This window comes from Artibeus jamaicensis, unplaced genomic scaffold (genome assembly GCF_021234435.1).
Source record: "Artibeus jamaicensis isolate MK-2021 breed Jamaican fruit bat unplaced genomic scaffold, CSHL_Jam_final contig_685, whole genome shotgun sequence".
Taxonomy (NCBI): Eukaryota; Metazoa; Chordata; class Mammalia; order Chiroptera; family Phyllostomidae; genus Artibeus; species Artibeus jamaicensis.
In genome coordinates this window covers 13,320,675-13,586,198 of record NW_026521924.1, presented here as the reverse complement: position 1 = coordinate 13,586,198, position 265,524 = coordinate 13,320,675, and the positions used below count along the sequence as shown (strand labels likewise).

Here is a 265,524-nt window from a genome sequence, read left to right as displayed (position 1 = left end):
CAGGGCAGCAGCTCTCCCTCTCAGGGAGCACACCCATGTCTTTCCCTACCCTCTCTCCTCCCCCCCCCCAGGGCTACCTTCGCCTTCTCTCTCCCGAGCTGCAAGGGCCCTTCTTCTGCTGCTGGAACTTGCTTCCTGAGCCTACACAGCCCAGCTGGCTCGCTTCTGCTACCTCGGTGACTTTCCGAATAAGCTTTCTCTTGTAATTTGAAAAAAGAAAAGAAAAGAAAAACACAGGAACAATGAGACTGTCCTGTAAAAGTACTTCTATGTGAAATCCAGCCAATAAAGAGATAAATCAAAATAAAGAATTCAAAAACAAAAGGACTGGTGGAGAGCTCTGAATTATTTCAATACATAATTAAGATTCAGCAGCTCCAGTAATAATTATGGTTGCCAAAAAAGATGTCAGTGTTCTAAATCTTGACGATATGAAAATAATTAACAAAAATTGGCAAGTTGGGAAAGAGAAGATGAAGAGAATTTTATGAGTGCTAATGCCATCATGTTTCAAAACAGGGAGTGTTTCCATGCTATCTGGAATAAAAACATAATTAAAAACTAATCTCTTGTATTTTGTAATTTTTTCTTGACCTTAAAGTGATTTTTAAAAACATTTTGGATTATTTTGAGAAATACAAAAAAGTTTTTTAAAAATAACAGAATTTGGAATGCTATTCATCAGTGTCTTTTAATGTTAACATTTTACGTGATCATAATACAATTGCCCAACAAGGAAATCAACATTGGTATCACACCATTGACAACACTGCAAACCTTGTTAAAATGTTGTCAGTTTTCCCAGGGCTGTCCTTCTTCGTGCCCAGAATCCCATCAGGATCTCACACTGCATTTGGTTGGCGTATCCCCTTAATAATTCTCTCGGAGTGACCTGTTAAGAAACAATATCTCATGAGTGAAGAAAAAAATTATTTGAAAATCAGCAATTGCTTTAATTTCGCTTCAGTTTTTTCTTCTTTAAATTTAGGTAATGGTAAACTTAATACTTTTATTTAAAATAATATTGCAGTAACACCAGTGTCACATGAGTTGAATAAGGGATTAATATTTCAATATTCATCAGGAAAAGAAACTGATCACGTGGCTGAGATGCTTTCTGAGAACCCTTGTTTAGCCTGAGAGAAACGCTGTGCCCGGGGACTATCGTAAGTGAAGGGAAGTTTTCAGCCTTCGAGAAGTTTTCAGCCCAGGAGTGATCAGATCCGTACACTTCAAAATATGTTTTTGTCATGGATGAGTTAGAAGGCTCAACACTGAGGAGACAAGTTGGAAGGCTGTTGTAACAATAGAACAGACATGCCACTTAGGAACCCATTTATGTCTAAGTAACAGAAAACCTGAAATAGGGTGATATATACGGGTGCTGTCAGCTCTTTCATGAAGGATTCAGACTTTTTTTTGGTCTTTCTATTCCATTATATTAGCTTTCACCTTCATGATTCCAAAATGGCTGCCACAGCTCCAGACAGTGCATCTACACTCAAAGAAAGAAAACTGTAAAACAGGTCTCTCCATCTATTCCTTTTACTTCCAGGAGACTTGTGCTTCCATGTCCTTGGTCAAACCTGTCACTCCTAAGTGCAAAGGATGCTGAGAAAGTTAGTATATACCTGAGATTATGCACATTACAGGCACAAACATGATGCATTTAGCTTTTAAAAAGGAGGGAATGTATATTTTGGGTAAACAATGAACAATGTCTGTCAGACAGGTATGGGGTCGAGAGCCCTAAACTAGGTGAGTGAAGGGAGACTGGAAATGAGCAGACACACTTGAGATATTCAGAAGATGGGAAGGGCGGACCTGGGTAGCTGACTGGCTGTAAAGGCAGGAGGAAGAGAGGGATGAAGGACGCCTGTCAGAGTTCTGCATTGGGAGATCAGGTGAATGGGGACGTGCAGCTGAAGGGCACGGTGCTGCCTGCTACTTCTTTGGAGCTCCTAGTATATGGAGTAACATTAGGAAAGTGTTCCTTGATTAACGTTTAAAATAATCATCAAAACTGCCACCATCTAATAAGTGTATGCAATGGGCCAACCATGGGACCAAATGTTTTATGTGTGTTATTTCACATAATCCTTATAACAGTTCGGTGAGTTTAGTCTGTTTTGAATCATTGGAATATCACTAGGGTCCAGAAAAACACCTGATACAAAGTAGGTGCTCTCTCATTATTAAACAAAGTAAGAAAGAAAAGCAGGATTATCATTATTTTGTATGTGAAAAATCTGATTCAGAGAAGTTAAATGGCTTGCCCACCTGTTACCAAACAGAGGTCCAAGGTGGGGGGCAATATTTGGCCCACCTAGGGATGCCTAAAAAAAACTGCTACAGAACAACAGGGGCCCCTCCCAAGGACGGTATACTAATATCTACTGGGCTGGTCTGTCCACCGCCAATTGGAAAGACATCTCTCAATGCTAGAGATTTGTGAAAAGGAAACGAAATGTTTATTTAATGCTATTCAGGCCTAATGCCTCCATTAAAATATCAAAGTCCTTTAGGGTATACACCTACACACACAGTGCTCCCTTCTCCCACTGTCCCAACTCCAGGTACTGTAAATCAGGAAAAGAGCACACGTCCGTTTTTCCAGGCCACTGGTATCGTCAGCTGTGTTGACGGTCCAGGCAGGATCTCTGGTTACTCCAAAGTCATGTGGCACCCTCTCATGGTCCACTGGCAAGAGTTCTTTGTACCAAGTTCCAGTCAAAGTCTATCCTGCTTTCCAGGCCATGCGGCCAAAGGGGGCACCCCAAAGCCACGTGGGCCTCTTCTACCAAAGCTGCAGGGGTCCGCACTCCACCAAAAGCATGTGTCTTTCTTCTTCACCTGGCTGCAGGGCTCCCCATTCTGGCAAAGCTGCATGGTTTTCCTTTTCACCTGGGAAAGAGGGGGTCTACACTCTGCCAAGACCGCATGGCTCTCCCCCCAATGGCTGCTGTGTCTAGGTTTAAATCCCTGCGCTAATCTTCCTCTGTACCCCTATTTCTGACTCCTCCCACGATCAGTTACACCTGCCAGTATTTCTGTATTATTACAAGTTTACTGGGCTGCCATCGTTAGTCTGGGCAGTTATCATCCCATGTCCTAGAGCCAATCTTCTCCAAGCTCCCACGCAGGCACTGTAACTTGGGGGACCTGCCCCCAGTTACATCTTGGGGGAAGTGACTTCATCCCCCTAGCTCCAAGCCTGGCCATAGCCATTTAACATATCCAAGTGACCCACCAAAGGCTATAGATATGTTAAATGACCATGCCATGGATTAGCTGCAAGGCTGTGGCTGTACAAAACAGCCCTGCATGTTCCTGCTCCATGTGTCCCTTCCCCCAACTCATACCTGTGGGGGAAGAGGTGAGGACATCTTATATGTCTCTCCAATATTCCTATACACTTTGAGTTCTGGACACCATTCCAAATCTTTTTTGCCCCCCGCCCTGGCTGCACCCTGTATCACACCTATCTATAGTACAGTAGAGCCAGGAGTTCGGTTTAGCTCTGTGTTTGCCATCATGGTTTGACATCTTTCTGCTAACAAAGCTATGAAACTTCCAATTCTTCAAATGAAATGTCTTCAAATGGAAAATGGAACCACAGCAAAGTCAGACACCAAATCCCTTCATAGCCTCTAAAGCCCTGGGTGACCTGGCTTCCCAATGCCTCTCCTAGCCTATCTGTCACTCTCCTCTTCACTGTGCTCCAGCCACCTTGCTCCTGGCTCTGCAAGAAGACACAACAGGCATCTCAACCTCAGAGCTGTCCCCCTGCTCATAAAGACACACTCAGCTCCCAAACTGGGTGGATGGCTCTTTCTCATCCATCAACTCTCAGAAGTTTCCCTGACTCCAAGACTAGCTCAAGTCCTTCAGGTACAGAATCTCTTAATATGGCCTATTTCTTTTCTATAACACTCCTTGGAGCCTATTACTGAAAAGTTATTGGCACGATTATCTGTCTATCATCTGAAATCATGCTAGAATGTAAGCTCCATGAAGGCAAAATATGTGACTTGTTCACTATTGCCCCAGTGTTCATTACAGGGTCTGACACCAAGGAGATGCTCAGTACACATTTTGTGCCTGAGGGGTTGGGTGAATGAATGTGATGGATGGGTGTACGTAATAGAGGGACCGATGTATTCAATGGCTGAATGGATGGATGGATGGATGGATGGATGGATGGATGGATGGATGGATGGATGGAAGGCTTTCTCTAGACCACATTTCCCAGGGGAGTCTCTGTCTCATATCCTTAGGTTTCCTGGCAGGGCACCTCCTGCTGCTACTTGATTACTGCTCTTTCTTTGCCAACAATGACTGCCTGGTTGGATCTCACCTGGGCCTACACTACTGGGAAAGTAGCCAGGAGACTCCAGATCTGACTTGTGCTATACAGCAGCAAGAGATCGTGGGGCGGGATGACGTGGAAATATCCTCTCCCCGGAAAGAAGGCGGGCCCATGGCAATTATGCAGCAGAAAGGGCCCTTGAAGTAAATTTCTCTTGTACAAATAGGTTAGAGTTAAATTTGACCTGAGCCATGAATCACGCTGTCAGTTTCCCATTCAGCCACGTCTCTGAGCCAGCCACCTTTGTGAGTGCTGCTATTTATGTAGATACAAATATATGTACTTATACCGACAGAGGTGTGTGCGCAAGCATTCTGATTAACTGTATCCTTGGGGAGAAAGAACTTTTTTCATCACTCCTCCTTTTGTGTTCAATAAAAGCTGGTACAAGGAAGTAGAGAAGGAGGCCATTGAGGGGCCGGAAGTGCCAGGAGTGGGCAGAGATCAACGATTCATTCAGCAGAGATTTCCTGGTGCCGGCTCTGGAAGAGGCGCTGGGGAGTGGGAGTGGGGTGGGGGGTGCTATGGAAATGAGTAAGACATCCTTTTTGCCCCCATGTTATTCGAAGTCTGGTAGGGCTGCTGACTGACAGGAAGAAGGATGGGGGTGTTTAAGGATTTCAACTTTGAAATAGAATAAATCAAGATGCAAATTCCAGTTTCACCACCTACTTGCTGCATGACCTTAGCAAGGAGCCCCATTTCTCCCCTGTGTGAGTCTGGAATAAGAATGAATGTAAAGCTTGATGCAGAGTAAACACTCAAACAGCACCATCGTAATCATCAGCACTCATACTTTTTCAGGGTTTAGTTCAAAAAGCACTAATAGGTATTAACACACGTAATGCTCACAATGACCCTCCTAAAAAGGCACTGGTATCCCCTCCCCCAATTTTAAGATGAAAACAAATGTGGCACAAACAGGTTAAGTGACGTGCCCAAGGTCACACCTCTACTGGTAGAGCCAGTCCTTGAATTCAGAATATAAACCCAGGTCTAGAGGGTCACAGGTGTACCCCAGGGGCTTTGGCACACCCGTTCCTTTCTAAGTCTGATGGTCCCCTTGGCCAGCCTTAATGACCAGGGGAAATCGCTACTTTGATCACTGATTATTGTTAAATGCCAGGTATTTTGTATATAAGAAGTATTGTGAAGTATTCATGGTTCAGAGTCCATCCTCTTCACTCAAGTTAAAGAAAAGATTCCTAATGAGTGAATCAGGTGGATGATCTAACTTGAAAGCCATTGGCAGAGAAAGGCTTGAACTCAAATCGGGTCCTGCTGCCACTCGCTGTCTATACAATTTTGAGCAAGTTGGTTCCCCTCCCACTCGCTTTCAGCTGTGATCGGGTCACTGAGGCTACTCCACATTCATTGGGAGAGGACACTGACCCCATCTGCTGCTGGCAGAAGGATCGGAGAACTCGTGGACATGTTTTAAAACTACCACAGTGGCCCTGGCCAGTGTGGCTCAGTTGGGTGGAATGCTGTCCCATAACTGAAAGCATGCGGGTTCAATTCCCAGTTTGGGCACGTACCTAGGTTGTGGGTTAGATTCCCCACTGGCCTTCATCCAAGAGCATATGATCCCTAGCTCAGAAGTGTATGGGGGACAATCAATCAATGTTTCTCTCTCCCCCTTCCCCTTCCTCTAAAAGCAATGAAAAAGTATCCTCTGGTGAGGATTAAAACCAAAAAACCCACCACAGTGTTCTAACAAAAAGAAGATAATAAGCAACACCACAGCCTGTTCACCAAGAGAAAAACCACAGCCAACCTCTTGGTGTCAACATTTAGGGATATTCCTGTTATTGATATTTATAAAAATGGATTCGTTTTAGTCAAGACTCTAATGTAAGCGTAAAAGAAATGTACTGGTGCACGGAGTTGAAGATCTCCAGAGTTCGACTTCAGGAGCAGGTGCACCCAGCAGCTCGATGGGCGTCATCGGGATCTGTCTTGCTCCACCTGTTGGTTGCGCTTTCCCTTGTTCATCTCACCGCAAGCAAGCCCTCCCATGTGACAGCAAAGAGGGACACTACAGCTCTTGGTGGGCACCGTTCCCAGGCTTTAGACCTGGAGAAAGAGAGTTGCTTCTCTCCTGAGAGGGCTCTCATCGTGCTGGGGATGGACCTCATCAGTCCGGCTGGAGCCATAGCCCAGGGGGCTGTTTAACCTCACGGTTTGCCCAAGGGCAGCCCAGGGAGATGAAAAGCTCACGTTCACTACTGAGATCGTACCACCTGTGGAGTTTCGTTCCCTGCTTTTTCCTGATTAACTTTATATCCATGTCAATGAACACGCTTCCCACATCAGTCAGAATGACTGCTTTGTAGCCCTATGAATGGATGTGCCATTATTTATTTAAGTCCCGGTTGCTGAATGTTCAGCTATCTCCAATTTCTCACTGTAATAATCAGCACAGTATGCCTCATAACTGAATCTTTGCAAGCATCTACTATGTATTATTTCTAGTTGTGGAATTGCTAAGTCACAGGACATTCGTGTTTTTAATCCTCCTTGATGCTTTCTTGTCAAATTGTCTTCAGGAAAAATTGTAACAGTTTATGCTCCCACCTACATGATCTAAGATTGCTGACTCTCCCCCACACATACGCATCCCAGTTCTTAACACTTTAAAACAAAATCTTTTTTGAATAGAAAAAAAATGCTATTTTGTGGATTTAACAGTGTAGTTTTGCATATTTTTATTGCTAATGAGGCTCAATAATTTTATTTAAATGTATTGATTTGAGAGAGAAATATCAATTTGTTGTCCCAGTTATTTGTACATTCACTGGTTTATTCTTGTATGTGCCCTGACTGGAGATCAACTCTGCAACCCTGACATATCGGGATGACACTTTAACCAACCGGATACTCATCCCAGTCAATACACTGCCGTACAAACTGCATTTCCTGGTAGAGAAGCAAGATGCCTGTGATAGTGGACTGACTCCGGCCTACAGGCCCCCAACCCCTGAGAGGCAGGAGAAAGTAACAAGAGAACTAATTGTAACCATAACTCAAATAGTAGTAGCTACTGTTAAAGGGCCTTTCCTATGATCAGGTGCTGGGCCCGAGGCTGTCCAGCACTGTCCTGCTGAACCTCCCAGGCCTCACAGGTAATGGCCCCTTCGCTGGGCCCCAGTCTCACAGATCAAGAGCTTTGCTCAGACCCTAGTTTCACAGCTAGAAAGTCCTCCCTTCTGATTTCTGCAAAGGGGCTTCTTAACTGCGCCCCCTGCAAGCTTGTCTGTGTTTCAGCTCCTACCTACTCAGCCACTTCGCTCATGCCTCCACTCACAGAGCATTTTGTGTTGTCAATTTGACCAAAGACTTGGAAGCCACAGGAGGTGGGCGAGAGGCTTACTGCACAGTGCTTAAGCCAACGTCTTCATTTCTTGTGTTCTCGCTCCCTCTCGGGAGCAAAACACATTGCTCTTCCTGTCCGTGCAGCTGCACAGAAATTGCCTTTGGTGGTTCCAACGTTCCATGGGCTTATTGAAGTATTTATTTTTATACAAATAAGAGGAAAAATGGAAAATAAAATGTTCTCTCAGGCTTTTAACATCTATAAAATAGGGACTTACTGGGCTGCTCCATTTTATACACGAGAAAACCTCAGATGAAAGAAATAATATAATTTGTCTGAGGTCCTACACCTGCACAGCCTAAGAAACTCTCAGGGACCCTGTCCTGGCAGCAGGAACTAGCCACTTGACCCGGAGCTTGCAGCACATCTTGTTGCCCCCATGACTTCCCTCCTACTGTTTCCTGTTCCTTCCATTAGCTCAATATCTGCTGGACAAATAGACCAAACCCTCATCCTTCAGCCTGCAAAACACAGCACTCAGCCTGTAACAGCTGGAGAGATGCATCATCGACACATGCCCACGTCGGCATGATAGTTAAGATGGCAATGACCTTGAGACCTCTCCCTCCAGCATCCTCAGCCCTCAGCCTCGAGAACAAGGAGACCTGGAGCAACTCTTGAGTGGGGCGCAGCTCCCCAGACCTGGGTAGAGATCAGCCTGCGCCGAGGCTGACGACTGACTCATCCACCCTGACACCTTCCTGTATTCTCGACTCAGGCAGTTCCTGGCGCAAAGCTGAAAATTCTCCCCTGCCTCCTCATGAGCCCGCTCTTGTGGGTGGGGGCTTTGGGTAGATTTCTGAAAAGCAATTATGCTTATTACTGGTTAGGATTTCAGAAACCTTCTCTGTTTGCTGAGTGCATTCATTTTCAGCCCTTTCCATCATTCTTCCTGACAGCCCCATTTTGCAGGTGGGAAAAATGTGCAGATGGAGAGCAATGGAGAAAGGCTGTAACTGAAAAAAGCGAAGATGGAAAGAGAGGTTCCTTATGTACTATTGGTGTCCCTGGAGTTGCCAAGACTTGACCCTGGATGTCTCAGTTATGTGAGCCAATAAATTCCCTCCTTTATTTAAGTCACTACGAGGCGATTTTTCTCACTTGCAGTCAGAAGACTTCTGACTATTATGTTCTTGTTTGTGGTGACTTTAAAAACACATTTTTAATGTCTACACACTGACATGACAGTTGTAGCTATATGTATTATATATATACACTAAACCAAACTGAATGTTAATATGTAATATGTGTTATATTTATATTATATAGGTAATGATATGTATTTTTGAAGATTTTTATTTATTTATTTTTAGACAGAGGGGAAGGGAGGGAGAAAGAGAGAGAGAGAGAAACATCAGTGGTGGTCGCCTCTCACGCGCCCCCCACTGGGGACCTGGCTCGCAACCCAGGCATGCGCCCTGACTGGGAAACAAACCGGTAACCCTTTGGTTTGCAGGCCTGCCCTCAGTCCACTGAGCCAGACCAGCCAGGGCTGTAATGATACATTAACATTTAGTTTGTTTTTACAAAATAAGGGCTCTTTTAAAAAGCTGAGGCAATAAACAACTACACAAGGCATGCACTGGGAGTTAACCATAACCAGTGCAGTACTTGGCTTACCTCTGCACCCTCCCAAATCCCCACATGGTTTAAGGAAAGAGGTGAAAGCGGGGACTCGAGGTGCGGAGAGAATGAGAGAGAAGACTGCCGCTCTCATGCATTGACGCTGTGCTGCCCATGGGCACGGCTGCCTCGAGGTCAGTAGACGGAGGAAGCTGGAACCTCACAAGGCAGTGGAGCAGCGACAAAGCCATCATATCTGCGCTGCGAATTCCCCCAAAGGCTCAGGAGTTGGAGGTGTCCTGTGCCTCTTAGAAGAGGGTACACATGGAGCAGGAAATGGCAGGGTTGTTGAAGCCTATAAAAGAAGCCATTGTAATAGCATCCGGGAGAAGGCCCGCGCCCAGGCATAACACAAGTCGGGGTCTTCCTGGGTTGGAACAGGAGGCGCAGACCGGAGGGTTTCCGCCTAGAAAACAGCAGGAGCTAAATCAGAGGTATCATGTGATCCTTGAGGCCTCATTCTCTCCACTCCGAGTCAGGCTTTTACTCCACCAGGCAAGCAACTGGCAGGTTCCACTCTGGAAAAATGAACTGCCCACAGGTGCCCAGAGCTGGGGCTTCCCGCCAACACACAGCCAGCCAGTCTGTTCCCAACCGGCACCTTTCTCCAGTGCATCTGTTTACATGTATAATCACTTACAAAGGAGGGGACGTTATAATTATCCACACTGTTCTCCCACTTGCTTTTTTAAAAGATTTTATTTATTTATTTTCAGAGAGGGAGGAAGGGAAGGAGAAAGAGAGTTAGAGAAACATCAATGTGTGGTTGCCTCTTACATGGCCCCCTACTGGGGACCTGGCCTGCAACCCAGGCATGTTGCCCTGACAGGAATCGAACTGGCGACTCTTTGGTTCGCAGCCCACACTCAATCCACTGAGCTACACCAGCCAGGGCTTCCCACTTGCTTTTTGAATTTAATAATATGTTCATGCTGTGGACACATCCCATGTCTGTACATAGAAGTCTACACATGCAGTAGATTTACATGTATGAAGAAAAGGATATTCATGCAGTCTCCACGTATCACCCCCTGGTTACTCGTTTACAGAGTGGGGAGAGGTCCTGTCCGATGAGAAATCTGACGAATGCTGCTTTAAGCGAAAGATCCAATTTGGCATCACCAGTGAGGGACACGCCGGTGTCACATGTCTTCTTACGTGATGCACTAAGATTACTTCTAAGGCCTTCCCACCAAAAATGCACTCCCTGAATCTAACTGGGAGCAGACAGACAAATCTGGAATGTGACTCCCAAAACGTCAATGTGAGGGGAGAAAAAAATAATAATAAAGCTGGGTCCTATTCCAGATGGGAGGAACTAAAGAGATAGGACAACTAAATGTCGCGGAATTGTAGAATGGAAGGAAAGAAACTCGCTGAAAAGGACACTTTGAGGACAATCGGGGAAATTTGAATAGAGAATGTACATTTGAATGTAGAATGTATAGAATACATGAATGTTGAACTCTCTAAGTGCAGTGCAAATGTAGCAAAGTGTTAGTGATCGGTGAGCTACGTAAAGAACATATGGGTGTTCACTGTATTATTCTTGCAAGTCTTCAGTGGGCTTGAAATTTTTCGAAATAAGAAGCTGGGGGATAAGGGCTTTGGCCCCTCAAGTCTGAGCAGCACAATCTGCCTGGGGAGACGACTCCACCTCTCCAAGTGTGAGCTCTGTCAAAGGATGATGATGATGGAATGTAGCCCTTGAACCCGTGCAACTAAAGGAAACCATGCCTGCAAGGTGTGTAGTATCAGAGTCTCGGCACAGTAAATGTTAACTGTCATTATCCTCTGCCGCGTTCCCTTTAATGGTGCATAATTCCATTGTGTTGAGTTTCTCTTGATTTGGCAGGAAGTCATCACCCTGCTAATGAGCTCCGCGATTTTCTTGTCAGCGCAAGATAAGGCGGTCGCAGTTCGGATGTGCAGAAAGGTGTTGCTCTGATTGTGGAATCTGGATGCCTGACGGCTGGACACCTGTGGTTGAGAGCCCCTTTCCCTACCTCCCTCAGGTCAGGGAGCTCCCTTTTCAGAGAGGAAGCCCTTCAGTGTGGGTCGAGCGGGGTTAACCCTGCTTCCTCTACTGCCCCTGGGGGAGCCGCCCACCCTGGCCTGGCCTGGAGAAGGCTCTTTCCTGGGGAGGGGAGGAAAGAGCTGGGGAGGTTCCTTTAAGGATCAGCATGATCTCAGGTGGGGCGTCCCCTACGTTATCTTTTCCGCCGTGATGAGGAATAAATACCTCGAATGAACCAGGAGTGCAGAAGTGGGTAAAGCCCAGGCCTAGCGCCAGTCAATCCTTGGGTCTAGAAAGGAAGACAGACAAAATGCAGATCCAGCTCCTAGTATCCCAACTCCAAAATGGATAAATAGTTCTCATTTTTCTGCCATTTCTTCAAATGAGGCACCAAAATCGAACTTCTCAAAAAGCTGCTTTATCTGAAAAGCAGAGATTTAAAGTTGCTTCTAAAAGCCCTGCGAGGAGCAATTTCCTCCCAATTACCACTAGTTGCTCATCAGCATCAATCCCTTGGCAAGTATTAACAGAGGGGAGACGGTGCTGGAGGATAACGTCAGGGAACATGCTATCTAATAACGTCTGAAAATCCCCAAGGCTTAATGACAATGCTTTTCCTTTGAACTCCTGACTCTTTCTGAAAGCCCTCTGCCGCTCTTTCATTTCATTGTATTCAGACCATCCTTTGACGCAAGAGGGACAAATATAGTCACATCCACCCCTCTGATAGTAGCAGAGGGGTGGTGGCGTGTCACAGAGAAGTGCCCGAGCTCAGGCGGCAGACTGCCTGCATTCACTCTGTCTCTGCCAATTAGCTACTTTGTAATCTTGGGCCAGTGACTCTGCTCTTGGGAGCCTTGGTTCCCTCCTTTGTAAAATGGGGGTTTCAAAGGATCTGCTCCATGGCATTGCAGTAAAACTCAAACAAAATAATAAATTCAAAGGCAAAACCTGGCACATAGTAAGTATTCAGTATATATTAGCCATGATTATTGTTGTTATTGCAGAAAGTCCAGAGGTGACAAAGACAGACAAGCAATCATCAAGCAATCAAGCTGCCAGGCAGAAGCATGGTATTTGAAAGCATGGAAGCAGATACAAAGGGCCAAAAAAATTGTCCTTGATCTTAAGGCTCTCACAGCTAGGTTGGGGAAAGAAGATAAAATGCAGCGGGGAGCAAAATAACAATGCAAACAATTAAAAGGGGTGTCCTATGAAAGGCGTTTCTCGGCGGTGCCGGTGCTAGGAGGCGTGGTAGGAGGACATTTGTCGCACACAGATGTGGTGCGAGAAGTGGCTCGCCAGATTCTCACAGCGAGGCAGTAGTAGGGGCCATGAAACTGGCCTGGTCTAGAACTCAGGTTTTTCCGGTGCCACAGCTCCCGATCGTTCTGACAGCCCACTGCCTTCACTGGCTTCTCTCTACATCTCCACAGATTCTGAAGCACAGTAGAAGCTTATATCATATCAGCACAGGGGGTGGAACGGTGGATAGTTGTGCACAGTGGCGGGAGTGTGGTGAGATAGATGGATGGTGCCTAAATGGAAGTGAGGGATAGATGGACAGATGGCACAGACAAATGGGTGGACAGTGGCTAGATTCAGGTACAGTGGATGGATGCGTGCGCCGTGGCTGGAAAAGTTATAGGTGGATGGGTAGCTGGATAGTTGAACAATGGATGGATGGTGGGTAGATGAACAGAGGCGTGGAATTGCTTTGTACCTGAGAGCTCGTGGGATATAACCTTTAGATCAGGCACTAGCCCAGAGTGAAGTGGGGATGAAGGAGCAACTGCGTGTAGTCGGGTACTCAAGTGCCCAGTTGCTCCTCGTTGAAATAACAGCTACCTGACGATAGTTAATGAGTGCCACAGGTCAGTACTCACTGCGGGCCTGAGCCTGCGCCGCCCCTTCACAGAGCCCATCTCAGTGCAGTGCGTGGGTCCTCACTCTGGAGCCCATACAGAAGCTGGAGCGCAGACAGGCATCCTCCAAGCTGCAGGGCAAGTGATTGGCAGAGCCAGGACTCAGAGGCAGGCTGCTGAAAACTCCACGACCCCGTTCTTAACCCCTGTGGCTGAGTTCTGTGATTGACCTTTATCTTCACAGAAAAAGCTCAGAACACCAATGAGCAGTCAGAAAATATTTTGCAAGGAAGGAGCTACCTAAGCTGCAGGCCAGGAGAAGAGAGGGCTGTGCGGGCTGAAAGAACACATGGCCCAGCACCAGGGAGGCAGAACAAGTCTTCCCGGTGTGGGAGGGCAGAGCAGGGAAAAAGACAAGCCTGGCCAGGTAGCTGGGACGAGACCATGGGAAGTGGGGGGTCAGGAGGGAGTGTCTTGAAAGAATAATTAATAGTAATATTAATAGCAATAAATATTATGAGTCAAGCAAACTGTTAAGCACTTTAACTTGCATTATCTCCTCGAATCTTCTCAAATATGTAAGATTGTTACTTTTAGCCCACTTTGCAGCTGAGTGTGGGAAAGATCGAGTAACTTACTAAACATCATAAGTGGCAAAGCCAAGACTTGGACCCACGTCTCTCTGACTCCACTGTCCCTGCTTTTACACCAACACCACCATGCTGTACTGTCCTGTGAGACCTTGAACTTGACCCACTCCACAAGGCTTTAGACTTCATGCTGTCCCATGGAAAACCAGTGAAAGCTTTTAAACGGGAATAACCTGATAAAATGTATACACTAGAAACATCCCCTATGATGACAGAGGAAGACAGAACTTTTCTGTAAGCCCACCTTTGCTCGGCCCCTCCCGCACGCCTGCCTTTGCCTGGACAACCTGCGTATCACCCCCAGGTTCCCGAGCTCATTCACTGGACAGGGAAGGGGGCTGGGGGAGAAAACGGATCGGCTGTGGGACCTGAATGGGAGCCTGACCTCCCTGGGCCTTAGATTCCTTACAGGACACAAAGGGACCAGCTCACAGATCCTTGAATCTCCAGCTCTGACTTCATATGTCCCTCTGATGGTCTTTGGGACTGCGTGGCTAAATGTGCCACTTTTAACCACTTATAACAGCCTCAGGAAAGTTGACATCTGCATTTCCCCCCCGACTACCATGAAGTTCCATGTGGCTCTCCCTCCCAATATGAGTTATTTGGGGCCACTGTTTGATAGAAAGCTTTGTTCTCCCAGCCAGGTCCTCACCTAGCCCTCAGGTGTCATTGCCAGCTTGTGCCTGCAGAATCCGCTTCAAGCCACCTTTGCCTTCCAGAGTCACTAACACTGAGGAGGAGCTATTTATAAGCCTCTGACAGAGTGTAATTGCTGATTGCATCTAGAAGTAGTTGTCAACGAGTAGCCTTATGCTGGAGATTGGCTCACAAAATGCCAGCAAACCTGCCAGCTGTTCCTTGCTTGAGAACTAGAGAAGGGTTGCCCGGGATCTAAACTGGGGCAGGGAGGTAGTTGCAAATCCAATGTGAACATGGCCTCAGGTCCCTGCCCTGCAGAGTGTACAGATGGGACTTCTCCTCAGCACCAAGGAGAGGCGGGCCCTGTAAGCGGTGCTCATGGGTGTGGGTTTAGAGCCAGACTGGCTGGCTTCAAAGCCCAAGTCCAGTTCTTAGGGGTGATACCATCTTGAGCAAGTTACCTAACCTCTCTGTGACTCAGTTTCCCCACGGTAAAATGGGAATGTTGTGGGGTTAGGTGAGTCATTGCATGTGAAGTCATAAGAACAGTATCAAGCACTCAGTAACTGCTCGATGAAATGTTGGATGTTATTATTATTGGGATTCTGGGGGCAGTGAGAGGTCCCACTGTCCTGAAGCAATAAGCATGCCATAAGGTGGTGGTCCTCAAAGTGGGGTCCCCAACTTTGCCGGGGAACAAGTTAGAAATGCAGATTTTCAGACTCCACTGAATCAGGAGGTGGAGCCATAGATGTGCTGGTTTTAACAAGCCTTCTGAGTGAGGGTACATGGTGACGTCTGGGACCCACTGCCATCGGTGCCCCTCGCTCCTCCTAAACATTCCCACTGGGGTCCTTCCCTTGGGTGGGTAAAAATGGCGGTGGCAGCTGTGTGACATAAGTCAGGCCTTTTTCTTTACCGGAGCCTCGCTCTTCTCCACTCAGAAATGAGTGAAATGGGCAAAATGGGTTGCTGTGAGCAGCCAAGGGAAGGAGAGACGTGACAAGCCCGAGACGCCCATCCGACCTTTGTTTTGTCTTCCCGGGAAACCTTAGGGAGATGCCCTGGGACCAAAGGCAGGCCCTGGTCAGTTTCACTGTCTGGTTCTCTGGCGTTGGGAGCATACAGACCTTTGCAGTGAGGAGAGATGAGTCCCTGGGTGACTGTCAGCAGGTGGCTCCCCCTCTCTGGGCTCCAGGTCCTCCCAGCCACTTGCAATCCTGGGAGCAGAGGACCTGTAGCCCAGATGACTGGGAGCAGGACAGCTTCGGGGTGACCAGGGCTCAAGTCTTGGCTCCAGCTGAGTGACCTGGGCAACTAACTGCAGCTCTCAGCCTTTCTGTAAAATGAAAATAATCATCCTTCCATTCAGGGTTGTTGAGACAAGTAAATGCGCCCTTAAGTGATCTTTATTAAGCACCTACTACGTGCAGACTCTGTTCTCACCCTACAGATACAGCCGTCAACGAGAGAGATGGGGTTCTGGAGCAAACCTGCCCTGAACGAGGGCAGAACCTCGGCTGCCCTCATGGAGCCGAGGTTCTGAGGGAGCAGGTAATCAGCATCTGATTACAAAGTGAGTTGTCTCATTACTATTAAGATAGACACATGGTGACTTAGGAGGGACCCACCGTGACGTGTGGGGTTAGGACAGGTGAAGAAGTAATGTTTGGTGGGAGAGCAGGGGGTCGGTGGGCAAAACCGCACTCTCTAAGGCTACCTTGAAAACTTTGAGCAATAAGGATCAATAGAGGATTTTTCAGCAGGAAAGTGAAAGAATCAAATTTGAATTTTTAAAAGAACCCTTTGAGGGTTTAAAAAAGACCATGGTGAGAATGTGAAGCAACTGGAACTTTCATATGTTGTCAGTAGGAATTCAAAATGATACAACTACTTTGAAAAAACAGTTGAGCAGTTTGCATGAAGCCAAAAATACTCTTACTGCCCACCCCAGCAATCCCTCTTGTAGGTGTTTGCCCAGGTGAAGCTGAACACATGCTCACGAGCTCCGTAAACATTCCCCGGAGATGAGTGTTTACAGCACCTTTACGCATGAGCACCCCAAAATGGAAACATCCCACATGCCTGTTGGCTGGTCCAGGGGTAAACAAACCGGGTACCCCACCCCCAATGGCATACCACTCAGAAGCAAAAAGAAGCAAATTTCTGATTCATGTAATAACAGAGTGAATCTCATAAAAATTATGCTGCATGAAAGCAGACGGGCCCCAAAGAGTCCCTACTACATTCTTCTATTTGTGTGATGTTTCAGAAAAGCCCAAACTTCGTGGATAGGAGACAGATCGGTGGCTTCCAGGGGCAGGGGAGACAGGGGGGTGACTGCAAAGGGGCACAAAGGAACTTCTGGGGGTGACAGACCTGTTCTGTGTCTTGATTCTGGTGGCAGTTACTGACTCTGTGTGTGTCAAATTCACAGAGCTGCACACTACAAAGAGTGAATTTTACTGTATGTGAATTATGCCTTTGGGAGAACAGGTTTGCTCCAGACAGGGTTGGAGGATGGTTAGAAGGCCTTTACCCGTAAGAGATAAGAGATGACGGTGTCCGCTAGGGGTGAGGCTGGAGGAGTGAGCAGGTTCAGGAGCTAATCAGGATGTGAGTGCGTGCACAGGATGCCACACAGCATAAGGCTGGCTGCTTGTGGGCTCACTCTCAGTTCCTCTGTCTGTGTCATTTCCATGAGTCCTATGTACATGTAGACAGGCTTCAAATATCTACCTGTAATTCCTGCCATTTAGAGCATGCTACGGCCTCGAAGTTCCTTTTTTTTAAAATTGTTGCTCAAGTACAGTTGTCTCCATTTCCCCCCACCACCACTCTTCCTCATCCCACCCACTCCCACCTCCCACCCTCAGTCCTACCCGCATTTGGCTTTGTGCATGGGTCCTTTATACATGTTCCTTGACGATCCTTCCCCTTCTTTCCCCCACTCCTCTGGTTACTGTCAGTTTTTTCTTTTTTCAGTGTCTCTGGTTATATTTTTGCTTGCTTGTTTGTTTTGTTGATTAAGTTCGCTTATAGGTGAGATCATATGGTATTTGTCTTTCACCACCTGGCTTATTTCACTTAGCATAATGCTCTCCAGTTCCATCTATGCTGTCACAAAGGGTAGGAGCTCCTCCTTTCTTTCTGCTACATAGAATTCCATTGTGTAAATGTACCATCGTTTTTTGATCCATTCATTTACTGATGGGCACCTAGGTTGCTTCCAGCACATGGCTATTACAAATTGTGCTGCTATAAACATTGGGATGCATAGGTTCTTTTGAATAGATATTTCAGGGTTCTTAGGGTATAATCCCAGCAGTGGAATTGTTGGGTTGAAAGGCAGTTCCATTTTTAGTTTTTTGAGGAAATTCCATACTGTTTTCCACAGTGGCTGCACCAGTCTGTATTCCCACCAACAGTGCACTAGGGTTCCCTTTTCTCCACAACCTCTCCAACACTTGTTGTTTGTTGCTTTGTTTATGATGGCCATTCTGACTGGTGTGAAGTGGTATCTCATTGTGGTTTTAATATGCATCTCTCTGATGGCTAGTGATGCTGAGCATCCTTTCATACATCCTCCTTGCAGAAGTATCTATCTGTTCAGGTCCTTTGCCCATTTTCTAATTGGATTGTTTGTCTTCCTGGAGTGAAGTCATGTGAGTTCTTTTGGCCTCAGAGTTTCATAAGGGGAAAGAGACAAGGACAGTTGTCAGCTGAGTGGGCAGAGGTCACTGGGAACCTGGTAGAAGAGAAATTCACAGGAGGGCAGCAGGGCAGCCTGGAATCAAGACACACCTAAGGTCTGATCAGGGTTGTGAGTGGTGGCTGCAGGGGAACAACTAGGCCCCACCCAAGAAGGAAAACAATGTAAGAGTGACAAGTAACCCTGCAGGTCACCGTGAGCTGCCACCACGCCTCCCGGTACCTGCTACTATTTTCCTTCTCACCTGTGTCTTTGAGCTTCAGAGAACCGTGAATCATGGCTTAAATCACAAATCTAACGATTTCTTTGGAGGACATTACCCTGTCTCTCAGATCTTAGACACAAAGCAAATCCTGTGCAGTGAGACCCGGACTGGCAGTTGGGAGACCCGGGCCATCTTCTGGCTCTAACTCTGTGAATGCGGGTGACTCACTTTCACTTTCTGGGCCTCGGCTTCTACATATATTTGAAAAATGAGCTGTTGATTTCATCCAGCTTCAGAAATAATTTAATTTTGCTGAAAAGGTTTTTATTTTACCCATCCTAATTTCCAAATGCATGTTTAAAAGGGTCACCAAAAGGAACAGAGCAGGATAAAGCAAATTGATTAGGAAATTCAGATGAAGAGAGCCATGGGTGAGAATACAGGCCCGTACTTTGCTACAGAGTGACTTTATCCTTGACCTTGGAGATTGAATTTATCTCCAAGATTTCTAGCAGCCGAAGCAAAGAGGCAATCAAGATTCATTAGATCAGAACTGTTCAATAGACGTTTCTGTGATGATGGAAATGTTCTATATCTCTACCATTCACACATGGTTATTGAGCACTTGAAATGTGGCTAGTGTGACAGGGGGCTAGGATTTAAAATTTTTACCTAATTTTAGTTAGAGGGGTACCTTGGTACTCATTGTTAATTCATCCTGGAACTCGTGACGGGTGCCAAAACTAATGAGTGCCCAACGATGAAGCATTTTCTCTTGTGGAGCAGCGTTGTGACTCACACAAGTTCTAGCAAGTGTGGTGAGTCCCCAGCAGGTGCCAAGTGCTGCTGAAACATTTTTTTTCTCATCAAAATGCAACGAGTACAGGGTTTGATGAGTTCTGAAGCTGACGAATACCGAGGTACGACTGTAAATTGGAATAACCAAATGTGACAAGCGGCTGTTGTATTACTGTGGCATTAGATAACCCAGAGCGTCTTCCCAGTTTGCCAACCACAGATTCACTGCCTCTTATTCCCAAATTCACCCCTCAGTGCTTGATATGCAATAAAGAAATTGGGCCTTGTGATTATTTCTCCTTCGCCAGCTGGCACATGGTTAAGTTTTGCCAGTAGAGGCAGAGGAGAGATACTGAAGGAGGAAGGGGTTTCACTTCCTGTTTCTATGCCTCTGTGTTGGCTTCTACAGATTTGCGATCGCCAGGCCCTGGCAGGGCACGCCGCTCCTGCAGGCCCCAGCTCCAGCGGCACACATGGCTTCTCCAGCGCCCGGCTCCAGTGAGTGAGCAACTTCTCCGACACTCAGCTCCGGAAGGGCAGGCACCAGCTCCCGCCAGGTGCTGCAGTCAGCAATGCCCAGAGGCCAGCAGCTTCCCCAGAACCTGCTCAGGTGACTTCAGAGTGAAATGCTACAGCTGATGCACCTCCCTGTGAACGGCCTTTCTTAGCAACCCCTTGGGTAGTTTTATAGCAAATTCTAAGGCATGGCATCTCTATATGAACAGGTCTGCCATTGAAACCCTAGAGGCAGATTCCCAGAAAACCTTGCTGGTGCAGGACCTTGGAGACTCATCCACTGTTCAGTGAGCCAAAACCTGTCCTCTCCAGCAAGGTCTGGATCACATTCTGGTACCTGGACCCTTCCTTGGGCACTCCATGTCCTTATATCCACTATTCCTGTGTTCTTTACAGTTTTACTTGTTATTAACCAATTTCTTATTACCCCAATCCTTCATTATAGTTAATAATTTTTATGTTGAACTTTCTCTGTTCACATTAAAAACTGTTTTTTAAATCTTCTGACTACTTAGAAGTAGTTTCAGGAGATAGACTTATAAATATGGGATTTGATCATTGGTTTGGCCATTCCCTTGGGCTTGAGTGCAGTGATGAGCTCCTTACCAATGGGAAATGGGATGCTAGTAATCCATTGCATGCAATGCCCATTAAATAAGCTATCATCTGTAGTTGATTGTGATGAAGAGCCAAGTACAACAAGTGCCTAGGGAGCCCAATTAGATGTTCCACTTGACTTACGGCAGTAATAATGACTATAGAGATCGTAGTTTGGGATGTATTTTTTTGAGTGGACTTGAATGCTTACAGAGAGAAAATGCCAAGCTCAGTTCAAATCATGGTCTGAGAAGTGACAAGAATATAAATTAAAACATTTTATTTCTTCAAGACACAAAGTCAATATTGCTGAAATGTAACATAAAATTTAATTGTTGAAGTTGTTGAATTACAGTAGCAGTTGAATTCACAGCCGCATCAGGTTGTTCACGTGAAATTTGACTGGGAAAGAATGGGATCATACAACTTGAAATGGGGATATCTCATGGGGCCCAGATGAAACTGACAATCTCGAACTTCCAAGTCATTTTGCCTTATCAGTGGCAAGTCCGTGGATTTATGAACAAAGTTGCCTTGGTGGTAGTAATGGAAGCTATGCATAGGATCAACACCACAGTCAGCAACTTAATGTTCACCTGCCTAAGGCTATTGTTGAGTGTCTTATCAGTCAAGAGAAGAAATCGACCCTGATTTCCCTGGGGGACTAGCTAACCCGCCTGGTAGCAGATTGACTACATTGGATCTCTTTCATCCTGAGTGGGACAGAGACCTATCTTCACTGGAAAAGACACATATTCTGGACGTGGATTTGTCTTCCCTGCCCATAATTTATCTACTAGAACTGTCACCCGTGGACTCAAAGAATGCCTTGTCTATCATCATGGTATTCCCTGTAGCATTAATTCTCATCAAGGAACTCATTTCACAGCAAAACAAAATATAGAAATAGAATCATTCCCATGGAATTAATTGTTCTTGCCACACAGCCCTTCATCTGGAAGTGGCTGGGCTGGTCGGAAGGTGGTCTAGCTTGCTGAAGACTCAAGCCATGAGACAATGCCCTGAAAGAGCAGGGCTCCATCTTGCAGAACACAGTGAGTGCTGCAAATCAGAGACCACTGGTTCTGGTTACAAGGAACCATAGCCAGACGGAGTGCATGGGTCCAGCAATAAAGGGGTAAAAATGGAAGTGTCTCATCTCCCAGTTATACCCAATACCCTACTCACAGAACTGTTACTTTCCACCTGGAACTCTGCTGGTTTGGAGGCCTTACTCTTCAAGATGGGAATATTTCAACCAGAGGACACAAGAATGACTCCATTTAATTGGGAGATGATACTGTCACCCATTTGGGGCTCCTTATGCCACAGAACCAATAAGCAGAAAAGAATGTTTTAATAGGATGACATATTTAACCTTGATTACCAAGAGGAAATTAATTGGATTGCTGCCTGAAAATGGGGACAAGAAGAACTATGTCTGAAACACAGTGGACTTTTTGGGTCACCTATTAGTGTGTCCATGCCTTGCCGTAAATGTTAAGGTAAAACCATAACAAATAAACACACGGAAAAGTAGAATAATTGAGGATTCAGACCCTTTGAGAAGGATGGTTCGGGTCACTGAATCAAATAAAGAATCCTAATTAGCCAAGGTTCCATCTGAGAGCAAGGGAAACACAGAATGGGTAGTGGGAGAAGGAAGCTGCAGACATGAACTTGGACCTCATGGCCAAGAGAATCAGGGACTGTAGCAGCTCTGCATATTTTCTGTTTGTTATGTGTATGTGCTTATTTAAAATACTGTCTCCTTATTTTTGTCTTATGTACACATTTTTGAAGCTTGATTTTTATAATTTGGCTTTGAAATAACAGAATATTCTGTGGGACTATGACAGAACTAAGGAACAGTTAATATAGCTAGAAATGGGGACAGTGGCCCCTGGGGTGGTGCGTCTCCCCATTTGAGGGAGAGGGTGAGAGCTTCTTCACTTGTCATAAGGATAGCTTCATCTTATCGAGTAGATCGTTGAATCCCATTGGAGATTTCTGGGAGACAAGGTAGAACCCTATGCATGTCTCAGGGTTATCACCAAGGGTAAGGGAAATAGGGTATTTCTGTACAAACTCCCATAAGTCAGTGGTTGAAGGCTGCCAGGGAGAGGGTGGTCAGTGCTCCAGCACTTCCAGGATTCCAGGCCAACAGCGACAAGAAAAACTTGGGCAAAAAAATGCAGGTGCCAGCCCTGACTTGTGTGGCTCAGTGGATCAGGCATCATTTTGCAAACCAAAAGGTCACCAGTTTGATTCCCGGTCAGGGCACAGGCCTGGGTTGCACATTCAGTCTCCAGTCAGGACATATGTGGAAGGCAACCAACCAATGTTTCTCTTGTACATTGATGTTTCTGTCTGTCTGTCTGTCTCTCCCTTCTTTCCCTTCTCTCCAAAAATAAGTAAATAAAATCTTAAAAAAAGAAAGGCAGCCCTCACGTGTGCAGCTCAGTGGATTGAGTGCTGGGCCAGGTCCCCAGGAGGGGGAGCTCAAGAGGCAACCCCACACTGATGTTTCTTTCCCTCCCTCTCCCCATTACCCTTTCTCTAAAAATAAATAAGTAAAATCTTAAATCAATAAATCAATCAATCAATAATCAATGCAGGTGCCTGCTGTTGCAAAGCACTGAGGTGGAAAGGGCAGGAGGATATGAATGAGGCCCCCAAAGTGTCCGCTCCATGGCAGTATCCTCTCTGAAGTGGGGAAGGCGATTCCTGCCTCACAGGGCTGCTACTGTGCTGCTAGGCTGCAAACTTCATGGGCTGTTATTCATAACGTAGAGGCGTGAACTGCTGGGAAAACTAAAGGAGATGGTTTAGAGAGCGCACACCTCAATGCGAGTCCATTTTCTTTACTTTAATAATTGCTTCAGCAAATCAAGGGCTTACTCTGTGCCAAGCACTGTATTCAGTGTTACCCACACCTGTGATACAGATATTAACCATCTTATAGAGAAGAGGAAATAGAGGCTCAGAAGGTGAAAGTCACTTTCTCCAGGTCACTGTACACATAAGAACAATGACTTTTTGGTTCCAGAGCCCTTGCATTTAACCTTGACATTGCACTGAGCTGCCAAGGGCTTGTCTCTGACATATTGACCAATTGTGCTTATTTCAGACCTCAGGTTTTAATTCTCAGGTTTCAGCTATCTCAATCATTATCTGCCCTTGTCAGGCATGACGCAGATTAGCTTTGGGAGAAGCTGCTGCCAGGAACTGGAATGTCTTCTACTGTGTCTCTTCCTTCTTAATTGATAGCTCAGGTGGGTGGGAGAAAGTTTCTCTCTACCTGCCTCGGGCTTTGGCCTCTTCTGCCCACACATGCCCCAGAGGCATGATGTAGCTTCACCTTTTGAGGGCCTCCTTGGGGAAATTAATTTTGGGTGCAGGCCTCTAAGCTTGCAAAGACAGGTGACATGGCAAGGCTCTTGGTCCTGTCAAACTTGCTCATCTGAGCATAGGTGACATGGACATTCTGCCTCTTTCTGTCTTTCTGCCTTGGAAGGTCCAAGCTGTGGCTGCTAACCTCTCCTCATTGGGTTCTTAGTCTAATGGGAGCAGACTGAGCATGTGCATAGGGTACCAGCAAAGCAGGGCACTAGAAAGTGACAGTGATTAAGTGCAAAGCAATGTACTAAACAGGAAACTCGGGTCCCATATTTAGGGTGTCTTCCTGACATTGTGGAACGACTGTACTCCCCCGCTTTGTGAATGTTTTCCTGCATGCTGGGAGCTGGCAAACCCAAGTCCACAGGTTAGGTCCTAGAGTCACCTATCTTTCCCAAATGGAAGAACTGTTTGGAAGCTAGAAGGGAGGTGGAGAATGTATTTCCACTCTGTATTGGCAAGAATGTTCTAGAAGAACTTATTCTTGCAGCTGTGATAGCAGAGGTCCAGTGACTGCTGCCTAGCTTTGTCTTGTTGAGAGGAAGGTCACAGGACATCTGTTTTGTTGTCATCCATCCAGGCAGATGCAGTGTGGCCCTGGAACCAACAGTGGCAGCAGTGTCCTGACCTGTTTGTCTCAGCTGAGGCAACCTGGTCCTGGAGCCTGCAGTTGGGACAGTGAGTTCCTCCATCTTCCTCTTGCTGATCATAGCAGATTTAGAAGCTTTCTTGGTGGACCAATCTTGCTGCTACATCTGGGAGACATTCCTGGAACTTTCTACCCAGAACCTGCCCCTTCAGCACACCAGACAACCTTGCAGACATTTAATGCCCTGTATTAAATCTCCTTCCGTTTAACCTGGTTGGAGAGGTGTCTGTTAATCTGCAGCAGAGCCTAGCTGATACAGGGTGCTTACAATCACCAGGACCAGCGCTACGTTTTTTTACATTTACTCTTCACAACGGTCTTCCAAGTTCAGTACTGTCAAGAACTTGGTGGCATGCAACAGAACTGGCCTTGACTAATTTAAGCAGAAAATGAACTTACTGGACAGATGTTGGCTAACCCAGTGAATTGCTGGGAGGGGGAAGCCTGGAGAACTAGGCTTGGAAACTCTGCCACCAAAATCACAGCCTAACCTGTGCCAGAGAACTATCCTAACGAGAACACTGCTCCTATGGTAGACTAGAGCCTGTCTGTGGCTTACAGGACTGCCCAAAAGAACTGGTCACAGGACCCTACTGTAGGTTTGGCACACAGCACTCTTCCCCAGAAACAGAGACTTACTGCAGTCCTTGCGGCCTCTGCTCCCACAATAGGCTCCCCACCCCTCCATCACCCTTGTGTTGCCAGCCCTTGATCTGAAGTACTGGCTGAGCCAAGCCCATGTTCTGACCTAGCTGCCAAAATGCCTGAGACCCAGACACCACCCTTTCACCTTTCATCAAGAGGGGCAGACTCTGCATCCTGCAAGCTGAGCCTGCTCCTCTCTACTCTATTCCACTCAACAATACCTCTGCCACCTCATCCAGTGAAGCCTATTGGTCCCCATCTGGATTAAGCATTGCCCTTGCCCATCGATTCTTTAGAAGTGAAAATATGTTTGCTTTCCTGTTGGAAACTCAGCACCATTCTCACCCTTCTACATTTCCAGAAGCCTGGAGGACACATCCATCCCCTAGAATCCCTTGCCAACAGGCTTCTAGGTTGGATCTGAGTGAGATCTGGGAGGCGGAAGGCACAATTTTCTCCTCTGCACTGGTGGACAGACACATGGGCTTCGACAGATGGCCACAAAGGGTTCTGCAGCAGCCTCTAAACATTTCCCCACAAATCACCTACCTTGGACCTACAGGCAATTGTGAAGCCATAGGCAACAGGTTCCGCACTGAAAGGGACTCTGGGAAATACAAACATTGCCTCATTTAATCCTCATAATAACCCTATGAGGAAGAGGCTATTCATAATCCTACTTTACAGATAAGTAAGTAGGGGTTCACAAAGGTTAAACAATTGACTAGGTCACAAAGTCTGTGTGACTTCAGAGCTCATGTCCAATTTCTCTTATCCCCAATGCCCTGCCCTGTTCATCTCCATTCTTCGTTTGCAAAGCAGACAAGGCAGAAGGTGCAGGCGAGTGGAAAGCCTGCAGGAAGGATAGAGAGGTCGTCTGGAGTCAGGCGGTGCTCAAGGCACAAACCATTCTCAGAATGTTGGAATGTACTTTTTGGAAAATTCTTCCAAGCCTGCAGCACATTCTTCTAAAAAACTTTCTTGATTGGAAAAATCTTGTGCTTGGAGGATGGAATTGAATGTGTGGGAACAGCCAGAGGTCAGTGGGCGCCACAGCTGCAGAAAGGAAGATCGAGCTAAGCAACACCATCAGAGATGGAGAGCCAGACCTGGCTCTCACTGAGACTGATCCGAAAAGGCAGTCAAGGTCACCGCAGCTTTACTGGGAGAACCCAGAGGTTAAGTGGTCCAAAGTCACTGGTTAGCTGTTCAACATTGGCAAGTCACTTCACCTCTCTGAGACACAGTCTTCTCATCAACCCTCTGCCTGAGAGGCAGGAAATTAGAGAGGTTAGGACTGCTGGCTTTCAAATCAGGCAACTGAGTTCTTTAGTCTTCCATGTGCTGCCTTGTTTGGGGCAATTGCTCCAATAGCTCTGTGCCTGTTTTCACACCTGCAAAACGAAGGTAAAAGTACCTACGAAACTGGGTTCTTGGGACCATTAAATAAATTGGCATAGGAAAAGGATTTTGAACTCCACTAAGCATATAACAAGCAGTCAATGAATGTTAGTGACTGACTTTCTTACCTTAGAGGGAAGTATGAGAATAAAAGGTGATGGTATGTGTGAAAGACATCATATACAATTTGGCCTAGAGGATCATCAGCTCAGAAGATGGTGGTGTTCTGGTTATCTAACACAGAATAACGAACCATTCCAAAACGCAGTGGCTTTATTTTATTTTATTTTCATAACTTTTTGGTTTTAAATTGATTTTTATAGAGAAGAAGGGAGAGAGAGAAAGATAGATTTGCTGTCATTTGTGAGTTCATTGGGTTTTTTTGTATGTGTCCCAAATTGAGATTGAACCCACAACCTTGGTGTATCAGGACAAAGCCCTAACCAACTGAGCTACCCTGCCAAAGCCAGAACACAGTGTCTTTAAATAACAGCAATCAGTTACTTTGCTCACGAATCTGCAATTTGGGCAGGACCTAGCAGTATTGGCTCATCTCTGTTCCATGCAGCACTAGCTAGGGGATTAGAATAGGGATGGAGGATTCACGTCCAAGACGGCTCATGTGTAGTAAGTTGGGAGCTGGCTAATGGCTCAGACTTCAGCTGGGGCCCTAGACCAGTGGCCTCTGTTGTCTCTACATGGGCTTTTCCACGGGGCTGCTTGGGCTTTCTCACAGCATGGCAGGTGGGTGCTAAGGGCAAGTATTTCAAGAGGCAGCATATGGAGTTTCCAGTCTGCTAAGGTCTCAGCCTGAAAATGCTAACAACTTTGCTTCCACTGTCTTCTATTAGTCAGGCAGTCACTGAGCCCACCCAAACTCAGAGGAAGAGCACAGATCCCACCTCTTGAATGGAAAGAATGTCAGAGAATTTGCAGCCATCTTTAATCTTCTGTAGGCACTTTGTGTTGGCACTCCAGTGCCCACCCCAGGTACACCTACAGACATAGGTGGGTGATCTCCTCTCCCCCAAACCATGCCCCAACCAGGAAGTAGATCTTCAAGGGGGGAAAGAGGTGCCCCTCCAAACTGGATGATACAGCCTCCTTGTTGTTTAAGATTCAGTAAAAGAAAGTCTGTGAGTCTCCCATCTCCCAAGACCCCTGGGTCAAGTGCCTACTCCATGTCCCCAGCTCCCACATCCAGAGCTGGGCGGGGGAGTTGTACACTCAGGGGCTGTAAGTCAGAATGGTGATGGGTACAGGCTGTGGGACCGTGGGCAGCCTTCTGAAGCTCCCTTGGCCTCAGGCATCTCATCTAGGAAATGGGCACAATAGGCCCTATGTCATGAAGCCATTCTGAGGATTAACTGAGGTCCCAAGTAAGTGGGGTGGAAGCAAATTAACAAGCAATCAAACAGGTTCCCTTTTTTTTTAAGTGGCACATTTTTCATTTCAGAAACAGACCTCTTGTTCCCCAGCTCCCTGCCCTACAAAGTTGTGGGAACTGGAGGGGGTCAGAACACTTTAAACAACCACCTCAAAGTATGGCTTTCTAAAATGGGTATCTATATTATATAATATATGGATATATTAAAACATAGAGACCAGAAGAAAATATGCCAAAATGTTGATAGTGGTTGACAGTGACTCTAGAGGATGGAATTATAGGTGATTTTTTTCCCTACTGCTTCTTTATAATTTTTTTAACATCCCCATATCTTACCGGTTTGCGTGTGTAACTTTTCTAATAAAGACATGCATCTAAAATGAATGAGTACGTGAGGGCACCCTCCCCATCCACTCACACACGTTTGTCTTCTGTGGAGCAGGCTTTGTACAAGACGGCACATCCGAGCGTCGGAGCCGTTCTTCCTGAGCTGACGCAAAGCGCCCATCACAGGGTGTGGCGTCCCTGCCCCTCGCCCACGCAGGCGCCGGCAGTGCTGCCCTGTGCCGACCAGGAACGCCTCCAGCGCAGGAGGGAAAAAGCGTTCTTGTTTTTCAGAGACGCATTCAGGGTGAAAGGTCAGGATTTGTAATTTACTTCAAACTACTTCAGAAAAAAATAGATTCGATAATTATGCTAGAAGGAAAAAACATGACAACTGAGAGATCTGGGTGGTAGGTATGTGCGTGCAATTATCCTTTTTACTTTTCTGTTGAAACATTTTCCTAACAAAAAGTGGGGGAAATGCCCCATTATTTCCAAATGCTCCCAATGAGAGCGTTACTACCTCTCCTTGAAAAACTCTGTCTTCCCTTTGTATCAGCTTTGTCCTCCTAAATATTGTGTCCGTCTGTCAATTTAAACCCCTACAGGGCCTGCCTTTTTTGTTGTTGCCATTTTCTCCTCCTCATCCTTCTCCCAAAGGTGACATCTGGATGTAGGGGATATGTTCTTGCAGCAACGTGAAGAGGTGGACTTCCTACTGTCCTTTGGGCCCTTGCAGGTGGTCCAAGGTGTCCCTTGACCAGCCTGGTCAGTGGCGTCCTGACTGCGTAGGTTGCCCACATCTACAGCCACTGAAACTCGGGATCTGTTCTCGCTGGCACTGACTCAGTGTGGCCACCTCTGTCCCAGGCACCTGAGCACCTCTGAGTCTCAGCGGCATCCTCCATCCCGCCCGCCTCAGCCGGCCACCCTGCTGCTCCTCGGGCTCACTGTTCTGGGTGCCTCTCAGCAGTCTCTGCTGTGCCTTGTTGGGTGACTTCTGGATCTTCCCCATCCTGAGATGATTTCTAATGCAGGTGACAAAACTGGGATGGGATAAGACACAGTGGTGGGGGCAGCCCACCCACCCACCGCTACTTTACATGGACATGACATTTTACAGATTTCAGGTGTACTCTCCTCTCAATAACAAGCCCGTTCTGGGGGCCTCCTCCATGCCTGGCATGGTGCTCAGGGGCTGGGCCCCCTTCCCGCTACACACACCAGTGACTGCTGATATATGGAAGGGCAAACAAATCATGGCCAAGGGAATATCAAGCAGATGTTAAAAAGAACAAAATGAAGTGATATGTTCTGATAAGAAAAGATATCCAAGGTATGTTATGAAATGGAAGAGCAAGTTTCAATATAATAGGTGGGATAGGGTGTGATTCGTTTTCTATGAAAAAAGAAAAGGATAATAATGAGAATTGAAAGCAACATACTCTTCTGTCTGCATTAAATAATACTGGTGGCCAGGTAATAATTTAGCTGCTTGCTCTGGGAAATGCTTGCTCTTAAAATAAAATGGAACCAAAGAAACATTTTATTTATCAAATCAGATGAAAACTCGCTTGCCTAGACTCACTTCACGGTCCTTGCCCTTCTAGACCCACCAATCAAAGCTCCCGTGTCATAAATTCTGGCCAATCCCGATCAGTTACCTGCCACACATGACCCATCTAAAACCAGCCGGTGGGTTGGTTTTATCCTTTCTTTTTTTTTTTAAGCATCACCTGGGGACTTTTTTTTTCATTGCTTTTAGAGAGAGAGAAACACTAATGCAAGAGAGAAGCATCAGTTGGTTGCCCCCCATATGCTGGGGTCTGCATCTGGACTGGGGATAGTCTGGACCAGGGGTCACACACATCTGACTGGGGATTGAACGTGCAACCTAGGTATGTGCCCTGACTGGGATTGGTTATGTGATGACGCTCCAACCAACTGAGCCACACTGGCCAGGGCTAAAACCCTATCTCCTTTCTTAATGTAGAGTCTTCACTTGGAGATACAGTATGACTAAGACTTTTCCAAGGGGCTGTTCTTCATTTCTTCACCAGTAAGTGTAGCTTCGTTCAATCAGTAAGCTCTCCTGGTTGCCTGTTAGGGAATCAATGATCAATAATAATAATAATTTAATATGTGCTGGAAACTGAGATGATGGTTTTATACCCTAATCTTGCTCTGTGAGATTGTTAATATCACTATTCCCATTTCACACATGAAGAAACTGAGAATTAAAATTTGAACAACTTGCCAAATACTACACAGGGAATAAGAGGCAGAGACCACATTCAAACCCGAGAAATCTGACTCCAGAGCCTGAGAGTTTAACTCCCTAATATTTTTATTTTCTATGGTGTCACTGAAATGCCAGAACCTGGAATCACCTGGAAGCTCATTCTTTCGCTTCTGTGGCCGTGGATGCTGAGTGTCGGCTGGGACCTCAGCGGGGCAGCGAGCCCGAACGCTCCCACGTGGCCTCTTCGTGCAGCCTGGCTTCCTTGCAATGTGGTCGCTCTGTTCCCAGGGTGCACATCCCAAGAAATAGAGATTTCTGGGCAAAGCCATATTGCCTTTTATGACCTAGTTATGAAGCCATGCAACATCCCTTCTGCCACATTCCTCCTGTCAAGGCGATCTCACAAAGCCCTCCCTCCCCAGGTTCGAGGGGAGAGAAAATAGGCTCACCTCACGACGGGGCGTGGCAGCGTCAGGAAGACCCTGGGAGACCAGCGATAGTACTGGGGTCATTTTTGGCAATAGTCTTCCACACACCTGAGTATTCCGTGTGTATGCACATAAAATCTGAAATATTTTAGAACGAGTAGTGGGCTATGGTTATTTCTGGGGCTAATAGGGGCCTTTTATTTTCTATGACGTTTGGGTTTTTGTAACAAATGTTTAAACACTGTGGCAGCATTATTTTTAAAGACCTAGCATCCATCCTGAAGAAGTTTATGGTGAAGGTGAGTAGGCCGACCAGTACCTATCTCCTGTCCTATATTCATTTACTGCCTCTTGCTGCTCTGTTTTGTCCCCCAGGAGTCTGACCTCTATAAACTGTCCCCTGGACTTCTTTGCCCTCTGAGTTCTGCTTGGGTTGATTCGATGAGAGCTGAGGGAAATCAGAGAGTGAAAGAAGAGAGAGGGTGGGTTGTTTACTCGCCCCCGCCCCGGCCCAGGGTTCTCAGGACGGCCATGTTCCCCGAAGCTCACAGCTCTTGTCGGCGGCCCCTCTACAGCGAGAGCCTCCCTGGGCTCGTGGCACTGCCTTCATCTCCATCCTTCAGACTCGAGAGTGGTAATCATCGCCTCTGGTTATTCCCTGGGGTGCCTCCTCATCCCTTAGAGGTTCCCTTAATTCTGTCTACTCCTCTGTAATTGTCTCTTCATTAAACTTTCTTTAATTAAGCCCTCTAAGTGTGCCGTCTGTTCCCTCCAAGTCCCTGACTGATCCAGCAAAGCGCCGATGGAGACAAACAGGCGAACGATGAGATTGCAGTGCACAGATCGCGTTGAGAGGCATGTATAGGAGAAGAAGAGCTAGGTTTTTCTGGAAGAGTCGGGGAAGCCCCCCCAAACAAAGTGATGCTTCAGTTGAGACAAGAAAGGTGAGGCAGCATTCACCAGTTGGTGAAAAAGAGAACAACTTGCCAAACCTGTGAGGTGGCTATGGATAAGGAGATTGGCCCAGAGAGGTTAGGTGACTTACCCATGGCCACACAGAGAGTAGCATAGATTCAAGCCTTCTGCTTAATCCAGCACATTTCAAGAACAGTTTGTCAGTTCAGATGATTTTGGCTGCAAATAATCAGAAAAAAATGGTTTGAGCAATAAGGAAACCTTATAATAAATGCATGTAATGTTGTAATATAATATCAACAAAACCAAGGTCGGACAACTCCAGGGTTGATTAAATTAAGCCAGATATTCAAAAATGTCACCAAGAATAAGATCTTAATAGCCCCGGCTCGTGTGGCTCAGTGAAGTGAGTGCCAGCCTGACAGTGCACAGGCCTGTGTTGCAGGCCAGATCCCCAGTAGGGGGCATGCTAGAGACGACTACACACTGATGTTTCTCTCTCTCTCTTTTCCCTCTCCTTTCCCCTCTCTCTAAAAATGGATAAATAAAATCTTTTAAAAAAAAGGTCTAAATAAATGGGGAAATATACCACCAGTTGGAAGACCCAATATTGTTGTCAATCCTCCTCAAACTGATTTACAGATTTAATACAATTGCAATCAAATTCTCACAAGGTTTATGTATGGAAATCATCTAGCTAATTCTAAAATTTATATGGAAATACAAAAAAAAAGAGAAAGAAACCTAGAGCAGCCTGGACAATCTTGAAGAAGAACACACACTACCAGATGTCAATGTTTAGTATAAAGCTATAATAACCAAGCCAGAGTGGTGTTGGTACAAGGCTAGACAAAGACCAATGGAACAGAACTGAGAGTCCAGAAATGGATCCAAGCACGTATGTTCATCTGATTTACAATGAGGGGGAAGCTCAGTCATGCTTCAGAAGTGGAATATCCACACAGAGCTAATCTGTATGGGGGAAGAGGAATTTTTACCTCACACCATACACAAAAATTAATGCAGTGTGGATTCTACACCTAATGCAAAAGTTAAAAAGAATCAGTCTTCTATTAAAAAACATAAGAAAATATCTTCATGATTATGGGGGTAAGCAAATATTTCAAATTGAGTGCAAAAAACACTATAATGAAAGGATTGGTCATTTGGATATCCTTAAATAGAAAAGCTTATGCTCTTCAAAAGACATTACTCAGCAAGTGAAGAAGCAGTCTGCAGACTGGGAGAAGAAATTTGCATTGCATACATCTGACAAAGGACCTAATATCCAGAACATAAAGTAACTGCTACAAATCAATAAGTAAAAGACAAAACAATTCATTTTTAAGAAGGGAAAATGACTTGAGTAGGCTCCTGTTAGAAAAGGAAATGACCAACGAGCACTTGAAAAGGTCGTCAGAGAAAAACAAACTAAAACTACAATGAGATACCACTGTTCACTCACCAGAATGGACAAAATTAAAAAGACGGACAATACTAAGTGTCAGCAAGAACGTAGAGTAATTAACAATCTCACACAATGCTGGTGGGAGTGTAAATTGATTCAACTACTTTGAAAACTATTGGACAGTATCTACTAAAGCTAAAACGGCTATTTATTCTCTGACCCAGAAATTTCACTCCCAGATATTTATGTGCACAAGAGAAATAATGACATGCTATCCACCCAGAAGCAGGAACGTAGAATTTCCATGGTACCTTTTGTTATCATACTAGTCAATAACTGAAAATAACACAAATGTCCATCAACAGGAAATGGAAAAGTAAGTTGTGGTACCAATTTAACACTGCACAGTGACTTGTTAGAAGATAAACTACTGATAAACATAAGACTATGAATGAATCTCACAGAACACATGTTGAGCAAAAGAAGCCAAACACAAAAGAGTATGTACTACCTGCATCCATGTATATGAAGTTCAAGACCAGATAAAACAATCATGGAGGTAGGAATTAGAACAGTGAGCATTGGCTGTTGACTAGAAGGGGGTAGAGAAAGCCCTCTGCAGTGCTAGAAAGATTCTACAACTTGATCAGGTAGTGGTTGCATGAGTGTGTACATACATAAGAATTCGCAAATGTGGACACTTAATATTGTGTACTTTATGGTATGCAAATTACATGTAACATTCAAAAACATGCTACCAAGGATTTCCACTCTGCTATCCTCCATTTGTCCCCAAATAATCATAAGATGACAGCTGGGATGTTCAGGTGTCACATATAGTCAAGAGCATTTCTGGGAGAAGGAGACCCTCTTTTCTGGGGTCCCTTTGCAGAGTAAAGAAACATTTCCCAGAAACACACACCACACCCCCAGCTGATGCCTCCTCTAATCTTACTGACCACAGTTGCATCACATGTCCTGGCTTTACCCAATCACTGGCCAGGAAAGTGGACTGTAGAGATCAGGGTTTACCTTTCCCTTAGTCACGTGGAAAACAGGCAACTGCTGGGTCAGTAATAAAATCCAAGCTCACAGCCAAGAGCTCCTGAACCACGAACTGGGCTGGCCTCCAGAGGTCCTCTCCCAGGAATAAAGCAGGGTTTCACCCCTTGCAAACTTTTCTTTTTAAAGATATCTTGTTTTCTAAAATGCATGTATCTTCATTGCTTTTGTGTTATGTGATTAATGTTCATTGTACAAGTTCAAGTAAGCACAAATCAGCTGCACTTAATCCTCCCTGACCCCACACCATAATAATCACTATTAAAATTTCGATCTCTGGTCTTCCAGAACTTTTTCTTGGCATATATGTCATTTTACATATTTATAGAATTTTTTAACCTAAAAGAATAGGAGCACACCATATACATCAAACATTATCATTTGCCACCACCTCAAACCCTTTCCATAATTTTTTTTGCTAGCCCCCCTAACGTTATGATTAGTGTAAGAGAATGATTTGGGCCCCTCCAGAATGAAAACATACACAAAGCCCCAGGTCCCACCACAGCCTTTCGTGGTGGGCTTTGTCGTGGGCTTTGTTGTGGTTTGTTCTGGGCTCAGTCATCCAGACTTTGCAGGTATTGCTAATCCACAGCGGGGCTGAGAGCTGTGCTCCCAGTCCCCTTGCAGCCCATTAGTTTCAGGAGAGGTCACATGACCCAGCTCTGGCCAAGAACAACAAGCAGAAATCTAATAGAAATTCTGAGAGAGTTTCCCTCAGTCTCAAAGAGGGACATGGTTAAGGGCTTTTCTGCCTCCGTACATGACAGGAGGGTGCATGTTTATAACGTGCTTTGTAACTTAGTTGTGTTTTTGGCTTGTTCAATTTTTTTTTTAACTTCTATCACAGTTGTACATTTATTGGTAGTTTGCTCCTAGACCTCCATGTGGTTGGTGAGGGAGATCTTCTATGGGCGAGGGGTGGTGGAGGTAGAAAACTCAGAACTGATGAGGCATTAAGGGGCCCCTGCTGGGAACCTAAAAAGTAGCTCCTCTCCACAGACTGGGGTGTGGGGGGGGGCAGAAGAAGGGGATAATAGAGGAGAGAAGGCCCAGCTCAGCTGCAGGAAGGGAGGGGCCCAGGGGCTACGCCAGATGTGGTCAGGGTCGGGGAGGGGGGCCCTGCAAGGGGCAGCCCATGGGCAGATTCTGGGCTCTGGGGAGGAAAAGCGAGAAATTGGACCTGGAGACGAGTGGAGATAGGGATTGGCCCTGGGGCAGCAGGATCCCCTCCAAGACGGCGTAGTCTACTAATTGGGTCCTAAAATTTTCACTAAGATGTTCTTAATAAAAATGCCAAAAGAAAACCTATTCTCATTATACTACATAGAAAAAAATTAAATAAACGTAAGTGCAAAACCCTAAACCAATTTCCTGAAATTTTACTAAACTCAGGAAAATATGTGTATGTGTGCATATTTGTTTTTAAAAAACTATCATGTTATGATGTAAGATGCTTAGTATTACTTCCAGACCATCAACAATGAAATTGGCTGTTACATTTTTGCTCAGTGTAGAGTAACGTGGCTTCTCGCTGCTAGCAGCAAGCAGCCAAGGTACACAAGCCTTTTTCACTCGGTTGATTTTTTTATTGTATCTTTTGATTTGATTCATCCAGTTATATTTATTAGTACACAGTATATTTTTATCATTTGCTTTTAGGAAGGAGAAGTGGAAATGAGAGCTGTAGCAGGATTGTGTCTAGAAACATATGGCAGAAGATAGGAGAAAAGAGACAATAAACAGTAAAAGGCTTATAGGTCTCCTGTAACGAGAAGTCCTGGGCGTACCTCCCCTTCCCTTCTCTCCTCTCCGCCAGAGTGCAGACTTTCATCTTGGGATCCTGGAGTCTCATAGCTGCATGGACGTTTGCTGCCCCTCTAGGCAAGACATCAATATCACGGGCAGGAAAGGGGGAGGGGGAAAGGCCAAAGAAGGCAAGAAAATAGAGTCTATTTCTTCTGTAAAAGCTTTCCTGGAAGTGTTACCCAGGGACTTCCACTGCGTTCGTCAGCCAGACCAACTGGTACTACAGGATCTGGGTCACTCGGCTGGTTTTTCCACATGTAACTCTGATCTACCAATTTTATTTGGGATATAGTGTGAATCATTTTTCCCCAAGTCATTTTGTTTAAAATGTTCTATTGAGTTTTAGGGCTATAAATATAATTTAATATAAACATTTGCCCAAAAAGCATTGTTGCTGAGAGACACATATGCCCTTCCGAGTTTGGGTATTACAAACTAATGGCCATTCTGCTGGGGAAATGTTAGCCAGGGAACCATTCTGCAAGTTGTGCGTGGATACTGTAGAGGTTTTTCCTTACACACAGCTCTCCCCCGTTCTTGGCAAGTTACACAGTGAATATGCCCTTTCGTGTGTCGTCATTGATGTAAACTGTCTCCCTGTTGTTAGGCAGTTAGAATGTTTCCAGTTTTTCACAATTGTAAACAAAGCTGCATTGAACATCTCTGTATGAATGTGTTCTCCCACCTGTCCAATTACCTCTTCGAGATGAATTAAACCCACAAAGTGAAATCGCTGGGCTGACGGTTCTGCACATTTAGAATGTGATACCGACTGCCAAGTTGTCCTCCAGAAAGGTTGTACCAGCTCCACTACTTTGCCGCTGCTGAAGCAGTGAACATGCATCACAGAGGCTCGCTGGCCCACCCAGATGGAGGGGAGGATGGATGGCTCTGTTAAGGCCGCATTTGGAAGCAGAGAGCTTCGTAATTCAGGTGCCAATTACATCTGGAAATGAGATTAGCACATGGAATCTTCCCATTCATCTCTCTGAGAGTTCCAAGGTTCCTGGGCAGATGAAACAATAAAACAAAACCAGTGAAATGAAGTCAATGTGGACTCAGGACATTTACCCTGATAAATGTGCCCATTTAGAACAGACTTTCTGGGCAGCTTGCTTAGCTCTGACTCAAATGAGCATCAACACCACACTCAGCCCCCAGTTTTTCCCGAGTGACTCCACCAGTCCCTTTCTTCAAAGTATGTCATGGTGCCCCTGTTCAAAACATGTCCTTGAGCACGATGCCCAATGTCCTAACAGAACAACTGCTGTTGTTTGCTACGTAATAATAATGACAGCATCGATAATAATATGAAAGTCAGTATTTACACAATGGGGACTTATTGTTTAACGACGACAGAGTTTCAGTTTGGGGTGGTGAGAAAGTTCTGGAGGTGGAGGGCGGTGACGGTCGCACAACAGTGTGAATGTACTTAGTGCGTCTGAGTTGGACACTTAGGGTGGTTAAAACGGTGAACTTTATGTTACGTATATTTTACCACAACAAAAATATGCAAAAAAACCCCCACCAACTTTCGGTTTCCAGTTCAGCTTGGAAGTCATCACTTTGCTCTCACAAGTAAGAAGCTACGTAAACCGAAAAATCAACGACGCTTCTTAGATCTGTACGTGTGAGGTCATGGGGCAAACTGCTGCCCCAGATAAGAGAGACTGATGGGTGGGTACGTAGAACCACGACCTACCCGAGCAGAGCAACAACCTCCATGGGAGCCAGTGCCAGGGCAGGAGGGCCTGGATGGAAACTGATGAATTCCTGGAGGCTCCGGGCAAATCAGAGGAAGAGACAAGAACCCCAGGGGGGCTGGTACACCCAGAGACGCCACACTTTTGTGAGTTCTGCCTCCAGGAGCTTGAGGGGGCTCCCATAGTAAATACTGGTATTTCGGTGAATATGGGAGAAAAATCTTTTCATGCTTGTGGCAGGGGGAGAGGAAACACACCATGTACTGAAACACCCAAGCCCTCGGTTCTTAACAAGGCTGGCCCTCAGGAGAAACTATTTTACCCACTGGGGTTTAATCAGAGCCAAACTGACCTGGGGAAAAGGAAGTATGTCACTAGCCACCTAAGAAAGGGAAAAACTGAGAGGTGCTTCTGAAGTTCCCAACCCAGAGACACGGGATCCATTAAAAAACTGAGACTTAATCGAAGGACCGTAGAATGCTTTCCCTCCCTACACCTTCCCACTGCCTCACTAAAGGCCTACTTAACAGAGTCCCTTTTATATAGTATGGCTTTCAGTGAGAAATGACAAGGCATACTACAGGGCAAAAACACAGTTTGAAGAGACAGAGAAAACATCAGAATCGACTCAGATATAACAGGGATGTTCAAATGATCAGACTGGAAGTTTAAAGTAAGTATGGTTAATATATATACTAAGGGCTTTGATGAGAAAAGTAGACTATGTGTAAGAACAGACAGATAATGTAAGCAGAGGGATGGAAATCCTAAGAATTAAAGTTATATATATATATATTTTTTAAATAAATTCTATCTATCTATATATTAGAGCTTAAAACCCATTAACAGAAATGAAGTGTTCTTTGTCTCCCATGAAGCCTCATAAGATAAAGAATTCTCCAAAGACAGCAAAGCATTTGAAGTGCAGGGTGGCCCCCAAATAATAATGTCTATCACACATAGCATGTAGATTGGGTCTGGACTGACTTACACACCTTACACCCTTCTCCTGACAGATGCTAGCATCTAGTGCGGAGCGAGACAAGGGTGTTGCCTCAAATTCCCTTGACCAAGTTCAGGTTTAAGTTCACAGTATTCAGAAGAGCCTCAGTAAGCTCAGCCCAGCTGGGTAACCTTAAAACAGAAGCAAAACGAGTTTTAATAACTGCCCTGTCTTCCCCTTTTTCTGTTTCAGTGAGCTCACTCTGCCTTCTGCTGAGCTTTGAAGTATAATTCAAAAGCCTGAGCTGATTTACTCCCAACTACCTACCAGTCCAGCTCTGAGTCCCATTAACAAGCACTTCATCCTGAGACTGGGCAAGCAGGAGCTACCAGGAAATTATCACTCAGCTCTCCAGCTCGGCTGTTGGGAGCAAAAGGACTTTTGCATACAGCAGCAGCTGATGTAAAAAAGAGCTGAGGAAGGTTTGCACAGGTCTGGGGAAGTGCCAAGCATTTATCCAACCCAGATGGAGGTTGGGGGTCAGGGTTTTTCTGGAAAACCCAATATTTCAGATGAGTCTGGAAGGAAGATTAAGAATAAAAAGGTGCTCCAGTCAAAGTACCTCCATGTGCAGAATCCCAGAGGTGTGAGCAGGCAAAATACACCCAGGAAACAGACCCAGGGACAGAGCTGAGAAATAGCCCCAGCCAGGCAGCTCAGCTGGTTAGAGTGTCGTCCCCATACGCCAAGGTTGCAGGCTCGGTCCTTGGTCAGGGCACGTATAAGAAACAACCAATAAACACATAAATAAGTGGAACAACAAATCAATGTTTCTCTCTCTCTCAAAGAAATTTAAAATTTTTTTAAATTTTATATAGCCAAAAAAGCTTTAAACCACCACCACAACAAAGAAACCACCACCACCACACAGCGGCTGTGACAGCACAGGCATGTCAACTCCCCCAGAGAACCGGAGACCCCCACCCTGGAGCCCGCTGCACACACAGAGACACCGGCACCCACTGCCAGGGCTGCAGGCAGCCAGGCTAAGGATCCTTTACAACAACAGTCAAGCTGTCATTCGCAGATGCCGCAACAGGCGCAGAGAAGGCCAAAGTGGCAGTCCCAGCAAAGCGTTGCCTCTGCAATGTTATTTCCTTTGGTGTCGCTCATTCAGATTGGAAGCTTACCTCGGGTGACTGGTGATCTTTATTTCAAAGTCCAAGCCGCCTGGAAGCTCTATGAGCAGGGAGAGGGCTCGATGATTGATGTGTGTCACTGCAGAGCCACTGACTTCATGAGAAGCCCCAGGTGTCGTGACTGGGGGTCTTTTCTTGGGGAAGCTGGGTTTCTTCATTGAAAGGAAGCTCCAATCCACTGCTAGGGTTGCTTTGGGAGCAGAGATGTAAATATTCTGGAGTTTGGCTAAGAATGGGCTGGGGTGTCGTCATTTGGGATGCAGCTTTTCAGGCAACCCCTGTGTCTATAGTTCAGCCCCCATCCCCACCTCCAATTTTCCCCTACCCCAGGGACAGTGATCACTAAAGCTGGACCCTCTCCAGGGTCAAAGCCTCCAGAGATTAACCCCCGGGTGTCCTCTGGGGCAAGAAGGGCCTGACTACACGTGGCTGAAATTCCCCACTACAAAGACCTCAGCCACTTCTCCTGTGTGGGCACCTGTTCTACCTCCACCTCCTGAAATACTTGGTTCTGCCCATTGCTGAGCCTTCCAGGATCCTGGGGTGAATTGGCTGCTCCTCAATATATGCCTCCCCTTAGGCAGGAGAGTTGCCCCCGTCCACTCTGCCAAATGGTTTGTCATTCCCCGACCTGGTTCCTGTCGTCATTTATTGTTTTAGGGTTAGAGATGTCTCCGGGCTCCATCAGAGATGGAGAGGGTGTTTGCATGTTCTTCTTACTGTCTGGGGTGGATTTAGTGGGAAAAGAACAGGAAAGAAACAAAACTCGGCCATTCTTGAGTATACTTACTGTCACTGAACCGTACGCTTCAATGTGGTGAAGATGGTAAATTTCACGGTATGTATTTTTTTTTTACTGCAGTTAAAAACAGAACAAAACTCAGCCATCTTAAAACCAGAGTTTTCTGTGAATTTTGAAAAACAAGCACGACAAGCTGCTTCCTTGAAACTCTCTTACATGTGAAATGTGAATATTTTTACTTCTTCTACACAATCTATTGATGTAGCTATTGGAAATACCCAGAGTAGGGGTTCTCAAAGTGTGGTCTGCAGACCAGTGGCATCGGCTTCACCTGGAAATTGGTTCGAAATGCAAACTCTTGAGTCCTACCCCAGATCCCCTAAATCAAAAGGTCTGCAATCTGGCTTTTAAGAAGACCTCTACAACTAAGTATTGAGCGTCCACTTTGTGATGGTTGAGACATAAAGCTCGAGAACCACTCATTTAGAGCCCTATGGGGAAAGAATGCAATGAAATGTGGGCTGCACATCAAAGGAGGGGTCTAACTTCACAATATGGAGAAAAGATGAAGAGGAGGTGATTCACCGAATGCCTGCCCTGTGTCTGTTGCTTGTCAGTTTACACACTTATCCCATTTAACCCTTACCATTTCCTTGAAAAAAAAAAAAAGAATTATTTCTCCCATCTTACAGATAAGAAAACTGAGGCTTAGTAAATGTAACTTAGCTATTTAAGAAAAATTTCAGCTAAGGTGTGCCCAACTGCCCAGGTCCTCTTTACTTCCCACACTTTTCTCTTTTAGTATTAACCTCATCACTGAGAATATCACTAGCTATGGAACACTGAGAAAAGAAAACAAGATTTCTCCTCTGCTTGGTAAAATCCTGTTCATCCTCCAAAACAGAATGCAAACGTCACTTCCTCTGGGAAGCCTTCCAGAACTGCCTTGCTCGGAGTTAACCTCCCTGTGGCACTTTGCAGCTACCTGTCTCGGAGTACCTTATTCACCTCATTGTAAACATTTCCAAATCTTCAGTCCCAGGATCCCTTAGAAATTATTGACATTCAGAGGCAAATGAACCTTGACCTGAACTTTACAAATTATACAAAAAAAGTCATCAAAACGGATTAAGGATTAAGTGTTAAAATGTAATGCTATAAAACTTGTAGGGAAAAAATCTTCAAGTTCTGGGGCTAGGCGAAGGATACTTAGACTTGACACCAAAAGCACAATCCATAAAAGAAAAAAAATGATAAGTTGAACCATTCAAAATGGAAAACTTTTGCTCTGAAAAAGACCCCATTGCAGAAGACAAAAAACATTGGGAGGAAATATTTGCAAACCACCTAGCTAACAAAAAAATGGCATCTAGAATACTTTAAAGAACTCTCACAGCTCAACAGTGAAAACAAACAGTCCAATTAGAAAATGGGCAAAAGACGCAAACAGACATTGCACTGAAAAGGATACACCGTTGGCAAATAAGCACATAACATTTTCAACGTCATTAGCCACTGGAAAATGCAAATTAAAATCACAATGAGATATCACTCCACTGATTAGAATGTCTAAAAATAAAACGTGGTGATAATGACAAGTACTGAAGAGGACGTGAGACACTAGACCACTCATCAATTGCTGGTAGGAAAGTAAGATGGTACAGCCAGCCACTCAGGGAAAAGGTATGGCGACTTCTTACAAAATTAAAAATGTGCTATACTACCCAGCAACTGTACTTTGCGGGCATTTGACCCAGAGAAGTAAACACTAGGTTCATACAGAAACCTGTACATAAATGTTCATGGCAACTTTATTCATAATTGCCAGAAAACAGAAACAATGCAGATGTCATTCCACAGCAGAACGAGGAAGCAACACGCGGTGCGCCCACACCAGGAAACACGGCTCAGTCACAGCAAGGAACGCGTTAGCGGCACACGTACCAGCCTGGGTGGGTCTCAGGGGAATGACGCTTCGGGCAAACAGCCAACCTCAAAAGGTTACATCATGTACTATTCCATTTATACAACATTCCTGAAATGACAAAATTATAGAGAAGGAGGACAGGGTGAGGCAGGGGAGAGGGAGAAGGTGGCTGTGGCCACAGAGGGGTAGCTCAAGGTCCTGTGATGGAAACTGCTCTGTTTCTTAACCTTGGTGGTGGCCTCTACTCAAGTGATGAAGTTTCACAGAATCACACACACACACACACACACACACACACACACACGTAAAACGTGAAATCCGGGTAGAATGGGTGAACTGGGTCCTTGCCAGCTTGCTGGTTGTGTTATTGTACTGAAGTTATGCAAGATGTTAGCACTGGGGAAATCTGGGTGAAGGGCGCACTGGATTTCTCTGTAGTATTTCTTATAACTGCACACGACCCTACAGTGATCTCCAAGTGAAAAGTTTGAAAGAAAGTACTGAGTACTGAAAAGTGACTTTGTGTTCACTATCAGTCAGTATTTACTATACTAGAAATAAAAATGGAGACTTTTAAAAGTATTTATTAACTTATCTTTAAAATGATAACCAACCCATTAAATGTCAATACGAACAAGACATTTTATGAAAAATAAGTACATTTTCAGAAGTAGTAAGAAGAGTGACAATGGTTCACAGATTTGCAAGTCCTTTCAGGTCTGGCTTCGGAGACGGCTGGATTCTCAGATCTGCTTCTATGTTACAGTAAGTTGTGCCGTCACATGCCACGCTGGAAAATTCTACCATACACGCACGAAAAATTGGGAGTAGAAGAGGCAAGGAATGTCTTAGTTTTATTGTGAAAATACACAGATGCCTTCAAAGGGTCTCAGAGCCCCCACCCTGGGTGTCCTGGGGCCATGCTCTGGAAACTCCTGAGTTAATGAGATCCTTCACCCACACTTCTGCTCCTGCGCTTAGCGAGTGAAGATGGGAATCCCACCTCTTTCCCCTTTGTGTTCCAAGCAGACTGTGCAGTGCCTGGCATAAAGCTGATCCCCAGGAAATGTTTGATGAATCCATGGAATATTAATGACTTGTTAGCGGGGAGAGAGAGAGAGAGCTGGCCAATCCAGTTGACAGCATAGTGCTTTAGACTTTCAGTTCTGAGTCAGAATAAAGGTCAGAGTGCTCTGCTACAGCTTGGTCCATGGAACAAACATTGTTCTGAGAAACCAGGAGGCTCCTGGGGCATAAAACATGAATCTGCAATGACTGAGTGGCCTTTTAAGAAAGGTCTTGCTGTGTCATAATTTCTCATGAGCTTCGACCTTGAGGCCTCTCCACACCACCCAGACCAAGCATGGGAAGAAGGGGGCTTAGAGGGCAGTGGCATCATAAATTCTTCCGTCCTGATTTAGTATCCTTGCACTCCTAACTCCCTAGGTCATCCCCAAAGCACCGGTTCATGGCCAGTCTTAGCCCGCTGGGTCCATAACTACTCTGGGAAGTTAGCACATGGTTTCTTGCCATTATTCCAAATTACAAATTGGTTCTCAGTGCTCATTTGAGATATTCATCAAAGCACAGTTTAGCAGGGAGCATACTGCAATGCACAGGCTCACTTAAAATTGCCAGTGAAGAATGTCCGGACCCTCGGAAAATTCTGAGATGACGCTGCTCGGCCCCTCCCTCAAGAAGCTCCCGTGTAGGTGGAGAAATGGTTCCATGAGTCCACGACCAGGGCTCTGAAGTGAAATGAGCACCTGGTGAGAGAAATCACCTCTCCTTGGACCAAGGGGAAGCGAGCCATTTGATTTTGTGCTTGGAAGGAAGAAGGCCATTGTCAGGAAGGCGGAGAAGCGGCGCGCCCGGAGAAGTTACTGCATTTGGAAAGACAGAGTCAATTGTGTTCACACAGCAACAAGCGCCAGTGAGCTAAAGAAAATGGAAGTTTCTTTCTTTCTATTATTGCCATCTAGGCTTAAGTGGTCTAAGGCTCCTGTGGCAACTCCGCAGTGTAAGGGAGCCAGGCCCCTTCCCTCCTCTGTCTCCAGCACATCTGAGGCCCTGCTCCCATCGGCTTCTGTGGCCCAGAACCATCGGGTCTACACCCCAGCCAGTGGACGTGGGCAAGCAGAAGAGCAGGCATGTTCCTTCCTTCAAAGAGCCCGATCCAGAAGTTGCACATCTTACTTCTGCTCACATCCCAGATCGTAGTTGCAAAGGAGGCTCAGAAATGCATCTTAAATATTTGAGTTTCTATTGCTCTGTAAGAAATTGGCAGACAACTCTTAAGTTTCTGCCCCAAGCACAGCGGTGAGAAAGTAGAGGGAGGTGTGCGTAGAAGTTTTGTGGGGGCAGGGTGGGAAGAAAAGAAACTAGCAAAGGTGGGCTGGGGCCCCAGGGTGAAAGGCCACTTCATTCCAGAAGTGAGCGGTTCTCAGATTTGGGCACACACTGGCATCATCTGAGGCTGTGTCGAATCCCCATTACTGAGCCCTGCCTCCAGAGTATCTGATTCAGTAGGTCTGCAGAAGGGGCCCAAATGTGCATTTCCAACCAGTTCCCAGGTGATCCTGGTGCCACCAGTCCAGGATCTTTTAGACATATAGCACCACAGAAAGCATGAGATGGCAAGGTCCACGTTTCAGAAAGCTGATTCTGCTCCGAGATGGGGAACAAGTGGTCCAGAAGCTTCCCAGCGCACTGGAGCTTCTCCACCCTTAATGTTCCCAAGAAACGTCAGTCAGGAAAAACAGGGGTGATAAAGAGCCTGCAAGGTGGAGTTCACAGAACCTCAGTGCCCGAGGATCACTCCCCACTTCCTGGCAGGACTGATGACATGAGTCTCATCCTGGACCCACCAGCCCTTTGCTTTGTGTGCAGAAGGCTGCATGGGGGTGGTGGGTGTCCAGGAGGGTGCTGGGCAAGTCCCTTTCCTCCCCGAGCCTGAGTTTCTCCATCAGAAATAATAACAGGGACCATTTGTCTCTCTGGGAACCAAGGACTCTCAGGTGGCACAGATTGGAGAGTTGGACAATGTCCCAAAGCCATGGGATTCCTGACTCACCTACACCAGGAGTCAGAGAGAAAATTGGTGCAATCCCTGGAAGGCAATTTGACAATCAAACCAGAAATGAAAAGTCTATACTCTTGGACCCAGTGATTCCATATCCAGGAGTTGAGCCTCTAGATACCTTCACGTCTATGTGCGATAGATAGGTTATTCAATGCCCATGGTTTATGATGGCAAGCGATGGGAAACAACCTAAATATCACCCATAGAGGGCTGACTGAATCCCAGAAATGGAATAATGGGCTGCCCTTCAAAATAGCAGATAAGATCTATATAGGCCAGTTTAGAATAATGATAAATAGATAGATATCAGTATATGCATGTGTCTCTCTCGCGTATGTGTGGGGGGTAGAAACTGTTGAGATATGTCTATGCTATGAACACACAGACATGTGTATACAGGTACCTATGCTTGTCTCTGCAGGGTGCGTCTCTGGGCAGATTCAGAGGAACTGGCTGCCTTTCAGGAAGGGAATTGGAATGGAGGTCCCGGCGGAGAATGAAACTTACGTTTCACTGTAACCTGTTCTGTTTGATTTTTTTCAACCTGCATATGTATTACTTATTTAAACAACGAAACGTGGAAGTAGCACCTTGGGCTCTTTGTGCTTTATCTCACTACATCTTCACAAAACCTCAAAGGGAAGTATTCTGACTATTCACAAGGCATGTGGAGGTTGAATCATTTGGGAAAAGGGTGGGGTGGGCGGAAATGGAAGGAACCTTGATTTGTAAGGTTTGCCAATTTCTAGTGTTCCAATACTCCCACTGTGGGGCTGGTTCCAAGCTGTTGAAAGTGATGTCACTGAGCAGTGCCGGGAAGGGATGCACACCTGAGCTCTCAGGAGACCCGAGCTGTCAGGTGCGCCCCTTGGGAAGGGACCTTGCACTCCCAAGGAAGGCCCCTGACTCTCTCCACTTGAAAGGGTTGCTTGTCAAGAGTAAACCAGGTGTAAATGGATACACCACTTAAGGACCTAAGAGTAGCTTCCAGGGATCTGTATAAATACATACCAGGCATCTATTTATGGTGTAAACAACCTGCCTTTTTCGCAATGGATTTGAAACAAAAACCCAGAAATTAAAATTAAGCATCAGGGTTTTACATTTGCAAATTGCTTTGCCATTCTCTTTATGAAATATTGCACATGGCTATACATGCGTAAGGCAATAAAAGAATAATAAATTAGTGTTAGTGTTCTGTCAACCCAGCCCTGTGTTCTTGCCGGGGCCAGCAATCTAAATTAGGAAGGTGGTTTAGAAAATGCCCCGGCCCTTTAATGGGAGAGCAGAGTGCGAGAGGATCAGACAGACTTTCAGCATGTATTCCAGATCTGCCCCTTGCTAGGTGCCCCTTGCAAGTCACCTCTCCTTCTGAGTCTCCACTTACTCCTGTGTTAAGTGAGGATCGTGCCCACCACACAGATTTGTACAGGCAACTCTGCCACATTTCATAGATGAGGTCAACACGTGGCCTATACCTGGATAGAAGGCAAGGCGTTTTTCCCCAAAAAAAGTATCTGTCAGAAGGAAGGTTGCCTTATCTTTAAGTTCTTAGGAAAGCTCACAGAGTCTTCCACATTCCCTAGACTCTCTCAACTATTTTATTTTAAGCGGCAAAGCATTTTTTGTGGAAGATCAATTAATCGAAGCGACCTGAAGGAAATGGTTTTTTAAAAAAGCAAACAATATTTAACCCAGATGGAGTCGTAGTGCCGGGGTGGACATCACAACCCCTATACAGATGCAAGCCTTATAAAGAGGACTTTTAGAAGCAATGCATTAAAATGTTAAGATGTCGTGATGACAAATATAAGTCAATAGGACAAAAAGAAAAACGATACTGTCCTAAGGTTGAGTGAACTGGGCCTTTGAGGAATAAATGTTTCAATGACAGCACTGACCAAAGGCTCGAAAAGTGATGGATTGCAAGCAAGTTAAATAGAAGTGAAATTTATATGATCTGGAAGGTGGATGGGGTGGTTCAGAAACCTCCCCCAGGGATAATAAAAATACTGAGATCAAAGGTACACAAGAGATAATATTGTTTTGTAAAATGCAAGCATGGAAAAAAAACCCCTGAGTACTTCTAAAGTAATATATTATTTATAGCATATTTTTAAATATATTATGTAAATAGTGTGTTAATACCCTTGAAAGTGTGTGCAGACCTAAAATAATAAATTAAACATTCTTTATAGATGTTTGATTATTTCATCTACAGCCTTAAGAACGTATACAGGGTCTGGCAGGGCAGGAATATGGGTGTAATAATTTATAGTTTTAATTTGAACACTTCACCTAAAATGTTATAGGGTATGCTTGGGTATGATACTGTTACGTTGCAGAATTACCTGCTTATGATTTTGTAATACAGGAGGGGTGTTATTTGTGCCAGCTCCTGTATATTCAAGTTGTACAAACATTTTCTTTTTGACATTCTTCTCCTGTGAAAATCAGGAGGGTCACTTTGTATTTGGGACCACCCAATATTGGGACAAATCTGTGCAGCCACCTAAAACTCACAAAGCTCCATGTGATCGGGACAGGTACTATTAGAGTCGGTGGTACTATTTTTATTATGATTGTTCTACCACAGGCTGGCATCTTCAGTTGCACTCCTCTAAGCACTTCACTGGGTAGAAATTCCCTGATCTTATATTTCCTAGCTGTGTGATCTTGGGCCAGTTGCCTAACCTCTCTGTGCCTCAGTTTCCTCATTGGTAAAGGAGAGAAAATAATAATATACCACAGGGTTAAGAATTGAATAAATTCATATATGTAAGAAGTGTATCAACCAGTATCTGGTAAGTGCTTTTAAAAGTTAGTTACAATATTATCATTGTTTTCACCAACGAGGAACTCTAACTGTACGTAAACATGGCAGTCTTATTTACAATACCAGATTTTGCTAGCAGGGAAGTTGTCTTACTCATCCTAGAATCCCCAGCTCACACCTAGGGCCGAATGCCCAATAAATGTTGGTTGAAGCCATAAGTTTTATAGAGAAAGAAAGGCAGTGTATAATTTATGTTCAGGCCCAGGACCCGGTTCCCATCAGTTGTAAGAGGCAACACTTGGAGTGCTGATGTCTATGGTGCAGCCTCATTTTTCACTGGCCAATCCAACTCTAAAGTAAAATCACAGTGCAATCGAGCCAGAAAAGACTGTGGACTGGGTATTTCTTTCTTTTCTTTGGGAACTCCCATGAGTTCCTCTGTGGTACGGACTGGGTTTTACTCAGCTCTGTCCCCGAGCTGGCACACAGTAGGTTTTACTCAGCTCTGTCCCTGAGCTGGCACACAGTAGGAGCAGAATTAGCACTCGTTGAGCAAATGAGTGAGAGATGCAGTCTGCATTATTGCACATTATTTTCTTAACTGAATTTTCTTAATTTTTTTCTATCCACAAAAACGCACTTAAAACTAATACCAAAAGGACATACATAAAAAGTTCAAATCACACAAAAATGTTGAAAGTGAAAGAATCACCTAAAGGGAATTTTTCTTGTCATCTACAGTTCATTTACCCAAATGTTTCCTTTATGAGTACACAGACAGACATAAGTAGCCACGTACAGTGGCTGTATCAAGTGATGGTTTAAGATCATAGGCTTTGGAATCCAATATGCCTGGCTGGAAACCAAACTCCACCTTCTCGGTGGCATGGCCTTGAAAAATTCATGTGACGTGTCTGTGCCTCAGTTTCTACAGTAAATGGAGAAAATAATAAATCCGACCCTATGGGCTTATTGGACCAATAAACTTAGTCTATACAGAGCACTCAGGAGAGCTCAAAATAGAGACACATCCAAGTAAGGTCAGCAATTCTGTATACATACTGAAACAAAGCCAGAGGTCACACCATAGGTCCTAGTTTACACTTGCTTTTTATTCACTTATTTATTGTTGTTCAAGTACAGTTGTCTCCATTTTCCTGCATTTGCTTTTTTGATGTAGGAATATACAGTGACTGTTCGTTCTGGGGTAGTGCATACAGAACTAATTCCCTCTTTCCTACATAACATTCAAATGTGTGGTGGTACGTAACTAATCCTCCGCCTCTGGCACTGGAGTATTTCTAATATTTTACTGTTACAAATGACCACCAAAATCCTTGTTGCACATATATTTCTCGCACTTGGGTGAGCATTCTATAGGATAAATCTTAGAAATGGAATTGCCGGACCGAAGTGAATTAATTTTAAAATATATTAATAAGCAATGAGCGATCAAATTGCCTTTCTAAAAGGCTGTTATTGCTGTATGCTTTGATCAACGAGTGCACTCTGTCACCTCACCGATGCATACATCTCAACCAGATTCCCCAGTCATTTATTTTGAGTGTTGCGGTAGTTACAGAATTAAAAACTTCGCCTGCTAGTTCTGTCCTGTATCCCTTTATCTTCCCCCAAATCACAAACAACTGCTAAGGATTCAGCAACCAATTCTCTAATGCACGTATAGCCTGCCAAAGGATGTTCATGCAATTTCCAGATGGCAGAGGAAGAAATGCTGGACTTTCTGAGCCTTGTCACTGGCTGATAGGAAGAACGTTTGAAATTTGAAACAGGGCGGCTGCCTTTGCTACCATCTTTGTTTTCTGTGACTCAGACACTTGTTTAGTACACGAGAGATCCTCTGCATGGGCCTTCCTGGGTGTGACATCTCTAGTGCAGTGTCCCCAGTGTGTGATTCGGCCACCGGTTACTTGTAACCCTCGAGATGCCTTTAGGGAGCACGGGACCACAGGTGAATGTCTTGGCCAGAAGCTGAACAGCGCCACCAAGCTGACAGGCTGCTTCAGCGGTGGCTGAAGCCCACGCCCACTTTTACTTTTCATTTTAATCTTAACCCTAGTAATAAATATACATAATGTTTAAGATTAGTTACTACTTCAAGTTAAATACGACTCCAAGGCTTGTAACAAAAATCCTGTCCCACCCCCAAGTCCCATCCTGTGAAGCAGTAACTAATTCTGTGGTGACCTCTTCAATGCTGATTTATAGCGTCACCTCAAGAGAGTCAAAGTTTGGACCTTTCCTAGCAGCTTACAGCTATGGAAGAATTTACTTTTCCTCTCTTTATTGCCTACACTCACAGATACACACACCCTCTTCATCTTCCCCACATAATTATATCATAATTTTTGCTTAAATCAATGAATTGTTTATACATTATAATGACAGTGTAATATTATTTCCAGCTCAGCATTGTAGTTTATGATGATTACAACACTTTTCTTATAAATTATTTTTGCTGTCTTGCCCTTAATGATCACCTCACATCTTATTTTTCTCAGTTTTCTGTGTAATAGCTCCACTCCCCCCCCCCCCCTCCAATTCTCTGCCAGAGCTCCAGTCCTCTGCAACTGATGGCCTCAGCTTTGTGCTCACTCCAGCGGCGGTGGAGTATAATGTCATATTGTCAAAGTGTGGTCCCTGGGCCAGCAACATCAACACAAGCTCTCACCGGGGACCTTGTTAGAAATGTGAATTATTAAGCCCACACCAAGACTTATGATTAGCCACCCTGGGGGGAGGGGCATCGATCTGGGCTCTAACCAGCCCTCCAGCATGATGCCGATGTGGACTGAAGCTTGAGAACATCTGTACAATGGTTAAGAGCTTGGATACAAAAACCTCAAATCCCAGCTGTTCCACCTGTTCACGATGTCATTTCCGAAGCTCAATCTTCCCATTCATAAAATGGGGACAAACCATCTCTCCCGTGTAGTTGTTACGAGCTGCATGGTGCCAGGCAGCACCACACGCTCATTGTTTCTGGAGATGGCCCCTCGAGGCCTCTATCTCAAGCTTCTGTCCTTCAGAACCTCCAGGGCCCTCTGAAGTCCTCCTCCTAGACCCCATGTCCGCTTCTCCTCCCTTTACCCCCGCCCACTCCCCCCCCCCCCCCGCTCCTGAGACCCCTGCCATTTCACAAGGCACAGCCACGTGACTACCAGCCCCGCCTCCTCATTTCCTGCTAACCTTTCACTCTGCCCAGGAGCTGTCCCAGACCCCTCTCCCAGTGTCTCTCCTTCCAAGGTCCTCCCTGCCTCCCAGGCCAGAGCCCCCTGCTTTCCTGTGGAACCACCCCCACGGCTGCCCTCACCCGCTGAATGACCAGGATGGGAAGGAGCGTTACCATTCTGCCTTCTCCCTCTGTGACAATCCTTAGGATAATGTCCTACTTGAGTGTCACCTCTCGCCAAATACACCACTGACCATGGTGCTTGAAATACTGCAAATGGTGAGCAAATCCAAAGTCCTCACCGTGGCACACAAGTCCCTGCCTCTTGACAGTCGGTCCCCCATGCTCCTGTCTTTTTCCTCGTTTCCCACTGCTCCTCCCCATCCCTCTGCTCCAGCCACACAGGCCTCCTCACAGACTCCCATCTGAGGGCCTTTGCACTTGCTCTTTCCTCTGACGCCAAAAGCTCTTCTTGTAAATCTGCATTTGGCTGATTCTTTTACATCCGTCAGGTCTTCTGCTCAAAGATAATCTTCTTAGCGAGGTTTTCCAAACCATCCATCCAAAAATAGCCCTGTCCCTTGCTATCCCTTTATTTGCTTTGTCTCTTAAGGAACTAATGTGACTTGGAACCCTATAATCCCATTATGTCTTATCGTCTCTGTCGGTACCTCCGGGGCAGGGGCCTTCTGAAAGGGCCTCGAACCTCACTGCTGCCCTTCCCTTTTTCTTCCTTCTTCTGTCGCTAAATATTGAGTCCCAGCCAAGTGCCCAGCGTGTTTGAGACGTCAGGGATACGGAGGGAGGAGCTACGCAGGTTTGTTGAAAACACTTCTCTTAGGAAGGGCTGAGCAGGGTGAGGAGGTGTGAAACGCCTGGGGGTGGGGAGGGGTCTCAGTTCAAACCCCAGCTGTGTAAGCTCCTTGTACCACGCAACTAACACAGTAACTACGTCACAAGGTTGGCATGGGAATTCTTTGTTCCTTTCCGTGTCTGACAGATAAAACACCTGAGTAAAAGTTGGTGATTAGCCATAAGAAGAAAAACAAGTTACTGCTAGAACTTAAGAAAAAACAAAAACAAAGTCCGTCAAGCCATCAACAGATTTTGCGTAGTCTGGTCCTCACAGCATACAATAACATTACCATGCCTTGGGTTCTCCTAGGCCTTCAGACCCATCTCTCTTAAAACCCCAAGACAGGAAACTAACAGGAACAGAGACCCTACTGGCCTTGCTCTACCTGCAGGGCTGGTGACACAGATTGTGGCCAGCTCTCCCTGAGCGCCATGAAGCCTTTGGTCCTTCAAAGCTATAAGTGAAGAGACGGGTGTCCCTGGCAGCAGGGTTTTGCTTTTTCACCTTTTCAATTGAGTTTATTGCAGTATAATTTGCATGCAATAAAATCCCATCACCCAGAAAATTCCCTTGTGACCCTTGGTGGCCAATTCTCGCCCCAAAGATTACCACTCGTGTGATTTCTGCCACCATGGATCAGTGCTGCTTCACTTCGTAGTAGCAGACTTGTATGTGCTCTTTTTCTCCCTTTTTTTTTTTTTTTTTTTTTTTTTACTTTTCTTGTGGTGAAGCCATAAAATGGAAGTACATAAACGGCACCTGTCTAATGTATACAATTTGAAGTGTTTTAGCATATTCCCCCCTTGAAATTATTAGCACAAGATGATTTCTAAATGATGAGCATATCTATCACCCTGAAAAATTTCCTCCTATACCTCTACACCCCCCCTCAACCCCCCCCAACTACTGCTGTGCTCCATGTCACTACAAACTCTAGTTTGCATTTTTAAGAATTGTTTGCAAGAATGAACACTTCTATGTTTGGCTTATTTCATTCAGCGTAATTATTTGGATTCATCCATGTTGCATGGATGCTTTATTCCTCCACAGCCCCTACCCCGCCCCAAGGAGCGTTTCAAGTATAAGGAATACCACAACCTGGTTATCCACTTATTGTTGATTAAACATGGGCGTGGTTCCAGTTTGAGACTCTTATGGGAAAAGCCACTATAAGCTTGTTATGCAAGTGTACTTGTGAATGTAAGTTTTCATTTCTCTTGGGTAAATACCAAGGCACGGAATTGCTGGGCTATAGTAGTTGCATAAAAAAAACTGCCAAACTCTTTTCCCCAAAGTGCTTGTACAATTCTACACTCTCATCAATCGGCTGAAGTTTCACATCCATCTTGTTCCTGTCTCTCCGTTTCTGTGTTCATTCTCTCTTTCTGAAATGCCTTCCTACCAGTTTTAGTATGGTTGGCTTCAGGTCTTAGCCTGGACGTCATATTCCAAAGAGACTGTCCCCACCAACCTCGCCCCTACCCAAAATTGCATGTTGAATTCACAAGCCTCCAGTGCCTTAGAATGTAACATACTTGGAGACAAGATCTTTAAAGGGGAGATTAAGTTCCAATGAGCCCATTAGGGTGGGCTCCTAACCCAATATGACTTGTCCTTCAAGAGGAAAAGATATCCCAGGAAAGGTCTTGTGAGGACAGTCAGCAGGCAGGACATCTGAAAGTCAAGAAGAGCGGTCTCAGGAGACATCAAACCTACCAACGCTTTGATCTGGGGCATCTAGTCCCCAGAACTGTGAGACTAGATGTCTCACCATCTGCAGTACTTCGTTATGGCAGCCCTAGCAGACTAACACAGAGGCCTTTCAGTCACCATTTTTCAACCATGATAATAATAATAATAATAATAATTGATTCAGGCAAGAATTATCAATAAATGCTAAAACCAATGGGTAAGACTCTGGCGAAGAACATGATAGTCTCAAAAATATTTTCCTACAAGATGCTAAGTTATGAGGAAAAAATAATTAACTTTTCAGTGGAGTACCAAGGCAGACATCACCTTAATCCAATGATCCAAGTTAACCTCACCGACCTTGGGGCAAACCAATGCCACGGGGACTCCCACTGAGATGCACTTAAGACACAACGTTCTGTGGTATCCGTGACAAAATGCATAACCTAATATAATCTAATATAACCTTTTCTCATAATCTAATTATGAGAAAAGATCAGATATCCAAATTTAAGGACATCTGCAAAACAACTCTCCAGTACTATTAAAAAATGTCAAGGTCATGAAAGACAGATAATGGCTAAGGAACTAAATGCTTTTCCATATTAATGGAAGCTAAAGAGGCAGGTGATCCTCATTTGGGCCTAAATGCAGCAAGTGATCCTGAATTGGGTCTTTGGGAACACCTTAAAGGATATTATTGGAATGATGAGTAAACTTTAAATATGGAAGCTATATTAAATAAAAGAATCATATCATTATTAAAGGCCTTGATTTTGATAGTTGTACTGAGGTTAGCCACGAGAATGTCCTTGTTCCCAGGAAATACACACAGAATATATGGTGAGAAAGATTTATGTCTGAAACTTACTCTAAAATGATTGAGGAAAAATTCCTGTCTGATATACACACACACAGGACACGATAACAAAATTGCAGCAAAACAGAACAATGTTATTCTGGTTGAAAAGTATATGAGAATTCTTCACTACTCTCGCAATTTACACATATTCAAGAATAAGTAAAATTCTTGCAATTTTACATATAAAAAGAGTAACAGTCTTTAAGAGACCACACTATCGGAAGTGGCCTGTCCCCAACCCCCAGGCACTCTTTAGTTCTCTTCTCCATCGCACTTATTGTCAAAAGTTATCCTGTATTTTTAATCATACCTAACTTGTGTGCAAAGCCCTGCCCTATTTTAAGTGGTTTAACTGTGGAGCCTCAGTGACTCAAACTCGTTTATTACCATGTTCAAGGTGACCTACAGGATTTATCTCCCATGGCACCGAACCTCAGCTAAGGTAAAAAACTTGTTCGCTGCTGCTTTTTCCCCAGCGACGTATAATGGGCGCCCAACATACAGGAATGTAATAAGTACCTGTAGATTCAGTTGACAAATACGGGGCATTTACTAGGCACTGGGGTACAAAGCAATGAACTAAATTTTTTTTTTTAATCCATGCAACCCTGGAAGGTAAGGCTCAGTCTACCTATTTCGCAGAAGAGGAAAATGAGGCTTGGATCTGAGAAATATTTACCCAAGGTCAAGGGGCTAATTGGAGGCAGGGTGTTAACTCCAATCTAATCTGGGCGGTTCCCAGGAACGAGCTTTGAATCAATCAAACCGATAATCCAGTCAACCAATCAGTATTTATTGGGCACCTACAGCCTGCAGTACACCTCACGCAGCAGAGAGGAGGAGCAGAGACTGCGGTGCGTAGGCAGCACTGGAGACCCGCGGTCGCAGCCGGATCGAGGGAATTTGGCGCCTACTTTTTGTACGTTGGGTGTTCTGGCCTGTGATTGGGTGCGGTCTGCGGCTGCTCCGTTGACCTTGGCAGAACCCGGGAGATTCGGTCCTCGACCGGCCTCCGGGGAATGGGCCACCCGGAGTCCCCGCTGGCCCGGGTGCCCGCGGGAAATGCGGTTTATATAAAGAGGTTATGTAAAGAGATCAGCTGGCGCGAACACGTTGAGAGCCACGGGTGCCGGAACGCCGGATTCTGCCCCGCGCGCGGCGCTGCTACGTCCAGTGAAGCGGCAAGTTCCGGCACACGCCGGGCGCGGGCCACGGCCGCGCGCGCTGCACGGCTCCGAAGGCTGCCCAGCCCGGGCGCCCGGAAGTGGAGGGGCTCAGGCCAGGTAGGTACGAGTGTGGTGTGAGGAGTGAAAGCGCCGAAGCCAGAGCTACCCCCACCCCTTCGGGCCCTTGGGAAGGGCGGCTGGGCAGAGGATTTGGCGCGCCCTGGAACGCCGTGGCTTTAAGCCAACCCTTTCGCACACGCCGCCCTCGGGGACTTGGGTCGGTCCGCTGGGCTCCGCTCGGACTTAATTCAACGGACGGTTTACACGCTGGAAAACTGTAGGCGGGACGCAGAGAGGGGGAATCCCTGTAGGACCCAGGCCGGAAAAAAAGATTTCCACAGTGCAGATTGCTTCTTAGGGAGATTTTCATAAATGGTGAAGAATGGTAGTCCTTGTTTTTATAAGTCCTGTACGATAATTTAACTGGGAAGGTGTGGGTGGGGGTGTTACTTTTCTTTCCGGTTCCCCTCAGAGCCACCGTCTGTGGTTTCGTCTTTCCCGCTTTCCCCTCCCCTCCCTGGATGTTTCGGCAGCGGTAGCTTCGGTCTTAAAGGGGCCGCAGAGGCCGGAGGAGGTGGGGCCCTCTGGCCTGCGCTCCTTGCCTGCCCGCCTCGGCCTGGTCGTTTAACCGATTCTTTCACTCGCAGATCACAATCCAGGCTCCCGCTCCTCCGCGTCCCGGGGCTGGACGGAGGGATGAGGCAGGGGGGGCCCGGGCAGCGCCGTTGCTGCTCCCCCCACCGCCCGCAGCCATGGAAACGGGGAAGGAGGACGGCGCCCGCAGAGGTACACAAAGCCACGAGCGGAAAAGGCGAAGCCCAGTGCCGCGGGCGCCCAGCGCGAAGCTGAGGCCGGCGGCTGCGGCCCAGGCCATGGATCCCGTGGCGGCCGAGGCCCCGGGCGAGGCCTGCCTGGCGCGGGGGCGGCCAGAAGGCGGCGGCGGGTCCGCGCCGCCGCGCTACAGCTTGTTGGCGGAGATCGGGCGCGGCAGCTACGGCGTGGTTTACGAGGCAGTGGCCGGGCGCAGCGGGGCCCGGGTGGCGGTCAAGAAGATTCGCTGCGACGCCCCAGAAAACGTGGAGCTGGCCCTGGCGGAATTCTGGGCCCTGACTAGCCTCAAACGGCGCCACCAGAACGTGGTGCAGTTTGAGGAGTGTGTCCTGCAGCGAAACGGGCTAGCCCAGCGCATGAGCCACGGCAACAAGAGCTCACAGCTTTACCTGCGCCTGGTAGAGACTTCGCTCAAAGGTAGGACCACCGCGGGCCATTCTCACCGCCCGTAGGGCCTGAACCCACTGCTGTGGACCGCTCGGCCCAAAGTGGTCTCGGGACCGCTAGGCCTTGGTGCTGTCACCTTGGGCCCAGACACACCCTCCTTTCCGAAGCCCAGGCATTGGGGCCCTGGTCAGCTTTCGACCTAGGATGAGTCCTTAGCCCAAACGTTACCTGGTATTTTCATAACAAGCGCTCGCTAAATTCTGACTGTTGTCTTATTAATTGCTCAATATGTGCAGCCCATTATTAATGAACTAAAATTGGTTGAGGAGAGGAGGATGTTTTGTACGGGGTTGGTGGAAGCCCCCTCACTCTCTAGGGCCTCTTCCCTTTCCCTCCCAAAGCAAACAAAAAGAAAAAAAAAAACTTTACTGGACCTACCCGGTCTCCCTCCCTGTCTGATTCCAAATATCCTCACAGCCCCCTCCCCCAACTCTACCCGCTAAACTCTTGCTTCCTAGTCTTTTCTCCTGGGACCACCAGCGCTTCATCCCAGGGCACTCGAGCAAACTGTCGGTTTTCTGGCTGCGTCCTCTGGGGCCTTCAGAATAATAACCCCACAGGTGGGCCCAGAGCTGTCACATAACAATACCTAACATCTTTTCCCTCCACTTTACATTCTTTATCTCTTAATCCTCTGGGGCTGGTATGGAAGTGCTTTTATTTATGGGAAAGACAGGACTCAGAGAGCCAGGGGGGCCTTGAGCGGTCCTTGGTACTGCTTAACCCTAGTTTCCCAGTTTTCACTGCAGTTTTGGAGTGTGTTCATCCTGAGTCCTCAGGTCTCACATATCTTGTACATGCTGAACGAAGCCAAGGATTTGTTCAGAGAGGAGAGGGCCAGTGGCCTAGGAGTGTCCGAGTGGACTTTTTCAAGGGAGGGGCTATTAATGAGTCCCAACTATGTCATAGATGTCTTCCAGAAGTGACTTCAGGTAATAATTCTAAAAGTCAGTCCTCCCCTCTGTAAATGGAGAAATTAAGGATTCAAGGTGAACAAATACAAGTTGATGAAGGTTAATCACCTTATAAAGGAAGTTGCATTGTACTCCTGGTTTCCTTACACTTTTTATAGACCAAGTGATATGAACCCAGATTTGTCTTAATTCAAGGCCTAGGTCCTTTCGAATGGGTAATGGTGCCTTTCCTACCCCCGGATGAACTAGAGCTGACCTTTAAGAATGGGTAGGATTTGGGGTGGAGTTGGAAAAGGCATTTTGTTTGGAGCTTTTGCCTGACTTTAAGAGCCAGCAAACACAGCCTCAGAGAACTCCCTGTCCCATTTCAAGTCAGTGTTCCACAGTGATTTGGGGAGCACGATGAATATTACCTGGGGTCCTTTTTCAAAATAGGCTTTTGCTTCTTATGCCCATCCCTACCCCGTCTATCCTGAAAAGCTCACCCTCCCCCCAGTGTTTTGAAAAGACTTTCTGGTGGTTTTTTGTTTTGTTTTGTTTTGTTTTTTTTCTTAGCTCTCCTCTATTTTACAAGCTCTTCTTTCCCAGACTGTCCTGCACTGACCTCCACTGTGGTTAATGAGTGGTCTGGACCTCAGTGTACCTGACTGCCTCGGGATGTGGGAATTTGCTTTGCTCAGCAATCCCCTTCTGCTTTCAGTTCATTGATGCCAGTCTTGAAACTACAAGCTGGGTTTGAAGTTTTTTCTCTTATACATATAAATACAATTGACCCTTAAACAACACAGAGGTTAGGGGCGCTGACCTCACCCCCGCAACAGCCAGAAATCTGTGTATAGCTTTTGACCCTCCCCATACTTAACTACTAATAGCCTGCTGCTGACCAGAAGCCCTGCTGATAATATAAACAGTCACTTAATGTGTATTTTGCATGTTATGTGTATTATATACTGTATGATTATAATAAGGTCAGCTAGAGAAAAGAAAATGTTAAGAAAATCATAAGGAAGAAAAATATATTTACAGTATGTTGAAAAAAAATCAGTGTATTAGTGGGCCTGTGCAGTTCTAGCCCTTGTTCAATAGTCAACAATATTGTTAAAACTTTCCCCACCTGTGGGATTTGTTCCAACTGCACAGGAAACAGTAGGCTTTGGGGTTAGACTCAATTTTAGTCCTGGCTTGTCTAAACTGACTGCGTGAGCCTGGGACAAGCAGTTTCAAATCTGCGGGGAGCATTGCTTTATCCCCAAGACAAGGGCACCAGTGTCATGGTGGCTGCACAGCCTGCGAGTGCCAGTGAGGGCTCCAGGTGAGGAGGAACTCACTGCCTCAGTACGTTCAGGCTCTATTCCGAATCTTCTACCATCATCTTTGAGATTCACAGTGCTCTTGTTCGAGTTTCCCATACAGGTACGACCATGGAACACATCCTATTTCCTGTGTTGTCAGGACACCAAGTTGACAGAAACACTGGTATTTTCTTCCTTCCTTTGTGCACTAAAACAGGCCAAGAGAAATGAAAGATTTTGCTTTAGGTCACATACTTGAATATGTCCCTTTCGGTAGTTTAGAGTCTTAAGTATTTCACCCTCTGTTACGGTTCAGGCAGTGTTCTGGGCTGGGGAGGTGGAGGTGATGGGCTTTACTCTTTAATGCTCTGCTTATGAAACTAACATTGAAATGTACATGTCAAGTGTTACTTTAGAAAGCAGTAAATAGGCATGGGTGGGTTGCCATTAATGTTAAAGTGGAGAACAGTTTTTTTTTGCTATGAATATTAAATTAGAGAACAAAGACCCAAATTACTCCTTTTTCTGGGCTTCAGCTTCCAGAGTTTAGCCCTCTTAATCTGCCCCGTGGGGTGCTGACTTTACAGCAGACTGATATTATTTGGAAATGTTAGAGCTGGGAGGAATCTTAGAGATAATCTGATTCAGCTCTGTCATTAAATCCTCTGCAGCCACCTTTTCCGGATCTTGGGCAAATCAGGATAATTTTGAAACGGACCAAAAATGTTAATCTGCCTTAAAGTCACAGTTGAACCAAATCCACCTGTAGGCATACCTTGGGGATACTGCAGGTTTGGTTCCAGGCCACCACCACAGTAAAGTCAGTCATAATCTTTTTTGCTACTGGAGGGTCTTCAGTTGGTTTAAAAAAAAAGGAAAGTCTGTGAAGCGTAATAAAGTGAGGTAGGTCTATACTTTCACTGAAGCCCAATAGGGTTCTTTAATTCTTTAGCTCTCCTGTATTTTGTGAGCGCTTCACTTTATTCTCAAGACTATCTTCTCACTGTGGGTAATGAATGGTGTGGACTTGCCCCGAAGGAACTTAATTGGAAAAGTTTGAGGACCTGTGGAAGACTGAAATGCTAATCAGGGTCACAGGAGGAAAAAGCAAATTGGCTCATTAACAAGGGTTTTGTACTGAATTAACAGGAATGAGAATCAGAAGTTGGCAGAGGAGATGGGCTTGAAAGAAGGCAGTCTAGGACCTAGTGGATGTGTAGGGAAGACAGAAAAAGGTGGAATAATTTATTTCACAGTTGGGTCAAATAGGAAATAGTGTTTTTCCCTCCAGCGTCAAATGTCTAGTGAATTCTCAGAAGGCATTTTCATAGGCTTCACAGATTATTTTACGTAGAAATAATCCAGTATCCGAGAGAAGAGGGAAACTTCTTAGTGCAGTTCTTGGTCTTCTGCGACTGCATTTAATAGATGCCTGTCTCTGTCCTTTCTTTCTCTCTGAACACACACCAGACAGGTCCTACCCGGAGCATCATGCAAACAACAGGAGCTTCAGAGTCAGTAGCTCCAGAGTTAGGTCTTCGCTGTCTGATCTGGCCCTGTTTCCCAGGGAAGGAAGCGAAAGCTCATACAAGGCACGGGACTTGCCCAAAAGGAGTTAGTGGTAGCATTCAAACTAGCCTTCCAGGCTCTTTAAAACCAGATTAGCAATCCTGTAAATTATTTGGTTGATGAGTTGGTGTATATTGAACTTTAAGTACTTTTTGCAAAAAGGAGTTAAGGTATCAGCGTTCATTTTTACCTCCTTGTTTCCATTGCTAATGACCCTGTCCTGACAGCACCTAAAACTTAAGTTCAAGATTACTGCCTCTTAGGAGACAGCAGGCAAGCCTGAGCTTATTGTCAAACTCAGAAATTCTGGTGCCCTCTTTAAAGCGCACACTGATCCTAAGGAGCAAACAAACCAACCAACCAAACCAGGGCAAACTCTCAAGGCTCATGAAACTAGCTGGGAAAGCTGGGAGCCTGGCTTACTGAACTTGGTAAACACTAGATCTGCATTACCAGTTATTTGATGTTTGTTGTTCTCGGGCTACCTTGAGGTGGCCTGACATGGGTAGGAATCTGGGTGACAGTCTTGTCTGCACCAATGCCCAGTGATGACTGTGAGCTAGGCACTGTATTATAAGAGGCTATGCAAAGGTTCACCATTTGGGCAGAAGAGGTGTGCCCACATGACCACAGCCCAGGGCCACAAGTGATGGGTATTCTCGAAAACAGTAGAAGTTCCTTCTGGGAGTATAGAGGCAAGGGGAGACAGGGAAGGAGGTAGAATTGGTCAGCTGAGCGTGGAGTGATGAGGGACTGGGCAGTAGATTGCTAGTCAGCCTGCAGACTGCCCCCAGCCCCTTGAATGCCTCCGGAAACCTTAGTCTCAGCACCAGGCCACCCCTGCCCAGGCTTCTGGACAGCAGCTTGAATGCTCTGCTATTGCCTGGGGCCTCAAGAGTTTAGCAGTCTCCCAGGGAAAAGCGGAGGACTAGATGTTGATTGTTGGCTTTGGTGACAGTGACATAGATAAAAGGCGGCATTAGGGGCCTTGGAAATTAATGGGAGACAGTGTAACACTGGTACCGACTTGAAGTCAGGAGGTCTTAGTCCCAGTGTCACCCTGCTAATAAGAGCTAAAACTTACTGATTGTGATATGCCAGGGCTGTCCTAAAGGTTCTATGCCTGTTAACTGACTCAGTCCTCAAAAGCTTTGGAAGTCAGGACTGTGATTAGCCCGGTTTCACAGGTGAAGCACTGAGGCTGGCGAAGTGGCCCAGGGTGAAAGTGCTAGCCCAGCCAGGACCCAAGCCCTGGCGTTCTAGATTGAGTCCGAGTTCCTTAACAGCTGTGCCAGACTCTTGGGACAGGGGGCTTAGGTTCAGAGTGGTTCTGTTTTTCTGGGTTGTTAAATGAGCATAATTATATTTTACACAGAAACTGACGGCTACTATTTCTTTTTAATCATACATTAATCAGCATTTGTGGCACTGCTGATTTCTCTTGGTGCCTTCACTAAATGTCTCAGCTGCCAGGGACCCTTTACCTCCTTTCTGATCTGCTCTTGAATGTCTTGGGACAACCAGCAGACTTCTCTCCTGCTAACAACTGTCTTCTTTCTGTGCATTGGGGATTTTAGATACCAACAGCCCTTATTTAATTGAGAGCTTTGGCTAATTGGTGTTACCGTTGGTTAGGGCTTTTTATAGCATAAACTTGCAAGAAGAGCTTAGCTTCCTCATAGACATCAGTTTATTTTCAGCTCATTTGGCCTTTGGTGTCCTTAGGGACACCAAAAGACTTTCAAATTTGGGTGCCTTTAATTTACTACATTCCCTATTCTGGAACTGTCTCTCCTCTTTTTTAAGCCCCCAGCTCACAACTGTCACCTTGATTCATTCCACCCAGTTGAGTGCTGCATCTCAGGTACACTGTGGGAGGCCCAGAGACGTCCTTTCCATTCTGGGCACCCCGTGTGCTGGAGGAGATGGACACATCGCACCGATGGTACTTCACTGCCACCTGTGAGAGGTGCTCTGGGGGGAACAGCTGCAAGGAATGTGGACTAAGTTTAGGTCGTCGGGGAAGGATGAGCTGTAAGAAGGTGAATCAGGAGCAATCCTGGCTAGAAAGTCAAGGCCTAGGTACGTGGGAAGGCCTGTTGCGTATGGAGAGAGAAATGAGCCGGGACTGCCATGGGCTACTCCCCACTGTGCTTGGCTGGTGGAAGCTGCATTTTTGACAAGGTCCCTGGAATGTTCAAGTATTAATTGCTAACCTTTCATAGTATTTTCATATTCATTCTCTCCTTTAACCCATTCCACTTTAAGTTGGTGTTTGTGTAACCTGCTGTTACGCATGAGAAAATAAAGATCCATCCAAATCAAACAACTTGTCTTATACCACACTGGTGGAGGGTCAGGCTCAGGATTTACGTCCAGATGTACCGTGTAGTTTCCTTGTTCTTGACATGCTGTCTTCTGACCCTATTGGACAGCTGCCCGTGGTGTCAGACACATCGCCATAATTAGCACTCAGCAGGGGCCTGCTGTGGTGCTCAGGTACTACGTGAGATGCTTCCTGTGCCATGGTCAGGCCTGACGACAGCCCAGTGAGGTGGGAGTCTCTTCCCAGTTTATGGAAAATGAAGCAGATCCATAGGGTCTGTGGACATTTGCCCAGGGCCAAGTAGCCATGGGGGTGGAGGCATGGGGATGGTGTTGACCCCAGGCCTCCCTGTCCTTTCTGCTAGGCCTGCAGATTTAGAACTGGCCACTTGGCTTCTGCAGAACACTGTATATTGCCCTGGCAGTGACCCTGAGGGGTCCATTTCTAGTGCACAATGACATTCGACTAATCTTAGGAAGTACTTTGAACACACCCTGCTGTGTTGACACTGGACCCAGCCACTTGTGGTGACAGCCCAAGGTCATTGAGACCCGGCCCAGTGCCTGGTCTGTGTGCTCATCTTCTCCCCCCGCTCCCACGCCCTCCCCCCCCAAGACAAGCTGAGATGGGTCCTCCTCTTCAGCAGCTTCTGGGGACTGACCCTCAGCTGAGCCACTTCTTTACAGTGCATCAGTGTGTGCTCTTAGAACTGATCCAAACCAGGGTGGTGGCTGCAGTCCACCCATTCAGACTTCATTTTTCTAGTTTCCTTTCCAGTTCTTTTTCCTCAGCAGTGTAATTTTATATTCTTTTTTTTAACTTCACATTAAACTTGCTTATGAAATTTTTTTTAACCTAAATAGATTTTGTTAAAGTAAAATATGGCCTTTTAAAGCATTCACCCAAGTAGTAATCATAAAATGGATTTTAGCTCCTCCTGGACAGTTTTTCCCAGATTTTTGCTTTTACCTGGTGTCCTGTGGAATACCTTCCCACTCTGGTTGTTGGCATTTGGTGTGCCTTTTCTGTTGCTGTTGGTGGTGGGATTTTTTGTTTTTGTTTTTAGTCTTTCTGGTTCTCTTCGCTTAGAATAAGTTGCTTGAGGGTTTTTTTTTCTTCCATCAAATGGAGCGAGCGTTTCTGAGATTTGTGATCCATATCCCCTGAACTAGCATCTCCACGTGTTTAAATCAAAATTGTAATTAATGTTCTCCTGAAAAATGAATCTGATGGCTGTGTGACTGGACCATCAGCACTGGGGGCTTGGGTGAGCATTAAACTCCTTGGGGGCATCCTGTACATAAGAGTGGACTTAAGGAGCTTTAGGACAAAGTAGAAGTAAAACATCTTGGGGTTCAGTTCTGCCGCTGGCACTCAGAGGCAATATCGGAGCATCCCAGTTAGGAATCCAGGCTGCAGAGACTCTGGGTTGTGCTCCTAACAGGCTGGGAGGCCTTAAGCAAGTTATTTAATCGTCTGAGGCTCAATTTCCTCACCTGTGAAAGGGGATAGAATTATCACCTAATTGGATGGGGGGTTGAAGTAAGAAGAGAGTGCTGGCTGGAGTACCCTCTGGATTCTTCCTATCTATCACACAGAACATGTGATAAGTTACTAAGTTCTGTTGCTTCTAACCCTCTAAGACCTCTTCCTCCCATCTCCTTCTCACTCTTTCCCTTGCCAGTCCGACTTCTTTGGCTTTCTAAACCTCCTAATGAGTCTCTTGGCTACCAGTCCATCTTCCATCTCCAACTCCACGTGCCTCCAGAGGGCTGTTGTTTCATCAGTTCTCAGACATGCTCTTTCACATAACGTCTCTGGACTCAGAACTCAACTTACCTTAGTCGGTGGCGTACCGTGGTGTCATCAGCAGCCTGTAGATCTTACTTAAATGGTTATGTCTTAAAATCGATGACTTAGGTTCAATAAGCAGTATATCTTTCTAAAATAGATCAAGAACTTCAGTTACTTCAAGTTTCTTAGAGGTGAACTTCCAGTCCTTTTGTCTGCCACACACCATTTCTCATGACCTGACTCCAGTGTCCTTGTCCCCAGCCCGTGTGCGTCTCCCTGACTGCCTGTGCCCTGTGATTACCCAGATGGTCTGGGTCCTTTGCTGGAAGCTCACATCCCTCTGTACTCTGCGCTCACCCTCTGTATCCTGGGAGACGCAGCTCTAGGAGCACGCTTGCCGTGACACCCCGCCTGCCTTTCTCTGTTCCTCAGGCATGACAGCACGCCGCCACTTGTTCTCAAAGCTGTGGTCAGTCTGCTTTAATGACCATAGACCTTTACAAGGCAGGGACCACCTCTTAAGTTATCGAATATCTGGTATCTGACAAGCACTGTGTTCTCAGGAAGTGTTTTGGTGGAATGTACTGGAGCATGGAAATCCAACTTCTGGAGGAAATAGGAATAGGCTTATAAAATCCTGGATATTTTGTGTCCCTTTCCCAGAGGTGCCTGCCTCTCTATAGCTCATACTGACTTACTCTTATGCTGAGTGTGCTGGCCTCGAGTTTCTACATAGAGGAGGCCACATTTTGGGGAGACTTCAACATTTATTATTCACATGAGTAATGAGATCTCATCATTGTGAGTGAGACACCTGTTTGATTCCCTGCCACCAATTTCCTCCCCATGAAGTTTGGCGTAGGGTATGTTTTGTTTTGTTTGCTTTTTATTTTCCTTTGGCATAGGATATGTTTTGAAGTACAGAGTTCATTTCATGGCCTCCTGGCTGTTGGACTTGGGTGAAAGGTAATAAAACCATCCCAAAGGTGGATCTGCCTCCCTTTAAGTGAAGTGCATTTCGTAGTCCCCGTGACCCAGGAAGAGAGCGCGGTCTGGTGGAAGAGATTCGGCTGTGGAGGCTCGTGTCCTACGGTACCATTCACTCATGGCAGTGATCTTGGGGAAGTTGCTTCATCTTTCTGTTGGTTTCCCCACCTCTAAAACAGTGTCCAGTGAGAGGAGACTGCACACATACTGGGCCTTTAAAATACTGTCTGGAACTCAGGGGCTCTCAAAGGTTAATCTGCCTCAACTCCTCACCACCTCCAAGTAACACCCTCACTGTTTTCTTCCCCTCTGAGAAGCCAGGTTTTTAACTCGTTAATCTTATAGAACTGTCAGAGTATACTGAACAAGGGAATTTTAAACCTTAAGTAAAGTTTATTTTTTTCTATTAGTTCAAAAAACTGTATATTTCTTTGGGGGATTCTGCATGAGTCTGTTCCAGTTATAGATCCTGAAACTGGGGAAATCACCTCAAGCCAGCTCAGGGACCCACCAGGCCCACTGAGAAGGACCTGAGCCAAGGGTTCACAGGTCCCCTGGCCACCAGGAGCCCCTACTCGGACGGGTGAGCCCAAGTGACATTTAGGGTCTCTAGGAATTAGTGTCATTTCAGAACCAGTGTTTGGTAATCCCTGAAAGTCTGACCATTTTCCCTTCTCCAATGCAGTTACCTTGGTACATTGTAAGACTAGAGCCTCGGCTGCTCAGAAGAAGGGAGGTCGGTCCCTGGGAGGCCCGGCAAGGTTAGTAGGCGGGCGTTCCAGCTGAGCACTAACGTACACATTCAGATTTGGGGAGGGGCGGTTTTTAGATAGGGATCACCCAGACAAACAAAATAAAAAAGATCGGCCCAGCCTGGCGGCGACACAGGTTTTGGCTATAACAGTCTGAGAAATGGGACGTGTAATCATCCACCTTCACTTTCTGATCTGTTTCACCTTTTGCTTAATACGTGGCCTGCAGCACTGGGGTTCTTAACTCAGTGACATCCTAGGACTCGGCTGCGGTCCAGTAGGAACAGTGATGTGTTGAACAGTAACAGTCAGGATGTGATGCTCTCAAAGTATTTTGTACTTGGTAAAACGTATTTCATGCCTGTGACTTAACTCAGAAATATGTGGGGCAGGTGTCATTCTCCTCTGGTAGATTACAAGACTGAGGCTCAGAGAGGGTCAGGGACTTGCCCAGAGTTCCGGCCACCATGCCTCAGTCTCCCCGTGTTCCCTGTGAACTAAGAAACCATTCAGGAAGCCCAAGGGACTCCTTGCCTTCTTGTCTGTGCTCTTCCTGTTCTTCAGTTTGGCCTGCTTCTCGAGAGAAGTCAGTAGAGTCCCGCATCCCCTCCCTCCATCTCCCTGTGAGTAAGTCAGAGGCCCAGGTAGGCAATCTGCCTGAAGGAAAGGACTGGAATTCTGACATGCCACTCAGGTTCCTTAGAGGGCAGCTGAGGGTTCCCATGTGAACACCTGCTGTAGCTTCTCATGAAATACACCTGTGCAAAGAAGTCCTTTTGGTCTCCCAGACAAGTAGCCGCGCCCCCAGTTTTCCATTCCGTCTTGCTCACTGATGCTGTGTCTGATTCTGTGAATGCGGCTTCCTCTCCAGTGCTGTCCTCTCAATAAACAGCCCCCTCCTGTAGTGTCTCCCCAGCTTAGCTCACTTCCCCAGAGCCAGCTCTTCAGTCTCCGGGGCCATCTGCCCCACCCACCCCGGGGCGCTTTTCTAACCAGTTTCTTTCCCCCATTCTCATAACCTGGACTTACATTGTCGTCTATTTTGCAGACTTGTTTTCTTTTTACTTCAGTTGCCATAGTTCCCAACTTTGTATATAAAGTAGTCATCATTCCCCACCCTCTCTTTCCCCGCTGAAGTGAAAAAGTTGCACTGTTTGCTGATGTGCCCTTTGCAGAAGGGATGATGGCTTTTTAATCGTTTCCTTTCTGGCTCTCCCACCAGCAGACATTTCTTGGTCTCCTGTTTATGAGTCTTTGTTCTGGAGTCTAGATTGATTCCGGATTCACATCACCACTTCATTTTGTAGTGTTTTTAGACAAAGAACCTCAGCCCGCCGGAGCTGATGACCTAGAAAGAAGAGCATTATGAGATGGGGAATGACTGATTTAAAAAAAATCTGCCCTAAACTGGTTCTACCTGTATTGCTTTGATTGTGAGTAATACAGATGAACAAATTATATAATGACAGGGGAGATGAAGCCTGTCAGGTCATGGTCAGAAACCTAAGGGTTTTGCCTCGTCCGTGTTACCTTCCTCAGACCACCACTGGCTTTGGTAGACTCTGTGCCTTGGTAATTTCAGGGCCATGCGGGTTGGAAGTCGGGGGGCATCTGGATCACCAGTTTTCTTTATAATAGAGTAGATGACAGGTGAAAAAAGAACCCTCCAGGAGTGGGTGGAAAGGATGCACAGCTCTCACTTTTGGTAGGATGGAGACACCATAATGGTGACCAAAGGACTTGTCTCTGGACCCTGGCTTAGTCACGAATGATCCATGTGACCACCTAGGGTGGGCCCAGCCATCAACTAAGCGAGCCATCTGTGTGCCTGGGCGGAGCCTTTAGGGGCAGTGGTAGTCACCAAATAACTTCACATAGGCGTGCAGCGTGCCATGAATTGCTCTCTGAAGAATGTAGATGCCAGTCCCCTGCTTTCCTGGTGCTTCTGTGATTCAAAGGGAAAGACTTAGAAAGATAGAGCTAGAGTTTCAAGCCAACACAATTTGATTCCACCTATACATCTATCTCCCTTGGACCCCACTGTTCCCACCAGACTTCCTATTTACACGTCCCATCGTTTGTTCCTTCGTTCCATTAACCCATCCCATCTCTCAGCCTAGAGTTCCCTTCTTTCTTCTCCCTGCCTGTCTACTGCCTGTCCTTTATTGGTAACCTAAGTCCTTTCCCTTCTGATTTCTTTAGATCTGGCAACTCCTACCCACCTTTCACTGTTCATAAAATGACCTTGATGTAGATGCACAGCTTCGATAGTTGCTATTGTAGATACCAGTTATTTCCTTTAAATTAAGCTTCATAGAGGCGGGTGTGTTGTGCCCTCATATGCTAGGCATACAGTGGGCTAACAGAAAACACCGATGAATTGGAGTATGCCTCTGGGATAAACAGATTTGTAGTGTTGTTCTAGATGCATTGACAAGAATTATCATGCAGGTTAGGAAAGAAAGAAAGGAGGGAAGGTCATTTGTTCGGCATGAAGCAAGAGACATTCGACAGCCTTCTCAGGTGCTTTGCCTTGTCTCAGCCGCAGCCCTGGGAGGTATGGGAGGTGTGGTTCTGCCTATTCGGAGACAGTGTGACAGAGTGCAGTGGTTCCACAGTCAAACGGATTTGAGGCTTTTAACTCTAAGTTTCCGAGAGCCTCAGGTTCTTCATTGTGTAAGATGGGGATGTTTCCTCCTGTCTCCTTACGTGGTGAATATTAAGTTGAATGTCACATGTCAGTGCAGGCACCCTATAAGTGGTTATACATGGCCATTTACAGGTAAAGAAGCAGAAGTTGAAAGTTGGAAAGGCAAACTAAGTTGCCTCCTGGCTGTTCACTTAGTCGGCAGTAAACCAGAGTTGCAATCCATTCACCCTAAGCTGTCATACTGTGTCTTGTTATTTTCTGACTTCCCTGTGCGAATAGAGATGGGCTGGCCTGTGTAGAGTTGGCTTGTGCTAACGGTGCCGGTCCTCTTGGATTGGACCAGCTGTCACCACTGTCACTCTTAACTTGAATGTACTGCATTCCTGTAGCCTGAAGGTGGTGTGAATGTGCCCCGCTCACTCAAGCTCTTTCCGGTCTTCCTTTGATTTAGGAGAAAGGATCCTGGGTTATGCCGAGGAGCCCTGTTATCTCTGGTTTGTCATGGAGTTCTGTGAAGGTGGAGACCTGAATCAGTACGTCCTGTCCCGGAGGCCGGACCCAGCCACCAACAAAAGCTTCATGCTACAGCTCACGAGCGCCATTGCCTTCCTGCACAAAAACCACATCGTGCACAGGGACCTAAAGCCAGACAACATCCTTATCACGGAAAGGTCTGGCACCCCCATCCTCAAGGTGGCAGACTTTGGACTAAGCAAGGTCTGTGCTGGGCTGGCCCCCCGAGGCAAAGAGGGCAATCAAGACAACAAAAATGTGAATGTGAATAAGTACTGGCTGTCTTCAGCCTGCGGCTCAGACTTCTACATGGCCCCTGAAGTCTGGGAGGGACACTACACAGCCAAGGCTGACATCTTTGCCCTGGGCATTATCATCTGGGCAATGATAGAAAGAATCACTTTCATTGACTCTGAGACCAAGAAGGAGCTCCTGGGGACCTATATCAAACAGGGCACTGAGATCGTCCCTGTTGGCGAGGCGCTGCTAGAAAACCCAAAGATGGAGTTGCACATCCCCCAGAAACGCAGGACTTCCATGTCTGAGGGGATCAAGCAGCTCTTGAAAGATATGTTAGCTGCTAACCCACAGGACCGGCCTGATGCCTTTGAACTTGAAACCAGAATGGACCAGGTCACATGTGCTGCTTAAAATTCAGGGCAAAGCATCTTGGGTGTTTTTGAACTAGGTGAGTGTACTCTTTTTGTTGTGCATGCAGTCTTTCTGGACTGGATTTCTCACCCTGGGCCTTGGGGTGGGCCCCATGGAGTTGGGAAATGCAGGATTAAAGAGAACCAACCCATCAAAGAGTCCCCACATCCTGAGCAGGAGATGCGTGGGATTATTTGAGGAAGGGTTGGGATGTCTAGAGAAGTTTTCTGAGTGTAGTTGCATTTGGGCCGAGTAGTCTGGAAACGCATTTTCTCATCAATTCATTAATGCTTGCTGTAGCAGATGTGCAAAAAAGGCACAAGCAGTTGTTTCCGAGGATAAACACCGTCCCTGACTGTATCCCCCCGCGCTCGCACACCCACCCAGTCCTACGTAGTCAGATCATGCTGTAGTTAGGCGCAGTTTGGTTTCCTGCTCTTTCGTCAGCTGCAACCTGAGCGTCTCCTCGTGTCATACTTTGAAAGTATGGCTTTTGGTCATTGGCATTGAAGTATATGAACCACAACATAGCCATTTTCCTACTTTAGATATTGGATGGTTTCCCCATTTTTAGACACTATAAACAGTGTGTGAGTGAATATTTCTTATTTGGAAGTCTTTGCTTGTTTAAATTAGTGCCCAGATTTGTTGCAGGCTTTCACTTGTCAGGTATTGTGCTTGGCTCTGGGGTAACAATGGTAAGCAATATCAGAAACTTGCCCCATCCTCACGAATTCTGCAGCTTAGGTGGGGAGAGAAACATTACTCAATATTTATCATAGTTGCTTTGCAGCAAAGGAGAAGGGGTATTAAGGAAGAATGGACCTTTCAGGGGATGGTGCCCAGAGATGTGAGTAGGGAAGTGGGGACAAGGAGGAGCATTCCAGGTAAAGGTCTAGCCTCTGGCCTGAAGCCAGATGGACCTTAGCACAGTTGAGAGACTTCACCAATTTGGGCTAGTGAAGAATGTAGTCAGGCAGAACAGGGACCGGCCAGGACAGTGAGGGCAGAGCTGAGGCAGGAAATCCAAAGTGCATACCAGGAACTGCGAGTCCAGTTGCACAGAGCCTCAGGTATGAGCCAGGGAAGTGAGATCAGAATTTAGGTGAAACCTGGGACCCTGGAATTTGACCTCGACTTAGCAGCTTTGGGAGCCATCTGTGGACCAGAGCAGAACATTGCAGCATTAAGAACTTTAGCGTGTACAGGTTGAATTGAACAAAAGACTGGAGACTTGGAGACCAGTTGGATCAATTTTATTCACACTAGTAAGGGATGTTGTTGGACCTGAAATTGAGCAGCACTGAGGATAGAGGAGTGCCTTGATCATCAGGGCAGAGAATTGGCAAGACAACTGACCGGATGTGGACATAGAAGAAAGTAATAGATACGGAGACTAGTGGTAGTAAATACAAAGGCTGGCCAGTGTGCTGGTCAGGTTTGAATTCTTTTTCTTGACAGACATCTCCAGCCTTGTTTTGTGGGCGGTAGGGGTGGGGGAGAACCCTGTGACATTATAAGTCATTTACTCAATATCCTGCTAAATTAGAGGCAGGTGTATCTTACTCATACCCTTCTCTCCTCCCCCCTTTTTTCTTAATAATACCGCAGGCTGGAAATAAGCTGCTCTTACATGTCACTAAAGCCTTGAGATGAGGAGATGGAAATGGGCCTGGTCCCAATGGTCACTCACTAGGAAGGGGCCTCAGCACATCAGACACACTGCCCTTGATCACCTGGGTGGGTTCTTGGTCCCGTCCCTGCCTTTCCCGTCATCACCCTCAGATTTCTGGTTGGAGTTGGTTCATGCTGAGTTGAGCCTGGTTACATCTGTAGTGTTCTCAGCAAATTTATTCTAGAGTGGCTCAGTTGGTCTGTTTCTCCCATCACCCAAACATTTATTGACTACCTTCCAGATGCCAGGCCAGCTGGGCATCCTGCTGCCTAGTGGGTAAGAGAATGGTATTCCCTAAAGCTAGGTTTGGGTTTAGTACCACATTAGAGCCCCCCGGAAGGGATGGCTAGAGAGTGTTTTCATTGTATCTTATGCTGCCACTTCCCATCTCATCTTTTCCACTTGGGAAAAAAAACCCTCTTAGAATTTAAGTTTGCCCCAGAGTTGGAAGAAGGTGGTCATTGGCAGAGGGACCTGAATTTGGGTTAGGATCATTAATGAGTTGTCACAACGAACTGAGACCACAGCTTGCATTTGGACACCCACCCTTGGGGTGGGTGCTGTTCTGCAGGGCAGAGTTTTAGCTAAACAGGAGTGATTCCTGCAGGTAGGGGAACTAGGTGTCCTTGAGAGGAGGAGACGTTAGGGACATCGTGTCCAAGGCTCTGACTGCTAGCAAAGATGGTGCCACACTTGGTCTTTTGGTGCCAGTTTGGCTGCAGCTCCTCCTGCCCTGGCCCAGCCAGAAACCTAGAATTCTGGGCCTGGGCCCAGGTCTGTGTGACCAGGAGCTGAGCCTGTGCCGGAAGTGTGTAGTCAATTGTGGTGTAAGTGAACTTTGCCTGGCTGACGTTGGGACGACCCATGGAGTCCAACCACCTTCCCTCCCACCAGGCTTTATAGATAGAAAGTCTGATTCCATATATTGATTCAGCATATTTATTGGGAAACTCTTTGACAGGGACCATTTTAGACACACAACATACATTGGTGAACAAAATAGGCAAAAATTCTTGCAGTTGTGGAGACATCTTACTAGGGAGACAGACAAACATAGGCAGGCAATAGGTTAGAAATTGCTAAGTGCTGGGAGGGGTGTAGACCAGGGAGAGGGAGATCACAATGCCGAGAGGTGGGGGTGGAGGTGTGTTTTTAAGCAAAAGAGATCAGGGTGGGTCTCCTTAAGACAGTGACACTTGAGCAGAGGTTGGGAGTTGAGGAAGCAAGGCATAGGGATTTTCAGCAAAAGCATTCCAGACTGAGAGAACACCCAGTGTAACGGCTCCAAGGCTGTATAGAAAGCAGAGAGGAAAGTGTAGGAATAAAGGCTAGAGAGGTAACTCAGAGTCTACCGGAATAGGCTGTCTAGGCCAGCGTAAGGATTTAGGCTCTTATTCTTGGGAAAGACGGAAAGACATGGGTGTGTATTCAGTGATGTGATTATCTGATCTTTCAAAGGGGTCACCGATTTCTGTGCTAAAAGTAAATCATGGGCTGAGATGAGGCTCCTGTAGTAACCCAGGTGAGAGGTAATGGCTGTGAGCAATGGAGCGGGGGACATGTTGATCGAATTCGGGGTGAATTTTGAAGTTGGCCAACAGGATTTCCTACTGGATTGAGTGTAAGAAAGGACTTAAGGATAATTAATGTACAGGTTTTGGCATTGGAAGCCATTGGAAGGTTAAAGTTGCCATCAAATGAGATGGCAAAACGTTAGCAGGAACAGGTCCGACTGGAGGAAGTTGGGTTTTTGTCATCTGGAAGTTTGGAGTGGCTACTTAGAATCAATGTACGGAGGTGGGGTGGGCAGCGTAGTAAGTCTGGAGCTCAGGGAAGAGAGCTGGCCTGGAGATGCAAGTTGAGAGATGGCCAAGCACCGCTGTGAGTGTAGAGAAGATTTCAAAGAAAGACTGAGCCCTGGGCCATCTAACATTGGGGTTGGGGGAGGAAAAGGATCAGATTGGAGAGCTGGTCAGTGTCCTTGGCAGGTGAAGAGAAGACCGGAGGGGGAGAAGTAATCAGCTCTGGCATACCTGCCAGCGAATTAGTGAGTGCAGACTAAGGGTGGACCGTGGGACTTAACTGGGAAGTCCTTCGTGCCTGTGAGCAGTTTTGGTGGCACACAGTGGGGAGAACTGTTCACTCGAGTAGGTTTGAGAGGGAATGAAAGAATTGGAGACAGCGAGAGAATAGACCAGTGATTCTTAGTTCTCGGTCCGAAGACCCTGTTACACACTTGAAACCAAGGATTCCAGAGAGCTTTTGTGTTAGGTTTTATCTGTGGATACTTGCAGTGTTAGAAATTTAAACCTGAGAAGTGTTTTTTAAGTGTTCCTTTCAAGTGACTATCAGTAATAGTAGGTTGTCTACGTGTCAACATAACCATCATAATTTATGAAAAATTTATTTTCAGAAACAAGTATTTAGCAAGTAGAATGCACTGTTTTATAGTTTTGCAAATCTCTTTAATATCTGTCTTAATATCCAGCTGGATTCTCATATTTGCTTCTCCATGATGACCTGGCGCCACCTTCCTCATTGCGGAACTTCTGGAAAACTCCATAGCACATTTATGAGACAATGGAAAGGGAAAAGACAGATAATGTCCTCGTGTTATGAATGGTTCAGCTCCATGGACCCCCGAGCTCCAGAGCACACTTTGAGAGCCGGGAGTGGTATGGACGACCGCCCTGGAGATCCTGCTGGGGAGGGGAGCTGAGAAGTATAGGTGGGAGCTGGGGGCCCAGGATTCTTCCTGGCTCCCTTCCTGTGTGTCCTGATTCCTCGGCAGCTTTTCCGTTAGACCTGCTGTCGTGGCTCTGAGTCTAGCCGCAGGCAGCAAACACATGTGTCCCCAGCACCATGTAGGAATGAACGCCCCGGTGATCTGGGGCCGTAGGTTTCAGAGCAGCGCTTGAGTCCAGGCTGGGTGGTCTCGGTGGTTTGCAACAATGAATGGAAATGGACCGGGATTCCTCTGAAAGGAGTGGTACCTTGTGGACTGTCTAGGATTGAGTCCCTTTTCTGTGTTTTACTGGCTATGTGACCTCAGGCAGGTTATGTTCCCTCTCTGGGTTTTATTATCCATAAAATAGAAAGTATCATCTTTATCTTACAGAGGCTTTTGGAAATTACAAGAGGTTGTGAAAGTGCCCTATAAAAACTGTCTAAATGAAATGTAAAACGGTAGAATTTAGACACACACTTCGACTCGAGGTAGAAGGCAATAGACTCCTGATTTTTTCAGGAGACAGTGGTCTTTAGTGGGGGCCTTGGTTCTGATGGCTACCAAATAGCTCTTTTTTTATTTCCAAACAAAGCTGTACTCAAGGCAACTCTGGCCAATTGCTTGTTTCAGAAAAATTATCTAATATTAAAGATTCCTCAGTGATGGATTCTAGCTTTTCTGTAATTTGTCAGTTTTTGAAGGTGCTTAATAATTCCTAACGGTTCCTACCAGCCAGCCACAAGCCATACCCCGAGTGGGAGCCCAGCCTAACTCATGTTCCAGGTGCCACCGCCCCCGTTTTTCCAGAGAGGGTGTTACTGGATGAGTGCATCTGCATTCGTGGCCAACTTTGCTGTCAAGTATACAAATCTTGGTTACTAGGGCCTTTGGAGGCCAGGGCCTTAAGAAAGATGTTTATTTGGAGAGGCAGCCCAAGCCTGCTGCTGAAGGAAATCAGATGTTGGCATGACCTGAGGGGTCATAGAAAGTCTTTGCTCCCTGTGGTTTTGGTAGCTGCTTAACATCAGAGAAGGGAATCGGGCCAATATCTTGCTGAAGTGATAAGTGATATTTTATCCTTGGCCTGGGACCCAAAGATGTGTTAGCCCAGGTTGGGGGCTAACAAGCCGGGTGACCTGGGTTGAGCCCTTGACCTGGGCTTCAGATTTTGCGTCTATTATACAAGAGTTGAGGTTTCTTAATGTGGGGGTCCCCACACCTCCACTCGGGCCCCTAACGGTCGCACACCAGTGAGTCACACACTTTTCAGCTCCTCCAGCTGGCAGGGACACGTTCACTCTCAAGGAGCCACAGTCACCAGTCGGCCCGTTGGCCCCCTTCAGGCCGGAACCACGCCCCCAGTGTCCATTATCAGCATCCAGTGACGCAAAAACTGAAAGGGGAAAAGAAAGGCCTAACTGCTGTGGTTCATTTTATCCAATTATTTTTAAGTCTTCATTTTTGAAGGGTCTCTAATCATTTATTTTCTAATTGCAGCTGACATACAATATTTATTAGCTTCAGGTGTACAGAGGTGTGTACACCCAGTGATCAGATGTATGTAACGTACTAGTTTATATATCCCAGTAAGTCTCATACCCATCTTATACCACACATCATTATTACAGTATTATTGATTATATTCCCTGTGCTGAACTTTACATCCCCATGACTATAACTGATGTGGTTTGTTTTAAACAGCAGAGTCTTTGAAACAGTTACAGGGGGGTAGGTTAAAGGGGGAGGGCTAGGTGGGAAATTGGGAACCCAGGACTAGGTAGGTTTCCAGGTCCCTTTTCTGTTGGGTGTGACTTTCTAGCCCAGCCAGCAGGAGGGCCAGGAACTAACACGTGGACATGCCCCCCTCACTGGACTGTCCCCCAACCCCCAGAGGTGGGCGGGGAGGTGGCCAGTGAGATGGCTTCTGGCCTTGCAGCCTTGCCTCTTGAGTGTGGGAACTGAGGGGTTAGGCTCTGAAGGACAGCAGCAATGCTGGAGATGACAGAGATGATGGTAATTGTCGGTCATCCCTGGGCTAAGTGCTTTGTGACCATTATTTCCTTAACTTCTTGAGTAACTTCCCGAAGGTCACAGATGGTAAGGAGTAAAGCCATGGGTGGCTTTATCCAACGTGTTGTATTACCTCATTGGGTCATCTTTAAGACTCAAATGCTTTTATAACTGAATTCAACAAACAACTGAGCACCAACTAGATTGAGTGTCCTGCCCTCCTAGCACCCACTCATTCTGGGATGAGTCGAGTGGATAGGAGGGGCCTGGCCCTGAGTAGGTTCCCAGTTGGGAGATCGTTTTTCTTCTCTGAGAAAGCTCAGAGTGTGCTGGCGAACAACTAGGTGGGTAGCCCACGGGAACGTGTAAGCAAGGAAGGCTTCCTGGAAGAGGCGACTGCCAAAGGGGCCAAAGTTAGAGGTTTGATTCTTATACCCCAGAGGCTTGTCCCACTTAACTGTCTGGTGGAGCCGTGGACAAAGGGAGGGAAACTCCAGCCTTACCCTGAAGTGGATGATTAGATCCTTAAACAATGGGGGTTTTAGTTCAAGTAGAGAGATCATTGGAGCGGGGCGGGGGAGGAGTAGCCAGTGATTGTAAATGCTTCCATCCAAGCAGACCTGGAACTTCTGAGCCTCCCAGTCCCTGTCCGTAGAATGGAAGTCTCCGCCTTGCCTTACCCTTTCTCGCCAGACTTCATGGAGCTGTGCCTGAGGGGCTGGGGTTGTGAGTGAAGATCCAGAAGGTTTGCCTTTCCGTCCCTGGGAATGTAGAGTTCAGCCTTCATTATGGAGACCTGGAAGCCCTAGGAACTAGCCTACAAGATGTCTTCGGGGGCCTGGTCTGTCTACTGGTGTCTTCTGGGAGTTTGCCCAGGTCGGGAAGGCCGGTGTTTGTAAGGTCAGGCAGCTCTCCCCTGAGCAGCTTTTGCCCCATGCTCCTGCTGCATCAACAGACGGAAGCCGAGCTGTAGGTTATGTAATGTGGCTGGTGGCCCCCAGGGAGAATCTGTCCCTTGCAGCCCAGCAGGACATCAGAGCATCTGTGGAGGGACAGGACTGCCCCAGGGCTGCTGCTGCTCACATCCTCCATCTCTCTGGCACCTTTGGCTCCTTCTAGCCTAGACAGGCTCCCTCTGGGCAAACCAAAATAGCTCTTGTAATCATCCATCTGTGAGCAAAGCTGCCTGATGGTCGGGTCCTCCCAACTCCCATTTCCTCTTACCCCAGGGACACACAGAAACTCCCACCAACAATAACAGTTCCTGGTGTGAAAACCTGCTTTGAGGCGCCCCCTGACTTGTGCAGGACAAAGGTCCTGCCCTTTTTATCTCCAGCGTGGATTAAGTACGTTGCACACATTATTGTCGCAGCCATCTGTATGACCGCCCTGGTACCTGCCATCATTCTGCTGGGAATACTGAGAATCACTTTCCTATGGTTTTGAGAGTCGGGATTTGAGATAAGGTACCTGGCTGGAAATTCCACTGTTCATTTTGCCTCTTGCAGCCTCTTTAAAAGCAGCTTTTGATGGGTTTGTGTTTTGAAACAGACTCTGAGCTCCCCTCCAAATAGTATCACAGAGGTGGCCCCCTACATGTTAGTGGGCAGTGCTGCCCCATGGGTGTCCTTCGGGGTCTAACAGCTGATCTGAGCACCCCACAGCGGGGCCACCATCCGCTTTTTTGGGTGAGGTCACCTGTGTGTAGATTCCTCCACTGTCACACGGATGCAGCCTCAAGCATGGGCAGGGGAGGCAAGGCTGGGATAACCAAGAGTCGGGCAACAGTTCGGCAGAAGCCACGTACGCAGGCAGACGTCAGAACTGCCAAAACAAGACTGGGCAGTGGGAGACCCAGACCACGCCCCACATGGTGGCAGGCGGGTGGCACTGGCACCAGCGATGCTGACAGAGCGGACTGTGGCCTTTGTGCGGGAAGGGGCTCTGGTGTGGCCCAAAGGCACCCAGTTGTCCCTGTCCTCCAGTGTCTTAGCCAAGGTCCGTGCCAGCTGAACATGGCCTGGGTGTTTGAGGTTGGTGAGGACTCAAAGCAAAATGGCAGGGTTGCTGGGTTTCTCCTGACACGTCTGGCTTATGTGTTGAATCTTGACTAAAGCGAGGGATTTCCTCATCTGTGCCTGTCGCTGGGGCTGCTGCCTCCAGCCCTGTGGTGAGACTGGGGGCCCAGGTGGGTCTGGTGAGCAGGACCCCTCCTGGCTGTGGTGGGCACTTGCCCGGTGCAGGCACTGGCAGTGCAGAGCGCAGCATGCCCTCTCGGAGCTCAGGTTGGCAGTGTGGGCCAGACGCAGACACTTGGTTGCAGTAGGTGTGACTTGGAGACATACAGGAAGCCTTGCAAGGGTGCAGGGAAAGCTTTCTGGAAGAGGTGGGCTAGTTCTTGAAGGCGGATGTAAGGGCACCTTGGCGGCCAAGTAAGTGAAGAGGGCACATCTCAGTGTCTGTCAGAAACTCGCCTTGGCATACTGAGTTTCTGTGGGCTGCAGGACTCAGCCCTCAACGGGAAAAGGTCCTGTTCTCATGGGGACATTTCCAGCCAGGGATGCATTCTAGGCCCAGGACCTGGGGAGACTCCCTGAGGCTCTGTCTTGATAAACCAGGGCAGCAGTAGATAAGCTCCCAGCCCCCATTCCATTGCCACTAGCGAGTCCTCGGTGGTGGTACAGAATCAGAGGAATGGAGACCTCTTGCAGCATTTCTAGGATACAGAGGCATGGCAGGCCGTAAGACTGCCAGCCACGTTTACACTTACGATAAATCAATACCATAAAGTACTGCCATGAATTTCCCAACTTAAAGGAATTTCACTTTGTGTTAGAGGTGCCAGGGGAGAGCCATAACTCAGCCTGCATCGTACACAGGTCAGAATCTATATTTTGTTTCTTTGGAAAAGAAAGTGATGTTGAGAGACTCCGGAGGAACAGAGCAGACCCACCCAGGCACCCCCATGGGGCCTGGTGCAGAAGATGGAAATGCTTCTGTCCCCTTTGGCTGGCTGCACGGAGGAGCTGGACGTGGGCCCAGGCAGGTGATCTTAGGAGTGGTGATGGCCTTGATTTTCGTGATTCCGAGGCGTGGTATGGTAGTAGAAGTGGAAGGCAGGTGGGCTTTGGTGCATCTTGTTGGAGTTTAGTATTGACCATCTGTTTCACTGGGCAAGTCACAGATGATGTGAGCCAGTTGACTCATTCTGCATTTATTTCTATCATTTTGGAAAAAGGAAACCCTGAAATACCATGTGAAGTACCCTTGTGTTTTTGCCTTTGTGTTTTTTTAGACATGTCTACAACATGTCCTCTCGGAAAGCTCCGGTCCAGGGCAGATCTGAGGCACGGACTGCAAGCGTGGTGCTGTCAGGTCTTGGCAGAACACACGGGCCTTTCCAGCACGGCTCAGCCCCGGACCAGACAAAGGAGGCTAGAGTCATAGCGAAGACTCATTTGTTGTTAGTAACCAGATTGTCTGCTTAGGTTTGATGAATGTTTGGAAGGAGCCCTTGGTTTGCGTTGGGCAGCACAAATGAGCATGAGTATACCACACCCCAGACAAACAGCAGGGTGACTTTTGCCTTTTAAAAAAATTACTTGGGCATTCACGCCAGTACCCCTAAACTGAAATCCAGATGTCACCACTGACACAGACAGCCTTTGGAGGGGAGTCACTCCAGCCCCGTGTTTCAGAAGACCTCTGGCTGTGAGGGACAGCTGTCCCCAGAACTCCAGTTTCCCACCTGCCCTGAGATTTTTCTGAGTTTGGCATAATACAGACCCAGAGGTGAGCCTTCAGGGTCTGCAGTCAGGTTTAGCCATGGTTAGAGACTGCTTCCGTTTCATCAGATGTTGTGAGTAAGAAGGGTTCTGCTTAACAGACCTGATTCTGTGCTGTGAACTCAAAGGTACTGACATACTATTGCCACGCTCCTCCTGGCTCCTCCTCACTAGCTCCCACCTCTCACACATGCACAGTACCGGTGACAAACCTTAGCACAGTGGATCTCACAGTGTGGTCCCCAGACTGGCAGCGCCCCTGGGACCTGGTTAGAAGTGCCTCTTTCCGGCCCCACCTCAGACCTTCAGAGGTATAAACTGGGGAGGGGTGCACAGCGACCTCATTGGTGCCACTGCATGCCTGTCTGAAACTGTCACACCTTATCTGCTGTTAGACTTGTAGTCCATGGCCTTGCCTCTTACCCTTTTGCCCTCAAAGAGCTTGGATCTAGGCCTAAGAGCTGGGAGCCCAAGAGGTTCTAAGCCTGGCTCTGTCTTCTGCAGTTACCTAGCATTGGGACTTTGGGCAAGTCACTCCTCGGCCATGGTTTTCTCATCCAGAAAACCAGAGTACCCAAAGGACCACTTTTGGCCCCTCTTCCCTGATCCCTGAGCCCTGGCACATGCGCAGTTCCACAGCGGATGTGGTTCTAGGAGGGGGACTCCTGGCTTTCACCTAGTTTCTCCCTTAGTGTGGATGAGGCGAGGCCCTGTGGCTGCCAGCTCCTGAAAAAAGGTGGAAGAGACCATCAAACTTCTCGTGGACTCCCTGGCCCTGGGGCTGTGGTCTTCGAGCCGTAGTAACAGTGAATATCTCAGGCGAGTACCATCAGGAGTAATGGGTCTCCATGTGATCCTCTGTGGTAGGAAGGGACATTTGCGCGGCAGCAAGGCGTAGGGCAGGGGGCAGCCATGGGATACACAGAGAGGGCCTAGGTCTTCACATGCAGTCTTAGACATGGCTTTGAAGCAGACTGGAAAACTTGCTAGTTCATTCCACAGGTATTGAGCACCTGCCGGGTGTCTGTCCATGAGAGGAAGCTAACTCCTGACCTCACTCCAGTCAGCCCTTCGGCATCTCTCTGAACCTGGGAGTCCTCATTTATCAGATGGGTTGCTGACACTTACCAATAGGATTTTCACGAAGAGTCAGTAGAAAAATGTAAAGCCAGCCTAGGAGCGCAGTAGGTGCTCCACAGCGGTTGACTCCCGCTGTCCTGTCTACCAGTTTCCGCCATGCCGTTAACAAGCTGGAAGTGTTGTCTCAGAATGGGTGTGGGTTTGTGTGCTTTCCACCCCAGGCCTCCTGGTGAACACCCCTCCCAGAGGGGCCTGTTAATTTTGCATAGATTATGTTGTAGGTGCTAGCAGAGTGTCAGTGAACTACCAGACAGGGTCCCTGCCTTTGAGGCATGTATTTATTTGTCTTTAGAGAGGGGAAGGGAGGGAGAGAAGCATCAATGTGTGGTTGCCTCTCATGCACCCCCTACTGGGGACCTGGCCCACAACCCAGACAACCCAGGCATGTGTCCTGACTGGGAACCGAACTGGCGACCCTATGGTACACAGGCTGGCACTCAGTCCACTGAGCCACACCAGCCAGGGCTCCTGGAGGCATTTATACTTCAGTTCATGTCATAGAGGAAAACTACAGCTCCGATTTCAGGTGTGTATGGATGAAGGAAATAGAAAGTAGGGACCTGCCCAAGATGGTCAGAGGAAGGGGCATCGAAACTAAGGCCTGAAGGATGAGGCCTCTGCCGAGGAGAGGGGCAAGGCACTGGCAGGAGCAAGGGCGGCAGGTACCCGCTAATGCCGAGTGTTACAGATCATGATAAGTCATCGAACAGCGGCTTTCCCACCCTATTTCCATGTTTGCAAGATCGCTGCGGCTCTGGTCAGTAGGATGGGGAGAGGTGAGCCTGGGAGCCAGGGGCCCAGTCAGAGCAGCAGTTTTCCTGGTCAGGGTGGATGGTACGGCAGAGAGGGGGAGTTGAATGCATGGTGTGGCTTGGAGACTTCTAAAGGGCTCGCCAGCGGACTGTGTTAGGAAGGTAAGGAAGGGGTGACCCAGGGGTGCCTCCCTTCTTTGTGGCTTGAGTCAACTGGGCAGCAAGGTAGAGCTGTTTGAGAGTGAACGTTGCAGAAGGAGGCCGTTGGAGGGCGTTTGGTGAGTTGTGGGTGGTTGTCTGAGTCTTCGTGAAGGGCCCTTGAGTCCCAAATTTGGGGCTGAACATAGGGTGCGTTCCTGGACTCAGAGTGACCTCCTGAGACCCAGGGCCGCATTCACAGCCTTCATTTGATGGTGGATCTGTCTGTGTTTTGTTCTTCCCCTTGTAATTAGCTTCTCATTAGGTGACTGATGTTTCTAGCTCTCTGTCTCCATTTGCATATGCTATAATTATGTCTCAAGAACATAGCATGTTGCTATTTCGTGTTTACTTTTGCTTCTTAGAGCTGCGAGCCTGTGCAGTGCGGCTTGTCACGTGGGCAGGCTGCTGGCTCTGCCAAAGAGCAGCTTCCTAGCACCGGCATCCACTCTTTGTTTCTTTTCAACTGGTTATGTAACATCAGGACCACAATTACTGGTTATAAAAGTGATTCTGAGAGCCGCTTTAATTTACCAATTGAGAAGTACTTTTTAATTTTGGATTAAAGAAAGGAGGTCTGGGGCAGGGCACAGACCTCTGGTTCCAGATGCCTTCGAATTTCTAAGCCCAAGTACCAGGGGTGGCCCTGCAGCCTGAACTCGATGTTAAACTAGTGGAGTAGGGACTTCAAAGTCAGCCCTTCGGTTCAGCTCTCCTTCCACCCTTGGTTTGAATTATACATAGGGCATAAGGTGGCCGCCGGCCCCGCCTGCCTGTTCACCACATCTGCTTCCCTGGCACCCAGGAGAGTCGAGGTCTTTCTTGCACTGGGTTAGCAAATGCTCACTGAGAGCTTCTGCAGCTTGCCGGTAGGCTCGTGTGCGCTCCGTTGGTTTGGGGGTGGGACTAAGTCTGCACGGCCTGGAGTCTTTCTGCACGTGGTGTGGGAGGGATGCACACCTCTCTCTCACTTGAAGTCACTGAGCCTGCCTTATTTGCCAGACTTCATACTCTCCCCTGTTTGTTAGCGTGTTGAATCCTCATTTGTGTGCTGGGTGTGGCATCCTCCCTGCCCCCACACCGGAGGGGACGTGGTTTGCTCCCCTGGGGACCTGGCTGGGGCCCTCTGGCGCCGTGGCCGTTTCATGAGCATCTGAGGGCAGGTCCCGCTGGCAAGTCCGTGGGGGCACAGGACTGTCTTGGCACTCCCACGAGCTCACAGAAGGGAATGTGGGCTTTTTGCTGAAGAAGGAAGTAGTGGCAGCGTGGAGGATGTGTGGCTTAAGGTGACCCTGAAGAGAGGAGAGCAGATGAGGGGACACAGTGCAAGCAAAGGCAGACTTTGGGAGTTTGTGGAAAGAGCAGGGTGTGGAAGGCCGTTTGGGTTGGTTCCCACAGAAGCTGAAGTGGGAGAGCAGAATAGCACGAAGTTGCCAAGAGCCTTGAATGTCAGCCTAAGGGGAGTGAACTTCATCCTGTAAAAGAGGTGGGGGTGGCTGGGTGGGGCGGGGTGGAAAGCTGTATTTTTGGCAGATGAGTCAGTTGCAGTGCCGGGAGAACTGTCAGCCCCTCGGTCGGGGGCCCGAGAGACGTGATGCCAGCCTGACAGCACCAGCCTTCAGGAGGTGTGAGGCTGCACCGGCGCCTTCCGGGCCCGCGGAGGGAGAAAGGGCACAACTGACTGGGGCACTGAGAAACCCTGTGTCTCCATGTTGGTGCCAGGACGTTAAGAGACTTGCTTTTGAACCTGATGTGCTGAGAAACCTAGGTTTACATCACAGCTTTCACTCACTGTCTGGGTGACTTTGGACAAGTCACCCAACTTCTGGGGTCTCATTTCAGTAGCCAGTAACTGACACTTAACACCGAAGCTCACTGTGCTGTTGCAAGGATGTACAAGAGATACAAAGGCCCCCTGTGCTGTACAAGAGATACAAAGGCCCCCTGCAGTCCCCACATGGAGGGAGAGAGTTCAACTTGTGCTGGCTCTGTGTGTTGCCCTCATCCTGTTTGTTTTTGCCAAATCCTCACAGGCCAATCATCCATTTTCCCTTTAGTTCTCCTGAATAATTCTCCACGCCCTTCTTTTCCCTAAGAGAGCTCCAAGCCCCTTAGCTAGTGCCCCAAGTGAGTTCCCCTCAGCGTAGGGGGCTTCGGGCTGGTTGCCGTAACCAGAAGTCCATATGGTCTCCTTTGGCCCAGACTGCTCAGGACATGACCTTGTGTGAGTCTTTCCTTTTCTAACCACAAATTATCCTGTCCCCAGATGGAAGAGTGACCTCTCTCATAGCAGTAGCTGCACCTTAGACATTCTCCTCCTGGCAAGGGCCCGCAGGAGAACTCTCTCGGGAGCCCGGCCTCCCCCCAGGAGCCCTTTCTCTGCCGATCGCAGAAGCTGCAGCTGAACCTCGGTCTCTTTGGGGGCCAATTGAGGCAGTTGGCAGCTTTCGTTTCATCCCCACTCTTAACAGGTTGAGGAAGGGAATTAGTTAAGATATCCCTGTAGCCTCCTGCTAATTACTAGGGCTGCTGCTAGAGACAAAACTGTTTCCCCTTTAGTTTGTTTTGAGTGAGTCCCACCCTTACCTGTTTACCAGCCACGGTGCTTGGGGAAAGCACCAACCCCAGTGCCCCAAGGGCTTCTGTGTCGGACTTCCACGCCCTGAAAAACCAGCTTTCAATGGCCTTTCAATGGGTGTGACGACTAGGGGTGCATCCTGCTGGTTGTGGGTCACCATTGAGACCTCCAAGTCTCTAAATCTTAGGTTTTGCCCCATGATTCTTATTTTTGTGCATTTGGCAAACTTTTAAATACTAGCATTTTGGCAGCACACTCCAAGGAACTGAAAAGTTTAAAACAGTATTAAGCAAGTTAGCAGTGGTGACAACATGATCACTGTTGGCTCCGGTTTGTGCAGAGCCACTCTCGACCCTGACTGGGCTGCCAGGCGAACTTGGGGTAAAGCTGGCATCTGTGTGCGTGGCTTTGAGCTCCGCTCCCTCCCTCCCCTCGGCCGGTCCCCGCTGTCCACCGGACCTGCCCGTTGTTTCCACAGGAGTGTCCTCATTACGGTAAGTGGGTCAGACTCAGCTGACATGCAGGGAGGCCGGCTCCTCTCGGTGGCCTTTGTCTGCTTTAAGGGGGTCTCAGGGGGAGGAAGGTCACCCTCCCACTGCTGAGAAGGGCTGTGGTGCAGGGGGCTGAAGTCTGCCGCCCGCAGCACTTCCCCCACCACCCTGGCCCTGGCCCCCACCACGGGGGCTGCCCCCGCCACCTTTGTCAGGCCCCTTTGTGCTGTTTCCGTTGGAGTTGTAGCCTCCTGAAGGAGCCTACAGGGACCCTCTTAGTCCTCAGTGTTCCTTGTGTCGCGGGCCATTCTCAGACTCTGAATTTTGGCAGTATTCTCTAAAAAAACACACACACACACGGGACGTACACTCTGTGCTTCTTCATGTGCCTTCAGTGGGATCGCAGGCCTGTGTACCTTGGAAGGACCCCAGGTTGAGGACCCCTGCCCTGGTCCTAAGCCTCTGCTTGGCACAGGAACAAATGGTGTCCCTCGGGAACCAGGTTCCCCAGCCCCCTGCCATCACCACCAGGCAAAATCCCTTATCCTCTGCATTTCACCTCTGGCTCACAGCAGGATGCTGCCCTCGTGTTTGTGCTGTCACAGCCTGGGCGACAGGCCCCTCTCTGAGAAATCTGGACACCCCCCAGCGTGTGAAGAGGATGTGGAAGGTGGGAGGGCTGGCTCCTTAGGCAGAGGCTGGACCTCCCTCTGGCTGCAGAGGCTGCAGCTCAGTTCTTCTCGGAGTTGCCCCACCCCCATTGCCTGTGACACTCCTGTTTCCAGTGAGTATGGGAGCCTGCCCGCCTGACACCCCTGTCTCGTGAGCCACTTGTCAGCCAAGGAGAGTTATTGGGCATTTTTACTACTTTGCAGGGGCCCAGCCTGGCAGGAGGAGGCCGTGGTGGACCTGTAAGATCTGGGCACGTCCTCCGAGTTGAGGCCGAACCCCCATGTCTTCCAGTCGTAACTGCCCTTCTCATTAAGCTCTTACTCTGACCGACTGAGGCTCAGGGACTTCTCGGAGGCCAGGTCAGCTCCAACTGGCCGCACCAGTATTTCAGGCTCCACGTGAAGCCGACAGCTTTCCCCTTGAGGGTGGCCCGGGTGGAGAGAAAGTGAGGGAAGGAGCAGTGGAGAGAGCTGGAGTGGAGAGGGAGTCTCCCTCCCAGCTCTGAAGGTGAAGGGGGGCGTGGCGAGGTGTAGCCTGGGAGAACAATACCGCTTCTGCTGAAGCCTGGCCCTCCCTGCCCCTGAAGCAAAAGCAGGATTTTCATAACCATATTTTTTATCTTAAAATCCTGTTGTGCTGATTGAATGATGCTGTGAAGTTCATAAATTAATTTTTTATTTCCGTGTCCCAGCTCCCAGTTCCTAGGGATCACCCAGTATTGCAGCCCCTGTGCTTGGCGCCCTGAAGCGAGGCAGCAGGCTGCCCCTGCCTTCAGGAAGCGTGCAGTTAGGGGCGGTGAGTGGGGGGCTGTGGCCATTCTGTGCCTGCACAGCAGAGCCTGGCTCTCCAGGGACTGCTTCCTGGGGGGAGGTGCGTGCCGCCTGAGCAGACAGTTGCCATCACAGGACAGGTTTGGGGACTGGGATGGGTGGGGTGCGCGTCCAGATCGGTGGCCGAGGCCCAAAGCAGAAAGGCTGCCACCTCGAGAGAAGGCCGGCTTGTGGCCGAGTTGTCTTGTCTGGAATTTTTGCCTGAGCCCAAGATGATTGTGAGGTCTGGTTTGGGTTTGGGTTTGGGTTTTTGGGGTGTCACATAAAGCTGCCATCACAACTTTTAAGTCCAGTAACCCTGTGTGCGTCATTATGCCGCCCTGCAAATGTTGCCACTGGGCCAACACACCCTGCGAGGCAGGCATTGCCTCGTGTTGAGTTGAGAAAGCAGGCTTGGGGGCCCTGGCTTGGTAGCAGGGTCAAAGCTAGTGATTGGTAGAGCTGGGACGTGAACTTTAGGTCTCCCTACTCCAAAGCTCATGTCCTTGACAGAGCACCCCCTCTTTGCCATTCTGTGACATAACTCTGTCTGAAAGGTGCTCCCCTCATCCCCAGTTTCGGACCTGCTCCTAGATTTCTACCTGGGTTTTTGTCTCTTGGTCAGGGTTCAAAGACCATAGTGCCCCCTGGCCTTCCGGAGCATGTGGCTGCCTTGAAGCGCCTGGTGGGTGTGCTTTACTAATCTGTAAGCTGCTGTTTCCTGTCCCCTCACATTGTGCCCCTTCTGTAGACCTGAAGACGGAAAACGCTGTGACCCCATTTGTCTCCTCTACCCCCATGTTTCTTACCCCGACAGCAGGGCCCCCATATGCCATGCCAAGGGCTGCTCACGGCTCAGTCCCTGGTTTTGCCCTGTTCCTAGCACCTCTGCCTCGAGCCCAGCCTGAGAGGAAGGGTGCATCGGAAAGCTCGGCTTCGGTCCCTGTGACAGATTGGAGTTGACAGTGGTGCTGGGGCCACTGAACTGCCCAAGGGCTGGCATGTTGATAGCTGAGTAGGAAAAGCCAGCTGCTTTGTTCCGTGTGTTAAGCAAGGGAAGAATGACTCATTTTGAAGCTAATCCTATTTATTCGGAGACCTGCCCTCTGTGACCTGGGGATTACCTTTGCCTCTGTGCCTCCAGAGCAAGGTAGGCTGAAAATGAATACCTGAGCCTTGATTTGTTCATCAGTAGAATGGAGGGAATTCCTACGTGATCCTTTGTTTGGACAAAGGAAGCATAAGGAAGCATTGCATATTAAGTCTTGCCTGGTGTCTGGCATATCAAATGTATCAGTAGCTACAGCGATGATGTCACCACACAGGGCTTCAGGGAGAATTTAGGTGAGTGAGTTCTCAGCCGCCCACCCAGCAGTGCTGCAGTTTGAGTCCATGCTGTGCGTTGGTCTATGAGCATGCCAACCAGATGGCTTCATTTCGGTGTGAGCTCACCGGCCCCCAGCCCCATCACCGCTTGCTCCCACCGCAGCTCTCCCCAGCTTGTGGTCCCCACACTGCCAGTGGCCTTAGGGGAACAGTTGGGTTCCCCAGTCTCCTTGCACAGACCAGACAAGTGCTTGGCTGGTGGAGGCACTTTCCAGAAGGCTCCTCACTGCCTGGTTGGCTCCGCATCCCCGTTTCTGCTCTGGACACCAGACCTGTGTGCAGGTGCCTGAGCCAAGCCTTCCGGGAGCCCTCTTCCTCGTGAATCTGTAAGTGAAAGGCTCTCATGGGTTTTAAACTCTGAGTGAGCTCTTGTCTTGGTGGGAGGGGATTTTACCTTAAAAGTTACATGTTAAAAGCAGGAGCTTTGGACTGAGACAGACCCAGGTTCAAACCCTTTCCTCTGCCACTTACTAGCCTTGCGGGTCTCTGAGCCCCCATTTCCTCATCGCCAAACCTGGAGCGCCCGCAGCTCCTCCCTCCGAGGTTTGTGGGCTGAAGTGAGGCGGCAGGTGTGAAACACTTGGGCCGTTTTGCACCGCAATAAGTGGGAAATAGCATAGGAGGGTTGACGGTCGCATGACTGAGTTGTCACGCATGAAGCATTCTATCTACATAGAACACACCTGGCACATGTGAAATGCTTGGCAAGTGATTGCTGTTGATTGGTGATGACTACAGAGGAATAAGGAGGTCACATGTGCCGAGGGGACTGGTCTGAGAGCTGACGTGAGAAAGGGCAGGAGGACCAACACGCCTTCCCTGGTCGCTGACACCATTGCCATCCTGAGACCATCTCAAATGCAGGCAGTTTAAACCACTGGCTGAGCCGGCTTGGAAAGCACAAACGCACACTCATAGTGGAAAGACTTTGGGCAGTGAAGGGGCTGCAGAAGTTTGGATCGGGTGCCGGTTCTGCTGCTCAGCAGCTCTGATGTGGGCCACGCTGTTCCGCCTCCCTGGGCCCTTTTCCTTCTCAAAATGTGCAGATCCACCCTCATCAGATGTGATGATCAGGAAAGTGAAAGATGGAACGTGCTGCCGATGCCACCTTGGTTTATCACACTGCCGTTCGTGCCCAGTGGGTGCGGCTTTGCCCTCCAGGGAGGGCTCTGGTCAGAGGTAGGGGTTCCACTGGAAGACCAGTCAAGCCCTGGCTGGTGGAAGCTGGTAACTGAGCAGTGAAGCCCAGCCGGGGCAGTTAGGGATGAGGCGTGGCCTTTCTGGGCTGAAGCTCGGACACCCGCCAGGGTCATTTACAGTTCCTCTAAGTGCCTGGGAGGGCCTGCTGCTGCTTCAGCCCGAGCATTCCTGTTCATGGCCATGGAAAGGGCCCTACCGTCCAGTGAGGTTTCTGCCATTGGCTCCCTGGAAGCCTGTGCCTTCTCTAAAGGGACACGGGAGAGAGACTCAAAGTCCAGGTCGTCTCCATGGAAGAGAGTATTGTCTTCTTTCCCTGCCCACAGAGTGAGGCCAGCAGACCTTCCAGGAGGGCTGGAGCCAGTGCCAAAGCTGGAGGGAGGGCGGAAGAGCCCGCGGGGAATGTCCGCCTTGATGCCTGGCAGGGGACCTGGTGATGACAGCGGTCATGACACGCTGGTGGCTCAGGACTGTGCTGTTGGTGCGACCTTCCGCTGTCACGCTTCGTTCTGCCAGTGTAGTGTGTAAAAAGGCACTCTGGCCTCTGAGTCTCTCTGCCTCCTGGGCCACACTGCCTCGGCTGCCAGTGGCCACCCTCCTGAGGAGGTTGTCTCGGCTCGGGTCCTACCAGGAGGGAGGAGAGCAGTGTTGAAAGGTCTTACCTGGTCCCAGAGATTATCTGAGCGGATCACATGTGACCATACAATCTAACAGGCTTTTCCTGGCACGGCGCACAAGGACTTAGAGGGTCTTAGGTGGTATGGTCCTCCCCATGCCCTCCCTTCCCCTCGTCCCCTGGGTGCTCTGCTTTGTCCACCGAAAGCACAGGGCGAAGGATGCTGAGCAAAGCCGGAAGTGAGGAGTCTGCTGGGTCATCACAGGACATGCGTGTGATGATTTTATTTTTTTGAGTCAAAAACTGAGCTGCGGGGCCACCATTGGGTTTTTGTTGACAGGCAGGGACACAGAAGCAGCAGAGCAAAAGGTTGAGCCTGAGAAATCTAGGGTTTTCTTTCCAGATCGAACACTTTCCTGGTGCCTTCATCATTCATCCCTACTTTACCCCAAACAGACGCAGGTCACCTCACCTGTGCAGTTGAGAAGGGGGTCACAGTCTCACCTCTGAGATCTGATGGGTGGGGAGTTCTCTGCGTCCACTGTGTGTGGAAGAGCCCAGGGAGGCCCCGGGGCTGGTTCCTGGACTGCTCGTTGCTCCGAGGACCTTGCGTTTCGGCCGCTGGCCGTCCCCGTGGACTGGAGTGCTCGGTTTTGTCCCTTATAGAGTCAGGCATCTCAGCGCGACATGTGTCCAGTACTGAAACTACAGAGGAAAACGGGGGCTGGGGGGGAACATACATACCCCTGACCAGTGTGACAGTGTGGCGTACTGTGGCCGGACTCCCCATACTTGGAGGCTTTGTGTTTCACGTGGTCCCGGCCGTGCTGTGTGCCGCAGAGCACGCAGCCTGCGTCTCCCTGCTGCGCCCAGCGGAGTGCCTCTGCCGCAGTGCTGTTCGGAACGCCACGCAGCCTTCTCACGTCCCGGCGACTGTCATCCCGTGCATGGGTCATTCACCTACATCCCTTGTTTTTGGATTTGTGGTGGTTGCCTCGTAATTTAAACACACCTCGGTGAACATCTTCATGGAGCCCTCCTCGTGTTTGGGACCGCCGGTCAGGCTGCACTTCCAGAAGTGGAATCACGGGGTCTGCAGGTCCAAGCGCGTCTGAGGCTCTGGAAACGCTGGCGGGCTGCTCCCCAGGGGCTTCGCTGCGCTCCCCCCGCGAGGGACGCACCCTTCCCGTGGCACCCCAGTCCACTGCAGGCAGTGTTGGCAGCCTGTTCAGATCTAAGAGCGTTCTTCGTTTCCCGTGGGCACGGATGGCTGGCAGAGGGTGGGCACATCCGGTACCTCAGCCCCTGCTGCGGGCCAGGTTCGTTTTAGTTCCTCCCGCTGTTTCTCAGAGGCGGAAACTGAGGCTGACAGGACGTAAACTGTTCAGTCTCACTGTACCCCACTGCTGCTCGTGAGGACTGGCCAGGACCAGAGGATGACGGCCAGTGTTGGCAGACAGCACGGGTGACAGGCAGTGGTGGGAAGGGCTGGGCTGGAAGGGTGCACCTGCCACACAGCAAAGAACTTACAGAGCATTGAAGCCAGTGGGGGGATGTCACGCAGGCAATGAAAGACCTGTCTGATTCAGTTGTCCAGGGGGAGAGTGGGCACCTTGAAGCTCTTAGATGACTTACATGACTCTCGGATGGGGCGCTGCTGCCCTGGCGCCACCCTGCCTGGGACAGGGCTGCACTTGGCACTGACCAGGCTCAGACTGGGAAAGCTGGGCTGGGGTGCGGGTCGGCCCGGGGCTGCCCTCTGCAGGGGCATGCTGTCTAGGCTTCCACTCGGACTGGTCCCTGAAGGGCAGGTGGCTTATCTTGTTCCTGAGGCCCAGCACCAAGGCCACTGATTCCCAAATAATAGCCAATAATAACAGAGCTAGGCACTGTTCTAAGTTTTACATGTGTTAGTTCATTTGGTCCTCATAATAACCTATGATTTAGGTACAGGCAACGAGACCAGGGAACAGAGGACCAGGACTTAAATTTGTCCACAGCCCAGTGGCAGAGCTGGTAGGCTCAGCCCCAGGTTCTGGCTTCAGAACCTTGGTCCTCACCGTGGCAGCGAGGGACCCACCCAGCAGTGCCAGCAGTGCTCCTGGTGGTGGGACCCTGGCCACTCCTAAGACAGAAGGACCTTGGCCGTCCACCCTAGTACAGGTTCCCAGAGGCCTGAGCCTCACTTTTCCTGCCTCTCAAAGTGGGTTAAGTAAACTCATGAGAGTTGCCTTGAAGTTTCAGGGCAGCACAGTTAGAGGAGGGGAAGGAACTACGAGGGGAACCAAGGCCTCCAAGTCCTGTGGGGACAGACAGCTAGGGTCTGGGGGCTCTTTTTCTTTTTTTTTTTTTAAAGCAGTGCAGGTAGCCGTTAGAGAGGCACAGGATTCACGATTGGAATTGTATGTGTGGGCTCCCAGCCTGGGTCTGCCCTCAGTCCACATGACCTTGGGCATGCTACTTCGCCTGCACCTCTGTTCCCTTGTCTGAGTAGTAAGAACGTGTGGCTGCAGCAGGGTGGCGACAGTGACGCTCACCTGGCTTCAGATGAAGTATTTAGAAACCCCAGCGCACAGCACATCACAAACCCGAGCTCGCCCGGGTTGGGTGCTGGCACCTGGCGGGAGACCTGGAGCCCGGAGGCACCCCGAGCCCACTGACCCAGCGTCCACTCGTTCCCTGCCTTCTGTCTTCCAGGTTGATCCTCGGGACCCGCGGTCTCACCCAGTCTCTCACCGAGGACGGCAGAGGGTACAGGCGGCGGCTCGGCCGTTGGCGACCTCCGGCAGCCGGGTCTCCAGCAATGTGAAGCTTCCGTTTGGGTTTTCCCCTTCTTCAGTTGTGCTTAACTTGTTTTATTTTTTGTCTTTCTCTTTTCTTTCTTCTTTCTATTTCTTTTTTAATTTAAACGATTTAAGACTTCAAAAGAGCAGAAGCTCTGCTGCGGACAGGCACCAATTTGTTTTAAAAAATGTAATATGGACAAAGCATATGTATAAGTTTCATTTTTAAATTTTTTAAGGGGTTGGGGAGCTGTTTTGTTCTTGTCCCTTATTTTCCCTGTTACCCATTTCTCAGTTCCACTTACAACACCTCCCTTCCCCTGGAGAAGGCCTGCCTCTCCATGGAGAATGGGGGGCAGGATTTCTTCTGGAATGGGGGCATGAAGACAGAGGAGCCACCCCTCCACCAGATGCAGAACTGCCGAGCTCCCTGGCGGGCTGCTCCTGGCCAGCCCTTGGATAAAGAGCCACCTGGAACAGATGACACCAGGGTTTGGCCCAGAGAACTCGCTCGAGAAAGAAGCTCTAAAACTATGGGCGTGTTCCCTTTAAGCTGTTGGAAACCCCAGGCCACATCAGGACCTACAGTGGTGGGAATCCATTCCCTCTACTGCCCTTTACCATCCGGGGCTCTGTGGTGGGCAGCAGGGGTGGGGGGAATGAGACAGAAGGTGACCATCCCACTTCCCAGCAGTCGAGCGGTCAGCCCACCCCAGCTCTACAAGCCTGCCTTTCTGTTAGTGATCTTCCTCCCAGAAGAAGGTCCCCGGGGAAAAACTGCCGTGCCAAACCTCTGCCTGGGGCACCGCTGGGTCTTTAGCAGGCGCCTGTAGCTCAACCCCTCACCTCCTGGCTCCTGCATCATCATCTTCTCACACGCGCCCATCAGACATCCAGGTCGTCACGGGCTGCTCGAGTCCCTGGGATCCGGTTGTGACTATCACCGTAAGAACTGGGTGGCCTGGACTGGCTGTCACTGCAGCCCAGGGCGTGCCCTCTTTGCTGAGCATCGCGGTATCACTCACGGTGCCAGCGTCAGGTGCCATCTCCCCAACCCCGGGAACATGCTGCCGTGTGCTCGCTTTCAGTGTCAGGGTGTCTGATGGGCGGGGGGGGGCTGCCAGGAGTAGGGAGGTGACAGGCCATTGCCTGTGGCTTGTAGTGCCCAACTGTGGGTCAGCCACCCCAGTGCTTCCTCAGCTGTGAGCCCTCGGACCCCACGAACAGTGTCTGTCAGTGTGGCTTGGCCTCCACTCTCCACGACACTCACAGACCCCCTCATTGTGGCTTCCAAGCCCCGCATCCTCTGCTCTGCAAGGACAAGGACGGGAGCCCGTCCCGTGCCATCCCTCCTCACCTGGGCACACTACTGTGGCTACTCCAGGAAAGGTCTTTGGGGAGGGGGAGGAGTTCTTCCTTTGTGTTTATTTTTGTTTCTTGTTTTCTCAAACCCAGCATAGGATCAGTAGGGGAGGTAGCTGGAGGACCCTGAAGTTTGTGTGTGGTCGACGTGCGGGGGCTCTCCCCCCACAGCAGCAGTCCCCGTCCTGCAGCTCGGGGGGCTTGGAGGGGTGAGCACCACATCATCCCTCACACTCAGCCTTTTCTCAAGCCCCTCAGATGCCAAGGCTTCCTCCTGGGCTGACAGTTGGCTGTGGTCGGCAGGATCCAGCGGGGCTGCAGGTGGTAACCGGGCCCTGCCCTTCCCCGGCTGAAATCCTCTGTGGTCACCTGTCTTTTGGTTCTTCTGACTTCTGTGCATACGCAGCCACAGCTGGGAGGTCGGGAGCTCAGCGTCCCCTAATTTCAGAGCACACTCCTCGAACCCCACCACCCTGCCTTCCCTTGGGCCAGCTCTCTCCCCCTCATGAGCAAATGGGGAAAACAGTCCCCAAACCCAGCACCCCCAACTCCCACTGGCTGTGGTTTATGCTCTGTCTCTAGTGAGGGCTTGAGCCAACAAGGTATTTACCGCTTGCTTCTCTGCTGCCCTCCCCAGGTTTCCCAGCTCTGTCTGAATGAGGCCTGGGAGGCTCCCTCTTGGTTATCTTTCCTGGCACCAGAGTATCCCCTGTAGGTCCCAGGATGCCCGTGTCTCTTGTGTGAGGCGGGCAGCCTGAGAGCAGCCAGCTTCCAGGAACCTTTACCTTGTAGGACCCACAGCCCTCCTTCCCTAGCTCCCGAGGGCCGGCTTCTTAGCCCCCAAGTGCCTGTCTCTCCCTCTCCTCCCTGCTCCCACCTTCTCCTCTCTCTGGGCCTGAAGCACCCGGGAAGCTCAGCGGGAGTCCGCCTGGCAAGTGCTGGCTCTGCCCAGTCAGTGGATTAGGCCTGGGTGGCTCCTGTCGTCTTTCTCGGCCACTTGCCACCTGTTCCCGCTGCGGTCACCTGCCACGCTTCTGTCTGCCTTTTCACCCTCGCCACCCGGGTCTCGGGCCTGGCAGCAGCTCTGTGGTACATCGTCTCAGTGCCACCAAGTTCTGAAGTTCCCACACCTTAAAATAGCAGTCAGTTATTCTCTCCTTCAATCCGAAAAGGCTAGCCTGTTGGGAGGAGGTGCTGGGCCTCAGTCCTGCGGCTCTGAGCTCGGTTTCCCCTGAGTGAGAGGGGTCAGCAGGACAGATCATAGTGCCTTATTCCATTGCCTTCCCTGACCAGACCCCTGCCTCCCTCGGAGTATGTGTCTTCCTCCTTACTTGTGTCCATCTGTCTCAGACTCTCACTCCCATCCACAGACAGCAGCACGGGAAGGGTTACACCCCCGGCACCCCCTCCCCCACCCCCGCCTGAGGGCTGCAGCCGGGCACACCTCTCCGCACCCACCACCAGGGCACTGTCTAGAAGCTTTAGCCGAGGATGGAGAAGCTGCTTCCGACAGGTGCACTCTGCCTCTTACTACCTAGCAGGTCCCTGCCTCTTACCTCTAGCCAGGAGGATGCCACAGTTGGTTCATCCAAGACCGGTTCCATCCGGCCGCCTCCTGGGCACTGGGAACTAAACTAAGGTCACGGGCCTCAGCCTCGTCTCACCCCAGAGGCACAGACAGGAGGACGGGAGTTCTCTCCTTCTGCCCGGATGCGGTTCGCCCTTCGCGGCTGCCTTTCCGAGGGAGTGTATCGTGTTTACTTGAGAAATAACCCTGTTTACAGCCAGAGGAGAATGGTGCCCGACACCAGGTGGAGATTGGCTCAGGACAGCCCAGGCCCGGTCTCCACGGCACTGCCCGAGGTGGCCCCGAAGTGAACAAAGGCAGAGGTGGGGGGCGCTCCCCGCACTCCCTCTGCTCCCTGACCCAGCGGTGCTAGGACCACTCGCCATCTTCCTCACGGCCGTCTGGCCCCTGGACATTCCCCACCTCTCATTCCTTCCCTTAAGATTCTCTGTTCCTTAACATATCAGTCACCTCCTAGAGAACCAGTGTTGGAGCAATAAGATGATTTTTTTTTTCTTGCTGGAGTCTGTTTATAAGAAAAGTAAAAGAGCTGACGTTGTGGGACTCCTCTCCATGCTGTTGGCTGTTCGCCACCTTAGGAAACGGATGGCTGTCAGGGTTTCGGCGTCAGGGTGTCTTGGAAGCTTGGGGAAACCGGAGTCTGACTCTGCCCTCACCATGTTCCATGTCCCCTGGGCCTCCAGCCCCGCCCTCCAAGTGTGCCTCCCACCCTGGGTCCTGCTGTGCCCACACACTGAGGACACCGGTGGCTCTGACTCAAGTGGGGCCCTTGGGTTACTGCCCTGCATGACACCTTCCTCCCCTTGGTCTGTCTGGTGGCCCCTAGACAGACAGCTGCTGGAGTCTCCTGGGAACTGGCGTCCTGACCACAGCTGAGCTCAAGCTATTCAGGGCTTCAGACGGCCGGGGCTGAGGCACAGCCTTTGGGACCACACGGGCCAGCTCTGGTCCTGCCTCAGCTTGGAGAGGTGTGCTCCAGAGGGGCACTGGGAGACGCGATGGGAGGGTTGATGCATCTACAGCCATCAGGAGACAAATCCACTGTTGGCTGCCTGAAGCACCCCCTGCCCCCGCAAGAGTATAGGGGGTCACAGGAGGGAGTTCATTTAGGGACATTTTAAAGATGAGTGCCCCCGGGGCTGCTTGCCATCACAACCGGGAGCACATCACCATGACTTAACAGCCATGGAGCCATCCCAGGGTGGGGGAAGCTTTAACCCAGGCTCAACGTTCGTTTCAAATACTAGTTAGTAGGTCTGTTTTCCTTTATTTTATTTTTTTTCTTTTTGCACAGAAGCTGGTAATCTAGGACCTATGTGTGAACAACTTTATATAAATATTTTTTGTACTTGGTTTACTTGGGTTGGTATGAGACATTATATTTAAGTTCCTTGAACACTGTGGATCCCCCTAATGTGTATGAATGACTGAAGCTTTGTAAATTAAGGGACGTTTGTGTGAATAAAGTTATTTGATGGGGTCAAAGAGCCATATGTGATTTGAAAACGAGTGTTTGTGGTTTTATCGCCACCTGTTTGGGAAAACAGAGAAACCAGCCCATGTGACAGCTCCCCCGTCCCCTGTCTCTGGTCCCAGTGGGTGACGAGAAAACCGCCCGGTGTCCTTGGACCGACTTTCCACCCCGCATCTGGGAGCAGGTGTGCAGACCAGGAACCTTCCTCGGGGGAGCAGGGTCCACAGGGCGCCTGGTGTGACTTGCCGGGGTCCAGACCCTCAGTCGGCAGGGTGGGCCCCCTCCTCCTAACACCTCAAAGGCCCTTTCAGCCCCAGAACTATGCTGCTGCCAGTTCTGCCCTCGGGTTTTTAATGTAGAGATGAGAAGGGTCTCCAACATGCAGCAGCAAGGAGTTGCGCTCTCAGGAGCTGGGCCAGGATGGGACAGCTCTGGGCTGTGAAGTTAGCCAGGCCTAGAGAGCAGAGGGCTCTAATTAAGGGAGGCCATAGTGGGTCTGGGGTGGAGAAGGTGCATAGGGCCCATCTCCTGCCTGGCCAACAGAAGCCACGTTCCCTGAGGAAGGAGGACTGGCGCTCATTAAAAGTCGGACACTTCCGATACCACTGCTGGGCCTGTGTGGTAGGTGTGGTGTAAGCCCCTGTGTGGAGGGGAAACTGGAGCCCAGGGCGTCCAGACCACCGGGTGAGTGGGTGCTCAGTGCTCTGGAAGAACAGGGACTTGCGCCACCTGCCACTGAGCAGGGGGTCCAGTCTCACTGCACATCCACTCCCTCAACCAAAATGGAGGTGACAGCTACCTTCAGTGCCCCTAAAGGTTAAATAAGAACCTCGTGTTGGGCCCAGCACTTAGTAGGCTCACAGTGAATGACTCTATAGTTTCCTTTCCCCGAACAGGCAGGTTTGGGATTCTCCCAGTCTGCCAAACGCTGAGCCCTGGTCCCTGGCATCCCACAGCCTCGGGAAAGCTCATCAATCTGTAAGAGTAAGAGTTGCTGTTTGACATGGGACCACTGAGGCCTTTTCTCAGGAGACCTGGTAAACCCATGAATCAAAACTGCAGGAGGACAATCAGGGCTTTGGATTGTGTGTTAAGAGAAAAAGGTGACAGGCTTCCTGCCTGATCGGAGCGAATGAGCTGCTTTCCAGGCCCAGGCTGCGGTGTCCAGTGCCCTCGGGAGTGAAGCCTCTGCGGCGGGTGCCTCTGTGCTCAGCCTGTGCACAGCCTGGGGCTTGGAGAAGGGCGGCCCACACTTTTGCTCTTTTAGCAACTTTGTTGAGATAGTTCATCCTTTCGAAGTGTTTATGCCAGTCACTTTTAGTTTATGTGGAGTTGTACAATCATCACCACCACCTAATTCTAGAATATTTTTTGAAGACTTTTTTAAAAGATTTTATTTTTTTTTAGATAGAGGAGAAGGGAAGGAGAAAGAGAGAGAAACATCATTGTGTGGTTGCCTCTCATGCATCCCCTACTGGGGACCTGGCCTGCAACCCAGGCATGTGCCCTGACTGGGAACCACACTGGCCATCCTTTGGTTCGCAGCCCACGCTCAATTCACTGAGCCACACCAGACCCCAGAGCATTCTTGTCACTTCAAAAAGAAACTCATGCCCATCAGCAGCAACTCCTCATCCCCTCCCAAATGTGCACTCCCGGGCCCTGGCAACCACTGATGCACCTTCCGCCCCTGTGGGTTCGCCCATTCTGGGCATTCCCCAGACGTGGGGTCATGCAGGACTGGCCTTGTGTGTCTGGCTCCTTTCACTTGACAATGTTCTCAAGGTACATCCACGTCACAGCAGGTATCGCCGCTTCGTTCCTTTTTATTGCCGAATAGCATCCCATTGTATGGAAATACCAGATACCCATCCGTCAACTGAAAGACCTCTGTTTTTTCCCCCATTTTGGTCTACTATGAATAATGCTGCTATAACACTTATATACAAGTTTTTGCATAGGTTTATGGGTGTTTATTGTGTTTTTCCATTACAGCTCACATTTAACATTTTGCATTAGTTGCGGATTAGACCAATGCCTTTAATACCCTTGGGCACATATATGTCTAGCAGTAGAATTGCTGGGTCAGTCATATGGTAACTGTAATTTTTTGAGGAACAGCCCAGTTGTTTTCCAAAGAGTCAGCACCATTTCCTGTTCCCACCAGGAATGTGTGAGAGTTCTACTTGCTTCGCATCCTTGCCAACCCTTGTTACTATCTTTTTTTAATAGCCATTCTGGTGGGTGTAACAGATGTCTGCATCCTTCTACTATTAATAGCAGGTGATGGGAGAATAACGCTGTGCCTGTGTAGCCCAGTTGGTGAGAGCATCGTCCCAATACTGCAAGGGTTTCATCCCCAGTCAGGGCACATACAACAGTCAACCAAGGAATGCATAAATGGTGAAACAAATTTGGTTCTCACTCTCTCTTTAAAAATAAATGTTAAAAAAAGTCTTCAACAAGGTAGGGAGAATAACAAATTGGTACTTTAGATACTTGATTCAGACAGTGATCCAGCAAGTATCTGGCGTCTACGGAGAGAGCTCAGGGAACACAGACCGGCCCTGCTGTTTACTGGCTCTTTGACCTTGAGGCAGATCACCATTCTGACTTCCTTTTCTCATCTGCAAAGTAGTAAAACATCCGCTTCATAGGACGGTTGTCAGGACTAAAGATTTTCATGCACAGTCTGCAGTGGGCACACCAGTGAGCATTCCCCCCGTGCCCTGGGCACCATGGAGTTAATGAGGGTGGGGTTCAGAAAGGGAGGGGCTTTGAGGAGCTCTGTGTTGGTTTTGGGCATGGGTGATGAGGAGCTAGGGCCACATCCCTGTAACAGGGTCCATTAAGTGCCAGACTTGACAGATGAGAGCGGTTTGTCACCCTGGCCCTGCAGGGAAGGATCCAGCATGCCTGGAGCAGACCAGCATCGGAAGGAGACATCCAGACCCTTCCCTCCTCACCTGCTGCCATCTGCCCGTCCAGCCTCTGGCTTTGTGGGTAAAGGCACACTCCCAGCCAATCTCAGTGCTTGTGAACCAGACAGACCCTGCCGGCAGGAGCTCCAGGTCCAGAGGAGGAAGGACTCAGAAAAGGCAGGAACGTTGTCATGGCCTGCTGGGCCTGGGAGGGCATCTCCAGCAGCTGTGGAGCGAGGGTGTAGCAGAGACTTGCTGGAGGAGTGAGTCCTGAGACCCGCACTCTGTCCAGCCCGCTGCCTGGCCTGGGCCCTGGCCCTCTCCAGGCTGTGCTGCCCCCCTCAGCCTGCAGTGCTGGCTGGGCACACCCGTGTTTTGCTAGCCTTTCCACTCATCGAGTGGCAGCATCTCCTTACCTTCTGGGAGGTCTTTGCCTGTGGCATTGAGACCCCCATCTCCTGGCCCTAATTCAGCCCCCACACAACAGATTTCCTTTTAAATCATTGGAACAGATTATGGTGCTAAACTCTCTATAGATATCCATTGCACTTAGGATATCACCTGGACCCTCTCCTTGGTAAGACCCCATTCTCCACCTCCTTTATTCCTTAGGCTCTCCCCTCCAGCCACTGTGGCCTTGTTGCTGTGTTTCATGCACACATAAGACACTTCCATCGCAGGGCCTTTGCACTGGCTGTTCCCTCTGCCTGGAATGCATTACTTCATTGCTTCATATAGGTGTCGGCTCATACACCAGAGAGGTCTTACCTGGCCCCCTTAGTTAAAGAAATACCTCATCACCATTGCTGTCTCTTTAACACGGTCTCTTTTTCTTTTTTTTCCTCTTAATTTTATTTTGTATTGGTTTCAGGTGTACAGCTTAGTGGTTAGACAATAATATACTTTAGTTCCCTAACTGGTACCTTACACAGTTATTGTACTATTACTGACTATGTTTCCTATGCTTTACTCGCATCCCCATGACTCTTTTGTCTACCAGTTGGTGCTTCATAGTTCCTTCACCCTGGGTCCTTTCACCCCACCCCCAACCCCCCTCTGGCAACCACCAATTCGATCTCTGTGTCTATGAGTCTGTTTCAGTTTTTGTTCATTTTATTCTTTAGATTCACATCTAAGTGAAATCATACGGTAGTATTTGTCTTTCTCTGCCTTATTTCACTGAGCATAGTACCTTCTAGGTCCATCCATGTTGTCACAAATGGTTAAGATTTCCTCCTTTTTATGGCCAAGTAATTTTCCGTTGTTGAAAAGTAGCACAGCTTTTTATACCCACTCATCTGCTGACGGGCACTCTGGGCTTCTTCCAAAGCTTGGCTGTTGTAAATAACACCTCGGTGAACATATGGGTGCACGTGTTTTTTTTTTTCAAATTAGTGTTTCAAGTTTCTGCAGATAAATCGCCAGAAATGGAATTGCTGGGTCATAAGGCAGATCCATTTTTAATGTTCTGAGGAAACTCCATACTATTTTCCACAGTGGCTGCATCAATCTGCACTCCTACAAACAGTGCACGAGGGTTCCCTTTTCTCCACATCCTCACCAGCACTTCTTGTTTGTTGATTTATTGATGATAGCCATTCTGACAGGTGTGAGGAGACAGCTCACTGTGGTTTTAATTTGCATTTCTCTGATACTTAGTGACATTGAGCATCTCTTTCATGTCTATTGTTCTCTCCTCTTTAGAGAAATGTCAGTTCGGGTTCTCTGCCCATTTTTTAATTGGATTTTTTAGGGGGTGTTGAGTAGTATGAGTTCTTTATAAATTTGGGGTGTTAACTCCTTATCAGATGTACCATTTGAGAATATAACATGCTTTCTTTTTCTTTTCTTTTTTTAAAGGTTTTGTTTATGTTTAGAAAGAGGGGGAGGGAAGAAGAAAGAGGGAGAGAAACATCAGTGTGTGAGAGGTGGCCTCTTACGTGCCACCAGCCAGTTCCACAACCCAGGCCTGTGCCCTGACCAGAACTTGAACCAGTGCCCTTTCTATTTACAGGCAGGTGCTCAATCCACTGAGCGACACCAGCTGGGCCACCTTATTTTTCTTCACAGCACTTATCACTAGCAGAAAGTTTTACATATTGCATATATATATAATACATGTATAAGTGTGTACATGTATACAGATACTCCCTGATTTACTATGGGGCACATACAGATAAACCCACCATGAGTTTAAAACATCTTAAGTTGAAAATGCATTTAATACACCTAACCTACGAAACATCATAGCTTAGCCTAGCCTCCCTTAGATATGCTCAGAACACTTACATTAGCCTGTAGTTGGGCAGAATCCTCTAACACAAAGCCTGTTTCATAATAAAGTGTTGACTATCTCACGCATTTTATTGAATTCTGCACTGAGAGTGAATAATAGAGTGGTCCCATGGGGATCGCTTTGGCACCACAGTAAAGTTAAAAACTCCGAAGCCGAGATGTCATACACGGGAAATTGTCTGTATTTGAATCATCTCTGTATCCTTGCACAGTGCCTGACAGGGCTCATAGTAGGCATTCGATATATATGTATTAAGGAGATGGATGAGAACGCATTTTATCGGTTGGAAAAACAGCCCCTGTGCAAGGAACTTGCTCGGGAGCCTTCAGTGGGTTCCTTCAGACGGGGACCCAGGGCCCCCCGAGCCCAGCCCTGCCCGCCCTCGTGGGGGGGCCTGCAGCACCTGTCCGTTCCTGAGGGTCAACCCCCGAGAGGTGGGAATGAAACCAGCTCCTTGGGAAGGAGTCACCAGTTGTGGACGAAGATGCCGTTGGGCTTTGCTTTCTTTCATCTGGCACAGGGATGCGCATACTTGTTCTGATAAGGCCCCAGAAGCACATACTCCAGGCTTTGCAGGCCGTGGGCCCTGCCTCGGCTTCTCCACTCAGCCGTCGTGACACCGAACAGCCGTACACAGTGTGTGAGCAGACGAGCACGGCCGGGCGCCAGGAGAACTTCATTTAGGGACACGGGAATGTGGACTTTGTGTCACTTTCATCAAAGGGTCACACAATATTGTTTTTCTTCAACCATTTATAAATGTGAAAACCTCACACCCAGAGTGGTCTTGGGCTTGCTCCTGTGAGCTGGGCCCGTGGTGGACAGCATGGCCCATAACCGATGGGTCCAGTTCAGGGAGGTGTCCCTGTGCCGTATGGCAGGTCCATAAAGGTGAGTGAGAGGTCACTGCCGGGTGCAGCTGGTGAAGCAAGGACCAGGCCCAAAGGTCGTGCCTCACCTCCAGCTGGTCTCTTGGTCACAGCTCCAAACAACATACGTTCACAAAGCTGGAAGCGGCAAAGCGCTAACAAAGGAAAGACCACTGTAACAGGAGTCAAGAAACTAGAATCCAGACCCAGCACGGCCTCCCGCCCCCTGTGAGGGATGTGGCACATTCTCTTCTCCACTGGCCAGACAGCATGGGCGTTCTGGAATCAGACGGAAGGTTTGGGTTGCTGCTTTACCATGTACAGTCTTGTGCCTTCAGCCTGTTACTCTCTGAGCCTCCGTTTTCTTACCTATCAAGTGGCAACAACACTAGTACCCACTTCACGGGGTTTTCTGAGAATTAATGGGATAGTGCCTATATAGTATAATCCATAGCACAGTGCCCGGCATGAAGCAAATTACTCACAGAGGGTATCTATTGATAATATTTTTTTAATTCTCACTTGAGGATGTTTAGAGAGAAAGGAGGAGGAGAGAGAGATGTGAGAAACATTGATTGATTGCCTTGCATACACACCCCAGCTGGGCTCAAACCTGCAACCTGGGCATGTGCCCTGACCGGGGGTCAATCTCATAACCTTTTGGTGCACAAGATGACGCTCCAGCCAACTGAGCCACTTGGCCAGGGCTTGATAGTATTTTTTAAAGGGGAAATACATCCTTTGAAATACTTCTCAAAACCACCAAACAAAAAGGACTCAAAATTTAAATACTGTTAAGAAATGCTGTGTATTTCGTTCCCCTCCAGGGGTGCCCCGATACACGAAAAGCTCTGAGAAATCGCGTGGTAAGTTCTGTTTCCCAAGTGCCCTGGACCACCGGTGCCTCCACACTGAACACCTGTTCACATCTCCCGATGCTCGTGTTCCATGGCAATGGCTTTGGAAGGGCCTGTGCTGGGAGATGCTGAATGAGACCATCTCTGCAGCTCTCAGACCCTAAATCCCTGTCAGGGGGCTTCGGCCACCCCATCCTGTTCCACATGGGGCTGGAATCACTTTCCTGTTGCCAAGCCTCCAGTAATTTCCTCTGCAAGGTCTACCGGTTCCTTGAGGGCAGATCAGAATAGGAGGAATTTAATAACCGTGGACTGGTCCTCCGCCAAAACGCTGTGGGGCCCTGGCCCAGACGACTGGAGTGCGGTGAGAACACAGAGAGCCGTTGCCCCCGCCAGCAGCCCAAGGCCACTGCCAAAACCCTCACATTCCTGGTTCCCTCATTGGCAGAGCACAGCCACCCTCCCGCTCCTGTTTACCCAGAGCAGTGAGCAATTAGCGTTCTGCTGAGAAGCACCTGTAGTTAGTGGTTCTGCACACGGGCCCGCTGCGAGGCTGCCGGGCTCAGATCAGCTTTGTCATGTGTGGAACAGGGATAACAACTGCACCTGTGTCTGTGACAGTTCGGTATGGCTGCTAAACAGGAGACCCTACTTAACATCAGATGGAACAAGAAAGAAGTAGGTTTCTCTCTCCCGGAAAAGGGGGAGTGAGGGGGCGGTCCGGGGCTATTGTGCTGTTTGAAGGAGGTCATCGGGACCCCATCTCCTCTGCCTTCTGGCTCCAGCCTCGTCAGCAAGTAGCTTCCACCTTCAAGGTCACCACCTGGTCCAGGATGGCTTCTGGCGTGTTCTCCTCATCCCGGGCAATAGCACAAAAGGCAGAGGAAGAAAGAGAGCTTGCCTCCTCTTTTCATGGAACCTTCCCTGCAGTCCCACACCCTCCCCCCACTACTTACGTCTCCTTGGCTAGAACTTAGCACATGGCCACACCCGATGCCAAAGCAACGGGGAAACAGGGCAGTGGTCCTGTCACTAAGGTTGCAGAGAGACTTGGTGTTGGTGTTGGGTAAGGCAGGTAGCCACTCTGCCCCACAAGTGTGCTTCTGGCTCATTCTAATAAAGCTTAGGTATTATTGTTATTAGTAATAGCTCTGCAGACCTGGGTTTAAAAAAGAAATAAGCAAATTAGCCACAGGGGATCCGGGGCACCTTATTCAGAGCTGGGACAGTGGCAGCTATGTGATACAACCAGCAGAGCTACCTGATGCTGGGAGCATTGTAGGCTTGGGTTCTTGTCCGCAGGCATGTCGTGCGTGTGCGTGCACACACACAAATATCTGTATATGCATCTATGTGCCATGATCTTCTATGGCCAGAGATGCAGAAGAGATGGAGAGACAGCTGTTTTGTGGTGATTGAATGGGGTCTGAAATCCAGTGCCTGGGTTAGCATCCCAGTTCTGCCACTTGCTGTGTGATCCTGGGAAATTTATTTAACCTTTGGTTTTCAGTGTCTTCATCCCTAAGGTGGAGAAGATGATAACCACTATCACAGGATTGTTCTGGGGGGTTCAATGAATGACTGCAAACACAGTGCTTTCGACACTGAAAAACCAGCCCTGTCTCTTCCATGGGCCCCTGGAGCTCCTTGAGACCTACTTTGCTTCCTTCCTGCCCTTCCTGAGCATTCACTGAGCACCTGCTATGCTGGGCACTGGAGATTCAAAGATGAAATACATCTAGACATGACTCCTTCAGCACTGGGATATTTCCTGAACCCCTACTGTGTGCCGAGCTCCATGTCACAAGCTGGCGGTCCTGAAGGAGACCAGGCAGAGGTGTGCGGTTGGAAGTGGGGCACACAGAGCGTGTACCCTGAGAACTTCGGCTCAGGCGAGATGGGGCGAAGGGGCTAAGAGACACGGGGTCTGGTCCCAGCTCTGCGGGTGGGATGCAGCCTGTGGGCATCTGTGTCCCACAATTCTAGACAGGCAGCCAGACCAGGCCTGTGGACGGGTCCTGGGAGAGGAGGCCACCCAATTCCAGCACAGAAAGATCATTATTTCTTTTCCTGGGTTGTCAGATGAGTGGTAATCTGGGGACAAAAGACAATCAGCCACGATGCCTGGGCGGTTGCCCTCACCCCGGAGCCCAGCCAGTTCTCTGCTCTCAGAGCCCCAGCCTTGCTTCCCTGGGCTGATCCTTTGACCCCTTTCCTATCCCTATCCTGCTGTTGAGACCCTCACACTCCCTCCCCAGCCAGCTTTGCAGAGTGGCTAAAATGGTAAGTCCTACCCTCCTGTTAATTTATTGCCTCAGTTCCAAGGGCTCCTTCAATATATGCTCTATGATAAGCAACAGAATTCCTTTAAGCACTTTTTTTCAAGTGACCATGATGTTATGCTCTCGACAGAGGACCCTGGCGGGATGCTGCAGGAGGGAAAGGCTTCCTGCCATTTCCAGCTCTGGGTGAGGGGTTTGCAGAGATCCACTGAGATCCTCACCTCACTGAGCTCTGAGATCCTCACCTCAGTCACAGGAACAAAGCACCATCAGTCTGCGACCTTGAGCAGTCTCAGCCCAATGATGACCTTTCTGCAGGCCTTCCGATACCAAAGCCTCTTTAGGGCATGCACGCAGTTGCCTGTGTCCTGACGAGTCTCACATAGCCAGAAGTTCTCCCTGCGTAAGTCCACGTGTGACCCTGAAGCCTGCAGGCCACCTGCCCGGCTAGTGCCCATTCTCCCACAGCCCGTGACACTGTTTGCTGAGGGCCGGCTGCTCCCACTTACACGCACTCTGGAAGGCTGCCTGTTGCTTGCCCCGAAACTCCAGACCAGCTCCAGCCTGGCTGAACCCTCAACTCTCTCTACTATCCAGTGGCTGAACTACACCTTTCCCAAGGGTCTTAGATCCCTTCTAAGTTTGTCCTTCCTTGGGCAAGTGTGAAAAAACTACAGCTAACATCATATTCAATGGCAATAGACTTTGCCCTCACATCAGGAACATTGTACTAGAGTTACTAGCCAGTGCAAGCAGGTAAAAATAGAAGAAATTAAAGGCATGAGATTAGAAGGAAGTAAAACTGTCTTTATTTGCAGATGACACGATCATCTGTGTAGAAAACCCAATGAATCCACAAAGAAAAACGGCTAGAAACGATTGAGTTCAGCAATGTTGCTAGATACAAGATTGATATACAATTGTAGTTCCATATGCTAGCAATGAATAACTTGGAATTAAAATTTTAAAAAAACCATTTACAAGCCCATCAAAAAATAATTACTTAGGAATAAATCTTGCAAGTTACAAAAAATTGTACAGTGTAAACTGTAAAATATTGCTGGGAGAAAAGAAAGAAATGAAAGAAAAATTATTTGTGGGTTCTGCATTTGTGAATTCACATACTAGCTAAAAGTAATTTGCAAACCACAGATCAGTAACAGCAGTACTGGTGCAGTCACTTGCAGACAGACACAGGGCAGCAAGACAGCTGGGGAGCCTGGTGCCCACAGTCCCAGCGAGGTCACACAAGGGGGTGCACTTCTGCCTTCCTGTCTCAGCTCTCCTACCATAAGCAAGTGTCTTTTCTGCAGTCTATTCAGTGCCACACTTTTCCCATTTGTATTTGTGTTGATGATTTTTAAATGGCCCCAAAGCATGGTGCTGGACAGTGCTCCTTTGTGCAAGAGGCTGTGATGCACTTTAGTGAGAAAGATCTGTGTGTTAGGATAAACTTCACTCGGCACGAGTTGCCACGCTGTTGGCTGTGAGCTTTATGTTCACGAAGCAACAACTGATATTACACAATGGGACTTCAAACAGAAGCATATATAAAACAAAATTATGTCTCAATCAGTTGATGGAAGTGTTGGGACTAGAGGCTCACAGGAACCTAACCCTCCATTTCCTGCAGGAGCAGTGGTTCAGTCCTCATCAATTTCGTGTCCACAAAGACTTTCTAGACCACAACTACCATAAATGGTGAGAATCGACTACCTTGTTCATGCATCAGAAACCTCAATATTGCTGAGATTGCATTCTCCCCAAATTTACCTATAGATTCAATGCAATCCCAATAAAAAAAATCCCAGCAGGCATTTTGTTGTAGAAATGGACAAGCTGATTTTAAAATTCATATAGAAATATAAAGAACCTAAAATGGTCAACACGGCTCTGAAAAAGACTCACATTGGAGGGCTAACACTATGTGCTTTCAGTAATTCTGTGAAGCTGCAGTCCTGAGAAGAGCCCAGCATAATGACAGACACACGGACCAATGGAGTCAACTACAGGATAGAGCAGAGTCCGAAATACAGCTCACGTGTTTGGACAACCAATCCTTTACAAATTATGAACACAGTGCAGTGTATGAAGATGAATGAAGACCAGCTTTTAAAAAAAAAATGGTGCCCTGGCTGGTGTAGCTCAGCCAATTGAGTGTGGGCCTGTGAAGCAAAGGGTCATCAGTTCGATTCCCAGTCAGGGCACATGCCTGGGTTGCAGGCCAGGTCCCCAGTAAGGGACATATGAGAGACAACCACACATTGATGTTTCTCTCCCACTCTTTCTCCTTCCTGTCTCCTCTCTCTAAAAATAAATAAATAAATAATTTTTTTAAATGGTGCTGGAAAAACTGGATAAACACGAGAGAATTTTTAGAAACTTCAATTTATGCTTCACACTATACACAAAAAATAACTACATGGAATACCATATGATCTCACCTTTAACAGGAACCTAAACAACAAAACAAACAAGCAAGCAGAAAAAAAAAACCAAAGACACTGAAATAGAGAACAAGGGGACAGTGACCAGAGGGGAGAAGGAAGGGAAGTTAAGGGGGAAAAAGGGGAGGGATTTGGAGGAACAAATAGGAAGGACACAGGGATGAGAACTAAGGGGGGTGGAAATGGGAGGGAGGTGGGGAGCAAGGGGCAGGGGAGGCTGGGATGGGAAAAATAGACAAAAAACTGTACTTGAAAAATAACTAAATAAAATTAATTTAAAAAAATAAAAAATAAAAAATACATGGATTATAAGCCTAAGTGTAAAATCTACAATAATAAAACTTCTCGGTGAAAATACCTCTTAGATATGCTACCAAAACTACAGTTCATAAAAGAACAAGTGGATAAATAGAACTGTATCAAAGTTAAAATTTCTGGACTTCGAGAGACACTTAAGAAAATGAAAAGATAAACCAGTCTGGAAGAAAATGTTTACAAGGTGTGTATTTAACAAAGGACTTGTATCCAGAGTAGTTAGAGAACTCTTAAAACAGAACAATAAGAAGACAAACAACCCAATAAAAATTTAAATTGGCAGGAGATTTGGATAGATAGGTGTCACCAGAGAAAATAAACACATGGAAAAGAGCACATGAAAAGATGTTCAACACAATCTATCATTAAGAAAAAGTGAATTTTAAAAATGCTTTCATTTAAATTAAAAAGTTAAAATCCCAGTGAGATACCACTGCACACCGAGTAGAATGGCTGAAATTGAAGCCCGACCGTGACGACCTCGGGGAGGGCGTGGAGGAGCTGGGCTCTCACACTCTCCCCTGCTGGGAGGGGAAATGGTGCGGCCACCATGGAAACACCTCGACAGTTTCTTATAATGAAACACACACCTCCCACGTGGTCCAGCCATTCCACGCCTGGGCATCTACCCAAGAGAAAAAGAAATACTCGTATGTCCAGCCCCGGCCAGTGGGGCTTGGTTGGTTGGAGCATCGTCCTGGACGCTGAAAGGTCACACACAGGTTTGATATCAAGTCAGGGCGCATACCTAGGGTGCAGGTCTGATCCCTGGTCAGGGCACATACGGGAGGCAGCCAATAGATTTTTCTCTCTCACATCGATGTTTCTCTTCCTCGAGTGAGGATTTAAAAAGAAGAAATACTGTTCACGGCAGCTTTATTTGTCATAGCCCTAAACTGGGAATAATCCAGATGTCCATCAACATGTCAACACGGGGATAAACAAATCGTGATACAGCCACACAATAAAATGCCACTCGGCAACAGACAAGGATGATCTACACACAATAACGCGCATGAGTCTCAAACTCGTTCTGCTGAGTGGGAAGAACTAGACGTGAAGCAGACCAAAGAGGCCGCCTGGAGCTGGTGAAGGGCTACAAAGGGGGACGAGATGACGCACGTGAAAGCGCACGAGGAGCCTGCGTGGGACGGAGCTGTGCACCGCACTGACTGTGGGGATGCTTCATGGGTATGCGCATACATCCAGAAGTATTCAACGGTGCACTTCAAATATGCGCAACTTAACGTCCACGAGGCATTGATAAAACTGTTACACAAAAAGTAGGGGACATGAGAGTCAGTTTGAAGGGACTTCCACAGGCCAAACTTGGAACAATTTGAACATCAACAATAACAATGACAATGGATTTTTACACTTTGACTAGCAGTAATAAATGACTCCATGGGAGGAGAAGATAATAGAATTAGGAAATTCTCCATTTTGCAGCCACTAATGAAATAATTCGGAAAAGGCATCATAGCTGCTAAAATCACTGAGCAACCATTTGCGAGGGAACTCACACAGGACGGCCACACAGTCTCGAGCAGACAATCCACTCCACACATGACTTGTCATTTACAAAGGGGAGATGAACTGCACAATGGGGAGATCTGCTGGAACCACTTTAACCACATGATCACCTTCAGCTTCAGCGATGATAGGATGAGCTGGCGTGGTGCCCTCCTTATGTAATTCACTGTCAAGGCCACGACCTCACCCCCTGTGGTGTTATTGCCCAAAATGTTCCCCCCGAATCTAACCACGAGGAAACAATCAGATACGCCCGAATGGAGGGACATTCAACAAGACAACTGGGCTGTCTCAAAAAAAAATGCCCGTGTCACGAAGGACAAAAATTCCAGGTCAGACACCAAAGCCAATGAAGGATCTACTGCCTGGTGAAATCAAGGCTGGAAAAAAAAGTTAAAACATTTATAAAATGGTGTTATACTTCTGGGGAACTCCGAGTCCGGGATATCTGATAATAGACTGTATGCTGATTGAATTATAACCCTGTGGAACATTTTGGTTATCTCAGTGTCTGCTGTTTTGTTGTATAGAAGGATGCTCTTGTTTGAGGGTGATGCATGGGTACGGACTGAAGTATTTAGGGGTGAAGTGGCCTCATAGCCAGATCTGTGTACCTCTATTCGTTCTCTCTCTCCATGCCTCCCCGGTCCCTCCTCCCTTTCCTCCCCCCACCCGTCTCTCTCTCCCTAGAGAGAGGCTGGAAAAGAGAGAGAAGGGGGGAACGTAGGGGAAGGGTATGTGCGGTGTTCATCGCAAGATTCTTTTCACTTTTGTATTGGTATAAAAAGACCCCAGTTAAAAGCTGGGGGAGGACAGGCGTGGGCAGCTGGCTCGGGAGGGCCTTTCCAGCTCGGAGAGCCCGCTCAAGGCTCAGACCTTCGGCCCCCAGGCAGCACTTGAGCCTCTCCCCACCTACTGCCTGCCCAGCGCGACTCCTCCCTCCTTTCAGCAGCCACAGCCCTGTGAGGCCTGGGCTCCGATAGCAGGCAGAGTGTCCTCCTCAGTCCCCTCCTGCCCCTCTCGCCTGGGCCCCAAGCTGTGGGAAGCCGCCAGCTTCCCGCGTAGATGAGTGACATGGTATAGGCTCACAGGGCGGGGTCCCTGTCACCGAGCACAGCTGCAGTCCTACTGTGGATGAGACCCCTAGTCTGCCACTGACCCCTCCCCGACTCGTCTGCTCTCTAAGCCCTGCTCACGCTGTTCCAGCCCCACCAGCTTCTGTGTTTGGGGGACAACGTCACAGCACAGGCCTCGGGGCTTCTGCACTCATCCGCTGTCCTGAAATGCTTCTCCCACTTCTGCCCCCTCCCGTGCCTCCCGATATCTACCCAGCTCCCTCCCTCTCCCCTTGTGTTCCTTGTTGGCTTTATTTTTATTCTCCTTCCGAGCACAGCCCCCCCATCTGCTGCACGACCTCCTCATCCTGGTTACTGTCCACAACGCCCACGGGAACGCCGGTTCCCCAAGGGCAGTCGCGTCTGTCCATCCTGTCTGTGCTGTATTCCCAGCACGGAGAAGAGCGCCTGGCATGTAGTAGGTGCTCAGTAAAGATCTCTTGAGTGACTTACTCTGAAGCCAAGTGTCTGCCTTCCTCTGGACAGTGGCGTGCGTGCGTGCGTGCGTGCATGTGTTGCACAGTCTGGGGCCAGGGGAGGGGAGCCCGCTGGGCCCCCCTCCTGAGACTCATTTCCTGGAGTGTGGGCAGAGTTCTCGGAGAGTTGGGTGGAGGCAGTCCAAGGCATCAACATGTTACATAACCTGGCACCGGGCAGGGGTGAGAGGGGCTGGCAGGGCCTTCATTCTGTTTGCCCAGTGGAGCGTCCCCAGGCCGCACCTGGAGCTGCCAGCCCTTCAGCTTCCTGCTCCCTAATTGCCCCGACAGACCCCACCGCCCGTTCACTCAGCCCACTGGCTGTGAAAGAAGCTGCACGCATGGGCGCCCAGGGCCTGGGAGGAGCTCGGGCGCTGGTGTGTGGTGGACGCTGCCTGTTCCCTGGGGCCTCGGCCCCACCTGGGCACTGGTGACCCCGGAAGGCGGCACCACCTGTCCACCTGCCCACACATGCCTGGGATGCCAGGTGCTCTTGAGCATCTGCCTCTTGCCCACTGACTTTTCTGTCCTGGGACTGGGGGCCTGAGCTGCCTCGAGGGGCACAGCTGGGTGCCTCAGACCTCCTCTCGCCCTCAGAGAGACCATAGCAGGTCACGGGGCTCTGCCAGCCTCAGGGAGGCGTATTGGTGAGTGGCCTCACATAGGTATGAGATGTAACACATGCCGGATGCCAGGCTCCTTCTCAGAGGTCAGCAAGTGAGGGCTGCTGTCGTGGTCCCGGGGCCAGACCGGCTGCTGGGGATCCAGAGTCAGGCACTCACCACACTCCTGCATTCTCGGCCCTTATTGCTGGGTGCTGGGATGCAGATGTAAATACACAAAGGTGTGCAGCAGGCAGCGGGCGCTTCGAAGGAGAGAAACCAGGGCGGTGGGATAGAGGCAAGGCAGCAGGGCGGGCCTCCCTGCAGAGGTGGCACTTGAGCAGGGGCCTCACTGAAGTGGGGGTGAGTCCGGTGGGTCCCCGGATGGGGGGAGCAGCAAGTGCAAAGGCCCTGAGTGGAGGGTCTCGACGGGCTGGAGGCAGGGTGGGCTCAGCGGTGTAAGAGAGCGGGGAGAGGAGGTTGGAGGCGTCAGAGGACGCAGGGCCTGGATCCCACCACGAGGCCTGCGGAGGGCTGTGAGCCGAGTGACCAGATCTGGCTTCCATTTTCAAAGGGTTGCCTGGCCTCCATGTTGGGAACAGATTTGGGGTGGTGGGCTTCCCCAGTAGAGTTGGAGAAGTAGGAAGGGGCCAGGAGGCCGGCAGCGGCACCTTGGGAGAGGTGTCCGTGCTGGGCTAGGCTGGCAGCGGTGGAGGTCTGAGAAGTGGCCAGAGTCCAGGAGCTTCTGAAGGCAGAGCCGCCGGGATTGGCCGACAGGTCGGCGGTGGCGGAGGAGAGTGGAGTGTCAGGAAAGGTGCAGTGGTCACAGCCACGGACTCAACACCTTCCCTGGCGACCGCTGAGGACCACAGCACCCTGAGAGCCACACACATTTCTGTCCTCGCTTTAAAGATGGAGGAACTGGGGCTCGATGAGAGACAGTGGCTCGAGCCAGAGCTGGCTGGCTCAGCCTAGGTGTGGACCCAGGGTTATCACTCCCTTTCTCAGAGAGAGTCCCTTTACAGAGAGGTCGTGGCCCAGGCCAGGGTGTCCCACCACCTGCCACTCAAACTCTGCCTCCGGGGTGCACGCAGCGCTTCCTTCTGAGAGATCGCTGCCAGGCACGGGCTCCTCGTCACGTAGCTTGCACGGGAAACTCTCGTGCCTTCTAGCCATCTGGGCCACGGCCACCTGCCCTGGGCTTCACCTCTGCATCCAGTGCGCCCATGTCCCCATGCACCCATTCAGAGGCTCCTCAAGGTCAACAGGCTGGGGGTAGTTCTGAACATCCCTCCACGCCCAGCCTCCTTCACACTCTTCCTCCCATGTTTGGGGGTGAGGACACCATACACCTCCCCCAGGCCTCAGCAGGTGCCACTCAGCGAGGCAGGCACCACGGAGAGCCTTTTGTACAGATGAGAACACCAAGGTACAGAGGTGTGAGGGCACCCACCTGAGCCAGCCAGCTGGTGAGTGGCGGAGCCGGGGTTTGGACCCAGGCAGTTCTTCTCCGAAGCCTGTCACCACCCTTGGCTGGCCAGCAGCCAGGGCCACGGGGAGGCTGGGGCCCAAGGAACCCAGACAGCACTCGACACACATCCGCTTCCTCACCTCTGCCTACACCGAACTGCCACCTGGAATGATGCTGTTGTCCCCGAGTCTGTGACGGCCTGCTCTGTGCCCATCTCACAGATGGGAAAAGCAAGTCGCAAGCTGTTGCATCACGAGCCAATTTCAGACAATTAGAAGCAGCAGAAAGGGACTGCACTGGGGTCTGTCTGACCCCAGAGCTCGCGCCAGCCTAGAGGAACACGGTTTCCTCCACGCCTTGCCTGCGTGACCGGGAAGCGTGCGTGAGAGGGAAACTGGTGGACAGCAGACCAGCCAGGGGGAGGAGAAACTGAATCTAAGGCTTACGTTACACTTTGGGGTTTTCTTCTGGGTGGGAAAGCAGTTCATTACTGAGATAGCCACTGTCTTCCGCCGGCCGACTGCCTCAGCCGTCAATAGCCAGGTAATTGGGGGCCTCTGTCTGGCTGCTTAGTCCCTGAAAAGAATTTCCAGGTGGATTTCAGCCGGGAGCATTGAATTCTACTTAAAATGTAAAATGCATGTGTGAAGTGTTTTCTCTGAAGTGGGAATAGGTAATTGATTTTTTTTTAAGGAGGCAACCTTTCTGGGCTCTGGAAAAGGCGTTCAGGTCCCTTTCTTATTTTTCTGTGCATAAAGGCAATTATCTGCGGTCAGCACTCCACGCAGGAAATGGGACACGCTCCTTCGGCCCAACAAATGTTTCACTGCAGCTTTGTCTGGTTGCAGGAAGGATTATTCTATCAACTTGATTCGCAGCAGAGAGAGAAGCCAGGCCCTGCCCTCAGCAGCGGGCTGAGGTGGCAGATTCCAGAAGGTTTGGGAAGCCCCTCTCCACCTCTGCCAAGTGTGCTACTGGGAGGGTCACTTTCCCTCTCTGTGCCTCAGTTTCCTGTCTGCACAAAAGTGACCATCACAGCCCCCACCTCTAAAAACACGCACGGTGGAGATGGTGAGAACGGCCACACAGTAGCCCCTCCCTCCACCCGGGCCCTTTGGCTGTCCCCCACCCCTCACCCCCCACACCATGACTCCGAGTGCAGCCATGTGACTTGCTTTGACCAACAGCACAATAGCAAATGTGACACACACAGAGGCTCACAAAGCAGTGGCTGCTCTTTGGGACTCTGGGGCCACCACGCAAATGAGCCTGAGTTAGCCTGCTGGAGGCCGGGAGGCCACCTGAGACGGAAATAGGCCCCGGGACCAACCAGCCTGTCCACTGCCAGGCGCGAGGCCACCCTGGACCCTGCAGCCCCGCCGAGCTGGTCCAGGCCAGAAGAACTTCCCAGCCGACCCACGGGACTGTGAGGAATAACTGCTTGTTGTTTTCATCCCTTAATTTGGGGGAGTATTTTGTTCTACAGCGGCCGCTCGCTGATGTGTCCTCTCCTCACCTTGGGTCCAGCAGGTTCTTTGGTGTTTGGGTAAAAGGAGAGCTTATCGGGAGATTATTAGAGATCCCAGAATCGAGGGGACAGCCAGACAGCTGGGAAACAGGGAGGAACCAGGAGAGCAGCTGCCAGACTGTGCGCGCCCGGCCTGTGGGGTGAGCAGCTCCGCCCGTGCCTCCCTCCTGGCGCCACTCCAGTCGAGAGTTCACGTGCCATGTGGCCGCACAAGGTCCCGTGTCCTGCCTCAGTGGTGCCAGCGTGCTACGAAGCAAGCCTCGAGGAAGAGACACCACGGGGCGGTGAGAGAGCGTGATGCCCCCCAGCTGGCCTGTCTCAGCCGAAGCCCCAGCCTGCCACACGGTGCGGGCGAGGCCACCTGGAGCTGCCTCTGGCCCTGCGTGGATGCGCTGGGAGCCGCCTCGTGTCCTGGGTTTACTGAGAAGGTGAATGAAGTGATACGTGTGAAGCACTGAGAACAGTACCTGGCATTCAGAAAGCACGCAATAAATATTGATTGATGTTTATTATTGTTATTATTAAGTATATTCTGCAGTGGGCAGGGGGAACTATAGAAATTATCTTGGGAGACTTGTCGGGTCGCTCAGCTGCAGTGTGGGAAAGGCCGCTCCCCCGGAGGGACCAGGCTGCTGCTGGGAAGGGGGGGCTGGATCCTCCCCGACCAAAAGCGCCCGGCGGCCGGCTGAGGCTGCTGTGAGGACTCGGCTCGGTCCTGCCTGTGACGGAGCCACGCCTCGCACCGGGAGACAGAGAGGCTAAGACGGACCTAGTCCCTGCTCGCAGGGCTGCGTCTAGTCGGAGGGCGGCTGGCACGCAGTGGGCGAGTCCCTGAAGCTCAACGATTCCCGACAGCGCCGTGGCCAGGAGGGACGGAGAAGAGAGGGCCAGGGCGCTGCTCGGGTGGTGCGACCCGTGTAAAAGGGGGATTTGGCGTCTCATTAACCGTAGTTGCTGCTTGACGTACTTACTCCAAGGCCCTCTGTCCTCCGTTCGTGTTATTCCTCATCCCCCTGCCCCCCTGAGGGAAGCCCTCGGGTGGGGGTCAGGAGCCCTGGCTCTGAGTCCTTGCTGCGCTCCTTGCACAAGTCCCCTCTTCTCTGTGAGCCTCACTTTCCACATTGATGCAGTTAAGGTGCTGAACTGGTCAGCAATCTTTCAAAAACAGTTTGGCCTTCCTTTGTTCCCTGTGAGACCCAAATATAATGGCTGACATTGAAGAGGAATATCAGAGTCCCGCTTGTGAGCCCGGCTTCTCTGTTTCCTGCCCTGCGAGGCCCCTGAGGCCCTCTGCAAGTTACCCGAGGCTCCGAGGAGTCCCACCTGCTAATCACAGGCATAAATAATGTCTTGGAATAGACAGAGGTGGCCGGAACCCTCGCTTTGCCTCGTACTTGCTTCGTGACCTTGGGTCAGTCACTTGACCTCTCTGATCTGTCTGCATCATCTCTCCAGTTCTCACTGCTTTGCTCTGTTTTGGCAAGTCCCTTTCCTTCGCTGGGCCCCAAACCTGATGACAGATTGGGATTCCTCAGTCCGGCCTTTCCCGAATCTGCCTCTCAAGAGGCATGGCAGATCATAGAGTCCCCAAAACACAGCTTGCCCCCCCCTTCCTCCCAGACTCCTATAGGAGGAGAGAAATCTAGGAGGCCACTAGCAGCTCCCATAGCCCAGAAATAGCAGGCTGGCTGGTAGACCACTGACATCGGGGGGCTCAGGGCCTGAGCTGAGGCCTGTTGCCTAGCAACAGGTACCATGGCGCACTGTGGGTGATCAAGGGTACCAGTGTGGACCACAGCACCAGCTTGAACCAGATCTGCCTGGGTGCTGAACAGTGCAGGCAGAGAGCCCTTGGAGGCTTGGAAGAAAGCATCCCTGTTCTCAGGGGCATGGGCATGGGGTCCTCTCTGCCTCCAGCCCTCCAGCACCTCCTGGAAGTACCCAGTACTCCTGGCTGTTGTCTTTAATCCTGGCTGAACTCACCAAATAGGGACCATCATCCCCCTGTACGGGTGAGGAAACTGTAACTCAGCCTGGCCCAGTGCCTGGCTCAGGAGACAGCCCTTCAACCTCTGCCTGAAGGGAGGAAGGGCGGAGGGGCCGGAGGTCCTGCATAGGTTTTGGAGGGGGTTTGGCAAGACAGGTGGAAGATAAGAAGGTGGAGAAGGTGGGCGATACCTCCTGAGTCCTGGTGACATAAGGTCCAGGTTACAACTGTGGTGGAGGGGGCAGTCCCGGAGGTGAAGGGGTCAAGGCCCTGAGCGATGTGGGGAGGAACAGGCCTGTAGGCACCCAGGCCATGGCTACACTCGGGACCGAGGCCCCAGAGGCAGAGCCTCTGGGTGCCCACCCCCATCTTCAGATCCCACAGTGCCCCTTCCTTGGCCAAGCCAGCTGGGACCTTTAGGGGGCGCTTCAGGCTGTGGGGACAGAGGCCCCTGCACTGAGCTTTGCACAAGCCTGGTTCCAGCCCCCAGGTCTCTGCTTGCTGTCTGTGGATCCTTCACAAGGGCGTCCACCCTTCTGGGTATTGTGGGAATTTCTCCTGAGGGGTCCTCACGATGGGCACCATCACCCTGATCCCATGGTTGGAGATCTGAGACACACTGTGACTCAGAGAGGTTAGGTGGCTGACCCAGGCGCACGCCACCAGTAAGGGCGGAGCTGGAATTCAGGGTGATTTGTTCCCTTTGTCTATCAGTGCGTAACAAACTAGCCCACAACATGATGACCTCCAGCAGCAGCCCTTGCGGTGTGTGAGAATGTGCATTTTGGGCAGGGCTTGGCAGGGACGGCTCACCCCTGCTCCTGTTGGCGTGAGCGGGGGCAGCTCGGAGGCTGGGGCTGGAGGCTTCGGAAGGCTTCTTCCCTCGTGTGTTGGGGGTTGGCACTGGCTGTCTGCTGAGACTCCCACTGCTTGGCGGCCGGCTCTGCACGGGGCCTAAGCTTCCCCACAACACGGTGCTGGATTCCAAGAGCCAGAGCCCTGAGACAGTCTGTCTCCAGAGATCCGTGTTCTGCCCCAGGAAGGACTGAATGAGGGAGAGTAAAGCTTCGCTGTGAGGGAGTTGCCCGGAGATGACAGGACCCGAGCAGAATGTTCTGCCCATGAACTCTCGCTGCTCCAGAACCCCTCTTCCAAAGGCTGAGGGGGTGGGGGAGCGGGACTGGCCCTCAGAGCTCTGAGCTGGTCAGACGGGCCAAGAAGCTGAGATGGAGAGACCCCGGGCAGGAACTGGCCTTCGAAATGCAAACCTGCCCCAACATAGCTGCTTGCACTTGGGAGTCTAGCCCTGCTCAGGCCAAGGAGCCAGGGGTGCCTTTGCTTCCTGCTCTGCCCCAGGGGGGGTCAGTGCCACCTCAACCTCAGTCACAGCTCATGCCTGGACAGCTGCGGTAGCCTCCAGTGTCCACCCAGCCCAATGCCAGATCACTTCCCACCCCGCAGAGAGGATTTAAAACTGTAAACCAAAGGTCACGACCCTCCCTGTTTAAAGTCGGAGGACTGTCTCTCCTTAGACTCAAAGTCTTCAGACTCCAAGAGGCATCGCCGACCGCCCTTCACCCTCTCCACGCCCTCTGCAGGGAATGGTCTCCACATCTCTCTCTGATTTCTTCTGGTCTCAGGTCTCAGCTGCAACGCCACCTCCTTGGAGCGGTGCTCTCTGGCCACCTGGTCTAAATGAGTCCCTACCCCTCACCCGAGGTCATTTTATCACCCTGTGACATCACTCTAGTTGTTGGCATGCTTTTTCTTTGTCTCCCTCTGCCCAGCCCTGGTCTTATGAGAATAGGGAACATGTTCACTGGGCTCATTACTGCGTCCTAAGTATTTAGGGTGGCGTTTGGGGCAGAGTAAAAACACCTGTGAATGAGGGCGAGCGTTTAAGGAATAAATGCACCTGTAGCAACACACGTTCTCTCTGTGAGTACTCCATTACTCTCTCCCCACACTTGCAGACTCACTCATCCGTGGCTGGCTGGCTGTGCAGACACTCCCAGACTCCTCCGCAGAGCAGTTTGCTCCGCCTGGGTGCCTGTAATCAGGGACGCTTCTGCCCCCTTCTGGACTAGCGGAGGAAGTGAAGTCAGGTTCCGGCCACAGACCCACGGCTGGCTGATCCTACCTAGCTCTCCTTTGCACATACCAGGGGGATTCCAGGTGGGGTGCTGGTATCATTTCTGAGCCTTTCCTCCCTACCAGGCATTTGGCCCATGGCCTGGCCCTCAGAATGTTCTAACTAAATGTGCAGAAGGAAGAGAGAAGAAGAAGAAGTAGGGAGTCAGACAGCTCACCTTTTCATCCCTCCAAGCCAAATCTCAGGATCGTTGTCACAGGCCTGGCACGGTAGATATGACACCAACATTTACACTGTCACAGGTTTGGAATGAGATGTGAAAGGCTTTGAATGTCAGGATGAAGCCCTGGATTTATCCTGTTGTTCATAAGGGGCCCCGAGTGCTGTTGAGCAAGGGAGGAGCAGGATCAGAACTGTGCTCCGGAAAGATAAACCAGATCTGCACACTCATCAGCTCATTCATTCATTCATTCATTTATCTAAGAGGCTCTGAGAAAGCAGCAGTGACCAGACAGAGGTGAGGTCGGCCTTCACAGAGCGTGGTCTGGGGTAATACGTGGGACTGGGAGGTGGACGCAGAGGGCACAGCCCCAGTTCTAGGCCTTGGGGGTCCTGGGGTGCAGGGGACTCACACAACAGCCTCGGCTGCTGCCCGTTGAGCCCTGTAGCACTCAGCACCCCCCCTCGGCCCCCCTGACTCGGGAGGTGCATTGGTTGATTTTTTCCCCTGTCTAATCAAATAAATGAAAATAATATGCAAATATATACAACAGGTCCTAACTCTGGGTATGTTAAGCATATTATGGTCTGCCTGCTGCAATTATAGTCCAACTAAGGAAGCATTTAGGATGTGACCAACGTGAAATGCTGAACTGGGTTTAGTGTCACACGGCATAATCACATCAGGGACAACATGAGGCAGAGGCCCGGGGACCTGGACATGCCATGTGGGAGATGCACACATGGACAGGTGTTTGTAGAGGATGCACTGAGTTCAGGAGGTGAGGAAAGAGGAAGGGGCAACTTTCACACTCAGCCAGTCGGGGAGCTTCAGGTTGCTATTCCAGCCTGGGCCACTTGGTGGCTCTGTGACTTCCAAGTACTCACCTCCCCCATTTGTTTTCTCATCTCTACAATGGGTGTGCTGACGGGAAAGGTGCAGGGGACCTCAGAAGGTGCCTCGGGTGAGGGGTCCAAGTAATGGGCCCTGAAACAAAGATTCCTGTGAAAGTAAAGGATTCCACATCACATCATGTCATGTCATATCATGTTTTATCAGCTTCCTGTGGAGCTTTCCTGGGATAGCTGGCAGAAGATGGGAAATTGGGAGAGTCATGGATGGGAGGTAAGCAAGGCCATGTCATTTCACAGTCCCCTGTGGGATGAAGCCTGCAGCAGTGCCTTGGAGATAGCGTAGGTCGCACCTCAGAGTGGTCCCATTCAGGGGGCATGGAACTGGGGTATTTACACTCCTGTGCACTGAAGGACATATGTTCCCAGGCACTGCCGCTCTCTGCAAATGCAGGCCACGAGCGGTCCTCTGAAGAAGGGTGCTGGCTGCCACAGTGGAAGCCTACGGGGAGCTGGCGTCCGAGGGGCCACCCACCACCAAAAGGAAGTGCTCTGTGAACTCAGTGCCGTGCCAGGCTTGGGGAGGGTCCACCTGCGCTCTCCTCTCCGAGCTCACTGATGACCCTCAGACAAGTGATCTCACCTCTCTGGGCCTATTTCTGGGTGAATGACAGCAACAGTGCACGTGGATGGTCATCAGGGTAGGAGGGCCTGGGAGATATTCTGGTGGTGAGACTGCAGGCACCTCACATGCTGCTGTGGGAGTGCAATTGGCATAAGCACCGTGGAAGGCCATGTGGCAGCAAAGCCACAGTTACAAACAGCCCCGGCCAGGTGGCTTGGTTGGGGAGTTGTCTCGTGCACCAAAAGGTTGCAAGTCCAATTCCCAGTCAGGGCTCATACTTTAATCCCCGGTCAGGGCATGTACAGGAGGCAACCAATTCATGCTTCATTCACACACTGATGTTTCTCTCTTGCTCTCTCTCCTTTTCTTTCTTTTAAAAGTCAATAATAAAAAAATATCCTTGGGTGATGACTTAAAATTGTTCTAAATTATACATGAGCCTTTTATCCCAGCAATTTTTTATTTATTGATTTCAGAGAGAGAAAGGAGACGGGAGAGAGAGAGAAGAGAAACATCGGTTTGTTGTTGCACTTACTTATGCATTCACTGGTTGCTTCTTGTATCTAGAATCTGTATTCTTGTATCCAGTGCCCTGTTCTCGGATCTAACCTGCAACCTTGGCTTATGGGGACGACGCTCTAATCAACTGAGCTACCCAGCCAGGGCCAAACCAGTCATTTTAGTTCTAGGATATGGTCCTACATACACACTCACATGCACATGAAACAACATGTCTGTAAGTTTATCCACTGCGGAATTGTAATAGCAAAGAAATTAACTTACTTGTTAAATAAATGATATGCACTCATATCATGGAATATTCTGCGACCAAAAAGATGAATCTGAATTGACTTAGTCCTAACAACCCTGTGAAATAGGTGTTATTATCATGTCCATTTTGCAGATGAGAAAACTGAGGCACAGAGAGGTTAGGTAACTTAACCAAGGCAAGAAATGAAGGAAATGGCAGAGCCAGGAGCCAAAGGGTGGAGGGGCTGTAGAATCTGCTCTTTTAGTCATGACGCTGTAGTTCCTCTCTGCAGTGCAAATGCTCCTAACCAATCATGACAACTTGATTTTCCTGGCCATTGATTGGTTCGAGAAGGGCACATGCCCCATTTTTGGCCAGTGAGACATGAGGGGGGTGCCTGCGGAGGGAGCTCTAGGCAGGGAGCTTCTCTCTCTCATTAAAAGTGATGTAGGTCAAACCCAGTCTCCTCTCTTCCTGATGTTTTCACGGTGAAGCTGGTGGTGGAGACAGCCAAGGGCCTAAAGACAGAGGTACGAGCAAGGAAGATGGAGGATTGGCCAGACAGGGTCCTTCTGCAACCATCAAGCTGCTGAAATAACCAGTCCCGGAGCCTCCAGTTTTATGAGATAAACATCTTTACTGCCTCAGGCAGTGGTTCTCAAACTAGAGCGATCGCTAACATCACCTGTGAAAACACAGATGGCTTGAGCCCACCCCTAGAGTTTCTGATTCCATAGGTAAAGCCAAGAATTTGCAGTTTTAACATGTTCCCTGGTGATGCTGAAGCCAGCTTGTCGGGGACCACACTCCGAGACTGTTTAGAGAATTTGGGGTTAAGGCTTTTTTGTTCCTCAAAGCTGAAAGCATCCGGAGGCATCCCATGACCTTGAGCTATGTGCCTCTCAAATCCTCTGGGGTAGGGGAGGTCAGGGGTCAGGGGTCAAGAGAGCAACACCATCTAGTGGAATAAACCACAGAACAGGAGTCAGGAGCCCAGGATGCTCTCTCCCTCCCTTGTGACCTTGAGAAATTTGTTTCTTCCCTGCAGGGTCTGTTTCTCCATCCGTAACATGGAAAAGAGTTTGGATGAGACTATGGCTAACTTTTCCTCTGGCTTCGACACTTATTATTCTAGGACTCACCAGATGGAACAGACCGACCCTGGGGACTCAGGTGGTGTCAAGCCAGGCCCCTTCCTTGTGCCATAGCTTTCTCTTCCTCTCCTATCCCCCACCCCACCCCTAATTCAGAGAGGCTTCAGCTCCTGCAGCATCAGGTGCTGGAAGGCAGAGGCAGGCTCCACAGTCGTTTTTAACATATTAAAGTTCCAGGCAGAAAGCTCATTTGGAGCTTGTGTTTGATCTGGGAGCAAAGAAGCTGGCAACTCCCCTCAGGGTTTGTCTCCCCCAGCTTAAGCTGGGAGGCGTCACAAGCCAGTATGTGAGGGGCAAGATGCCCACGTCTATGGGAGCCACTCCCCACCCCGGGGTTCTCAGTTAAAGGTGTTGAATAAACATAGACTTTGGCGCAATTTCTCACCCCATCCCGCACAGTCAATCAGTCACTGATTACTGGCTTCCACCTCCTAAGTGTCATTCAGATCAGCCAGGCTCTTCCGATCTCTCTGCCCTGGATTATTGGGACCAGCTCTAACTTGGCTTTCTGCTTCCAGCCTTGCCCCTGTGCCCTCCTGTCTCACAAATTATCTCCAAAGGCGGCCTCTGGATAAAGTCTAAACTCCTGGCACAGAACACCCACGTGGCCCTTTGCAGCCTGGCCCCTGATGGTCTCTGGCATTTCTGTGTCCTCTACACTCCAACAGGACCAAAGTACTACAGGTTCTAGAATGTTCCAGGCTCTCTCTCACCTCTGAGCCTTTGCACATTTTGTGCCCCCTGGCTGCAACACAATGATTTGCATCCTTCCCCTCTCCACGCAGCCTCTCAGATCTCAGTGTGCATCCCAGTGCAAGCTGAAAATGTGGGGCCCTGGTTTGAAATGTATGGAGAATTTCAAGAGGGTAACAGCAAAGCATTAAGCCAAGTGTGAGGCTAATCATGGTTGAACCAATCTCTTTCCTGGACAGTTGAGGTACAGCAGGGTGTGGGCACTGCACAGGAGCCGGGCTTGTGCCCAGCTCTCTACTGTGGACATGATCTTGGCTTCTCTTCCACCTTCCATCTATTTATTTATTTTTAGAGAGAGGGGAAGAGAAGGAGGAAGAGAGGGGGAGAAACATCTGTGTGTGGTTGCCTCTCGAGTGCCCCCCACTGGGGACCCAGCTTATGACCCAGGCATGTGCCCCAACTGAGAATTGAACCAGTGACCCCCTGGTTCTCAGGCCAACACTCAATCCACTGAGCCACACCAGCCAGGGCCACCTTCCAATTCTTACATGTGTTTCTCTGCTGCCAACCCCGACCTAGAACCAAGAAGGAAGTGGGTTTGACATCAAACAAAGCCACCACGTGACTCCACGCCACACAACCTGATCATTATGGATTTCTTTTCTGTTTCATGGGGAGGAAACTGAGGCTCAGGGTGAAATGACTGAAGTCGCAGGGTGAGAAGGGCCTGAGTTAAGAACCTGGTCATTTGTCACAAAGCACGAGCAACCGAGGTGCTGTCATGTGCAGAATACGGAGTCAGGAGGGTCCGGATTCCCTTCTCACACCCGCCTCACGGGGTCCCTGGGAAACCCGGCGAGAGGACGGCCAGGGGACCCTGGTGTAGGTCAAGTGCATGTGTATACACTTACACTTACAAATTAGTGTGCCGATTGTTCCTGTTCACTGCGTGTAAGCGAAACGTAGATGAAAACCCTCTGCCATCTCCCCCCGAGCAGGTATATTGATAAAGAAGGCTGTGACAAAGGGGAAGCCTGGTGACTTCGTGACCAGCTGAGTGTTGCCCCGAATACCAGCGAAGAGAACCTAGTGAGTGACGAGGACCGTGGCGGTCCACTCTGTTCTCAGAGCTGTCAGAACAGAAGAGCTCAAACCAGCATGTTCCGGTCGGGTCTTGCCCCATCCCCATCAAATGCCCGGAGTCAAGGATGACTTGAGACCTCTACCATTCCGCAACTACCGCTGGGCATGTAACGAAGTAAAACTGGATTAATATGTGTCATCAAAATGTATCTCTGATGGGGAGTAGGCATGGGGAACGTCCCTTGTCTGGAAAAACACCTTGGTAATCACTAAGGTAGAAGGTGAAGGCTCAGTCTTGGCAGGGTCAGGGCACCAAAGGGAAAGCACCAAACCGCTCTGCCTGAGATGTTTGCTTTGCTGACTCTGTTTTTCTACGAAGAGGGAGCAGGAAAGGAGAGGAAAGAGAAGGGAAGGGGATTTGCTGCCAGGAGATGGGGGGACCTGGACTGTGGAGGGCAAAGGCCTTGGAGAAGACCCCTGTGCTGGAGACAGCATGGGTTTTAAGAACAGGTTTGGGTAATGAAATTTGACGGCTTGCAGAATGGTGTACCATGCAACTGCTTTCCCAACACCCATGCTTTCTACGAAGTCTGCCATTTTCACAAATGCTTTGTGTGGATGGGTTTTGTTTTCTTTGGCAGAGATATTGTTGATGATGGAGAGGACTGAGCAGTATGGGGACATCTGGAGGGACCCAGAGTGGAACTGAGATGCCGGTTGGGGAAACAGGAGTCCAAGGCTGGATTTGGCCTTGAGGGCATCAGCCCTACTCCCACTCCACCCTGGAAATTCACAGATACCTTAGGGAAACCCTTAACGGAGCGTGAAGCCCAGGGTTCTAGCCAATCTTATTTAGATCTCAAGATGTGGCGAGGCCCCTGCTCACACAGGAGCTGGATAACAACATAAAAGATTACAACTCCAGCCCCCATCCCTCAAACACAGCAGGAGCAGCAGCAGCAGCATCTGAAGAAGCCTGAGGTAGACATCCCCAGCAAGACCACGTGCCCAGGCCCACGGCACACATCACAACTGGCAAAGTCCATCTCCCCCACTGTACCAGCTGAAGGTGGCCTTGTGATCCAGTTCTGGCTAATGAGACCTAAACAAAAGTCTGCCAAGTGGGGTGTAGAGGGGGTTGGGGGCTTCTGGCAGCTTTAGCTTTCTCCTTCTGCCTTGAGCACAGACCTGAGGGTTGGTGTGGTGACAGCCGTTTTGTTAGCGTGTCAGGGGAGGCGTGTGTCCTGATACAGTTGAGCTGCTGAACCAAACCAGCAGCCACCCACCTCTGGTCTCGTTATATTAGAGAAATAAACCTCCATGGGTGTGTTGCCACCAGAGTCAGGTTTTCTGTTTCTTGCACAAAACACATTTCTAACGGGCACAGAAGTGGATGAAGGAAACTGCTCCCCAAATGACTTGGTTTTACTCACGTTTGAGAATTAAAGACAAATTCAGAGGACAATCTAATCAGATGCCTGGAACCAACAGGCTCAGCTCCAGCCCCGGTGGAGAATAGAGAAGAACTGCCAAATCTCGTTACCAAAGGCACAGAACAGTCCTCCAGTGAAGCATCAAAGTTAATAGCGTATCTCAGTCTCATCCGCAGGCAAAGCCAAGGCCGAGAAGAGAAGCCAGTGACGGATGCGGCCACACTAGCTGTTAGCTCGCTATGGTTTCAGTGCCTTAATCACCAACAGCTTCAGATCCCACTGGAGAAATGGATGAGCGACCCAGAGAGAGAAGGGCCTGCCACCTGCACCTCACGGGAGCCTGAGCAGGCAGTCCTGGGCAACGAAAATCAACCCAAACCAGGTAACTGCGGCTCCTGTTTGATATATGAGGAAACAAACAGGATGAGCGTTTTAAGAGCTTTCTTTGTATTTGAAATGATTGATTCATCCATCGAACATTTATTAAGCACCTACTACATACCAAGTCCCATGCTGGGCATCAGGAAGATACTCTGAGTGTAACAGGGACGATAAACCATGGATTCAAATAACTGCAACATAAACCCTACAGGGATCTTGGGAGTCTTGCTAGAGGAACAAAATGAGTCTCGGGGAGTGAGATGACTTTGACTTTGTATTTCCAGTGGACAGAGGAAGCGATTCAATTCAACTGCACAATTACTGCTGGGATACATGTGATACACATACATAAAAAAAAGAAAGGAGGGAAAGGAATGGACTTTTCCATGTGGCAGAAACGCTCTGTTTCCGATTGGTCCCCAGCAACTAGAACGTGTCGAACACATTTATGAACATTTGTTCATATGTACATTTGTTCAGATTCACATATGTTTACTTACGAACACACTCATTAATCACTGTGTTCGACAGACACTGTGACAAGTGCCTTTGGTATGTACCTGGAAGGATGATTGCTATTTTCAGGAGAGAACTGAGACCCAGAAAGAAGAAATATTGCCCAAGACCTCAAACCCAGTGAGTGCTGAGTCAGGGTTTTAACCTAGGTATGCCTGAATCCAAATTCAGGCTCAATCCAGTACTGTAGTGACTCCTTCCTCTGGTGAGGACACCCTCAGAAAACCCAACTGAAACGGACTTAAACAGAAAAGAGAGTTTGCAGGACCACGTAACCAAATAGTCTAGTGCGGATTCAGGTAAGGTGCACTCCAGTAGCTCAAAGAAGATCATCGATGGCTTGCTTTGTTCTGATCTCATGGCGCTGTCCTGCTGAGCATCTTCCTCTGACCCTCTATGTGCATTGTCACAAAATAGGTCTAGGTTCTCCCATGTACACAGTGGTCCCATTGTTCTGGACAACAAAGCGTTGTACTGTTGATGAAGGGAAGGGAGAAGATACGCTGTGGTGGCCCTTGTACAGAGGGGAGGAGAACAGCTTCACCTTTCCAGGATCCTGGCAAACATTTCTCACATCTCATCGGCTCTGGTGGTCATGTGATCATCCCTGAAGTATCGTGTGAGTCCCCTGAGGATGACTTTTATATGCAGAAAAGACTATTTTGGGTTACTTTAAAATTTAAATTTAACATCAAATATGTGAAGGTCAGAAGTTAAAACTGCAGTTCTTTAAATTTTTAAGCTCAACTTATAGATCTTTATTCTACCTCTAAATCTAGCAAACTTCAATAATCGAGGGCCTTAGCAATTAACTGAAACATTTTAAACTGCATTATTAAATTTAATACAGTTTATTTTATTTTTAGGTACTTTAATTATCTGCCTAATAGTAAATGAAAACTTAAATACCTGAGTAATACTTGTAATATACTGACTCTTAAGGCTCCTTATATGTTCCAAATCAGTTTACAAACATAATAAAACCACTTACACTTTTTAATGTAAAACCATAAATCAACTGCTCAATTACAGTTTTTAATTGGAGTCATGTTACTCTCGCAGCTATATCAATATGCCAAATAATCTTTAACATTACAAGTCCTTTAAAAGTACTAAACAGACACGAATTATTCCTAAACCAAACACACAAAAAATATTCAATGCAGGTATCATTTACTTCATTGTTTCTATTACTGATGCTAAAACTTCTTGGAGTTAAAAGATTCTTCCCCACTTAGGAAACACAGCCTTCTAAACAAGACAGGCCCCTGTGTCAGAGCAAAGGGTACGAGGGACCCGTGTGAGACTGGGCTTGCCCGGGCCAGATCAACAGTGCAGGTCAGAGCTGCCGAGGGGACGTGCTGAGCAGTCAGGAGAGGGGCAGGGGGAGATTTCAATCCGGCAGCGTGTTGTGGAAAATCAGAAGGTCTTCAGCTCTCAGTAAGAAGGAAAACCCTTAGAGGGCTGTGAGTAGAGAGGTGATAGTCTCTTTATTTGAAGTGAGCACATGATGCGTAGTTGTGGCTGAAGAAGTCTGCCTGAGGGCGTCTGGGAAAGTTTTGTTTTGTTTTGTTTGATTTTAAGAAGAAACTAGAGGAAGAAATTCACCCCCCACCACACACACACACACGCACACCTCTTTTTACTTTTTTCTAGACATTGTCCCATGAAGGCGTGATGCCTGGAGCCATGGTGGTATTCTTGTGATGATAAGGACCGTTCTGACACGAAATGTGGCAAACATGCAACTTTTTAAACAGCTGTACTGAGATGTAATTAACACAACTGGCCATTTCATATTCAGTGGTTTTTAAATACATTCACAGAGTCATGCAACCATCCCCTCGAACAATTTCATCACCACAAATATGAACCCTTTATCCATAAGCAGCCCTTCCTCATTTCCTCTCAACTTCCCCAATCCCAGGCAACCATTTAATTACTTTCCATCGTCATGGATTTGACATTCTATATAAATGGAATCATACGGTAGGTGGCCTTTTGTGACTGACCTCTCTCACTTGGCATACTTTTTCCAGACTCATCCATGTTGGAGCTTGTATCAATATTTCATTCTCTTTTATTGATGAGCTATATTTTATTATATAGATATACCACAATTTTTTTAATTCATTCACCAGCTGATGGACATTTTGGGGGCTGTTTCCACTTTTTGGCTATTTATGAATAATCTGACTGTGTACATTTGTGCACCAATATTCTGTATGGACATATTTTTATGTTTCCCTTGAGCATATACCCTTAAGTGGAAGTGCTGGGTCAGGTGCAAGTTTGTGTTTATGTTTTTGAAGAACTGCCAGACTGTTTTGCAAACACATTTTACATCCCTGCCACCAATGTACAAGGGTAACACTCGCACCCCATCCTGCCAGTACTTATTATTGTCTGTCTCTTTGGTTGTGGCCATCCTAGTGGTGTGAATGGCAGCTCATGGTTTAGTTTTGCATTTTCCTCATGGTGGATGATATTGAGCATCCTTTCCTGTGATAGTGGTCAGTTGTATATTTTCTTTGAATAAATGTCTGTTCATTTATATCCTTTGCCTATTTTTATACTAGTTGCTTATCATTTATGATTTGCAGATATCTCCGATTCCCTGGGTTGCCTTTTCCACTTTCTTGATGGTATTCTCTGTAGCACAAAAGTTAACTTTAATAAAGTCCAATTCATCTAATTTTTCCTTTGTCCCTTTTATTTTGGGCATCATATATAAGTTTAGGTCATAAAGATTTACTCCTCTATTTTTTATGAATTTTATACTCTTAATTCTTACACTTAGGTCTATGATCCAGTTTGAATTAATTTTAGTGGCTAATATGAGGTACTGTAACAGGGTGCAGCCAAGTGGGGGCCCCCCAAAAGAGATTTGGAATGGGGTCCAGAACTCAAGGTGTCTAGGAAATATTAAGATGTCCTTACCCCTTCCCCCCCACAGGTGTGAGTTGGGGAAGGGACAAATGGAGCAGGGCCATTGAGTGTCGGGAGCCAACCAACAGCCATCCCTTGACACAGTTGGGACAGATGAGATGCATCTGCACAGCAGAGGCAACTGTGGCTGGATTACCTGTCTATCTCTCCTTGCATGTTTGTCTTTGCGATTAATAGGTGATGGGATTTTTAGACACCAGTATTTCATGCCCAATGATCTGCAGAATTCCAATGAAGTTGTACAAGATGATTTCTTGGCCATAGAACAAAAGTCTCCCCTGATGGGGTAGCGCCTGAATTTCTAAAAGTTGATGGAATAACAGCCCCTCCTCTACCTTGGACAGGAATATATATTAGTGGAATTAGACAGGTAAAGAAGCAGGAGAAGCTAGTTAACTATTACAAACTGAGCACATAGAAACCATTGCTAAGGAGTTAGAGTCCAAAGTACATAAAGTAAGATTTTAGACAGAAAGATAGTTAAGTTAGACACCACAAAGGCCTGGTAATAAATTTCCTATAACCACTGTTCAGTCCAGTGTATCCTTTTGACCTATGCCAAATTCTAAGAACTTTAATAAACATCTATTCATCAATAAGACATTTAAAACTCTGTACGTATAGCTATTTCTAATTGTCTGATTGATGGCTCTCCTGGTCAAGATAATCTTTGTTTAACATAGATGAATCTATGGAATTTCCTGTACTTTTCCTAGTTATCTCTGTATTGATTTTTTCTGCTTAACTGATCATGCCACACACCTGTTCCTTTAATGTTATGCAACAATCTCTATAAAAAATCAAACTTAAGTCAAACTCTGAGAGTTCGGTCAGACCCACAGAGGCTGGCTGTTCTCTGGCATCCAATTGGGTGTCTGACTCTTCATTTGTTGCCTACACTGTCCATCCTTTGGGGACCCTAAGACCTGCTGAGGCTGGACCCCAGCAAGTGGTGCCCAAACAGGGACCTGAAGGTGAGCCTCCCGTTCTTGGGACAGCCAAGACCTCACCATAGGGTTTCTCAAGCCTCCTTGAGTGAATGAGTTTGAATGTGGTGGGAAGAAAAATCAGAACTATATCGAGAAGGTATGGGCCACATTGAGTCTAAAGAAAGAAGACTCTTTACTGAAGTCATTCAACAAATGCTTAATAAGAAAGGTATAAGAGTTACTACTCATCAGATAGGTAGGTTCCTACATTTTGTGCAAGAATGTTGTCCTTGATTCCCAGAAGAGGGCACAGTTAATATAGATACCTGGCTGAAGGTTGGTGACAGTATTAAGCGATGCTATTCTGACCACGGGCCTGAGGATATCCCTATTGATGCTTTCTCTCTCTAAAATCTCATAAGAGACACTTTAGATCCACAACATGAAAGCATTTCCTTTAATAATGAACAAAAGCTGTTTTTGCAGCCTTTTTGATTCTGCCTTTTCCCTCCGCCTGCCTATGAACAGAAAAACAGATAGTAAATGAGTACTTCGGTTTCAACCAGACCCCAAAGATTGCTTTAAGAACTCAGAGTTAGTTAACAAGGTTGTTTATGAGTGTCTCAGCTTCTTGCTGAGGCAGTGAAGCTAAGAGGCATTCCTCCCTCCGGCTCGAGATCTCAGACATTTCTACGTGAGTAGGGGCCTTGCAGAGGTGTCTGGGGTCAATCCCTGAGATGTACAGGGGCCTCATAGGGAACTCCAATCACAGTAATTTAACTCGGCTTGATCAGGGAGCGTGATATAAAGGTTGGTCATCTCACGCTATGAGCCCCTCCTCACAGTCTTAGACACGTGGGAAACACCTGAAACCCATAAGTGGGGTTAGGGTACCCTGGATACCAGGCAGCCCTCCCTGACGGTTTTCACCAACAGTACATTCTTGACCCACCGCACTATACTCCTCAATAGCTAATTAGTTAAAGTTTAGAATGAGCTGCGGAATCTAAAATGACAGAAGTTGAAAGTAAAAAGAAAACCTGTTAACAACAAGAATGGGCTCTCTAAAGAACAAGAACAATGTTTTATGCTAATATAGCAGTTTTTTAAAGATGCTAAATAATCTCCCTGATAAGAGATCTTTAGACTTAGTTATTTAGGAAAAGTTGGGCAGAAAATGAAATAGCACCAAGTGATATAAGATTAAGACTAGTGTCTCCCTCCCTCCTTTAGAAGATTTAATTTAAAAATATTAGTTTACTTGAATTTAATTTTTGTTTCTATTTTAAAAATAATATCTCAGTCATAAAATGTTTTAATAAATAGAATGAGAGCTCTAATATTATTACATCATGCCAGAGCTGTGACCTTTTATTGTAAAAATAAAATATAAGTATACTATCTCCTGAGGAAAATTAGTCCTTCTCCACGGAAGACTAAGTATTATTTTTTAACTCAGTACCTATAAACACTGATCATTTGCTTGGGGAAGAACTGGCTATTCTCCCGGAGGGAACAGTTAGTCAGTCGAGTCACAAAAAGGCCCTTGGCACATAACCACTTTTGTCTAAAACATGTTTGAGCAGAACACCCCTCATGCTCCTCATTTTCCTTTCAAACTCTAAACCTAAGAACTACCAAGTCCCCAAAACAAACATACAAAGAGAGATAAACAACAAATCCAGCCACAATTGCCTCTGCTATGCAAATGCATCTTATCCGTCCGGACTGTCAAAAGAGAGTTGTTAGTCAGCTCCTGGCAAATGAGAGCTGTTTTGTACAGCAAAGGCTTTGCAGCTAACCTCAAGCATGGTTATTGAACATATCTATAACCTTTAAGTGGCTGCATAGATATGTTACATAGCTGCAGCCATGCTCTGAGCCAGGGGGATGGAAGTGACTTCCACCCAAGATGTAGCTGGGGGCAGGTGCCCCGAGTTACAGCACCTGCATGAGAGCTTAGAAATGATTGGCTCTACAACATGGGGCCACAGTTGCTCAGACTCATGATGGCAGCCCAGTAAACTTGGAATAATACAGGAATGCTGGCAAGTGTAGCTGATTGTAGGAGGAGTCGGAAATGGGGCTGCAAAGGAGGACTGGCACGGGGATTTAAACACAGACACAGCAGCCATTTAAGGAGAGGGAACCACGAGGCTGTGGCAGTGCAGAGATCCATGCAGTTTTGGCCAGAGTGTAGACCCCTGCAGCTTTGGTAGAAGAGGACCGCACAGCTTTGGGGTGCTCCCTTTGGCCATGTGGCCTGGGAAGCAGGAGAGACTTTGCCTGGAAAATGGGTACAAAGAGCTCTTACCAGTAGACCATGAGAAGGTACCACATGGCTTTGGATTAATTAGAGATCTTGACTGGATAGCGACCTACTGGATGGTGGCAGGAGCCTGGATCCCGGATGTGTGCTTCTTTTCCTGAGTTACGGTACCCTGAATTAGGGAAGGGGGAGAAGGGAGTGCTGTGGGTATCTGTGGGTATCTCAAAGGACTTTGATATTTTAATGAAGACGTTAGGTCACTACTTCAAATCTGTATAGCTTTCCTTTCCTTTTCACAAATCTCTGGCATTGAGAGATGTTTTTCCTCTGGCAGCAGACATAACGAACCAAGGGGGTTTTCTTGGTGTTAGTATGCCATCCTTGTGGGCGGACTCCTGTTGTTCTGTAACAGTACAAGTCCAAAATTATTCTTTTATGTGAAAATAGCCACTTTTCTCAGCATTTGTTGAAAGACTATTCTTTCCCCCATTGAATTGCCTTGAGATCAATGTCAAAAATTCATTGATGATAAATGTAAGAGTTTATTTCTGAACTCTCAATTTTATTTCATTGATTTATCTGTCTACCCTTATGCCCATACTCACTATTAAATTGCTGTAGCTTTGTAGTAAGTTTTGAAACCAGGAAATGCAAACCCTCCAGCTTTGTTCTTCTTTTTCAGGCTTGTTTTAGCTATTTGGTCTCCCTTGAGACTCCAAATGAATTTTAGGACCATTTAGCCAATTTCTGCAAGGCAGATAACTTGGACTTGATAAAGAACGTATTGAATTTGCAGGTCAATTTGAGGATTGTTACCTTCTTAAGAATATTGAGTCTGCCAATTCATCAACATCAGATATCATTCCATGTATTTAGGATTATAGAACAAAAGTCTTGTACTTACTTTGTCAAACTTATTTCTAAGTGTTTTTTCCTTTATGATTTTGTTATAAATGGAATTTTTCATTAATCTCACTTTCATGTCATTCATTGATGGTCCATTTTGTATCCTACAACCCTGCTGAACTCATTCATTCACTGTAATGGATTTAATGGTTTTCTTAAAATTTTTTATATACGAAATTGTGTTATATGCAAATAGATATTTTTGCTTCTTTCTTTCTCATCTGAATGCCTTTAATTCTTTTTCTTGCCTAATTGCCCTTGTTATAACCTCCAGAGTAGAACCAATAAGTACAATTGTTGAGAACATGGCCATTCTTTTCTTATTCTTTCTCTTAGGGAGAAAATCTTCAGTCTTTTACCATTACGTGTGATGTTAGAAATGAATTTTTCATAGATTCTCTTTATATGGTTGAAGAAATCCTATTCAGTTTGTTGATTTTTTTAAATCACAAAATAGTGTTGAATTTTGTCAAACACCTTTCTGCCTCTGTTGAGATGATTGTGTGATTTTCGTTCTTTATTCTACTAATATTTTGTGTTAGTTTCTCCAGAAAAACAGAACCAGTAGATATAGGGGTAGCTATACAAAAGGAGACCAGACTTATTATGAGGAATTTGCTCACACAATTATGGAGGCTGACATGTCCCATGACCTGCCATCTGCAGGCTGGAGAGCCAGGAAACCGGGTAGTATAATTCTGCCGGAGTCCAAAGGCCCGAGAACCAGAAGGGCTAAGGGTATAAATCCCAGAACGGAGCAGGAGAAGGTGCCAAGCAGATGCTGATATATTAAGCTGTCTCTCTTGTTATCACACCTGGCTGTCAGCCTCCATTAATTGATGACTGATTGCTCCATCGCCTTTGACAATGCCCTGAAGCATAAATTGCCCCACAATCTGCTCCAGTGAAATTTGGATGGGTCCCTTTGCAAGAAAATGGTCTTTAAGGCCAGTCTCTAATACTTGTTCTCATCCCAGGAGGGCTGTTCTCAGCTGTCTCTTTTTCTGATTCTCTCTGTTAAACTACTAGATGCTCTAAAGTTTAGCTCTTGCTTTCAAGGAGCTACCAGCCTCCTTGCAGTTGCTTACACCAAAATCTTTGTTGTTTCTGAGAGCATCCTTAAACTTCTCCTCATTTTGTTCCCAATAAAGGCAGTTAATTTTGGTAAAGCTTAAGAATTTTCTGTTCTTTAGGCCTCCCTTTCCCTCCCCTCACCCCCCCCCCCGGGGTAAAATCTCTGTTCTAGTCCCCCAGCAGCCTGCTCCTCTTGCAGTAACATTCCTGCTCTGTAAGCACAGCACTGGGTGGGGTCATTGCTTATGGCTTTTTTGATTTGCTTCTCCGGGTGTGGAAGCTCAGCCTTCTGAGGGAGCTAGCCCGGGAGCCATCAGGCCCTCAGTGTTCTCAGCCTGCCACGCTCCAAGTACTTCTTCCATCCTGTGGGGGGTGGGGTGCGGGTGGGGGGTCAGTCAGAGAAAGTGGTCCCAGACTGCTCAGCCACTCTTGCCTAGAATTAGACTCTGCAACCCGGAGCTAGGTGGGGTGAGAATTCCTGGTGGCCTGCGATACCTTCGGCCTCAGCAGGAATCTGGGGGAAGAGGGAGTCCTGTGTTCTTATCTGCACCCATGTAGGGCAGACCCTCATTGCACTGAGCTTGTAGAGTGGGAGGAAACAAACCATGGCTCAAACGGCACAGATTTTGCTATTCTTGCTTATCATGAAATGTTTCCTCATTTGCTATATGTCCATAAGACACTTTCTAGAGATTTTAAGTGGGTATTTTTTCTTTTAAGAAAACAATTTTAACTAGTTGTGGTTGTTTCACTGGGAAGATGGCCTGCCGAACTCTTCGTGCCACCATTCTTGAAGTTGTTTCAAGGGCAGAACGTGGGTCTTTGATTTAGCCAACCCTGGCGATTCCTGCCTACTAACTTCTTTGACTTTTCATTATCGAGGTTAAAAAAGTCCTCTTGTTGTTTGTTTCTGTTACTGGTAGCCAACAGCACCTGGACTGATCCTACAGTCAGTGTAGCTGGAGCCAAGGTCAGTGGAGCTTTCTCCACCTGTGACAGTGACCTCAGGTAAGAACCACCTTTCCAGGTATTCAAACACAACACCGGCAACACTACCGAGTTGTTTTTTTAGGGGGGAGGGATTCTGTATCCTGGTATATCTCTTCCTCTAGACTACAATCTCTTTAAGACATGGATTCATGATTGTGGGGGACTCCTGCCAGCAGAGTCCACCTGTTGTGATTGAGGGTGGGAATAAATGCACAGGCTACAGCAGTCTTGCGGAGAAAAGGGGGACAGTACGGCCACTCTCTCAAGGGGGGAGACCCAACCCTTGCCTAGACAAGTTTTTATTGTTTTTCTTGGGCCTTATATCAAAGAAGGACTTATTATCTATTTTATAGAATATTATTGTCTATATTTTTAGGTATCATCAAGGAAATGAAAATAATGTATGCAGAAGGGAAAGGTGGCAAGCTGATTAGTTCTGTCCTTGGGAAGATTCACATAGGCTTTGGAAATCACCTTGAAGGTAGACAATACACATTTATTGTTTCAGACCAGGGTGATGGAGTTTTAGCAAGGGCAAGACATAACAGTCTCTGTGCATTTTCTAGGCCTGATTCCCACAGGAAAACTCAGTTTGAAGGTATGGCCCTTGCCCACCACCTCACTTCTGTAGGTTTTCCATACAGAGCTGAGTCACATTTGCCAGATCAAAACAAGCCGGTCCCCTACACATGATCAAATTCATTTCAATACTCTAGCACTGGGCCTAGTGCTTAGCGTATATATGAAAAATCAGCAACAAATGGGTGACTGTTGTCAAAATAGCTAATTACTGTAGGGTTATTCACTCTGTAGTTACTGTCCCCCCAAAACTTTCCAGATCCTCTTGGGAGCTCTGCAGCAAGCTCTGACCTCCGCGGCCAGTGCCGAGAAGTCCCACAGTGAAGGGTTGGGCCCGGTTTCAGTTTCGTCCCTTTCTCTTTGCTGACAGCCCGGGACCCTGCTTTACCTCCTCAGTGCTGCACTCTCTCGTCCGTTCCATGGAGAGAGCAGCGCCCGTTCACACTCAGCTCTGCGACAACAGCGATAATGGCTCACATTACTGCACGCACACTGTGAGTCAGAGGCTGTTCCAAACTTTTCACGTGTTTTAAATAACTTAATTCTCACAACAACCACATGGGGTATTACCGTTATCCTCATCTGACACACCAGGGAGCAGAGGTGGAGAGATTAAGTACTTTCCCCGAGGATACATAGGTAACAGGGAAGAAGGGAAGAAACTGGGCATTCCAGGGTCAGAGTTCTTACCCACCGTGTATGTATGGGTATTTGGAACACAGAGTTTTTTCTTGTATTATTATTTATTTATTACTTTGTATTATTTTTCATAAGACCAACTATAAATATGTTTTTGCCTTACCCTAAAAATGTAATTTTGAGATCAATATATGCATTCAAAATGGTTTTCCAGAGAGAGACTTTTTAAAACAAAAAATCTGACCATGCTCCCCACCTACCCACTACTACCCTAGTTGAAAATGCGTTAATAGTTCTATGTCACTCTTAGGACCAAAACAAAATCCCTTATGATGACCTCCGAGCCCCCACGTCCATCCCAGGCTCTCTCTGGTCATCCCCCCTACTATTCTCTCTGCTCCAGCTACTCCAGCCTCCTTCTGCCCCTTCACACTCACCAGGCTTCTGTCCTGCCCCAGGATCTGAGTCCATGCTGCTCCCGTTGTCTAGAATGTTCCTCTCCATCATCTTTCCTCTTCTTCTTAACTTCTCTCATCCTTCACCTCCTCGGGGAAGCAGGGATGCCCTCCCCACCAACCCACACTGGCTCAAATTCTTCCGCTAAAGGAACAAGGGATACCTCAAAACATATGTGTATTTTATTTGTGGGATTATTTTGTAGCATTTAGAAGGCAAGTTCCAGGATAGTAAGGGCACTGCTTGTTTTTGCTGATCACGATATCACTATTGTCTACCTTACAGCCTTGGACTAGTAGGGGCCCACTTAAAATTTTTGGAATATTGATAACAAGTGAAGGATCAATAAGCACTTCTGACTTAGACTCTAGCCCCAGGCCTCATCCTTGGCCCAAAAGCAAGAATCCCAAAGTTGTGTCTATACCTGCCCAGCGAAACTGATTACTTCAGCCAAGTATGTCATTCGTTCATTCAACAAAGGTTCAGTCCCTATCTTGTCCCTATCAGGTGAGCAACAAGACTTTGTTTTGTGGAACTTACGTTTGGGTGGCAAGGGGTGGTATGTAATAAACAGATTGGCATATTGAATAATGTCAGGTGGAAGAAAGTCAAAATACAGGAGGTAGAGTGGGGTTACACTCCGAGTCCTGAGGGCGAGGAGGTTGACAGCCGCACATCTCTGTCGCTGCACCCAAGTCTATTTGAGGTCCTGCGGATGCCTGTACTCGGAGACAGTGGAGCCGGAAATGAGGCTGCTTAAGGGACCACTTGTGCCCACTCACCAGCCCTAGGGTGGGTTCAAGCAGGCCCATGCTGCCATGCTCGCTTAAGATGTCTCTCTCTGGAAGTGCTCTGGCCCCTGGACCATTATTTTCAAAATTGAAGCACTTGGAATCCAACCATCTCCTTGTCCACTACCCTGTGCCAACCTATTGATGATGTGCGTGGAATGACCTGGAGAAGACCCATCAGGAGGTAAAGAAAATTCCCCAGAAACCTTGAGGCCAAGAGAGCACAGAGGAGGCTGCACTAGGGGCTGCAGGGCACCTACACCCGGCCCCCTGGAGATGACCCAGCTCGGTGGTTCTCACACTTGAGTGAGTGTCAGCATCACCTAGAGCATGTGTTGGAACGGATGGCTGGGCTTGCTCCTTCCTGGGTCCCCATCCTTCAGTGTGGCCCTTTTCTTTTTCTCCCCTCCTTTGGCCTGAGGGTATTAGCATGATGTGAGCAAGGCCCCAGCTGAGAAGCCAGGATGGAGGAAGCAGAGGTGGTTTAGTGGAGAAGACAGGACTACACAGGAATCTGACACAGTGTCATTTCCTATCGTATTAAGTGCTTTCTTAAGAAAGCCATTAATGCCAAGTGCTGGGTAAAAGAGGAATAACATGAATTAATGAGTGAATGAATGAAGCCATAGATGATGAACTAATGAATGAACGGGAGGGACAGCAGTAACACTGCATAGAAGTCACATACGGACCATTTTGAGGAAGAAATTCTCTCCCTCAGCCTTCACTGACACTTTGCCTGTGTAACAGTCCATCAGTCTCACAGGACTTTAAAGTGAGACCTGGAATCTCTGCCTTTGGTTAACTTATTTTCTTTCTTTCTTTCTTCCTTTTTTTCTTTCTTTCTTTCTTTCTTTCTTTCTTTCTTTCTTTCTTTCTTTCTTTCTTTCTTTCTTTCTTTCTTTCTTTCTTTCTTTCTTTCTTTTTCTTCTTTCTTCCTTCCTTCCTTCCTTCCTTCCTTCCTTCCTTCCTTCCTTCCTTCCTTCCTCCCTTCCTCCTTCCTTCCCTCTCTTTTTCTTTCTTTCTTTTTTTCTTTCTTTCTGTTTGGTGAATGTATTTTTCTTTAGTTTCCTAGTTAGTGTTCTATTTGAAAAAAATCCACCCTAGTCTTAGGCTAATCTTAAGAAGAGGAATCGTCCCACATTTCCGTGGGGTGATAATAGCTCTTAATATTAACTTATTTTTGTATGGTGCTTTACAGAGTACAAACCCTGAACCTGCTGCCCCCCTCCCCACCATGCACAACCCTGTGCTCCCAGTGCCTGGCACCAATACCAGCTCTGGGGGGTAGGGGGCCCAGCAGTGGTGCCAAATGGCCTGATTTGAGCCTGTAATGGTGACCATCATCCCAGCTTTATCGTTGGAAGCTGAGGCTCAGAGGCATGAAGCGGCCCACCCAGGCTTGCCCAGCCAGACCCTGGCACAGCCCACCCCCGAACCTGGTGTGAAGTCCTGTCTCCGCTGATCCACCCTGGACGAGGGTCTGGGGAGGGGCCTGGCCCTGGGAACACCAAGAGCAGGAATTTGCTGGTTCAGTGGAAGATCTGACTTTCAGTCCAGGCCGCAGCTCCTGGCTAAGTCATGTGGCCTCTACACCCTGGTTTCCCATCTGTGAAATGGGGGGGTGTTGCTAGCGGGGTTATCGGGTTTAGATAGAACCTAATTCTCAAAGCAGAGCACCCGGCCCAGTGCAGGAACTTGTAAATGTCAGTGTTGCCCTTGTCGCCCACCCCAAAACACTCAGGGTGGGGTGGCCAGGGTGCCTCCCGCGTTTGCACCCTCGCCTCCCACAGGCCCTGGCGGCATGAGGCACACATTCCCTGTGCGATGTTGGACATTGAATCAAAGGACACAAAACAGCTTCTTTGATCTCTAGATTTTGCAAGAAAGAGACATTAAGTTTTCAGTTGTGGTTTCCTTGGCACACCCTGACTGGCTTCCTGAAGGATGAATGACAAAGCTGATTGCTACTTCACAGAGAGGAGGTGGAGGCGGAAAGGGAAAGTGGGATGCACACTCTGCTGAGGAGCAGGCTTTTCAAATGGGACTTAGCCTCAGGGAGCGACAGGCTGGGGGCCTATTGGGATTCTGCCTCTGCTCCGTGCCTTCCTTTTGCTGGTTTCAGGTCAGCATTTCAGCCCACTCTGCCTCTATCGATCTGTTTCAGTGTGACGTTCCTAGTCTGGGTACCTCTAACTGGCTCAAAACGATGCTGATGCTGACAAGGTAGATGGTCTCCAGGGAGGGCACAATTTGGGGACTGTTTTTTATACTATAAACAGTATATAGTACTCCAGGCCGTGAGTGGCACAGCTTTGGAGGCTGGTAGGCGTGGATCATTCTCTGCATGACCTGGGCAGTACTGGACCACTCTGGCCTTGGTTTTCCCATCAGTAAAATGGAGAGTATGTCTGTGACTTCCTAGGGTCATGGCAGGGATGGAAAAGATAAGATAGAGAATCACAAGGAGGCAGAAAAGTTTGACAATAAGACACTGCATTCTTGCAAAAAAATTTTTTTATTGCTCCAAAGAAAACGGATAAGCACTGAAATGCCAGGTAGCACCGGTGGCTCTGTGAGCCACTCAGTGCCGGCGACATCTGTTGTCAAATTTCGGTTATTCACGGCTCTCCCCAGGTCATTACAAACCCAGCCCTCGTTCCCACAGTCTGTGGTCTGCATTGAGAAAATAACATATGAACACGATGTCTGGAAAATGACTTTGTATTTCAGCACTTAGATTAGAAGGCAGGTTCCACTCTCTGGCTTTCACTATTGGCGTTTCTACCCGTCGTGACAAATAAACACACAGAGGCAGAGCTGATCGACCGTTTCACTGCGTTTAAGGAATGAGGAGATGAATGGTTTTCCTAAGTCGGTGCGTCACCGCATTTAATTTGATGATGTTGTTTGGAAACTGTGCTGTTTGCCAGGCCAACACATATCAAGCATTTATTTATGAGAAGAAAACCGAAAGATAAATGACCAGTTCTCCCTCCGATTCCCCCTAAAGAGGGAAATTATCGAGGTGGTTGATTATAAACTTAGGTTCCATTCCCAGGGAAGGGGAGAGGGGCTCTGGATTCAAAAACAATGAGGAAAAACGAGCCCGCTGTGCCCGGTGCTGAGCGCAGAGTCAAAAGCCCCGGAGCGGAGACCTGCTTCTGCTGCCCAGGTTACACGGCCTTGGACAGGCAGGTCGTTCCCCCACGGGGCACATCTCCTTGTCCTCAGGTGGACAACAGTCATTTCTGGGCTGTGAGGGTCCCCAGAGGGAGGCCTGCCAGAACAGGCGCTTTATTCCTCAGATTGCATTTACTCTTCACAAAACCCAGCGAGGTCTGTGACTTGCCCAGCATCACAAAACTAAGAAGAAGAGAAGCCAGGATTAGAACTCCAGTCCATGTGCTGTCACCAGGAGCAGTAAAGAAACAAAACAGGAGTTATTGTACACGTGCTGTCAGGAGCACCCTGAGAAGAAATAGGAAACCAATTCATTAACAAATATTTGTGAGCCAGGCACTGTACTGGGCATCCGACAGTGGTGGCCTCTGAGCACCGTAGGGAGACACAATGAGTAAGTAAAAGCAATGTGAGTGAGCGATCATTGCTATGAAGAAAGCAGAACATGGATTTTCAGTGATGGGAGGTGAGGGTTTGCAAATCTATACTGAACCTGGGAAAGACATCTCTGAAGAAGAGCCTTGGGAGTAGAGGCGATGGCCGTGGCCACGGAGGGCTATGAGCACGACCGAGGTTACCGGGATCAGAAAGAGCAGAGGCCCAAGAAGGGCCGCGCATGGCACGTTGAGGTTCAGGAGGAGGCAGAGTGGCTGGAAGTTGGGGAGGAAGAGCAGAGATGGGGGCAGGGCCCTGCCGTAAATTCTGTCGGGCAGAGCGAGGAGACCAGATTTTCTGATGAAGTGAGAGGGGCCATGAGATGAGAGAGTTCATAATCTAATTTATGTAAACATTTTAATTTAAGTGACTTATTGTTGAGCATGTAACATGGCCGTCCCGTTCAAAACTCAGAAGTACCAAAAGGTAAGCTCCCTCCCGCTTGCCCTGTCCCCACCCGCCCAGATGCCTTCCCTGGAAACCACCTCTGTGCTGGTTTCTTGTGCTGCTGATAGAGATGTTACATCACACACACTCAAACACGCACATGCCCTCTCCCCTCCACTTTTCCTTTTGCAAATGGTAGCATGATATTCACACTTGGCTCTTTTCACTTCTGTCCTAGAGACCATTTGTCTCAGTCCTGGTAGAGTGTTGTCATAATCTTTTTTTGTTGGTGTGTCTGCATAATATTCCATTCCGTAGGCACTAACCAGTACTTATTCGACCAGTCCCCTGTTGGTAGTCATTTAGGTTATTTCACTTGAGGGCTTTAAGGGGAAGAAACATCCTGAGTATGTTAGAAAGGGCCTCACCAGGAGCGAGAGTGGGACCGGCAGTCTAGCCCGGCCCAGTGAGGAAGGGTTGCCCTCATCAGGGAAGGAAAGGGATGGTTTGGGACAGGGTGGTCGCAGCGAGGACAGGGCGTGAGAAAGGGGTGGATGCGGTGGGGGGGAGTGGTTAGCTGATAGCTTAAATGGGGGGCAGTAAATAAAATGGGGTCAAGGACAACTTTTGAGCTTTAACAGTGGGAATGGGGTGAGATTCCCCCACTCTCTAAACAACATTTCATGTCTGACTTCTGCAAGCAGAGCCCGTGGTAAAGGCAGGAGACTAGCGGTAAAAAATGGATCCTCTGCATGAGACTCTACCTTTTATGGTAAAACGAAAAACCAAAACATGTATTACATGTACACTAATTGTAACATAACACTTGGTTGAAATTTTCCACCCTCCATGGCAGAATGGAATTTGTTCCAAAGAATTTCCTCAGAGCTCACCAGTGGCTCATTCTCAGCTGCCTTTTCAGGCTTCCCCCACCTGATACCTCAACACCAGTATTCCGGTGTCCTCGGAATCCACCGGGGCCTCGCCGCCTCCCTGCCCACGTCATCTCCTGGAGGGTCGCCTCCTGCCCTCTGGTTTTTAATGCATTTATATGCTGAGTCACAGTTTTCTATCTTCAGCTCTGGCTCTTCCCTGAGTTCTCTCTGGATACCCAACTGCTTCATAGACATCCTACACTTAACATGTTCCAAGCAGAACCCCTGACCCTCTGCTCACAGCCCTGTCTTCCCAGGTCTGCCACATGGCAAAAACCAGCCATGCTACCCACCGTCCACCTGGTGCGTGCAGTACAATCCTGAGAGTCATATTTGATCCCCCACCTTCTATTTAGCAAACCTCATTGGTTCTAACTAGAAATATCATCCCAAGTCCAGCCACTTCTCTTCATTTGCACCATCTACACCTCCCCCCTCCACTATCTTTCACTGAATAATTCTACCCCAGTAGCCACTTACCTACCTCACTGAGTCCACTCCTGTCTTCTGGGAGCCGTTCTCCATGCATTAGCCCAGTGGAGCATTTCAAAGGTAAGTCAGCTCATGCCAATTCCCTGTTAAAAACCTCGATGTGCTCCCATCATAGTTCACATAATATTTAAATATAATGAAGTTCTTCCCCATGGCTCCTGACTATGTCCCACCCTCACTGACAGCTCTCTTGCAGGTTCTCTGTGCTCCCGCCACAGTGGCCTCCTTCTCTTTCCTGGGCACCTCGGGCCAGGGCGTTCACACTCATTGTCCCTCTGCCTGGAACACTCATGTGGTCCAGGCTTGAAAGTCCTCAACTTGACCTAAAGCCCCACCACCCCCATCCTGCACTGTCTCTGTCCATGGGAGTGGAACCACTGAACAGTTTACCAGCTCCAGAAGAATCCCGTCTGAAATTCTCAAGTAACCAGCACCCGAGTCCCCACTTGTCCCCTTGATAGTTTAGTGCTGCTTACTCATTAGTGCCCCGAGCAGCCCGCGGTCTGGCTCAGCCTGTCAGCAAAGCGCAGCAATGGCAGCCAGCAGTACCGTGCTGCCTTCGCCAGCCCCACCACAGAGTTGCAGTCAAGACCGCTCTATCCATCTATTAACTTTTTCTAGTTCAATGCCATTACAATCACTTGGGCACTTTGGCTTAAAAGTGCTGTGAATTGTTTTGATAAAAAAAACTTTTTTTTTTCTCAAAAATGTATACCATCACTTTGGCAATGTACAATTTTCATTTCTCCCCCTCGGTTTAGCTTAAGGTCCTTTATGGAAGCCCCATCTCCAGCAGAAGTAGTTAAAAGCCCGAAAACCAATTATTTGGATGTATTCTGGGAAGATAGTTATTAAATTCTTGTGTTAAATTCAAATTCTAAAAAATAGATTCGTGGAAAAACTAGACAGAATTGACTAACTTTAAATACTTATATTTGAAAGACTGCCACGTAGCCCACTGTTGAATGGTCACGCCAGACACAGTTTCCCCAAAGTCCTTCGAGATCACCACTCCAGCCCTGGCTGGTGTGGCTCAGTGGATTGAGTGCTGGCCTACGAAACAAAGGGTCGCAGGTTTGATTCCCAGTCAGGGCACATGGCTGGGTTGAAGGTCACATCCCCAGTAGAGGGCACATGAGAGGCAACCACACATTGATGTTTCTCTCCCTCTCTTTCTCCTTCCCTTCCCCTCTCTCTAAAAATAAATAAAAATACAATTAAGGACACATTTTTAAAAAGATACCACTTCATTCCAGTATGGCCACTTAGAATGCTTAATTAATGCCTTAGAGAGGTCTAGGAGCTTCGGAAGGCCAGTGTGCAGTTTTCTGAAAGATCGTCAGAGTCAGCCTTCCTTCTTTCTCAACTAAGAAAACAAATATCTGGTAAAGTTGGCGCCTCCATTCTCGGAACAGCCTTGTTCTCTGAATCATGCACAGCAGGCGTTTTATGTACAAAATGCTATCCTAACTGCATAAACACACTATTCCGATGGGTAACCATTCACTCCATGCGTAGAGTGGTCTGCCCGTATGGTTCTGTGGAGTAGGATACATGCGGGCGGCACAAGATGACCCACTGGGGGGAGGAGAGGGTATTAGGGTTTGTATTTATGGTTATAGTTATTTTAAAATAAGATACACATTAAGTTTACAGTGGTCCCACCTTATCTTCAAGGGGTATGTTCCAAGACCCCCAATAGATGCCTGAAATGGTGGATAGTGCTGAACCCTATGTTTTTTATATACATATATACCTATGATTAAATTTAATTTATAAATTAGGCACAGTAAGAGATTAACAACAATAATAAAATCAACCAGTTTAAAACAACATACTATAATAAAAGTTATGTGAATATGGTCTCTCTCTCAAAATATCTTATCATACTGTACTCACCCTCCTTCTTGTGATGATGTGAGATGATCAAACTCCTGTGTGATGACGTGGAGGGAGGTGGGTGACCCGGGCATTGTGCTTTAGGTTACTGTGAGGGCAACTTGAACACAAGCACCGAGATACCACGGCAGTTGATCTGATAACCAAGACGGCTGCAGGTGACCCACAGGCAAGGAGCGTCTGCAGCGTGGGTACCCTGGACCGAGGGATGATTCACGTCCCCGAGGAGACTGGGTGGACAGGTCGAGATTTCGTCACACTCCTCAGTCAACGCACAATGGAAAACTAACAAACTGTTTATTTCTGGCATTTTCCATTTGATATTTTTGGACTGTGGTGACCGTGGGTAATTGAAAACACAAAAAGCAAAACCTCAAATAAAGGGAGCTACTGTATTGGTGATTACTATGTGGTTTGACCCCAGAGGCCACCCTCGGTCATGTGCTGGGGACAGTGGGCCTGGCAGTGGCAGTGTCGGGGGCAGTGACTCTCTGTCAGTGTCGGCCCACAGCACAGACCCACACTCTGCCGTCTCCCTGCTGCCGGAAGTCACCAACAGTGTTCACCCGACAGAACTCAGATCTTTAAGTGGCAGAATTTTTACAATGCTTTAGAAGTTGGCTACGTATGCTTCCAGATTTTCCCCCTAAGCATCTACTGACAAATGGTTCTATTAAAAAACAAAAATAGGTTCATAATCTGTATGCATTTTTCCCCCACTTAACCATGCATTTAACCCCCACTCAGATGCGGTTTGGGCATCTTTTCTTGTCCGTGCATAGAGTGCTACCTCATTTTTTCCTGCCTTATTCTTTTAAATCTTTGCATGGAATCATCTTCCCCCTCATTATGAGATTAATATATGGCCCTTAAAATTTTCATAAAAAGATAATTACTCTGCAAACTGATGGTACACAATTACTGCAAGAGTTTATAAACAAAGCATGTCTATGCTTCTCAAAGTTATGAAACTAGGGGTGAAGGGGTGGAATAATAGAAACAAAGGACACAATGCAAAGGATGCCTGGAATTGTCACTGCTGTAAAGTGGCACATTTAACTACAACCCGCACCAAGAAACCCACCAAAATCTTGAACTTGCACGGACATATCTTGGGGTAAAACTCTTTCTCGCGGTATGGACTCTGTAGTTTATCTCCCGGTGGCCCTGTTCCTGGGATGTCTGGGTCTGTGCCAGTCTGCCAGGGCTGCAATAGCAAAATGCCACAGACTGGGTGGTTTAAACAGCAAACATTTATTTTCGAACAACTCCGAAGGCTGGAAGTCCAAGATAGGGGTGCGGGCAGGTTTGGTTTCTCCTGAGGACTCTCTTTGTGTCTCGCAGATGCATTCCTATTTTTGCTGTGTCCTCACCTGACCTTTTCTCCGCACCCCTGGGGTTACATCTTCTTCTCGTGAGGACACCAGTCATGGGGTTAGGGCCACCCAGATGACCTCATTTAACCTTAATTACCTCCTTAAAGAGGTATCTCCAAATACGGTCACATTCTTAAGTACTGGGGACTAGACTTCAACAGATGGACCTGAGGGGACATAATTCAGTTCATCGCAGGGTCGTTTCTGTAATTTTCACTAGACATGTCGCCCTCACCTCACACACTCTTCTACCCACGCCAGTCTCGTTCCACCTTCAACACTCGCCTGAACACCACTCGGCCCGGTCAGGGTCACCGCTCCCCTGGACAACTGCCATCGTCTTCTTCTAACTGGTCTCTCGGCCCCTCCTGCCCACCTCCTCATTCATTCTCCACACAGACATTATAATAAAAGGTATTTCTAGTCACATCACCCCCTTTTCTTGATACTCCTCCTGGGCTTGCTGCTTTTAGGTTAAAATATAAACTCTTTGGCATAAGGGACCAGACGTTGCAGGACCAGACACCTGTCTCCTGCCTGCATCCCCCACTGCCTCTCCCGGTCCACTGTCTTTCTGCCACACTGGCCTGCTTTCCCCGCCCTCGAGAGAGCCAAGCCTTTTCTCACTTAAGGGCACGAATTGTTCCCTTTGCCAGAACAGCCTCCCAACTCATCCCAGATTAAAAACGACTATCTCAAAGAAGCCTTCCTTGAAGCCCACTGGTCGGGTTGCCATCGTCCCAGCCACCCACAGAACCTTGGCGTTTTCTTTACAGCAGTCATCACCAGTTAGTCGTCATCGGTGTGACCGATACGTATTTCTCTCACTGTGCAAAGAGCTCCAGGAAGCCAGAGACCCCATGGAACTTGGTCGTCCCTGCATCCCCAGTGCCCAGCTCAGTTTCTGGCATAAAGCAGGCACACAAATAAACATTTACCAAATGGATAAACACCTTGTATTCAGCTCCCTGAGACCAGCAAGCTCCTCCATCTCTCTAACTGGACCGAGAACTCCTGCGCAGCGGGGTCTGTGTCCCCTGTGCCCAGTGAGGGCGTGGTGGCCCCGGGTAAGCCTGCCAGTTGAAACAGAACATTCTTTCCTTTGCTGTGTGTCCAGGTCCTACACCATTTCCCTAATGATCGTTCTTGAGTCAAGAAGTGGACAAAAATTATCAATGTGCACTCCAGTTCATAATGACTGTCACTGGTAGGAACAAGTAATAAAAAAATAAAGCGGAAAAGGTGAAAATGGCACTTGCTAAAGTTGTTATTGAAGAAAAAACGCAGAAGACTCTTATTGTCAGGGTAACCTCGAAAATTGCAAAAGCTGGGAACAGTCAGATCTAGTTAAAATAATTGAAACGTGTTCTTTATTAACCGTTTATGGAGGACTGCCATTGACAAATTTTACATCGGCGAGACTTTACCAAAGAAAGTCCCACTTGCTGGTGTTGATGTCCTTGGCCGGAGACCATGAGAAACACAGGCGGAGCTGAACTTGCTGAGCTCGTCGCTCGTTCTGGAGAGGGAGAACACCCACCATGGGAAACTGGGGGTCTCAGGGAAATGGTTAGAAAGAGACTGTTACAGGACTTGGGGTTTGGTGGGGTGATCCGGAGAGGGTCGCTGATACCGTGGGCTGGGTCCTTGCAGGGAGCAGGGAAATTCTACAGCTGGGTGCTTCGCTGAGTCTAATTGGCAAGGAAGACAGACTATGATGAGGGTAAAACCAGCTGGTAACGAAGAAGCAGCCACGTATTTCAGCAAAGAGAGGGGGATGTTTGGCATTTTGTGACTGGGACAGTGGCCACGTATTTGTCTTAGGAAGAAACATGAAGGAGACTTGCTTGGCCCTCACCTTGCTTTTTCAGAGCGACCTTGTTGGAGGCTGGTGTTCTGTGCTATTGTTTATATCCAACATGAGAGTAACTCTGCTGGGTTTGCCAGGCTGGTTTCTGAAAGCCAGCGGTTGTTCCTTTTTCTTTTTCTTTTTCAGTAAAATGATGACATAAGAAACTAAAGTAAAGCCGATATAGAAAGTATTAAATAAGGAGAATGTTTGTAATGAAATTAACATGTAAAAGAATACCTCAGATAATTTCCTTAAAATGCAATGGGTGTGGATACCGTGTAGCTGTATTATATATAAAAAAAACTGATCAAAGAAGAAAATTGGCTTAATGGCATTGGCTCTGGAAATTCTTTTGTAGCAGTTCATCACCGATGATATAATCCTAATTAAAATTATTGGGCTCCAGTTTCGATGGGGACGTAAATTTGCTAGTGTCTTTGGAGAGCACTTTGGCCCATATCTACGAAAATTAAAATTGCCTTTGGCTTTGACATAGCAATTTCACTCTTGGATATTTATTCTACAGAGAAAATTGCACATGTACACCAAGGTATATACAAGGATATTACTGCAGCATTGTTTGTAGCGACAATGATTGAATAAAACACTAAAGTCCTCCAGCAGGACGCTGGTTCAACACATCATGGCACTTGCAAGCTATGAAAACCTAGGTGGCCTTGAAAAGGTCATAAGGTCCTGCAGTGACAGGGCTCACCCCACCTTCGTGTGTTCTACCCGGTCAGGGACAGGCCCAGAGGGAGCAGCCCTGGGCTCCAGGGATCTTGTCCAATGCCTGCAGCAGCTTCCCACCCCAGCAGTCCGGAGGGTCTTGGGGGGCTTCTGGTGCGACTGTCCTTGCAGTCTACTACTCCCAGCCAGGGAGCTGGGGGAAGCAAGGAAAAGACCCCGCGCCACTGGTGACAGGACCCTCCTCGGTGGTCCGCATCACCATGGCAACAAGGGACTACTCGGCACTAATGGCAGGTAACTGAGGACCAGAAGTAAGTGGTGCCTCCCGACCACCCTTGGAATTTGGAGAGCCCAGGGAGTTCCCGACCTCTGATCCTCTTGTTGGTCTGTGACTCCAACCCTGAGGCGAGGGCTGCAAGGGGCTTCCCGACTCCTAGGAGACTGAAGTGCCTTGGCTCGATTGGTAGAAGGACCCACGAGGCCTCCTTTTGCGCCCTTGTTAGAGCCCAAGAGCTCCGACAGCCCCAGACCCGTCTCTTCGGACGCGCATCACCATGGCAACCCGGGGTCCACTGTGGGTCCTCAGAAGAGGCCAAGTGAGAGGGACGACGTTGTGCAGCAAGCTGGAAGTGGGGGAAAGGACATAAAGGCAGGAGAAGAGTGCTGAAAGCGCAGGGCCGTGGACATCGGTGTTTTTTCTGGGTGTAGGGGGCTCCGGGGATTTCTGGCAGCCTTCAGTGTGACCGTCGTGCTGCTAGGGACCCTGCCGGCGGCGCTGCAAGCCGGGGTCTCCCTGGGACAGGGCCCGGGCCGGCCTCCGGGCGGGGTGGGCAGCAGGGGGCAGTAGCGGCTCGCGGTGCGGTCATGCTCCTGGTGCAGAGATCTCGGGCTGGGGCTCCGGGATCTGGAGGGGAAGACCCTACCTCCGATCCGACCCTGGCGTCGCCCTGGCTGAGGATGATGCTGGGACAATCTCTGCCCTGCAGTGAACAGGTCCCCTCAAGCCCAGGCTGTGTCAGCTCCCAAGGCACATAGTGGTGACATCGCTGGTGGTTAAGGGCGTGGAGTTGGAGCTCAGATTGTTTGGACAAGTTATGCTTCGGAGCCCCACTGGCTTCAGGGGAAAGTGGGGATAATGACAGTAGTTATCTTAGGGTTGCTTTGAGTGCTAAACCAGGTAAGGGAACTTGTACAGTTTCTGGACTAGGTTTCTGGCACCTCACAAGTGCTCCATGAATGCTCTTAGATGGCCTTGGGCAAGTAACCTAACCTTTCTGTACTTAAACTTACCTCACTGAAAAATGGAGGTAGTACCACCTCACAAAGTTGTGAGGATTATGAGTTAATATTTGTATTGTCCTAGAATGACACCAGGCACCCAGTAAGTGCTATATAAGTACTCCTGGTTATCACATGTGACTGCCTTACAGTTATCACTATTATCACCTGTTTTCCCTGGCACTTGTGAATTGGAGACCATTGATTTTTGTCCTGCTGCAAGGACTTTCAGCCTCTGGCTGGATTGTAGATATGTTTGCCCACATTTCTCCTTTTCCCTCTCAAAATTTCTTAGTCTTTCACATGGTTAAAAGAGGCAATACAGCATCCTCAAAAGATGAGTGAACCGTGAGTCACTGAATTTTGGAGTTTGTTATGCTACTGGTTCTTTGTGTGACCTTGGGCAAATGACAGTTTCCTCTTCTATCTTTAGGGCTCTTTCAACAAGGGTGCCTGGTATTTATTTATGTATGTTTGGCCTTTCCTAGTAATAATATATTCAGTAAGAATTAGTTGGCATCTTCTATGTCAGCAAGTCTCTAGAATAGTAAGAAAGTGGCAAGTACTGTGAGGAATGTACAGATGAGATGCTGTAGGAATTCTGAGAACGGTGAGTAATCGTTTTCCAATTTATATTTTGTATTTCTAATAGGTAGAAATGCCCAGATGTTTGGGAGTAGAATGAGGATGGTTCCATCCCTGCATCTAATGAAAAATCTGGGAAGTTGAATTCACCCCCCAGTCTCCCACTCCACCCCCACTCCAGCCCCACCCTCGTTTCTCGGTTGGCCATTATGCAGCTAAATGCATTCCTGTCTGCCAGTCTAATCTGCCAGCTGCCATGGATTCCCAGACTGGGGCTCCCAGGCTGACCTCCACCAGCCGGAGCATCTGGTAATACAGCCATGTGTCACTTAACCATCCGGTATGTCCTGAGAAATGCGATAGGTGATTTCGCCATGTGGACATTGGATGTACTTGGTACAGCCTACTGCTCCCACGCTACAAACTTGTAAAGCATGTTACTGTGGGCATTTGTGATATAATGGTATTTGTGTATCAGAACATTAAAGTCTGAATGAAGAAAAGGTGCAGTACATATTTTCCAGCTCCTTTTGATCTTACAGGACCACTGCCACGTGAGGGGTCCATCACTGACAGGAACATCATTGTGCAGCTCATGACTGCAATACTTTTTTTGTTTTCTGGAAATCCCTCAACTCGCCAGAAGGGGAGGCTTCTATTTAGCCTCCTTAAGGGTTAATCCACAGGTTCAATGGTGAACAGTGTTTTATGGAGGTTCCTAGGAATTGTTTTTGAATGTCAGAGGGGATTTGAGCCCTTGTGTGCCCCTGAATAAGTCTTTGAGCCCAAATTCCCTGGTCTTTGTAATACTTGGGACTATTGTGATGATTATAGAAGATCTTGCACTTACAGGGTCTGGCCATGCTTGGTGCAAGGCCAAGTTCTCAAACCACATTAGCTGCTCTTTTGTTCACCATCGCCATTGTTATTACACTGGTAGCTTACAAAAGGCAGGGTAATCTTTTGTAGCCTTTTCCTCTCTTCCTCTCCTGGCACATAGTAGGGGCCCAGCAAATGTTTGTTGAATGAATGAGCAAACCCAGCCAGGAAACTCCAGTGACAGTGGATTTCACGCTGCCCTAACCAATATCAGCTTCCACTTCCTGAACCCGTGTTCCAAAAACTGCGTTACATCCCATTACCTCAATTAACATTCAAGTTTGATGACCCTGTCTAGCCTTCTGATTTGACTCCTGAAGCCTTGGTGCTGTTGATTCACAGTCCAGAAGGTGACAGTGACGTCTGCTGTAGATTTCTCTGCTTACGTGATGAGACTGATGGCAGCATCACTTCTATCATGTTGCCTCTGCTAAGATAGGAGTCTGGTGTCATGCTGACATTCCTGGTCCAGTGTTCCCTCTGAGGACGAGCTGGCTTCCTTGATGCAATTTCCTCATCCCTTACTTGTGGATTGCTTGACAACACACCCCTGAGACAGCAGGGCTCAATGAGAGGTTATTGCTGCAGGCCTTTAGCTTCCAAAAGCCTAGTTTATCAAGGAAATAACAGCACAGGGTATCAGGTCCTCCTCGCTGTCGGGGGCCACTTTCAGAACAGTCCAGCAGCTCCAGGGAAGAACAGACCAGAGAAGATCTTTTCTCTTCTTCTAATCTTGTCAATGTATTTGACTTTTGGGCCTAGAGAAGCCTTTAGATAGGAATGATCTACCGTATTTGTTGGACCATAAGATGCACCTAGGTTCTAGAGGAGGAAAATAGGAAAAATATTTTTGAAGCAAACACATGTGGTAAAATATTTTATAACATAAATAACATAATATTTCACCACTGTAAATGTAAACAGAACTTAACAGCAGCATTAACAACCATTATTTCTCCCAAATTTGAGTGGGGGAGGAATGGTGAGTCTTATAGTCCAAAAATACAGTAATTTGGTGCTTGTGTTGCTATTCTATGGGATTTTTAGGGTTCAGAGGGCTCCTGTCCCTCCACCAGGAGTTCCGTTTTGGAAAGAAAAGCTACCCGAATTGGCAGAGTGTGGACGTCCTGCCTCAATCAGAGCGAGCTCTGTGACATCTTTGGAACGCCGAGGGACAAGTTTCTTTTTCTTCTTCAACAGAAACTTTGACAACAAGTCAACATGATCATCACAGACAGGGGTTGAGCAAGATATTCACGCATTTATTTGTTTATTCAGCACATTCCTAGACACTGCACTAAGGTGCTGTGGATACTGCAAAACAGAGCTCATTAAGTAACAAACTCTCGTGAGAGAAGACAGACAACAAAATGCCTCCCGGGTATTGCCTCTCTGAAGAGATGACACGCGAATGGAGACCAGAAGGAAGTGAAGGTTGAAAAGGGTGGAAGAACCAACCAGAAAGAACAGCTGCCCAAAGTCTCTAGGTGGGAAGCCGGAGTAGCTGGAAAGCAGGGAATGATGGAGCCAGTGGAGGGAGAAGAGAGGGGTGGGGTCTAGATTACCAGGACCTTAGAGAGCATGGAAAGAACTCTAGAGTTGTACTCTGAGGGAGGTGGCAAGGAGGGAGAGCGGAGAGGTGACAGGACCTGATCAGTAGGACCATTCTGGCTACAGGGTAGAAAAGAGATTTTCAGGAGCAAGTGGAAGTCAGAAGCAGAGACTTGTCAGGAGGCTCTTAAAAAATGTCCAGGTGTGAGGTAGTCAGAGCTTGGACGGGGGCGACGGAGTAAAAGAGGTGAGAGGCACTTGGATTTGGGATGCATTTTGAAGGTAGAGCTTAAAAGTTCTCCCAATGAGCTCCCTGTTGGATAGGGGAGAAAGAGGAATCAAGAATCAGGCTTGGGACCATGGCTGGGTGGCTGAGTTGGTTGGAGTGTTGTCCCAATGCACCAAGGTTGCAAGTTCGATCCCCCAGTTGGGGGACATACAAGAATCAACCAATGAGTGCATAAATAAGTGGAATAACAAGTTAGTGTCTCTCCCCAGCCCTCTTCACATCAATAAATTTTAAAAAATCAGGTTGATACCTGAACACCTAGATGAAAGGTGCCATTTACCAAGCTAGCGAAGGTAGGAGGAGCAATAACCCACATTCATCACAGTCTGCCAACCAGCTGCGTTGCCCATTGTAGGGGGTTGCTGAACAGTGCCATTAGAAGGTCTGAGACCAGACGAGTGTGTTAGCTGGGTTTTTCCCATGAAAGTGACTTGTCCAAGGTTGCACAAGCGAGATCTAGAAGCTAAATCAACTGATCCTCACTGTGAGGGCCTCCTGGTGCCTATTAGTGTCAACGCAGTTTCATTCCTGTTGGCGCCACTTCCAGTTCAGGCAGCTGTGACCAGAGGCACCAGGCCACATACCGTGTGTTTTGAGGCCCAGGTGGTTTTGTGCCTCAAAAGGGGAAGGGGTCACGCCATGTGGACAAGCAAGGGAGCCAGCCTTGTCTTCTCTCTCAGTAGCACCCCAAGAGGACAATGAGACAAGCCGGAGTGCGTTCAAAGGGGGCGTTCAGCATGGCCAGGGTACTGATCCCGCACCCTGAGCAGGGACACCCAGTGGACCGGGGCTATTTACCTACAGAAGAGTCAGTGCGACTCGAGTGTTCCCTCCGATGACTAGATACCTTTCGGAGAGAGCATGCTTCTTGCGCCTCTGTGTCTGCTGGTTCCGATTACATACAATCTGTGGTTTTCATGTCGTTAATATATTATCCTGCAGCTCTTGATGGGCTTGACTACCTTCCCTGAGAGGGGAAGGTCTGTGACCTGGTGTCTGCATTCCTGTCACCAGTCTGATCTGACGTGGGTTCTCCAGACTGAAAATGGAAATAGCCGCAGGGATCTTAGGTTTTCAACTGGGTCTTAACATCCCTAGTCTTAACATCCAGGGAGATGAGATCATTCCCACAGGAGTATGAAATAAGGTGGGGGTCTCTCGGGAGCTGGAGAGCAGTTGAGGGAGAAGACAGTGCACTGTGGCCTAGAAGACTGATGTCACCTGTGTGGGCCACAGGCTTGTCGGCCGAGGGCCAGAGGTCTGTCCTTGGTAACTTAACTCTCTGTCAATTAGGAACCTGTACAAGAATACCACCTAAAGTGTCCTTTTAAAAAGCAGGGTTCGTTTGTCTGACAAGAGACCTGAATTGGGTAGTGGGCCATGTTGATTCAGCAGCCAAACACTGTTCTCAGAAACTCACACCTTTACATCCCTTCTCTCCCCTCCTCCTTGGCAGACTGGCCGCCAGTGAGCTGCCCTAGCTCTTGGCGTGGAACCACTCGAGGCAGGAAGAAGCAGACAAGAAGGAAAAGTGGTAGCGCCAATAGGGTCTGTCTCTTTTTCTATCGGAAAAACAAAAGTTTTCTCAGAACCCCATCCTCATCCTCACCCCCACCCCAGCAGCCTTTCACTGGGCCAGAACTATGTCACGTGACCAGCCCTAGCTGAGAGGCTGGAAAGTGAGTGTTTAGCTTGTCGGCCGTCCTTGTGCAGGCAGACCAGGAGAAAGGAGTGAGGCAGCACTGTTTAATGAGACTATAATGCAAGTCATCCATGCAATTTTAAGTGTTCTAGTAGCCACAAAGCAAAAGGTTACCTGTTCCACTCCCGGTTTGAGCACATGCCTGGGTTGCAGGCCAGGTCCCCAGTTGGGGCATGCAAGAGGCAACCAGTTGATGTTTCTCTCTCACATTGATGTTTCTCTCCCTGTTTTCCTCCCTACCTTCCCCTCTCTCTAACTAAATAAATAAAATCTTAAAAAAAAAGTGTAAAGACTTCTGGCTCAGTTGGTTGGGCGTCATTCTACAAAATGACGAGTCACCAGTTCAAGGTCATGTGGCCTGGGTTGCAGTTCAGTCCCTTGTCTCAACCTGCCGAGAGAAAGAAGGAGGGGTATTTGGAGTTGTGTTAGGACTAAAGCAATACAAAAGAAGGAGGGGGAGTTTAAACTTTGAGAGCCGCAGGGAATGGCATCATGAATGGATGGGAGGAGAGGAACAGTAAGAGGTAGACTGATTGCTATAGTGATACAGAGTAAAATGCTTGTCAAAATCAAAATGTAACTCTATATCTCTCTAATTACAGAAGCAAAAGTTTCGTAGACAATGAGGAAAACAAAAGTGCCAAAAAGAAAAGGTACTAAAATCCTAGAGATAGACCCTGTTAATGATATATTTTATCTTATTAATTTTTATATTTATACACAGATAATGTATTTTGGAACAAATGGAAATAAAGGTCTTACATTGAAAATTGTGTAACATTTTTCTTTTTCTTTGACTTAAAATACACACCACATAAAATTTACCATCTTACTAAAGTGTTTATAGTTTAGCAGCATCGTATAAACTTTTTTCATTTTAAAATATATTATGAACCTTTTTCTAAGCCATTCGCTATTCTTCTAAAGAGGATTTTCAATCCTTGTGATTGTATGGCATTCCCGCCTATGGGTGTGCTACCACCGAATTTAATCAGTCCTCTCTCGTTGAGATGTTTAGGCTGTAATACGTTTGCCTGTTGCAGACAAGGTCGCTGTAATCCCATGTGCGTAAATCTCAGTGCACATTTCTGATGTGCAGGCCGAGCGGCTCTGACTATTGTAGACGAACCATGCATGTCATCATCCCCTCAAGACTTCGCACACTAACTGGCCTACTTACAACATCGGAGGGGAGTGTCCATTTCCCAAGGAAGAACTTCACATAGGGCAGCCAAAGAAATGACAGGAGGCAGCAAGCTCTCCGGCCTGAGGACCGCTGGTGCGGAGGCACAAGTCATGACCATCTTTCTACCTCATCCTGAGCACTGAGTGTTGATGGCTTCTGGAGGGATTGAGCCCCTTCCTCTCGTCCCCTCGTTGGACATCACAGTGCTAGATTTTTTGGTGGAGGAAATATTCTAGAAAGCGATACTCTACCGGGGCCAGAGCTGGGGTAAATGACCTTTTAAAGTTTCTTCCAGCCTTAATGATCTATGTATGGTGTTTATATTTTTCTGGTCCCCCACCATTGTCCCTTCTTTCTTCCAGATGCTCCAAGATTTCTTCTTTTACCATTTTCTTTGTACTTGAAGAACTTCTTTTAGCCAGTAGATGGGCTGATGTCACATTCTTTTGGCTTTCCTTTTTCTGAGAATAGCTTTATTACCCCTTTACTCACCAAGAGTAGGTTTGCCAAACACAGAATTCACAGTTAACAGTTCTTTTAGCACTTAAAACATGTTGTGCCTCTTCCCACAGGCCTTAGATGACTAACCCATCACTCAAACTGCTGTCCCTATAGATAGTGCATCATTCCTGCCTGGACGCTTTCAAATTTTCTGGTCTGTCTTTAGGTTTTAGAAGTGTAATTATTCTGTGTCTCAGTATGGATTTCTTTAGATTGATTCTCTTTGGGGTTTGCCCACATTCTCAAATCTGTAGGTTTGTATTTGTAAATTTTGGAAAGTGTTCAGTTATTATTCTTTGGAATACTCGTTTAGCCCTTCTCCTTCTTTCCTCCTCCTGGGACTCCAGGGATGAATGTTGACTTTTTGTTACTGTTCCACCAGCCCCCGAGGCCCTGTCAGTCTATTTTCTCTCTGTTGTTCAACTTTATTAAATTCTATCAGTCTGTCCTCAAGTTCACGGGTTCTATCCTGTCGTTCCCTTCCTGAGAGTAAGACCATCCAGGGAGATTTTTTGTTGTGTTATTGCATGTTTCAGTTCTACCATTTTCACTGGTTCTTTTCTCAGAATTTCTGTTTCTCTCCAAGATATTCATTTTTTCCTTTGTTTTAAGAGAATTCGTAATTGGCTGTTGAAGCATTTATATGACAATTTCTTTAAAATCCCTGTCAGATAATTCTGACATCAAATTCATCTTGATTGACATCAGTAAATTGTCCTTTTTCATTCAGGTTGTGGTTTTCTTGGTCTTTGGTGTAATGGATAATTTTTCTTGATTGTTTCCTGAGCTTTTCTATTATGTCAGGACATGGGGGGGTCCTATTTAAATTTTCTACTTTAGGGGGCAGTCTCTGGGCTTGGTTTACAGGTCCTGTCCTGCTTTGCTGGGCTGTGGTTTCAGTGACAATTGAATTTTCAAAGCCCTTTGCCATGTCACTTGGGTCTATGTGGTTTATCTGGTAGTGCCAGGGCTTCTATAGGCCCCTGCTGGTTAGGGGGAGAGAATTTTTCCCAAATTGGGCCATTGGGTGTCTCTTAGGGAGGGGATTCCCTGGCCCAGGGGGACAAAAGAGGCTTCTTAGGCCAGGGACTTGCTGTGGTATAATCCTTCTCATAGATGTCACATGGTTACCCTCTCGGGGGAGGAGGGACAGAGTCACAGGCCTGCAGGGAGCAAAGGGGCTTGCTAGCCCAGGCTGCCTGTGCAGCCAGAGTTCTTCCTGCCGGTACCACGCCCACCCCAGTATTTCTGGGTAGTGATGGAAGTCTCAGGCCCAGTGGAGGAGCAGAGCGCTTCCCTGGCTGCACTTGCTTCTCCAGCGTGGCTCCCGATCTATCCCCTTGTCAGCACTGCCAGGCTCACCTGGGCGTGTTGGAGGTATTCTTGTTAGATCCGAGGAAAGAATGAGCCTACCTGGGCTCTCTCCTATTGCTGGGTTGGGGGTCAGAAACGCTGAGCAGGGTCCTCTTCCATTTGGTGGGGGGTCGCCAAACAAGAGCTCTTCAGTTCCTCTCTGTGAGAGCCGCCAGGCACCCTCAACCTGCTTCCCGTGCCCCTTTGGCAGTAACTGCTTGTTGAATGACTCTCACAGGTGACTTGATATTGTGCCTGGCACTTCCCCGGTTTCTGAAGTTCCCTGAAATCCTACCCTTGGATAATGACTTGGGGAGCCAAGCCCCGGGAGCCTTTTCAGAACACACGACTGATGGCTGTCACATTCAATGGAAAACCTTTATTGGAGGGCTCAGCCGGTCCCACTTAGCGGGTACCAAGAATGCAGAGCGGGGGGAAAAAAAACGGAATTGAAAGCTTTCCCTCGTTGTTCCATAGGTTCACGACAACCCTGGGCCGTTCTGTGCGGAGAACTTCCTTTTCCTCCCCAGTGTCAATATTTCATAAGAGCCAGTAGGTTTAACACTCTTTAAATCCTTATGGAAACAAATATATCAGACAGTATCTTGACAATTTCCTGACATCATTTTTGACATTTTTCATTTCAAAGAAAAGGTCTACCTGTCCATTATCAGCACAGAGAGCCTCCTCTTTAAAATATGTGCTTGCAAGACAAGCTTTTGGCTTGGGTTTTGTTAAAGAAAAAGCTGTGACCAAGCAGGCACCCTCCGCCCAGCCTAACCCCCCTCACCTGCCCCGGCGAATCGGCCCTTCCTTCAGGCCCCGCTTGCTGGTGCCTGTCCCTGGGAAGCGTCCCTAACTGAGCCTGCCTGTGTCTCAATCCCTATGGTAACATCTGCTCACTGTTTTTGCTATTTTCCCTGCAAGGGTATTTCACTATTGCTTATTGTTTTATTTGATCCCATTTAAAATAAAATCCCAAATCTTTTCATGCTCCATATGGGCCCGCATGATCCTGCTGCCCTATGAACCCCTCCCTTCCTCCCTCCCTCAGCCTGGACACGCTGCGCCTTCCTCCTCCCTGAGACGTCAAACACACACAGGCTGCTTGGATTCTCCGGCGCCCAAACCCTGCCCGGTGCAAGAGGTGCTCAGTGAACGTCTGTGGAATTAAGTAATACACGGATTTAAATAAAGTTCACTATCTTGTCATCAGAAATGTCTGTGGTGCCCTGGCTGGGTAGCTCACTTGTTTGGAGCGCCGTCCCCCACACGAAAGGTCATGTGCGGGATCCCCAGTTGGGGCAGGTGCCGTAGGCAGCCAATCAATGTTTCCCTCTCTCCTGCCACCCCTTCTTCTCCTCTAAAATCAATAAACATATCTTCAGGTGAGGATTTTTTTTTAAATGTGATTTGTGTTTATTTTTAAACTTTTAGAAATATTAAAAAGTTGGGAAAACCCACTTTTCTGCTTATAGTATTTTGTTTTAGATGGTTGTGGTCATACTATGATCTTTTGTGTGTGTGCACTGGCTTTTTCAAACTTTTGTGTGTGTTCATTTAGACTTACTCATATTCCAAAAAGGATTTGAGGCCTTTTGAGGTAGAAAAAACAATATCTCTTCATATTGTCCCCAACATGCAAGCCTGTGCCTTATTCCTCCTAATTGCTCGTGGAGCAAATAAGCAAGACTGGGAAGCTTGCACTTTCCCCAGGAGCTGGGTGAGTGCTTGTGTCTGACTCTGGGAAGCAGCAACCAGTTCCCGCCAGCTGTGCCCAGGGCATAGTGCCTTTGAAACTCAGGTCTGTTTCTGGTCATTCGTTTGCACTTGTCTGTCTTGTCTCTCCCTTCTGGAGGGGAACATGTTTGCAGACCTGGTCACAAGAAGTGGCCTCCCTCTGGGCTCGATCAGACTCATTCCATCCTGCCGACGTGTCCGCATGCAAAGAATGCAGAATCCCAGCCCAACAACTGGAGCTCATCTGTGCCTCCTTCCCTCCTGACCGTGAGAGGCGCATACCCCTGGCATGACCCAAATTTCCAGACCCCTCCACCCTACCAAGCTCCAGGTCTCTCTGGCTGGGAGGTTGCCAAAAGGAAGACATACATAGGATTCTCAGAAGCTAGCGTCCTAAAATAGCACCTGCAGTGACTAGCATACGTGATTAGACCACACACCCTCCTGCCACACGACCATTAAACAAGTCGTTACACACACACACCCCTGCTCCAACCTACTCCTTCCCCAGATCTCAGCGCTGATGCCTCCCCCTTAGAAAGCCTTCCCCACACCTTCATTTTCGTTGTGTGACCTATAAATTGTCTCTTAGCAAACCCTGTATGTCCTTCTTAGATTGCACCCATCACAGTTCATGGTCACACATTTTTTGTGTGTCTGTGCCCCCACTAGACTCTAAGCTCGGGGAGGGTAGGGGCCGTGTCATCTTTTGTTCACTGTGCTTCCAGTGCTTAGAACACTGTCTGGAACATCACAATGCTCAATAAATACACTTTTTAAAATGTTTAAAATATGTTTATTGACTTCAGAGAGAGGGGAAGGGAGAGAGACAGAGAGATGATTGGTGCGACAGAGAAATACCAATTGGTTGCCTCTCATTGGTGGCCCAACTGGGAATTGAACTTGTAACCTAGGTACGTGCGATAACCCGGAATCAAACCCCCAAACTTTGGTGTAGGTGATGACGCTCCAACCAATGGAGCCACACTGGAAGGGGCTCAATGATACATTTGATTGAATGAATGAATGAATGAATGAATGAATGATGAATGAATGATGAATGAATAATTTGGTTGAGGCAGTTAGGAGAGTGAGCTTTGAGCCAGGTACCTAGTCAAACCCAACTCTGTGTCCTCCAACTGCAACACAACCTCTCTGTGCCATCATTTCCCTGTCTGTAGAATGGATGTGATAACCCCTCCTACCTCACAGGGCTGCTGTGAAGATCAAATCAGAGACTCTGGAGAAAGACCTCAGGCAAAGCCAGACGCATAGTAGGTTCTCAGCTGTATTCACTGTTATCGTGACTACTATTCTCTACTCTTTTAGCCAAGGGCAGTCTTGCTGTAATGAATATTCTTTTAGGTATAACCCGATACATGTTTAATGAGTATTTCGATAGGTGAGATTCCCAGAAACTGAACTGTTACATCAGAAGGTTAATTTCTTTGGAATTAATTTTTATCTGTAGAGTAAGGAAGAGATCAAGTATTACACTTTTCCAAATGGAGAGTCGTAGGAGGCCAAAGCCCGGGAGGTTTCCAAGGCAGCAGAAATTAAACTTCAGATACGGAGTCAGGGAGAATAAGCATTTTGTTCTCTCAGGTAAAGGATACTTGACGGGAAGTTCTCCCAGCTCCCTGTGGCCCCTCCTTCTCTTCCGGAGCTCACAGAAGGTTGCCGACATCAGGATCAGGGGAACCCTCTGTGTCTACTCTGCTTCAGCTTTTGTTCCCAGTACCGTGGGATGTCCTGTCATTAATACAGCAGCTCCCAGCCCTACCCTGCACTATTTAATGCCTTTGTCACCGCCAACCTAGACTTGATGTATAGGAGTCTTTGTGTCTGGATTCTTGTTATCGGATTAGCTGTGTTTTACACCTAAGACTGTTCAGTTTAACAGAGAGGCCTTCCAGGTAATAGAGAAGCTTGCCCATCAGCAGGCCAGGCCATGGCCTCTCACAGTGGCCAACTGTCCCAAAATTATTTACAAATTTCTTTAAATAGCAGCATCTACTTCTGGACTTTTTTCTGTTCCCCTGATTCTGTAGAAAATGTTCCTTCCACCCCCGCTGTTCTTGGTTTTGTTTTTTTTTTTTTTAATTTTGGCTATCATCTCATCCAAGAAAACTTGAGAATCAGGTTGTCCAAATGATGTCCTTAACCTCTGCAAAAGTGCCTGTGCACACACATGCCCACACATGTCCACATTCTCACACATGTGCTTCTACTGTAATTTCCCTGGGAATTATATACGACCGGTGGAGTCATTTGGAGGGGATTGATTATTTTTCCAGTACCGAGTCTACTCATTCTGGAACATGAAATACTGTTCCCTTTATTCAGGTCTTTTATTCTTTGTTAAAATGTTCCATTACCGTGTATAGTTGTCACGTATTGCGTATTCCTTGTTGCCATTGTCAGTGGGGCTTTATTTATTTTTCCAGTTGGTTATTACTGGATGCTGGAATGACATTCTTTACTTCTGGTATTCACAGTAAGAGGTGAACTGAGGATTTCCAAGACAGATGGCTAAGCTGATCTGTGTTGCCACGTTACAGGCAGCACTAAATAAGACACTGTGCGGCTCTCAGGCAGGGATTAGAATAACCTAGGCGTTGTTTTCAGGGTGTGGACATGCAATTTGCCGATCGCATCTTGACTTTGGCTACACAGTTAACTTTTGCCTCATGAATATTCCTGAACACTCCCAACTGGTTTACAGAATAATTTAAAGTAGCCTAGGGAAGGTGATACTGAAGTATCTTTTTAGATGATCCACTTTTAAATGTTTTTGAAGGTTTTTTTTTTTTTTCTTCGAGTGCCTTCCCTACAGCGTGTACTACCAGTTTTACGCTGATGGTAAGTTTTGCCTAGAGGTCTGCATTTACTCAAACTATCTTTTCACCCCAGCCTATAGTCTCTATTACCAAGGTAGAATCCTGTACTATTTCTTTCTCTCTTTACCGACTTATAATATAACCATTTTATTGAGATATAATGGACATACCACACAATTCACCCAGTTACAGTGCACAATTCAATGGTTCTTTTTTTCTTTAGGGCATTCACGGAGTTGAGCAACCAACACCACAATACATTTTAGAACATCTCATCCTGCAAGGAAGAAATCCTGTACCTATTAGCAGCCCGTCCCATTTTCTTCCAAGCCTCCTCAGCCCTAGGCAACCGCTGATCTATTTTCTGTCCATAGATTTGCCTGTTCTGTACATTTTCTGTACAAGGAATCCCTCAATGTGTGGTCTTTTGTGACCGGCTTGTTTCACTTACCGAAATGTTTTCGAGGTTCGTCTATATTTCAGCATCTACCGGTAAGTACTTCATTCCTTTTTATCACCAAATAGCATTTCATTCTATGGGCACACCACATTTTAGTTAGCCATTCATGAGTTTATGGGCATTTGGGTTACTGCTGTTTTTTGGCCATGACGAATAATGCTACTAGGAATATTCACGTACAAGTTTGTGGGGACATACGTTCTCTGTTGGGTGTCCACCTACAGTGGAGTTGCTGGGTCATACATGTGAACACTCTATGCTTAACCTTTTGAGGAACTGCCCAACTGTTTTCCAAAGTACCTGCGCCATTCCGCCTCCTGCCAGCGATGATGAGGGTTCCAATTCTCTGTCCATGCCAACACTTGTTGTCTGTCTTTTTTATGACAACCATCCTGTCATGGTAGGGGTGAAGTATAATCTCACTGTGCTTTTTATTTGCATTTCCCTGATTTCTAAACCTGTTCCACTTCTTAAGTTCGATATTAAATGCCCTTTTTGCCCCTCATTGGAGCTATTCTATTAGGTTTGTGATTTTTTTAGATTTTATTTATTTATTTTAAGAGAGGGAGAAAGAGGAAAGAAACACGGACCAGCATACACGACCCAGGCATGTGCCCTGACCTGGGGCCAAACCCATGACCTTTCAGTTTGCAGGCTGATGCTCAATCCAAGTGAGCCACACCAGCCAGGGCCTGAGATAGGGTTTAATACTTATTTGTTCACAACTATGTGGGGGAGGGGAGAGAGAGAGATCTGTTGTTTCACCTATTTATGCGTTCACTGGTTGACTCTCATATGTGCCCTGACGGGGGGATTGAACCCACAACCTTGTCATATCAGGACAGTGTTCTAACACACTGAGCACCCCGGCCAGGGCCATATTTATTTTTCCCCTGTGGATTCCAGAAGTCCACACAACTCGACGATGTGCTGTGTGACCGCTGCTATTCTGTTAGAAAGGGTAGGACTTGAATGGAACCTCAGGAGGAAAGAATACGCCGCATCCAGAGTACATAAGGCTCATGACCAAGAAAGAAGAGTGGTTATTTAGGTAGCTCAATCAACCATAAATGCTTGCTGTAAGTATTACAAAGCCCAGAACTAAATCAGAAAACAAACCTGTTTCCAGAAGCTCTCATTAATTGTTAACATCTTGTGGCTCGCATGCAGAAAATTTTATTGTGTCCTACCTGCTGCCTGTAGTCTGGAAACTTCTTTATGAATATGTGCTGATGGACTAAGATGCAAGTATTAAGAGCAGGCCCTGGCCTGCTAGCTCAGTTGGTTAGAGCCTCATCTCGATACACAAAAGATGCAGGTTTGATCCCCAGTCAGGGCACATACAAAAAGCAACCAATAAACACATAAGTGGGTGGAACAACAAAGGACGTGTGTGTGTGTGTGTGTGTGTGTGTGTGTCCCTCTCTCCAATCAATTTTTAAAATTTTTTGGAAAGAGTAGATGGGTGAGGAGGAAGTAACAAGTGCACACTAAAGAAGAAGATTGCTAAACCTTGGTGAAGTTTTACCTACAGGACTCAGATGTTTTAGAGAATAATCTATAAAGGGAAAAGAAAAGAGAAAACTACTAATGAGTTAATAAAAAGAGAGATGGAAGGAAAAAGTCAATAGTGTTTGTCAGCTGGGGGCTTTTAACACCTGAGTGTAAGGAGAATTGGAGAAATCCTTTGCTGTGGTGAGTACTATAATAATAATAATAATAATAATAATAATAGCTATCTTTAATTGCATGCTTGCTCTGTGAAAGGCATAAGGCTCAGTTTGGCAATGGATTATACATTTACTCTTCATAGCCCCATCTCTGTTTTACAGGTGAGGAAAATAAGGCCTAGAACAATTATGTAACCAATTCAAAGTCCACAGGTGGCATTTGAAATCAAGTCTTTCTGAATGTTAGCCACTCAGAACTCTGGTTGCTTCTGCAAGGTAATGGGCTACAGAAGGAATACTCTAATCTGTATAGAAATAGAATTTGGGACTTCTGGCCAAGATGAAGGCATAGGTAAACACGGTTCTCCTCCTTGCACAACTACAGAAAAAAGCACAACTATAGCAAAAATTACTAAGCCTCAAAACAAATATCATCCAGAACCATCAGAAAATTGAGCTGTATGGAAGTCTGACAACCAGTGATTTGAAGAAGCCACCTTCATCCAGATGGACAGGAGAGGCAGAGATGCGGAGATGGGGCAGAGAGGCATGGGGACATGGTGTGGCATGGAGAGGTGGTGGAACGTGTGGCATCGCAATTACTTGTGGTGGATAAAAATTAGGAGGGATACCTTGGGAGCGAGGGATCCCAGCCCAAGGCCAGACCACACAGCCCAGGCAGGGTTCCAGCACCAGGAAAAGAAATCCCCATAACTTCTGGCTGTAAAAACCAGTTGGGGTTGGGGCAGAGGAAGAAACTGTCAGATTTTCAGGAGACTCCTCTTAAAGAGCCCACTTGGACTTAGAACTTACACAGACCCACATGCCTTCTGAGATTCGCCACCAGGACAACAGCTAGAAGGGCACCAGTCACATACAGAAAGAAAGCGAAGTGAAAATGGGACAAGTGCTGGGCAAACCTCCAGAAGCTAAGCAGCAGCAGGTCCCCTCTCAGAGCCCTGCCCCCACACAGAGCCACAAAGCAGTGAAGTGGGTTGCTTCTCCCTAGCAAATAGCTAAGTCTCCACCCCGCATAATTTACAGTTGCCTTTTCTACAATAGGCCAAATCAGCTCTACCTAATACACAGAAACAGAGTGAGGCTGCCAAATTGAGGAGACAAATAGATATGGCCCAAATGAGAGACTAGAACAAAGCCCCACAAAAAGAACTAAATGAAATGGAGATAACTAACCAATCAGATATAGAGTTCAAAACACTGGTGATCAGGATGCTCAAAGAACTCATTGAGTATGATAACAAAATCAAAAAACCCCAGGAAGAAATGAAGGATACACTAAGTGCAATAAAGAAAAATCCACAGGAAACCAATAGTCAAGAGGAGAGAAAGCTAGGGTTCAAAGCAATGATTTGGAACATAAGGAAAAAATAAGCATTCAATCAGGACAGCAAGAAGAAAAATATTACAAAATAAACAACCCTGAGGATAGTATAAGGACCCTCTGGGACATCTTCAAATGTACCAACATCTGAATCATAAGGATGCCAGAAGGAGAAGAGGAACAGCAAGAGACTGAAAACTTATTTGAAAAAATAATGAAAGAAAACTTCCCTGATTTGGTGAAGGAAATAGACGTACAAGTCCAAGAGAGTCCCAGACAAGTTGAACCCAAAGGGGACCACACAGAGACATATCATAATTAAAATGCCAAAGTTTAAAGATAAAGAGAGAATCTTAAAAGCAGCAAGAGAAACACAGAGAGTTACCTACAGGGGAGTTCTCATAAGACTGTCAGCTGATTCTTCAAAAGAAATTTGGCAGGCTAGAAGGGACTGACAAGAAGCATTCAAAGTGATGAAAAGCAAGGACCTACAACCTAGATTACTCTATCCGGTATAGCTATCATTTAGGATGGAAGGGCAGATAAAGTGCTTCCCAAAGTAAAATTAAATGAGGTCATCATCGCCAAGCCATTCTCACAGTAATGTTAAAGGGACTTATTTAAGAGAAAGAAGATCAAGATTATGAACATTAAAATGGCAATAGATTCACAATCATTATCAACTAAATCTAAAAAACTAAGCAAACAACCAGAACAGGGACAGAATCATAGATATGGAGATCATTTGGAGAGCTATCAGCTGGGAGAGGCAAGGGGAAGAACAAGGAAAACGATTCAGAGATTAAGAAACATAAATTGGTAGGTACAAGATAGGAGAATGTTTAGAATAGTATAGGAAATGGAGAAGCCAAAGAACTTATATGTATAACCAATGGACATGAAGTAAGTGGGGGGACTGCTGGAGGGAATGGGGTACCAGGCAGAGGGGAACAAAGGGAGAAGGTTGGGACAACTGTAATATAATAACAATAAAAAATGTTAAAAAAATAAAAAGAAAGAAATAGAATTTTGGTGTACCTAAGAAGAAAATAGAAATTTCTTAGTAAACTGCCAAGAGGAAAACTCAGATAGGAAAGGCTAGACTCAGATAACTGTATCAAAGAATTAAGACCAAAGATTCTTTAAAAAACAAACAACAAAAAATGAAGACCTAGATGGTCTTTATAATTGCATAAGAAAATCAGTCACCTATTTATACATGCATGTATGAAACTATATATGAGCAGTGTTCCAGTTTTGCCCTTTTATAACCGGACAGGCTCTCCCATCTGTAGTTGAGACTTTAAGACTAGTGGTGTTACTAGTGGTGTTTTCCTGAGAGGAGTCAGTGGTCTGGAAAGATTAATAAGGAAAAGACTATGTGGCCAATGTCAAAGCTCTGAGACAGAGGTTAGTTCCTCTGATGATTGGGAATTGACAGTGAAGGCCCTGTCAAGTCTCATTTTTCTTCCCTAGCTCATGATACTATCTTGTGAGGTGTGGCAGCCACAAAAACTATGACTTGTAGCGTACAAAGACCATCATCTCCCCCTCACCCCCACCCCATTGCTCAGAGAAGCATAGCTTAGTACTTTGGGACCTTGACAGTGTTCAGAGCAGGGACCATGGCTGGTCCAGCAGCTCCTCCCTGAAACACACCTTTATGACAGAGACCCCTGAAGCCAGGGCCCGGCTGGGACAATGAGCAGATTCCTGAATTAGACAGCTCGAGGGTAAGAGAGACCAAAAGTCCTCGGTGTCTCACTCCTGACTCATCCCATGTTCACTGGGGTTACTTGGGAGGAAGACTCGCCCTCCACCTCCTTTTACAAGCTTTGTGACCATCAGCCTTTGTCTCCTCTGCTGGGATGTGTCTCAGAAGAATCCCCGACCATTCCAATATGGAGCAATCAGAGAGTCACAGACCGTCAGAATGAATGGGCACTCAGAGACTGCGCAGTCATTGCCAAGCCCCTTGTTAAAGCTCCCATGAATGAGCAGCTTGGCTTCAGGCAAGCTACAGAGCTAAGTCACAGCCGTGGGACAGGTGCAGCTATAGGGGCACACCTTACTGGTACCCCACCTTTTTCTCTGAGAAGCTGTAGGCTGTTTTTCAAACAGGCACTTAATATCATAACCTCATGTGACAGAGATGAAAAAATAGTGACTTGTAGACTTTTGAGCGTATCTCTCACCTCATTTCCCCCTGAGGGCAGATATGTCAGGGATCCCCATAACGACCCCCGGGTTTGGTGACTGGCTGGGAGGACTCACAGGACTCAGCGTATAGACCATGGCTTAGATCTACAGGGAAAGAACACAAAGCAGAATGAACGAAGGTGTGTTCCGGAAGCACTGATTCAAGCAGAAACCTGAACAGTGTTCCGATTAGGAGGCGAAGGCAAGGGGTGTTTATGAGAAAGGGGAATGATTTACAGGATTGGAAGGAGGGGATTTCTCTGAATGTTAATAAGCCAAGGAGGGAATTTCTATAGATACGGACAAGCAAAAATAGTGATGCTAATTCTAAGGAACGTCTTTATTTTTCTGTTTGGTAGTTATAACAAACAGTTGTCTGGGACACAGCGCTGCTCTCAGCCCAGCCTGAAGGTTACTTTGTCCAGCTTTAACATTCCGAAGGTTTGCAGAGTAAGACCTGCCAGGCAGTTCTGGTGGGAGGGCGGCTCCAACCAAAGTGGCTCCTTTCTGTTGTTTTTCCACAGGGCAAAGCTACATGGGGCGGAGTCCCAGGGAAACCGGCAGCGAGCTCCCGAGAGTCCTCTCCTAGGAGAGTCACGCAGGGGCGCTTAATGTCTCCAGCAAGGGATGGAAACCACCCATGCCAAACACCGCTGACTGGGGGAGCTCATGAGAGGCTTAAGGTTTTCACTGGGGGGCTGCTCCCCTTGGGGGCTGCTTAGCACACACCAAAACTCCAGACGCTGCCAGCAGTACCCAATGGAAAAGAAAACAGGAACTCAGCATAAACCGTATTGTTTGCACAGTGAGCCACGTTCAGCACCCAGGAAAAATTTCACTCCAGTGCTGGGAACTGTATGCCCATCATCAAGTTCCAGAATTCAGCCAGGGGCCAACCTTGCAAACAGGCCTCTTTCTAGATAAGCGATGTAGGGCTTGCGGCATTAATTTTTCAGCATAGAAAAAAAAACCATGTACCCGTCTCTATTCTGTTAGAATTCTAGTTTTGCTGCCAGTGAGGTAAATGGGGTTATTTATCATCGTAAGTCCTGGACTCCTATTTGTAACAGGTCATTGCTACCGGTAGGCCTGGAGATACTTCCGCCCCTATGTCCAAAACTGAAGTCACTATCCCTGCCCTGTATTCTGTCTCCATTGTTGTATTAGGGAACACCTCCTCCATCTTTCCTGTCACCAGGCTTATTCTTAACAGCAATTTCTGTTCTACCCTCCAATTAGCTCTACCCAGCTAATGAGTTGCTGGGTCCTGTAGTTTCTGCTGCTCAAGTCTCTCTGAAACGTCTTCCTTATTCCCACAGCCCCTTCCCGACTCTCCCATCGGGGCGGTTGCTCTCCACGGGGTCTTTCTCAACAATAGCTCCGGTTTTGTTCCCATCCTCCATCTATCACGGACGGTGGCCTGTCCTTTTCAGTTTTTATTTTCCTTAAGAACTTTTTTCACTTTTTATTTTGAAGCAGTTTAAGGTTCACCAAACAATTTCTCTTATTTGAAAAACTAACACGGGCACGTGGTGAACATTCACCTAGTGCCAAAGAGCAGGTAATGGAAAAGAAGTTCTCTCACTTTGTATTCCCAGTGCCCTTCCCCGGAGACACATAGTTTCTTATGTGCTTTTCTAGAAGGTTCTTGAAAAGACAGAAGACACAACTTTCTACGCCAGTCACGGAACTGGGAATACGTCCTGCACATGGGCCCACACTTGGCTCTTTTCACCTAACGTCACCTCCGAGAACTTTCTTTATCTGTATGTGCTGAGCTCTCCCTTATTTTTTTTCAAAGTACCGGAGTATTCTTTTCTATGAGTGTTTATTTATTGACTCAGTTGCCTCTTGATGTATATGTAAGTTATTTCCAGGGTGTTGCTGTCCAGAAGAGTTATCCTCGAAGACTCAGATCTGATGGTGCTCACCCCTGGCTCAGGCACCTAAAGCAACGTCCATGGTTCGCAGCTGGGCCTCCAGCTGGGGGTGGGGGGGTGAGGTCGGTGCTGACAGGTTTGCAGGGGGCTCCAGGTAGAAAAATGATCATGGAGCTGGAGCACCTCATTTATCTACTCAGTAAAGATTTATTGACTTTCTGCTACATGCACTGACCCTCACCATGGAGTGAACAGGGTTCTTGGCATCAAGGAACTAACCAGGGACTCAGAACACAGGCCTCTCCAGTGTGGAGAGAGTGGGACCCTCTGCTGGCTGCACAGGGAGTTTGCAGCGTGAGACCCTTTTCTCTGGTCCAGACTTCCCCAGGTACATAGGTAGGTAGGTGGAGAGTTTGAAGTCTAGGGAGTAATAATTTCAAACTATTTTTTTTACTTCCAACTAGTTGGAGGCAAGCTGCCAGTGCATGCCCCTACTTCCGAAGTTCAAGAGTCTGAATCAAAGAAACACAGACAGACGAGTTCAACCTGGGAAGAGTTCATTCAATATTTCAGGTAGATTTCTGGGCGTTCTTAGACTTGTTCAGGGCCATCACAGGTTGGATATCTTTTCCACTTTTGTTTTCCGATCAATGACTTCAGATCATTGTATGTACACGTGTACATGTATACATTTTAAAATAAATATTTATGATATCATAATTACATATCATATCTAAATCTATACATGCTATATAAATATGTATATTAACTCTGTCTCGTTGCTTCCGCCTTTGACCACACTCAGTGAGGATGACTGTGGCCTGATATGCACCACAGTCGGAACAGGGCACACTTTAGGAGCCAGAGGGCTGTAGCTGTGGTTTGCCAGCTCAACAGTTGCTGGTGGGAGGAAAATAACACAGTGAGAGCAGTGCCTTCCATGTGTGAGTAGGTTTGCGGTACTGTGGTTCCTGAAGCTCTGTGTAAATACTAAGCAAACAGGAATGTAACGTAGGCTCTGCAGATGAGAGTGCAATCAGCCGCCCACTCTTGCTCCAGGCTCCCCAGCAGGGCCCGCCTGCTCATCCAGAGCTGAGACACGCTCACAGAGGCACCGGAGCCTCGTGCCAAGGAGCTGGCATCAACTCCCCAAGATGACAGAGCTGCTCACTTCTCTCTCTTTCTGAATGAAGTCCACAGCGTGGTGTGAGCCCCCCGTGGTGTTCTGTCACCCACTCCGGCCTTTCTCAGCCTCTCTTCCAGTCTCCCTCTGTCCTCACGCCTGCTCCGCCAGGAATATGCTCCACGCGTTCCCCATCCTGGCAGGCTTGCTTACACCTTCCTTGCCCTCCACCTCTGTTTGTTGAAATTCTATGACTTTTTCCTGTGAACCAAGGTTTGGGTTCAGCTGCATAGAAGAGAAGTTATGCTCCACTGGCTGAACAAAAGAGGGATTAGTTTATTCTCTGAAACAAGAAGTTCAGGGTAGGCAGTCTAGGGCAGGTACTGCAGCTTACCCTGGATTCCTTCCAAGAACCAGACTCATCCCATCTTCCCTGCTCTACCTGTCTTAGGTATAGCCACTGTCCTCCAAGTATTCCCTGAAGTCCAGGCAGGAAGAAAAGGTAGCAGAGGTAGACGCTGTTCTAGAAGAAACCTGGTTGTGTCTCCATGAACAGGCAGCAGTCGCCTAGCCATCTTCAGAGACAGGGAAGCCATGGAAGGTTTTTCGCTTTCCGACCTCTACTGGTCAGCTGCAAGTGCGCCGCAATGGGTGTCACATGATTTAGCCTATTTTAAATATCACTTCCTCCCTGCAGCCTTTTCCCAGCAGCGCCTGAAACTTCCTTTGCTTTAATCTAACACGTGTGAGATGTGTTGAGAGCACTCATGTTTGTCGTGTTATACACTTGCCTTACTGTTTCTTTAGGATTATAAACTTCTTAAGGATGACGAATGCACCCTTCACTGTCCCCTGCAGCTCCAGTTTGTGGCTTTGGCCTCTTCCTCATGGGTCCATCCTCCTTCTCTCCCTCTGCTAACAGGCACTTAATAGACATTCCAAACGAGGGTGTTGATTTACACTGAGTTGAACTAAGAGGACACACAGTGGTGTCATTATCAGAAAGGTGTTGGATTTAGGTGTTGCATTTGGGCGGTGGATTAGGAGGCCTGAACTTGATTCCTGGTTTAACTGTGTGGCTTTGTATGAGACCCAGGGCCTTCTTGCACCTCAGTTTCCTTACCTCAGTTTCCTTAGAGAATTGAATGAGATGGTCTCAACATTTTCTTCCAGCTTTAAGCACTTGAGGACCATTACGAAAGGAATTGATTAGCTGCCTCTGGGCACTGCTAGGAGGTAGAGCCCATTCAGGCCCAGGGAGAGCAGATAACACAGGGGACAGCAGTCCAGCTCCTCTCACTCACTGCACAGAGTCTGGGCCCAGGCCGAGCCCGGGGAGCAAAGAGGTGAAGGGCAGACAGTCAACGAAGACCAGGCCAGAGCAGCAGGGACCAGGAAGCTGGGATAAAAGGTTGTCCGATTATAAGCAAGCAAGAACAATCTGAGGAGGTTGTGTTTGAGCAGAGGGAAGCTGCCAATCCCCAAATTTTAAAGCCCTTCTGGACCTCACCTCCTGGCAACAAGAGGAGGGCTCCCGTGAAGACCTCCTTTAGGTTTGGGGAAGAAAGAGCCCCCAGCTGGCACCACAGGCCAGCTGGAACAGTGGTGTCTAATACTCCTGTGGGGGGGAGGGGAGCAAGACCTATGGGCTGAAGACCCAGCTCGGTCCTTGTGTTTCTCTGAACAAGTTAATGGCCCTCTCTGCGTTTTTATTTTTGTTCTCTTATTCATTCTTCTTTCTTTTTTTAAAAAATATTTTATTGTTTATGCTATTACAGTTGCCCGATTTTCCTCCTTTGCCCCCTCCAACCAGCCCACCCCCTACTGCCATGGTCAATCCCCGCACTGTTGTCTATGTCCATGGGTCTTGTCCTTTCTGGGTTTTAGAGATCTATTTATAAAAGATGGCACTGGTGTAAAACATTAATTTTTAGATCTCTAGTGCTGGGGGAAAAAACGCAGATTAAAAGCTTGAATAGGTTCCTCAAGTAGCAAGCCGTCCCATCAGCGAGAAATAATTTGTGATTTGTGGAGTCCCCAATGCGTTTCTGAAGACTCATGTGGCCGCAGGGAAATCACTGGACTAGGTGACCTTTGAGCTCCCTCCTTGCTCACTGACCCTCTGCTTTTTCTGATTATGATTACAGCCTTTTCTAAAATAGTTTATTTATTTATTTTTAGAGAGAGGGGAAGGGAGGGAGAAAGAGAGGGAGAGAAACACCAATGTGTGCTTGTTTCTCATGAACCCCCTGCCGAGGACCAGGCCTGCAACCCTGCAGGCATGTGCCCTGACTAGGAATTGAACCAACCACCCTATGCTTCGCAGTTTGGCACTCAAACGACTGAGCCACACTAGCCAGGGCGATTACAGCCTTTTTTTCACCCTCACATTTTCTATCTACTGCAGGTTGATCCCAAGTATTGGCCTCTTTTTAAAGAGATCATTGAGTTAAGAAGGTATTGACACAACTCATGATTTCAAGCTGACGCGTTTCACCTCTTTGCATTGCTTCTTTCTGACCATCGTTCACTGTCTTCATTGAAGTTTTATTAGCCCTTCCCCACCCCAGCAGTCTCTGTCCTGGTCACCAACACTCTGCCGTGAGATGCGATGACGAATTCGGCCGTTCCTGCCCCTTGTCTCTGGGTTCAGTGAGTCACAGGTAGGCAGTGGCGCTGATGCCGAAAAGAAACTTCACTCTTGCGTGAGGCTGTTGATCCTCCTCATTGCCTCACTGCAAAGGTGCAAGTTGCTGACTCTCGTGTTTTATTTTTGTGGTCTCTTGGGAGAAAGACCTTTTGAGGTTTATTTCACAAGTGACCTGCTACACCAGTTTCACTAGAGTTCTCCAAGCCAAAGTTTGTGATTGTTCTTTCACCTATTTCAGCTGATTAATAATAGTAACAATGACAATGAGACTCATCTATTATTAAGAGAGTGACTATTAGGTGCCAGGCCTGGTCTAGATGCTTCGTGTGCATTGTCTTTCATCCTCATAACTTTACTGAGTAGACATTAATTTTCCCATCTTGCGGATGAGTAAATCTCATGGAAATGAAGGCCTTTGCCCAAAGATGCTCAGGTACTAAGAAGCGGAGCCTGGATTTCAAGCAACGTCTGTCTGATTCCAGTGCTCATGTTCTTTCCACCTCCTGGTAATGAGACAGCAGGTCTTTTTGGATGTTAAGGGTTTGTGACAAGTGTGATGAGTAAAAGGGAAAAGGAAGAAAGAGCTATTGGTGATGTTAAAAGCATTACAACAGCACTTGGAAATTAAGTAAGAACAAACTGTAAAGTCAACTCTGATTCCCGAGGAGAAGCGACAGACTGACATAGGTACAAACATGTCCACGTGACTTCGTACAAGTCTTTAGCACTCTCCAAGCCTCGAGTTTTTGTCTATAAATGGGAGGATGAAAGCCCTATAAGCAGGGGACCATCAGCTCACTTGGAAAATGAAGTCATCTCAAAGATTTTCTTTCTTTTTTTTTAAAAAAGATTTTACTTATTTATTTTTAGACAGAGGGGAAGGGAGGGAGAAAAAGAGGGAGAGGAACATCAATGTGTGGTTGCCTCTTATGCACCCCCTACTGGGGACTTGGCCCACAACCCAACCATGCACCCTGATTGGGAATCCAACTGGCGACACTTCGGTTTGCAGGCTGGTGCTCAATCCGCTGAGCCACACCAGCCAGGGCATCAGAGATTTCCTTAAATAAATATAAAGTCGAGAATGCATAATTATAATTAGAACTAATTATACTTTAGATCTATAAAGTGCTTTGCAGTTTACAAAATTAATTTATAGCTATTATCTCATTTAATCCTTCTGACAGCCCCCCCACGGGTCAGGTGTTGCCATAACTAGACCTTTTAGTTGACAACAGAATTATTGATTGAACACCTACTATGTGCCAGGTTAATCTTGGATCTGGGATACAGAGATGACTAAAACAAGGATTACTGCAACTTTTATTTTGTTTTATTTTTATTATTTTCCCACAATGAGTTTATCATGGGAAAAGATTATCCTCTCCCCCACACAAAGAAAGACAAGACATGAAGAAGAAAAAGTCAGCCCAGGCCTCATTAAGGAAAGCAAAGTCTAGTGGAAGAGAGATGGGCACGGTGAACCAGAATATGTGGTGAATCGTGATAAGTCTCGTCAAAGAAGTACAAGCAGACAGTACAATTAATTTTGACTCTAGGAGCAGGAGGCCTTTCAGTGATCTGTGAATCAGGAACAATAGTGATCCTTGTCCAGTCTGCCCGGCAGAGTGGCCGCAAAGTTCCCCGAAATGGATGGGAGTGCCCAGCCCTGCCCACGTGTCCCTCCGGTAAAGGACCGTTGTCGTTCCTAGGCTTGCGTGAGCTGGCCTAAAGAATGTGTGGGGAGTGTTGGTCATTTCTTTCCCTGGGGCAGCTGTGCCAGTGTCAGCTAAGGACTGTCCTCTGAACAGCGTTGGGAGCCCTTGAACCCACCCTGGGTGTGACGGTCCCAGTAGCCGCCGAGTTCAGACCTAGCGCTATGCAGATTCTTGCCCCCATTTCCTTTCTAGGTCCCTTCCCCTCATCTCCTTGTGTTGTGCTATCTTCCTTCCTATAAGTCTCTTTAATCCTTCTTGTCCTCCTTTCATCCTGTGCTGGTGTCCCCAAGGCCCCTTCCAGGTTCAGCGACGCATTAGGAGGTCTCAGCATGTAGTTGTACTCACTGCTATGATTTATTACTGTGAAAGGACACAAAGCAAGGTCAGCAAAGGAAAAGCCTTTTCCTTATATTTCGGCGGGAGCCATTATGCTGGCCGCAGGCATCACGTAGAGCAGGGCTCCGGGCAACAAGTAGCAGCTGGCCCGATGGCCTTCTCCGGCTGACAAATGCAACTCAGAGTGCACACGCATGGTCCCTGGAAACAAAGAGTTGACAGTTAATGGTGCACGCCAAGCAGGGCAGACCCCAGCCAGCTCGCAGGTTAGCAGGACCCCTGTGTGCTCTCCCGTGGTGGGAACTCCCGCCACAGGCTTCCAGTTCCTTCCAACGAATCCAGTTCGGTCCTGGGATTCAGAGGGACTGCCTGAGGCTTGTCGGTCACAAATGGCTGTCTTGTGCATGACACGGGTGCAGTGTGCAGGCGTCTGGAGGTGTTCTGCGTGGGCGGCGCAGGAGCCAGGCCACGGCCTGCTGCCCTGTAGTCAGAGCTGTCAGCTGTGATCACAGGCTCAGCAGGGGATCGGAACTGAAAGCTTCCTGCCACCCACGCAGCCAGGGGGTTTTCCTTCAGGAGGAGGGGAAGCTGTCAGGGGCAGCTCGGAAAACCAGAGTGTGAGCGCCTCTCCCCGCAGCCCCGCCCCCACCTCCCTAGGGGCTGGGGTCCTTGTGGTTTGAAACTCAGTGTGTCCCACGTAGCCACCGTAACTTCGCCTTTTAAAGTCACCCTGACCATCACCCAACCCTGAAGGGATGTATGCAAGGGCCTTTTCACGGGAAAACAGGTTTATTCAAGCAAACCAAAAATAATGGTGTTCAGAAATCGGTGGGGAGGAAATCCCAACATTTCAACAATTTTCAAAATGGGTTTACATTGCCGCCCCCTCCACCATCCCTTTCATCCCATCTTTCATCCAGCAAAGCAGCCTTTTCTGGAGCAGGCAGCGTCTAATAGTGCAGCTGCCTCACTAGGTGTGTGCACCAGGAGAGGGTAGGGGAGTCGGGCCCTCTGGCCTTTGGTGCTTTGTTGCAAACTGTAGCTAACCTGGGGGGGCTAAGCACAACAAGCAACACAGTGAGGCATCTGGGTGGGGGGGTGTCAGAGTCCAGCCTGTCGGGACAGAGGGTGAAGGGGTCACGGGCCCTGTGATGGGCCTCCCCCAGCTGGCAGCTACCAGCAGCAATCTCAAGTTAGAATGCAATCGGTCTCCATCAGAAGTACAGAGCCTATCAGTAGTAGCTTGGTTTCAGATGATCCTATCAGAGCCCGAGCCCTTTCCTGTGGACATCCGAATGTGACCCGGCAGACGAGCCGGACTCCGTGATGACAATCTCACAGTTTAAGCTCCCAACAAGTCCTTACACCTGCCCTGGTCCCAGAGGGGAGGTTATGCCCTTTGGGTCTATGCCAGCTTTCAGGTCAGACAGGTCGAGTCGTAGCAGATACTGTCAGGCTCCAGCTCACAGTCCAGCCCAGGCAATCAGGAGTCCTGAATTTGGGACTCCAGCAAGTCCAAAGGCATTTCTTTGGCAGCGGAAAAGGCAGGCGTTTGAAGGGCCAAAGGACCAGGTTCCAGCCCAGGTGATAAGCAGGGCTTTCCTAAGCACTTTGGATCTTGTCATTCTCAGAGTTCTAGTTGACCCGCACAAAAACACACAGAGCAGGCAAGAAAATCACTGGCCTATAAGGGCCAGCGTTTTGCAGGGGTGTTAGGATCTGATACGCCTTAGTGGGGGGAGGTCGTGAGCTACTGAAAACTGCTTTTAAAAACTGCTAAGTGTGTTTTCAGCTGGTGAGTGGCCCTCTTTGCCTGTCAACTGCCTTTCCTTAGAGGCTCCAATAGGCAAAATCATAGTAAAACTCATCAGGATGGAGACTTATTCTGTGTAACACTCAAAGAGTTTAAATTCTAGTATGCTCATCAGTGGCAACCAAAAAAAGCAAGGAAGTTGTGTTCCATTAATTTTTTTTGCAGTTTTCCCGATGGGGATGGATGGTCCCTCCAGCATCTATGAAATGACAAGTCTATAACACGTTTCCTCATCCAGATGCCACAGCCTCAAAGAGCCGTTTAAAAATCTCCTGCATCTTTTTTTCTCATTGCAAATTTACTCAAATTTACCATGCTGCGCAGTAAATAATCATTGCCAAGTTGACATTCCAGCTGCCTGGAGATCCTGGCTGCTATGCAAGGTGTGGGGGTGGGGGGCTGGGGGGGGCGTAGGGGGAGAAATGGCTGTGTTGCTCCCTTCTTTGTTTTTTCTCTAATTTATCTAACAGCTTGCCCCTGGGGATGGACTTTGTCCCTCCCTCTCAGACGAAAGAACAAATGCAAATATTGAACCTCTTTGGCCCATCTGAGGCTCACCTCTGAGAAGACTGGGGCCCTTTTTTTCCTCCATCTGGGAGAGAGAAGGGACCAAAGCCATCTGCCCTCACTTTAACCAGCACTGCCAAAAGCACCCAGGGAGCCGGCAAGCCAGTTCTTCCTGAGTTGCAGCCCTCGCATTCAGATGCCACAGGTAACCTTTCCCTTTACTCAGGCAGCAGCGGATCTGCTGTTTTACACCAGCCATATCTTCACAGGCATCCTGACACGGAGCATTTGTCGTCTCCGGCCCCTTCATCCTCCTCCTTCCCCAACAGTGCTTTCGCCATATTTCAGAGTCTGGGTTGTTCGAGGGAAGCCCATCTCTGACTCTCTGTGTCAGGGTCGGGGTGGAGGGGTCCCCAAGACCACGCCTAGACTCAATGATTCCCTAGCAAGACTCGCGGGACACAGCAGAGGGGGGGTTTCTCATTGCACATTTATTATTCAAATACCCAGCAGTAAATTCAGGATTTACACAGTTAGAATTGAAGCTGCAGGGAGACCAGGGCTAGAAGGCAAAGGGGGGTGAGGGCCTCAAGAAACGGCTGCATTGCCCCTGGAGTTCAAGGACTTCCCTGCAGAGGAAGGACACAAAGTGCGGGGGGGAGGTGCACAGAGCAAAGTCTTCAGGAAACCAGTGTGAGCTTCTGAGTCTTCTCCCAGTGGAGCCACGTGGGACACGCCCAGTTCTACCAGGGACACCGCCCGACCTCAGAAGCCCAGGGTTTTTACCGAGGGCCAGCTGTCCGGGCACCTTCCACCTTGCATGGACGGACTCCTGGAAGGAAAGCGTAAACCACATGGTTTGCACAAACAGTTTAGCACAGGGAGACGATCTTTTCCTTTAGGGAATGGTGAGAGCCCTCCCCAAAATCTACGTTCCCAGACACCAGCCCGGGGCCGACTCTGCAGACAGGTTTGTTTCTCCAAGGAGAGCAGGGTCCGACCCGGTGGACTCTTCTCGGCACACGCGCCTAAAAAGGAAGGGGAGCGAATCGGGGAAAACAGTGGACGAAGGGGAAAAAGAGTGGGAGGAAAGGATGAGGCAGAAAAGGGAAACAAAGAAAACTTTAAGTCTGAGGATAAAAAAAAAAAAGTAGAGAAAACAAATTGTTATAAACTAATGTCATAAGAAATAAAAATAAGTCCATTAAATCGCAGAATGTCCTGAACTTGTACTTGGAGGGGGTTATTCAGGGCTCAGATTCTGGATACAGTACAACCCCATCCACTTACTTAGTGAGGCCTCCCTTCACTTAACACTTTAAAGTGTCTCAATTCTTCATTTAAATGAACCCCAGTCCAGACACAAAAGCAGAGCCACTGCTGGTGAAATGGGGGCGGGGCTCCTCATCCTGCTCCCTCTTACTCATGAGGCTCCATGAAGAACAAGGGAAATCCCCCGACTGAAGGCGATCTTATTTACTTTTCAGATGATGAAGGCAAGGCCCAGCGAAGTCCCTGCGCTCTGAGAAATAGGACTCATTTGTTTGGAGTCCCAGCTCCTTTTGTTATTATTATTTTCAGTAAGTCCTACTAAGTGTCTCTTGAAGAAAATGGATTAAAGCCAACATTTTCTAGTAATGTCTTCAGATAAGCCCACTCGTTTTTAAAACAGATTAAATAAATAAATAAAGGTCTGGCTTTTGGAAAATCCTCGAAACCATGCCACGCTGTTCCAGTGCATTGTGGGCCATCAGCCTGTTCTTCAGGGTTCAGTGTAAGCAGCCCCTTCTCCTTCAAGTCTTACCTTCTGCTCTCGGAGTTGGCACTTTTCCCCCATTGCAGCCCCCTGGGCTGGCCCAGATGGGGTTTGTACAGGTGCTTATTGTATTTTGAAGCCTGGGATGGCTGCTCATTTGTGCTCTTTCCTGTTCCGGTGCACTCCTCGGCTGAGTCCCCCGCAGGCCCAGCCAGTGTTCACTGGATTAAACTGAGTTGCATGGGGTTTGCCAAATCCACTCTGTTAATCGGAGAGAAGAGGTTAGTGTCTTAGCAAGCACTGAAAAGTTGCCTTGAAAAACATCTCTTCTACTTCTTCCTTAATTTCGCAGCCTGGAAGTGTTCAGCAAATTGATGAAGAAAAAAATTGCAGGCTTGTTGTCTTCTGGTTATAACTGTTCTGTGTGTTTTTGTTGCATCTCTGGTCTCCCAGCAGCTGGAGGTTGATTCTAGTCTTGCTGCAAAATATGTCCTTGGGCAAATGCACTTTTTTTCCTTTATTCTACATGATGGTAAAAATATTTAGGATTAGCTTTAGAGATCAATTATCTATAATGAAATTTAGATTTGGAACAGGCTTTAGAAGCTTTTGAGTCCATTTTCCTGCCTGGATCCCCTCTCTGATACCTTGAAGCCTAGCCATCTTGCCTTTCTTTTTGTCCACTCTGTCCACTATGGGCTTGCTCTGAGTTCGGCACATTCCAGGGTTCGATCAGCTCCAGCTTGTGGAGAAGTCTTCCTTCTGTTAAGCTGCTGATGGCCGCCCATGCCGCTGCTCCCTGGGTCTTGGCTCTAACCTCTGGGGCTACGTGAGCTACCCCTCATCTTTCACATAATCTTTGTTGGGTTTCAGCTGTGCACCTTTCAACCAGTCAAGTTCATTTTAACACAAACAGTCCTGGAGGATCCTGTGCATTTTGCCAGGGTGTATAAGAGTTAGGGGTTAAGGGGACAAATACAGTGTGGCACACTCAGTTCAGCCCAGTTGTAACCTGCTGTACATGGTCATACTTAAAGGAAATCACTTTAAAGAAGATATCCTATGACTGCATTTATCTGAATTCCAGAAAAGGCAAAAGAGTATAATGAAATTTCAAAAACATCACAAAGGTAGGGGTCCAGCGTAGGGAGACGGGATTAACTGCAGAGGGGACAAAGGAACCCTTCGGGGTAACGGAAATATTCTAGGCCATCATTACAGTGACAGATATCCTGTTATACATTTTTCAAACCTCACCAAATTCCACACCTAAAATTGGTGAATTTTATGGTATGTAAGTTATAATCCAATAAATAATATGATTTACCTCTAAATAGAGAGAGAAAAAGCCATAATATCCACTTCTGAATCCTTTTCCATTGTGCGAAATACAAATATAAAGCCAAAGCAGGGTGTGACCTGCTTTTTCAAATATTAATTTTATTGAAGTATAACATACATCCTGAAAAATGCATAATCATTAGTGTTCAGCTCAATGAATTTTTACAAAGTGAAGACATGTGTAACCACTACCTAGATTCAGAAAAAAATTGACCCACATTCCAAAAACCTCACTCGTGTCCTCTGCCACCCGTTAATTAGTCTCTGCAAGGCTAACCACTGCTGTGACTCCAAACAGTATCATTTGTTTTGCCTGCTCTTGAACTTCATGTTCATGTACTCCTGTGGCAAGTTCTCTTTTGTGTCTGGTTTCTTTTGTTCCTCATGATGTAAGTGAGCTTTGTCCATGAGGCTGCGCATAGCTTGTTCATTTTTGATATTGTGCAGTATTCTAGTTGCGCAAATAATCAACAATTCGAAGGAAATCTGGGTTGTTTCCAGTCTTTAGCTATAAACGTTCTAGTACACATCTCTTGGTGAGCATATGTATGTAATTCTGTTGGGTACACATCTGGTATTGGAATTGTGGAATAACTGGGAACGTGTATGTTAATTTTACTAGAAGCTGCTGAACATTATTCCAAGGAGTTGCTCTGTTTTATATACCCACAAGCAACCTGTGAGAGTTTGGGTTGTTGCACATCCTTGTGAGCAGTTGCTATTGTCTGTCTTCCTCATGTTAGCCCTTGTGGTGGGAAGGAGTGGTATTACATTGTGGTCATAGTTTGTACTTCCTGATGAGTAACGAAAGTGAGCACCTTTTGTGCGCCTCTTTGCCCTTTGGATATCCTCTTTTATGAAGGGTTTCTTCACATCTGTTTCCCGTTTCTCTGCTGGGTTGTCTGCCTTTTTCGAACTGCTTTTAAAAGAGTAATTTCCTCCAAAATGATAATGTACTAGTAATTTTTAAAACTAACTTTTTCCAGATACAAATCTGCAGCTTTCTTCCTTTCTTTCTTCCTTTCTTCCTTCCTTCCCTTCTTTCTTTCTTTCTTTCTTTCTTTCTTTCTTTCTTTCTTTCTTTCTTTCTTTCTTTCTTTCTTTCTTTCTTTCTTTCTTTCTTTCTTTCTTTCTTTCTTTTTCCGAGAAAAATATACTGTTGTCCTAGGAGATGATGAAATGTTAATCCTAGAAGGAACCTAACACTCCCATTATAAATCATTATAAATTCTATTTAGAATACCTTCGTGGGGCTCATACTGGGACTCCAGCCTTGTGTTGGGTTTCTGTCTCATGAAGATGAAAGGCAGGGAAGGAGGCACTGGGCACAGAGCTGAATTTGATCTTATAAACCAAGGGGAGGAAGCTGAGGCCCCGAGAGCCAAGGTGGCTGTCTAAGGTCACGCAGCACAGCAGTCCTTTCACTAATGTGTCCAAAACAGCAGGGAGACTAGGAACGCAATGTACTGGAACCCAAAAGACCTTTCCCCAAGTCAAGTCAACCCAGCCATCCTCAACAGGGCCGATGAGAAAGTCTTGGCTCATCAAAATTCAACCCTTCCCAGCCCTGGCCAGGTAGCTCAGCGGGTTAGAGCATCGTTCCAATACACCAAGGTTGTGGGTTCGTGCAAGAACCCGCCAATGAATGCATGAATAAGTGGAACAACTAATGGATGCTTCTCTTCCCCTCTCTCTCAAATATTAGTTAAAAAGAATTCAACCCTTCCTTCAGGGTCTGGTTCAGCTGTGTCCTCTATTTTGAAACTTTTCTGCTCTTTCCACCCCAAATCAATCTTTTCCCATAATCTCCACCCGGGGTTGGTTTGTACCACTGACCCAGTTCTTTTTTCAGCTGTTGGTACGTCTGCCTTGTTTCCTGTGCTAGGTGGTAAGCTCCTGGGAAGGCAGGCTTGGCTTGCTTCTTTTTATTGAGGACGGTGAGAAGGAGGCTTGCATTAATCAGTTGCTGAGTAAAAAGTCTAAGAAGAAAAGACGTGTATGTTAATGTATTCCTCAGGGACTGTATTCCATGAAGCAATTGGCAGGCGTGTTTGTATGGAACTGACAGATATCTTTATCTTGGAGTAGTTACTTCTGCACTTTGAGAGTGTAATCATGGGCTCCAGAGTCGTCACAGGCAGAGGAATGGACTCTCCTTGGTAGGACGCCCGGGAGTGCAAGAGCTGTGCTGCAGGTCCCTGCCTGCCCAGAGCCAGTGGCTAACCTCTCTCCTGCCCCTGCTCCTGCCCCTGCTCCAGCTTGTGGTCTAGTTGGAGAATCAAGAGCTAAGCAGGCTTGTAGAAGAAAGTTTTTGAACTCTTACGTTACACTAAGGCAGGCAAGTGAAGGTGAACTGGGAGAATAAGTACGTTGTGGAAAGAGACGGCCAAGCCAGGCTAAGTCCCTCTCCTGCCTCCTTCCTTCCTGCTTCTCCCTCAAGGTCCCTGGTTGGCAGCCGCAGTAGCGTGACAGTAGCTTCAAGGGTGTGTACAGCATCTTTCTTCAGCCTCCCTTGTAGCCAGAGCTGCCCTGCCCACTCTCCACCCCCTCACCCTCCTGGCGGCACTCAGGGTGACTACATACTGGCGAGGCACAGGGTGTGGGGGAAACTTGTCCTGTCATCACTCAGGCAGGGCTCAGCCTTGGATCAAAGACGCTTGGAGTCCCCAAGGCTGCCATGTGCCAAGATCCGGGAGTAGTACATTCTACGCCCATTAAGGAAGCTGGCCTGCCCTCAGAGGAATTTCTTTGGACTTGAGAAAAGAAAATATTTTCTGATAGCCTGATAAATGGTCTTCGTAACAGATGCAGAAGGGCCGGGGAGGAGTTACTGATTCTTGATGCCTTGGGGACAGGAGGGGAGCCAAAAGGGGGAGGGGAAGAAGGCTCATAGAAGCCTGGAATTTGGTTTTCTTTTTATGGGTTTTGTTGTTATTATTGTTTATTTGTTTTAACTGATGCCTGCCATATAGTCAAATTAAAGGAAAGGAAACAGAGAACCAGAGAAGCTAAGTAACTGGTTAGAGGCAAAACTTGGACTAGAACCCAGAACATGAGATATAAAAGTTGTAAGGGAAAGGGGGGCCTGACTGTTGACCACTGCTGAGTGTCAGTCATTTGCTGGTTTGTGCATGCGTTTCCTCACTTACTCTGCGAGGCAGTCCTATCAAACCCCTATCACAACGCGTTGCAACTCCATCCATATGTCCAAAAAAAAATGAAGTGCCTTCCTGATTGCCTGGTCCCGTTCTTGTCACTGGGGATACAATGAAGATGGAGATGGAGGTGGTCCCTGCCTGTGGCCCTTGTGGAGGGCAGAGTCAGGTAAAGGGACAGTTACAACGCATTCTGTGGGTGTGAGAGAAGTGCGGAGTGCTGGGGGGGTGGGCTTCCTGCAGAAGAGACCGAGGTCAGACACGTAGGCAGATACCAGACCCTGCTGGGCAACGTAAGAAGTTTGGATTTATCCCAAGATGGGTGAAAAGGTTTTAAGTGATCAGATGACAGTAGCAGATGTCCCTGTTCTAAGGAAGACTCCGGTTTGGTGAGAAGGGTGGACAGGAGGGGTGGAGACTAGAATCAGGGTGATCAGTTAGGGGACCGTGGCAGTAATCCACTGCAGCAAGAATAGTAGCCTGAACTTGATTAGTATTAGGGGATTAGAGAGAAAAGGGTGAATGAAAGAAATAGATTCAGGGATCACTGGGACTAATGGCTGTGACGGACGAGGGGTCAGAGGAAACCAGCCTAACTCGCACGTTTTAAGTCAGGCAATATTGTCATCACCATGCCACCATCTACTCAGTTGCCCCAGTGAGAGAACGGATGCTCACAGAAGTGACTTATCCAAGGTCAATCAGCTCACAAATGGTAAAGCTGGGGCTCCAGCCCACTTCTGTCTGATACCTTCCCAATTCCAGTGATTTTAGAATTTTCCTGCTCATGACCGTCTGGACAACAGCCACGAACAGCTTTGGCCAAAGCCCACAGGAAATGTAGACATCTGCAGTGCATATATTTATTCTGAGCCTTGGCAGTTCATTTAAAAGTAATGTTAAGAACCGCCCCACCCAACCCCCTAGTGCACAGAGCTTCGTAGCCTGGCTTAATGGAAGAAGCACCAACCTGGGTTAAGAGACCCAGGTTCAAGTCTTGGTCCTGCTATATCATGTATCTTCTCTGGACCTCAATCTGAGAATTAAGGCCCTGGGCCAGGGGACTTCTAACCAGCATCTCAGGATTGACTTTTAAGATTCTACAGGCCCAGGGAGCTAAGAATATGCTTAAACACATAGAGTTAGAGGCTAGAGGCTTCCTGGGAGCCCTTTAGTTTGGTGTCTAAATGGTATGTTATTCTCCTCTAAAGGGATCCCAGCTCTGACCAGGTAAATTTTGGCATGTTTGGGTCTCACGACACATTGATCAAATCCAAATCTGTGGAGTGTGGCTGCTGAGATGTACCTTTGAATGTTCTCTAGCAATCCCAGTGTGTAAGGAGACTCAAGAACCATGGTCTTAGAGGATGCCAGGAATTCACCAAGGTGTGTGTCACCCACAGGAAGCCAGTGCGACAGACTGGGTGGCTTCTACAGAAGAGAAATCAACCCTGTAGAGAGCTATCCCAGAGAAACGAACATGGGGCCGAGTTAATCCTGATGCGGCTCTGAAATGGGTTCCTGGTGCCACAGAAAAAGGAATAGGTAGGGAAAATGCAAGCGTTAGGGCTTCTCCCTGGTGCTCCTCTCTCTTCTCCTCACAGCTTCAGGCCGGGTACTGCTGCTGTCCCCAGGCCCAGAGTGGGAGGTAACTTGCTACCAGTGGTATGAGAGAAGAAGCCAAAATATTCTGGGTTGTTCTGAATAAGCAAGATTATGTCTGGTCAAGAGGTGAAGGAAGACTTTGTGAAAGCAGGGAGATATACGCCTTAATAACACCTTGGATTTCATCAGTCAGCAAACACTTAGACATGCACGCACTGTGCCAGGTGTCATACCTCCCCTGAGAAGCAAAGAGGAAAAATGCAGACTTTGACCTTTACCCTCTGTACCAGAGGAGATGACAGACAAGCAAATAGGCAATCACCATGTGATGTGAGAGGCCTTGAGAGTTCAGGGGAAGGCCACTAAATGAGCATCAGGCAGTCCTGCAAGGCTTCCTGGAGGAGTTGGTGCTTGAACTGAGTTCTGAAGGACAGATTTGAATTAGCCAGGTAGAAAGATGTGTGTGGATATGTAAGGGAAATATTGATGCCATTATAATGTTTTATAAGGCCCAAAGTCCTTATCTATCCATTATTTCATTTGGTTGTTGATATGGTATTGGTTGGGAAATTCACAGATTGATATTTTCTTTTGGTCCTCGAGAGCCTCAAGGGACTAGGATGAAAAGCTATTCTCATCATCGCAGAAGGAAAACCAGGGGCTCGCATTTGACAAACACAATGGTTATTTGAAGGAACCATCTCTGTGGTTGGTATCTCTACCCACTTTCTTCCTTAGTCTCTCTAGTAACCTGTGGGTGGATGGAATTCCCTCCCTTTTATAGAGGAGAAAGCTGAGGTTTAGAGAGATTCACCTCTCCATCAATACTCATGTACTTAATAGTTAAGCAAGGACTAGGCATCTTTGAGTATTTTTTGGAATTAAGGTGAAGACTAGACTCATAATTAGTCCTCTTACAGTAGGGCTTTCTTTTACTGCATCTGCTGCTATATATGGACTTAAGATTGTTGTTGTTGTTGCTGTTATTATTGTTATATTATCTCACCCATTCCCTCTCTGATCCTAATTGTTTGGCTGTCACAACCAAGGAACACTGATAATAAAGAGATTGCTTTGGTTTGACTGTGGCTAATTATAATCACACAATCCCAGCAAGCTTCTCCTACGACCACTTCATGCTGACTTTGGAGACGTCGCAGCAGAGCTGATGATATCCAGGGTTTAAGCACAACACCAAATTGACCTTCTCAGCTGGATTGCCAGCAGCGTCCCAGAGAGGTAGATACTGAACTCTGCTGGAGCCCCCAGACTTTCCAGGTAGTGCTAGTAGGTTCTAACAGCTACGGGAGCCCCAGGTATGGAGGTGTGTGTGTTCAAGAGCATCTATTCCCAGAGAATCACAGGAGGACGTGGAAACTGTTGAAAGATATTCCAGTTCAGAATACTGTTCTGCAAATTGGCTTTTAGAAAAAGTAGATCGTTTCAGAAGTTTCCCTGTAACTAAAGTAGAGTTTGCTCAAGTATGAGGAAGGAATGGGAAACTGCCATTAGAGTTCTGCAAACAGGAGGGAAACTTTCATTTTTTTAAATTAAGATATAATTCACATACAATGTTGTTCACCCTTTCTCAGTATACATTTCTCCAAGTTTTGACAAATGCATACAGCCAGGTAACTGCCACCACCATACAGGTATAAAACAACCCCATCACCTCCCAAATTTTCTTTTCACTTTATCCCTCCCACAGCCCTCAGCCCCTGACAACCACCAATCTGTTCTCTCTCCCTATAGTTTTGTCTTTTCTGTTCTGTCACGTAATGGAATCATACAGATGTAGCTTTTGAAATACTTATTGGTGGTCTACAATCTCATCTGAAATACTTATTGGTGTACACTTTTTTGGTACCTCTTTAATTTAGCACTGTATGTACATATTATCTATTAAAAAAGTAGACACTATTTTTAAAAAGTGAACATCATACTTTTATATAATCTATGCATTATAGAGAAAATCCCATGCAAATTATAAAATATTTAGAGCTGAAAAATAATGAAATTATTAATGACAAGGTTTTTGATACTATCATAGTCGATGGAAGTAATCAAAATCCATGAACGTAACAAAAGTGTTATTCAGAGGAAAATCCATAACCTTGAATGTGTTTATTAGAAAACACAGTCCTGGTTAGTGTGTTTCAGTGGACTGAGCGCAGGCCTGCAAACCAAAAGATCACCAGTTCTATTCCCAGTCAGGGTGCATGCCTGGGTTGTGGGCTAAGTCCTCAGTTGGGGATCTGCCAGAGGCAACCGATTGATGTTTCTCCCCCTCTCTTTCTCCCTTCCTTCTCCTCTCTTTGAAAATAAATAAAGGAAATCTTTAAAAAGAAAGACATAATTTTTAAAAGAACCCAAAGGGTTCTATTTTCAAAACCAGAAAAAGAAAACAAAGCACACCCAAAGAAACCAGGATCTAAATAATCAAGGTAATTATTGAGTAATTAATGAATAAACACAAAAAGATATAATAAAAATACATATGAATTGTGTACTGAGGCTCCAACCCAGGGTGATGGAATGAACGTTGAAACCAATATCTTTGAGGCTCAGCTTCCTTCCAGCTCAAACAAAGATGGTACCGCCCAGCTCTGCTCAGCCATAGGCAGGACTTTCCCCAAGAAGGGCTTGGCCGCAATAGCACTTCCTTTCCCGTGAGTTTCCACGTGGAAGATAATCAAGGTGGGGCTTGTGGTGGGGCTTACGGTGGGCCACAGGGAAGTTTCTCTTCAAGGTATCACACGTGCATTTCTTCATTTGGATTTCTTCCTTCTCTACTGCTCCTGACATCCTTTCTTTCCTCCTCTGCTGTTGACCTGCACTAGAGAAGCACAGCTGGAAAGGGAAACTTGGGACCACCGAGCGCTAGCTCAGGCCAGTTGGAGCTCAGTGCTCTGAAGCTGGAGCTGAGGCCCTGTATTAGGAGACCAGGGTTCAAAGCCACGAGGTCTCACAGTTAGAAAACCTCTTTGAGTTTTGCGTCTTGATGTCAAATGGGACTGTAATAATGCCCATTTATAAAGCTATTATGAGAATCAAGTGAGATGGTATATGTGAAAGTACTAGATAAGTGGCAAAGTGCTATAAAAGTGTCAGTTATTGTGGTAATTATTTTTATTATTAAGTTTTTCAGGGACTTCTGGTCAAGATGGCAAGACAGGTAAATAAGGCTCGCCTCTTTATACAATCACATCAGAATTACAGCTAAATTATAGAACAGCCATCACTCAGAGCATCAGAAATCAAGTCAAATGAAAGTGTGACAATTATGGAATAAAAGAAACATCTATTACCATTGGAACATGCAGTCAGTGTAAAAAAGTAATAGAGAAAAAAAGAAAAAACAGAAAAAAGAATAGAGATATTTTACAATGTTTCTTCACACTAATCCTTTAAAACTTGACATTCACTTGTAGCTCAGCTCATTTTGGATCCACCACATTTCAAGTACTCAGTAGCCACCTGTGGCCGTCATCTTGGACAGTGCAGGACTAGAACTTACTTTTAAAGTTACTTCATTTCTGAAGAGTAGAAAACAGCAGGAACCGAACCAGGTTGTAGTAGCACACAGGGTGGGGTGTGGGGGGTGGAGAACAGCGCATGCCAGATTGGGGTTCTTGAGGCATCCATTCATCGTGCACACGGCACCCACTTTGTGTCAAGTGCTGTGCATCCGTAGCCAGCCCGCTTGGTGACTTTGAACAAGCCACCTTTCTTCTCAAAGTGGCCTCAAACCCCCTGCACCACCTTTGAGAAAAATCAGGATACACATATGAGGAGAGAAATGTTTGTACCAGCTGGAGAAAAATGCATCTGTAAATCATTAGCTTACTGGCGGAGTTTTGAAAGACCATCAATACCAATCACTTTCATTGATTCTGTTGATGGAGTTCTCACCATCCCTTTATTATTAATGTGAAAACTCAATCAACCCCACAGGGATTTTACTGGGGGAATTAATCACACCAGTCTTTTCCATGGAAACGGTAATTTGTCTTGCTGACGGTGTTGCCTGGGACTCCAGTTCCTTCACCAGTATTTTATTGACCATCCTTTTAGGGAAGTTATAAGGGAGGACAATAAAAACAAGTCATGAATTCCTTTGTGACCTCAAGTGTTTTATAAAAAACCAAGTGAGCATTTCTTACTGATTCCCTATCAGCAAGTAGTAGGTTTAACCGTGAGACAGTGTCTCACAGGTGTTGCGAGGAGCAGTGCTGGGGCTGTCTTAGTACTGTCATTAAAGCCTGGAAACTAGTTTTCAAGTCAGACGAATTAGCTTGTAGGTGGCCATGACTGAGGAATGACTGCAGCTTAAACCGAAAAAGGAAATGGAGTCACACTTCCCGAGAAGAGGGTGGCATTCGCCACACACCTGGGCTCTCAGGTGAAATCAGCTGGGAAAGATGATTCTACACATGTATTTAGAAAGAGAGAAAATGACTCTTAGGAAATGGAAGTGTTAGACACTTATTAAGCAGATAATGGTTAGAAAACCAGATACCATCACTGATGGCGCAGCCCCAGCCGGGAAACCACAGCCCCAGCAGTGATAACCAGGAAACATGGACGCAGGCAGACGTTGTGATTGCTAATGCAAACCCAGGTGGTAAGCACTACAAAATAATCCCTGGCTTTGGTACAAGGCCTTTTTAACTTTGCAAAGTTCTTTCACATCCTCGTTTCTTTGGAGCATGGGAGCAGCCATGCGTGGGAAGCTGGCTGCATGTTATAATCCCTACTTCACAGATAAGGGGACAGAGGCTAGTAGTAAACAGCAAAGATGCCTGGAACAGCGATGGGTTGTTTTGTTTGGGTTTTGTTTATCACCATCCGTCTTGTGCCTTCCTAAGCTTCTCCAGAACAGAAGCTTGGCCCTGACGCCTTATACAGCTTGCATCATATACGGAGCTTCTCAGAAGACCGTGTGTCTAGAGAGGCCCTAGCAGTTAAGGAGACTTCCAGTTAAATGAAAAAACTCAAGTATAGGACACTGGCCTCCATTGTCTCATAAATCGTAGACTTTCAACTTTGGACAAGATGAAAAAAAGAGGAAAAAAGCTGTTCTCATTCACTGTATTTCTAGTAATATCAACCACAAAAGAAGTGAAATCACTATAGAGAAACACATCCCTGGAAATGAACATGAGCTTTATTAGGAAGGAAAATAAATATTTTACATCCTATCTGATACAGGATAACCTCTTCTGTTCACATGCACTTTATAATTTATGAAACTTTCCCAGACATATCTCAATCAATTCAGATGGGAAGCAATTCCGCAAGTAGTGAGCAGTCATTATTTCTTCTGTACAGTGCTTTGTGGAGTGAATGAATGAATGAATCTGTTTTACAGATGAGAACACTGAGACCCAAAGAGGTTGAGAGGCTTGCCCCAATGAGGGAACCAGGACTGAAGCCCATTATTTTCTGATTTCAAGTCTAATCATGTTTCTACCTGAGTTCTCCCATGAGATTGGTTTCTAAGCGTGCACCACGGAATATCATCAGAGGAAATTGTTACACTTTCCATGAAGTAAGGATTTGGAGGATCTCAGGTTTCTCCTGTCATTCCTAATCACTTACATTTCTGTGAATTAAGTCATTACTCATTTTCTCTGGAACAGCAGGAAAAGACCAAATTGGCATTCCGCTTCCCAAACAGCCCGAGGCACAGAGAATGTGGCAGCGAGCAGTACTCACACTTCTAATCATCTCATCAAGAAACCGCAGCAGAAGGATTAATTTATGAGCCATCTATCACAAGTATAAAATAACGCCAGCTTGGCAGAGAAAGTGGAAAAAAAATAAACACACACACACACACACACTTAAAAATACCACAAAAATATCACCACCTGGTACTGATCCCAGTTTATGGCACAGATGCCTCCACAGAGGAGAGGGTGCTTGTTTAGCCTCCAGAAATTTCAGTATCGAAGAGAGAAATCTTAGAAGAAAATTAGGACTCTGGGTATTTATTACTAAGCCTAAAGGGGGGATGATAGAGTCAGTGGTAAGGGAAAGAATGCGGTTTTATGGATCGGGAGGTGTTTGGAGAAATGTACAAGTTGTTTTCATGTAGGTAGGGTTCAGGCACTGCCAGATACTTTCTGCCAAGAAGGCCAAGCATCTTTTTATCAGAAAGTTTCAGAATTCATGTCTCCAAATTGAAAAGGACCTTAAATTGACCATCTGCTGTAATCACCTTGGCCCTGGCTGGTTGGCCAAGTGTGTCCAAAACATTTCTGTCACGGTCATTGAGCCTCCACTTGTCCTTGAGTAGTGGGCAAATCCAACCCCCCTTGAAGTACTGTTTCTCTTTATCTGCATTCTTGAAAGTGTTGTCCTCCTGAGGAGCCCCCAACTGTCATCGAGGTCTTTCTATATTGCAGCCCATTTCAAACGAAAGGAATCCCTCTTCCACGTGACAGCTCATCAACCCCTGAGGACCGTAATCATGATGCTCTGCCCCCTGCAACCAAACATCTCTGAGCTGAACATCTCCAGCCAGAGTGTAGTTAAAACATTCCAAGGAGAATCGGGTTTCCAGACCCATTATTATCGTGGCCACCCTCCGGGACAAACTGCAGGATGCAAAGCCAGACTGCAGAGATTGTCTGTACTGCAGAGAGCACTTCCTGGGGGACGGTTACTTGACACCTACCTCTGACCTCAGAAAGAGGCCCAGTAAGTGGAGACGAAGTACAGGAAGGAAGCATGCTCTCCCATCCCAGGGCTGGGAGTCAGCACTGGTAGGGTCCACAGCCTGGGAGTGTTCTGGGTTGTCAAGGCAACAGGCAGCACCACATCAATACCTCAACGCCACAGGGATCAGGGCCTGGCCTTGGCCCAGGCTTGTGGCTCTGGGCCCAGCAGTGGGTGAGGGACCGCATTCTCCAGAGGATCCCTCAGGGGCAGGCTGGCTCTCCCTCCTTGCAGCTCAGGCAGCAGCCCCATCAGGCCCACTCTTGCCCCAGCAACTTAGTTGTAAATTATACTCTGACAGCGGCGCAGCCTGCCCATCTGGGGCCTTGAGTCTCTCCAACCCAAGCTCTACAGTCTCAGGAGAGAAAACAAGCCCAGTAAATGACCAGAAACTTAAAAAGTAAAACCAGAGCCCTGGCCAGTGTGACTCAGTTGTTTGGAGCATTGTCCCATAGACCACAACATTGCGGGTTCAATCCCCAGTCAGGACCCATACTCACGTTGGGGGTTCCATGCCTGCTTGGGGCGTGTGCTGGAGACAGCAAACTGTTGTTTCTCTCTCTCTCTCTTCCTCTCTCTCTCTCCCTCTCCTAAAAACAATGAAAAAATGCCATAGGGTGAGGATTTTTTTTTAAAAAGGTAAAATTGAAGAGCAGGGCCATTGAGGGGCAGCCAGGGGTCAGCGGCGCTTTGACCTTTGACATGAAGCTCCCTCCCATGAAGCACCCGTAGAACATGCGAGCTGAAAGAAACATCACAAACCCATCTTCCTCCTTCTTACAGATGAGGAAACAGACCCAGACAGGGGGCACACACTGATGCAGAGACAGAGGCGGAGAAGGACCACCTCCTGAAATCTGTGTTTCCTGGGATCTACCACGAAGGCTCCACTGCAAGAAAGCCCCTGAAACGGCATCTCCCTACCTTCCCCCACTTCCTTACAGGTGGGATGCAGGCTCACAACCACTATGTTGTGATTTCCACTTCAAGTAGCTTAGGTCCCATGTGGAACCTAAACTGCAGGCTAACAGATAGTGTGTGCGCACCGTGCTGATCTCAGTAACTTAGAGCTCAGCTTCCTGGCTCCGCTTTCCCCGTTTGTATTTTTAGATTTATATTTGGATTAGCCAATCACCAATATCCCTTCCAGGTCTGACTTTCTGAGATTGTTCTGTGGTCAGGCGCCCCAGGAATTTGTTTAGCTTATACTGTAGAGAGATTTCAACCACTGTTAGTAGAACTAATAAGAAATCTATATCTCTGCCAATTGCTTCTTTTACTGTCAGCTGAGAAGAAAGAGTTTTAAGGGTGTACTTTCCGGTGGAGCCTGTGGGTCAAGGGGAAGATGCTCCAGGTCCCATGAACCGTGCTGGCACTTAGCAAGGGTGGAGACTTTTGACCTGCTCTGTCTCCAGGGAAGCCTTCTGAGGTCCCCAAGCCTGATCCAAGGGCAGTCACATGTGCCGCCACAGCTTCATCAGTGCCATCACCACGCTGCCATGTGCCTGCCTGTCCACCGCGTCTTGTTTACCCCACTGCTTGGCACATGGTGGGTATTTACCTCATTCCTAATAACTGACGAAAGGGGCAGAACCTCTGTGTAGTGAGACAGGAAGGAAGGACAGGAGTGAGGTTGTGAGGAGTTTGGAATTACCCTGCTTCAGCTTATCATATTCCTTGGGCAAGTCTCCTGCCTCCCTTTTTATAAAATAGGAGAGTCTGATTAGATAAATGGCTTCCAAACTGTTCTGTAACACACTGGTCTCCTGGATATTCTGCAGGAGAATAAAGTCTCCCTGGGTAACGTGGGTGATATGTCACATTACAGACCCTCCTTGGAGATTCAGGTACATGTTAGAACGTCGCAGGCTCCGAGAAGTCCTGCAGTAGAGACATCTATTTCATTTTATTTAAACCAACTTTCTCCAAACTCTTCCAGCCTCTCCTACTTGAGTCACTGGTGTTGCAAAGTACACAGCTCAGGACATCCTGAACTAGATGATTTCCAAGTCTCCTTGCAACCAGATCTCATCCCGACATGAAATGGCCTGGTATAGTGAAAAGACCAGGGGCTTTGGAGTCAGACAGACTTGGGTTTGGGTCTTGGCTGTGCCTTTTAACATCTCTGTGGTCTTAAATAAAATAGTTAACTTTCCAGACTTGGATTTTGTCATCCATAAAATGAGCATGGTAACATCTATTTGTGAAGGTTATAGACTATTGAGACTATTAAATGAGATAACAGATATCAATTATCTAGTATAGTGTTTGACCTATAATAGGCCCATAATGAATTAGTTCTTTAGTCCTATTACTCCTGACACTCTTCTTTTATATCTCACCTCCACACCCTAAGCCCAGAGCCAGCCCCTGACAGGGCAGAGAATGTAGTGGAAGGGTAGCCTGAGTCCAAGTCTTCACACAACCCTGATCTGTTCTCTCAGTCTCATGAAAGGACCACACCCCAGCAGGACCAAGGTGAGGGGGCCAAGAGGGAGGAATCAGAGGATCACAACCTTCTCGGCCAAGAAACTGTGTCCTCTGTATTAGGCTGAAAAGAACAGATTACAGAATCTTTCAAGCTGTTCCAGAATGAATGCCCAGTGTCATAAAGCCACTATTTAAAACAGCAAACCCCTCCCAGTTCCCAACTTGAGGGCAAAGCTTTGGCCTGTTTGCCTGGGCACGAAGCTAAAACCAACGTAGTAATCCGCATGATGGCAAGCAGAAAGGACAGGGTTCAGGGTGACTTCTAGTAGCTTTGGCAACAGCCACTGAAGGATCTGCCCTTGGAGCAAAGCCACCACTTGACAAACACAAAATAAGCACCAGGTTTGTGCCAGACACAGGGCTTGATTGTGGTGAAAGAAACCATGAGCTCTCCAGGAGGCAAGACTGGGCAATAGGGCTTAGTTTTCTGTAGGGAATGAAGTGACTGGCTGGATGAAATACATCCAAATTTTTGTGAACTGATCTCATTTTTGTACTGCTCTTTTTTTTTTCTTCCCTTCCCACTGTAGAACACTGTTAGGAGAAAGAGCCCTGGAGACATAACACCTTTGAGTGATAGTTTCATGGGCTGGGGCAAGACACGTAAGCCCTCCAAGCACTTCCTCCCGTGTGAGATGAGAGCAATCATCCCCAACTCCCAGAGCGGTTGGGAAGGCCAAAGGAGCTCATCTATCTGTATCCTGACACGGGGCCCAGGTGACTTAGATAAGGGGACCAACGTTTTAAAAGTCTAATAGTTTCATTAAAAAAGTAATGAACATACTAAACCCTTTTATTAATGTTATTGATTGGTTCAAGGATAAAGTAGGTATGGAAGTTAAAGGGCAAAAAAGAAAAGAGAGTTGATTTAAAGAAAAACTATTAAGTCAGTAATAGGATGGCCAGTATGTAGATGTGTCGAAACCCATAAATAAACTACGTGAGTGACAGAAGAATGGGAAACTCTGAGTGACAGGCAAACCAAATATGCTGGCTAGCACATGGCAGGCATAGCAGGTGATTTCTTCTTCCTTTTTTGGGAGCAGAAAGGGAGGAGAATAGAAAAGGGAGGGAGAAATGAGGGAAGAAGCAAACCTACTTCCTTATCTATGTACAGGACCCGTAAGTGTACTTGAGCCCTACTCTGCTTGTTCAAGTTCCCCTTTATGTATAAATTGGCCCCCTGACTTTTGTTTCCTTCTAGCTCTTAGCTCCCTCCTTACGGCATTCTTTTGTGTCTAAGTCTTCTGGTACAGTCCGACATCAGAAGCTCTACACACCTATACCAAATCCTCATCACCAACACACTTTAATACATCTTCCAGAGCCTTTCAGAAGATAAACATTTTAGTGGACACAAGCAAGAAAGAGACAGACAGACAGAAAAAGGGATAGAGACAAAGACAGAAAGACAGAGATTATATGAGAGTTACTACGGGAAGAGAGGAAACAGACCATGGGAGGGGGAGGCTGTGGGGACAGTAGAGTCAGATTGTGACTCTTGAGTCTTTGGGAGAGTCCTGAATTGCTGTATACATACGGCAATTGCACACCTGTTAGAATGACCAAACTCAGGCTCGCTGACAACACCAAATGCTGGCAAGAATGTGAGCAACAGGAACCCTCACTTGTTGCTGATGGGAATGCAAAATGGTGCAGGCACTTTGAAAGACAGTTTGATGGTTTCCAGCAATCAGGGTCCTTTGTGTTTACCCAAAGGAGTTGACAACTTACGTTCACACCAAAATCCTGTACATGGATATTTATAGTAATGGTATCATATTTGCAAAAAACTTGGAAGCAACCAAGGTGTCCTTCAGTAGGTAAATGGATAAACAAGCTGTGGTACATTCAGGCAATGGAATATTATTCAGCACTAAAAAGAAATGCGCTATCAAGTCATAAAAAGACATAGAGAAACTTTAAATGCACATTTGTAAGTGACAGAAGCCAATCAGAAAGGGATGCAAACTGTGTGATTCCAAATATATGACATTGTGTAAAAGACAAAACTATGGAGACAGTAAAAAGAGCCAGAAACTGGGAGAGGAGGGATGAATAAGCAGAGCACAGAGGACTCTTAGAGCAGTGAAAACACTCTGTGTGACACTGTAGTGGTGCATACATGTTATTATACATTTTTCCAAACCCGTAGAATGCACAACAGAAAGCATGAACCCTAATGGAAACTAGGGACTTTGGGTGATTATGCTGTGCTGGTGTCGGTTCAGTTGTGACAAATACGTCCTCTGTTGGGGGATGTTGATAATGGAGGGGGCTACACATGTATGGGAGCAGGAGGTATATGGGAAACCTCTGCACCTTCCCCTCAACTTTGCTGTGAATCGAAAACTGCTGGAAAAAGAGAAAGTCTTAATAATAAAAAAGATGATGCATGTATGCCATACACTACTAACCATCAACCTCGTATTCATTCTCTCCATTCTTACTAACGGATTCCCAATTTTACACGGAAGACAATATGCCCAGTAAGGAATATTTCCCAGACTCTCATAACTGGAGGTCCAGAACCACACAGTTCTTCCCATCTGCCTTCTTGCCTGAAACACAGGGATCTTGCCTGAAAGCATAGCAGCTCTGTATGAGCCTGCGGCCGGCCACAAATTCAGGAGGGTGGAACGGAGAGCTGGAGAGCCTGTCCCAGACTTCTCACTTAGTAAGAAAAATAAAACTCCTGTTTGCTTATGTCCCGTCTCCTCAAGTCTCAGTTGCATGGAGTCAATGGAAACTCCTAACAATGGGTATTCAGTAAAAAAAATTCAGTGGTATACAAAGAAAACTCAGTGTCTTTGTTCCCTTAACCACCAGGCCCATGGGTTCCCTCCCTAGAGAAAAAGCACCATTAGCAACTTCTTTTTCATCTGTCCAGATATTGTGTAAGAACATACAAGTACATACAAGCATGGAGGTGACTATGTTTTCAAGGCTCTTTTGATGATCATTTAAATTTAGAATCCTAAAACTTAAGATGGGAGTGTGTGAGACATAGGAAGATCGTTTAGTTCAGAGATTCTCACGAAAAGATAGAGAACGGGTGGAGGTGGCCGCCCTCGCTGACAATCACAGTGTCCAATGAGAGGTGTTTGTGACGAATGCGTATAGAGCCTATGACGGTGTGGGGACCGAACAAGAGGTTGAGACTGACTGATTTAGACCAAACTCCTCATTTCCCAAGGTCTCCAAGTGAGTGAGGGACAGAGCCAGGGCTAGAACTTCGTCTCCAGGTACCTAACTGAGTGCTCCTGCCTCACCAGAGCGCAGTCATCGAGGGCAGAGGCGCCGAGCCCCAGGAAGCCTCCCTCACTGCTCTACTGTGGAGCAGAAGTAAAGGGAGGCTGAGTGGTTGGGGCCTGTTGGAAGTCGACTGTGGCCAAGAAATTCTTTGTTTGGTCCTGTATTGTGATGACCTAAATGTCCATTTCCTTCTTACGTTCCTTGTGCCCAAGTCCTATGACAATTGCCACATCTCTAAAGAGCAGGTGTGATTGGACTTTCCAGACCACACGTTCCAGACAGGTGAGCCGAGCCGTTCCCGGCACTTCTCCCCTTCCTGTTGTCCTGACTCTGTTCTGGGAGAGAGGGCTCTAGCACCACTGGGGAGTCACTCCTCCAGTTCAAGTTATTAACTTCCCAGCCGTGAAGGCCTACGTAATGCCAGGACTGCCTTCGCCCTCTGCAATTTAGAGCTGTTTTACAATAGGTGTGTGAAATTGAGATCTTAATCTACTATGTGTGGCATTCCTTCTTGTTCCTGAGAATCAAAGAGCTGTAGTATTGGGTAAATTTTGTGAAGACCACAATTGCCGATCCTATCCAGCCAGAATCCAGTACTCAGACTGTAAAATAATTCACTAATAAGTTGTCTAGTGCTGACTCTGTTTTCACTTAGCTCATTCACTATGTAACAGGAACAGATCGGGAAGGAAAGCGCACCCTTTGCCCTCATTCACAGCGGCCTCATTTAAAAGACACGATGAGTTTGATGGCTAAGCTTGACTGTTAGGTGGGGATGGCAGGCAACTCAAACCTCTTCAGTTTGTTGCTCTCCTACCTTTTTCTCTGCTGAGAAAGCCCTTTTGTTTCTTTTTTGTTACATAGTGTAAGCCTTTTCATTATAGACACCAGACAATACAGCAAAACACAATCAGGGAATACTAAATGTTTGGATTTTGTTGTACAACACTCTAGGCTTTTACTTTATCTTTTAAAATATTTTATCTATTTTATTTTTAGACAGAGGGGTTGGGAAGGAGAAAGAGGAAAGAAACATCAATGTTTGGTTGCCTCTCACATGTCCCCTACTGGGGACTTGGTCGGCAACCCAGGCATGTGCCCTGACTGGGAATCAAACTGGTGACCCTTTGGTTCACAGTCCACTCTCAATCCGCTGAGCTACACCAGCCAGGGCTAGGCTTTTAAAACTTTCTATAAAGATATATAAAAATTGGGCCATCCTATACAAGAAGTCTTAAGATCTACTTGTATATTACTGTATATCATGAACATCATTTTGTGATAGCATGGTCATTTTTTTAAAAATGGAAGCATGTTGTCTGGTTATGAAAAATATGTTATCATAGTAAAAAATTGAAAAAATGTAGAATTGCATAAATAATCAAGACCATCTTTTCGTACACTACTGACTACATTCTACTATATAGCTTTTCCTATTTACCACACTCTCCAGGACAGCCTTCACCCCTTACCAAACCATTAGGATTCTTTATAGATCACATTTACATTCAAGTGCGTTATGCTCTGTCAGTTGGCAAAAATATAGCAAAGCACTGAACGTACAAGTTACTATAAAGCATCCAACACTCATCTGCTTCTGAACATACTTTTTCCTCGGATCCCATTTGTTATTAGTGCCTAGTGGTGAGGTGGAGAAGAAAGAGCATAACATTTGGAACCCAGAGTTTTAGATTTGAGTCTGGCTTCCGCTGAGACACACCACCGGTCTGGGCATCCGTCTTCTCCCCGGAGACAGGGCAGTTGCATTGAAACGTGCTTCCCGGGAGCTGGATGAGCGTCAGGTGAGACAACGAACACAAAAGCAAATTTGGTGATGATTGTACAAATGCTTAACGATATTAATAATGTTTGCCACTTTGATAAGTTGAAAACCGTTTCCCTAATCTCGCATGCCCAGCCCCTTAGGCCCTTCTCTACGATTGATTCCTCAGCTGAATGGACGGGACTGAAATGATACAGAAGAGCAGAGTTCAGAGAGCTGGAGAGCCTGCATTTCCAGGTGATTTAGGTAAAACAAGGAAACTGGACAAAATGACCCCTAAATGCTCTTCCGGCTCTGAGAGGCAGATCAGTTACTCTGTGATTTTAGGTAAATCATTTCTCCAAAGGCCTTGGATTCTTATTTGTAAAACGAAAGGGTTGGGCAGGATGATCTATTACACTTCTGAGAATTTACACAACCCGGTTGACCTGCCTTCTGACCTCCCTGCTCCCTAGGGTGCTCTGAGCCCCAGCACGCCTGTGGAAAATATCACTCAGCCTCCCAGGTGTGGCCTCAGAGTCCACAGGTGGTGGGCTGTGGCTTCTCCTCTCTGGTTTTTCCGCTGCATGCTCACAAATAGCTGTGCCGCAGCTCAGCAGAGTAAACCAATCCTTCCATTAAGAGGCTTCTGACACTGGGTGAGCCAGGGCTGCCCACTGATTTACCTCTGTCGTGCGTGCCCCAGGATTAAGCATCCTGCCTGTTTCCGGGTGCAGCCAGGGCTCCTCTGGCCCTTTCCCACGTCCCCAGTTGCTGTGTGCTCCAGATGAACTCATGCGCCCTCTTTTCTGGGGTCAGCCGTGTACCCCCCCACTCTTTCTCCTCCTGCCCAGAATGCCCCCCTCTGTGATCTTTGCCTTCAGAGAATGCCTGAAATGCCTCCTCCTCCAAAAAACCACTCTTATCTCCGTAATCTGTAATAATCGCTCCTTCTGAATTCTCTCCATGTGTGGTATGCACCTCTTTTATGGTTCTTTTTTGAAATATATATATATATATATTTTTAATTTATTTATTTTTAGAGAGAGTTGAAAGAGAAAAGAAAGAGAGAGAGGGAAATATAAATGTGTGGTTGCCTGTCATGATCCCCCCACTGGGGACCCAGCCCGCAACCCAGGCAAGTGTCCTGACTGGGAACAAACCAGCGACTCTTTGGTTCACAGGCTGGCACTCAATCCACTGAGCCACGCCAGCCAGGGCTCTCTTTCAGTCCTTGCCAATTTCTGTGTGTTTTTTTTTTAATAAAAAACTTTTAAAAAACTTTGTTGCTCCCTGCCTGTCTTCTCAAGGGCTGGGCAACCCTTACTGCTGACCACCCACGTGAGACGAGCAAGCATGCAACAAGAGGAGCACGGCATGAGTCGTACAGCACTTGCCTATGTGTACTCTTCATCCAAGGTTTTGCTCATTAAAGTCGAGGCTTTGATGTGAGTCTCAGTGGGGCCCTGCCTCCCTGTTCAGCCCTGAGTCATTAACACCATCATCACCAGTATCAGTAACAACAGCCTCCTGAACATAAGACCCAGAAAGGTGCAGGTTTCACTCAACGGGATGAGTTGTCAGAGACAAAGAGGCATAAATGAGGTTTCCGCTGCTAGGTTGGCCTGGGTTCAGATCCTGATGTTGTTGTCTGGGGTTGACTTAGTCACTTGCCATGTAACTTAGCTTCTCTAAGCCTCTGGTTTCTTTTCTATAATATGGAACAGCAATATCTTCCCCACAGGGTGGGCATGTGGCTTAAACATTCACCGATGTAAACTCTCAGCATTGAGCCTGGCACCAGGAAATGGCGGCCAGTGACCCAGACTCACGAGCTCCCCTCCTGAAGAAACTTGTTGCTAACAGATTTTATATTTTATTTCTACTTAAGTGTAATTGGCATACAACATTATATTGGTTATATTAGTTTCAGATTTATAATACAATGATTCGGCATTTTTGTACCTTACCTTGTGACCACCCCACTGATTCTCGAGATCAGCTGAAAGATTTAGACAGTGTCTTGTTTGGTCAGTGACCCAGGCGTATCCGAGAGGCTCAGAGGTAGGGAAATCGGTGCATCTCATCATTTCAATGGATTTTTATGATGTCGTCTCATGGCCCCCCAGAATGCTCTAGAAGGTGAGCGATGCAGGCATCATTACACCCACTTTTCAGAGGAGAAACCCCGGGCTCACAGAGGTTAAACAATTTGCCCAAGGTCTGATTGTAAAACAGGTGCTCCTGCTAAGTTAGGGTGTACCTCTGAGACTTAAACCTAGGTTTGCTTGGTTCATGGAAAACCCTCCTTCTACAATACACTGAAATGATCAGGTGGAGGGGAGAGGCTTGTCTTCGGCCTTAGTAAGGACAAGACCTGGATACAGAAGAAAGTGGAAAAGTGTTCCAGGCTGGGACATTTTATAAATACCTGTAGAGGCAGGAACAATCAGGTTGGGTTCCAAGAAAAATGACTGGATGTAATTTGCTACAGAGTTCACGGAAGAGTGGCATAAAATAATGGGAGTAAGGCTGAACAAGCACGGGAGGGCCCCCAGTGCCAGACTAAGGAATTGAAGCTGTCATGGGCCATGGGGAGCCATTGAAGGTTTCAGAGGAGGGGATAACATGATCTCCTGATGTGAGAGGCCTCCAAATCATGACTCGTCAGGAATGGTTGAAGAAACTCATATGTAACTTCAGAAAGAGAAGGCTTCTTGGGACAGTGCGAGGTGTTTGCCAGACTTTGGGAAGAACATGACCGTCGTCCGATGAAGGGAGAAACAGATTTGTTTCGTGTGGGTTCAATGAGGAATCGGCAGGGAGGCAGTGAATACCAGTGAGTAGAAGCTCTCTGAGACAAATTCTCCATTCAAATGGAGAACTTTCTGGTCCTTCAGTACACTTTAACCCCAGCGGACTTGGCATGCCCTGGGTACTGGCATGCACTGGGGATGGATGGGGTTAGATGGGGATGAAGTTCCCGCCCTCACAGAACTCCTATAAAGTGAGAGGAGATACACCTTAAAGAGAATCACCCCAGAAATGAATATGTTGCAGCCAGAAAGGTCTAGTGCGAGTGCAGGCTGCATAGATAGGTGGGAGGTCCCTACCACCGGAGTTTTCCAGAGAAATGGGTCAGGAAAGGGGATTCTTGTGCTCTGAGAAAGGCGGGGTCAATGATGTCTCATGAGAGCCTGTGCTTCTCCACCTGTTGCAAAACCTTTAGCAATCCTAAATCCCTTAATTAGCAGGGGGAAAAAAGACAAAGATCCATTAACATCCTCTTTTTTTTTCTTTTTAAGCTCGTATGTGTATGTTCCATCTTAACTGGAGTTTGAGGTGCAGAGTGTGGCCAAGCAAGAATTTCATCCTGTGCATAGCTGAGTGGCTCCACCTATGAATTGAAAATCATTTAGCTGAAATTGTGACATAGTGTGCAAATTACGGCCTGCCTGCGGGTAGGGGCTGCGGCCATGGCCCTGGCTGGCGCAGTTCTCCAGCAGTTAACAGGAAGATGACGGGGCGGGGGGGCAGGCTCTGGGGGTGGGGTGGGCAGGGCCCCGCTGCAGCAAGCAGGCTACAGGGAGCAGGGGTTGGGGAACAGCCTTGGGAAAGGCTGGAAGGTGACCCCCGACGTTGGTGTGACACCACCCTGTCGACAAAGGAGCATTGCATCCACGATTTCGCGGTTCTGAGCCTCACTCCAGCCCTGGGAGGTGTGTGGGGAGGCTGGTGAGAAAATGAAGACTCCAAGATGCAAAAGGATTCTGCCAGGGCACAGTGGATAAGACATAGAGCCCAGCATTGAGCTGGGGTCTCCTGAAACCAGTGTGGATATTAACCAGTGTGAGTTGATCACAACCCCTGGGGTCAAGGCTAATCAGCTACAGACCTTCCAAGGGAAGACCATGTGGTCAGTGGTCATGCACCACTGCCCACCCTTGTGGTTCCTGTTGCAAAACCTGCAATGCTCGGGACTGCAGAATTCTGGAGGGATAATGAGAATACTAATCATATCAAGACTAACGTTACACGAGCCAGTGCCAGACGCAGTGCTAAGCACTTGATATTTGTTGTCTCCTTTAGTCTCACCGTATTTCTACCTCAGTGTTACAGGTGAGCAAGCAGTGACCCCGAGAGGTGAGTGACAGAGCTGGAATTGGAACCTCTGTCTATGTGATCTCAGGGGTCCTCCTCTCTGCGGACAGCACTGCCTCTCTGTCACCGTGGCAGGTGGCCTTGCCAAGACGCTGAAAGGTCTTGACAAGACTCTGAGAAGAATTGGATCCTGAATGCTCAGGATCCAATTCTTCTCAGGCCACCAGTAACAACAATAATAAGCAAAACCCTGCTTCTTTGTAACACACTTGAGGGTGTGCGGGGTGCTCTCACACCCACTCATCCTATTTGGTCCCCACGATTATTGGGGTTTCTGGCAGCAGTGAGCGGCTGAGGGAGGGCTTGTCCACATCCTGGCCAGTGCCACGGGGCCAAGACCCCACATCCGAGCCTTCCAGCAGGGTCCAGCAGTCCGAGCCACACACCTGTCTACCCCCTCTCTCTTCTGGGTCGTCTGTCCGAGCCAGCAGCAGTCCTTCTGCCTGGCACGGGTGTAGAACCACCTCTCCCAGAGCCACCAGCAGCCTGGGAAAGACTGAGGTGCCACCCCTCCTGGGCGGCCGACCTCCAGGTTACGACGGGCTCTGCAGCTGCTCGCATGTGGATGTGAGTCTCCTGGTCTCAGAGATTCAGGTCAACCCATTTCTTCCCCACCAAAAATAGGAATAATAATGGCACCTATGTCATAGGGTCGGTATGAAGATAACAAAAGGTAACATATGTGAAGGGTTTATGCAGTGCCAGCCCACGGTGAGCACTGAACTGATGGTAGTTATTTCCATCTTTGTGGTGAGTGATTGAGTTGCATTTTCAGAAATATGTGTGCTCCTGCCGTGTGGCCAGCCCCTGCTAGGTTCTGGGATGCGAACAATACTCAGCCTCTGCCGTCAAAGAGCTCAGTCTGGGGGTGGGGGGCAGACACAAACAGATCCTTCCAGAGAGACGCAGATGGTAACAGCGGTCCTGCAATGTACGAAATGTTGTGTGGAGAGAGAAGATGTAGATTCCTCTTTTTCCAACCCAGCAGCCTCTTCAGTCTCACCTTTCTCAAGACCTCACCTTTCCCACGTGGTCCTAAAGCCCTGCCACGTCGTCATGGCGCCGGATCTTCTTTCCCACCCCAACTCGGGGGAAGCCCTGAGAAACTTCTGCTCTGCTGCGAATCCTCAAAGTATTATCAGTTTTTTAAACTCCCTTGTCTATCCCGAAAAATGTTGGTACTGGTAAATAGTCACAATAGGATCTTTTGAAAAATACATCCCCTTAAAACAACATGCAAACGAACAAAAAAAAGTAGAAAAACAGAATCTGTCCTCCTCCTCCTTTTGTCACCCATGTGGAACCTGGGCCCGGAGAGGGTCTGTGACTTGCCCTCCTCCAGCCCTATAGAAAGCAGGTGGCAGAACTGGGTTGAAGCCATGTCACCACTATAAGATCGGTGGCTGCCCCTGCTGTCTCATTAAAAAGAACAGTTTCTCCCAAATTTGGACTCAAATGGACATTTTGATCCAGATGACACCTGGAGTTAACCCACTGGGGCTTGCATCCACGCACTTGTGACTTGTATGGTCCCAGTTGTTTGGGACGATCCCTCCACTTGGTGAGTTGAGACCTCCCTCCACTTGGTGAGTTGAGAAGGGGAGCCACAGAGGCGACCAAGGCTTCGAGGGTCAGTGCTGGCCTCACCAGCATTGGAAATGAACTTCTAACTCCCACCCAAATTCGAGCGCACTTCAGGTGCACTGTGATCCTGAACAGTCCAGCCATAGTGAGCAACCCAGCGTGTGTGAGTGATGAGAAAAGACGAAGCCGCTTTCTGCTTCTAGGTTTTGCAGAGGCGTTTCTTGGAGACTTCTCGGCTCCAGCTCTGGACAAGATACTGCAAGAAGACAACGAAATTTCTTAAACCCTGCAATCTAGTTAGTCATCTTGGAAAAAATCACAAAAATCAACTCTTTCTTTCTTATCTCCCCTCTTCTCCCCAAGCAAATGTTGCACAAGAGAGTTCCCTTCTACTGGGTGACGAGATGGCAAGATGTTGTAAGGGGAATGTTTACAGGCACTACAGGAATGGCCTGGTGCCGCGCCCACCTCATTACAATTCTAATTGGGGTGTGTAGCTTCTATAAATGGCAAGGCAATCCTCATCAGCCAGTCTCCCCACTTCTTCCTGCCATTCCCAGTGGAGCCCCGAGAAGAGGAAAAGGCAGAGGAAGGTGAAACATGACTGGTGAGTGCACAGCATCTTCTCTACCGCGTCCTTGCTAGAAGCCTGCGCTTCTCCTGGGCCAGCCTGAGAGGCCAGCGTGTCTAGCTCAGGACAGCTGCCCTGGAGGCTCTGAAGTCGGGATCTTAGCGTGTTTACGATTCTGTTCTTTCTCATTGGTTCTCCTGGTCCCAGGGTTAGAACATCCTTGGGATGTAGTCCTGAGTACTGGGAAGGGTATTCAATGCAGCTGGAAGTCATGTCCCCTTAGGCAGATGGATAAGCTTTGCTGTGTCAAGCCAGCTGGTACCTGCTTCCCACGTTTCTCAGGGCAGGTTTACCAGCTGTCAGTAACACAGGCAGAGAAAAGCACATCTCAGAGCTACAAGCAGTGAGAGAGTGACTGCCTGTGAACTGACTTCAAAGAAACTGTCAGCAGCGCTGGAATGCGTCTGAATAAACTACACATTCAGAAGCACCAGCAGCCTTTTTGAAAGTGGCTTGATGAGCAGGAACCTCCTGGTAGCAGTGGAAGCAGGTGTGCCAAAGACTGTCCCTACAGGCAGCTCCCGGGAAGGCAAGTGGATAGGAACGCCAGGAAGCGCGGGTTCTTTAGCTCTGCGGTCACTGTCACAGATTCAGGCTCTTGTTGGACAGCACCCCTGTTGAGCTGCAGGCTAGTGACTGCCTGTCCTGGATGCTCAGCCTAGTGCATCGCCAAACCCAAACAAGCATGAATCAAACCTGTAAAATACCATGAATGGTGGTTAGGGCCACAGGAAGGTTTGCCAAAGAAATCGTTGAGCAATGTGCAAAAGGCAAATGCTGGTTACTTCAGGAATCACAAAAACCAGGACAGGTGGCTGCAAAATGGACCAATCCCCCTTCCCTGCCCCGCGCCCCCTATTACCTCCTGTGAACATGCTAGGTCACTAGAAATAGGAGCTTTAGATCCTGTTGACTTTGCTAGAAGGGGATGCCAGCTGTCACCTAGGCTGCCTCTCTCCATCTGGGGGGGGGGGGGTCCAGGAAGGTCTAACTAGAGACTTATGAAGTCCCCCAGAAAGTTGGTAGCGGAGCTCTTTCCACCGTGTCCTGTGACTAGAGCTGAACTCACCCATGAGAACGTGTGCTGTTCAGGATGTGGCAGAGCAATGCCGAACCTGGTTTCTCATTTGGATCCTGTTACCAGCAGCTTCTGCGCTGAGTCTCAGGTTCCAGGTTGCAAGATGAAGGGTTGAAATAGATGGACTTTCGAATGACTCTGTACTTTTGTAGGGGCAGAAGCCAATGGGCCCCAGCAGCGCTCAGCCCCGGGGGGCCTGTGCAGTCATTACTCTCCAGGCCGCTGTGGGCCCATGAATAGCCCAGTGTGTCGGTGCCTGTGCGTCTTAGAGATGTTAAGAGCTCAACATCTAAATCAACCAGAGATCTTCTGAGGTCTCTACCGAAAGTAGACAACGACTAGTTGGGGGAAAATAAATTATTAAGTAGGCAGGGAACAGACCAGTGAATACCTGAATTCCCTTCAATTTGCCACACATGCAGTGCGGTTCCCAGCTCAGCTCCTAGACACCCGCTGGGAAGTGCTCAGTGTCTCTTGAGTGAATGGGTTTATTTGTTGGACGCCGAGGGAAAGGAGCCTCGGTGGGCGTGGTGGGGAAAGCAGAGATAAGCGAGCCATGGCCTCTCCGCACATGTGTGCGCAGTGCATGGTCAGGAGTAGTTTTGTGGGGTGAGTGGTGTTCTAGGCAGAGGGAACAGGAAAATAAGTGTGGCTGGGTCAGCAGTTGTGACCCGGAGGCTATCAGGTCAGTGAGTTGCTTGGGGAGGGCTGTGTCCAACTCCCAGTTTAAGCTTCTTGTTGGAGTCAGCAGGGGTTCTGTCACTCTGCCTCGGGGTGGAGAGGGCAGCCTGGTCTGGGGTGGGGGTGAGGGGGTGGAGGAGGGCCTGGCCGTAGTCTGAACAAAGTACAGTTGATCCTTGAACAACATGCGTTGGAGCTGGGTCCACTTACGCATGGATTTTTCAGTGACCTGCACAATTCAAACCCGAGTTGTTCAAGGGTCAGCTCCCGACTTGGGAATCCATGTGTACAAAGGCATACGTGAATTTCCAACTGTGAGGGCCGCCGGCACCCCTAACCACCCCCCAACCCCAGCACCCCTCACCTCCCCCAGCCCTGTGTTGTTCAAGGATCCACTGTAGTGTGGCACCCTCTGCCTGCTACCCACTGAGTTCAGAGCCCCAGGGTGGACCAGAATACAAGCTGCGAACACAAACTTCGAGCTCACCATGGAGTGGAAGCCTTGTTTCTCATCCCCAGATCCACTCGGAGGCCCTTGGTCAGGGGCAGAGTCCTTAGGGTTTGGACACGAACCGCAGACCTCTGCCTGCAGAAGGCCAGAACCTCCGTTCCAGAGACTAATGCTCTGACCGTGGGGGTAGGCGGCTCTCTGCCTGGCTGAGTGCTGGCCTTGGCTGCGGAGACTCACCTTCTCTGGCCTCAACTCTCAATCTGAAGAGGACCCGTCCCATTCTAGGCCATGGGTCTGCCACAAAAAGTCTTTCCTTGGCTGTTTCTGCTGGGTTCCTGCCTCCTTCGGGTCTAGAAATCTAGGTGCGTCCTGGGTTCTCCCCACACTGGGCAACAGCTTCCTGGTTCAGCCACCTGGACCACAGCAATACCTACGCTCCCTCTGAAAGCAGATGGTTCATGGCTTCCGGCGCTCAGCGTTAGTGAAAGGACAAGCTGCCTCTTCTCCCCCAGCCCCAGCCCAGGCTTCCCACTTCCTTTCATCTGGGGCAGCAGCTACTCCCAGGTCATCGGACACAGACCTGCCAGCAGCTGCATCCACCTGGAACAAGGGCTGCCCAAGTTTCCACTTTCTGCCTCGGAACCCTTGCAGCGGCTGAGGAGCCTGAGGGCTATGAGTTCAGACACAAGCTCAGGATCGAATCTCATCTCTGTCCCCTACTAGCTGAGCGATGCTGGGCAGGTTACTTAACCTAAGTGCCTCAGTTTCCTCATCTCTAAAATAGGGTTACTGTGCAACCCGCCTCATAGGTGCTAAATCCACACAACTTATTGATTGAAGGGAACTGAAAAGTTCCCTTAAGCTCCCTTTAAGCTCATGAAAATGAGCTTAAAGAAAAATCCTATGAGGTGACATCCACTTGCTAATCCAGGGTGATTCTGGGGAACCGCTCCCACTAAAAGCCTCCCTTGCCCCCTTGCCAGCCCGCACACACATCTCCAAGTTCCCCTTGAGCTGTTCTTGCTCGCCTCACATAACCTCCCTGCTCTGCCTCCACCCTGCTGGGCCATGCTCCACAGGTGGGGCCGTCACTCTCCTCCCCAGGGCCCACATGCCAGCCTGGGGCGTGAGCCGAAGTTGGGAAAGTATTTTCCCTGTTACTCGGGAGTGGAGGGAATGAGGCCCTGGGGTCTTTGGTGGGCGCTGAGAGATGGCTTCGGGAGGAATCGGCCTTAGTTTCCTCCTTTGCAGAAAGGAGGCAGTGATTCCCCCCACCTCCCTCCCAGAGCGGCTCAGGTGAGATTATTAATGTGATGGAGTTCTGATAAGTGTAAAATGACATATCAACCTAAGGTAGTGATTGTCCTGGGTGCTTATTAGAATCACCAAGAGAGTTAAAAAACTAGAAAACAAAAAAACCAATGTTGTCCCTAACCCAGAAATTCTAATTCATTTGGTCTGTGGTGGGGCTCAGGCCAGTCTAAACTCTCCGGTGACTCCATGTGCAGCAAGCGTGGGGAGCCACTGACCCGAGTTAAGTTCCCTTTGAAAGTGAACTTGTCCAGGAGTCCTTCTTCCTTCCTCTCTTCTTACCCTGACCCTATAATGTCGAGACAGGAGGTAGGGTATGGGTGGCCCTTTCTCTGTGGCAGCTTCCTGGAACCACCCTAAGTCATTGTCACCACCACCACCTCAGTTGGCTGCAGGGCAGCAGCTTGGAGTCCCATGTGGTCAGACGAAACTGGCTTCCAGTCTGGGCTTGGGTCCAGGCTCTGCCTGAGTGTGTGCTGTTTGTTGAGTGACATCACCAGACTGGACTTTCAAATCCCTTACCTGTGAAATGAGAATAATAACATCAAAGGAGTTTGTGACTATTAAAGGACATAATGCAAGGAAAAGGCTTAGCACAGTGGCTGGCACAGATGACCTCCCCAGTGGCAGCTCATAAAAAACCTCAAGCCCTGCTGTGTAACCTTTGCCCTGATGAGTGGGATCCCAGGGGATTTGCAGCCCTGACTTCTGGAGACCCAGATGCTAGTGAGGGGTGCATGTCGGGTCCCAAAAGTAACCCCACAGGCCAGGGTGTGCTGGTTTCAGTATCTCCTTCTCTGGAGGGGGAAAGCACGTTCCAGAAACACTGAGACCTCGTCCAAGGCCTCAGCCTTCTTGACCACCAGTCCAGGGCTCCCTCACTTCATCTCAAGGAGCCTCACCGGCCCCCGACTCAGCCACCAACTGACACCCCCGGCTTCTCTACTAACTGGGTACCAAGCCATCCTAGTACTCGTGCTGCTTAGCGATCGCCAACGTGTGCAGGTGGGGGAGAGACAGAGGAAATGGCACAGGCTAGAGAGAGAGGAAGGAGAGGTGAGAGCTGAGAGGGAGGCGCCTGGTTCTGGGGCGGGGGCCGGGACGATGGGGCACACTGGGAATGACTCACAGCCCCACGGTGACCAGGATCCAAGACCTGGATTCTGGGCCAAGCTCTGCTTCTCAAGGACCCTGTAACCTCAGCAGGTGGTTTCCCCTGCTGGGGCCTCTGTTTCCTTACCTGTAAAATGGGAATATGGGATCACAACACTGTTCTTCGAGCTGCCCTTTGCCACCCATTAGCAGCTTGCAAAAATCAGTTCAGTGGGTTGTGACCAGCAATTAAAATGAAGTAGCAGGAAAAAGTATCGGTAGGAGTTAGTGTTGTTCTGTGAAGCTTTGTGCGGGTTCAGTCCCCTGTGTGGAAACACTGCGTAAATTGCATTTATAATGCCGTCTCTAAAAATAGTTGAAAACAACTTGGCTGGATGATCTTTTAATATATTTATCAGCCCTAAACTCTAGAAACCTGTGAGATAAAAATATGTCTTTGCCTGGAGAAGAAACACGAGGAAGAAGGTCCGGGCGGGTGGGGGAGACACAGCCCCTGGGGCACCAGTTACATCATGTGGGGCCACCTGCCGACAACTCTGTGCTGAGTCCCCCTGGGAACAGGAGGTACACAAACCCCAGTCACTCTGTCACCCGCAGCCAAGCCCTGCTGACCCGTCTGCTGCGGGCGATTCCGTCAGAGGGCCAAGCTGGTAAAGATCGAGACAGCCGACTAGTAGCCCCCTTTCACAGTCTGGAATCTGCTTCGTGCTTCTCGAGTTACCCCTGCCAAAGCGGACCTCAGCATACGTTGGGAGGTAACGTCATCAGGTACAGGTGATTGGGTCTGGCTGTGAATGCCTGTGACTTCACGTAACAGTGGCTGAGAGGAAGAAACAAGGCGGGAGTGTACATTTTCCACCACCACGGGTCTGGATGTTGGTGGTTCTGGGCAGGTGAGGCAGCTGCACGAGCCCAGGAGCCCAGATCCGTGTGGTCCCCACAGGGCTGTCCCCAGGCCATGCGTGGTCCGGGATGACCACCAGGCCTCTGTCCCTGTCACACCCACAGTCCAGGCAGCAGGATGAAAGAAGAGGGTGAGCAGAGTAAGGGGAACGGCCAACCGTCTTGAAAAAGAGGTTTCCTCAAAAGAACTGAGAACAGGTATTCAAGCAAATACTTGTGTATGACTGTTCACAGTAGCACTAGTCATAAGAACCAAAAGGTAAGAACAACCCAAACGCTGCTCCACGGCTGTACCAGAATACAGTAAACCACTATACAGGTGACTCTCGAATAACACAGGTTTGAACTGCCAAGTCCACTGATACGTGGATTGTTTTCAGTAAATCCAGTAAGTGTATTTTCTCTTACTTACAATTTTCTGAATAGCCTTTTCTTTCTTCTAGCTTGCTTTATGATAAGAATACAGTATATAACACGTGGGAGATACAAGATATATATTAATCGACTTTATATTTTAGTAAGATTTCCAGGCAATAGTAAGCTATTAGTAGTTAAGTTTGGGGAAGTCAGAAGTTATACACAGACTGTCAACAGCGCAGGGAGCCCGTGCCCCTGACCCCCACATTGCCCAATGGTGGGTGGACGCTACCTTGTGGATGAATCTTGAAAACTTTGTGCTTGGCGGGCTGGGTGGGGAAGGCTGGGAGGGAGTAAGATGTACAAATTGGCAATTACGAAATAGTCATGGGGATGTAAAGTACAGCATAAGTAATATACTCAGTAATACTGCAATAACTATAATGGTGCCAGGTGGGTACTGGACTTATCGAGGGAAATTACTTCATCAGTTATATAAACATCCCACCATTGTGCTATGCACCTGAAACTAATAGAAAATAATTGACTGTTGACTATAATTGAAAAATTAAAAACTTGAAGAAACCAAAACATGCTAAGTCAACGATTTTCAACCTTTTTCATCTCACGGCACACATGAACTAATTACTCAAATTCTGTAGCACGCCAAAAAATATATATATTTTGCCGATCTGACAAAAATATCAGTATGATTTTGATTCATTCACACTGGACAGCTATTGCTGTGTTGGCTGTTGTTTTTTTTTTATTTGACCATCTCAGGGAAAAGAGGTCAGTGGCCCTGACTAAATAGTCAGGTATTGCATGTTTTAAAAACTCTCGGGGCGGGCGGGTTGAAAATCACCATGCTAAGTGAAAGAAACCAGACACAAAGACCACACGCTTGTGTGATTCCATTCCTAAGAAATGTCCAGAATAGACAAATCCATGGAAATAGAAAGTAGACTAGTGTTTTCCAGGTGCTGGAATTAGGGGGAGGTAGGGAGGGGCCCCTAATGGGTAGAGGGTTCTTTACGGGATGATGAGGAAGTTCTAAAGCTGGATAGTGGTGATGTTTGTACAACACTGTGAATGTACCAATTACCACTCAATTGTACACTGTGAAGTGGTGAATATTATGTTCTGCGTATTTCACCACAATTTAAAAAATTATTTTAAAGAGATTGCTTGAAAACTAACACATTAACTTCTACCTGCAAGCCACTGAGTCACAGAACTCACTCGTGTGACCCTCAGCCACAGGGGAGCCTGGAAAATGTAGTGCCCGTTCATACGGGGGATTTTATTACCAAGAAAGAAAGAGAAAGTGAACATTGGCATAGATGTCGTACATCCTGACACATTAGGGCCACTGGTGGCACTGATATTGTCAGGGTGGGGGGCCTGCAATTGTGAGAACGGCACTGGAATGAGAGTCCAGAGATGTCCCTCTGTGGGCAAATCACCTTCCGGGCCTTTACGTCCTTATGTCTGGATAAGGGTGGGAGTATATGACCTGTCTCCAAGGACTCTTTCCCTGTGATGTTTTTAAGAGTATATACGCTAATGAGTCAATTGTAGCGTTGATGCAAGGCTCGTTTTATTACTTCCCTTCATCAGGCTGATACAGAAGACAGCCCTGGGTCTTATAACAATCCCTGAAGCTATAAACTTAGATGTGTACTTTCCCACGCCTGCCCTTCCCCTTCCAAAAACACTCTGGCAAAGGGGGGTTGTGATTTCAGCTATGTCAAAGGGAGGGAGGGAGGGGGAACTATGGAGCCTAAATAATCCATAGACAGGATCATCAGATTCTTGATTTGGGGGTGGGCCAAGCCAGTCCTCCGGTTTAAGGGGTGCTGATGACCAAGGGCAGCAGCTAGTGGAAGGAGAGAGTTTCGGAAACCGCAGGGGAGGCTTTATGAGCAGCTCTCACCCTGCCCTCCCTGCTCCCGGACACAGAAGGAGGCCCTGCCCCTCCCAGCCCCCTCCCATGTAGAACACTCTATGGAGCACATTATCCCCTTCCAGGTGCTCACTCCCTCCTCTGTCAGGATCCCATGCCTGAGGGGAGGACAGTGCATAGTGAGGGACTCTCACCCACTAGGTACCTTCTGGAATGAAGGTCCTGCATGGGTCCCCCTTCCAGGGAGAGAACTGGGGTCCACAACAACAGGCGAGGACCAGTAAGACCTGGATTCAGAACCCTGGCTCTGCCAATCACTAGGTGTTGACCTCAGGTAAAATGCTTATCTCTCTGCACATCAGTTTCTAGTTTCTGTAAGGATTCCACTGAGGATATGTAAAGTGCTCTGTACACTGTTAGTAGCAGTTGACAGGCAAAAGATCAATGGCAAATCTGAGTCCGGTTTTTCCTCACCCTCCAGCCCAGAGAGGCCTTGCCACAAGCTCGCTGATGGGGAGCAGGCTCCTCAGTACCAGGGCTCACGTTCGGTGTCAGGAGAAGCAGAGATGACCCAGCCGAGAGCGCCCTTTGTTTCTTTTCCCTGTCCGTGCAGCCCAGTCCCAAGAACTCAGTCTTTTCTTCATCATTTTCCCCGTGGACGAGCCACTGTCCCTGGGATGAAAGGGCCAAGACTCTGCTGTGGGCACAGCTACAACCTATGGTGCATAACCCTTGGCAGAGCAAAGAAGGATGTGGGCGTGTTGAAGCTTTGTTTGGCAGAGGCTGTCAGGGGGACATTCTTTCTGCTTTCAAAGAGCTCACGGTCTGGAATGGTGAGCTTCACCTAGGGAGAAGACACACGTCCTTTCAAGTTAGGGAGCGGGGTAAAGAATCTCTAGGGGGCTTATGTTATCTGAACCCGCGTGTTCCTTAGGGCCCTTCTCTTTTCTAAAACAAGACAAGGAATAAAGATCTACCGAGTCTCAACTGGAGGGATGCACAGATGGTAGTGAGCAAGGCTGGGGAGGACGCAGGGGGTAAGGAGGTTGCAAGGCGGGGCTATTGTCCCAGAGAGAACTAGCGTCTACAAGCCATGTAGAGCTCAGGGTTGTCAGAGAGTGTCTAAGACCTGGGGTCTCTCCGTCCAATATTTAGGTACCGGAATGTTCATCTTCTCTCCTCCTTCCCTCTGTCCCTTCGTGCTTCCCTTTGTCCTTCTCTTTACTCAATAGATACTTGTCGATTGCCTGAATGTTTTAGTTCCTCTGAGCTTGTGCAAAAACCGATTAATTTATCCTTTCAATAACTATTTGTTGAATGAATGAGAGGATGTGTGAATAAATAAATCTTTAGTACCCTGAGCTTGTGACGAGATCTCCTCCTTAACCTCCCTCTCCAGTAGCTTTGTTTGGCTGGATTTCACTTAAAGAAGTATCTGTGATGATTCTCTCTGCCCCTGTCCAAAGCTGCTTGTGGGGAGGGATCCCCCAGCCTCAGGTGTTCCCTGGAGCCACACTCTCTTTGCCTCACCTTTCTCTTCTGGACAGATTCTTAACTGTAGCCAAACAACACACCCGCTCTCCTGTGTCTTGGCCTCTCTTGCCCTTGTCTGGAGTGCAGGCTGTTCCATTGCACCTGACAAAATTCTTTCTTCCTTCAAGGTCCAGCATTTTCAAGCAGCTTTTCCTGGTCCCTGCAGCTGAAAGTGATTCTTCCCCACCTGCATCTCCTAGATACCTGTTAGTGGGGAGGCCGGATTGACCCTCTTCCATCATTCACTGTGCGCTTGTCTTACCCACTGCTGTAGCTCTTTGAGGCTTAAAACTTCTTTTCATGCTTTTTACACTGCCCACATTGTGCCTAAACTAGGGTCCTATAAATAATAGGCCTCTCTACGCATGTACGGAATGAATCCCCCATATTCACCTTTTTTATAGACTAAATCTTGGGCTGTAGTCACGAAGGTCACTGCGTGACGTGAGTTTTCGTTGGCTTGTCCATCTAATCCCTCCGTTCATTTGTTTATCTAGTTGTCCCAACGTAATCAACAATGTGCCAGGTGTCAGGACAGCACGTTCCGAGGAAGGGAGACAGACTCGTTTATACAGAGAAGTTGTACTTGGCTGTGGGATGTGCCATGTACCCTCCTAGCTGTGGTCTGATCATCCTGGCAGAAGTCAGATTTTCTGTGCAGAGGCTTGGATGGTGAAATGTTGCAAACATGACTCAGAGGAACAAAACTCTTTAAAGGTTTATATAGGTGAAATGCCTCAGCCCTCGTGATATTGCTCATAAACTCTTGTCGGTTTAGCTCTATCGCCTCCGCAATCACGTGAGAAGAAGTGAAAGTGGGAAGTGAATTTCAAGGTGTTTGCCTTCAGGCTTGTCTTCTGAGATCTCATGGGCCTTTGAACTGCTCCATTACGCTGCTCCTGCCAGTGAGCATTTGGAAGTTCAGTCTATAGACCTACAAATGCTGCTCAGAGCCATGCTGCTCTCCCTAGTGTCTGACGCCCAGGCCAACGCCAGAGGCTGCACGTAGAAAGCATAGAACGCACAAGCAAACATTTGCTGCGTGTAGGGACGGTAGAAGGCACTTAGTGTCTGGGGAGATGCAAAGGGAAAAGGAAGGAAGCCAAACCAGGGTGGTGGATTTGAGAAAAGTAGCCTCCTCCCAATTGTACTTGAGCCCCCATCCACCAAGTAATGGTGTTAAAAGTGGACACACTGTGGGTGCTCTGGCTACACAGTTCTCCTGGCTGGTTGGGGGAAGCCACGCTGAGCACACGGCCTGCTCCAGGAGGGCTGAGTGACAGCCGCCCAGGCAGCAGGGGCAGCAGCTTGGTCGCAGCAGAGGGGCAGCAGTGTGCATAGTGTATGCAGATCTCCAGCTGCCTGAAAGGACAGAGGGGAATAAGTTGTGAAGTTCTCGCTATGCTGAGTCAGGATCTCTGCATTTTAATGCAATTTTTTCTAGAAGTTCAGCTGTGCCCTGACTAGCCCTGCCTAAGAGCTATCCCTTTGGCAATGTAAACCTGTTCCCTACGCCACTATTTCTTGCCTCCGAAGAACTAAGTTCCTCTCTTTTCCTTCTCACAGATTTAAGATTCGAGAATATCGACTGGCATGAGGCTGCCAACCAGCGTGAGCATCACACAGACAAGTACGACGGCGAGGAGCTCATCTTTCGAAGAGGCCAATTGGTCTCTTTTTCACTGACCTTCAACCGACATTTTGGACATGAAGACAGTCTGAAGTTCATAACCTCCACAGGTACCCACTCGCTGCTCCCCTCCACCCCACCACACACACACCTGAGTAACCCATGGGGCTGTGCATCCAGGGGGTGGTGACGGTGACACTGGGCCCACTGGACTCTGGCTCTACCCCAGCTCTGCCATCAACTTGTTGTGACTTTGCATTGACTTGGTGTGACCTTGGGGAAGTTTCTGCCTGTCTCTGAACCCAAGAATCCTAACCCTCAAACCAAGAAGAATCTGGCCTACATGGTCTCTCCAGGTGCTCCCAGTGCTAAAATGTGCTTTAACGTGCTTCCTTAGATGACGTCCCTCAAAGGACTCCTGCAGTTGTGTTGGAATCTGATCTCTCCCCACAGTCCGGCCAGCACTCCTCGGTTTCCACTGACCCCGTCTTCTTTTACAGGGCCCTCCCCCTCAGAATCGGCCAGGACGAAGGCTGTGTTTCCACTGTCCAGTGAGTCAAGTGGCAATGGCTGGAAAGCGCAGCTCGTGCACCAGAGGAACAGTACTCTGACCATCTCCATCTCCAGTCCTGCCAATGCCCCCATAGGACGGTACACGTTGAACATGCAGATCTCTTCCCATGGCAATCATGCTACCCTGAAACTGGGGACGTTTGTACTGCTCTTTAACCCCTGGTTGCAAGGTAGGCACCTAATCACCCACATGCCCAGCCATCAGCTAAGCGATGCCCAGGGAAAGGAGATGGGGTGGGTGGTTTTCATGGGCTCGGGTGTGATTTCCTCATTTTGGGTATTGAAAAAGCATAGAAGCTAGAAAGCAGAAGCCACAGATTTGAGTCCCAACTCTGCCACTTAACTGGCTACATGAGTCTGGGCAATCCCTCTACCTTTTTGAATCTCAAATTCCTCACCATTAAATGGACATCCTGCTATTTCCTCTGGGGCTATTGCAGGAATCTCAGATCTTTTACAAACTGCATAGTGTGGTGTAATCATAAGGGACAATGACTGCAGTACTATTGTGTGACATAGTGATAGCTTTTTCCCTAAAGAAGCCAGTTTCTCATTCGTGGGGTCTCATTTTCATGCTCTCAGATCATCCTAGCTTCTCTTTCAAACTCATAGTTTCCACAATATGAGTTGTAAATAGTATAGCCCAAGGCTTCCTTCCTCAGTGGAAATAGGGGGGAAGGCTGCAGGTCTGGCTAGCTCCAGCTCCTAGGAGCAGTACTCAGGAGTGGGAGGAGGACTGGTCTCTGTAGTCCTCTGTAGGACTCTAATCCCTAATAACTGATTTTTCTGTGTAAAACAGAGGATGGTGTCTTTATGAGTAACCCAGCTGAGAGAGAGGAGTATGTTATGGAAGATTCTGGAGCTGTCTTTGTGGGAAGTACAAATCGAATTAACATGGTTGGCTGGAACTTTGGACAGGTAAGAGGGTCATAGGGAGGCTGGGGTTAATGTCCGTATTGCCTGAAAAGTTCAGCAGTTGACCTCCCAGGCAGGCGTAAGTTTCCAAACCTGTCTAGTTGCCTACCCTTCTATGAGTTTATTTATTTACTCATTCACTCAGACAACATTTATTGACCACCTACTATGTGCCAGACCCTGGCTGCACAGTAAGAATACAGGAGATGAAAAGACAGATTTCTTGTCTTTGAGAGAATCACAATCCAGTGGGCGAAACAGACATATGATTAAACTAGGGCAATGAAGTGGTATTGGTGCCACGATACACAAATGAGGATAAGGCCCCATAGAGACACTTGGGGCAAAAATGTAGTTTCTATTAATTGATTCCATGTAAGAATGTCATTGAATTTCCTTGCTGTGTGCATTTAACCTTCCAAAGGGCCTTCATTACTGTAGTCCCCCTATTCCAGTTTTGCTCAATTTAAAATATCCTCAGAGATTTCCTCCACCATTTCTCTTCTAGCAGACAAATGAAGGCCTTAGATTCGGGTAACTTGGACGGGGTACCTTGGACATGCAGGAGGAGGCGGGCAGGTGCATGTTCTGCCTACCTCCAGACCCCATTCTAGTCTCTGATACATTTTACATGTTGGGGTTCTGTGTCAAATTTCACCAGAAGGGGAAAAAATGGGTGAGGACACAGAATGCAGCCACAGGGGGAAAAAGGCTACTTTTGATGGCGTGGTCTGGGCAATCCTTTCCCAAGAAGGAACATTTGATCAAAAACCTAAAGGAAGCAAGGGAACCAGATAGATATCTTGGAGAAGACCACTGAAGGCAGAAGGAATAACACTTTCAAGGACTCTAAGGTGAAAGAGAGCTTGATCTTCTCCATCTGAGAAACACTGGCTAAAAAAATGAGTCTTATTTTATGAAAACACCTCCAAATACCTTATTTAGTGAGATGCCTTATCTTTATTATCATTTCCTCAAGAGTATAAATAATATGCTGAAGATCACAGTCAGAGTTAAATGGAAACTTGAAGATGAGCACGAGCCAATCCTCTGCTGTACATACAGATGGAACAATCGAGGTCCAGAGAGTGATTTGCTCCCTGGTTCATGACACTGAGAGAGTCCTATTCATTTAGGGGCCTCTGCACAAGGTCTCATGTGTCACAAGAGCTCTGGATGGTTTGCAGGATGGGTGAGGTGGTTGTTCCTCAGTACCTCTCAGGTCTGGAGGCCATGGAGTGAGAGGACCTGGGCTGTTGGTGTGGTTCTCAGCAGTGTAGCCCCCGCACCCTTGATTAGCCAACACTGCTTGTCATTTCTTTCTTCGTAATACATGGTTCCATTTTGGACAGTTTGAAGGAGACATCCTGAACATTTGCCTCACTATCCTGGATAGTAGTCTGAATTTCCACCGTGACTCTGCTACTGACGTGGCCCGCAGAGGTGACCCCAAATACATTGGTCGGGTGCTGAGTGCAATGGTGAGTAGTGAGAAGATCATAATAACTGGGTGTTCCCACATGGCAAACCCAACTATGGGTTAGGCACAGTCATCTCACAAAGTGCCGCTGGTGGCCATGAGCATCCCCATTTTGCACACGCGGAGCACGAGGTTCCTCTAAGTTAAAGGACTTGCCTGATGGTGCGGTGGGTGGCAGAGGACTCGACCTTTTAGTGTCCATCAGGGATGGGAGGATGCAAAACTGAGATTTTGCTCCGTCCTGGGCCTGCCTGGAAAGGAGGGAAGTTCCCAAGTGAGCCTGAAGAGGTAAGCTCCTTTGTTGTGATCCGTCCCCTCCCCAACAGAGTGTTTGAATGTCAGACTAGAAAGACAAAAGGCCAACCCACTCATTATTATCTATGGGGGGGGTACTGAAGCCCAGGAGCTGAAATGACTTGCTCACAGCACACAGCCCGTGTGTGAGTCAAATAAAAGCAAGGCCTCGAGCTGCCCGTCCAGGCCCTTTTCACTCTCCCAGTTTCTCCACCTGAGACACTTGTCTCCCTTCCCCAAACACACACACGCACATCAGATCCTGAAGGACTCTCTCACTCTGCACTCAGTGTGCGGAGAACACCTCCATCAGAAACCATCCAGTGTGGGGTTGACCTGCTCAAGGGCAACATATTAAAAAGCCAAAAGTCAGAGAGGTCTTGATCTTTAATCCTCTGAAACTAAGTAATTACCCCAGGGGTGTCTTTAACTGCTTTTTTAATGGAGTAGGCATGTCCCAGCCTCTTTACTTTTGAGCTGGAGAATATCCAAGTTAACAAGCTAATTACATGGTTAGGAATTTGAACAACCTTCTCACTGGATGATAAATATCTGGGTGTAATCAAAGAGGGCTTAAACTGAACCTTGCAGGAAAGGAGTGGGGAGGCCCAGGGAACATGGAGGCACTGAGATGTGGGGGAACCAGGGCGGCTGGGAAAAGGTACAGAGAGAAAGTGGGACCTGGGCTGAACCTTGGAAAGCAAGAGGCCCAAGAAGGATGGGTTTAAAGCCAAAGCTGAAGTTAAGGAGAGCTGGCCTTCAGAGTGACTAATGAAGCTGAGCATCCTTGGCCCAGAAGAGGGTGGGAGAGGCCAGCCGGCTCCAGCAGCTGCTGACTCACTCTCACCCTTGGGACTAACCACTTTTCTCAGCGCCAGTTTCCTCAGCTACAGCTCCCTGCCGCTCTCTCCGGGCCTCCTGGCTGGGCTGGGCCATGAGCTAATTATGGCCTGTGTGGCTCTTTGAAATGTTCAGCTTTCAGCCAGAGATGACCCCGCTGATTACCACTCCAGTGGCTGGGCTGTACAATCTTCCCCCTGGGAGGAGGCCCGGTCTTGCCTGATCCTGAGATTGCTGCCCAGGCCTTCCTGGAGTGGGATGCGGAGCTCACCCACCACTGGGAGGCACCATGGGAGACTGGGAGAGGCTGTCCACGGCAAGGATCCTTCTGTTCCCAGACTGCCTGTTCTCACATGCCTTGCCTCTCGCAGACCCGCACAGAGAGAGGGAGCGGGGCTCGCAGGCTGGCAGATCCTGTGGTCTGGCCTCTCACTGCTGGGTTTGGATAAATGCTGGTAAAAGCGTCAGGATCCCTGAAAACTTGGCTGCTGGGAACACCTGCGAGCTTACTTGTCTCTTACTTTCTCTGTGTTGGAAGGTGAAGAACAAAGCCCTAGGCAGGTGAATGAACTTGTCCACAATCCCTGAACTGACAGTGCTAAGGCTGGGCTTGCTACTCCGGGTTCTCTTGTTTTTTCTCCCTTTTAACTTTGCATTGTAGAAAACTCCAGACTTTCACAAAAGTAGAGGGAAAAGTCAAATGACCGCCTACGTACTCATCACCAGCTTCAGCAATTACCCATTCCACGCCAGTCTTCTTTCATCTCTGATCACCTCCTCCATCCGCAGATTATCTGATAAACCCCAGATGTTACATCTCTTCATTAAAAAACATTTCAATATGTGTCTCTAGAAGACAACGGAACTCAGGCCTCTCAATTCCCAGCCCTGTGCTCTTTTCACACTGTATCATGGTTATGTTACTTGTATGAGGATCATGCCTTAAACTGAATGAATGAATGAATGAATGAATGAATGAATGAATGAATGAAAAGCAATATACCCTCTTTATTCTTTCCAAGAAGCTAGTTGATAAAATTCTAAAGTAATCCTCTGGAAGACCAGTACACCAAAGGAGAGTGTCAAACCTCAGAACCCCAAGTCAGATATCAGCAATAGCCTATGATAGTCTATGAGTTGTGTCAAGAAATCCTCTGCAGGGCCCTGGCCAGGTGGCTCATTTGGTTGGAGCGTTGTCTCATGCACCAAAAGGCTGTGGGCTCTATTTCTGGTCAGGATACCTACTTAGGTTGCAGGTTCAGTCCCCAGTAGGGTACATACAGGAACTGATCAGTGTTTCCCTCTCTCATTGATGTTTTTCTCCCTCTCTCTCTTTCTGAGATCAACAATCATATCCTTGAGTGAGGACTGAAAAAAACTTAAAAGAAATCCTCTGCAGGCTGGATTTCTGAACTTACTTTGCCACTGACAAGCCACAGAGCCTCAGTTTCCACGAGAACCTGTGGCACGTGATTGATTCAGGGGTTGGGGCAATCAAACAGGGCACATTAAGCAAAGCGCTTTTAAATTCATGAACTACTCAACACCCCTAGGGGAACATTATCACAATTTTCATCCCTAAGTCACCTAGAAAGACAGAGGAAATCCATGTGATTTCCTTCCTTCCTTCCTTCCTTCCTTCCTTCCTTCCTTCCTTCCTTCCTTCCTTCCTTCCTTCCTTCCTTCCTTCCTTCCTTCCTTCCTCATCTCGTCACCTAGTCCCCTGAACTCTGCGTGTCCCTCTCTGCTGTTTCATTTGAAGTTTTTTTTTCTTGCCCAGGTCAATAGCAATGATGAGGGTGGCGTGCTACTCGGGAATTGGAGTGGCAACTACATAGGTGGCCGGGACCCCAGGAACTGGAACGGCAGCGTGGAGATCCTCAAGGAATGGAAGAAATCTGGCTACAGGCCAGTCCGATATGGCCAGTGCTGGGTCTTCGCTGGGACCCTCAACACAGGTACTCTGGGTGTGCCATGCCCCTGCTGGGTGGGTGGGCAGCAGTGGGGTGCTCCAGGGTGTCGCCCCACTGCCACCTGAGGCCTCAGACTGGCCCTTGACTTGCAGTGCTGCGGTGTTTGGGGATTCCCGCCCGAGTGGTCACGAACTTCAACTCAGCTCATGACACCGACAGAAACCTCAGCGTGGACGTGTACTACGACCCCATGGGAAATCCTCTGGACAAAGGCAGCGATAGCGTATGGTGAGTGTCCAGCCCCCTCTGAGCACCAAGTCTGAGCAGCACCTTGCTCTCCCCAGCCGCTGGGACCCGGCTCCAAACAGGAGTTGGCAGGCAAGTAACATGCCAACACATGGTTTAGAATAGCACTTCCAACAGTGCTCATCACGCAGCTAGGGAAACCCGACACAGCTCTTCCCAGGGTTCTGCAGACTCTGGTGGTTGGCTCTACCTCACGGCTAGATGACAGTCTGATACCAGTTCACACCGTGGGTGATGTCAGAGGTGACTCACGGGCTCACAAACTGCGCTAATTGACAGGATCCATTAGACCCCATGCTGCTTTAGAAGATAAACATTGAAGCCATTGATTTTCCAGTAATATATTTACCTTACTTCAGATAAATCACATAACTTATAGACTTTCTTTTTTTAAAAAAACTACCCATTTTTTATGCTTATCTACTTTTTATTACCTTGGTTAATAGAATAAAAAGTGAATTGATTCTGGATCCAACTGAAAATAAGAAGCTTTATATGTATATGGACATATATATTTCTAACCATAAATAGACCATGTGTGTCTGTATACTCATATGCATATATCATGTATAATACATGCGAACTAGAAGTTACATAAAACTTATATGCATATATATGTAACTTCATATAGCAGTATATACACATGAAAGCTATTCACGGTTATACTATATGCCAATTATCAGATGGCAACTGAAAATAATTATGTCTATTTGTATTCCACCTGGATACCTATGTGTCTATGTAGAAAGAACACGCAGATGTCAGTAATCCATTGTTTTCGTCCATTTCAAAAGCAACACACCCACACAATCACGTGCATAGATCTGGGAGGTGATCTGAGGGCAGATGTCATCTTATTTCCACATGTTCAACTTTGTGGTAGTCGGTATAAAATGTTCTCTATTACTTGTTATCCCCAGAATAAGTACATCCAAATTTTCTGAGGTGTGCTTACTGTAAGTAATGGAATAGTAAAAAAAAAATTAAAATGAATGGGAAACGCTGTTAAAACAAACAACAACCTTGAGCCAAGAACGGAAGTGCATAATATAAGCCGCTCCGAAGGAGAGTGAGGCTCATGTAATCCCCCCAAGGTCACATGGATTCAAAGCTGGTTTTTAGGGTGTTCTCTCTGGATCTGCATGTGCACAGCTTTTTCTCCAATAGCATTGCTACTGATGCAAGGGGTTGCTCTCCAGCTTCTCTTAAATGAATATCTTTTCTTCTGGGCTTTTTCTTTGTCGTTTTGTTCAAAATCCCACTGCAACCTGTTCTGATGGTTGGGGCAATGCCATTCCTGGCCCTGGTTTCCTTCCCTAAAGGAGATGACTGCTCCAAGAAGGTGACTCATTTAATTGGCAGAACAGGGGGTCCCTTTTGGCATAATCCTTCCGTGATTGTCCTGCACACTAAGAACTGAGGCAACCAGAAAGCTTAATACTCAACCCCTCTCCTGAAAGCATTTCTGGTGCTGATAGTGACCAGGGCATGGGGAAGTCCTGTTCATAGAGGCTGATGAACGACTCCGGATGCTGTGTGGAGCACCCGGTGAGTGACTCAGACAGTGCAACAACTCATGGAGGGAGTCACCAAAAAAAGCTTCTAGGGAGTGGGAAGGCGGGGCTTCTAAACTGAACTTGGAGTTGGAACCCAGATCTCTTGATCACTGATGCTGCTGCCTCACATGGGCTTCATAATTCATTCCAAATACAATCATCATGGGGAAGTATGGTCCCATGGGGACATTCCAGGGTGTTTCTAGATGTCTTTTTTCTCCCTTCTTCTTCTTCTTCTTCTTCTTCTCCTTCTCCTTCTCCTTCTTCTTCTCCTTCTCCTTCTCCTTCTTCTTCTCCTTCTTCTTCTCCTCCTTCTTCTTCTTCTCCTTCTTCTTCTTCTTCTTCTTCTTCTTCTTCTTCTTCTTCTTCTTCTTCTTCTTCTTCTTCTTCTTCTTCTTCTTCTTCTTCTCCTCCTCCTCTTCCTCCTCCTCCTCCTCCTCCTCCTCCTTCTCTTTTTTCTTCTTCTTCTTTTGCCTCTTTAGAGGATGTCAGGGACAAAAGCTCTGACTTTTCCTGGGAGTCTCATCATCCCTCCCCTTCCCAAGACCCAGCAGCCTTTTCTGAACCCTCCTCAGAAAGCAGTGAGTGCTGCTGCTCCTCCCACCCCTTTTCCTACTGTCTGTGGGTGGGGAACCTGGATGGTCTGAGGACAGGGAGTCCTGAGTCCTAGTTTCAACCCCACCACCATCCTACTCTAGCACTTACGGAAGCCACCTCATCTTTCTGGTCCCAAGTCTCTCCATCAGTGAACTCGGTTGGCCTAAGACTAGATGTTCACTTCAGGTTTCTACCAGCTTTCATCTTTTGATTCTCTGCCACCTCAGCTCACCCCGTGTTCTGCAGGAGAGCTGCCCCTCCCAAGGGGGCCCTCCTCTCCCCTCTACGTGGATCCCACCTAGGGTGCGGGTGTTAAACCACCAGCCATTTTCTGCCTGGGGTGAAATTACTAACCTATTATTATAAGGACAGTTTGGGTTTGGACAGGAAAACTTTGATCTGAGTCTTTGTATGTTACAAATGTTGAAAGCTTTTAGAAACCAGTCCAAATTTTCCTGAAAGTGTTCAAGTGAGATTACGCATCTGAAAGTAATTGATAATAGTAACAGCAGTAAGTAATAATTCATCGAGCAGTTGCTGTGTGCCAGGTGCTCTTCTAGGGGCTTACGTTTACTCTTCAAAGACGATGAGGTGGGCACTATAACGACCATCCCAGTTTTACACTTGAGGAAACTCACGTACCCAGCAGTGTGTAACCAGAAAGTGGTGAGGTTGGACTTTCCACCCAGGTGGCTCTGTAAACTCTGGTGTGCCAGAGACATGCCAGAAAATATTTATTTTCTTTTTTTCCAAGCAATATTTTTATTATTACTCCTGGCTGATGTCTGAGAAATCTGACATCAGAAGGGTTGACGGGGCACCAGCTGGGGCTCTGGTTAGATTATGTCTGTCCGACCCATGCGGATGGAAAAGCTGGGTTCTCAGGGTGTACTTGGGCAGCAAATGCCACTTCCCTGTAAGACTAAACCCCGTCTCAGGGGTTCAGTGTAGAGAAATGACTCGCCCAAAGTCAAACTGTAAATTGGTGTCCAAGCTAGGAGTAGAGCACAGGGATCTTTCAACAAGACTCTCCCAAGTCAAAGAACATTAGGACTCAAAGGAATTGTAGAGAGAGACCTTCTCACTTTATAAATGAGAACACAAAGGCCTGGAGAGAAGTTAGGGTAAATAGCTGGAGACACGTAAGCACTCTAGATAAGTGTATGACTCCGTGTAAGTTCCTTAACTTTTCTGTACCTTCACTTCCCATCTGCGAACTGAAGAGCTAGGTCAGGGGATCTCAGCAATTTCCTTCAGATCCCTCTTTAAGTCATATTCTTCTAAGCCATTCTGCTCATAACAATGGTTTGGCTTAAGAGGCACCAGGTTCTGCAGTACCCACTCCTTGAGAGTACGGATGCTTCGTAGGGAGTTATGTTTGGGATGCTCTTATATACAGTTCCCTTCTGGACCACTGTATAGGGTCTCTGGGGCCTGCTCAGAAACCAAGAGATTTGGAACAGTCTGGCCAAGGTTATCTTTATTTTGACAATTTGGACTTGCTTTCTTAATTTATTTGACTTGATTCCTCTGTCTGTGGACGTTGTAGAGCTCCCAGGTGGAAGGCACATGGGATTGCCCTGCCCTGTCATCAGGGAGGTGGAGTTGGCCAGTTCTGGAGAAGAGCTGGCACCCCTCCCATCGGCCCTAGCCCCTGGCTCCTAATGCAGTCTCTCCATGGCCACTAGTTTCCACTAACACTTAACCATCCCCAACCTACCGAGAGCACCTCGCTCAGACCTGCTGCAAGGAAACCTAGGCTGCAAGAGCGGCCCCAGCCCCAAAGTAATTCAACTCAGAAAACGTGACTAAGTGTGTCCTGCGTGCCAGACCAGGGTGCAGGTTCCTCACCTCACTGGGCACTGGGTACCAAGAGCAGTGAGACCCAGGAGCCATGCCAGAAAATTCATAGCTACATCAGAAGATTGGCGATTTTGGAATAAAAAAGTCAAAGTTACTGTAAGATTGCTAGATAGCACAGAGGTACGGCTAGCACTCTCTAGGCATGTCCAAAAAGGAGTGTTTGGAAGGACTTCCCAGTGGGGAGCGGAGGCGTTTGGGGTCACTTTCTAGACCTGGTTTCCTAACCCTGTAAATTCAAAGATGAGTGTAACTGAGTTTCTGTCTCTAAGGACCCTGGTCTATTAACTCCAAAGACTTCATTAGAATTGACTTGGGTGGAGGGAGAGAGAACGGGCAGGAGCACATCTTTCCATCAGTGCCTCAGGTAGTTCAGACACCTGCCCCCGTCCTTGTCCTGAGCTTCTGATACTAAAGCCCCTCCAGAGGGGAACAGAGGCCAAGTCCAGGAGCGTGGCCCACACAGAAACGAACCAGGATTTCCATGGTGGCGCCCGGGGCCTTTGAAAGGCACACACATCCCAAAGAAGTGGGAGTAAAGTGCTGGCTTCTGAACCAGGGAGGAACCAGGATGTGTTTGTTATCTGCTCCGTCTAAAATTCCCACCTTGCAAATAAGTATTAAAACTGCTACTTAGCGATTCTTTTACCAACCCGCCCTTCCTGTTGGGTTCTCTGCCAGGAAGAAAATGAATGTGAAACCGGGCGCTGTTACTGCTTTCTCACCCCTCTCTTGCTTCCTCCGTCCGTCTGTCCTGGGTGAATTCTAACTGACCTTAAAGGACCATTCAAAATGACATTTTGTGGGTCTCTCTAGAGATCATTTTTTGTGATGCCTTTTTTCACAAATATAGGAACTTTCAGAATATATAAATCTTCTGTAATCTGATTTTTAACATACTTTTTACTATTTGATCACTTTCTACCCAGTCTTTTCCCTGTGTGCTGTTTGTGGATTGGGATTACATGGTCTATGCTGCATGGGCACAAGACAGAGCATGGATAGGCGCATCCTACTTTCCCCACAGTTGGAAACCCAACACTTCACCCTTTTTTTCATTCTTTATTATCATTTTTTAATCCTCCCCCAAGGATACTTTCATTGATCTTAGAGAGAGAGAAAGGGAAAGAGAGAGAGAGAAACATTGATTTGAGAGAGAAATATTGATCAGTTGCCTCCTGTATGAGCCACAGCTGGCAATCAACCTACAACCTAAGTATGTGCCCTGACTGGGGATTGAACCCACAACATTTTGTGTACCAGATGATGCTCCAACCAGCTGAGCTACCTGGCCAGGGCCACAGTTTTAAATCATGTGTTTTTGACTAAACATTATACTATGAGCATGTTCCCTCTGCCAGTAAATAATCTTCAAAAATAATATTTAAATATATTCCATTGAATGGTTGAACCATATCACCTTCCCTACTGTTACCTATTTCCCATAATCTGTTACCTATCTCCCTTTTTTTTTATTATAAAGAACACAGTAGTGAGGATTCTTTTTTTTATTTAAAAAATAAGAATTTTTATACTGTTGTTCAATTATAGTTGTCCCCACCACCCCCATTATTCTTCCCTGCCCTATCCACCCCTCACCTTTCACTCTCAGTCATCCCCCACACTGTCTTTGTTCCTGGGTCCTTGACTTGACCCCTCCCTTTCTTTTCCCCGTTAACCACCCCCTCCTCCCCTCTGGTCACTGTCAGTTTGTTCTTTATTTCCATGTCTCTGATTCTATTTTGCTCACTTGTTTTGTTGATTAAGTTCCACTTGTAGGTGAGATCATATAGTATTTCTCTTTTACCACCTGGCTTATTTCACTCAGCATAATGCTCTCCAGTTCCACCCATGCTGTCGGAAAGGGTAGGAGTTCTTGCTGTAAGGAAGAGTAGGAGTTCTTTGCTCTTTCTGCTGCATAGAATTCCACTGTGTAAATATACCACAGTTTTTTGATTCACTCATTTACTCATGGGCCCTCAGGCTGTTTCCAGCACTTGACTGTTGTAAATAATGCTCCTATGAACATTCTTTTCTTTAAAAAAATTTATTTATTCACTTTTAGAGAGAGGGGAAGAGAAGGAAAGATAGGGAGAGAAATATCAATGTGTGGCTGCCTCTCATGCCTCCCACTGCTGGGAACTGGCCTGCAACCCAGGCAAGTGCCCTGACTGGGAATTGAACTGTGGTTGTTTGGTTCACAGGCCCGAGCTCAATCCACTGAGCTACACCAGCCAGGGCAACATTCTTATATGTAAGTGTTGAGCATGTCTGTGCTTAGATTCAGAATGGGAATTTCAAAGGCATCTGACATCTATGGCTGTTGCCTTCCAGAAAGATTCTTATAACCTGTGTTTCATTATGATCGTGAATAAGGATATTCTTGCTTCCCACTCATATCATCAGTTGGTGTTATTTTTAATTACCTGTTTGTTCACTTCTTATGGCCTTATTCCTTTGTGCCTTGTTTTGGAGCTGACTTTTTAGTTCCCTTTTCCCTGAGAGATGTAGCAGGGTCACACTGCATGTCGCAAGTGCTGAGGAGCACTTCCAACTCCTTCTGAAAACCATACAACAGGAAACGCCCTGTGCACCTGTATCCTCTGGTCCACACGGGAAGCCTCTTATAACACGCAAAATGAAAACAACTTTTCCTGATAATGCAACAATAAAAGCAAACAAATGAGAAGAGTCATTAGTAATATAACTACCCAAAGAAATACCCTAAGAACATTTGAGATAGAGCCTTCTAGACATGGTGTTCTGTTTATATTCACACACATGAGATGTGTATATGTTGAGTTTTAATTACCCAAATAGGATCAAGTTGAGCTGTCTATTTTATCTTTTAGGATTTTTTATATCTTTCTATGTTAATAAATAAAAATGGAGGTTAGAGGGCTGGGGGATGAAGGGATTAAACAAAAAAGGAAAAAGGAGAAAAAGACTTATGGATAGCCATGTGGTGATTGCTGGGGCGGCAAGGAGGGTAGAGGGAGGCGGAGGAGGGTATGGGGGGATAAATGGTGATGGATGGAGACTTGATTTGGTGTGGTGAACGCACAATACAGTGTAAAGATGATGTGTTGTGGAATGGTGCACCTGAAACTGTATAATTTTGTTAACCAGTGTCACCCCAATAAATTCAATAAAAAGGAGTAAACACACATTTAGAGAGGCAGCACAGTGTGGTAGATAAAAGCATGGACCCTGAAGCCCTTCTGCCTGAATTCCAATCCCACTCTCCCCATTTCCTCTCTGGGAAACCAGAAACACTTAACTACTCTGTGCCTCAGTCTTCAGAACTGTCGAACAAGGGTAATAATCATTCCTATCTCCTAGGAGCGTTGTGAAGATTGAGTTAATATATATAGGGCAATTAGAATACTTAATAACTTTATGTGTTGACATGTACTGTATTAGCTATTAGTGTTTCTATAATATACACATTTTTAAATATTCACTTATTTTATAGTTATAAAAGTAATAAATAATTCTCATGATAGAAACTAAAAACATTACAAAAATAAATAGTGGAATAAATAATGGATAAATAATGGAAAACGTAGCTTAATGTGTACCAGTATCTGTTCATACACACAATATGTACACCAACTGTAATTTAAAATGTGGTTATCTAAGATAACAGAATTACTGGGGACTAACTTTGGCTGATTTTTTAATGTACAATTTTCTAAATCCAAATAGGTTCAGCACACTTGTATACATTTTATATGTATTTTAGGCATCTTTCCCCATAAGTGCTAGATTGATTTTGCTCATTCTTTTGGACAGCCCTGGGACATTCGGTTGCATGGCTATGCCACAGTTTACCTGACCATTCCCTTCTTGGTGAACTTGTCCTCCATTATTTCTGCTATTACCCACAATACTTCAGTGAATGTCTCTCCGTGTACATCTATGTGCACTCACGAGAGTTTTTTCATAGGAGAAATTCTTAGAAGTGGAATTACTGGCTCATTGCATCTACTGATTTTAAGGGTTTTTCATACTCACTGCCAACTTGCCCTCCGCAAATGTCAGACCAATTTAAACTCCCACCAGCAGTCAATGACGCTGCTGGTTTTCCCACAGAACAAATGCGTATCATCAGATGCTTTCATCCTTATTAGTCTAATGGGTGTAATGGTATCACTGTGTCATTTTAATTTTCTTTTAATGGTAGTGAGGTTAAAAGTATTTCACATATTCAGCGATCATTGATATTTCTTAAGAAAATTGCCTACTCTTTGGCCATCATTGGCATGTTTGACCTTTTATTTTGTGTATTTTTCTTCTTTATTTGTAAGCACTTTTTAAAAAATATTTTGTTTATTTTTAGAGAGAGGGAAGGGAGGGAGAAAGAGAGGGAGAGAAACATCAGTGTGTGGTTGCCTTTCACGTGCCCCCAACTGGGGACCTGGCCCACAATGCAAGCATGTGCCCTGACTGGGAATCGAACTGGCGACCCTTTGGTTCACAAGCTGGCACTCAATCCATTGAGCCACATCAGCCAGGGCTGATTTGTAAATACTTTATAATATCAATTATAGTAAATCTTTGTCTACCATATATGTTACATGTCTTTTCCCCACTTTATTGATTTTTTCGATTGTTTTCTATCTCTTCTTCACATTGAATAATTTCTAGTGCTCTGTCTTTAAGCTTACTGTCTCTTTCCTCTGTCATCTCTATTCTGCTCATAAACCTGTCCATGGAATTATTTAATTTCAGATGTTAATTTTTTTTCCAGTTAAAATTTTCTATGTGGTTCTTTTTAAAAATAGTTTCTATTTTTCTGCTAAGAATTCCTGTATTCATTTGTTACGAATGTATTTTCCTTTATTTCAGTGAGTGTATTTATAATAGCTTCTCTGAAGTCCTTATCAAACAATTCCAACATCTGGATTATACAAGGATTAGTCACTGTTGATTGTCTTTTCCTTTGAGGAGAAGTCATGTTTTTCTAGTTCTTTGTATGCTGAGGCATTTGGGATTGTACCCGGGACATTGGGTATGGCTGGATTCTGATGTTTTGTCTTAGCAGTCTACCTGGGGTAGACTCAAACTGCAAACTCTGTCTCACCTGTGATGAGCAGCAACTCAAGTCTCTGTGTACTTTTGTCTTCAGCTGGACTGCTTGTAGTTGGCCTCATACACACATGGCTAAGAGGTCACCGAGAAGCTTGGGCAGAGTTTATATACAAATTAGGGTTTCCCTTTCTCTGATTCTTGCCTTTCTAGGACTTCCTCCACACTCTCTAGCGAACTTGGTTAGCCCAGGCTCTGCTTCTTCATTCAGGTCAGCAAGATGTGGGTGGTCTGTTGGAGTTTTTACTGCCCTGCATTTACCCCAGCCGTGGCCTGTCTTTAGTGCAAAGCCGCCACAATTGCAATTCAGCCCATGCTATCCACTTCCCGCAAGTTTTGACTCCCTCCCAAAGTCCTCCTACTTTGTTCATTTTCAGAGTGTTGTCTTTTGAATTTTTTCAGTTAATTGTTATCTGCAGAGGAGACTATCTGTTATGAACTTACTCCTCTCTATTAGAAAGAGAACCAGAGCTTGCTTATTTGCTTGTTTGTTTGGTATATGCAAGTTTAATATTTTTATTTAGTCAAATGGATTCGTTTTTCCTGAATGGTTTCTGAACTTGGTTCTTTGCTTAAAACTATCTCTTTCACCACGTGAGCATTTAAAAAAGTGTTTCTTCAACTTGGATAGAACTTGGATGTACGTCAGACTTACATTTTCTTTTAGTTGAACCTCAGACTGCCAAGGCCTATATTAATGTCATTGCTGGGGGACTGGAGAGGAGAGAAGAGGGCAGAATCAGGAATGAGCAAGACTTCAGCAAATTGTGTGTATCTGCCGAGGGAGGGAACCAGTGACCAAGACATAACAACTGAGATGCCATTGATGAACATTTCACAACTGGTCATTCTTCAGTCCAGATCTCAGCCCAAAGGCTCTGTGGCTCCTAGTCAGATATGTCACTCTCCCTGCAGCCCCACTCATTCTCAGCCAGCACAGAGTATAATGTTGTACCCTAACAAGATACACAGTAAGCCATGTGTGCTTACCTGCTGGTTCACTGGCTCAGACCTAGGTCTGTTCTGCTCCTCAGAAAGGCAGTAGGACATGGTGGTCAAGGACCCAGGTTTTGGAATTAAGCATGCCTGGTCCACACCGATTCTGTCACTGTTAGCTGCTTAGCTTCTCTGAGCCTCAGTTTCCATTTTTATGAGACAGGCATAAAAACTACCCATTTCACAGTGCTATGATAATTTAAGTGAGACAATGCTCACCAAGTTTTGCCACAACAGCTGGCACAGGGTGAACTCACTTGATGAGTATCAGATCCCTGCACGGTCAGATCGGAGATGTGGTTTTTGCCATCCACCTGCTGTGTGGCCCTGGGCAAGCTGTGCAGCCTCTGGTTCTGTCTGCAGGAACTTCCACGTCTGGAATGAAGCCTGGTTTGTGCGGAATGACCTGGGCTCCTCCTACAGTGGATGGCAGGTTCTGGACTCCACCCCCCAGGAGAAGAGCCAAGGTAACACCCTACTGGTCCCCCAAGGACCCCCTTCTCTGGGTTTGGCCCTAAGTCACAGCCTCTCAGTTCTTTACAGTAGTGGACAGTGGCACAGTGAAGTCACCCCAGTCCTCTCCATCTCTGGAAGGCACAATGGGATTAAAACAAAATATTTTCAACATAGCTTTCCCTTCCTGCTATTTAAGTGAGTGCCTTCCCTGTGCCCACACGCTGCCATGGCTGCTGTGGGGGCCCTGGCACCTGCCAGGCAACAAGGGAAAGAAGCCGTCCCTCTGCCAACAGTGATTTTCCTGCTCTGCCCCTGGCCGTCTGTCCCTCTCAGCACAAGCTTATCTGTTACCTTCCTTTTCCGTCGTTTCTTTCAAACTTAAAAAATAGTTAATTATAGAAGTAATATGTGCATGTGGTCAAAAAAATTTTTAAGCCACTCTCAAAGGTCCTAACAATGGAAACTAAGTCCCCCAATGCCCCCTCTCTACTGGAAGCAGTGAATGTGACTCGATGTGGGTGCCTTGGTTGGGGGGGGAGCAGTGACCCTCCAGATTGTTTCTGGACCACTGCTGTTGAACTTCTCACTGCAGCCCATGAGTGGCCATAAAATCGAGTTTGTGGGGTGCAACCATCATTGTCAGGAATGAAAGAGGATGGCCTGGGAGGGGGCGGGAGGAAGGAATGGCAAAGAAAATTGCGGGGTGCGCTGCACACAGCAAGTATTGTCCTGTAAAACTTTCATTTCAGCCTCATGTATCTACCAAGATCTAAAATCTATTTCTAGAGGTTTTAAAAACCTCTAGGTTTAAAAACAAAAAACAGTTCAAGGTGACTGTTCTAAGCACATCAAAGTTATGTATCTTTTTTATTTGTTTTGCAACCACAAATGGAATAATACTCTCCTTTCTATTCTACGGAACCTTGCTTTTTTATCAGGTGGACATATTATGAATGAAACTATATATCTATATCTAATTTATATTCATCTATTGATTATCTACCTAACTACTTGTCCATCTACCGATCTACCTACCTGCCTATGCACCCACTCATCTATCTATCTATTCTCTATCTAGGGTATCTATTATCTAACTATCTATCATCGACCGGAGCTATCTATGCTGAGTGCTAGAGAAGGGAGGTGATGGTCAGGGCTTGGGAGCTCAGAGGAGCCAGAGACCCCTGTCAGCTGAGCATTCAGGAAAGTCTTCCAGGAAGAGAGGGGCAAAGATTTGGGAAGAATGATTTACAGATACAGCAAGACCAAGGGCAGTGGGTCAAAACAAATTACGCATCCACAGAATGCAGGACTGGTGGAGTCTGACGAGGGTGCCATTGTAGAATAAAATGATGGCCTAGGAGGGTCACTATGCTGAGTGCCAAATGAGCGGGTCAGGCTGTCGGGGCTGAAGGAGTTTGGCAGGGTAGAGGCAGGGGAGTTGGGTGATTCTGGATGGTCCCCAGAGGAGCAGGCCCTGGGGTGGTCTGTTGCCTTTGGCTTGCATCCAACCTCTCCACCCTGGCCACTAGGGGTGTACCAGTGCGGCCCTGCTTCAGTTAGCGGTCTCCGAGAGGGTGACGTGCACCTGGACTTCGACATGCCCTTCGTCTTTGCGGAGGTTAATGCCGACCGCATCACCTGGATCTATGATGCCGACCGTAACAGCTCAAAGCAGAATTCCTCGGACACTAACACCGTTGGCCGGTACATCAGCACCAAGGCAGTAGGCAGCTACTCACGCATGGACGTCACAGAGAAGTACAAGTACCCAGAAGGTAGGAGGGGCGCCGGTGGGGCTGTGCCACTCAGGGCTTGGTGACAGGAAGGCAGCTTTTAGGGTGGGGGAGAGAAAATGCCACATGCTCCTCCCACTTCCTCAGCCAGTTTGGCCTGAATGGTAGGACTGCTGCCTGGCACCTAACGCCCAGTTCCCCAGACTGTTTCCAGTGGGACAGAACCATCGTGGGCAGGCTGGCGCCAGCAGAAGTTTGCCACAGGGCACAGGCAGCTTTCATTCCAGCTCATCTCCAGCTGTGTCTCTTTGCCAGTTGCACAAACAGGGTGACAATGCCATGGTTGAACAGCTCAGGGAGAGCCGTGGCCCTCACGGGAGGCCCCCAAGGGCTTTAGGAGAGATTGTTCAATCAGCCCACTCCCCTAGCCTCCAAGACACACAGGAAGGAAATAGGATCTGAACAAAGAAAAGGACAAAGACCCCAAGGCCACAGGACTATGCTATGTACACTTCAGAGGCCTCCCAAGAAGTCGGAGGAGGTGGGACTGCATCGTGAAAATGCCCAAGTCCCTGAAATCTTAGCATCCACAGGCATGCTGTCCCCTCAGAGTCACTGGGAGGACTAGTTGCTAGGAGGCCCCCTTTAACTCAAGTGCCATTTGTTGCTCTGTTTTGGAAATTGCTGTCAGAGTCAACAGCCTGTCTCTTTGGGGATTCTCAGTAGTGCCAAAAGGTCTACATTTGAAAGTGATGTTCATTTTTAGAAACAGCCAAGAGCAAATTAATGCTTGCTCTAGCAGGCCACAGTCACTCCTTAATGGAGCCAACATTGCTCTCTCCCTAAAATGCTTTGAAATAGTTGCTTCAGTGGATCCTCACAGTTGACTCTGAGGGTCAAGAAAGGTGCTCTCTTAAAGGTGCCCATAGTCCATCCTAAAGTGAACCTTCAGACTCTGCAGCTGCTGTCTGTCCTGATGGCTTCAGCTTTCATGAAAGGAAAACTGAGCACAGGAGACAGTTCAAGTTCAAGGGGATGACCCCTCTGGGCATGTTGAGGCATGAGTCTAGAGCAATGAGATTGGTGGCCTCAATTTGGCCCCATCTGTTCCTGCGTGCCATTCCCCCTGTTGGTGTCAGATGGCCCTCCTCTCAGTTAATAAACATGGACTGACCGAGACCTCCCCAAGTGCCTGCTCTGTGCTCAGCTCTAGCGAGGCAACAAAGATCAACCAGATGGGGCCCCTGCCCTCACAGAGCTCACAGGCCAGGGGAAGGCAGTGTAGGATGAGCATTTTCAACAATGTCATGGTGTCCAAACAAGTGTAGAGGCTAGAGAACATATCAGGAACTGAACCCTGACCCTATCATTTAGAACTGCGCAGGATCCTTAGGGTCCCTCCTTTTCTCTCTTCTGAAATGAGAGTAGCGATGCCTGTCTTTAGTATGAATGAGCTGATATCCATAAAGCACCAAGTGGAGTGCCTGGCACAGAGTGAGAACTTAGTAAATAGTGGTGGTTTTTACAACTTAAGCATCTGCAGCCTCATTGGGATAATGACTTTTGAAGTACACTACTCACTTACATGGCTATATAATTCGGTGGGGTGCCTTATCTTACTGTAACATCTTGTGTGCTCTGGCTGTCCCAGTCAAGCCTCCTAAGCATTGGATTAGGGCCAGGTTGTGGCTAGGTTGGGGGAACACCTGCAGGATTCCTGGCGACGCCCCAGCCCCTTTGTGACAGCAGAGTTCATCATCCTGCCACTTGTTGCCCAGTTCTTCTTACCTCGTGATGCCAGTTTGTCCCTGAGGGCCCCGAGGAAGAAAAGCTCATAAAATGACTTGCTAAGCATTTGTGCAATAGCAATACCAAAGGAGAAAACAGTAGCAGGAAGCTTAGTCTTGAGTAAGCCCAGCAAGTGACCTATATAGGTATCTAGGCTTTGAGCCTCATTGTACAAACATGCCTGCTTCGAGGTCCTGGGCACAGAAGGCTCAGTTCCCTGTGCAGACATCAGCCCTGGGTGTGGACTTTAGCTTGGCTAAATGGTGGGAAGGCAGCAAAAGGAACCCAGCCCACCAGGAGCTATCAGCTTGGGCAATCTGGCTGCCTGCCTCCTTTTCAACAGGATGAGTGAGAGGAACCCTGGACTATGCATCCTGAGGACTGGCCCCCTCTCTGTCTCTAATCCCCAAAGTAGACTATGGGTTGGGCCAGTGGCTTTCCCTCTTAGGGCCTTAATTCTAACATGGGGGGGGCTTTGATGAGTTGGCCTCTGAAGTCTCAGCCAGTTGTTACACATAACTTATGGGCAAGAACTCGTTAAGTTATAAAGTACTTATAATAAGTCATCTAGTGTCTTAAAAATTTCACAGCTTTGTTGGGGAAGGTGGGGACCAAAAATATGGTCTGCAGGTATAAACATGGAAACGCTTTAAAAAAAAAGATTTTATTTATCTTTAGAAAGAGAAGCATCAGTGTGTGGTTACCTCTCAAGTGCCCCCAGCTGGGGACCTGGCCCGCAACCCAGGCATGAGCCCTGACTGGGAATCAAACCGGCAACCCTTTGGTTCTCAGGCCAGCACTCAGTCCTCTGAGCCACACCAGCCGGGGCTAAACATGGTAATTCTTAGTGTATCTCTATTCGTGTTCTGTGTTCCTGGAAAGTCAACACCTTTTCACTGCTAGTGGATCTACCTACAGGTCAAGGCAAAGAGCCTGATGTGAACTAAGTGGTCAACACTGGCTGAGACACTTGGAATTGGCTACTCAGCTCTTATCCTCCAGCAGCCATGGTCTTTAACGTGCAGCATAGCCATTCTCCCCGGGGCTGTCCACACTGTCACACTGAGTAGGACCCACAATCAGATTCAGGGTCTGAAAACTTGTCCTTTGTGTTTTTGAAACCTGACCTCTCTCGGCAACTTGAACTAGTTATGACCTGGAACCAGACCAACCATGGGAAGTTCTTGTCAGCTGGCAGGGGCAAAAGTGCCACTCTTAGCTGTTAGAGCACCTTTAGAGACAAAGCAGAATAACATGGATTAGTGACTTGAAAAGAAATTTAATGAAGTCCATTCTAAACCATAACTTTTTAAAATTTATGATCTCATTCTAACCTTTTCAGCTCAGCTTTTATTTATGTTTAAATGATCTATTTGTTCTTTAAGTCTTACAAGGGAATTTTGATCAGAAAAAAGAAAAAGAAAGAAATCTAATTTAATTGACCTAAGCAAAATACCAGGTCACACAGTAATTTTACATGGTTGTGATAGAGCTTTTCCTACAGCTCCCTGGAAATTTAGGCTGATTGGAAAAGCACCATAGATGAGCAGGTCTGTGAGCTTTACATTAAGGAGGATGAAAAAGAGACAAGGAGAGGCCGACCATTTGCTTGGATCAGAAATGTTATGCAGCAATGGAACCAGTGTTAGTCCCAGGCCATCTTTCCAGGCAGGCCCTGTCCTTTGTCCAAGTTGCCACCGCTTTCCTGAGATGATTCTGTCTCCCCCTCCCCAACAGGGTCCAGTCAGGAAAGAGAAGTGTTTAAGAAAGCACTGGGGAAACTGAAACCCAACCACACATTTAACCCAACATCTTCACCTGACGACACAAGAGAGGAACGGGAGCCCAGCATCTCTGGGATATTCCAGGTCATTGGCACACCGGAAGTGGGCAAAGAAGTCAACCTGGCCCTGATGCTCAAAAATCTGACGGAAGACATGAAGACGGTGACGGTGAACATGACCGCCTGGACCATCGTCTACAATGGCACACTTGTCCACGAGGTGTGGAAGGACTCCATCACAGTGTCTCTGGACCCTGAAGAAGGTAACTCATCCTACGGGTTGTTCAGGCACTGTGTACCCAAGGTCACTGGTGTTCTGTTGGGGTTAGAGAGTTTCCTACTGGAAATGGCTCAATTCTCTAAGGAAGGAGCAGCACACAACTTATGTGGTTAAGCCTTGGATTTGAGGTTTTGGAAATTACTGTCACAGTGAACAGTGCAAGTTAGGGTGTTGCCAACACAAATTCTTTTACACCCTGGGAGAGGAAGGAGGGAGGCTTGGGCAATTAATGCACATACCACAGTCTCCCTTGCAGCAGCAATTTTCACCAGTGTGGCCCAACTGGTGTGCAGCAAGAATTCTTAAAACATGCAATGTCTTACTATCTAGTCAAGGACACTGACCACTTTTTCTTTATTGTCAAATTTTTAAAAATGACAACAACCAACACAACAATAGCTGTCTGATGTGAATGAATCAAAATTATACCTATTTTTTTGGTCAGATCAGCAAAAAAAAACTATATATATTTTTGGTGCACCACAAAATTTTTTGTAATTAGATCATGTGTGCCACGAGAGGACAACAGGCTGACAATCACTGCCCGATGGGTACGTGCCCCTGCCCACGGCGCGCGGAGTACTTCTTTACGAACTACCTCCCTGACCTTCTAAAGGTGACAGATTCCAGCATCCCTATTTTACGGAAGCCAAAAGTGACGCTTGGAGAGATTGTGAGTCGCTTAAGAAATTGTCGTAGCTAGTAAGTGGCAATGCCAGGGTCTTGGGCCTAGGTTTCCTGCGCTAAATCCAATGCTAACCTCGTTGATGTACAGCTGCCACACACACCTCCTCATACCACCCCCACCCCACCCCACAACGAATCACTTTTCAGGTTTGACCTGAGAAGGGTTGCAATATACCATGGGGCATATTGCAGTGACTCCTTGCTCCTGGGTAGCATAGACAAAGAGGAAGCAGATGGAGCAGAGAAAGCCCAGCTCTGTGGAAGGATTAGAATGCAGGTGTGCCCACATTCGCAAAATCCCTCAAGCTGCCACGAAGAGATGGAACTTCCCAAGCAGATTAACAAGGGTGGGGTGGCGATTTACTTCACAGAAGGAACTAATAAAAACTGATTAATTATACAGCCCATCTTGAAAGAATTCTGTCTGCAGAGAATCTGAGACGTGTTACACCTACCAGAGGGCAGCATTCCCCTAGCAACCTGACTTCTCCCAGAATTTTAGCAGAAATCTTCCTGCACCTGAAGCAGTTGCCTGGCTGTTATTTACCTTCAGAGCTCAAGGGAAGAGCTGTTTTTGTAGGCCAAAAATTATTCACGTGAGGGAAATGGTTCCCCAAAGTACATGCGTCTGCAGGAGGCAGCAGAGTGAAATGGGAAGGGGGAGGAGGCAGGTGAAGTGGCCTTGGAGGCCTGCTGCTGTCACCTGCTTTGTGGGTGATGCTGTTCGCGGCCCTCCCTTCTCAGAAGGGAGCCTCAGTGTTGGGTTTTGAGACGGCTGGACCAGTTGGTGCAAGGGGCAGACTGGGAAAATCCCCTTAGTGGTAAAGGCGGGGCAGCTTCTTCCTCACAGTCTTCCCTCAGAGGATACAGGACATGGTGGGTGACAGGGCCTCCCCAGGCCCCGGAGCATGACCGTGTGAGGGAGAGGTGGGGGTGCCCTGCAGTGCAGAGGAGGGGGAGGTACCTGTGCCCTGTGGTGCCAGAGAGAGCCCTGAAGCTTGGGGAGGAGCCAGGCAAATGGAAAGCTGAGGGAGGCACTTCCATCTGAGGGAACCCTGCTTTGGCAGGGGTGACAATATGCCTGTTTTGTCGAAGGAACCACAAGAAAAGGGAGAAGTGAGTTAGACTCAGTGATGCAGGGGCAGATCGGGGGCTCTCGACATCATTCAGTGAGGAGCCATGGAGGATTTGTGAGGTGATGGGGAAGAGGAGTGGCATGAAGTGGGCAGGGGAGTTCTTTTAAAGCCTTGTCTGACCGATGCGTGTGGATGACTCGGAAGCAGGAGAGACCAGAGGTGAGGAGGCGGTTCAGATGCTGTTGCAATAGAATCCCACACTCTTATGACCTGGGAGGATCTGGAGCACCCGTTTTGCCAATCCCAGGCTTCCCTCCCCAGTTACTATGGTGTTGGTGTCCTCATTGTTGTCACTAGCCAATGAGTTCATCTTCGTGGTCCTCCCCTGCCCCTTAGAAGAGAACTCATCCTCTGACATTTTCTGGTTGTGGAGGAGGCTTCAGCTCCTCCGAGCCCATCCTCCTAAGACTCTGCCCAGCCAGCCAGAGTCCTGGTCTCTCCCTGGTTCCTGCCTGGTCCCTGGAGTCTGCACAGGATAGGGTGGGGTACTTCCTCCAGGGCCTGGCCCAGGGCAGGCTCCGTCAAGCCCTGGGCTACAGATATTCCTGGCCAGCTCACACTGACTCAGCTTGGCATCAGCTCTGGAGGTTTCAGAAGACAGACCCACTCCCTCTCACTCGGCTGCCCTGGCTTCTTCTTCCAGAAATACAGTACCCGGTGAAGATCACATACGCTCAGTATGAGAAGTACCTGAAGGCAGACAACATGATCCGGACCACGGCTGTGTGCCAGGCCCCTGATGAGGCCGAGCTGGTGGTGGCGAGGGATGTCATCCTGGACAACCCCACCCTGATCCTGGAGGTAAAGGGGTGGTGAAGGGGTGCCTCCCAGACAGCCAACCCCCATGAGCCCCAGCCCCTCGCAGACCACAGGGAAGGTCCTTCCCTGCTGGGAGGGGCAGAGGACAGGGTCCATCTCGGGTCCAGCCTCTGCCAGATGGATCAAAGAGATCTCACTCAGACTAACATTCTCATTCCCTGACTGGTGAGATAAGTGGGTACATTGCTACTTGGCTTCTTTCGTTCCAATTCTAGACCCACTGGGGAGTGGGTCTAGCTGAGGAGTGGCTGGCGGGAGTCTTTGCTCACTGACACACCCACTCAGCTCTGAGCGTCTGCTGTGTTCTGGGCCAGGCCAGACTCAGAGATCACAGAGGGGTGCAGGGGGGTGGGCCCTGCCTGAAGCGAGCCCATTTGTGGAGCAGATCAGAAATGGGCACAACTCCTGTGCATCTCTCTAAACTGCACAGCTACAGAAGAGTGGACTCTTAGAAGCCTAATCTCATGTTCCCATACTTGGCCATCTCACACAGGACTAAGTCAAAGCTCAGAGGAGAAGGGAAGAGCCAGTAACTACTAGAGCCAGGGCTAGACCTCAGGCTCTGGGCTCCCAGCCCAGGGCCCTTTTCCAGGCATCCAGACCCATCGGCAGCCAGCCGCAGCACCTTCACAGTGGTTGACAATGAGGCTGCCTCTGATTCTGCTTCCGGTTGTGGGCTCTGCTCCCAGGCTCACTCCAACAAGCCCAGGCTATGGGAGTCTGCGGGAGGCGCCTAGGGCCACTCTGTCCCTTCCTCAGAGCCAGGTCTGAAAGTACTGGTGCTGACTCTAAGCCTGTCCCTCTTCCTCCAGCCCCTGGGTCCTACTTGCCCCCTAGCCCAGGCTGGAGGCCACCAGAGTCAGATAGCACAAAGCTGAGGATAGAGGCTGGCAGGCAAAGACAGGCAGAGGAGATGGGTCTTCCAGTGAGTCCCATAAACAGCCTCATGGATCAGGTATCTGCTATGTCTGTCATCTGCCTCACCTGTCTAGACAGTGTCTTTTTCTCTTCTATCACAATGCCATTGGACTCCCAAGCCCCATATTTCTGAAGGAGCTAGATGATTGTGGGGGCCCTAGTCCCACCCCTCCCTAAGCCACACTCTAGCTGCAGGGATTCCTGACTTCAGAAGAGTCAGGGGACCCAAGGCTTTCACTCCCATGAGCTAGCCTACAATTGAGCCTTTTCCCTGTCCCAGTTAATCTGATGCTTCAGAATGAGGGTAGTTGTCCCCCATCCCAGGGGCTGGAGAGCCACTGACTGGACGGCCACATTGGGGGAAAGCAGAGCAGGGCAGTTGTTCAGACAATGGACCTGTAACCTTTTGTCCAGACCCCACCATTTATCAGCATTGACCTTGAGTAAGTCCCTTACTCTCTGCATCTCAGTTGCTCCAACTCTGTCACGGGGGTGATAAAATACTTCCCTTGCAGGGCACCCTTTCCTGGGGAAGACTTTCCTGACATTCCACTCCTCCCTGAATTAGGCCTGTCCACCATTAAACGCCATCAGCGTCTGTGTCCATTTACTTCACAGCATTTGTCCTAGTTGAAGTTATCCCTTTATTTGTGCAGCTGCTTGGTGGCAGTCTCCTACTCTCCCAAGCCCATCGCTGCCTCCCCTGGTACAATGTCTGAGGGAAGATAATCAGCATTTGTAAGCCAGAAACACCCCTGTCCACTGCAACAGAGACGCTTGGCTCCTGGCTGGCATTCTTCACCACCCACAGAGTTGGCATTGTCAGTCCATGCCTGTCTTCTCCTGCTTCCCAGCGTCCCTGCAGACATGATGGGCAGCGGAATGCTGATTCCTACTCCTGAGGCTGGGAAACGAGGCTGGGTAGCAGCCAGTTCAGTTATGGAAAGGCTCTGCGTTAAAACCATCAGTGTTTAAATGAAGTTAGGCTTTTCCCCAATATATTCCCGTACTCAATACCCTCAGCCTTTCTTATAACATTATCTTTTATTCAACACTTTTGCGCTCCATCTTTGGGATTTCCAGAGCAAGTCTGCTTTGTCTTTAAAGAGACTCTAAAATCTTTAGAAGGGAAATCAGAATACACACAGGCTGGAAATGTGCCACCGAGAACTTTCTTGCTGAATCTCATTAAAAGGCATCTGCTCGCTCTTCTTTGGGGCATCTTTGTGTGAATTTCCTCCAAACACGTTCTTTGCTCTACTTTGGCCTTTAGAGAATCAACACCACCTTGTCTCAGTTGAATGAATCAATGCGTAGTGCATTCAGAGCAAGGTGCAGATTTCAAGCCTCATGAGAGTGACCTGTATGGAAAAATAATAAATTGGGTAAAACTCCATTGTCTTATCTGATGCTGATTGGCAGTTAGCACTGGGGACCCCACACTATATATAGAATCAGACTCAGAAATCTGAATATTGTTCCAACATTGACCCATGAACCACTGACAATCAGACACAGGTTTCTGGTGGCCCTTACCCTCTCCTTGGGTGCATGTATGGATTTGGTTCAATAGGACAGGGTAGTAAACAGCAATAGAGAAGCAAAACAAATACATGGAGATCTCAAATTGAGTATCAATGGGAAAAGTGTGGCGCCACTTATGTAGCCTTGTTGTAGACCAATGGCATAAAGTATAAGCTTCACCCCTCCTATTATGTCATACTCGTAAATGAGTTCCATGGGAGAAATGGTACAGATCCTGGTCTCCAGAATGTTTCTGTTATGTACAAATTATTGGTAGGCCTTACAGGGCCTGGTGAGTGAAGGCTCTGGCACCAGGGAGGCCCTGGCTGTTCAATATGCCCCCCAGCCATACAATTTCATTTTCTATTTCCAAAGTGCTTTCTTCCCACCCGTGATCTCATCTGCTTCCTCCTAGCCCAGGGAGGAAGACAGGAAGGACTGACTAGTTTACTTAACCAATGAGGAAGTTGAAGCCCAGTTGTGTCTGCTTCTTGGCAGAACAAGCTTCCATCTTTGGGAATGATCAAATCATCCTGGTTGCTTTCCTGACTGGAAACCTAGGCTTCTCTGACTCCTGACCAAAGACAGTGCGATGTTGGAGCCCTGTCTACATGACGGCAGGACGTGTAGGGAAATTCTAGGCTCCAGAAGCTTACAAGGGCATCTCTAGTCTGGGGTTCATCAGAGAAGAATGGCCTGGGTTGAGGTCAGGGCCCAATATGCTGTGCGTGTGGAGGAGTGGACCCGAGCAAGCTGCAGCCTCCCGGGGAGAGCGCTTCCAGGCTGGAAGGGAATCAGAGCCAGTGAGTGGAGGTTCAAGAAAAGGTGTGTTATTAAGTTCAGAACAAAAGCTTTCCCAACCCTCAGAGTGGCCCTCAGTGGAATCAGACTATCCTGGGAAGAAGTGGCTGCCCTTCCCAGGATGAACTGGAGAGGAGACCTGTGAACTTGGCAGAGAAGTTAAAGCCCTCTCTGCCTGAGTCCGGGTGTCCTGTCTGTAGCATGGGGGTCATAGCAATGTCCTAGGAACGCCCTGCATGGATATGTCACTGGCACTTTGGAGGACCTAACAGACAGTCCTCTCTACCTTCACCCCCAGCAACATCTTCCCCATCATCAAGTTGCCCACTCAGCTCTCACTGTGTGGCAGGTAAGACTAGCAGCCAAGTCCTGACTCCACCCACCTCTCTCCCTGTAGTTGATGGACCAGGGCCAGGCCCAGGTGCGGCAACCCGTGAGTGTGCGGATGGTGTTCTCCAACCCACTGGATGAGCCGGTGAAGGACTGCGTGCTGATGGTGGAGGGGAGCGGTCTGCTGCGGGGCAGCCTCAAGATCGAGTGAGTCTCAGGCCTGAGGGGCCCATGTGGGGTGGCAGGAGGGAGCAGGGGGACATCCAGGAGCAGGGCAGACAGAGCTTCTCTCGTGTTAAAACTGGAGATTCTGCCAGTCGGCAAACACATTTGCATTTAATTGGAACTCCTGTGAGGTGCCAGTCACCAGAGCTTGGAGCTGGCCCCCAGAGTTTAGCATATTTGGGAGACTGGGAGTCCCCCACACCCTTTCTGATGGATCAAAGGGCTGGAGTGGCCTAGTGACCCAAGGCAGCATCTGGAGGGAGCTAAAGGAGCAGTGACCTTGTCCAAAGTGGGACTTCAGGCCACAGAGCCTGTCCAGCCTGAGGTCCGTGAATCTCACCGCCAACACTGATTTTTGCCCTTCCCCACCAGTGTGCCAACCCTGCGCCCCAAGGAGCGTTCCCGGGTTCGTTTTGAGATCCTGCCCACCCGGAGTGGCACCAAGCAGCTACTTGCCGACTTCTCCTGCAACAAGTTCCCTGCAATCAAGGCCATGCTGTCCATCGACGTGGCAGAGTGAAGAGCCCAGGTGGCCCCATAAAAACCTGGGTACCACGAAGCAAGCAGGGCTCACCTGTCCAGCCTGGGAAACCCACTCTGTCCCCCAAAGCTGCCTGGACAGGGAGGCCCAGCCTCCAGCACACCCTGTCCCTCACTCCCCCACTGGGCTGGCTCTGCTCTGGCCCGAGATTTGCTCACTTTTGCACGTTCTCTGGCTGTTTCTCCCTGTGGCTGCCTGCTTCGTGAGCCCCATGGCCCTGCCCAGCCCTCACGTCCATCAGTGCAGCAGGATGCGTGGCACCTGACCCAGCGACACTCTGAGTGGGCACAGGGAAGAAGACGGCCTGGACTGTTTGCTGATCCCTAGCCTGCAGTTGGGACATTCCTGCTCCTTCCTTGGGCCACAGAAAAGGGGAGGGTTAGCCATAGAGTCTGTCATGGTGCTCACATCCTTACACTCAAAATAAAGTTAAAAAGAGCACACTCACACAGCACCGACTCTCCAAGACTGCTGCTTTGCCAAAGGTGGTAGAGAAGGAGGGAGGGAACGTGTCCTTGGGAAGACTTGTACTCCATGTTCCGGTGTTTAAGGGGAGTGGGCTTGTTCTGTGTGGCTCAGATGCAAAGCTGGGGAGATGGGTGAAGTCCGTTTAGGAAAACTTTCTAATATGATGTCCATTAGGCCATCATTCGGCCACCTTGGGAGGGAGCTCCCTGTCATGCAGGCTTGCAGAGCCCTCTGTGTGGCTGAGCACCTTCTGCCAGGGCCCCTTACAGGTGTCGCAGTGAGAAGGGACTTCAGAGCGTTCGTGGGAACACTTCAGCAGAGCAGGTGCCTTTGGCAGCCCGGCCTCTGCTCATGTGGGCTCTTCCTTCCTTGCACCACACTCTGCCGCCTGCAGCCGGGACAGAATGTGCCGCTCCCAGTGGCCTCAGCCAGGCGAACTCAACTGGAACCTTCTCTGCCTTCACATGCTCTCTGATGGTTTCTCAACCTTTGCTCCTTGAAGTAGCCCCAAGCAGATCCTGTGGCTTTCCTGTCACTGTGCCGACAAATCCCATTTTGGCAATCACATCTCACTTTCTGAATGTGAGGGACCAGTCCCACCTCACATCCCACTCAAAGTCTCTGCCCCATGCTCTGCTGGGGCCCGACTCAGGTGGTCAGAAGAAGCAATGCCCAGTCCTCAGCTTCCTTCCGAGTTGGAGCAGGGAGAGGGGGAATTAGAGAGAACGACCAAGGTCTATTTCTCAAGCAGCACGGCCACCTACGCCTTCTGTGTGGCCGGCATATAAAGGCAGGCTCTCTGCACCGCATGTTCCCTGAGGTGGGTAACATGCCCCTCGGTGTCGGCCCCCAGAGTTCACCCCGCTACCTCTCACTGCACTGGAAGTCACGGCGCCTTCACGATGCTGAAGCCCAGTTCCCTTTCATGAGATCCACTGGCCCTGGGAAGCTCAGACCTCCTAGCCTCCCCAAACAACGGGGGAGCCGGCTGCCCCAGCAGCCCCTTCTCTCCTCCTGTGTCTCAAGCCTCTCTGGCCCCAGCTTCCCACCTCCAGGATGCCCCCGGGGACACCCAGCCCAACAAGCTGCGTCTACCCTTGCTGCCAGTGTCAAGGATTTCCCACCAGCCCCGGTGTGTGGACACAGCTGAGCCTCGCAGTCTCTGCGGCCCCGTGAGCCTGCATGCGTCCTTAGGGCCTTGCCCCTGGACTTGTCCTGAAGACAGGGTGTTCCGTGCTTCCTCAGACTCTCTGCACCAGTCCCAGCGAGGAGAGTTAGGGTGAAACGGACAGACTTCTGCTCTGGTTTCTGATAGAAAGAAAGAAATCCAGAGGTTTCATTGCCTGCCATCCATGGGAGGCCTCGCCCGAGACCTTAATTCTCTCAAGCATCAGCCTTGTCGGCCGGCATTTCCCGCATGCTTACTTGGTGCCAGACTCTGGGCTGAGCACAGGGTCCACAGGGATTAAAAATCAACAACAGCAGGACCCCTGCCGTGGGGCTTCTACCCCCAGGGGCAAATTGAAGGTGTGACATTAAAAAGCCACATAGAGGTTTTAGTCAGCCCCGGACACATCTATCTCCTATCTAACAACACTCCTCCACCGCTCTTGGGTTCTGAGAAATTTTAGCAATAAAACAAAGACACAGCAGACAGAGGCCACAACACCACCTTTATTTCTAGTAGAATGGAAGTGGGAGACTACAGCACAGTGTGAGATGCCAGGGGCCCCGTGAGCTGAACCCCCGTAGGCAGCTTAGGTTAGAGTGTGTGCTCCAGCGCCACGGGCCCTAAACAAGCCGGTGGTTTACTCTCTTGTGTAAGAGCCGCAGGAGGCAGCTCGGGAGCCCAGGTGCCTTTGTCTCAGGAGCCTGCCAGCCCCCACTGGCACTTTCGCCAGGTGGTTCCAGGCAGCTGTTCCAGCTCAGGCGAAACGCCCACAGTCCATCCGACAAGAGGGAAACGGATGGGCACCTTCTTTCCCACTAAGGGAACAAACAGTCTGATGGTTGAAAGTTAAAATGATACATTTCATTTCTGCTCATTGGCCAGAACTGAGGCCCCATCTGCCAGGGAAGTTGGGAAGTGTGGTCATTAGCTTGGCGGACATTTACCCAGCTAATAGTTGGGGTTTCTATTACTATAGAAAGAAGGGGACTAGATGTTGGGGTAGCCAGCAGTCTCCATTACCCTGTCCCACCAAGACATGAGGCACGCAGGCCTAGGGGGATAGTATCCTCCGTGGTGGCAGAAAGCCCAGAGGAGTATGGAGGACCCTTGAGCCAGGAGTAGCAAAAGTGAAGTGGAGTCTCTCTCTCTCTCTCTCTCTCTCTCTCTCTCTCACACACACACACACACACACACACACACACACACACGGCTCAAGAGGCCTGCGTGCTTCTGCTCTCACCCTTTTGCAGCAGAACACTGCCCCAGACCATTATCCAGTCTATCTTCATGTCAGCCATGGGCGGGCGTGACTTTGTGATAGGTTAGGAAGAAGCTGGGAAAAGACCCAGGCAAGTGGAATAGGGAAACAGAAATAAGAAAATTAAACAAGGCCAAACATTTGGAATAACTTACAGCCAGTTGAATCACAAGACCTTATTTTCCCCAACCAAGGACACTTGAGAGCAAATAGTTTTTCCCTCCCCTCGCTAACAAGAGAATACATCGTTTAAATTAAGCTGGTTGGGGAGATAGAGGACGGAGACCCCATTAATGCCAGTTGTGCCAGCTAAACCCAAGGACAGAGAAGTCAGGGGAACAAAGGACAAATACTCCATTAGAGCCAGACAGACCCAAGATATAAGTTAAAACAGGAAAGCAGACCAAAGACTGACCCCAACCCTCGACCTGTATGCTCATTTTGATGCATCAGCAATATTTAAATGCACCTGAAAAGCTGATGAATATCCTGCTGAAACTCTCCCCTAAGATTCTCACCTGCAGGAGAGTGAATAAAACCCTCAGGACAAAGACCCGGCGCACCTCACTCTAGAGCACGCCCTGGCCCCTCCCCAGGCAGAAACTGTTTACTTTCTCCTGGACTCCAAGCGTCCCCACAAGCTTTGCAGCCAGGGAGACAGTGGACAACGGCAGATCCTCCCAGGCTGACCCCCTGACCCCGTCTCCAAGACTCTCTCCTCTCCGACTCTCCAGTGAGCTCACAGCAGCCCCGCCTTGGCTCTCTCCTTTCCTATCACGTTTCTAAGGAGCTGAAGCAGAGCACCGCCTGGGCTCTCTGCTGCTGCTGCTTTTCTACCCTAAGTCCTTCCATTGTTTCACTGTCCCCAGCTTTAATAAATGCACCCTCAAAATCACCTGGACTGGTGTTATGGAATCTTTCTGACACAAAGTCAAGAACCACACACTCACTACAGGCCAGCCGGAGGCAGACCCACTCTGGGCTGGTCGCTGTCTAGTAACAAGTATGCTAGAGGCAACATACTATGAGGGTCCAGGAGATGCTCCCCTACTGCATCAAAGGATTATGGTCCATTGAGGGTTGCAAAGGATACACCCACCACTCACTAGGCCAGCAGGATGTGTTGGTGACAGATCGATGCATTGACATCATTAACTCAGTGGTGTCTTCTCTACATTTAACACAAAAGTACTAGCAATGTGTTGTGGGGCTTATAACATTGTAGATGTTATGAGTATAAGTATAACATATGAAAGTAATGTTGTAAGTATAACATATGAAAATAATAGCACGATAGCTGGGAGGGGGAAATTGAACTATATGATATAAATTACTTAACCATACATGAAGTGATCAAACATCATTTGAAGACAGATTGATAAGTTAAAGATCTATGCTATCAACCTAAGGCAACCATTAAAAAAATAAAACAAACAAAACCCCAAATATTTATGATTAATAAGCAACAAAGTAGATACAATGTGAGGAAAGAGTGAAGATTCTAAAAATATAAAATGGAGTCATTTTAACCATCCTGCTAAATGATGAACATTATGAAGTCGAGACCTGAGGAAACAATTCTTCTTGTTTTAATTAGCCTGGGACTCAAACATTTGAACTGTCCAGAACGATACCTAGAGATCCGTCAGTTTGTTGCACATCGGTTCCTGGAGAGACACCCAACCTGAAGAGAACCCTTGGCTACTCTGTAAAGGACGTGGGTGCACTTGGCACCCAACCCGGATCACCCGGCATCCATCACCCAGACGGCCTGCATCTCACTGAGAGCTGCCTTGTACCGAGGGCTAGGAATGCAGGACCACTAAGGCTTCATTGCAAGGACTCTGAGCTTTTCTTTCTCCTCCAGACCTCTCTGGGTGTGGCCTTGGTGTGCTTCCAGTTTGCCATCTCTAAGACCCTTGGATAAATCTTTGTCACTCATTTCTAACCAAAGCCTCCTGACTCTTTTTGAGTACATTTAACACGTAGTAAAGAATACTCAATTCATTTTAAAAGGAAGGCAGAAAAAGAGGAAAGGGGGAAAGAATGATAGATGAGACAGGTAAAAAAATAAGTAGCAAGATGGTAGATTAAAACCTCAACATATTAATAATTATTTAATTATTATAATCGATAATGAAATGTAAATGATCTAAACATCTCAATTGAAAGGCAAATATTGTCAGATTAAATTTCAAAAAGCAAAAACCAAATGTATTCTGCTATAAAATGCTACTTTAAGTATAAAGTCAAAAATAGATTACATGTAAAAGGGTAGAAAATGATATATCATGCAAATAGCAATTAAAAGAAAACCAGAGTAGCTATACAAACATCAAACAAAGTAGATGAAAATTGTTACAGAAAATAACATCTAGAAAAAAGTATTTTATAATAATAAAAAGATTGATCCATCAAGAAGGACGATTAGTTTTAATGTTCTTTGGCCGCAATGAAAGTAAGTGAAAAGTCAGTAACATATATCTATCTGAAAATTCTGAAATATTTAGAAACTAAAGAAAAACCTTCTGAATAACTTATGAGTCATAGAAGTTAAAAGGTGAATTATAAAATATTTTAAACTGAAAACACAACATACAAAGACTTGTAGAACACAGCTAAAGCGATATTTAGAGGGAAACTCACAGCATTGAAACTCCTGCATTATGAACAAAGAAAAAAAGTCAATGAATTCAGACTCCATCTCAGGAAACCAAAAAAAAAAGGAAATTAAACCCAAAATAAGCGGAAGAAAAAAAATAAAGAGTATAAGTCAATAAAATAAAAAAACAAAAATAGTACAGCAAGGAAACTAAATGAAACAAAGAAACCATGTTCTTTGAGAAGAATGGCGTTGATATATCTCTAGCCAGACTGGTCAAGAAAGAAGACACACATCACCAATTTCAAGAACGAGGGGCCATCCAGCTATTGGGAGGATAATAAAGGAATATCATGAACAACATTGTGCCAATGAATTAGACAACTTAGATGAAATGGAAGTATTTCTTGAATGACACAAACTATCAAAATTTCGTTCAAGAAATATAGATATCCAGAATATCCCCACATCTATTAAAGAAACTAAATTTGAAGACCAACATAACTCGTCCAGCTGAGCCCAACCCAAAATGCAAAGCCGTAAAACTAGTTGTTGTTTTGTCACTACAGTTCTGTGCGGTTTCTTATGCAGCAAAGAATATTATTAACTATTTTTATTCTTTGTGCCCATGGAAACATTCATTTACTCTTTAGCATCCAGCTCAAATATTCTCTCTTATAAATAACTTTCCCCACATTTTCCCCCGTGCTGTATTCCAAGCACAGTTGGTCCTTCCTCTCTCTGTGCTTCGCCTCACGGTGCACACGTCTTTTGAGACCATTTGGCTTTTAAAACCAGCCGGGCCTGCCTATCGCCTTCCCCTCTTAGACTACGTGCTCTTCATAGGCAAGAACCACGTTTCCTTTAGCCCTTCGCCCTCCACGCTTGGCACAGAGTCTGGTGTAGATGAAGCATTCATAAATATCCATGAAGGTTTAAAGAAATGAATGGGATTGGAGATGAGAAATGAATGAACTGATGAATTGGAAGGATTGAAAAAATATAATATCTGACATTCATTAAGAGTCTATAATCTGCTAGTCGCTGTTCTAAGTATTTTTAAAAACTTATCGAGTGCCTACTGTGTGCCAGATACTGTACTGTTTTTCCCATTCATCATTTTCACTGAATTTTGTATAACATTCCTGAGTAGCAATCAATGTTACTCATATCTCTGTCCTACTTTTTCTTTAAATAGACTTCATTTTCAGGGTATTTTCAGGTTCACAGAAGAATAGAGCAGATGGCACACAGATTCCCCGTACATTGTTTGCCCCGACACATGCACAGCCCCCGCCATTACCGACGCCTCTGTTAGAACAGCACACTGGACACCACTGATGAGCCTGTGCCGACATATCATCATCCCCGAAATCCACTGGTAACTTAGGCTTCAGTCTTGGAGCTGTACATTCTGGGGGTTTGGACAGCTTTACAATGACATGCACCCCCTGTTTTAGCATCATACAGACTAGTGCTGCTGCCCGAAGGATCCTCTGGGCTCTGCGTATCCATCACCCCCCTCTCCTCGAACACCCGGCAACTGCTGGTCCTCCTATTGTCTCCACAGTTTTGCCTTATTCAGAATGTCATGTGATTGGAACCTTATAGTACATAGTCTTTTCAACCCGGCTTCTTTCACTTAGCAATATACATTTAAGTTTCCTCTGTCTGCCCTGGCTGGTGTGGCTCAGTGGGTTGAGGGCCAGCCTGAGAACCATAAAGGTCACTGGATCGATTCCCAGTCAGGGCACATGCCTGGGTTGTGGCAGGTCCCCAGTTGGGAGCGTGTGAGAAGCAACCACACACATCGATGCTTCTCACCCTCTCTTTCTCCCTCCCTTCCCCTCTCTCTAAAAATAAAATGTTCTTTAAAGTTTTCTCTACCTCTTTTCACAGTTTGATGACTCACTTCTTTTTAGTACTGAATCATATTCAGTTGTCTAAATGGGCCACAATTTGTTTATACATCCACCCACTGGAGGACATCTTGGATGCTTCCAATTTGGGGCCATTATGAGTAAGTCGTTATAAATATCCCTGTACATATTTTTTTTTCTGTGGACATAAGTTTTCAACTCTTTTGGGTAAATACCAAGGAGTGTACCTGTTGGATTGTATGGTAAGAGTAGGTTTCATTTTGTAAGAAACCACCAAACTACCTTCGTGTGTGGCTGTACGTTCTGCCTCCCCACCAGCCACGAGAGAGAGAGCCCTACCGCTGCACAGCCTCCCCAGCACTGGTGGGGTTCAAGTTCAGGACCACAGCCATTCTCATCGATGTGCAATGGACTCTCGTTGTTTTAATTTTCATTTCTCTGAGACATGTGATGTGGAGCATCTTTTCATATGCTTATTCACTATCTAATATACCTTTCTCTGCTGAGGTGCTTGGTCACATCTTTAGCCTGTTTTTGAATCAGGTTGTGCTCTTCTTGCTGAGTTTTAAGAGTTCTTCATATATTTTGGATAACAGATCTCTATCAGGTACCTCACTTGCAAATATTTCCTGCTAGTCTGTGACCTAGCTGTCCATTCTCTTGATAGTGTCTTTTGTAGATGAGAAACTTTTAATTTTGATGAAGTACAGTTTATTAATCCTTCCATAGATTATACTTTTGGTGTTGAATCTAAAAAAAATCCTTGCCAAGCCCAAGGTCATCTAGGTTTTCCTTTATGTTATCTTCCAGAAGTTTTACAGTTTTTGCTTTTACATTAGGTCTGTGATTCATTTTGAGTTAATTTTTGTGAAGGGTGTAAGGTCTAGATTCACTTTTTGTGTATGAATGTCCAGTTGCTCCAGCATGTTTGTTGAGAACACTGTCTTTGCCCCTCTGTGTTGCTTTTACCCCTTCGTCAGAGATCAGTCGACGACACGTACGTGGGTCTGTCTCTGGGCCCTCCGTTCCATCCCACTGATGTGTTAGTCTGCTCTCTGTGGCCATGTGGTTGAAGTCGCACCATGTCAGTCCTCTGACGCTGCTCTTCTCCCCGGATGTCGCGTTGGCTACTCCTGGTCTTCGGCCTCTCCACACACATGTTAGAACCAGTGTGCTGGTGTCCACAGAGAGACCCGATGAGATTTCGACTGTGATTGCACTGACTCTGTAGACCGAGTTGGGGAGAACTGACGTCTGGACAGTATTGAGTGTTCCCCTTCAGGAACATGGAATACCTGTCCGGTACCTACTGCTTCAATTTTTTCCATGAGAGTTTGTAGTGTTCCTTATGTACAACTTGTAGATATTTTCTTAGAATTATACCTATTTCGTTTTTATGGGTGCTAAAGTAAACAGTTATATCTTTTATTTCAAAGTCTACTTGCTCATTGCTGGTATACTGGAAAATGATGGACTTTGTCTATTAACCCAGAACCCTGAAACCTTGCTGTAACAGCTTATTAGCTGTGCATTTCCCTCTTCTACACGGAGGCCTAGTGAGGGCTAAAGTTGGCTATTTTCCTCCCTATCATCGGCTAGGCTCTGACAAAAGCCCAGCATGTTCAGCTCTAGCAAAACAGTTCTTCTGCAGACAGGCCTTGGTAAGAGAAAGAGAATGCTCTGGAGTGTTTTAAAATAGATGCTCATGCCCTGACCAGGGTGGCTCAGTTGGTTGAGCTTCGTCCTGAAAACTGAAAGGTCATCGGTTCGATTCCTGCTCAGGGCACATGCCTGGGTCGCAGGTTCCATCCCTGGTTGGGCGCGTACAGAAGGCAACTTATCAATGTTTCTCTCCCTTTCTCCCTCCCTTCACCTCTTTCTAAAAATAAATAAATAAAATCTTTAAATAGCTGCCTACCCCTTACCCCTGCCTGAAGCAAGAGGGGATTTTTCTCTGATCTTCACTGTGAAAACTGGATAGGATTCCCGGATGTAGGAACTCTCAAAATACGGGGGCTCCTCTGTGACTGGGTCCCCATGCAGTTTTCAACTCTCGGATTTGTCCACATGGAGCCTCCAGCAATGTAGCAGTCACAGTTCAGGTCTCCCGGTCCCGCCCCTGGTCCTCACGGCGATTGCAGCTCATAGGACTGCAACCCGTAAATTGGGATTCTCCGTCTTCACCTTCTCAGTCTCTCCAATGTGGAGGGCAGGCATTTACTCTATGGCCTCACTTCTCCCACAATTCTAAGGAGTTGATTTCTAAACTCATTTAGCTTTTTACTTGTTGTTAGGAGAGAGTGGCAACTTCCAAGCTTCTTAGATCCTGGAAACCAGAAGTCTAGTCTATGCATTTTATAAGTGTTTACTCATCCTTTCTACAGTCCTTGGAGGAAAGGATGAAAATTATCTTAATTTTTCAGGTGAGGGAACTGAGGCTTAAGAGAGTTCATTAAGGGAGAGCTCATCACAGGAGAGCTAGCAAACAGCAGCCCTGGTACCCAGGCAGACTGACTCCAGGCCCTAACAAATGTTATGCAGTGCTGCCCACACAAATTCTGAAAAGGTACCCAGGGATAAGTGCCTTCACAGGTTTCCAAAGAGACAGGAAAGTAAACGATGCAGAAACTCAAGGAAGTCCGTGTCTGCTCCAGCACCCAGCCCTCCGGAGGCATTCGCGCAGGCCGCCCAGCCTGCTTTCCTGCAATAATTAGTGATTGGCTCGCTTGGTCCCACACTGAGGAAGTGCCATCGGCGGGGAAACTAGGAGTCCCTCTTCCCAGAAGCAGCCTCTTCACCCACCCTGCTTCTGGCTCTGGGCCACCCCTTCTCCCGACCTTGATCACACCTGCCTGGGCGCCAGCCTCCGGCAGCTGCACCCCACCAGCCTGTCCCGGAGGTGGCCCTGTCCCGGAGGTGGCCCTGTCCCGGAGGTGGCTCAGTAGTAGGGGCTCCTCCTGCCATTATGCCACTTCTCCTTTGAGCAAACTTCGAAGGCGGACATTCTTTACCCACCCGGTACCAGTGGGGAAACAGAGGCTTACAGCGGGTTCTCTCCATTTTTTACTTTCATACCAGCTTTAACACACCTTTATAATAACCTACAGCTCCTTCCGCAATCACTCATTTATCTGTCTGTGAATGCCAATCTACAGGTGGAAACAGGCAAATGCGCACAAAAATGATCTATTGATCTCACATTATAATACAGAATATTTTCAGTGGCATTGCACGATAAGTTCAATGTGTTTGGATTCTTTTTTTGGTATATTTTATTGATGATGCCATTACAGTTGTTCTATTTCCCTCCTTCATTCCCCTCCACCCTGCACACCCCCTCCCTCACCATTCCCCCCCTTTAGTTTATGACCACATGTCTCAAGTTCTTTAGATTCTATATTTCTCATACTATTCTTGCCCTCCCCCCTATCTATTTTCTACCTACCGTCTATGCTACTTATTTTCTGTACCTTCTCCCCCTCCCACTCCCCTATTGCTAACCCTCCATGTGATCTTCATTTCTATGGTTCTGCTCCTGATTTAGCTGTCCACTTAGTTTGCTTTTGTTTTAGGTGTGGTTGTTAATAACTGTGAGTTTGCTGTCCTTTCACTGTTCATCTTTTTTATCTTCTTTTTCTTAGGTAAGTCCCTTTAACATTTCATATAATAAGGGCTTGGTGATGATGAACTCCTTGAATTTGATCTTATCTGAGAAGCACTTTATCTGCCCTTCCATTCTAAATGAAAGCTTTGCTAAATAGATCAATCTTGGATGTAGGTCTTTGGCTTTCATGACTTGGAATACTTCTTTCCAGCCCCTTCTTGCCAGCACAGCTCGCTGTGCTGCACAGACACGAGGTGAGACTGGAGGGCTCGCACAGCGAGTCCATTAACCCTGCGCCGCCGCGGATGGTCGGGGGCTCCCACTGTCATGGAACAAACCTGCTCGTCAGCATGCCGCAGACGAGGTCATCAAGGGGCTTTACTCTGGAACAAAATTAAGTAGTATTACTTTGTATTCGGATTCTATGGACGCTGCGCAGTACATTAGCTTCCCCTCTTATAAAGTAAAAACTTCTAAATATGTGCACATTTATGAAAATATTTTACACAAGTAGAGTCGCAGTATAAAAGTTCCTTAAGTACCTAGTATGTAAGAGAACTAAAAAAACCGGCCGTTCCCCTTTTTCACTTTTCATGCACTCTTTTCCCCAGAGAACACGCAGGTTGTCAGGGCCACCCCGGGCGCCCTTCCCAGTATTTCTGGGTCCTTGAGGGATGAGAGTCGGGTGCCTCCTACTGTTCATCTCGGGAATTACAAGCTTTTGTAAAATATGATGGGCATGCTTCGGACTGAAGACCTAGCCTTCTGTGCCTGCGGGGGCTGGGGGATAATTCTACAGAAGGACTGTGGTGTTTTCCTGTACAACATGGGCAGTGCACCTCGCCTGATCCTGGAAGATGTGACTGCTCGGGGTGACTGAGCCAATCAGACTCCATGGCCAAGATCTCGCTGAATCACGCGTAATTAATAAGCCTCTACTGTGACCAGATAACCTGTCCGGAAGTCTGTCATCAGAAGGAAACAGGGCTGTGGGGCTGGATGTGGGAAGGGAGAGGGTGAAATGAATAATCAAGTGAAGACCAAATATAGGTCAGGGTCGGGTGTGTGCCGGGGAGGGACCAGATAGGGCAGGCCCTCTGGTAGGTGATGTTCGGGTAGAGACCTAACGTGAACAACGAGGGCGAGCCATGTGAAGATCTAAAGGAGTGATTTCCAGGAACACGGGGCAAGGCCCGGGGTGGGGGATGTTCCCGGTGTGCATGTGGAACATAAAGGAAGCGAAGCAGGGTGGGGGAGGATGATCAGAACGAAGACAGAGGGTGATGGGAGGGGCACGTCACCGATAGGTCCTTGTAGGCTACTGTAAGGACATTAGCTTCTATTCTGCATGAGATGGGGGGCCCCAGGGCAGGCTCCGAGCAGAGAGGCGACTGGATCTGGCTTGTGTTTTAAAAGAAACCTTCTGAACGGAACTTGGAGCAGTCACTATGGTTAACAGTATGGAAGAGGTTCCTTAAAACACTAACAACAGAGCCACCATATTATCCCGCGATTCCAGTTCTGGGCATTCACCCAAAGAAAACAAAAATACTAACTAGGGAAGATGTACGCACCCCTATGTTCGCCGCAGCATTATTTACAGTTGCTAACATATGGAAACAATCTAAGTGTCTGTAGGTGGATAAATGGATAAGAGACTGTGGTATAAATATGTATATAAGTTCTGGCAGAAGTGATGCCTGCTTGATTGTGGTTGGCAGGGTAATAATATGGGTGCGATCATTTATAGTTTTAATTTGAACATTTCACCTAAAATGTCATATGGCATGCTTGAGTGTGATATGTTACAGTATTACATGCTTATGATTTTATAATGAAAGATTTTGTAATAAAAAGGGACATTATTCATGTCAGACCCTGCGTGTGTACAGTAGAATATTGTTCAGCCATAAAGAAATGAAATCTTGTTATTGGAGACATGGACAGGCCTCAAGCGCATCATGCTAAGTGAAATAAGTCAGACAGAGAGAGACAAGTATCATTTATTCTCTCTCATATGTGGAATCTACAAGCAAACAAAAACAAGGTCATACATACAGAGAACAGGCTGGTGGTTGCCGGAGGCAGTGGGTGGTGAGTAGGAGAAATGGGTGAAGAGCTCCGAAAGGTAAAAAAGAAAAAAAATCAAGTTAAAATTAAAGAAAGAAATACCTGGTTCTGGCAGGGAGTCCTGTGAGGAGGTAACCACCCAGGTAACCACCCAGATGGAGGTGAGGGTGACTCAGACCAGGAGGGTAGCAACAGGTCGGGTGAGAAGTGGTAGACAAAGCAGAACCCACCAGACGTCCTGAGTGGGACGAGAAGAAAGGAGTCATCACCCACCCCCAGCATCTGCTAGCCTGAGCAATTGAGTGATTCCAGTTCGCACAGAACAATAGCTCTTGATTCTTCCTCCGCCAGGTGAGCCCTGGGGGCTGCAAAGTGGGAGCTCGTTATCTCCCCCTCCAGGCTCACTCCGGCCCCCACCAGCCACCTCTCTGTGTCCGACTCCCTAACTACTGCGTTGGGACCCTGGCCTAAGCCCAAGCAGCATCTTCACTGATGGAGGTCCCAGGTTCTCAGGGACCCGCACCAGTCCCGAAAAGAAGGAGCAAATTTCAGAGTAAAGGGGGACTTTCTCAGATGAGTTGGCTTTGAAGGGTATTGAGACATCCTCATTTTAGGGAAGGGGACCTGGACCCTGGCAGGGGGAGAACTGAGAAGGGAAGATGGGTTACGAAACCTGAGGGACAAGAGGCTGGAGAGGCAGGTGGACGAGGACTGGGGAAAAGCCAGACACTGAGTGGCCAGAGTGAATTTCAAGAGGCACAACAGGACGAGGGCAGGGGCCCTGTGACCGATTATCTTTTCCGAAAATGACCACAGTAATAATTCTGATTCCATATGCTCTCCCAGACTCAATCCAAAGGTGGAATCTAGTTTCCTTCCTTCTCACAGGCTGCCCTTTGATTCTACCTTGATGCACACAATGGAACAGCAGTGATGCTGTGACTTCTGATACATCATAAAAGACAACGTGGCTTCTGCTTGCTTTGCCAAATCAGGACACTCACCCCAGATGCAGCCTCTATGTTACGAGAAGGCCCAGGCCCCATGGAAAGGTCTTGTGTAGGTGGAGCAGCCAAAAGTCCAGCTAAGATTCCTGCCACCAGCCAGGTTCAACCGCAAACCACGTGAGCAAATGAGCTTCGGTAGCCTCAGCTCCAGACGCTGAGTTACATCAAGCCTTCAAGCTGAGGCCCCAGAAATTGTGGAGCAGAGGCAAGCCGTCTGCCACGCCCTGTCGGAAATCCTCACTCATAGAAACAGTGAGTGTAGTGAGTGTAGTTTGTTACGAAACAATAGTGACTAGAACAAGCTCCAACACATGTCAGCCTGGTGAATAATGTCCTGCCATCATTAATTTCTCCCTATTATTTCCAGGGTTATCGATGTCTAAGTAGGCATTATACATAGGCATTAAAGCCAATTATAGCCTCTTGCATGAGTATTATTTCATTGTTGTTCTCCACTGTGCTCGGCTGGTGCCTGTTTTGGGGGGAGGCAGACACCCCACCCAGGGCAGGGACAAGCATCATGATTCTATTTAAGAATCAGGTTTTCCCTTCATGATGCTCTCTCATAGTCAGTGATGTACCCACTCATCCTGAAGGGACAGGACCAGAGACTCCAGGTGACGCTGGAGGAAGGAATGTGACTGGAGGTAAGGGGTTATCTGCCCATCTGTGACTACCAGGTTAGCCCTGTCCCAGCCCAAGCCTTTTTGACCATCCAGGCATCCACCAGTCATCTCTGCATCCATTCCATCCACCACGACAATCCTGAACCCCTGCTATGTGTCAGGCTGTGCTCAGCACAAGTAAGAACACAGTGGCTCATAGCCTCACAGAGTCTCTACCATAAAGGGGAGCCAGACAGAAGCAGATAAACAAACGAAGAAAATACCAGCAGGTTATGCTAAGTGCAGTGAAGGACAGGCTCGGGTGTTGGCCTGGGGAACACAGGCTAACTTTCCCTGTGGCCAGGGCAGGCCTCTCTGAGGAGAACGGGGTATCCATCCACTGAGACCGGAAGGAGCCAAGCGCGGCCAGCCGATCTGTGAGCAATGGAAACTGACCCTGGCTGGACCAAGGAGAGGAAGAATAGTGAAAGGACATCAGGAAGCTCATAGACTAAGTAGAGAACTTAGAGATCTGGCTCAGAAAGTGGGCGGGGCAAAGGCTGGCTGTGCAGCCAGCATCACAGTCAGAACTGCATCGTAAAACCAATGGAGTGAGGTCACAGCACTGCCTGACCGAGGCATAACATGGCATCGGAATCTATTACGACCACCAGAACCACCACCATTGTCCCCCAAAAAGGAGTCCCCACTGTCCCTGCTTCTTCTTGCCACCAGCTCCCAATTTAAAATCCTAGGTAATGGTGAAGACGCTATATAATATACAAATGATGTTATTATCAATTGTACTTCTGAAACCTATATAATTTTATTATTTTAATTTTTTATT

The 265,524-nt window shown here is 47.7% G+C and overlaps 1 protein-coding gene across 3 annotated transcripts; it reads left to right on the top strand.

Annotated features, from left to right (window-relative positions):
- Positions 1-55,852: 55,852 nt before the first annotated feature.
- Positions 55,853-250,466, top strand: LOC119046233 (serine/threonine-protein kinase 35). Of its 3 annotated transcripts, XM_053671132.1 has the most exons (14): positions 55,853-56,297; positions 56,888-57,488; positions 220,504-220,677; positions 221,068-221,310; positions 221,940-222,058; positions 223,408-223,536; positions 226,450-226,627; positions 226,735-226,870; positions 237,352-237,455; positions 238,977-239,222; positions 242,706-243,014; positions 245,498-245,655; positions 249,314-249,453; positions 249,844-250,466. In XM_053671132.1, exons 1-14 carry the CDS (start codon positions 56,034-56,036, stop codon positions 249,989-249,991), a joined length of 2,949 nt encoding a protein of 982 aa, XP_053527107.1. In that variant the 5' UTR covers positions 55,853-56,033; the 3' UTR covers positions 249,992-250,466. The 3 variants fall into 3 exon arrangements, with proteins under 3 accessions (XP_053527107.1, XP_036997061.2, XP_036997062.1); XM_037141167.2 differs by lacking the exons at positions 55,853-56,297; positions 56,888-57,488 and adding an exon at positions 209,529-209,580; XM_037141166.2 differs by lacking the exons at positions 220,504-220,677; positions 221,068-221,310; positions 221,940-222,058; ... (7 more) ...; positions 249,314-249,453; positions 249,844-250,466 and adding exons at positions 70,254-71,003; positions 93,701-94,177.
- Positions 250,467-265,524: the final 15,058 nt, after the last annotated feature.

Coding starts and splice junctions, on each gene's coding strand:
- LOC119046233 (XM_053671132.1), top strand. CDS start 56,034: ATGGGCCACCCGGAGTCCCCGCTGGCCCGGGTGCCCGCGGGAAATGCG. Junction 56,298..56,887: donor AGTGGAGGGGCTCAGGCCAG/GTAGGTACGAGT, acceptor TTTCACTCGCAG/ATCACAATCCAGGCTCCCGC. Junction 245,656..249,313: donor ACCCCACCCTGATCCTGGAG/GTAAAGGGGTGG, acceptor CTCTCCCTGTAG/TTGATGGACCAGGGCCAGGC.